The 259689-nt window shown below is 41.6% G+C and overlaps 2 protein-coding genes, 5 non-coding genes and 1 pseudogene across 7 annotated transcripts; 6 read left to right on the top strand and 2 right to left on the bottom strand.

Annotated features, from left to right (window-relative positions):
* Positions 1–10334: 10334 nt before the first annotated feature.
* Positions 10335–10443, top strand: LOC126019964 (U6 spliceosomal RNA). Its single transcript, XR_007499563.1, has one exon. It is a non-coding gene; the product is annotated as a U6 spliceosomal RNA (small nuclear RNA).
* A 42360-nt stretch (positions 10444–52803) lies between these two features.
* Positions 52804–52936, top strand: LOC126019365 (small nucleolar RNA SNORA51). Its single transcript, XR_007499090.1, has one exon. It is a non-coding gene; the product is annotated as a small nucleolar RNA SNORA51 (small nucleolar RNA).
* Positions 52937–120246: 67310 nt separating this feature from the next.
* On the top strand, positions 120247–238710 carry PIK3C2A (phosphatidylinositol-4-phosphate 3-kinase catalytic subunit type 2 alpha). The gene is made up of 34 exons (XM_049780982.1): positions 120247–120326; positions 146901–148032; positions 163617–163720; positions 168703–168860; positions 172822–172942; positions 173551–173662; positions 177047–177126; positions 178094–178157; positions 181595–181738; positions 183474–183519; positions 183593–183803; positions 186633–186755; positions 188993–189160; positions 191823–191934; positions 193092–193237; positions 195019–195207; positions 197220–197313; positions 198548–198642; positions 198978–199158; positions 204006–204110; positions 205765–205857; positions 208692–208821; positions 213866–214002; positions 217455–217624; positions 218607–218763; positions 220696–220805; positions 225155–225362; positions 227102–227226; positions 229215–229332; positions 229421–229493; positions 230610–230719; positions 230804–230929; positions 235250–236905; positions 237112–238710. Exons 2-33 carry the CDS (start codon positions 146962–146964, stop codon positions 235430–235432), a joined length of 5064 nt encoding a protein of 1687 aa, XP_049636939.1. The 5' UTR covers positions 120247–120326; positions 146901–146961; the 3' UTR covers positions 235433–236905; positions 237112–238710.
* On the bottom strand, positions 195898–195969 carry TRNAA-UGC (transfer RNA alanine (anticodon UGC)). Its single transcript has one exon. It is a non-coding gene; the product is annotated as a tRNA-Ala (tRNA).
* Positions 238711–242357: 3647 nt separating the features above from the next.
* Positions 242358–246644, top strand: RPS13 (ribosomal protein S13). Its single transcript, XM_049781099.1, has 6 exons — positions 242358–242453; positions 242608–242656; positions 242847–242925; positions 244036–244205; positions 245475–245575; positions 246571–246644. The coding sequence occupies exons 1-6, from the start codon at positions 242431–242433 to the stop codon at positions 246602–246604; spliced, it is 456 nt and encodes a 151-aa protein (XP_049637056.1). The 5' UTR covers positions 242358–242430; the 3' UTR covers positions 246605–246644.
* On the top strand, positions 243847–243937 carry LOC126019601 (small nucleolar RNA SNORD14). Its single transcript, XR_007499236.1, has one exon. It is a non-coding gene; the product is annotated as a small nucleolar RNA SNORD14 (small nucleolar RNA).
* LOC126019600 (small nucleolar RNA SNORD14) lies at positions 246321–246411 on the top strand. The gene has a single exon (XR_007499235.1). It is a non-coding gene; the product is annotated as a small nucleolar RNA SNORD14 (small nucleolar RNA).
* A 5337-nt stretch (positions 246645–251981) lies between the features above and the next one.
* Positions 251982–252066, bottom strand: LOC126019562 (uncharacterized; annotated as a pseudogene).
* Between the last annotated feature and the right edge of the window lie 7623 nt (positions 252067–259689).

Below are 259689 nucleotides of genomic sequence, written 5' to 3'. Positions count from 1 at the left end.
AATAATACATTCAATCTCAGAAAGTTTAATGCAACAAAAAAGTCTAGAAAAGTAGTAAAAACGAAGCTGGTTATTTTAAGGATGTGTGTCTGCCACTTTCCAACCCACCGGTAGATGCCAATAAAGCTCTTTCTGTTTAAACTGTCACAGCTTTTATCATTTGATCGGCCTTAAAGTGGCTGTAGAAATGAACCTTCAGGATTATAACTCAGTGAAAAGAGTTAGGAGTGGAGTCCCAAAGCTAAAAGACAAAGTCAGATCAGGCAAGAACATTCCCCCGCCCCACCCCTCACCCCCACCCCGCCGGCCAAGTTGACAGGCCTTCTTCACACTTGGAGTTGTCCCATAGCTTCCCCTGACACCACCCCTGATGAGTCAGAGAAATAGTTGATCAAATCTTTATGTGGTTACTTGTGTAAATGGGTAAAGTTGCTTTGTGTTTTGGAGATCTGAAACATAGTATAGTAGTTAAGACAACAGCTTTGAATATGCCCATATGTTCAAAACCTCAGCACTATATATCGTCCTCTGAAACACAGAAAAGTCGCCCTCTGCACCACCAGATGTGGCCCCAAAACACACTCCAAAAGAAATAAAGAAAATTCTTGCGTTTTAAAAATAAACATTGGCGGGCCCGGAGAGATAGCACAGCGGTGTTTGCCTTGCAAGCAACCGATCCAGGACCAAAGGTGGTTGGTTCGAGTCCCGGTGTCCCATATAGTCCCCCGTGCCTGCCAGAAGCTATTTCTGAACAGACAGCCAGGAGTAACCCCTGAGCACCGCCGGGGGTGGCCCAAAAACCAAAAAAAAAAAAAAAATTCTTGCATTTTAAAAATAAATATTGGCGGGCCTAGAGAGATAGCACAGCGGCGTTTGCCTTACAAGCAGCTGATCCAGGACCAAAGGTGGTTGGTTCGAATCCCAGTGTCCCATATGGTCCCCCCTGCCTGCCAGGAGCTATTTCTGAGCAGACAGCCAGGAGGAACCCCTGAGCATCGCCGGGTGTAGCCCAAAAACCAAAATAAATAAATAAATATTGGCATCTTGAATTAAAAAGTAGTAAAAACAGATAACTAGTTGAAAATAATTTTGTAGTAGATTCTCAATGCATAATCCATTCTTCCAGCTAAATAAAAAAAATTTTTGAAGTAGGGGCCAGAGTGACAGCATAGCGGGAGGGTATTTGCCTTGCACGCAGCTAATCTGCGACAGACCCAATTTAATCTCCAAATCCCATATGCCTCTCAGCCTGCTAGGAGAGATTTCCCTGAGCACCACCATCTGTGACCCAAAAAATCAAAAACAAAACAAACAAAAACATTTTTGAAGTAGAGGCCAGCTAAGGATGGAAAAAGAGTACAGTAGATAGGGCACACGCCTTGCATGCAGCCAACCAGGGTTTGAACCCCAACACCCCATAAAATGCCCCAAGCTTGCCAGATGTGATCTTGAGCACATGGTCAGGTGTAAGCCCCTAAGCACCCCAAAATCCAAAAATATATAAAACAGAATTGAGGCCAAAGAGATAGTATAGCAGGTAGGATATTTGCCTGATATACAGCTGACCCAGTTTCAATTCCTAGTATCTCATATGATCCCCTGAATGCCACATGAGTAAAACCTGAGCATAGAGTTAAGAGTAAGCTTTGAGCATAGCCAGGTATGACTCAATAACAAAAGAAAAAAAATTAAGGAAGTGAATACTTGCCAAGAAACTGTTTAAATAAAAAGATAGTAGCTGTACTGAATGCTTGCCAAGATACTGGTAAAATAAAAAGTAGCGGGGGCCGGGCGGTGGCGCTCGAGGTAAGGTGCCTGCCTTACCTGCGCTAGCCTAGGAGACGGACCGCGGTTCGATCCCCCGGCGTCCCATATGGTCCCCCAAGCCAGGAGCAACTTCTGAGCGCATAGCTAGGAGTAACCCCTGAGCGTCACCGGGTGTGGCCCAAAAACCAAAAAAAAAAAAAAAAAAAGACAGACTGAATTCATTTGTGGGATATTAAAAAAGATAGTATGGTAATAATGCCCAAGGACAATAGAGATGAGGGTCAGGAGGGCCAGTCCTTGATAAGAACCTTGCCACAAAATGCAGTTAGGGCAGAGAAGGAACCACAATGACAATGATAGTTGGAAATTATCATTCTGGACAAAAACCGGGTGCTGAAAGGAAGTAAAGCAATATGCATGATACACTGCTGCGGACAACTTGCGTCCCTAAGCAAAACCTTAGTGGGGTCAAAAAACCTCACTGGGAGAGAGCGGGTACATGAGGCAGACGAATATGAAATATAAAATAAATGAGACCACACAAAATGCATTGTATGGGGACCCATGTCCGTGAGACGAGAGACAAATTTTAGGGGCCGGGCGGTGGCGCTAAAGGTAAGGTGCCTGCCTTGCCTGCGCTAGCCTTGGACGGACCGCGGTTCGATCCCCCGGTGTCCCATATGGTCCCCCAAGGCAGGAGCAACTTCTGAGCGCATAGCCAGGAGTAACCCCTGAGCGTTACCGGGTGTGGCCCAAAAACCAAAAAAAAAAATTAAAAAAATAAAAAAAATAAAAAAAAAAAAAAGTAGCTGTACTGACATTACAAATATCCTGAGCACAGCTAATCAGGTAAGAAAACCTGACTTTCCAAATATAGTCACAAAAACAAATTATAATATAATTAGGTATGTGAAATGTATACACACAGCAAGAAGGTGCCATAAAATGGGAAAAGAGTTATCATCAGAACCTGACCATGGGCTTATCCTGATTACAGACTTAAGACTTCAGGATAGAAATTATATCTGCATTTAAGCCTCTGGCTTATGGTGTTTTGTGGTTATGGTCTTTTGTATGCTCAGAGAGCCATGCTATATTAATATAACCACAAAATATGAATGATGGTGAGAAGAACCACAGTGAATTATTCCCCAACTCCATCAGGGAAGTAGCTGAATGTGAGCCAATGACTGCTGTGTCTGCTGATCCTTCTTCACTTTTTGTTGGTTTTCTTTCTGTCTATTGAGGAGGGCCACACCTGGTGATTTTCAGGAACCCATATGAGATCATGGGGATTGACTGAACTCTTATATTGATACCAAGTTCCTCCACCATTTGAACAAGAGTTCCCGATGAGAGGCTGGAGATATTGTACAGTGGGTAGGGTACTTGTTTGTATGAGGCTGACCTAGGTTTGATTCTGAGCACATCAGATGGTCCACCGAATCTGCCAGAAGTGATCTGAGTATCAGAGCCAGGAGTAAGCCCTGAGTATTAACAAGTAACTGCCCCATCCCCAAAATAGAGTACTCACTGCATTGATCTCTGTATCTCATTGCCTGCTGGTTGTGTGGGTGCAAATACCTTTTCTTTCTGCTACTTCTCAGACCTTTGTATTGAAAGGAATTGTTCAGGGTAGGAGAGATAGCACAGTGGTAAGGCGATTGCTTTGCACACAGCCAACCAGGATGGACCTGGGTTCAATTCCCAGCAACCTATATGGTCCCTGGACCCTGCCAGGAGTAATTTTTGAGTGCAGAGACAGGAGTAACCCCTGAGCACCACGGGGTGTGGACCCCCAAAACAAAATAAAACAAAACCAAATTAAAGTAAAAGAAAAAAATGAAAGGAATTTCCCAGCAGCATTTCTCAGCCTTTTTTCACCATGGGCCCCTCCCCTCCCTTCCTTTTTGTAGTTCCCAAGTCCTACCAATCTTACTCCATTTATATGACTTTTTTCACTGTGACCCACTTTGAATATACTGGAGACCCTTAGGGGTGTTGTCTGGCCCTGGTTGAGAAATGCTGCTCTATGGGCCGGACAGATAGCAAGCAGTAGGGCATTTGCCTTGCATGAAGCCAATCCAGGATGGACGGTGGTTTGAATCCCGGCACCCCATATGGTCCCCAGAGCCAGTCTGGAGCAATTTCTGAGTACAGAGCCAGTAGTAACCCCTGAGCACCACCAGCTGTGACCAAACCCCACATCCTCCAGAAAAAAAAAAAAAAGAGAAATGCTGCTCTAGGGAACAATAAACAGCATCAAACGAGTGTCATCAGTCTGTGACCTTTACTACTACTAATAATCTAGACCTCAAACTTGACTTAATGCCAGAATGAGAGAGCTTTAAAAAAAAGAGAAAGCTTTCAAAAAAGCAAGTGCATTTTGCTATATACAGAAGAATGAAGTAATGTGCCCCCAAAAATTAACCACAGCTGAGTAAAGATGTTAACAACTGATTTGGAGGGGGAAAAAAAAAGATGAAAAAGGGAAGTTACTATGAAAGACTTGAATTCACTTTGATCACAATAAAAATTATTTTAAAAAAATAGAAGAAAAAGGGAAGTTAATTTAGCTTCTACCTGATTTTGAACATTGCTCTATGCACATAAGTTGATTAAAAGGAAAAATAACTACTTATAAATATTATCTTGGTTTTACTACATAACTATTAAAGATTACATCTGCTTTTCGACAATGTTCTCCAATTGCCTCCGAGTCATCAGAGACAGGATGTTAACTCATATAGATATTCTGCTGCAGGGTAAGAAATTTGAAAACAAAAGTCCCAAGTTTTCTTAGGAGAGTTTGTAAAGACAATATCTGACCAAGAGTTCCTTAAGTAGTAAATGAGCATCTCAACAGAACAGAAAACTATTCAGGTGATCTAAATTTCCATGAAAATAATGTCAGGTGATCTGAATTCTGTTATCAAGCGATCTGACTTTTTAATTGGGGGATATTATTGATAAAAGGGGGTGTGTGTCCCTCCAGGTATGTACAGATTATCACTTAAAGATAAATCACTAGGGAGAGATAGCATGGAGGCAGGAGGTAAGGCATTTGCCTTGCATGCAAAAGGTCGGTAATTCAAATCCCAGCATCCCATGTGGTCCCCTGTGCCTACCAGGGGCGATTTCTGAGCATAGAGTCAAACTCTGAGCACTTCCAGGTGTGACCCAAAAAAAAAAAAAATCATAGCTCTGGCCAAATATTAATCTAGATAAATTGTGGACCTTGGTCACTGAGCAGACATGAATTACTGCTCCAAAAACAAGACCCGAAGTTCCTATCACTGATGTGGTGTGACTGGACTAATACAAAGTTTTGGGAAGGAGAAAGCTCCCAAAGCAACCTGTAACCACAACTGTGAAAGCCAAATTCTTCAACCAAAAAACTGAGAACATTATAGGGGTGGAAAGGGCCTATGTCCTGTTAGATTAAAGACACTTGTTACAGAAGGGAAGGTTCATTAATGCTACGATTGTTTCTGCGGGGTGGGCAGAGAAGTAAAATAAAAGTAAGACCTGGTAGGGAGTTTTCTCCATGACTCTCCAGCCCTTCTGGAGAACCCAGCATTCCACTCACCCACACGGCTTCCGCTCACATTTAAGGGGCCAGGCCCCCTGCCAATCTGGGAGAGGAGCCAAATCTGGAAGACTGGAAACACCGTACAAGCTGAATCATTCTAGAATCCACTGCTGGAGTGCTCGGTCTCCAATGTGCACATTATTAACAACCCAGTAGACTGGAGGAAAGTTGCTTAGAAACCCACTAAGGTCACTGAGCGAAAACAATAACACAGTAGACTCAACTAGCACCTAACAATTTTAGTAACACCAGTATAAGATAAGTGTTGTAATAAGCATTAGAAAGAAAATTTTTTGCCTGCTAAGGGTGGAGGCTGGAGGGTTGGGTGGGTAACTGGTGGAGAAGGTCATATTAGTGATGAGATAGGTAAAGTGGCAGGCTACAAAAATAATATGTAAAAACCCATGGCTTTCCTATATGCAAATAGAAAAAAAAGAGATATTAAAAAATAATCCCATTTACGGGAACACATTAATCTTGTGGTGCAATGGAACCTTACAAACCCTGAACATTGACATGATGACCTGGCACAGGCCTCAGAGGTTTGGGCATTTTCCAGTCATCCCTGAACCAGGGAAGCCATCTATGAAATATTCAACGTTGTTTACGACATCACCTGGAAGCAATCCTCTACTGGGGAAGACCCTACTGCTGCTCTGACATTGATTTACTCAAAAGAGTCTTCCCTTAACACTGAGAAGGTTTAAACAACAACAACGACTTGCGTACTGGACAGGGCTTTCTGCATTGCTCGTTAATTGTGAGATGAAATTAGACGCCACTCCTCACCATCCTGACTTCAATGTGGGATGTACAGATTCCAGGACCTTTAATACAGAGGTGTGAGATCAACAACAGAGACTGTGAAATATATAACTGTATGGGCACTGCAGACAATGACCGGGATTGGACAAACTGGTTTGCCTGGAGCCTAGAAATGGTCTTCTGTCAGGAAACTTCAGGGGTAGGGTCTCCTTGTACTTAGGCCAAAGTTTTTCCTTTCCACGATCCTCATACTTTGGTGGGCCCATGCAAACGATAATTGCCACACTAACATTGTTTTTACAGTGCTCCTTTGACTCCAAACCTTAAAAAAAGTTGATGGTCACTATCACTAACAGGTATAAACAGCACAAACCTTAGAACAATAATCCATGTTAATTTATAAGAATTGTGTCCTTGTGGTGTCTTATAAATAATCACTGTATGCAGTACTGAATAGTTGCATCATGCTGATATATTTAATTTTGTGTGTATCCTGTAATTATAATGTTTTCAGAGAACTTACTGTAAAGAACAAGATATACCTTTGATGTACTATACTAAGCATTGAATGTGTTTGAGTTTAGAATGGTAATACTTCCTTATTAAAAAAAATAAAAATAGGGGCCGGGCGGTGGCGCTAAAGGTAAGGTGCCTGCCTTGCCTGCGCTAGCCTTGGACAAACCGCGGTTCGATCCCCCGGTGTCCCATATGGTCCCCCAAGCCAGGAGCAACTTCTGAGCGCGTAGCCAGGAGTAACCCCTGAGCGTTACTGGGTGTGGCCCAAAAACCAAAAAAAAAAAAATAATAAAAATAAAAATAAAAAAATAGGGGCCGGGAAGGTGGCGCTAGAGGTAAGGTGTCTGCCTTGCAAGCGCTAGCGTAGGACGGACTGTGGTTTGATCCCCCGGCGTCCCATATGGTCCCCCCAAGCCAGGGGTAATTTCTGAGCACATAGCCAAGAGTAACTCCTGAGCGTCAAACGGATGTAGCCCAAAAACCAAAATAAAATAAAATAAAATAAAAAATAAAAAAATAAAATGTAAATAAAAAAATAATCCCATTTACAATTGTACCTCAGAATCAATTAAAGAGGCAAAAGACCAATAAAAATAAAATTAGAAAGTATTACTCCAAAAATTAAAAAAGGACATGAGATAATGGAACCACAACACCTGCTCAGGCTTGGGAGGATTAACATCACTGAAATGTAAATACTAGAGCTGGAGCAATAGCATAGCACATAAAGTACTTGCCTTGCACACAACCAACCTGTGGATTCCTGGCATCCTATGTAGTCCCCAAGCACTGCCAGGAGTGATTCCTAAATGCAAAGCCTGGAGTAATCACCAACCACAAAATAAATAAATAAAATGGGAATACTACCCAAAGCATTTACATATTTATTGCAATTCCTATAAGGATACCCATATCATTCTTCAGAAATATTTATCAAACTCTCCTGAAATTCAGGTGGAACAATACCTCCCCCGCCCAAATAACTAAAGCAATTCTTAGGAAAAAGATGGGAGACATCACTTTCCCCAACTTCATACTGTACTGTAAAGTGGTAGTAATTAAAACAACATGGTATTGAAATAAAGACAGACCCTCAGAACAATGAAATAGAGTTGGATATTCTGAGACAGACTCTCAGGTATATGAATAGTCTTCTATACAGGAGCAAAAATATGAATAGAGGCAAGAAAGTATCTTCAACAAGTGCTGTTGGAAAAAACTGGTCAATTACATGTAAAAATAAAAATGAACTGAGACCACTTTCTAACACTGTGCACAAAAGTCAAATCAAAATGGATTAAATAGGTCTTTGTATAGGTCTTTATATTAGACCTATATAAAGGAAAACATAGGCAGTACTCTCAGTGACATTGAAGCTAAAGGCATCTTCACAAATGAAACCTCATTGACTAAGTAGAAGCAAAGACAAACAGGACTACATTAAAATAAGAAGCTTCTATATTTCAAAGAAATGATGACCAGGATATAAAAACAGCCCATGGAATGGAGGAAATAATTTAACCAACACCCATCTGACAATGATTACTATTCAATATACCTAAGGCACTGGTAGAAATTTATTTTAATTTTTGGGTCACACCCTGCAGCACTCAGGGGCTACTCCTGGCTCTAAGCTCAGAAATCGCCCCCAGCAGGCTCAGGGGACCATATTGGATGCCGGGATTCGTGTTTGAACCACTGACCTTCTGCATGCAAGGCAAACTCCTTACCTCCATGCTATCTCTCTGGCCCCTCACTGGTAGAATTTAACAAGAAAAAAAAAGAATTCAACCAAATTCAACCAAAAAATGGGGAGAAAAGATGAACAAAAACTTCCTCAAAAAAAAATATAGATAGATAGATAGATAGATAGATAGATAGATAGATAGATAGATAGATAGATAGATAGATAGATAGCCGTGAACATGACCTCCATACCCCAAATTAGGAAATAACAAAACTTGGATCCAGAGCAATAGCACAGCAGCAAGACATCTGCCAACCCCAGATGTTTGCAGCCAACCCCAGACAGACCCTGGTTCAATTCCTGGCATCCCATAAGGTCCCCCAAGCCTGCCAGGAGAGACTTCTGAGCACAGAGCCAGGAGTAACCCCTGAGCACTGCCGGGTGTGATCCAAAAAAAAACAAAAAAAAAAAAAAAAAAGAAAGAAATAACAAAACCTTTGTTATTTGTGTGCTCAGAAATTGCTCCTGGTAGGCTCAGAGGACCACATGGGATGCCAGGATTCAAACTACCGTCCTTCTGCATGCTAGGAAAGTGCCTTACCTCCATGCTATCTCTCCAGCCCTGTTATTTCTTATAAAGAAATTATAAGTGCTCTACCTGACTTTGGACTGAAAGATACCCACAAATAGACAAAACTGTTATATTTTATGACTGAGATGCAAGATTACTTATGAGCAGCCAAACAATGAGTATAGCAAAACTGTCAAATGCATCTAGTAAACAAAACTCCAAGGAAGGTGATGCTAACAATACAGATTCATGCACAGTGAAGGAAAACATAAATTCCTACTAGTTAATCAGAGGCTGAAAAACTTCCTTAAAATTTGAGGAAACGAACAAAGCTGATTTTAATCCATAAAAATACTGACAAAATCCCAATGTTCTTAAATATATCTCACAATGATATGCTAATGCTGAAGAAGTTAGAGATTGGCTTCATGAGAATGAAAATAGTCAATCACAGTAACACGATTAGAAGTGCTGCTTTATTCATTTTAAACTACAAATTTTCTTATTTCTCAAGAAAAATAAAAAGGTTTGGGATAGAGTGATAGCACAGCAGTAGGGCATTTACCTTGCACATGGCTGACCCAGGATGGACCTAGGTTTGATTCCTGGTATACCATATGGTCCCCTGAGCCTACCAGGAGTAACCCCTGAACACCCTCTGGAATGTGGCCCAAAAACCAAAAAGAAAAGAAAAAGAAAAAGGAAGTCAGGAGATGAGAAAAACCTGGCTAAATCTGGTCTGATTATCAAGGAGTCCTTTTTGTTTCCTCTTTTGGAGGGGTCAGGGTCTCATAGTGATGCTAAAGGCTTATTTCTGGCTCTGTGCTCAGGAATCCAATCTGGCGGATTGTTTGAGACCACTCAATTTTATGGGGAGCTGGAGATCAAACCTGGGTTGGGCACAGGCAAGGCAAGTTCCCTACCTACTGTACAATTTTTATGACCTAAATTTAATCCCCAACACCGTCATGCCCTGTCAGGAGTCATTTCTGAGCAGAGATCCAGGAGTAAGCCCTTAGTATAACTGGGTAGGAGCATCCCGCCTCAAAATGCCATAACAACTTAACACTGACCAAGAATGTAAAAATTTGCCTCAAGTGACTGTATTCAATACAAGTATATTCTGAGAGAGATTATACTTTCCAACATAAATATATTTTGTGACGTTTTATAATCTGATCTCCTTACAATAATGTATCACTGTCTTTTTAGTACCTTGTCTATACCTAGTGGTCTAATCAGTGTTAGCTCTTTCAAATAAATATATATATATATACACACACATATATATATGCATGCACACACATATACATAAATTTGCAACAAACATCTGTTGAACATTTATAGGCAATTAAAAACTAACCAGAACAAATACTCAATCAAGGCAAAAAGGCTTCCATAATGACGCATGAGATGAAAGTAAAAAAATAAAATGAGGGCTCACTTTGGCAGTACATATGCTATAAAGCTGGAACAATACAGAGAAGATTAGCATGGCCCCTGCCCAAGATCGGTGTGCCTATTTCTGAAACATTCCATTTTTTTTTTTTTTTTTTGTGGTTTTTGGCAGTGCTCAGGGGTTACTCCTGGCTCCATGCTCAGAAATTGCTCCTGGCAGGCACGGGGGACCATATGGGATGCTGGGATTCAAACCGATGACCTCTTTTTTTTTTGGTTTTTGGGCCACACCCGTTTGACGCTCAGGGGTTACTCCTGGCTATGTGCTCAGAAATCGCCCCTGGCTTGGGGGGACCATATGGGATGCCGGGGGATCGAACCACGGTCCGTTCCTTGGCTAGCGCTTGTAAGGCAGACACCTTACCTCTAGCACCACCTTCCCGGCCCCTAGATTCAAACCGATGACCTCTTGCATGAAAGGCAAATGCCTTACCTCCATGCTATCTCTCCAGCCCCACATTCCATATATTTTAAACATTAGGGAAAAGGTAAAAACTGAAACATGGTTTTCTAGATGAGAATATGTTCATGATAAGTGACTAAAACTTCTATGGGAAGATATCTATAGCATAATGATCTCAGAGAGAAAAGAAATAAACATCCAAACAAAGGCAGAAATGTCCATTTTTCTGCCCAAGTCAAGAATTTAGGACAGTTCTGCCTCCTCAATAACAGAAAGACAATTTAATTTGGGAAGGCCAAACATCCTGCTATATTTCTCTGTTTTCCTACTATCCTCATTTCTGTTTCCCTGTAACCTAAGTTTAAATTTAGAGAAATCTCCATAAAGAAAGAAGACACCCCTGTCTTTGCCTTTACCATGATGCTTCAAACTTAATAGTGATGGTTAGTTTGTCAGTTATACTGGATTACAAGAACCTGGTCCATTGTTTAAGGAGAATATAGTAAATAATTATGGGGATGGAAGCTGGAGCAATAATACAGTAGGTAAGGATTATGTCTGGCATGCAACTCACCCAGTTCCATTCCCCAGCACCATAATATGGTGCCCCGAGCCTGCCATTCCTGAGTGCAGAGCCAGGAGTAAGCCTTAGAATTGCTAAGTATGACCCCAAAATAAAAATAAAATAATAATAATTTGGGCCGGAGAGATGCATGGAGGTAGGGCATTTGCCTTGCATGAAGAAGGACGGTGGTTTGAATCCCAGCATCCCATATGGTCCCCCGAGACTTCCAGGAGTGATTTCTGAGCATAGAGCCAGGAGTAACCCCTGAGTGAAGCCGGGTGTGGCCCCCCAAATATTAATAATTAGAAAGAAAAAACTTAGGGGCTAAAGAGTGCAGAGTTTAAAGCACACATCTTACATGTAGCCCCTAGCACAACAGAGCCCTCTGAGCATTGAGTATTGCTGTGCAGATCTGTGCTGGGAATGACGTTGGAGGTCCTTTGTATCACCGGGATGGTCAGAATAATCCCAAGTACTGCAGGACCCATGCAGTCTCACATCTTTCATCCCTGGTACTGAATTGCCAGCACAGTTGACCAAGGATAACAGGAAGAAGCTCCTATGCTTGGGGGCATTGAGAGCTGAGCACTGCTAGGAAGACACACACACTGATACCATCACCAAAAAATATTTAGATCTATGAAAACTTTTTGAAACTGCTATGCTTATCCTAGATTGTCTACTTAAAGAATGATTTAAGTCAGAAAACAAATATTGTGTTTAAGGTACCATTCCATCTGTTGTGGGTTTTGAGCTTTTTGTTTGGATGGTTGGTTTGGAACAGTGCTCAGGGCTTATTCTTGGCAGGGCTGAGGAAACCATATGTGCTGCCAGGGATCAAACTGTATTGGCCAGTACAAAGCAAGTGTCTTAACCACTGTGCAATATCTCTAGGCTCTATTATGTTTATCTCTCTCTATTTTTTTGAGTGAGGGAAAAGGAGAGCGAAGCAAAACCAGTTCTTAAGAGAACACTTACCTTCAAATAAAAAATTCTTTATCTTTTTTTTACAAATGATGCAACTGAAATCCAGAAGTAAAATGACTTGAGCAAAATCAAATTAGTGGAGAAGTGGGTCTTGGCATGTAGGCCAATGCTTTTCACTGAAAACTGATGTTTAATGGGTTCTAAATGTGAAAGAAAAAGAAAGAGTTAATATAAACATAAATTATGTCTACTGCAGATTTAACAATACATAATATTATGTGCATTTGTCAAATCTTATAAAAAGAAAAAGTACCAAATTTTCATACAGGGGTTGGGGGACATCTTTTTTTATTATTATTATAAATATATATTTATTATCTTTCTCACTTTTTTTTTTGTTTTTGTTTTGGGAGCCACACCCATTTGATGCTCAGGGGTTACTCCTGGCTAAACGCTCAGAAATTGTCCCTGGCTTGGGGGAACCATATGGGATGGCCGGGGGATTGAACCGCGGTCCTTCCTTGGCTAGCGCTTGCAAGGCAGACACCTTACCTCTAGCGCCACCTCACCGGCCCCAGGGGAGACATCTTTTAGTATGAAAGGGAAAGAAGAATATTAAATAGATAGAATCAAAGATCAGAAAAAAGATAGTGATTTATCTGCCCAAGTTTTACTTCATTGCTCCCCTTTTAAGTAACTAAGAAGAACTCAAATAAAAGCTAACTTTTGAGCCAAAGAGATCGCCCATATGGCTAAGTGCATGCTTTGTATGCAGTAGACCCGGTTCCGTTCCCCCCACCCCACCCCCAACCTCACACACACCCTCTTCTCCACCTTCCCCAGCTCCATCAGAAGTACAGTTTGAAGTAACCTAAGTAAGCACTGCTGGAGGGCTAATGCCCTCTAGCAAACAAACTTCAAGATGTTTTTCCACTATATTAATGTGGGTGGCACACTCAACAGTGTTTCAGGACTACTTTTACTGATGCTGGGGGTCTGAATGCGTTGTGAGAACATCCTGTGAAGCTGGGGATCACACCCTGTCTCCCACATACAAAGCTCTCTAGCTCTAGTTAGCTCTCTTTGGCCCTTCCCACTAAATTCTTAAATGAATTCTAAAATGGAATTCTAAATACCATTTAATTTAAATTTAAATTTAATTAAATCCATTGAATTTAAATTCTTTTTTTTTTTTGGGGGGGGGGCACACCCCGCGGTGCTCAGGGGTTACTCCTGGCTGTCTGCTCAGAAATAGCTCCTGGCAGGCACGGGGGACTATATGGGACACCAGGATTCGAACCAACCACCTTAGGTCCTCGATCGGCTGCTTGCAAGGCAAACGCTGCTGTGCTATCTCTCCGGGCCCTAATTTAAATTCTTAAATGGAATTCTAAAAGTCCTTAACTTGGGAGATGGAGTGATAGCACAGCAGGTAGGGCATTTGCCTGGCACTTGGCCAACTCAGGACAGAATAGAGTTCAATCCCTAGCTTCCCATAAGTTCCCTGAGCTTTCCAGGAGCGATTTCTGAACATAGATCCAGGAGTAACCCCTAAGCATAACCAGGTGTGGCCCCAAATCCCAACCAACTCCTCAAAAAAAAAAATCCTTAATGGGGCATATGGTGTTGCCAGACCATGCATAAGATGCCCACACCCACACATTGCTTGCATTCTCAGGTGATTCAACATTTTCTCTTCTTTTCCCTTACCTCCAATTATGCACTGACTCCTGGGGTCAGGACATGTGGTTTTATATGCACATTTATTCATCAGTGACTCTCATGACTGACAATAAGCACACGCCATTTATTGGGAAAAAAAGAACAAATATTGACATTTGTCTTAATATCAACAATTGCAAAAACATCTGGTTAATATAAACTATTTTAACTGACATTCGTAACAAATTTTATATCATATAATTGTTCTAACTATAACCATATTCTACATACTACATACTACAGTATTATCAGAAATGTATACATATTTCATAACATAAACTTATCAAATAGCAAGTCCATATTTCCTTCCCTTCAATCCCTGACAATCTCAATTTCCCTTTTGCTCTTGTTTTTGTGAGTGTCATTTAAAATTCTTCATGTAACTGAACTCTGAAAAGTTTTCTTTTCTTTTTCCTTTTTTCTTTTTGGCTTTTGGGTCACACCTGGCAATGCTCAGGGGTTACTCCTGGCTCTATGCTCAGAAATCGCTTCTGGCAGGCTCAGGGAACCATATTGGATGCTGGGATTCGAACCACCGTCCTTCTGCATAAAAGGCAAACGCCTGGGCCGGAGAGATAGCATGGAGGTAAGGCATTTGCCTTTCATGCAGAAGGTCATCGGTTCGAATCCCGGCGTCCCATATGGTCCCCTGTGCCTGCCAGGAGCAACTTCTGAGCATGGAGCCAGGAATAACCCCTGAGCACTGCCGGGTGGACCCAAAAACCACAAAAAAAAAAAAAAAAGGCAAACGCCTTACCTCCATGCTATCTCTCCGGCCCCTGAGGAGTTTTCTTGTATTTAGTTTATTTCACAACATGGTGCACAAAAGGTTTTGTGTGTGTGCTGTCACATATAATAGGATTAGTTTATTTTTTAAAATTAGCTAATTTTTAAATTTATATAAATTTAAATGAGTAATAACTATACACCACAATTGTGAATATGAACGTTTATGTAAGTACATTACATTAATAAAACAGAAGACAAAAATGAAAAAAAACTGTAAATGATAGTTTATTATTTTTGTTTTTTGTGGTTTTTTTGGGCCACACCCGGTGGTGCTCAGGGGTTACTCCTAGCTCTGTGCTCAGAAATCACTCCAGGCAGGCTTAGGGACCTTATGGGATGCTGGGATTCGAACCACTGTCCGTCCAGTGTTGGCCGAGTGAAAGGCAAACATTCTATCACTGTGCTATTTCTCCGGCCCCTGTAAATGATAGTTTAAATCAAGATTTTCTTTGTTATTTCCCCATGTGTTTTAAAGTGAACACTTTAGGCTTATTGCTTTTTTTTTTTTTTTTTTTTTTTTTTTTTTTGCCTTAATTTAAAAAAAGGGAGAGAGTAAGGCCAGAGCATCACTGGGTGTGTGTGACCCAAAGTCAAAGTTAAAACATAGATAGAGGGGCTGAAGAGATAGCATGGACGTAAGGCGTTTGCCTTTCATGCAGAAAGTCATTGGTTCGAAGTCCCATATGGTCCCCCGTGCCTACCAGGAGCAATTTCTGAGCATGGAGCCAGGAGTAACCCCTGAGCACTGCCGGGTGTGACCCAAAAACCACACACACACACACACAAAAAAAAAAAACACATAGATAGATAGGTTTGTTTTGTTTTTGTTTTGTGGGCTCAGCTGAACCCAGGATACCAGGTTAGTGCTTCAGTCCTCCTTACTATGGTATTTTATTTTGTTTGTTTGTTTTTTTGGGGGGGTCACACCCGGCAGCGCTCAGGGGTTACTCCTGGCCCTATGCTCAGAAATGGCTCCTGGCAGGCTCAGGGGACCATATGGGATGCTGGGATTCAAATCACTAACCTTCTGCATGAAAAGCAAACACCTTACCTCCATCTTATCTCTCCGGCCCCCCTATGGTATTTTAAACATAAAACAAGAAAATGAAAAAATACAAACAATATACTGACAAGGATTTAATTATAACTATGGCTATGGCTTTTTATTAGTTCAGCACAGTCATAAAAAAAAAACAAGTTGAACACTCAGTGTTCTCATTTATTGGCAAGTTATTACCTCTCGGATCTTGGATTTCTTGTCCTTAAACGGAACTAACATTGTGTTTGGTCCCTTACCTTTCCCTTATTGACGCTGTATATGTGCTTACAGTGACTCAAACTCCTTAATGGTGAAGCACACAAACATGCATATCAGAGTTACATCCTGCCTATGGTATTCACACATCTTCTTAGTTGCGATACACACCAGGGGTTCGTTTACTCACCTGACTGTGGTACCCCCTGGGTTCACCAATAGCCCAGTTGCTGGGGCTGAAATTAGAGCAAGTGGCAGCCCCTGGAAGTGAACTCAACCTCATGCTTGTAAGGCAAATCTTTGCCACTGAGCTATCTTCCAGATCTTGAATTAACACTTCTTTATAAAATTTTTTAATTAAAAACAAAAATCAGGGGCCAGAGAGATATCATGGAGGTAGGGCATTTGCCTTGCATGCAGAAGGTCAGGTGGTTCGAATCCTGGCATCCCATATGGTCCCCGAGTCTGTCAGTAGTGATTTCTGAGCATAGAGCCAGGAGTAATCCCTGAACTCTGCTGAGTGTGACCCAAAAATCAAAAAAAAAAAAAAAAAACAAGAACAAAATCAAAAGTGAACACAATGTAACTAGCATAGTACACAGCAATAGTCTATACTCAATATAAATGCTTTCCCATCTTGAAACTAAAATATTTATTCAAGCAAAGAAAATATGTTCTGTAAATGTTGAGTTTTCTTTCTTTCTTTTTCTTTTTTTTATGTTGAGTTTTCTAACTTAAATCAGGAGAAACTGGCCTGGCTACAATTTTTGTGTCTTTTTTTTTAAGACTGCTTTAGGCACTCTCCTCCTATCATTGCCTCAGCAAACATCCTGAAGCAGTGTCAGACCAATAAAAACACAAACAAGAAAATAGAAACAGGGCCCGGAGAGATAGCACAGTGGTGTTTGCCTTGCAAGCAGCCGATCCAGGACCAAAGGTGGTTGGTTCGAATCCCGGTGTCCCATATGGCCCCCTGTGCCTGCCAGGAGCTATTTCTGAGCAGACAGCCAGGATTAACTCCTGAGCATGGGCCGGGTGTGGCCCAAAAACCCAAAAAAAAAAAAAAAAAAAAAGAAAAGAAAATAGAAACAGGGGCCGGAGAGATAGCATGGAGGTAAGGCGTTTGCCTTTCATGTAGAAGGTCATCGGTTCGAATTCTGGCATTCCATATGGTCCCCTGCCAGGAGCGATTTCTGAGCATGGAGCCAGGAGTAACCCCTGAGCTCTGCCGGGTGTGACCCAAAAACCACAAAAAAAAAAAAAAAAAATAGAAACAATGTCTTCCTCTCTGGCACTAAAACAGGGCTTTTGCAAGAGAATCAGGTCTCTTTCTCTAAGGCACAGCTGAGTCAAGAAAGCTGAGATACTTCTTCCTACTGTCATCATCATTATAACAGTAAAAAAGGAGTGATGTTGCAAACAATGGCTTCTGAGTTTTTTTTTAGCAGCAGTAGTGACAAGGGCAACAGGTAACCCAGTACTCAGCTCCACTTTTCCCTTTGGCATTGAGATTCGATGGAAAGTGGAGTTCAAAAAAAATGTTAGGACAAACTTATATGTACTCTAATCATTCCCTCTAGCAAGACATCATCAGAATAGGGGCTTGGGATGTGATTCAGCAGTAAAGTGCATGTCTGGTAATGAATGAGACCTGAGTCAATCCCCTGCCCTGAAAACAAAAAAGATATCAGTTTGGGGACATCAGTGGGCAAAGGCATTTTCCTTGCCCACTGGCCAACCCAAGTTTGATCTCTGACACTGCAGATTGCAAACCCTACCCTCTCCCGCCACTCTTACCACAGGAGTGTTTCCTGAGCGCAGAGCCAGGAATAAGCCCAGAGCCAAGAGTAAACCCTAAGAACCACTATGTGTGGCTCAAAAATAAAAACAAAACAAAAACTGGTCTAGATTTTAGTGCCTCTGATGCTCTTATCTGTAGAAACACCAAGGAAACAGTTATATTATCTTTGCTTCCCAGTCTTTACATTAGCTTACAATATCCTTGATAACAGACTTATGAAAAGAAGATACTGTTGTTGACCTGATAACTCAATAAACAAATCTATCAAATCACAGTTTCATTATTTGCACACATTATTTGTCAGATAATGAAAACATGGCAAGTCACAAAGTTTTGCTAAAAACTAAATCATGTAACAGTGATCTCAATTCTCATTAGGTTGCTTTAAATGTTTTTAAGTCAGAGAATTTGAGTACCAGACATGATGTTGGATAGTTTATTTCACACCATGTTTCTAATAGGAAAATTAACTGACTTTTCTAAGATCATTTGACAGGATTAGGACATGACCATTAAATTCTAATTAGATTTTTTTACCACAACATGCTTCATTTTATAATTTTTTATGGAAAATCATTCAAGTTCTTCCTTGAATAAATTGTTTGCAATTGCTAGGAGCCTTTTTTCTGTGTATGTGCTTTATTTTTTAGGGGTGACACAAAGGCAGTGTCTTAAGATTTAGTCATTCGGGGGCTGGGCGGTGGCGCTAAAGGTAAGGTGCCTGCCTTGCCTGCGCTAGCCTTGGACGGACCGCGGTTCGATCCCCGGTGTCCCATATGGTCCCCCAAGCCAGGAGCAACTTCTGAGCACATAGCCAGGAGTAACCCCTGAGCGTTACTGGGTGTGGCCCAAAAAACAAAAAAAAAAAAAAAAGATTTAGTCATTCAGGCCGGAGAGATAGCATGGAGGTAAGGCATTTGCCTTGCGTGCAGAAGGACGGTGGTTCGAATCCCGGCATCCCATATGGTTCCCTAAGCCTGCCAAGACTGATTTCTGAGTGTAGAGCCAGGAGTGGCCCCTGAGCACTGCCGGGTGTGACCCCAAAACAAACAAACAAAAAGATTTAGTCATTCTGGGCAGAGTATAATAGGGCAACCGAAGGTAGTACTTGAGGGAACCACCTAGATTGTACCTGGACATGTTGGGGATATGAGAAATTGAACTCAGGAGCTTTCTGGAGAGTCCATAACAAGCTACTTGAGCTATCTCAGGGACCCAGGAATCAAAATTTTTGTTTGTAATCTAACTGCCTGCGTTAAACATAAATTTATTTCTTTTTTTTGCAAGGGCACATCCTATGATGTTCAGAGATTATTCCTAACCTAACTCAGAAATGATCCCTGAGATGCTTGGGATATCATACATTGATGTGGGACATTTGGAATAGGGTCATTCATGCAAGGAAAGAAGAGCCTTCTTCCAGTACTATCATTCAGGCCCAAGCATAAATTTCTGTTTCAATTTTCCCTTTCGAGACTTTTGGTTATCAAAACAAACAAAAAAAATTCAATCTTCTGCTATGCCAAATATAAACTATTCCATTCTCATTATACTTAAGAGTGTCTACTTTAAGGATTATGTGCAATCTATTCCTACTGAATACCTTCGATCAGCGAAAAGGTGCTTAGAAAGTAGACATCTAAATCATTCTAAATAACACAAAATGAGTTTATTATTATGTCTATGGCGATTCACAGCCTAGGCCAAAAGAAGACACTGGTCTTGATCATGCTGTTGCTACGAACCCGCAGGAGTGACCATTATCTATGGATCTAATTGTTCAGTGTGTATAATTAGTGCCCACAATCCTCCTTGTAAAATAACTGCCAAGATTACCGGGAGCACCCATCCGTGGAAGTAAGCACAATTGGCTTGCTGAGTTACCACTTGCAGACACGACAGGGAACTACCATCTTTCTCAGAATCTTGAAAACGGAAAGAACTCAGCTCTCCTATGTAAAAACCCTGCCACTTAAGGACAATAGCACAACCGAAACCAACTTTCTCCTCTCCTGAGTGGCAGGGAAGGTGAGAGTTTAAGAGCAGCAGAGGAGGAGCACAGTACGACTTTGCCGGCCTAGCTTCAGCCGGGGGCTCCGGTAGTGGTGAGGACCAACCAGTCTTGGGGTTCACCCGCTCCCCCAAGAGCAACCTTCTTCGCCCATCAATAGCCAAGGCCGGGTTGGAGCCCCCCAGCCTGGTCCTCAACCCACCCCACTCCACCCCATGCCTGCTCCCAGCCCCAAAAGCTGGTAAACCTCACTGATCCCAAAGCAAGCCCAGGAAGCAACCCCATTCTCATTCTCCTCCTGGCAGCCCCCTTCACCCATACTTTCCCCTACCAGGGCAGGCCAAGCGAGAGAGGTGCCTGAGTCTTAGCTCAGAAGCTTTTGCCTCCCCGCTCCCGCCTTGCAGATTGCACCCATGGCCAGGCCACCTGCCTCACCTCTCTGCTCAGCGCGCGGGGCTCCGCCTGCTCTATGCACACAGCGCGCAGACTTGTCTTGTCTGTCTTGTCTCTGTCCGGGCCCCGCGGCTCGGCCCGAATGCTCCCGCCTTCTCGTTGCCATGCCGACAAGCCCCGCCCCTTAAGCGGCATATGATTGGTCTATAGGCTTAGGGGTAAAGTACTGATTGGTTAGAGCTGCTGTGGGTGGGGCTGGAGGAGGCTGAGCCAAGGAGGGACGTGGCGCTCTGCGTCGCCGACGGGGAGGCCGCGCCCCTTCCTTTTGCTGGCTGCCTTTGGCTGGTGATGCCTGGGAAGCCAGATTGGTGGGTGAAGTTGTTCTCCTCCGACGGAGACCACGCCCAAACCGGTTGGAGTCGTGATGTCAGGTCCATTCTCTCTTGCCTTGGATCCCCAGGTCTCCTACAGTTGGGATTTTTCGTACTAACTAGACCTCACCCCACTATCTCCGTTATGGCTGGGCGCTGGGCCACTACTGGGTCATGGGGTTGCATTGGCTCCACCTTTCTCTCACCCATCTGCTCACATGATTCCTCTCTACATGCTTCCTTCATAATCTGAACACCTACACCAAAACCCTATTTGGAAAGATTGGGCGATTGGAAGGTTAAAACGTGGCTTGTTCTGGCACAGCCACATGATCTGATTACAAAGCTGAATGTCAAATATCACGGCTGTCTAACAGGTTAATAGAAAAATAAAAATGATTGGCACATAGTAAGTGCTTCCGTAAATGTTAGTTTGCTGATGAAAATTCAGGTTAATCCAGGACTGTAGTGCTGGCATCGACAAGCATCATTACTTTTTTCTTTTGAGATTTTTTTGGGGGTACACGGGGTGTCTGTGGATATACCCTCCAGTGCTTAGAAATTACTCCTGACATTGTCCTCAGGAATCATAATAAGTGTTGTCAGGAATAGAGAGAAGCAGGGTTCTCCCTGTGCAGGACAAGCACCTATCTTTTAAACATCACTTGGGTGACTGAATTATTGTTACTTTGATACTTAACTGTTAAGTTACTTTGAGCAGTTAAATTCTAAATTATGCTCCTTTTTATTGTTCAGGAAATGACACTTGTCTGTTTTCTTTAATTCAAGACTCAAGACATCTTTTTTACCATCATCTAAGTCTCCTGAAGGTTTAATAGCAACAGCAAATGTAAGGACAATAATTACACTTAATTCTGAGATAGGCTGAAGAATAAAAGAACTAGAGAAAAGATATTTAAGAGGTGATGGTGGGGGAGCACTAAATTTCAACTTCAAAAAAAGTAAAAAAAAAAGGGGGGAGCAGAGAGATAGCATGAAGGTAGAGCGTTTGCCTTGCTTGCAGAAGGACAATGGTTCAAACCCTGGCATCCCATGTGGTCCCCTGAGCCTGCCAGGGGCAATTTCTGAGCATAGAGCCAGGAGTAACCCCTGAGCGCTGCTGGGTGTGACCCCAAAACCAAAAAAAAAGTGAAAACTATTTGAGGATTGGTTTCTTATCACTAGTAACTAATGTTAGAGTCAATATTTCAAGAGTCAAGAGACAATATTTCTTATTAGAAATACATTCAAGCCAGGAATATCTTCTTTTGTTGTTGTTTTCCTTTTTCTTTTTTGGGGGGAATATCTTCTACTTTTCACTGGCTGTTAGCTAAGATAGAGCCAAGAACACAATAACGTACTCAGGCACTAAATTGGGGTAGACTTTGTAATTTAAAGGGAGGCCCTGAAAGATATGGTAATAACCTACCTAGGTTATAATAATTCAATGGAGGGGAAGAATGGAAACTGAGATGATTGGATTAGTCTAACAATACAAAAAAAAAAGGATAATGAACACTGGACTGGTGATTGAGATGCTGGCATTATTCCCAGCAACATTCTGGAGTGAAGGAAAAAACAAAGCAAGGGAGACAGGGCAGGAGAAGCTGAGTTAATTATTTCAGAAAGTTATGTGCATATAAAGCAGGCAACTACATCTCCTAAAGATGGTGTGTGCAAGAGAAAATTAGGAATATTGATAATAAATCCTGAAAGCATACTCTGGCCTGAAGGGTTTATGAGAAAATGTTATTTAGTAATATAAAATCAAAACATGAGAGCGAGAGAAAAAAGCATAGGAGGTAAGATGGTTGGCTGTGTCTGCCATCACTTTGGTTTCAATTCCTGGCAACAGATATGGTTCCCTGAGCATCACCAAGTGAACACAGAACCAGAAATAGTCCCTGAACACCTCCAGATGTGGCACCTTCCATGCACACACAAAAGAAGCCAAAGACATGAGGAGTTTAACATTGAGGGGAAAAAAAACAATGTGTTGGTGTGGGAACTGGTCCCAGCCCAGCCTAAATAAGATCGCTCAATAGTTTGGCTTCCTCATTTCTAATGTGAAAGCAACAATAGCTCCCAGCTTACAATATTGTGAGTTTCTAGTTGTGAGGCAGGTAGGACAGAATCTAGCATACAGTAAGAGCAATGTTAATGTTTGTTAAAATATTGGTCTCAGTTTCTTTATTTGTAACATCTGCAACCCAGGATCATAGCACTAAACTTGAGCTGAAAAAAGAGCACTGCTAGTAGACCATTTGTTTTGCAAGCTGCCTTTCCGGGTTCAATCCTGGCATGCCATATGGTCCCCCAAGCACTGCCAGGAGTTGACTACTGAGAGTTCAGAGCCAGGAGTGACCCCTGAGCATTGCCATATGTGCCCTTGCCCCCACCTTAAAAAAAAGTACTAAACTGGAGCCAGAGAGATAGCATGGAGGTAGGGAATTTGCCTTGCATGCAGAAGGACGGTGGTTCAAATCTCAGCATCCCAGATGGTCTCCCGAGCCTGCCAGGAACAATTTCTGAGCATAGAGCCAGGAGTAACCCCTGAGCACTGCTAGGTGTGACCCCCAAAAAACAAAAACAAACAAACAAAAAGTACTAAACTTACTTAAAAATATTTAATGCTTAAAAAATAAGTATTTAGGGCCTGAAGATATAGCACAGCGGCGTTTGCCTTGCAAACAGCCGATCCAGGACCAAAGGTGGTTGGTTCGAATTCTGGTGTGTCCCATATGGTCCCCCGTGCCTGCCAGGAGCTATTTCTGAGCAGACAGCCAGGAGTAACCCCTGAGCATAGCTGGGTGTGGCCAAAAAAAAACAAAACAAAAAAAAAAGTATTTAATGCTAATGAAGCCTGGACGCTCACTAAAGTAATAGTGTCTATTCCTAGATATTCAGTTCCTGGCACTATATGGCCCCACCCTAAGCATTGATGGGCATAGCCCCTGGTAGTCCCCAAGCACCACAGTTCATCTTGTGCCCTGGGCAAGCACCAGAAAGTGGCTCCTATAAAGGTTTGTATAGATCTGGGAAGGTACTATAGGGGCTTAGTTACTTGACTTGCTCACAGCCAACTCTATTCAGTAACAATACCATGGATGGTATCCAAGCACTGTCAAGTGATTCCCCGAGCCAAAGTCAGTCAGGAGGAAGACCCAAGCTCTGTAGGGTGTGTCCTCTTCAAATAAACAAAATATGAGAGTTGGGGAGATAGTAGAGTAGTTAATCATATACCCTAAGTGAAGCTGACCTGATTTAATGTTCAGTACCACATGGTCCTCAGCATCACAGGGCTCTGGTGGCCCAGAGTATAGCTGGGGTAATGGGGGTCCCTGGCAACCCAAATGGTCACCTGAGCCTGCCAGAAGTAAGCCCTGAGTATCTCCAGGTGTGGCCAAGAGAGATAGCACAGTAATGGGGCGGCCGCCCCAAGGGGGACCCAGTTCAATTTCCTGCATCCCATATGGTCCCCCAGCCTGCCAGAGGCAATTTCTGAGTGCAGAGCCAGGAGTGACCTCTGAGTGCCATCAGTGTGGCCAAAAAAACCATCAATCAATAAAGTTTAAAAATAAACAAAATAGGGGCCGGGCGGTGGCACTGGAGGTAAGGTGCCTGCCTTGCCTGCGCTAGCCTAGGACGGACCGCGGTTCGATCCCCCAGCTCCCATATGGTCCCCCAAGAAGACAGGAGCAACTTCTGAGCGCATAGCCAGGAGTAACCCCTGAGCGTCACAGGGTGTGGCCCAAAAAACAAAAAAATAAAAAATAAAAATAAACAAAATAAATAAATAAAAATAAGTACTTGACATATCTTACTTCTCTACCCCTCTATCTCCCCAGCCCCTACTCCCAAACTGTTATCTCTGAACCCCTCTCTAATTTCCACTACCATCAAGGAGATCTGGAATCCCTGATCCCTCATTGAAACCCATAATCTCTAATGCTCAGCCAGGTGTGTTCAAGCATTCTGACTAACAAGGACTATAGCCAGGAGTTCAGCACCCAGAGAGCAAATACACATACCAAGCTGGTCATCACAATAACAAGAGGGGAAAAAAAAAAGAACAGGCAGAAACACAGTTACATATTGAAATTAATTTATAGTGTCCAATTTCAGACAGACTCTACCCATTGCCAAGCTGTCCTCCAGTGCTTCTCTCCCATGTTGTTACGCTCTTAACTTCAAGGACCATTCTTTCTATTCCTCCTGTTCTTCCCTCCCACCCATTTCAGCAAGTGACCCTAACTTAGCTTTATTAAGAACCCACTTATTTAAATTAAGAAACTTGTTTTAGCAGTGAAACAACTACCACAAAGTGTTGAGCACGTGCTTTGAATCAAGAGGCCCAAATTTCCTCAACATTGCATGATTCCCCCAAACACTGCCAGGAGAGACCCCTGATCATAGAGCCAGAAATAGGTACTGAACATCTCCAAGTGTGGCCCCCAAACCAAAAGAAATACAAAAACTAGGTTTTGGGTGTGTGACCACGCTATGTATTCAGTAGTTATTCCTGGTGGTGCTTGAGGAACCATATGGGAAATGGGAAGCTGGGAATCAAACCCAAGTTGGGCTAGTGTAAGGCAAGTGCTTCTACCTTCTGTATTGTCTCTCCAGGCCTGAAAGAAGCTTGTTTTAAGGCAGAGTTTCTCAACAACTCTAAGCACTTGTTGTGGGTGATTATTTAGGCATTATAAGATTTTCACAGCTTCCCTCAATGCTGAAATGCCAATAACGCTCACCCCCAGTTCTAACAACCAAAAATATATTCAGGCTCAGAAAAAAACAGTGACTCAGAGTGCCTCCCTTGCAAGTATATGAATATAAATTTAAATCCTCAGTGTTTGGGAATTGAGAGATAGTACAGGAGGTAAGGCACTTATTTGCCTTGCATGCAGCTGATCCCAGTTTGATTCCTGGCAATATATATGCCCCCCCACAAGCACTGCCAAGGGCCACTTCTCAGCACAGACCAGGAATAGTCCCCAAGTACCACAAAGTATGAACCAGGCTCCCTTCCTCGAATCTCTGGTGTTCCCATTCAGACAGCACTGCTGTCTTCCATTCCCAGAATGAACAATTTCTGGCCACATTACAGGAAGGTGTGTGTAGTACCACAAAGGAGTGCTATCCCGAACATAGCTTTACCATTGAAAGAGATGTGTGAATGCCGCCCAGAAATAACTTCTCTCTCTCTCTGTCTCTCTGTCTCTCTCTTTGTCTCTCTGTCTCTCTCTCTGTCTCTCTCTCTGTCTCTCTCTCTGTCTCTCTCTGTCTCTCTCTCTCTGTCTCTCTCTCTCTCTCTCTGTTCTGGGTTGTGGGAAGTGACAAGAACTCAGAAATTGAGAAAGTGACAAGAAGTGACAGGAACTCAGAACATTTGGACTGCATTGTGAAGCTCTAGGTTTGATCCTGGCAACTAAAAAAAAAATATTGATAAGAGTCAAATATTATAATTTTTTTGGTTTTTTGGGCCACACCCATTTGATGTTCATGGGTTACTCCTGGCTATGTGCTCAGAATTTACCCCTGGCTTGGGGGGACCATATGAGACGCCAGGGTATCAAACCGCGGTCTGTCCTAGGCTAGCACTTAAAAGGCAGACACCTTACCTCTATCTAGCACCACCTCTCCAGCCCCCAAATATTATAAATTTTTAAATGCACAGAAAGGGTAAAGAATTTGTAGCAAGTAACACTGAATTTTATAGCATTTTACTATACACTATCACCTCTTACAGTCATTGTGACCTAAAGAAAAACAAACAAACAAAACAACAACAAAAAACACACACTAGGGGCTGGAGTGATAGTACAGCGAGTAGGGCATTTGCCTTACATGCTGCCAATCTGGGTTCCATCCCCAGCATTCCATATGGTCCTCTGAGCCTTTTAGGGGAAATTTCTGAGCACATAAGCTAAGAGTAACCTCTGAATACCACTGGGTATGACCCCCCCCCAAAAAATCACTAAACCTTTTATTTAAAAAAAAATAAAAGTGCCAGGGATCAAATCCAGGGCTTCATGTATACAAGACAAGTGTCCTACTGCTGTACTACATTCCTGGCCTAACCCTGAAATTATTTTTGTTTTGGGGCAATACCCATTGGTGCTCCCCAATGTTTGCACTTTTTTCATCCCTTGCTTGCAGAGGTGCCCCCAAAGGTTGCACTTTTTATCTGGGCATGGAAGTTATGACTGTATTGCTCGTGTTGCTCACCAGGGGTCGCTGCAGGGCTCACTGAGAGAGAGTGAGCGAAAAGACAGCGACAGAGACTCAGTTTGGGCACGTGGCTCAAGAAGTAAAACACATGTCTCACATTGATTTGAACACTTAGAAAATGAAATTTACCCAACTACAATCATATTTGTAATCAAGCTGTTTAAATAAAGATATATTTTTAAAAAATAAAATGTATGGTGTAGGGCATTTGTCTTGCACGCGGCTGATCCAGGACAGACCAAGGTTCCATCCCCTGGCATCCCATATGGTCTTCCAAGCCAGGAGCGATTTCTGAGCTAATAGCCAGGAATAACCCCTGAGCATCACCGAGTGTGTTCTCCCCAAAACGAAATTTATACTCATTATATTTAAACTCATTATAAAAATATCTAAATCACCATATTAATTTTCTTAATTTTGGGGATAGGTTACTTGGGTAAATTTGGCAAGTACTTACTTGTCTTACGCACTGCCAATCGGTTTAGTCCCCTGAGTCTGCCAGGAGTGATCCCTAGTAGGGCATTTGCCTTGCATACTCTATACCTAGGTTCAATACTTAGGACCCCAAATTGTTTCCTGAACCCACCAGGAGTGATCTCTGAGCATAGATCTAGGAGTAAGCCTAAGCAAATCTGGGTGTGCCCCAAAATCAAACAAAAGACTCGTAACTTTTTTAATTTGAGGAACCATGATTTATAATGCAGTAAATGATAGGAGTTTAATGCATACTATGCACTAAATTACAGTATTTAAATATTCTCTATTTTTTATCATTCTTTTTGTTCGTTTTTGTTTTGGGTCCACGTCAATATTACACAATGTTTGGTAGGTCCATGAGTAGCTGGGGATCAAACCCAGGACCCTGCATGCAAAGCATGGTTCACCCAATTGAACTGTCTCTCCAGTCTATTTTCATCATTTTTTTTATTTTTGGAAGAGAGGAAACATAGCCTAAGCCAGGTGTTCAGTGGCTACTTCCAAATTGTTGCTTGAGGAATTGGGGAAATTGGGGGATGCTTCACTTCTGACAGTATTCAGGTGACCATATGCAGTGATGAAAATTAAACCAGGAGCTCCTGCATGTAAAGAATGTGCCCGAAAAAAATAATAATTTGGGCCCGGAGAGATAGCACAGCGGCGTTTGCCTTGCAAGCAGCCGATCCAGGACCAAAGGTGGTTGGTTCGAATCCTGGTGTCCCATATGGTCCCCCGTGCCTGCCAGGAGCTATTTCTGAGCAGACAGCCAGGAGTAACCCCTGAGCACCGCTGGGTGTGGCCCAAAAACTAAAAAAATATAATAATAATAATAATAATAATAATAATAATAATGTGCCCCAGCTCACTGTGTTATCTTTCCAGTCTATAATTCTTTTCAAAGAATTCTGTGTTAATACTGACATTTTTTTTTTTTTTTTTGGTTTTTTGGGCCACACCCAGCAGTGCTCAGGGGTTACTCCTGGCTGTCTGCTCAGAAATAGCTCCTGGCAGGCACGGGGGACCACATGGGACACCGGGATTCGAACCAACCACCTTTGGTCCTGGATCGGCTGCTTGCAAGGCAAACGCTGCTGTGCTATCTCTCTGGGCCCAATGCTGACATTTTTTATGATATAAACTTCTGACCCTTTGGTGATGCCATATAGATTTGATCTTTCCACTTCCTTTCCCAGACTGCATTCCTGGGATGAGGTTCATGTGTGATGGCACAGAGGGTTAAAGAAAGAGGCATGATGGCCTGGAGAGATAGCACAGCGGCGTTTGCCTTGCAAGCAGCCGATCCAGGACCAAAGATGGTTGGTTCGAATCCTGGTGTCCCATATGGTCCCCCGTGCCTGCCAGGAGCTATTTCTCAGCAGACAGCCAGGAGTAACCCCTGAGCACCGCCGGGTGTGGCCCAAAAATAACAAAACAAAACAAAAAACAAACAAACAAACAAAGAAAAGGTGGTTGGTTCGAATCCCGGTGTCCCATATGGTCCCCCGTGCCTGCCAGGAGCTATTTCTGAGCAGACAGCCAGGAGTAACCCCTAAGCATCGCTGGGTGTGGCCCAAAAACCAAAAAAAAAAAAAAAAAAAGAGGCATGCAAAAGATCATAATGAGATGGAGATGAGCTGTCACTCAAGGTGACACATGGTCAGCAAACTTTTCTTGGGGTTGGGAGGGGACACACACGGCGACTTTCAGGGGTTATTCCTGGTTCTGTGCTCAGAAATTAATCCTGTCAGGCTTAGGGAACTATATGGGATGCCAGGGATTGAGCCCAGGTCAGCTGCATGTAAGGCTAATGCCCTTACCCACTGTACTATTGCTCCGACCCCAGCCAGCAACCTTTAAGTTTGGGGATGCAGAATCGCAGAGATTGCTCCGCGATTGGAGCACATGTTTTCCATGTGAAAGCTCTAAATTGGATCCCTGGTCCCACCAGGAGGCAATTCAAAAGTACTAAACTTGAAATAGCTCCTGAGCACTTTGGAGCACATCACCTCCTCCCAAAATGAGGGGGGGGGCAGAGACCTAATACAGTAGATAGAACACATGCCTTACAAGCAGCTTACCCAGTTTTGATACCCAGCACTCCATATGATCCCCCAAACCCCTCCAGGAATGATCCCTGAGCACAGAGCCAAAAGTAAGCCCTGAGCATTGATTAATGTGACCCAAAAACCAGAATAACCAGAAAAACAATGAGTATTGGTATGTTGGTATGTTGGTATAGTATAATTCCACAAGGAAAGGAATAGAACTTGCTACTTAAAGGAGCAGGCAAACTATGATATAAGCAGAATGTTGTAACATAGAACTTTGCAAGAGAAGTAAGAAGTGAGCCTATATCTGGAGAAGAGATGAAAGAAGTCCTTTAGGGGCTTCAGAGATAGCATGAGGTAGGACGTTTGTCTTGCATGCAGAAGGACGGATGTTCAAATCCCGGCATGCCATATGGTCCCCCAAGCCTGCCAGGAGCGATTTCTGAGCGTAGAGTCAGGAGGAACCCCTGACCATTGCCAGGTGTGACCCAAATACCAAAAACCAAAAAAAAAGGTCCTTCAGCCCTTCAAGTATGCTATCATAGAAAACTAGGAAAAACTAGGAAAGTTGTTGTTTTGTTGTTTTAATGGTGTTTGTTTGTTTTTTGCTTTTTGGGCCACACCTGGTGACGCACAGGGGTTACTCCTGTCTATGCACTCAGAAATTGCTCCTGGCTTGGGGGAACCTATTGGATGCCGGGGGATTGAACCTCGGTCTGTCCTAGGTTAGCGCATGAAAGACAAACACCCTACTGCTTGTGCCACTGCTCTGGCCCTGTTTTAATGTTTTAACATAGGTTCTCTCACTCTCTTGTTTTTATTTTGGGGCCACACCTGGCAGTACTCAACAGTCACTCCTGACTCTGCACTCAAAAATTATCCTGACAGGCCCAGGACAGGCATAGGATGCTGGGGATAAAACCCAGGTGGACCGTATGCAAAGCAAATGCCCTACCTGCTGTGCTATTGCTCCAGCCAAAAAAAATTAGGGAAGTTTTAGACCAACCGTGAAGAAGTAAGCACGTAGGCAGGTTTTTGTTGACACACGGAGTTGAAAAATCTCATTAACTGGCATTTCTAGATTCTGTTGATAATAGTGGAGTTCTGATAACCCTTAGCCTGAATTCTTCCATGCAGTGGTTGTAGCCACTTGTTGAAGCAACAGCTTCCTTACCTCTTCAGATAGTACAGATATTTGGGTTCTCAATCCCCACTTGACTAGCTTCACCCATGTTATCTACCTACTAGTTATTATAAGCATTTTCTAGGTGTGGGAAAATTGTTGCCAAATAGTTCATAGGAGAAGGTAGTGTATGACAAGAAAATAGACCGGACTTGGAGATTTCATTGTGACAAAAAAAGAAGCAGTAGGATATTTTTATTTATATCCTGCCATTTTACTCCCAAGCACATTCTTTCTGAATCTATAATTCATAAAAGATGCTTCCTCAGGGCTGAAGAGATAGCACAGTAGCAGGGAGTTTGCCTTGCATGCAGCTGATTCAGGTCAGATGGTGGTTCAAATTCTGGCATCCCATATGGTCCCCCCTGTTTGCCAGTTCGAATCCCAGCATCCCATATGGTTCCCTGTGCTTTTTTTTTTTTAATTTTATTTAAACACCTTGATTACATACATGATTGTGTTTGGGTTTCAGTCATGTAAAGAACGCCACCCATCACCAGTGCAACATTCCCACCACCAATGTCCCAAGTCTCCCTCCTCCCCCACCTAACCCCTGCCTGTACTTTAAACAGGCTCTCCATTTCCCTCATACATTCTCATTATTAGGAAAGTTCAGAATGTAGTTATTTCTCTAGTTAAACTCATCACTCTTTGTGGTGAGCTTCCTGTGGTGAGCTGGAACTTCCAGCTCTTTTCTCTTTTGTGTCTAAAAATTATTATTGCAAGAATGTCTTTCATTTTTCTTAAAACCCATAGATGAGTGAGACCATTCTGTGTTTTTCTCTCTCTCTCTGGCTTATTTCACTCAGCATAATAGATTCCGTGTACATCCATGTATAGGAAAATTTCATGACTTCATCTCTCCTGACAGCTGCATAATATTCCATTGTGTATATGTACCACAGTTTCTTTAGCCATTCATCTGTTGAAGGGCATCTTGGTTGTTTCCAGAGTCTTGCTATGGTAAATAGTGCTGCAATGAATATGGGTGTAAGGAAGGGGTTTTTGTACTGTATTTTTGTGTTCTTAGGGTATATTCCTAGGAGTGGTATAGCTGGATCATATGGGAGCTCGATTTCCAGTTTTTGGAGGAATCTCCATATCGCTTTCCATAAAGGTTGAACTAGACAGCATTCCCACCAGCAGTGGATAAGAGTTCCTTTCTCTCCACATCCCCGCCAACACTGTTTATTCTCATTCTTTGTGATGTGTGCCATTCTCTGTGGTGTGAGATGGTATCTCATCGTTGTTTTGATTTGCATCTCCCTGATGATTAGTGATGTGGAGCACTTTTTCATGTGTCTTTTGGCCATTTGTATTTCTTCTTTGTCAAAGTGTCTGTTCATTTCTTCTCCCCATTTTTTGATGGGATTAGATGTTTTTTTCTTGTAAAGTTCTGTCAGTGCCTTGTATATTTTGGAGATTAGCCCCTTATCTGATGGGTATTGGGTGAATAGTTTCTCCCACTCAGTGGGTGGCTCTTGTATCCTGGGCACTATTTCCTTTGAGGTGCAGAAGCTTCTCAGCTTAATATATTCCCATCTGTTAATCTCTGCTTTCACTTGCTTGGAGAGTGCAGTTTCCTCCTTGAAGATGCCTGTAATGTCCTGGAGTGTCTTGCCTATGTGCTGTTCTATATATCTTATGGTTTTGGGGCTGATATCGAGGTCTTTAATCCATTTGGATTTTACCTTCGTACATGATGATAGCTGGGGGTCTAAGTTCAATTTTTTGCAAGCAGCTATCCAATTGTGCCAACACCACTTGTTGAAGAGGCTTTCCCTGCTCCATTTAGGGTTTCCTGCTCCTTTATCAAAAATTAGTTGACTGTATGTCTGGGGAAAATTTTCTGAGTATTCAAGCCTATTCCACTGATCTGAGGGCCTGTCCTTATTCCAATACCATGCTGTTTTGATAACTATTGCTTTGTAGTACAGTTTAAAGTTGGGGAAAGTAATTCCTCCCATATTCTTTTTCCCAATGATTGCTTTGGCTATTTGAGGGTGTTTATTGTTCCAAATGAATTTCAAAAGTGTCTGATCCACTTCTTTGAAGAATGTCATGGGTATCTTTAGAGGGATAGCATTAAATATGTATAATGCCTTGGGGAGTATTGCCATTTTGATTATGTTAATCCTGCCAATCCACGAGCAGGGTATGCATTTCCATTTCCGTGTGTCCTCTCTTATTTCTTGGAACAGAGTTTTATAGTTTTCTCTGTATAGGTCCTTCACATTTTTAGTCAAGTTGATTCCAAGATATTTGAGTTTGTGTGGCACTATTGTGAATGGGGTTGTTTTCTTAATGTCCATTTCTTCCTTATTACTGTTGGTGTATAGAAAGGCCATTGATTTTTGTGTGTTAATTTTGTAGCCTGCCACCTTGCTATATGAGTCTATTGTTTCTAGAAGCTTTTTGGTAGAGTCTTTAGGGTTTTCTAAGTAGAGTATCATGTCATCTGCAAACAGTGAGAGCTTGACTTCTTCCTTTCCTATCTGGATTCCCTTGATATCTTTTTCTTGCCTAATCGCTATAGCAAGTACTTCCAGTGCTATGTTGAATAGGAGTGGTGAGAGAGGACAGCCTTGTCTTGTACCAGAATTTAGAGGGAAGGCTTTTAGTTTTTCTCCGTTGAGGATAATATTTGCCGTTGGCTTGTGGTAGATGGCTTCAACTAGATTGAGAAAGGTTCCTTCCATTCCCATTTTGCTGAGAGTTTTGATCAAGAATGGGTGTTGGACCTTATCAAATGCTTTCTCTGCATCTATTGATATGATCATGTGGTTTTTATTTTTCTTGTTATTGATGTTGTGTATGATGTTGATAGATTTACGGATGTTAAACCAGCCTTGCATTCCTGGGATGAAACCTACTTGATCATAGTGGATGATCTTCTTAATGAGGCATTGAATCCTATTTGCCAGGATTTTGTTGAGGATCTTTGCATCTGCATTCATCAGCGATATTGGTCTGTAATTTTCTTTTTTTGTAGCATCTCTGTCTGGTTTAGGTATCAAGGTGATGTTGGCTTCATAAAAGCTATTTGGAAGTGTTTCCGTTTGTTCAATTTCATGAAAGAGTCTTGCCAGGATTGGTAGTAGTTCCTCTTGGAAATTTTGAAAGAATTCATTAGTGAATCCATCTGGGCGTGGGCTTTTGTTTTTCGGCAGACTTTTGATTACCATTCTAATTTCATCAATGGTGATGGGGTTGTTTAGATATGCTACATCCTCTTCCTTCAACCGTGGAAGATTATAAGAGTCCAAGAATTTATCCATTTCTTCCAGGTTCTCATTTTTAGTGGCGTAGAGTTTCTCAAAGTAGTTTCTGATTACCCTCTGAATCTCTCTCATATCAGTAGTGATCTCTCCTTTTTCATTCCTAATACGAGTTATCAAGTTTCTCTCTCTCTCTTTCTTTGTTAGGTTTGCCAGTGGTCTATCAATCTTGTTTATTTTTTCAAAGAACCAACTTCTGCTTTCGTTGATCTTTCGGATTGTTTTTTGGGTTTCCACTTCATTGATTTCTGCTCTCAGCTTTGTTATTTCCTTCTGTCTTCCTATTTTTGGGTCCTTTTGTTGAGCATTTTCTAGTTCTATTAGCTGTGTCATTAGGCTACTCAGGTAAGCTCCTTCTTCCTTCCTGATGTGTGCTTGCAAAGCTATAAATTTTCCTCTCAGTACTGCTTTTGCTGTGTCCCATAAGTTCTGATAGTTTGTGTCTTGATTGTCATTTGTTTCCAGGAACCTTTTGATTTCCTTCTTGATTTCATCTCGGACCCACTGGTTATTGAGTATGAGGCTGTTTAACTTCCAGGTGTTAAGGTTTTTCTTCTGAGTCCCTTTGGAATTCACTAATAATTTCAGAGCCTTGTGGTCAGCAAAGGCAGTCTGCAAAATTTCTATCCTCTTGATATTATGGAGGTATGTTTTATGTGCCAGCATGTAGTCTATCCTGGAGAATGTCCCATGTACATTGGAGAAGAATGTGTATCCAGGTTTCTGGGGGTGGAGTGTCCTATATATATCCACTAAGCCTCTTTCTTCCAATTCTCTCCTCAGGTCTAGTATATTCTTGTTGGGTTTCAGTCTGGTTGACCTATCCAGTGTTGACAAAGCAGTGTTGAGGTCCCCCATAATTATTGTGTTGTTATTGATATTATTTTTCAGATTTGTCAACAGTTGTATTAAATATTTTGCTGGCCCCTCATTCGGTGCATATATGTTTAGGAGAGTTATTTCTTCCTGCTCTACATACCCCTTGATTAATATAAAATGTCCATCTTTGTCCCTTACAACCTTCCTGAGTATAAAGTTTGCATTATCTGATATTAGTATGGCCACTCCAGCTTTTTTATGGGTGTTGTTTGCTTGGATAATTTTTCTCCAGCCTTTTATTTTGAGTCTATGTTTGTTCTGACTATTCAGGTGCGTTTCTTGTAGGCAGCAGAAGGTTGGATTGAGTTTTTTGATCCATTTAGCCACTCTGTGTCTCTTGACTGGTGCATTTAGTCCATTGACATTGAGAGAAAGAATTGTCCTGGGATTTAATTCCATCTTTATATCAAAATTTGGTGTGTCTCTTGGTTAGTCTTGTCTTAAATTAGGTCTTTCAGTTTTTCTCTTAAGACTGGTTTGGAGTCTGTAAAGTTTCTGAGCTGCTTTTTGTCTGTGAAACCATGTATTCTTCCGTCAAATCGGAAAGTGAGTTTTGCTGGGTATAGTATTCTGGGTGAAGCATTCATTTCATTCAGTCTTGTCACAATATCCCACCACTGCTTTCTGGCATTGAGTGTTTCTGGTGACAGGTCTGCTGTAAATCTCAAGGATGCTTGCTTGAATGTAATTTCCCCTTTTGATCTTGCTGTTTTCAGAATTCTGTCTCTATCTGTGGGATTTGTCATTGTGACTAGGATGTGTCTTGGGGTGTTTATTCTGGGGTCTCTTTTGGTTGGTACTCTTCGAGCATGTAGGATTTGATCACCTATATTCTTTAGCTCTGGAAGTTTCTCTTTAATGATGTTCTTGACCATTGATTCTTCCTGGGAATTTTCTTCCTGGGTCTCTGGGACTCCAATGATTCTTAAGTTGTTTCTGTTGATCTTATCATAGACTTCTATTTTCTTTTTTTTTTTTTTTTTTGGTTTTTGGGCTACACCCGTTTGACGCTCAGGGGTTACTCCTGGCTATGTGCTCAGAAATTGCCCCTGGCTTGGGGGGACCATATGGGACGCCGGGGGATCGAACCGCGGTTCGTTCCTTGGCTAGCGCTTGTAAGGCAGACACCTTACCTCTAGCGCCACCTTCCCGGCCCCGACTTCTATTTTCATCTGTTCCCATTCTTTGACTAATTTTTCCGTTGTCTGCTCATTTGCTTTAAGTTTTTTGTCCAATCTCTCCTGCTGTATGGAATTGTTATGTATCTCATCTTCCACAGCACCAAGTCTATTCTCAGCTTCTTATACCCTGTCCCAGAGCTTATCCATTTTGTCATTCACTTCGTTTACTGACTTTTTCAGGCCTGTTAATTGATATGTTATTTCAGTTTGGAGTTTTGTGATTTCTGTCTTCATATTTTCTTGGTTCTTATTAGTGTTCTGTTCAACTCGATTCATGGTTTCTTTGAGTTCTTTGAACATATTCCATATTGCTAAAGTCCTTATCTGAGAGATTGATTAGTTGGTTGGCCATTATCTGGTCATCAGAATTGTCCTCTTCATTCTCTATGTCTGATGCTGGCCTGCGTTGTTTCCCCATTGTCACACTTGTATTTTGGGTTTTTCTACGTGTTGTGGTGGTATTCATTGGCTATATGATGTAGGCAGCACACTTCTCTGGCTCCGCCCTTTCTGGATGGGCTGACTTGTCTCTAAGGGAGGGGAGTCCTCCGTGGGTGAAGCCTCACACTGGATCAAATCTTAGGCCCAAGCATTCAACGGAGAAGACAGTCCGAAGAGGAATGCTTGCTTCTGTGTTATAGCTCAGTTCTTAGTGTGATTTTTTCTTCTTGTTACGATGGTGTTCTTTTCTTAGAAAGAGCTCCGCTTCGCTACGCGGCCGTGCTCTGCTGGAGCCTCTTTTGCCCCACTCCCAAGAGTTTCACGCAAGAGGACAGTAGAGAAACATTTACAAGGAGCACTCACAGTTGGGCTCCACTGGGCGAGTGCAGATTCGTGGCTTTTCCCTGCCTGATGTCCCAAACAGGGCAGCTGGCTTCTGCGAAAGCCCGCCGGTTTTCACGTTCTGGAGATCCGCCCTGGAAATGGCCGGTTCCCTGTGCTTATCAGGAGCAATTTTTGAGTGCAGAGCCAGGAGTAATCCCTGAGCACTGTTGGGTGTGACCCAAAAACAAAACAAAACAAAACAAACAAACAAAAGATGCTTCCTCACCACCTCAACACTGAAAATTGTCTCAGGGCTTACTCCTGACTCTGTGTTCAGATATCACTCTTAGTGTGATGATCATCAGCCATCTGCAAGACAAATGCTTTAATCCCTGTACTATCTTTCCAGTCCTCTTGGCATTATTGTTGGTTATTTTTTGGGTTTTATTTTTTTTTAATTTTGAGTAACACCTGGTAGTGCTCAGGGGTCACTCCTGGCTCTACATTCAGAAATCGCTCCTGGCAGACTTGGGGAACCATATAGGATGCTGTGATTCGAACCATCATCCTTCTGCATGCAAGGCAAATGCCTTACCTCCATGTTATCTCTTTGGCCCTTTGGCATTATTCTTTTTTTTGGGGGGGGGCCACACCCGGTAATGCTCAGGGGTTACTCCTGGCTATGTGCTCAGAAGTTGCTCCTGGCTTGGGGGACCATATGGGACACCGGGGGATCGAACCGCGGTCCGTCCAAGGCTAGCGCAGGCAAGGCAGGCACCTTACCTTTAGCGCCACCGCCTGGCCCCTTGGCATTATTCTTAACACATGTTGTCAGATATCCTTGGATGAGGTTTAGAGAAAATTTCATTATCCTCAATAGCTACCAATCATTTGTCTCCAAAGAATAAGATACTCCATGCATTACCAGTATTTGTCTTGGGAGAATTCTGCTCTTCTCTTTACCCACATACCATGGCTCAAACTGTGTCTGTTTTGGGGCTGAAGAATTAGCTCAGCAGTAGAACATTTGCCTTGTATATGGGAGGCCCTGGGTTCAATCCCAGGCGTGTGTGTGTGTGTGTGTGTGAATGACACAGGTACTTACATCAGCTTATAATTTCAGACAACTCCTATTCTTGCTATTATTTCTCTCCCATTAAATCCCTAATTATGCTCCAAAGTATAGTAGAAAAAAATCACTTCTCCTAGGGGCTAGAATGATATTTTAGTGGGTAGGGCATTTAACTGGCATCCCAAATTCCCAAAACTGGGTGCTTCCCAAAATAAAAAAGAGAAACGAAAAAGAAAAAAAGTACTTCTAGCCATACCCTATTTACATTAAGAAATAACTCCATTGGGCCCGGAGAGATAGCACAGTGGTGTTTGCCTTGCAAGCAGCTGATCCAGAACCAAAGTTGGTTGGTTCAAATCCCAGTGTCCCATATTGTCCCCCGTGCCTGCCAGGAGCTATTTCTGAGCAGACAGCCAGGAGTAACCCCTGAGCATCGCCTTGTTTGGCCCAAAAACAAACAAACAAACAAAAAAAACTCCATTAATACTATATAGCTATAAGGAATGATGCACTTATGCAATTTGCTGCAACATGGATGGGATTGGAAGATAGTATGTTAAATGAAGTAAGCCAGAAGAAGGATGCATACAGAATGATATCACTTATATGTGCTATTTAGAATAACTACATGAAGATATGCAATGGTTGAAATGGGGGTTGTCTAGAACACTTTTGACCCCAGAATATAGTGAAGAGATGAAAGGAATTGAGTGAATGAGGAGAAAGACAAATGAAATATGGGGGACACATTGGGGATTCAGTGTAGTGTTAAGGACAGAAATTGATATGTGTTAAGAAAGGACCAGCTTACCACAAAGATCAGTGATCGCAGTTAGAGAAATAACTGATTAACGACGATCATGACAATGACAAGTGAAAGAGAGAAATAGGATGCTTGTGTCAAAGATAGGCAGGGATTGGGGAAGGAGGGAAATGGGGAACATTGGTGGCAGGAAAGTTACACTGGTGAAGGGGGTATACATACGGTGACTGAAACCCAACTTCAAACAATTTTGTAACCACGATGCTTAAATAAAGAATTGAACAAATAAATGACTCTCAGTGGGCATTGACACTAGTGCTTAAATAAATATATTAATTAAAAAATTTTTAGTTTGAGGGCCGGAGAGATAGCATGGAGGTAGGGTGTTTTTGCCTTGCATGCAGAAGGACAATGATTTGAATCCCGGCATCCCATATGGTCCCCCGAGCCTGCCAGGAGCGATTTCTGAGTGGAGATCAGGAGTAACCCCTGAGTGCTGCCAGGTGTGACACAAAAAATCAAAAACCAAAAAAAAAAAAATCATAGGACTCAAACTTTAACAACCAAACTTAAAAAGGTGCCTGTTAGGATGGCAGGCTGAAGTGGGAGTGGGGTTGGAGTGGGGATGCGATAGTGGTAGTATGGGATAGACTTTGAATATTGGTGAAGGTTGACACTGGTGGTGAGATTGGTGCTGAAACATGGTATGTCTAAAACTTAACTATAAATAACTGTAAAACACAATGATTTAAAAAAAATCTTTTTTTTGTTTTTGTTTTGTGAGCCACACCCGGTAATGCTCAGGGATTACTCCTGACTATGCGCTCAGAAATCGCTCCTGGCTTGGGGGACCATATGGGATGCCTAAAATCAAACCAAGGTCGGTCCTGGGCCAGCCGCATGCAAGGCAAATGCCCTATTGCTGTTTTATAGCTCCAGTTCCTGCTTTAAACTTTTTTAAAAAAAATTTTAAAAATAGCAACTCCATTAGGTCCCCAACAAATTTGAGACATCTTTATCTCATAGATTACATAATACTGCAGTAGGAAATTGTTGTTGTTGTTTTTTAGTTTTTTTAAAATAGGGTCTCATCCAATAGGTTCTCTGAGAATCTATGGCTTCTCTGGTATGAGAAGTATGAGAGTATGATGTGTGGGGAACACACCAACATTCTACTACTTGAGTCATACTCCAGGCGCTAACTTCAGTGGGTCATTAAAACCTCATTAATATCCTTTAGTAAGATTTAACACTATGCATTACCTTTTGTTTTGCTTGGGGGCCACACCCAGCTTTGCTCAGGATTACTCTTGGCTCTGCATTCAGGAATTGGGCTCAATTTCTCAATTTCTCCAGCAATCAGAAGGTGAGTTCAGGGAACCAGGATGGCTGCCAGGTATTGAGTATAGCTTAGCTGCATATAAAGCCCTACCCAATATACTTCAGCCTCATACTATGGATTATTTAAAGGCAATGTTTTATGTCTTCAGTGTCTGGTAGTCTAATAGTATTCTATAAATTTTTGTTGAAACAGTGTTTATAAGTAGTATTAGGACCTTACTAGGCCAAAATTTATGAGATTGGACCATAATGGGACATGCTATTATAGAATAAAATTTGTATTAGGGTAAGAAGCAGAATATGAAGTCATGAGCGAAATCTCTGATGACTTTGCTGTAAAACAGGAAAAGGAAATGGGCCTATATTTAAGTCCTTAAGGTGATTCAGGCCATTCCTCTAGGAAATCCTCTCATGTCCAGATCAGTATCAACACCTCCCACATTGCCGCCAATGTTGGCCTTTAATCAATATTTCTTTAAATAAGTTAATGACTAAAGAATTTTGAGAATGAGCTGCTGTTTTCTGCATTCTGCATCACTCTGTGCCAGGCTTTGATTCCAATCTGAGCTAGTGTGGAGTAATTTTGTTTCTATATAAAGCTGAGCTGACTCATAATTATATTTTCTGAATTGAACTGAAATTCTAGCTGAAGACAATGTGATTATATCAATAGAATACTGCATGACATTTTGAATCAGGATGATACTGTCTTGGATTATGACAGCATCATAAACATATTTCTGAACCGAGATGTTTGTATAGTCAAGGGGTCTGATCTTATTTTATATACGAATTTGATCCTAGGAATATATTTGGTCTGAAATCTTCCTTGGCTATGAAATAATCCTTTTATATAAAACAAGTATGATCAAAATGAAGGATTAAAGAACTAATACAAATCACTTTGAACATAATATTTTGGCACAGGTGCTCTCATGCTAACTAGTAAAAGAACTGCTTAAAAGATTAAACTTGTGAAGGAGGGAAATTAAACTTAGGGTGGATAGATAGTAGAGAGCAAGGTCCTTGCCTTGTGCATGCACACCCAGGCTGATCCCTGAGTACAGAAATAAGAGTAAGTCCTGAGTACAGCCAGGTGTTACCAAAAAAAACCAAAAGATTAAACACTGAGCCAGAGAGATAGCATAGAGGTAGGGCATTTGCCTTGCATGCAGGACAGTGGTTCAAATTCCAGCATCCCAAATTGTCCCCTGAGCCTGCCAGGAGCGATTTCTGAGTGTAAGGCCAGGAGTAACCCCTGAGCACTGCCAGATGTGACCCAAACCCCCCCAAAAATTTTATTTTAGGGGCCAGAGTGGTGGTGCAAGCCTTGCCCGTGCTAACCTAGGATGAACTGCGGTTCTATACCCCAGCCTCCCATATGGTCCTCCAAGCCAGAAGAGATTTCTGAACGCATAGCCAGGAGTAAACCCTGAGCCAATATCACTGGGTGTGGCCCAAAAACCAAAATTAAAAAATATTATTTTATTACCACTTACCATGTAGACAATTAATATAAGTATATTATTTTGTGCCTGCCAAGTGGGTAAGCTTGGAAATGGGTGAAAATCTGGGAACAATAATTTATATTTATAAATAATTTATATTTAAAAAAGAAAAATTAAAATTAAAAATCCTTGGGAAAGAAATACAGCAGAATATTGATTTATTTTTACTTTCTTCCTATAAATTAATGATAAAAACTTATTTGGAAATTGATGTCTAATTAAAATTTTATTCTTGGGTGGAAAAAAATTTTTGTTGGTTTTTTTTGGACCACACCTAGTGATGCTCATGGGTTACTCCTGCTATGCGCTCAGAAATCGCTCCTGGCTTAGGGGACCATATGCGACACTAGAGATTAAACCCAGGTTCGTCCTAGGTCAGCAGCATGCTAAGCAAATGCCCTACCGCCCATGGAAATTCCTCTTTTTAAAAAGCACACTAACTTCTGTGAACTTCTCCTCATTCATCTTCATTTCACAGTTGACATGTTCTTAGGCCATTTTCAAGAAACTGATCTGTAATGAAACGTTCTTTGGATATTGGGTTGAGGTTTGATTATCCCACAGTTCCTGAAAGGGAAAAGGATATCCCATACCCCCTATCCAAGGAGAATAGGAGAAGCTGGTTCATTAACAATTCTCTGCAACAAGTAATCCACAGAGATATGGAGGATATAGCAGGCAAGAAAACCCACAAGCCCATTGCTCCAACACACGGAACCACAAGCCTAGATAACAGCCCCAGCTAAACTCTACTTCCTTCCTTCCATTTATTGAAAGCCCATCCAAGCCCCTTCCCAAGGGGAGGAGGAAAAAACTAGATGAAAGGCAATGGGAAAACAAGACCAACAGAAAATAATTAAGATGCAAATGAGAAATATTTGATACAAATGGGAACTATTTCAAAGGCCTCAATTTCCTTCATAATGATCTGATCTGTGGCTACACTTGGCTCTGGGCTCCCCTGCTAGTGTTTGGAGAAAGGAGGCCATCTGTGGTACTGGAACCATTGTTGTAAACTATAGTCTCATGCAAGGCAAGTCCTTTACCTCTTAACTATCTCACCAGTTTAAGTATTGGATTTTTATTCCAATTCTGCCCACATAGCTTTGTGGGTAAATTTTTTCCCATACTGGATCCCTATTCTGAAAGACTTTCTGGAGTATAAGAAAGGTAAAATATTTTTTATGCTTTCATAATCAAAAGTGGACTTCTACTGAATCAGTGGAATACCTCTGAACTAGAACCACCACTCTAATCCCTGATTTTATAGAGAAGAAAATGAGGTGAGCTTGATAAAGCAGCTTACAGGGTCAGACAACTAACAGATTAAAGTCCAGGTGAAGAATTGGGCTCTGCTGTTTACTAAAGCTGAACTCCTTGGGTGCCTCTTGGTTATATGTGACAGCTAACAATATTGTGCTTCGCTTAATATACCATTTTCTTCTTTAATCTAGATAATTCCCTTTAAAGAACAGAAAACCCTTGAATTTATTGTGATCTGCTTTGAGGACTTAGGAGTTCTTATCTTATGTTGTAATAATTAAAACATAGCCTTCAACAGTCTGATACTCATTTTGTAGAATACCAAATAATCAAATAAAACTTTCTAAAGGAAGAAAAATGTCCAGATCTGGGCAGATAGCTCAGTGATCTGGACCTCTGAAGTTTCACATGCAGGTGCCGCAGGCACTGCTGGAAGGGCCCAGAGCACTGCAGGCCACGGCCATAAACTCAACCCTAACGATGAAAGAGATAAACAAGTAAGAAGGAAATGTTCTCTTTTTGAAATTACCAAGGTACTTAGTAAACAGAAAACGAGGTCGACTAATGTGCCTTTATCTGGACTTCAGAATTATTACAAGATTTCTCTTGTGAGGGACAAGTTTGCAAGTCAAAAATTTTTGATAAGGGGCCGGTGAGGTGGCACTACAGGTAAGGTGTCTGCCTTGCAAGCTCTAGCCAAGGAAGGACCATGGTTCCATACCCGGGAGTCCCATATGGTCCCCCCAAGTCAGGGGCAATTTTTGAGCACTTAGCCAGGAGTAACCCCTGAGCATCAAACAGGTGTGGCCCCAAAAACCAAAAATAAATTTTTTTTGATAAGACTGTGGTCAGTAAGTTTCTTCTGACATATACTTTATTATCTTATAATGCCATTCATCTAGGGAGTATAAATAATTATTAATCTTGTTTCTAATTTTCATGTAATACTGTACTGCTTTCAGGTAAACAAATTAAAATTTTCAGATGTGCTGGAGAAATAAGATCGAGGTTAAGATACTTACTCTGTGCAGAACAACCTAGTTTGATCCCCAGTACTACACATACATTACCAGCACTGTGAGATCAGAGCCAAGAGTAAGCCCTGAGATCTGCCAGAGGTAGCTTAAAAACAAAGTTTTAATTTAATTAAAACATTTTTTTTTCTGGAGCCGGAGCAGTGGCGCAAGTGGCAGGGTGTCTGCCTTGCACATGCTAGCCTAGAACGGACCGCGGTTCGAATCCCGGTGTCCCATAGGTATCCCCCCAAGCCAGGAGCAATTTCTGAGCGCAGAGCCAGGAGTAACCCCTGAGCGTCACTGGGTGTGGCCCCAAAACAAAAACAAACAAACTCACAAAAACAAAACAAAAAACCTGGCATCTTTGTTGGGGCTGGAGAGATAGCACAGCAGCGTTTGCCTTGCAAGTAGCCGATCCAGGACCAAAGGTGGTTGGTTCGAATCCCAGTGTCCCATATGGTCCCCCGTGCCTGCCAGGAGCTATTTCTGAGCAGACAGCCAGGAGTAACCCCTGAGCACTGCCGGGTGTGGCCCAAAAAACAAAAAAAGAAAAAAAAAACATTTTCTTCCAAAACTACAATATCCTTAAGAGCCTAATAAAGACCACTGTTTCCAATTTAGCCTGGTCTAAAACTAGAATAATAATACCAGTCCACTAGCTTCTACTTATGCCTACTGGATGTGTTGAGTCTGCCAGGAGCCATTTCTGAGTGCAGACCCAGGAGGAACCCCTGAGAACCACCAAGTGTGACCCAAAAACCAAAAAAAAAAGAAAAAAGATACTGTTGTAGCAGTCTCTGCTTTCCCTTTTGTTCTCCCAGCAGGCCTGTATTCACTCTCTCTGCCTCTCTTGTTCTGTATATGTCTTTCTATGTTTTCTGTCTTTCTGTCTCTCAGTTTCAGACCATCTCAGATGATTTTAGCAGTTTTTTTAGCCAGCCCTTGCTGGTTCAACCTTGAATGAGAATGACAGAGACTCAGACATCCATTATTACTTGGTCTGACCTTTAAGTCGAAAGGGAGAAAAATCAAAGAAAGAGATCAAAGGCTTGATCCTGTCTTGAAATGAAGAGCTCTGGGATATTAGGCATTAGGCTCTCAACTGAAAAAAAATGAAACTCAAGGAAAAAGAACATGATAAATATTATTAATGCATTCTTATTAAAAAAAAATAGAGATGCCAGAGTTTGGAGATACAGTACAGGAGCTGCCTTGCCTTAAATGCAGCCAACCAACCCCAGATCTATCCTCGAGAACTGCATAAGCATCGCTCCTGAACTCAGGACTAGGACTAATCCCTGAGTCATGTAACAACCAGCCCTGCCAAATCCCCCCCCACACACACAAAAAGTAGAATTGTGACTGAAAGTAGTGGTGTAATGTGTGCAGCTCTATTACTCATATGTAACCCAAAGAGAGTAGAATTGGCATTGCCTGAAAGTTGTTTGAGCCTCGCAGACCTAATGAAGTTGCATCTGGTTGAAATAAGACCTCTAGAGGATTTGTATAGTTGGAGTATTCATATATTTGGTTGTGACACTTGCTGGGGACTGCATAGTTTTAATTGGAGTGCTCCCACAGACCTGGCTGCAGTGCTCCAGAGATCACAGTGCTTTTCTGTTTTGCCTGCTGGGGGACTGAGTGTACTCCAGTCTGTGGGTGCACAGAGATGCAACTCTCAGCCTCACTCTTATAAGGCAGATACTTGTTGCTACTGGTTGCCCACCCCCCCTTCTTCATCCCCCCAGACTCAGATTTGTACTATAAAATATTTTTGGTGCACACCAAGGGAAGTCTACTTGGCTTCATTGCCCTTTCTCATAAGAGACTCCTGGAGAGTTCAGGGCCTGAGAGCTAGACTTGAGCTACCCAAAATTATCAAAGCTAGGGCTGGCACAATGGTATGGCATTTGCCTTGCATATGACAGACCCTTCCAGTCACTTCCCCAGCCAGCCAGGGGCAATTTCTGAGTGCAGAAGCCAGGAGTACCCCAAGGGAGTGCCGCTGGTTATGACCCAAAATCCAATCAACCAATCAATCAATAAAGTTTAAAAAAAAATTATCAAAGCCAAAGCTAAATTAGTCATCCAGGGAGAGAGCACCCCCTTGGGAATACCTCACTCAGGAAAATTGAATGCTCCTCTCCCCTTTGAAAGTGACCTCAGGAGGCAGAGCCTCATCAGGTTAACTAGTTAACTCTGGGATAGTTATTTTCCTTCCTTTACAGTCATGCTCAGATCCAAGGATGTAACTCAGGGCACTGGAGTGCTGCCAGCCTGAAACCCCTGCCAGCTGAACAAACAATTTTTCTTACTTCAATTGCTCCAATTTGAAGGCCATTTCCTGGAAATGCTCCAATAATTTTGAGAATCATAAACCAGTAGCATGAGTTTTTTAATCTTCACAATGCTATTCTTCCTCATCGCACAGATATAGTAACTGAGGTTCAGAAATGAGAAGTATTGGTTGAATGTCAATTGTCTATAAGTTAGAATTCATTTTTACTCTGAAGCTGTGATTTTAAGTCATATAGTAATTGACCTTTAAGCCTTTCCTTCTGGCAAGCTCCAAAGTTACATTGTAAGCTACTATTTAAACCTCTGAGTGGCTTATTTTCCTGAGTCTTTCTTGGGCTTGTCATGTGTCAGTTTTCCTCAATTAACTTTTGTCTAAAGTTCCCCAGACATGAAATTGCTATATGTAATTTAATTCCCCGTGTACAGTTTGTGCCTGTAGACTCTTAAGCAATCATATTGCTAGAAATATTCTATTTTCTGTTGAAAGTGTGACTAACCACAACCTGGTGCTGAGTCTATTGTTTTATTGGGGAAACTGAAGACAAAAAACTTGCTTCATTATTTATCATGCACACGATCAATTTTCAAACTGAAGAAATGACAGCTTCAAAAGTTAACACAAACCCTTTCAACTAGAGAAAAATAAAAGCCAGATGAACTTATGCTGTGGCCCTATTACTGCTCAATGTTGAATCTGTATTTTTTATTCTATTTTTTTTCTTTTTTTTGGGGGGGGGGGCCACACCCAGCGGTGCTCAGGGGTTACTCCTGGCTGTCTGCTCAGAAATAGCTCCTGGTGGGCCCGGAGAGATAGCACAGCGGTGTTTGCCTTGCAAGCAGCCGATCCAGGACCAAAGGTGGTTGGTTCGAATCCCGGTGTCCCATATGGTCCCCCGTGCCTGCCAGGAGCTATTTCTGAGCAGACAGCCAGGAGTAACCCCTGAGCACCGCCGGGTGTGGCCCAAAAACCAAAAACCAAAAAAAAAAAAAAAAAAAAAAAAAAGAGAAATAGCTCCTGGCAGGCACGGGGACCATATGGGACACCGGGATTTGAACCAACCACCTTTGGTCCTGGATCGGCTGCTTGCAAGGCAAATTCCGCTGTGCTATCTCTCCGGGCCCCTATTATTTCTTTTGACTTTTTTTTTTTTTTTTTTTTTTTTTTGGTTTTTTGGGCCACACCTGTTTGACGCTCAGGGGTTACTCCTGGCTATGCGCTCAGAAATTGCTCCTGGCTTGGAGGGACCATATAGGACGCCAGGGGATCGAACCACGGTCCGTCCTATGCTAGCGCTTGCAAGGCAGACACCCTACCTCTAATGCCACCTTCCCGGACCCTTCTTTTGACATTTTAAGATGCTAAACTTATTTTAAATTAGCTTATGGGGGCTGGAGAGATAGCATGGAGGTAAGGATGGTGGTTCAAATCCCAGCATCCTATATGGTCTCCCGAGCCTGCCAGGAGCAATTTCTGAACATAGAGCCAGGAGTAACCCCTGAGCACAGCTGGGTGACCCCAAAATCAAAATAAATAAGTAAATAATAAATAAATAAATTATCTTATGATACTTCTTTAGATCATGGATCTTAAGATCAGTTAGTAGGTACTAAAATAAAGGAAGCCAGGTAGTCCTGTATTTGAATTTTGGTTACTATACTTACCAGCTGGTCACTTTGGGAATGTTATTTATCTTCACTAAACCTCAGTTAATCATCTACCTATTAAAATGGGGTTAATGGGCTGAAGAGATAGCATATCCGCAGGGCATTTGTCTTGCATGCAGCCAATCCAGGACGGATGGTGGTTTGAATCCTGGCATCCCATATGGTCCCCCATGCCTGCCAGGAGCAATTTCTGAGTGTAGAGCCAGGAGTAACCCCTGAGCACTGCCAAGTGTGACCCAAAAACCAAAAAAGTAAATAAAAATAAAAAATAAAATGGGGTTAAAGGGACCGGAGAGATAGCACAGCGGTAGGGCATTTGCCTTGCATGCAGCCAACCCAGGACAGATGGTGGTTCAATTCCTGGCATCCCATATGGTCACCCGAGCCTGTAAGGGGTAATTTCTGAGCACAGAGCCAGGAGTGACCCCTGAGCACTGCCGAATGTGACCCAAAAACCAAAAAAATTTTTTTAATTAAAAATAAAATGGGGTTGGGCCCGGAGAGATAGCACAGTGGCGTTTGCCTTGCAAGCAGCCGATCCGGACCAAAGGTAGTTGGTTCGAATCCCTGTGTCCCATATGGTCCCTGTGCCTGCCAGGAGCTATTTCTGAGTAGCCAGCCAGGAGTAACCCCTGAGCACCGCCAAGTGTGGCCCAAAGACCAAAATAAAAATATAAATAAATAAATAAATAAAATGGAGTTAAAGGGCTTGTGAGATACTACAGTAAAGCACTTATGTGCTTTTTTTTTTTCATGTGTCCAACCTGAGTTTGATCCCCAGCATCCCATGTGTCCCCAAAGCATTATCAGGAGTGAGTCCTGAGCACAGAGCTAGGAGTAACAGCTGAACATTACCAGGTGTGCCCCCCCCCAAAAAAAAAAACCAAAATAAAAAAATAAAGTGGGAGGAAAACTGGGGACATTAATGGTGGGAAATGTGCACTGTACTACAAACCAAGTGTCTAAAAGGAAAAAAAGGAAGACAGAAAGAGAGATAGAGATGAAAAATGTATGCCCCAGAGACAGGAAAGTGAGAGGACATCAGGGAGAGTGAGAGGGAAACTGGGAACACTTGTGGTAGGAAATGTGCACTAGATAAATGTTTTAACTGTAACTCAACTATAAACAACTTTATCTGTGAGTGGGGGTGTGTATTATGAACAACCTTGTAACCACAGTGTTAGTAGAGGGCCTGAGTAACAGTACAACAGGTAGGGTGCTTGCCTTGCATGCAGCCTGTCTAGGTTTGATCCCCAACATTCCATATGATCTCTAGAATACTAACAGAAGAAATTCCTGAGTGCAGAGCCAGGAGTAACCCTTGAGCATCATTGGGTGTCACCTTTCCCCAAAAGTACCAAGTATGTAGCAGCTTCAATAAAAGTCAAACCTGGGGCCGGAGAGATAGCATGGAGGTAAAGCATTTGCCTTGCATGCAGAAGGATGGTGGTTCGAATCCCGGAATCCCATATAGACCCCCGACCCTGCCAGGAGTGATTTCTGAGTGCTGCTGGGTGTGACCCAAAACCCAATAAATATAAATAAAAGTCAAAACCTTGAATGTCCCTTTTGGTGGAGGCATGCTCAGTGGCTACTCCTAGCTCTAGGCTCAGAAATCATCCCTAGCAGGCATATGGGATGCCAGGATTCAAACCACCATCCTACTGCATGCAAGGCAAATGCCTTACCTCCATGCTATCTCTCCAGCTCCCAAATAAGATTATGTTTAAGTGGGGATGTTAAAAAGAAAACTATTTCAGGGGGCCGGGTAGGTGGCGCTGGAGGTAAGGTGTCTGCCTTGCAAGCGCTAGCCAAGGAAGGACCGCGGTTCGATCCCCCGGCGTCCCATATGGTTCCCCCAAGCCAGGGGCGATTTCTGAGCACATAGCCAGGAGTAACCCCTGAGCATCAAACGGGTGTGGCCCAAAAACCAAAAAAAAAAAAAAAAAAAGAAAACTATTTCAGAAAAGCAATTCAATGATAGTCACTTGAGATTTGCATGCTGAAAACATAAAATGAAAAAAGAAAGTTCAGGGTATTACGGAGAACTGTAGAAGAGCTGAATTCTGTGTGTTGACACTGCCAGCCTCAGTGATCATTTGTCCCAATCAATGAACATCACCTCTGATACATTTTTTTCACTAACTGCAAAGAAGGGACAGGCCCAGGGACATTGGTGGAGAAACACTGATGTCCTGGTGAGGGATATTTTACTGGGACAAGGTATACTTGAAACTCTATCATCAATTGAAAAAAAAGCTTCAATAAAAATGACAATATAGGGCCAAAGAGATAGCACAGTGGTAGAACATTTGCCTTGCATGTGGCCAAACCAGGCCTGACAGTGGTTTGATTCCTGGCACCCCATATGGTCAACTGAGCCTGCCAGGAGCGATTTCTGAGCACAGAGCCAAAAGTAACCCCTGAGCGTTGCCAGATGTGACCCAAAAATCAAAAAAGAAAAAAGAAAGAAAATACAGCCATAAAGATGATACAGCAGGTAGGGTGCTTGTTTTGCATGTGAATGACTTAGTCTTGATCCCTAGCACCAAGTATAATCAGTCCCCTGTGTACCACCAAGTGTGACCCTGAGCACAGAGTCAGGAATAAAGCCTTGAGCACTGTTGGGTGTGGGCTGACAAAATAAGGTTTAAAGAACCCAAAATTTGAAAATAAATTGAATTAAGGATTAAACATGAAAAAGAGAAAGAAATCCAAGCAGCAAACTGGAGATCATGAAGGCCCATGCTGTGAGAACAGTGAAGCTTTTGAGATCTGTTCATTGATTTGTTTACTGCTTTGCTCAATGACTTTAAGCCTCGGCTGTCTTCTGAAGACAGGGGTGAAGAAAGGATTTGCTGCATTTCAACTTTGTCTCTAATTTGACAAAGTAAGGCAGATTTGGAGCCAGAGTGGCTGAATACCCTGAAGTCCTTTTGAATAAGTGACACATTCAATCTGTTCTCTAGCTCCCCAGTTTCTAACTGACACTGAATGCGGTGGTAGTGAAGGCAGTCATGAAATATTTTGGCCCACAGTAAAAGGTTTCTTAATGCACAACTACCAAAAATTAATTCAAAATGCAACGTGTCATGAATCAAAAGTGATTCTGGCAGCACTATACAAGTGACATTTCTTGGGAAAAAGGAGACAGCAAGTGGAAAATGTTTAAGCCCTGCTCTAGTCAGCATTGCTGGCTTCTAGAGTGCTGGTTCCTGGTTAACATTTAGGTGACATGCTTGGGTTTCTTGGGTTGTTTGTTTGTTTGTTTGTTTGTTTGTTAAGTTTAGGGCCATTTCTGATTGTAAGCTATTTGCTAGCTCTGTACTGAAGAGTCACTTGTGGTGGAACTCAGAGGGGCCATGTATGATGCCATGATCAAACTTGGGTCAGACAAATGCAAAGCAAGTGCCTTATTTAGTCTCGGTACTCTCTCTAGGCCTATGACTGGGTTTCTTTCTTCTTTCTTTCTTTCTTTCTTTCTTTCTTTCTTTCTTTCTTTCTTTCTTTCTTTCTTTCTTTCTTTCTTTCTTTCTTTCTTTCTTTCTTCTTTCTTTCTTTCTTTCTTTCTTTCTTTCCTTCTTCTTTCTTTCTTTCTTTCTTTCTTTTTTAATGACTGGATTTCAGGACCAACTTTCATGATCAGTTTTGCAATGTCACGGACAAAGAAACTGGAGAAAAAAAAGTGTACAGCAAAAGACTGATACAGAGAATTTCTAACACTACAAATATATATTAAAAAAATGAAAATAGGGGCCGGAGCAGTGGCGCTAGAAGTAAGGTGTCTGGGGCCTGGAGAGATAGCACAGTGGCATTTGCCTTGCAAGCAGCTGATCCAGGACCAAAGGTGGTTGGTTCGAATCCTGGTGTCCCATATGGTCCTCCTGTGCCTGCCAGGAGCTATTTCTGAGCAGACAGCCAGGAGTAACCCCTGAGCACCACTGGGTGTGGCCCAAAAATCAAAAAACAAAACAGAAGTAAGGCATCTGCTTTGCAAACGCTAGCCTAGGAGCAGTGGCGCAAGCGATAGGGCGTTTGCCTTGCATGTGCTAAGCTAGGACGAACTGTGGTTCAATCCCCCGGTGTTCCATATGGTCCCCAAGTCAGGAGCGATTTCTGAGCGCATAGCCAGGAGTAATCCCTGAGCGTCAATGGGTGTGCCCTCCCAAAAATGAAAATAACCATGAAGGGCCAGAGAGATAGCACAGCGGTAGGGCGTTTGCCTCAGACGCTGAAGGATGGTGGTTTGAATCCCAGCATCCCATATGGTCCCCTGAGCCTGCCAGGAGCGATTTCTGAGCTTAGAGCTAGGAGTAACCCCTGAGCGCTGCTGGGTGTGACCCAAAAACAAAAAACAAAAAAACAAAAAGAGAGAGAGAGAGAGAGAAAATAAAAGAACCATGAGAAGCTAGTAATAGTATAATGCAGCAAAATAAAGCACTTTGATCAACTTTCTGCTCTCCTTTTTTTGATTGTCGGTGACGAGGTGTGCATAGGGCTTGAAATAGTCCAGCCACAAGGCCAGTGCCTTCACCTGCCTCTGTACTATCACTCCTGAATTTTGTTTTGTTTTGCTTTGAACCTGTAGTGCTCAGGGCTTACATGTGACAGTGTTTAAGGTGCATTTAGTGCCAGGGATTGAATCAGAGTCATCTGCAAGAAAGTGACTTATTTCCTGTACAATCTCTCTGGTCCTAATAATTTACTCCTGATGTAATAAATTTAATGATAAGTTTATCTTACAAAGTGTTTTTTAATCCTAAAGTTCATCAGCACCTTTTCAAACTTATGGACCAGAGTTGGTGATGATTGGGGACCACCCCAAGCATTTATTAAGCATTACGGGGAAGGGTCTGACATGTAGTGCTTAGGGTCTCACTCATGCAAAGTAAGAAGTCTAACACTTTGGTTATCTAACACTTTAGCTATTGGTTTCAAGTTAGATTTTTTTTTTTCTGAGAGCAAAGTATCAAACCCAAGGCCTATACCACTAAGCTACATTCTAAACTTAAGCATAAATAAGTTAATTTTTAATGTCTCTATGGGAAACAATATGGAGATTCCTCAAAAAGCCAATGATCTCATTGCTTTGTATCTTCCTTTAAGATACACACAAACAAAAACAAAAAAAATGATACAAACAAAGCATTCATTTTTAAAAGATATAGTCACAACTATGTTCATTGCAGCACCTAGTACTCTAGTACAATAGCCAGGAAATGAAAACAACCCAGAAATTGAAAACAACCCAATTCTTATCACAGGCTGTGTTCTTTACACTGACTATATAGAAAGAGGAGGTACAGTAAATGCACCCCATATACACCTCAACCCAGGCCCTTTGCCTGGTCTGTATTGTGAATTGGGGGACAAAAAAAAGAAAACAACCCAGATGTACAATGACAGAAGAGTGAAATAATAAGAAAGTGGTTCATATACACACGGTGATTCTATATTCTCACAAGAAAAGATGATATTATGCAATTTGCTGTAACCTAGATCAAGCTAGAGGATATCATATTATGGAAGGTTAAGTAGAAGGAAAAGGACAGATACCAAAGTCCTTACTAATCTATGCTACATAGAATAACATGTCCAAGAAATAAAAACTATCAAAGGTGGGCAAAACACAAATGTAAGCCGAGAACTGATTTGTATAAGTGAGTTTGGGTGTTGGGGTTTGAAAGGGAGGAACCTTGGGCTCTATGAGGGAGGTACATTGCTGATGGGTGTGATGTTAGAGTTATGTACATGAAAAATCATCATTAACAATATTGTAAATTACAAAGTCTCAATTGATTAAAAAAGGTACAAATAAAGAGGAGCTAATAGTTAAAAATAAAAAATGTATTTGTTGTTAAAGAGTTGTAAGGGAACGTGCTTGTTTGGTCAAGGGATGGGGTCAAGGGGTGGTAGAATAGGGGGTGGGCAGAAACTCTATTATAAACAACTTTGTAAATCATGGTGTCAAAATAAAATAAAATTAAAAAATTAATTTCCGGGCCCGGAGAGATAGCACAGTGGTGTTTGCCTTGCAAGCAGCCGATCCAGGACCTAAGGTGGTTGGTTTGAATCCCCGTGTCCCATATGGTCCCCTGTGCCTGCAAGGAGCTATTTCTGAGCAGACAGCCAGGAGTAACCCCTGAGCACTGCCAGGTGTGGCCCAAAAAACAAAAAAAAATTAATTTTCTTCTTTAACAACTATCTCACCAATTCCTGAAAATTGACTTTCTTAAGTGGGTAGGAGCCAGCTTCAGCATAACACTAATAGGCAAAAGTTTACTCCATATAAGTTAAGAGAAGGTAAAAGGTAAGTGGTTACTATCAGCAAACATTATTGGCCTAAAAATTAAGAATTTGAGCCAGAGAGAGTTCAAGGGTTCAATGGATTGGAACACAAGCTTTGCATGCAGGAGACCTGGGTTCAGTCCCAGGAACCAGATGTCTCTGAACACTCCAACAGAGCAATCCCCAAGTGCAAGGCTGGAAATCATTTTCCAATCGCCCCAGTACCACTGAGTGTGGCTCTGTGTTGTGTATGTAAATATTTTGGGGGATTACTATGGTGCTCACCCTAAACTGATTAGGTGATTGAGCCCTACCCTAGGGTGTGACCTGGAATTCTGCCCCCATCCTAGGGTAGGACCTGATTCTGCTTTCACCATTGGTTGGTATCTGATCCCACCATTGGGTGGGACCTGATTCTGGAGTATAAAAACAGGAGTCTGTGGAAGGCCGGGATCTTTTGGCTGGCTGGAACTGAATCTGAGTCTTTGGACTTCAGTTTTGTCCATCCGAATAAAGCAAATATTTCCACGAGCCTGATTGTCTGCAACCGTGGGTTAGACAGGGTGGCAGACGCGTACTCCGAGCTGGAAGAAAAGGGCCTCATTCTCCATCCCACCATCAGTCAACCTCTTCAGGGGCTGACTTGCTACATAATGGCGCCCGAACAGGGACCTGAACCCTGGACCCTCAGAACTGTAAGTGAAATACTTCATTGGAAATTTCCTATGCTGACCATCAAATGGTTTCTGTGGTTAGTCATGTGGATTTTACCACCCTTAGTCTTACGCATTGGTGCTCTAGTATACAAGTGGATCGTTCCATTTTGTTTAAAACTAATTGGTTTTGATCTAAGGACAATCACTGCAGTTGGATGGTTGTGGTCTATATTTCAAATGAAAAGTGTAGTGTCTCTAGCCATCATAGTTTGTGGAATTTCTGTGTTGACTAACGTTATTATTATGAGCATAGTTATTTGCTGCTATTTAGGAAATAGAAAGTGTAGAAATGGTGAGGCTAAAACCAGTATAGATAATAAGGAAATTTATCTGACAAAAACTCAGACCAAGGTGCGGGCTGACGAATCCAGCCCCACCATCAACAATATAGAAATTTTTGCTGGAAGAAAAACAACTCAGAATGTTAAGCCTGATTCTAGTGAATTGATTGACAGTAGTGACTCAGATAATGATCAACCTCCAGTGCTAACTCCACGAGGGAGGCCTCCTTCTAGTCACAAAATTGAATCGCAGAGCAGAGCAGATTCAAACGATGAACCACATGCTCGGTCTCAGAGCTCTATTCAGAGTAATTTTGCTAATCAGGCCTTATCCCCTATAGATGGGGTAAATGTTTCTAACTATGTACCCTATCAGATGGAAGAATTAGATCGGTTTACAAGAGCATGTAAAGAACATGGGCCAAAATCACCATACAATGTGGAGTTATTAAGACTTTGGAGTCATAACTCATCTTGGACTTTGTATGATTTTAAAAGAATCGCTGAAATATGCCTGTCGTCTAAACAGCGAACTGAATGGGAAATGTACTATTCAGAAGGCGTAAAAGCTAAATTATATAGTCCGGATGGTATGAAAAAGCAAGTGGCAGGTGTTACTCTATCGTATGAATTATTGATGGCAGAAAATCAATTTGCAAATATTCAGACACAAGCAGCTTTACCTAAGGAAATCTTAAATTTAATTAGGGAGATTGCATTGTCATCATGGGAAAAAATTGATTCTAACAGCATTGGTAGAGGAAACTTTTTAAAAATCACCCAAGGCCTTATGAGTCATTTGCAGAGTTTGTAGGTAAGATTAAAGATGCTCTGAAGTTACACGTGGAAGATGAGGAGATGAGAAACTTCCTAGTAAAATCTTTGGCCTATCATAATGCAAATTCAGCCTGTAGATTAGTATTGAATACATTAAATGAAAAGTCAGATCTGAATGATTACCTTTATGCCTGCCGAAATGTCTATGTGGAACCCCAACCCCCACCCCATCTAGACTCAGTACAAACCTTTCCAGTTACCAAGGGAACAATGCCTTACTCCCCTCGGGGACAGAACACTTTCCGGAAACCAGGTCTTTGCCCAAAATGCAAAAGGGGTCGCCACTGGGCGAAAGATTGCAGATCCAGAAACCTCATTAATAATAACCTAAGTAGAGGTTTCAACACAGTCCCCAGGAGGCAAATTGCCTGCTACCATTGTGGAAAACAGGGACATATCAAAAGAAATTGTCGTCTCCTTATAAATTCAGCTCCTCAAGAACACACATACCAGATGCAGGGAAACGCCCACAGGGCCTCCCCACAGGCCCTTCCAAATCAGGGGCAAAGTTCACAGACAATAATCCTACCAAGCCCAGCCCAAGAAAATTCATCACGATAAGGGAATTAATCCACTCCACTTCAGGGAGTGCCGGATTAGACATATTATGCCCAGAGGACATTACAATTTACCCAGGAGCATGCCCTTACATGTTAGAAAATGGCATTGTAGGCCTGCCACCCCCAGATACTATGGGTTTGATTCTTGGCAGAAGTTCCCTCAACATAAAGGGTATATCAGTAATCACTGGTGTCATTGACTCAGATTCCATGGGAGAAATCATTGTAGTTATTACTGTACCAGTTACATGGACCTTTAAAAAAGGAGAAGCGATTGCCCAGATAGTAATAGTGCCTTATGTCAAATTTGGGACTTCAGATAAGACTAGAATCGGAGGTTTTGGAAGCACAGATCCGGGTGCTGCTCAAAACCCAATCGTGGCTCTGGTTACTAAATGTAAAGATGAACACCCAATGATCAAACTTCACTTGGAAGGCAAACCCTTTGATGGAATTATAGATACGGGTGAGCACCCGTAATTTCTGATAAAGAATGGCCAGAAAATTGGCCTCTTCAGGAAATCCCGTATTCCCTAGAAGGAATAGGAGGCCTGAGTTTCTGTCTGTTGAGTACGAGGACTATACTATTTTACGGCCCAGAAAATCAAAAAGCAATAATCAGACCTCACGTGGGCCCATTTTCACCATCTCTGTGGGGCCGTGACCTACACAAACAGTGGAAAGCAGAATTCCACATCCCATTAGCTCCAGAAGAGCCCGAACCTTCTTTTGATTTAAAAACCAAAAATTTTTAGTGGGGGCCACTACCGTAAAAACACCAGCACCAATAAAAATAAAATGGAAATCTGATGAACCAATTTGGACAGGTCAGTGGCCCCTTAAAACTGATAAATTAAAGGTGCTGACAGAATTAGTGGAGGAACAGCTAAGTTTAGGACATATTGAACCATCTTTTTCTCAATGGAATTCACCTATATTCACTATAAAAAAGAAATCCGGTAAATGGAGACTTTTGATGGATCTTAGAGCTATAAATTTATCCATGATACCTATGGGCAAATTGCAGACTGGTTTACCATCACCTGTAGTTATTCCAAAGGAATGGCCACTAATTATAATTGATCTGAAAGACTGCTTCTACCATATTCCTATCCACCCAGATGATAAAAAACGTTTTGCATTCTCAGTTCCTTCTCTCAATAATACCCATCCCTGCAGACGTTTCCAATGGACTGTTCTCCCCCAAGGCATGCTGAATTCCCCAACCATGTGTCAGTTTTCTGTAGATAAGGTTTTGAGCCCTGCTCGTGAAAAATTTCCTCAAGCCATGATATTTCATTATACAGATGATATCTTGCTCACAATGAACAACGAAACAGATTTACAGGAATTATACTCTTATGTTACTGACTGTTTACAAACATCAGGACTGAAAATAGCTTTAGAAAAAATACAGATAATGCCACCGTATCAATATTTGGGTTTTATTTTGGACCGGACGTCTATACATCCACAAAAATTTTCTATCAAAAAAGAAAACCTCAGAACGCTTAATGATTTTCAGAGACTTTTAGGTGACGTAAATTGGCTCCGCCCTGCACTAGGAATCCCAAATGCAGAGTTATCTAATCTGTTTAAAACGTTGGAGGGTGAGCCTGCTTTAGATAGCCCGAGAAATTTAACAACAGCTGCAAAAAATGAATTGGACATCTTCTTGAGCAGATTACAAAAATTGTTTCTCTCAAGATTCATCCCAGGAGAAAAGGTATTACTGTTAATCTTCCCTACTATAGAAACCCCCACAGGGGCCTTGATGCAACAGTCAGGACCTTTGGAATGGGTGTATTTACATAACAAACAACCTCGCTCAGTTGTCCCCTACTTGCAACTGATTTCAGAGATTATTATCAAGGCAAGACTCAGATCTATATCTTTACTAGGTTTTGACCCAGATATAATAGTTTTGCCAGTACCAAAAAAGAAAATTGAGTCAATATTGCCAATTAATGAATCTCTACAAAGGGCCCTCTCAGATTTCACAGGAGAAATATCCTCCCATTATCCAGCAGGAAAAATTTGGGACTTTTTAAAGAAAACTCAGTTTGTTATTTCTTCAATTGTTCGGGATTCCCCTATTCCCAATGCCAAGGTTTTTTACATTGATGGATCCCAAAATGGAAAAGGAGGAATAACTGGAGACAACATTAATATGACCATAGATACCAAATATAAATCTGCACAGAAAGTTGAATTAGCAACGTTAATTTACCTATTAGAAAATGTATCTGAAGCCATGAATATAGTTTCTGATTCTTTGTATGTGGTAAATTTATGTCATGTGATAGCCACTGCATCCCTTAATGCTAATAACCCGATCATACAGGACTTACTTAAACAATTACAGCAGCTTCTTCAAAAACGAACTGAGCCCATCTTCATCACGCATATTAGAGCCCACTCAGGTCTTCCAGGACCTATGGCTCAAGGAAATAAAACTGCTGACTTGCTAGCAATGCCTATATTTAAATCACCTGTAGAGGAACATTCAGCCCTACACACAAATGCTCGCCGTTTACATGTGAATTACCAAATTCCCTGGAGGCAAGCTAGAGAAATTGTAGAAAACTGCAACGTATGTGCACCGTTAACAAAAAAGACTCACATAGCAGGAGCAAACCCAAGAGGCTTACAGTCTAACGAACTTTGGCAAATGGATATAACTCAAACAGATTTATTTCCAAGGAAACCTTATCTTCATGTTGTGGTGGACACTTATTCTCGGTTTATGTGGGCAATTCCCATGTCTTCTCAAAAATCTAAGGCTGCTTGTAGTTCCTAATAGAGGGATTACATCAGGACTTGCTTACTGTAAATCTAATGACAGACAAAACTACACATCTCATGGGAAATGAAAATTATGAACAATTTAGTCCAGAACACCAAAAGGCTCATAAATCTATTATTTATGATCTCTTTCAAGGACAATTCAAATCTATACTCCAGTGACTCACTTGCCACCAAAAGTCTGAAGTTTATGAGACATTTGTTCATTTGTCTTTGGCTGTTACATCTACAGATAAATGTACATTACAGGAATGCCTCTCTGAATTTTTTAAAGAAGAAGAATTAAGAAATGACAACAAAGTTCTGTGCAACAGTTGCAAAAATAGAAGTATACATGGCTTCACAGAAAAACAACAGCTCAAAAACTTTACAGACTCAAAACCAGCCTTAAAAGAAAAACTGAGGGGCCGGAGAGATAGCATGGAGGTAAGGCGTTTGCCTTTCATGCAGGAGGTCATCGGTTCGAATCCCGGCGCCCCATATGGTCCCCCGTGCCTGCCAGGAGCAATTTCTGAGCCTGGAGCCAGGAAAAACCCCTGAGCGCTGCCGGGTGTGACCCAAAAAATCCAAAAAAAAAAAAAAAAAAAAAAAAAGAAAAACTGAAAGATCTATTCTAAAGACAAGACAGAACAAAAAACACACCAAACTTCTACACAAAGATGGCAATAAATCCCATGACACTTATTTCTCTCAATGTCAATGGACTAAATGCACCCTTTAAGAGGCACAGAGTGGTGAAATGAATCAAAAAACTGAAGCCAACCTTCTGCTGCCTACAAGAAACACACCTGAATAGTCAGAATAAACATAGACTCAAAATCAAAGGCTGGAGGAAAATCATTCAAGCAAACAATACCCGTAAAAAAGCGGGGGTGGCCATATCAATATCAGATGACACAAACTTTATACTCAGAAAAGTTGTAAAGGACAAAGATGGATATTATGTACTAATCAAGGGATATGTACAGCAGAAAGAAATCACTCTCCTAAACATATACGCAATCAATGAGGGACCAGCAAAGTATTTAATACAATTGTTGACAAATCTGAAAAAGAATATCAATAATAGCACAATAATTGTGGGAGACCTCAACACAGGCTTATCAACACTTGATAGGTCAACCAAATTGAAACCCAACAAAAATATACTAGATCTGAAAAGAGAAATGGAAGAAAGGCCTAGTAGATATATATAGGACACTCCATCCTCAGAAACCTGGATACACATTCTTTTCCAACATACACGGGTCATTCTCCAGAATAGACCACATGCTGGCACATAAAACATACCTCCATAAAATCAAGAAGATAGAAATTTTGCAGGCTACCTTTGCTGACCACAAGGCTCTGAAGTTAGATGTGAACTACAAAGGAACACAAAAGAAAAAATTTAACACCTGAAAATTAAACAGTCTACTACTGAACAACCAGTGGGTCCGAGATGAAATCAAAGAAGAAATCAAAAATTTCCTAAAAACAAACGACAATGAAAACACAAACTATCAGAACCTATGGGATACAGCAAAAGCAGTACTGAGAGGAAATTTATAGTTTTGCAAGCACACATCAGGAAGGAAGAAGGAGCATACATGAATAGCTTAATGACGCAGCTTATAGAATTAGAAAATTATCAACAAAAGAAACTAAAAATAGGGAGACAGAAGGAAATAATAAAGCTGAGAGCAGAAATTAATGAAATGGAAACCCAAAAAACAATCCGAAAGATCAACGAAAGCAGCAGTTGGTTCTTTGAAAAAATTAACAAGATTGATAGACCATTGGCAAAACTCACAAAACAAAAGAGAGAGAGAGAAACTTGATAACACGTATTAGAAATGAAAAGGGGGAGATCACTACAGATACTGCAGAGATTCAAAGGGTATTCAGAGAATACTTTGAGAAACTCTATGCCACTAAATATGAGAACCTGGACAAAATGGATAAATTTTTGAACTCATATAACCTTCCACGGTTGAATAAAAAAGATGTAGCATATCTAAACACCCCCATCACTATTGAGGAAATTAAAACCGTAATCAAAAAGTTGCCCAAAAACAAAAGCCCAGGCCCTGATGGATTCGCGAATAAATTCTTTCAAACCTTTCAAGAGGAACTACTACCAATCCTGGCCAGGCTCTTTTATGAAATTGAAAAAACAGGAACACTTCCAAATAGCTTTTATGAAGCCAACATCACCTTAATACCAAAACCAGATAGAGATGCTGCCAAAAAAAAATTACAGACCAATATCCCTGATGAACACAGATGCAAAGATCCTCAACAAAATCCTGGTAAACAGGAGCCAGTGCCTCATCAAGAAGATCATTCACTTTGATCAAGTAGGTTTCATCCCAGGAATGCAAGGATGGTTTAACATCCATAAATCTATCAACATAATACACAACATAAACAACAAGAAAATAAAAATCACATGGTCATATCAATAGACGCATTTGATAAGATTCAACACCCATTCTTGATGAAAACTCTCAGCAAGATAGGAATAAAAGGAACCTTTCTCAATGTAGTTAAGGCCATCTACCACAAGCCAGTGGCAAATATTATCCTCAATGGAGAAACACTAAAAACCTTCCCTCTAAATTCTGGTTCAAGACAAGGCTGTCCTCTCTCACCACTCCTATTCAACATAGTACTGGAAGTACTTGCTATAGCGATTAGGCAAGAAAAAGATATCAAGGGAATCCAGATAGGAAAGGAAGAAGTCAAGCTCTCACTGTTTACAGATGACATGATACTCTACTTAGAAAACCCTAAAGACTCTACCAAAAAGCTTCTAGAAATAATAAATTCATATAGCAAAGTGGCAGGCTACAAAATTAACACACAAAAATCAATGGCCTTTTTATACACTAATAATGATAGGGAAGAAATGGACATTAAGAGAACAATCCCATTCACATTAGTGCCACACAAACTCAAATATCTTGGAGTCAACCTGACTAAAGATGTGAAGGATCTATACAAAGAAAACTATAAAACACTGCTCCAAGAAATAAGAGAGGACACGCGTAAATGGAAACACATACCCTGCTCATGGATTGTCAGGATCAACATCACTAAAATGGCAATACTTCCAAAAGCATTGTACATGATTTAACATGATTCCTCTAAAGATGCCCCTGACATTCTTCAAAGAAGTGAATCAAACACTTCTGAAATTCATTTAGAACAATAAACAACCTCGAATAGCTAAAGCACTCCTTGGGAAAAGGAATATGGGAGGCATTACTTTCCCCAATTTTAAGCTGTATTACAAAGCAATCGTTATAAAAACAGCATGGTATTGGAATAAAGACAGACCCTCAAATCAGTGAAATAGGCTTGAGTACTCAGAGAAGGTTCCTCAGACATATAACCACCTAGTTTTTGATAAAGGAGCAAGAAATTCTAAATGGAGCAAGGAAAGCCTATTCAACAAGTGGTGTTGGCACAACTGGTTATCTACTTGCAAAAAAGCGAACTCAGACCCCCAGCTAACACCATATACAAAGGTAAAATCCAAAGGGATTAAAGACCTTGATATCAGATCTAAAACTATAAGGTATATAGAACAACATGTAGGTCAAATACTCCAGGACATTGAGACTAAAGGCATCTTTAAGGATGAGACAGCACTCTCCAAACAAGTGGAAGCAGAGATAAACAGATGGGACTATATTAAGCTGAGAAGCTTCTGTATCTCAAAGGAAATAGTGCCCAGAATATAAAAGCCGCCCACTGAGTGGGAGAAAGTATTCACCCAATATTCATCAGATAAAGGACTAATATCCAAAATTTACAAGGTACTGACAGAACTATACAAGAAAAAAACAACTAACCCGGGGCCGGGCGGTGGCGCTAAAGGTAAGGTGCCTGCCTTGCCTGCGCTAGCCTTGGACGGACCGTGGTTCGATCCCCCGGTGTCCCATATGGTCCCCCAAGCCAGGAGCAACTTCTGAGCATATAGCCAGGAGTAACCCCTGAGCGTTACCGGGTGTGGCCCAAAAACCAAAAAAAAAAAAAAAAAAAAAAAACTAACCCCATCAAAAAATGGGGAGAAGAAATGAACAGACACTTTGAAAAAGAAGAAAGGCAAATGGCCAAAAGGCACATGAAAAGATGCTCAACATCACTAATCGTCAGGGAGATGCAAATCAAAACTACTATGAGGTACCACCTCATGCCACTGAGATTGGCACACATCACAAAACAAGAAAACAAACAGTGCTGGCGGGTATGTGGAGAGAAAGGAACTCTTTTTCACTGCTGGTGGGAATGCCATCTAGTACAACCTTTATGGAAAGCGATATGGAGATTCCTTCACAAACTGGAAATTGAGCTTCCATACGATCCAGCTATACCACTCCTAGGAATATACCCAAGGAACACAAAAATACAATATGCAATACAAAATTCCCTTCCTTACACCTATATTCATTGCAGTGCTATTTACAATAGCCAGACTCTGGAAACAACCAAGATGCCCTTCAACAAATGAGTGGCTAAAGAAACGGTGGTACACATACACAATGGACTACTATGCAGCCGTCAGGAGAGATGAAGTCATGAAATTTTCCTATACATTGATGTACATGGAATCTATTATGCTGAGTGAAGTAAGTCAGAGGGAGAGAGAAAGACGCAGAATGGTTTCACTCATCTATGGGCTTTAAGAAAAATGAAAGACATTTTAACAGTATCTCAGAAACAAGAGAGATGAGGGCTGGTAGGTGCAGCTCATGACATGAAGCTCATCACACAGAGTGATGAGTGCAGTTGGAGAGATGACTACACTGAAAACTATCATAACAATGTGAATGAATGAGGGAAGTAGAAAGCCTGTCTCGAGTACAGGTGTGGGGGGGGAGGAGAGAGATCTGGGAAATTGGTGGTGGGAATGTTGCACTGGTGAAGGGGGGTGTTCTTTACATGACTGTAATCATACAACTATAATCATGTTTGTAATCATGGTGTTTAAATAAAGATAATTATAAAAAAAAAGAAATGTGAACACAGTACCTAAAAAAGAACTAGACATGGCTAGTATTCATCATGTGAAGGAAAAGGTTTTTGGGTTTTTTTTGTTTGTTTTTTTGGGCCACACCTGGCAGTGCTCAGAGGTTACTCCTGGCTCTGCACTCAGATATCGCTCTTGACAGACACGGGGAATCATATGGAACATCTGGGATCAAACTGGGTAGTAGGTCCCAGGTCAGCTGCATTCAAGACAAATGCTCTACAGTTATGCTATCATTTCGGCCCAAGATTTATATCTTTTAAGAGAATGAGACAAGTTATTACAAGTCATAAACTGGAAGAAAATATTTGCAAAAGACATAGCTGATGAACAAAATTCTCAAAGAATACTTAAAACTGCTCTCTCCCCTGCCTCTCTCTCCACCACTCCTCTCCCCTGCCTCCCCCCACCTCAACCCTAATCCTTACCCCTGACTTCCTGCCCCTCTTCCCTACCTCTCCACCCCTCTCCCCTATCCTTCTTCCTTACCCCTTGCCTCCCCACTCATGTTCATCTTCTCTCTCCCTTGCCTCCACCCCCCACTCTGTGGCCCTCAGGGATTACTCCTGACAGGCTCAGGGAACCATATGAGATGCCAGGGATTGAACCCAGATCAGCAGCATGCAAGACAAATACCCTACCTGCTGTGCTATTGCCCCAGACCCTACATATGCATTTTCATACCCTACATATTATTTTCAAATAATCATATGTAAAGAAATGTGGAATCGGGCCTGGAGAGATAGCACAGTGGCGTTTGCCTTGCAAGCAGCTGATCCAGGACCAAAGGTAGTTGGTTCGAATCCCGGTGTCCCATATGGTCCCCCGTGCCTGCCAGGAGCTATTTCTGAGCAGACAGCCAGGAGTAACCTCTGAGCATCGCCAGGTGTGGCCCAAAAACCAAAAAAAAAAAAAAAAAAGTGGAATCATAAGTCCGCAGGAAAACACGCAGGCAATGAGATACTACTAATTACTTAGGCCCATAATTCATAATAATAATAATGAATTTGCAGAGGTTTTGCAGAGGAAATTACAGAGGTTAAGAAAGAAAAATACCCTTCTCTTTTAGGGTGTAAAAAGCCCTGAGTTGCTTTCCCACTATGACCTTTGCAGTAGGATGATGTTACCAATGTTACCAGGATGGGAGTGATAGTGCTGATAGGGAGTTGTGGATGCAGATAGTAGCATACATGTGGTATAAAATTATATCCTAAAAACATACATGTCTTGGGGGCTGGAGAGCTAGCATAGCGGTAGGATATTTTACCTTGCATGAGGCTGACCCAGGATGGATCTGGGTTTGATTCCCAGAATTCCATATGGTCCCCTGAGCCTGCCAGGAGCAATTTCTGAGCAGATTCAGGAGTAACCCCTCAATGCCCAAAAAATAAAAAAACAAAACAATACATGCCTTGAAATACAGATAAATTCTGTTCAATATTTTAAACATTTCAAAATAGTTTAAATAACAACAATAACAAAAAGTTCTGCAGCCAAATCCATCTACATTCCAGTTTTTATTCAATTAAATTTCATGCATAGGCTTATGACCTCAAGCACCAAATTTCATCTAACCAAGAATTTTATGATGAATTGTTATCTCTTGTTTGGTCTTTTTTTTCAGTGTGGGATTACCAAAAGTACCAAAAATATAGTAGTTAGGATGTGGGGCCTGCACCTCATACATGGAAGTCCTGTGCTCAATCACTTGAGTCTGATCCTCCCCTCTCATCAGTTGATATCTTTTAATCTGCATTTCCTCTCACCTAGAATGGCTCCTGCCTCAGTGACTGCTCAGTCAAGATGCTACAAAATTTCCATTTACCAAAGAAAAATGCCTCTTTACTTTAATGATTCATGTAAATTTTTATTGAGAATAACCTACCTGTTCTTTTCTTTTGAAGGGGAATGAACTCCCTGCTGTGCTCAGGGCTTATTCTTAGCTCTGCACTCAGGAATTGCTCAGGGGACCATATAGGATGCTAGGGACCAAACCCGGGTCAGCCATGTGCAAAGCAAATGCACAGCTGTACAAATGCTCAAATGCACAGCAAAAATGACAGCTGTACTATCGTGCCAGCCTTAATCTGCCTGCTGTGACTGCATATAAATTGGAGTCTGCCCTAGAATGAGCAAGGGGAAGCAGCTAATCAGAACTGTCAGCATGTTATAACCCTCTTCCTCTAGGCAGCCCTCAACTTACACTCTAAAAAATAGTTTCCTGTTATGCCTTTTCTGCACATAGCAGTGATCTCTGGTTTTAGTTTATGCACTAAAAAAGGATGTGAGCAACAGGAACTCTCATTTATTACAATAAGACTGAAAAATGTAGTAACTACTTTGGGTAAGTCTGTTGTTGTTGTTGTCTTGTTTTGTTTTGTTTTTGTTTGGAGAGCACACTCAGTGGCACTCGGGTTATTCCTAGTTCTGAGTTCAGAAAAATTTCTCCTGACACGCTCTGGGGACCATAAGGGATCGAATCCAAGTCGACCATGTGCAAGGCAAATGCCCTACCCACTGTGTTATCATTCAGGCCCCTGGGTAAGTCTTTTTCTTACAAAATTACATATACTCACAGCCATGAATATGACTCAAATGGTAAAACAGATACCTTGCATATGTGAGACCCTAGATTTGGATCCCAGTACTACATGATCTCTTAGCACAAGTAGGTGAGTAAATAAATAAACTATGATTTATCAAAACATAGAATACTCTCTAACACTAAAAGAGTTGGGCTGCAATGTTTCTTCGCTGTTAACTTTGCTGGGTATTTGTGAATCCAAGAACAGTCCCCAGAATGAGAAATTACTTCCCATCCCCTTGTCCCCTTTCGGGGGAAGACCTTGGTAATATTTATCCGCAGCAAATAATAATCCACGCAGACAAGAACGATAGGGTAAGGAGAGCCAGAGAATCCTCCTGCAGCCAGCAGCTTTTCACAGAAGGACCCCTCACTCCTGTCCCTCAAGCTATTTATTCCCAACTCCACAGCGCCCCACCTGGAAGGGTTAGGTGGGGCAAAAGTCACAGAACAATCCTAAGGAAACACTTTTATATACAATTCCAAGAATCATCTTATGGAAACTTTTTCATATGCTACATTGGGCTACTATGAAAAACATGGAAGATATTGTGACTGAAACCCAACTATAATCCTGTATGTAATCATGGTGCTTAAATAAAGAAAATAAAAGAAGACATGGAAGTATGTGAAGTGCATATCACTAAGTGAAAGAGGCCAATCTGCAACGGTCATGTAGTGTATAATGTCAACTCTATGATACTTGGGTAAAGGAAAATAATGGAGAAAGCCAAAATAAATGATCATAAGGAATTAAAGGGGGCAAAGAAATAGTACAATAAGCAGAGTACTTGTGTTGTACATGGCTGATCTGTGTTTGATCCCTGATGCTACATGTTCTGAGCCCCATCAGAAGTAACCCTTGAGTGCAGACCAAGGAGTAAGCTCTGAGCATCACTAGATATGGCCCCCAGAAAACCTCCAAGAATATAAAAAGTAAAAAAAAAAAAGAGAGGAGGAATAAATTGGTGGAGTGCAGAGAAATTTTAGGTCAGTGAAACTATTTTGCTTCTGTGAGTATAGACTATAAACATTTATTACACTTACTAATCTAACATTTATTATATTTAATAATTAATTATATGTTATATAATATTGCATACATTTATCTATATGCAAATATTCATTTGTACTTATACATTCATTCAAATCTGGAGATTATATCAAAAGAGAACTGTACCAAGAGAGAATGTGGCTGTAAAATCATAAACTCTGACTAAAAATGGTATGTCACAGTACACCCATTGATTTAACAAATACGACATTCAGTTGCAGGACTTTCTTCCTTCCGTTCCCTTTATTATTGCTTTTTTGACCAGAGGTCACATGGATGCCTATGTGCTGTGCTCAGAAATTTCTGTTGTGGTGCCCTCTGGGAATTGTTTATCTATTTTGGGTGCTTATGCACTCAGCTGCCAGACTCACCAAGTGTACACTCCCTTGGTTGTGGTGCTCACACACATTCTGGCTGTTGTGTTTGCCAGGGACCCCATTTCTAAACTCCTTTTTAGTTGCAGCATTTACCAGAATCATCCCCCCTTTCATTGTAGCGCTCATACACACACTTACCTTCAGTCTAGAAGTCTCTTGCTGTAAGGGATCACAGACTACAGTGCGCCGGGATCACACTCAGCCCAGTGCTTGTGGCTACACCAGAAAGTGAACTCTTGGTCTGAGTTTCAAGCTGAGACCTAGATTAGATCTCCAGCACTGTGTGGTCTCTAAACATCCTAGACCTAGAGCAATCCTTGACCACTGAGCCCTTTGAGTTTTACTTATGTTTTATACAGCAAAAGCAGCAACAAAGATGGTCAACTTCTGTATGCTCACTGCAGACTGTTTGGCAATATTTCTCAAATTTGCCAATGTAACCGTTAGCATAGCAATTTCCTTTTGGGGAATTTATTCTAAGAATATGCTTCACCGTGTGGTCAATGCTACATATGATACATCTACAAAGTGTGTTCATTGCAGCAACTTTTGTGTGGCAAGAGATTGAATGCAGATAAATGTGTATCATTACATTTCACAAAACTGAGAATGAGAATATTCTTTATAAACTGATATAAAAAGGGCTCTCTGTTATACTAGTAGACAAGAAAGATGCAAAACTGCATGTTTATCTGCTCTTTTTAGGTTTACAAAAGAAAAATAATTTATATTCCTATATAGTATATATAAAGAATATTTTTGGAAAAAATATATAGTGTAGCAGGTCAGCCCCTGAAGAGGTTGACTGATGGAGGGATGGAGAATGAGGCCCTTTTCTTCCAGCTCGGAGCACGCGTCTGCCACCCTGTCTAGCCCACGGTTCTGAGGTGAAACGGCGGGTAAACAGCTCGCAGACAATCAGGCTCGTGGAAATATTTGCTTTATTCGGATGGACAAAACTGAAGTCCAAAGACTCAGATTCAGTTCCAGCCAGCAAAAGCCCCTCGCCTTCCACAGACCCTTGCTCTTATAGTCCAGAGTCAGGTCCCACCCAATGGTGGGATCAGATACCAACCAATGGTGGAAGCAGAATCAGGTCCTACCCTAGGGTGGGGGCAGAATGCCAGGTCACACCCTAGGGTAGGGCACAATCACCTAATCAGATTAGGGTGAGCAACATAGTAATCCCCCAAAATATTTACATACACAACAATTCCCCCTTTTGCTTTTAGTAAACAAACAATATTGTCTACAATTATTAAAAGAAAAATTAGTCACTAATAAAAGAGCGGCTGTTTGCATAAGCGCATCACAGGAAAATGTAAAGAAAAACTTCTAACCTAAGCACAGGGTGTCTAAAACCAGAAACATGTATCAAGGAATCAACTACAAGCTCCTGACAAGATAAATCTAAGACGTACATAGATCTTTCGAAGAGACACCAGAAAGGTTGTGTAGCAGGCAAGGAGAAGCACCTTTTCTTTATTTGTTGTTGTTGTTGTTGGTTTTTGGGTCACACCTGGCAGTGCTCAGGAGTTACTCCTGACTCCACGTTCAGAAATCGCTCCTGGCAGATACCGGCATTTGAACCAATGACCTTCTGCATGAAAGGCCAACGCCTCACCTCCATGCTATATCTCCAGCTCCATTTTCATTCAATTTCAGGTAGACCAGAAAGCCCATCTTTGAGGGCATTGAACTAGGCCTTTATTTCAGAAGAAGAGGCTCATACACCCTCTGCACAGTGGGGAGCCACTGCAATGATGATCAATAGGTATCTGAACTTAGTCCAAGTTCTTAATCCTGTCTGAAGTCCATAAGATGTCTGAAATTGATGTCGACTATTTATAGATGGGAGCTTAAGTCACAAACCAAAACAAAATGTTTAAGGCAGAGACCCTCCCTGTGTAAATAAACAACTTGAGGGCCCATCCAAAATGGATGGAACCTTCTATAAACCTAGTATTTTGCCTAAGATGCGCCCAGCAAAAAACCCTGAGAACAGACAAAAATATCATTTAGGAAATTATAGACAATAATATCTAACTCACAAACCTAAAGTCAAGAAAGCAAAACATTAATGTAATACAACATCGATTCCTAATATTAAAAACTAAAATAGAAAAACATTAATTACGATAGTCAAAAGAAGTGTAGTACCAAATATAACTTCAAAGGATTACAGTTATAGGAAAAACAACAGATGAAATTTCTACAGAGTTCAATACCAATCTGTAAATATGAGGGGTCTGGAACTCCAAAAAGACCGGCAGAAGACACTTGATGGGTCTGGAAAAGCGGGTTGAAGCCTTGTACAGGAGATAACATCAAGCTGAATAAAGAAGGAAGGCCAGTACAGTCATCCATGTGTTGGGGCATCCCCAAGCGTTACATCATTACATCATAAGTTGGTTGGGCTTCTGTATTTCCTTTGGGATCGGTGCAATCTTGGGGTAGCCATTGTAGAAACGGTCAACAATAGCATTGTGTATGTGGATGGAAAACCAGAAATTCAGATAGCACAGTTTAACTGGGATCCAGAGACCGTGGGTCTTGTCCATGGATCTTTTCTCTGGGGTTACATTGTGACACAAATTCCAGGTGGCTTCATTTCCAACAAGTTTGCAGCATATATGGTGTAAAACTCCAACAGTCACGGATTTCTTCTTCCAGCCGAGATCAGGAAGCTTGTAGTTGTGGGTGAAGGAGATGGGTTGCACATGTGAAATCCTGAAAATTAAAATGTTAAGGACTAGGAAGAGAGAAGGAAGGATAAGGAAGACTAATTTGGGGAAGATAAAGTTAGGAAAAAGGAAACTATATACAAAATATGCAGAACAGACAGACACTAAACAAGACATACATACACAGACTTCACAAAAAATATGGCCATAACACTCACTCATACTAAAAAATATTTGTTGGAAAGGATCCAAAATAGAGCAAAAGAAAAGAGAATTCAGCTGAATCAACTAAAAGCTCCTTTAAATGTAATAGCCGGCAATTGTTTAGATAAATCATTTCAAATTCACTAAAATTTTTTTTTTTTGCCTAGCAGATCTGAAAGAGAATTTCATGCGTAATACAAACATGGACAACTCTACTATACGTATATATCAGTATATATACAAAGTTATTGTATAACAGTAACTTTATGATAATCAATCATAGGCAAGAAGCACTGTGAAGAAAGTCCACCTAAAATTATCATTATGTCAGCGTCTTAAAACCTAAATTGAGGGAAATAAAGCAATGATGTTAAAATAAAAAGAGTGAAAGTCGTTAAATGAGTATACCTAGAAAGAAAAACAACATTAATATGATGAGAAATTTCTCTTTCAGGTGAACCTTGACTAAATTAATTTGTAAAATTTCATGATTAACTGAGACCTAGAGCAATAATGAAATTAAGACATAAATCCATCCTACAAGGAAACACATTGGGGATTCATGATTTTCAATCTATATTCATTGATCATGCCTGTGGAAAGAATCCTAGAGCATTAATAGCAACTGATAAGGAAGTAAAATGATTATCTGGTGTTCATTGTAGATCTCTAAGAAGTATAAAACAGGATGTATGCTGCTGTGGATTTCACCAATGTATTAGGGACTTTTTTGATCTTCTTGTCATCAAAATTGATCCAGTGTTGTTTTGCAGCAATTTTACAGTATGAAGTACAGTGTCCATAGTGAACTTTACCATAATGGTTTGACACCGATGATAAGTTGTATTTCTTAATCTTGCTTTTATTCTCTGAAGTGAATTCCTCTAAATTGAGGTCTTCTAAAGGAAAATCTACATAAGTATGCAATTTTTTTTATTTGTTTGCCATCAAAAGCAAAACGTTTCAAGTGTATTATAAGTACTGGTGGCAGTTTCCATAAATACGTTTTCTTTGAAAAATCCCTTCTATTTTTGCAACTGTTGCACAGAACTTTGTTGTCATTTCTTAATTCTTCTTCCTTAAAAAATTCAGAGAGGCATTCCTGTAATGTACATTTATCTGTAGATGTAACAGCCAAAGACAAATGAACAAATGTCTCATAAACCTCAGACTTTTGGTGGCAAGTGAGACACTGGAGTATAGATTTGAATTGTCCTTGAAAGAGATCATAAATAATAGATTTATGAGCCTTTTGGTGTTCTGGACTAAATTGTTCATAATTTTCATTTCCCATGAGATGTGTAGTTTTGTCTGTCATTAGATTTACAGTAAGCAAGTCCTGATGTAATCCCTCTATTAGGAACATCAGTAGTTCGTGAGGATCCTGCTGATTGTGTCCAGCAAACTGGTCATTAAGTAAACCAATTGTTACTTTGAAGCTTTCAGGGTTAATATATCTATGAAATCCATTTCCCATGGTTTTGATGAGCCGACCAAATTCTTAGGCTAATTTACCTTTATGCCCCATCGGATTTTTCTTGTTAATATCCTTTTTATAATGATCTTTATAAAAATACTGAGTTAAGTCTGAAATATTATACAAGCATTGCAATATTGAGTTCATGTAGCAAGAGTTTCCTATATTTTGGAGTCCAGTTAAGACAGGTTCCTGTCTTTCCTTTTGCATCTCGGAGTGTAAGGGTTTATCACTACCATCAGTCTCACTCATTGTATGGTGTGTGACAGCTAAATCGTTCCCTGCCCCAGAGACCTTAGTAATATTACTGCTGTTAGTGTCTGAAGTATTCTGTTTTTTCTCTGAAGGGGAGTTTGTAGTCTGAACCTGATCATTTGTGCTAGCCCGATTTCTAACAAGACGTAATGGAACCCAAAATTTCTTGGGAGGGTCATCATTTATAGAAACATAGGCATAACCCCCTCCTCTTAGGAGAAGATAGCCAGCTATCCATTTTTCATCCTCCTTGATCCAAATAGGTTTATGGGTTGTTTCTTGTCTCTGTATATCTTCTTTAAAATGTCTTTCCGCTGCAGTGTAGCTTTCCCCTTGGGGTAAGTTAAAGTAATTTAGTGTGATAAAAGTCAAAGATAGCAAATCCGTTGGTGGTAAACCTCTTTTTCTATTTTTTTGCAATTGAGTTTTTAAGGTTCTGTGAGTCCTTTCTACAATGGCCTGTCCCCTACAATTGTAAGGAATTCCTCTGAGATGTCTTATCTGCCATTCCTTACAAAAAAATTCAAAAGTTTTGCTAACATAGGCTGGCCCATTATCAGTTTTTATAGAATATGGAATACCCATCACAGAGAAACATTGTAAAAGAAAACTACAAGCAGCCTTAGATTTTTGAGAAGACATGGGAATTGCCCACATAAACCGAGAATAAGTGTCCACCACAACATGAAGATAAGGTTTCCTTGGAAATAAATCTGTTTGAGTTATATCCATTTGCCAAAGTTCGTTAGATTGTAAGCCTCTTGGGTTTGCTCCTGCTATGTGAGTCTTTTTTGTTAACGGTGCACATACGTTGCAGTTTTCTACAATTTCTCTAGCTTGCCTCCAGGGAATTTGGTAATTCACATGTAAACGGCGAGCATTTGTGTGTAGGGCTGAATGTTCCTCTACAGGTGATTTAAATATAGGCATTGCTAGCAAGTCAGCAGTTTTATTTCCTTGAGCCATAGGTCCTGGAAGACCTGAGTGGGCTCTAATATGCGTGATGAAGATGGGCTCAGTTCGTTTTTGAAGAAGCTGCTGTAATTGTTTAAGTAAGTCCTGTATGATCGGGTTATTAGCATTAAGGGATGCAGTGGCTATCACATGACATAAATTTACCACATACAAAGAATCAGAAACTATATTCATGGCTTCAGATACATTTTCTAATAGGTAAATTAACGTTGCTAATTCAACTTTCTGTGCAGATTTATATTTGGTATCTATGGTCATATTAATGTTGTCTCCAGTTATTCCTCCTTTTCCATTTTGGGATCCATCAATGTAAAAAACCTTGGCATTGGGAATAGGGGAATCCCGAACAATTGAAGAAATAACAAACTGAGTTTTCTTTAAAAAGTCCCAAATTTTTCCTGCTGGATAATGGGAGGATATTTCTCCTGTGAAATCTGAGAGGGCCCTTTGTAGAGATTCATTAATTGGCAATATTGACTCAATTTTCTTTTTTGGTACTGGCAAAACTATTATATCTGGGTCAAAACCTAGTAAAGATATAGATCTGAGTCTTGCCTTGATAATAATCTCTGAAATCAGTTGCAAGTAGGGGACAACTGAGCGAGGTTGTTTGTTATGTAAATACACCCATTCCAAAGGTCCTGACTGTTGCATCAAGGCCCCTGTGGGGGTTTCTATAGTAGGGAAGATTAACAGTAATACCTTTTCTCCTGGGATGAATCTTGAGAGAAACAATTTTTGTAATCTGCTCAAGAAGATGTCCAATTCATTTTTTGCAGCTGTTGTTAAATTTCTCGGGCTATCTAAAGCAGGCTCACCCTCCAACGTTTTAAACAGATTAGATAACTCTGCATTTGGGATTCCTAGTGCAGGGCGGAGCCAATTTACGTCACCTAAAAGTCTCTGAAAATCATTAAGCGTTCTGAGGTTTTCTTTTTTGATAGAAAATTTTTGTGGATGTATAGACGTCCGGTCCAAAATAAAACCCAAATATTGATACGGTGGCATTATCTGTATTTTTTCTAAAGCTATTTTCAGTCCTGATGTTTGTAAACAGTCAGTAACATAAGAGTATAATTCCTGTAAATCTGTTTCGTTGTTCATTGTGAGCAAGATATCATCTGTATAATGAAATATCATGGCTTGAGGAAATTTTTCACGAGCAGGGCTCAAAACCTTATCTACAGAAAACTGACACATGGTTGGGGAATTCAGCATGCCTTGGGGGAGAACAGTCCATTGGAAACGTCTGCAGGGATGGGTATTATTGAGAGAAGGAACTGAGAATGCAAAACGTTTTTTATCATCTGGGTGGATAGGAATATGGTAGAAGCAGTCTTTCAGATCAATTATAATTAGTGGCCATTCCTTTGGAATAACTACAGGTGATGGTAAACCAGTCTGCAATTTGCCCATAGGTATCATGGATAAATTTATAGCTCTAAGATCCATCAAAAGTCTCCATTTACCGGATTTCTTTTTTATAGTGAATATAGGTGAATTCCATTGAGAAAAAGATGGTTCAATATGTCCTAAACTTAGCTGTTCCTCCACTAATTCTGTCAGCACCTTTAATTTATCAGTTTTAAGGGGCCACTGACCTGTCCAAATTGGTTCATCAGATTTCCATTTTATTTTTATTGGTGCTGGTGTTTTTACGGTAGTGGCCCCCACTAAAAATTTTTGGTTTTTAAATCAAAAGAAGGTTCGGGCTCTTCTGGAGCTAATGGGATGTGGAATTCTGCTTTCCACTGTTTGTGTAGGTCACGGCCCCACAGAGATGGTGAAAATGGGCCCACGTGAGGTCTGATTATTGCTTTTTGATTTTCTGGGCCGTAAAATAGTATAGCCCTCGTACTCAACAGACAGAAACTCAGGCCTCCTATTCCTTCTAGGGAATACGGGATTTCCTGAAGAGGCCAATTTTCTGGCCATTCTTTATCAGAAATTACGGTAACCTGAGCACCCGTATCTATAATTCCATCAAAGGGTTTGCCTTCCAAGTGAAGTTTGATCATTGGGTGTTCATCTTTACATTTAGTAACCAGAGCCACGATTGGGTTTTGAGCAGCACCCGGATCTGTGCTTCCAAAACCTCCGATTCTAGTCTTATCTGAAGTCCCAAATTTGACATAAGGCACTATTACTATCTGGGCAATCGCTTCTCCTTTTTTAAAGGTCCATGTAACTGGTACAGTAATAACTACAATGATTTCTCCCATGGAATCTGAGTCAATGACACCAGTGATTACTGATATACCCTTTATGTTGAGGGAACTTCTGCCAAGAATCAAACCCATAGTATCTGGGGGTGGCAGGCCTACAATGCCATTTTCTAACATGTAAGGGCATGCTCCTGGGTAAATTGTAATGTCCTCTGGGCATAATATGTCTAATCCGGCACTCCCTGAAGTGGAGTGGATTAATTCCCTTATCGTGATGAATTTTCTTGGGCTGGGCTTGGTAGGATTATTGTCTGTGAACTTTGCCCCTGATTCGGAAGGGCCTGTGGGGAGGCCCTGTGGGCGTTTCCCTGCATCTGGTATGTGTGTTCTTGAGGAGCTGAATTTATAAGGAGACGACAATTTCTTTTGATATGTCCCTGTTTTCCACAATGGTAGCAGGCAATTTGCCTCCTGGGGACTGTGTTGAAACCTCTACTTAGGTTATTATTAATGAGGTTTCTGGATCTGCAATCTTTCGCCCAGTGGCGACCCCTTTTGCATTTTGGGCAAAGACCTGGTTTCCGGAAAGTGTTCTGTCCCCGAGGGGAGTAAGGCATTGTTCCCTTGGTAACTGGGAAGGTTTGTACTGAGTCTGAGTGGGGTGGGGGTTGGGGTTCCACATAGACATTCCGGCAGGCATATAGGTAATCATTCAGATCTGACTTTTCATTTAATGTATTCAATACTAATCTACAGGCTGAATTTGCATTATGATAGGCCAAAGATTTTACTAGGAAGTTTCTAATCTCCTCATCTTCCACCTGTAACTTCAGAGCATCTTTAATCTTACCTACAAACTCTGCAAATGACTCATAAGGCCCTTGGGTAATTTTTAAAAAGTTTCCTCTACCAAAGCTGTTAGAATCAATTTTTTCCCATGATGACAATGCAATCTCCCTGATTAAATTTAAGATTTCCTTAGGTAAAGCTGCTTGTGTCTGAATATTTGCAAATTGATTTTCTGCCATCAATAATTCATACGATAGAGTAACACCTGCCACTTGCTTTTTCATACCATCCGGACTATATAATTTAGCTTTTACGCCTTCTGAATAGTACATTTCCCATTCAGTTCGCTGTTTAGACGACAGGCATATTTCAGCGATTCTTTTAAAATCATACAAAGTCCAAGATGAGTTATGACTCCAAAGTCTTAATAACTCCACACTGTATGGCGATTTTGGCCCATTTTCTTTACATGATCTTTTAAACCGATCTAATTCTTCCATCTGATAGGGTACATAGTTAGAAACATTTACCCCGTCTATAGGGGATAAGGCCTGATTAGCAAAATTATTCTGAATAGAGCTCTGAGACCGAGCATGTGCTTCATCGTTTGAATCTGCTCTGCTCTGCGATTCAATTTTGTGACTAGAAGGAGGAATACTTCGTGGAGTTAGCACTGGAGGTAGATCATTATCTGAGTCACTACTGTCAATCAATTCACTAGAATCAGGCTTAACATTCTGAGTTGTTTTTCTTCCAGCAAAAATTTCTATATTGTTGATGGTGGGGCTGGATTCGTCAGCCTGCACCTTGGTCTGAGTTTTCGTCAGATAAATTTCCTTATTATCTATACTGGTTTTAGCCTCACCATTTCTACACTTTCTATTTCCTAAATAGAAATAACAGCAAATAACTATGCTCATAATAATAACGTTAGTCAACACAGAAATTCCACAAACTATGATGGCTAGAGACACTACACTTTTCATTTGAAATATAGACCACAACCATCCAACTGCAGTGATTGTCCTTAGATCAAAACCAATTAGTTTTAAACAAAATGGAATGATCCACTTGTATACTAGAGCACCAATGCGTAAGACTAAGGGTGGTAAAATCCACATGACTAACCACAGAAACCATTTGATGGTCAGCATAGGAAATTTCCAATGAAATATTTCACTTACAGTTCTGAGGGTCCAGGGTTCAGGTCCCTGTCCGGGCGTCATTATGTAGCAGGTCAGCCCCTGAAGAGGTTGACTGATGGAGGGATGGAGAATGAGGCCCTTTTCTTCCAGCTCGGAGCACACGTCTGCCACCCTGTCTAGCCCACGGTTCTGAGGTGAAACGGCGGGTAAACAGCTCGCAGACAATCAGGAAATATTTGCTTTATTTATTTATTATTTATTATCGTGGAAATATTTGCTTTATTCGGATGGACAAAACTGAAGTCCAAAGACTCAGATTCAGTTCCAGCCAGCAAAAGCCCCTCGCCTTCCACAGACCCTTGCTCTTATAGTCCAGAGTCAGGTCCCACCCAATGGTGGGATCAGATACCAACCAATGGTGGAAGCAGAATCAGGTCCTACCCTAGGGTGGGGGCAGAATGCCAGGTCACACCCTAGGGTAGGGCACAATCACCTAATCAGATTAGGGTGAGCAACATAGTAATCCCCCAAAATATTTACATACACAACAATTAGTAATGATAGTAGTTACCTGTTGGAAGAATATGAGAATTTAACAGACGAAAAATAGAAAAAAACTTTTGGGGCCAGAGAGATAGCAAAGCGGTATGGTATTTGCCTTGCATGCAGCCAAATCCAGGATGAATGGTGGTTCGAATCCTGGCATCCCATATGGTCCCTGTGCCTGCCAGGACCGATTTCTGAGCACAGATCCAGGAGTAATCCCTGAGTGCTGCCGAGTTTGTCCCCAAAACAAAACAAAACAAAAAATTTTTGTCTGTACACTTAAAAATAATTAAGAGAGTGGGGTAATAGTACAGTGGATAAGGGGCTTATTTTGCATGTATGTGGTAAAGCCAGAATTCAACCCCATATTCCCCACATCCCCCACATCCCATATGGTCCCCTGAACATAGCCAAGAGTAATTCCTGAGTGCAGAGCCAGAGCATGGCTGGATGTGTCCCAAATACAAATAAACAAAACATTTAATATATATGTATTGTTTGGGTTTTTTGTTTGGAGGTCACACCCTGCTATGCTCAAGGATTACTCCTCTCTCTACATTCAGGAATTACTCCTTGGAAGTGCTCAAGGAATCATGGGATGCTGGGGGTTAAACCCAGGTTGGCCAGGTATAAAGAAAATGTCCTACCCACTGCATTATCATTCTGGCCCCAAACATAACATTTTAAATAGGGCTGAAGAGATAGTGCAGGAGCAGGGGACTTGCCTTGCAGATGACTGATTCACTCCCTAGCATCCCAAGCCTCACTAGGAATGATTCCTGATTACAGTTGGAGAAAGTTTTGAACACCACTGGGTGGTCCCAAAACAAAACAAAACTTTGATAGGTCTGGTAAGATAGATATCTCAAAGGGCTGAGCAAATGTTTCATGTGTGGGAGGTATGGCTTTGACCTGTGGCACTACGAATTCCACTACATCCCAAGCCTCACTAGGAATGATTCCAGATTACAGTTGGAGAAAGTTTTGAACACCACTGGGTGTGGACCCAAAACAAAACAAAATTTTGATAGGTCTGGAAAGATAGATATCTCAAAGTGCTGAGCAAATGTTTCATGTGTGGGAGGTATGACTTTGACCTGTGCCGCTAAGAATTCCACTGAGCATAGCTGAGAGCAATCCTGGAGCACATAATTGGGATTAGGGTTTTGTTTTTTTGTTTTTTGTTTTTTGGGTCACACCGGGTAGCACTCAGGGGTTACTCCTGGCTCCATGCTCAGAAATAGCTCCTGGTAGGCTGAGGGGACCATATCGGATGCCCGGATTCGAACCAATGACCTTCTGCATGAAAGGCAAACGCCTTACCTCCATGCTATCTTTCCAGCGGGATTAGTTTCTGAGTACTACCAAGGTTTGAAAAAATTTATTTTAACCAAGTGAATGTATTATATCTCTAACAAAGTCAACACAGGTACCTAGGCATGTCTCTCAGTGTAGTTAATTAAGCCTGCATTTCTGGCTTGAAACCTCAAGTTCAAAATCTAGTACCACTCCACCAGCAAGTTAGATACCCAACACTGCTTTTGTGACCTCTGACACACCTACCAATGTGCACTCTCCAGCACACTGCAACCACTGTAACTGTGTTACCCCTGGGACACTGTAACAACAAACAAGGAAGAAAATGGGAACTAGTAGTAATAACATTATCATAAATATGCCTTACCTGCGCTAGCCTAGGACGGACCGCGGTTCGATCCCCCGGCGTCCCATATGGTCCCCCAAGCCAGGAGCAACTTCTGAGCGCATAGCCAGGAGTAACCCCTGAGCGTCACCGGGTGTGGCCCAAAAACCAAAAAAAAAAAAAAAAAAAAAACATTATCATAAATATAGAAACACTGTCACAATGAAAAAAAATGTGTCCCTCTTAATGAAAAGGAAAACCTTTAGATTATGTTTGCTTTGGCTTGAGTTTGAGCATTGGAATTTTAAATGATTTTAATAGAGATATGAATATATACAACTGCACTCCTGTATATACCCATATGTAGAGAGATTGATACATATATGCAGGTACTAAGAAATTAAAGAATTTCCTCTAACATCCTGACCTAGCCTGGTACTAACAGCTTCATAGCCTTGATGTTGGTATTAGCTGGTTCAGTTCTTACAGATAGCTGATGTTGAACACGGTAGCAATTTCAAAGCAGAACAAAGCACTCTGTGACCGTGATGGACCATTCTACAACCTTGTGAAACACAAACAACACAGGGACATGCTCAAGCCTTAAAATAACACCCTAGTTAATTAATGTGACTGAAGTAGCTTTCCAACTACAACTTGAGACTTGATCTGATCTGTCCTTCCTATACATAAGAATAATTCAGGGCCCGGAGAGATAGCACAGCGGCGTTTGCCTTGCAAGCAGCCAATCCAGGACCAAAGGTAGTTGGTTCGAATCCCGGTGTCCCATATGGTCCCCCGTGCCTGCCAGGAGCTATTTCTGAGCAGACAGCCAGGAGTAACCCCTGAGCACCACCGGGTGTGGCCCAAAAACCAAAAAAAAAAAAAAAAAAAAAAGAATAATTCAACAATTTAATCGACAAGATGTTTCTTTTTCTTTCTTCTCTCTCCCTCTCTCTTTTCTCTCTTGTTTTGTTTTGTTTCAGGGCCTCATCTGGTGGTACTCACAGCTTACACTGGCTCTGTTCTGAGGTGTCAGTCCTGGTGGGACTTGGAGGAACTTGTGGGGTGCCTGGAATTGAATCCCAGTTGACCACATGAAATTCAAGATCCTTGCTCATTGTATTTATTGCTCTACTCCACATTCTTTTTGTTGGGAACTACACCTGGCAGTGTTGGGGGCCTCTTCCAGTGGTGTAAAGTGTGATTCATGAAGTATCAGAAATTGAATTTGGGGCTCCCAAATGTGTTTCACCTTTTGAACTACCTCCCTGTTTTTTGTTTGTTTGTTTTTTGGTTTTTGAGCCATACCAGGCGATGCTCAGGGGTTACTCCTGGCTGTCTGCTCAGAAATAGCTCCTGGCAGGCACGGGGGACCATGTGGGACACCAGGATTCGAACCAACCACCTTTGGTCCTGGATCAGCTGCTTGCAAGGCAAACGCCGCTGTACTATCTCTCCGGGCCCCTACCTCCCTGTTTTTTTTTTTTCTGTTTGTTTGTTTTTTAATGTTTTATATTTTATTCAACATAATTCTCACAAACCTTAATGGACTTTTGTTCAGAGTCCACTTAAATTTCCAGTCACACAGAATAAATATCTAATTCTTACTACCTTAGTCCACACAATCAACATTTGCTCTTGTCCTAATTCTAATTGTATAACACAGTAAATGTTCAAAACCAGTTTGGCTCTCCAAAAAATAATCTTACATGTATAACATGTTTACTGTAAATTTACTGATAAAATTATCATAGAACACAATTTATAAATATTAATAAAATATTCAGTACTCTTTTCTTGGTAAATTCCATACATAAAATTGAATCTCACAGACTGCTTTCTTTGTTTTTTCTTCCTTTGTTCTATTTTTGTCAAGCTTATATCCATAACAATGCTATGACTGAAATTGACTTGTGAGTACTATTTAGAAATGAATGCTGGTTCATATAGTTCTTTACATTAATTAAAAAGAAGTGATACAATGAAAGAGTGGATTATAGTATTGTACCTTTTCATTAGTGGTACAAACAACTCTATCATTAGGAATTAAAAAATTGAAGGAATAGCTTTTCATAATTTTGTTCAATTCACAATACAACAACTACAGACAAAATAAACTTTTTTTAGTTATTATTTTACTCATTTATTCTTTTTTTTTAATTTTTTATTTTTCATTATGAAAACAAAGATGCAAAGAAAGAGGACAAGGTAAAGTTACAGTGGAAGGACAATCACCCATAACATAATTCTCAGAAGTCCCCTTGCTGATATCTTAACTTTGAACTTTCAGCCAAAGAACATTAAGATAAATAAGACAGAATCCATGTACAATTACTTTGTCCCTCAAGTCCCCAGATTGTAACACATTATAATATTTCTTTTTTTTTTTTTTTTTTTGTTTTTTTGTTTTTTTGTTTTTGGGCCACACCCGGTGACGCTCAGGGGTTACTCCTGGCTATGCGCTCAGAAGTCGCTCCTGGCTTGGGGGACCATATGGGACGCCGGGGGATCGAACCGCGGTCCGTCTCCTAGGCTAGCGCAGGTAAGGCAGGCACCTTACCTCGAGCGCCACCGCCCGGCCCCACATTATAATATTTCTTAACAGCACACAAGGCAATCTCAAGCCATAAAACTTATGTAACTCCTTAAACATTACAGGCATAGTATTTTTCTACATTTCCATGTACATGCATATTAGCTTAAGTTAACCTCAAATTTTAAGTGGGTTCTTTTTAAGGATTAGAGTCAAAGGAGCACAGTAAAAATGGTGTTAGAGTGGCAATTGTTGTTTGCAATAGGCCCACCAAAATATGAGGGACATGGAAAGGAATAACCTTGGCCTAAATACAAAGAGACCCGACCCCTGAAGTTTCCTGGCACAAGACCAACTCTAGGCTCCAGGCAAGCTAGATCGTCCAATCCAAGACATTGTCTGTAGTCCCAACACACTTTTATTTTTCACACAGTCTCTGTTGTTGGTATCATGTTTCTGTATTAAAGATCCTGGAATCTGCATATCCTACATTGAAGTCAGGATGTGGAGCATCCTCTCGTTTCACCTCACAATCAAAGGGCAATGCAGGGAGCCCTGTCCTGTAAGCAGGTCGTTGTTGTTGTTAAGTCTTCTCAGTATTAAGGGAAGTCTCTGTTGAGCAGGTCAATGTCTGAGCAGTGTAGGGTCTTCCGTGGTAAAGGATTACTTCCAGGTGATGTTATAGACAAGCCTGGATGTTTTGTGGATGGCTTCCCTGGTTCAGGGGTGAATGGAAAATGCCCTTTCTTCTGAGGTCTGTGTCAGGTCATTATGTCAATGTTCAGGGTATAAGGTCCGTTTGCACTACAAGATTTTTGTGTTCCAATCTCTATTAGATAGGATCTTATTTGTATGTATAGTATTTTCCCATTTTAATGTGCCTATGCAAAAAAGGAGCAATGCCACGTGGTGTTACTGGCGCATATGGGGGCCATAAGAATAAGTCCAACTGATTCCCATGATATGGTTCAATCATAAGCATTAAACTGGGGGACTCTTTCACCAAAATTCCTTGTTAAACAGCTCATAAAGAGAAGATAAAAAGTGGTTAGAATCGTCACTGTATAAGACAACATTTAGTAAGAATTATAGCTGTCAGAGAAAAAACACAAAATATTCTAAAGAAATACGTGTCCATTTTATGTATCTTGAAACAGTTTGGGGTTGTTGCACACAATGCACGGCTTTGGTCTGTGATTAGGATTGTACAGTACTGAAGTTAAAAAGAGTAATGTAGGTTAGTGACATTTGGGAGGGTTAGAGAGTTAAGGAGTAAAAAAGAGCTTTGTGGGGCTGGAGAGATAGCATGGAGGTAAGGCGTTTGCCTTTCATGCAGGAGGTCATCGGTTCGTATCCCGGCGTCCCATATGGTCCCCCGTGCCTGCCAGGAGCAATTTCTGAGCATGGAGCCAGGAGTAACACCTGAGCACTGCCGGGTGTGACCCCAAAAAAACTACAAAACAAAAAAGAGCTTTGTAGGGTTGTGGGATCAGGCAGAATACAAAATGAAAATTCTGGATACGCAAAACATAACATAAGGATAAGGAATACTCTTAATGCTTAAAGTGTGGGCAGGGGCGAGAGCCCCCGTGATTCTGTAGTTTTTGGATGCATAGGAAGGAATTTCTCACCCCCCTCCCCTCAGGGCCCGATTAACCAGATGTGGCCCTAAAGACCCACCTGGTATGGGAGATCTCAGTCCCCTGGACTAAGTGGTCAGCCCAGGGGGCCTGTGGCTAGCTGTCCTGCCCAGAGCCCCCAACATACCAGTCGAAGACACCCAGAAATCCTGGCATGCGGAGTGTTCTGAGCCTAGCCCTGCCTCTGTAGTTTTTGGATGCATAGGGAGGAATTTCTCACCCCCCTCCCCCCAGGGCCCGATTAACCAGATGTGGCCCTGAAGACCCACCTGGTGTGGGGGGATCTCGGTCCCCTGGACTAAGTGGTCAGCCCAGGGGGCCTGTGGCTAGCTGTCCTGCCCAGAGCCCCCAACATACCAGTCGAAGACACCCAGAAATCCTGGCATGCAGAGTGTTCTGAGCCCAGCCCTGCCTCTCTCCCTGTTTTTAATTATACTCACTTTGGTGGATTTGTCCACACCTAGAAGATATCAGAGGCTACTCTCTAGTTTTATACTTGGTAGTGGTGGTGGAGGGGGGTGGTTGTCAAACCTAGTGGAAATGAAGAGACCAGACTGGGAGAGAAAGCAGCAGTCATTCATAAGAGGAAAACATGAGTACACTAAATAACATGTGTCCTTAAAAATAATAATGGTTCTAGAAGCCAGAGAGATGATAGGGTATTTGCCTTGCATCCTGAAGACCTGGTTCGATCCCTGGCATCCCATGTGGTCCCCTGAGCTCGCCAGCTCCGAGCCATCAAGTGTGGCCCCCAAAAAGGAAATATTTTAAATCATGGTTCTTGACAATTTTACAGATAGATTTATCTGGGTCTGCCCTCTAAGCTTGTTTGGTTTCTGTTGGTTTGATCCAGGACCTCACAGACAAAGCATGAGCTCTGCCACTGAGCTATATCCCTGGCACTGTCTCCCAGTTTGATAAATATTGGGGTTGACTTTTACTTTCTCAAATTTCCCCTATTCTTCTATTTATTTTCACTAGACATCTTTACTTTTTACACTTTTTACCTGATCTCAACAGTAAACTGGGAAAACTAGTAATGTCTATTCTATGGGGCTATTATAAGAGTTAAATGAAATAATGTTTGTGAGAAGACTAACATGGAAATAGTACATGTTCATAAATGATTTATTGATATAGAAAGTCTGTACTAGGGCCCGGAGAGATAGCACAGTAGCGTTTGCCTTGCAAGCAGCCGATCCAGGACCAAAGGTGGTTGGTTCGAATCCCGGTGTCCCATATGGTCCCCCGTGCCTGCCAGGAGCTATTTCTGAGCAGACAGCCAGGAGTAACCCCTGAGCATCGCCGGGTGTGGCCCAAAAACCAAAACAAAACAAACAAAAAAAAAAAGAAAGTCTGTACTATATCTCCCACCCATGCAGGGTTTTTTTGGTTTGGTTTGGTTTTTGGGTCATACCAGGCAGCGCTCAGGGGTTATTCCTGGCTCCACACTCAGAAATTGCTCCTGGCAGGCTCGGGAGACCATATGAGATGCCAGGATTGGAACCAATAACCTTCTGGTTGCAAGGCAAACGCCCTGCCTCCATGCTATCTCTCCAGTCCCCCCGCCCATGCAGTTTTTAAATTTTGCCTTTTTCTCTTTTTTTTTTTTTTTTGGTTTTTGGGCCACACCCAGTAACGCTCAGGGGTTACTCCTGGCTATGTGCTCAGAAGTCGCTCCTGGCTTGGGGGACCATATGGGACACCGGGGGATCGAACCGCGGTCCGTCCAAGGTTAGCGCAGGCAAGGCAGGCACCTTACCTTTAGCGCCACCGCCCGGCCCCTTGCCTTTTTCTCTTATCCTGAGTTAGTGATATGTTTTTGTTTTGTTTTGGGGCCACACTTGGAGGTGCTCAGAGCTTACTCCTGGCTCTGTGCTCAGAAATCCCTCCTGGGAGTCTCCAGGAACCATATGGGTTGTACTCCCTTAATTGATTATATGTAGTCTGAAACGTTTTCCTAATATCAGGTAGACTATGATATTATATAAATTAGGAGCATTAAATATATTTTCTTGGAATGGAGTGATAGCACTTGCCTTGCATGCAACTGCCCTGGGTTTGATCCCCTGCATCCCAGATGATTCCTCGAGCCTGCCAGGAATACTTTCTGAGCACAGAACCAGAAGTAACCCCTGAATGTCTCCAAAAAGCCAAAAAAAAGTATTTTCTTTTTTTTTTTTTTTTTTTTTCTGTTTTTGGGCCACACCCGGTGACGCTCAGGGGTTACTCCTGGCTATGTGCTCAGAAGTCGCTCCTGGCTTGGGGGACCATATGGGACGCCGGCTGATCAAACCGCGGTCCGTCTCCTAGGCTAGCGCAGGTAAGGCAGGCACCTTACCTCGAGCGCCACCGCTCGGCCCCAAAAAAGTATTTTCTTACACAAAGCCCTAAACATGCTTACACTTAATTTTACCTTATAGTTAGGTAAAACTAACATTAAAACCGATTTACAATAAAATATTGACTATTATATTGTCTATGTATTATTATATTGACTATTATATTGAGTATATATTGCTATTATATTGACAATAATATTAACTATTATCTAGCTCATAATTTATTGAATACTGCACTTAGAGTTTCAATTGCTTCCCCCAGTAAATCACATGACTGACCAGAAACTCTGACTGTTGATGTCCCATATCAGCTACTTCATACTTGGCTACAGTTCTCTGGAAATTGCACAATTTGCTGTGGTCCTGGGGATCCTTACGGCTATGTTGCTATCATTGCCTTGTCTGACTAGGACAGCTACAGGTAGGTGTTCCCCCACCAACCAGCAATCTTGGGCTTAAAATGCATGTTTCTACTTGATATTCGTTCCCACTTATGACGAGTTTATTGCGAAGTGAGACAAAGAAGAGCTGTAGATTCTAACCACTAAAAATCTGATTTGGGTTTGCTTTTGTCTGGGGATAGAGGGGGAGTTATACTTGGCAGTTCTCAGGAAACTATAGGTAATTTGTTTTATAAAGTAAGGACCTCGGGCCCGGAGATATAGCACAGCGGCGTTTGCCTTGCAAGCAGCCGATTCAGGACCAAAGGTGGTTGGTTCAAATCCCGGTGTCCCATATGGTCCCCGGTGCCTGCTAGGAGCTATTTCTGAGCAGACAGCCAGGAGTAACCCCTGAGCATCGCGGGTGTGGCCCAAAAACAAAACAAAACAAAATAAAACAAAAAAAGTAAGGACCTTGATTACTTGTAAAAGCTCCCTCCATTTACCGTAATCCATCCCCAGATGAACAGGTCTGAAGTGGGGGCACCACGGTTAAGAAAACAAGAGAGCCCTAAGGATCAGAACCATAAGAGCAGGGGGCTTCCAACCTTGAAGACTGTGCAATCTTTTTTTTTTAAGGGGGGCACACTAGGTGACGTTCAGGGGTTACTCCTAGCTATGCGCTCAAAAAAATCGCTCCTGGCTTGGGGAAACCGTATGGGACGCCGGGGGATCAAACAACGGTATGTCCTAGGCCAGCCATGTGCAAGGTAAATGCCTTACCGCTGTGCCACCGCTCGGGCCCCTGCAATCTTTATTGTACAGACTCAATCCACATGGGGCGGGGGAGGGCAGATGTAGTTAACAGACAAAAGTACCTGTCCCATGCTAAATGGGTCTTTTAGATCTCAAAAGATGTGGGTGAAAGGAAAAGGAAACTAGGGCAAAGTCTCTGTTTTGGGGAAAGCCATACCCTGTGTGTATTTGGGGGGTTCAATACAGAATTAATTTGTCCGGTAGTAAAGAATGTTTAAGTATACCCCATATTTTGAATCATACCACTTAAATACTTTCAGCTTTCCTAGTTAATACTGTCTTTGAGATCCTCACCCCCATCTCTTCTTGAATTCTTGTAGTGGTTTTTTGTGTGTTGTTTGTTTGTTTATATTTTTGGCATTTGATACAAACTTTAAACTTCCTGTCCATTACTTATAGCTTTGTTTGTTTGTTTTGTTTGTGGGTCACCCGGTGGCTCTCAGGAGTTACTCCTGGTTCTGTGCTCAGAAATCGCTCCTGAAATGCTTGGGGGACCTTATGGGGTGTCAGGGTCTAACACCTTACCGCTGTGCTATCGCTCCACCCTTTGTTTTTTTTGGTCATTTAATACAGACTTTAAAATATTTTGTGGTATAAAACCAAAAACAAAACAATAAATTATTTTGTTCATCACATTATACAAGTTTTTGGTATAGTTAATAAATTAATATGTGTGCATAAACATCAAGATTGCCCCCAAAGTAGTAAAAAAAAAAAAAAAAGATTGCCATCAAAGATCTGTAGAAGTTTGCTCTTTTTCTTTTTTTTTTTTTTTTTTTTTTTTTTTTGGTTTTTTGGGCCACACCCTGTGACGCTCAGGGGTTACTCCTGGCTATGCGCTCAGAAGTTGCTCCTGGCTTCTTGGGGGACCATATGGGACGCCGGGGGATCGAACTGTGGTCCGTCCTAGGCTAGCGCAGGCAAGGCAGGCACCTTACCTCCAGCGCCACCGCCCGGCCCGCTCTTTTTCTTTTATTTCCTTTTTTTGTTCTTATTTTGGCCACACATGCAGTGCTCAGGGAAAATTTTTGGCTTCCTGAATCTGTGCTCAGGGAACACTCCTGTTAGGACTTGGAGGGCCATATGGAATACCAAGGATAAAATCTGGATTGGTCACACAGGACACAAGCACCCTACTCACTGTTCCATCTCTCCAGTGCTGATAGTATAGTTTTATTAAGGTACTTGCTTTGCATGTACCTGACCTAATTTGGTCCCCAATACCACATAGATTCCTGTGCACTGCTGGAACAAGTACCCCAGCATATAACCTGGAGTAGCCTTTAATCACTGCTGGCTATTACCCCAAAACAAACAAATAGAAAAGGACTCTGATGTCACTCTGTTTGTGTTTAAGCCTTTTTCTATTACACAGTGTTTGAATGGCCTTAGGCAACTTCCTTAACCTTGTGCTTCTTTCCTCTTCAACAAAAGGAGTGTAATGATAGTATTGACTTCAGAGGATTTGAGAATTAAAGGCCAACAGCCAAATACACTGTTTTCATAACAGAGTATGGAACCAGGAGCAAGGTCCTTGCCTTGGACAATAGAATCCCCATTTTATTCCTGACACCACATACTTTCCCCTATCACCACCAGGAATGATCCCCACGCACTGCTGGATCTAAACATCCCTCCCTATCAAATTACATAGGATGAAATTGATTAGTAAATCAGTTACCTCATTATTTAACATATTACAATTGCATTTGATGTGTTTGTTGAATATTAGATATGTATTGTGTAACAAAAATATTTGTCAGTACAAGCTGTACACATAGTAATACCACTCTCCTTGCATAAGGATGACCCAGCACTTCCCATATGGCTTCCTGGGAATCTTCAGGAACAATCCCTGAGGACTTAGACAGCAGTAATCACTGAGCACTGCTGGACATAGGCCAAAATCATAAAAAGAAATCATCAGGGGCCGGGCGGTGGCGCTGGAGGTAAGGTGCCTGCCTTACCTGCGCTAGCCTAGGAGACGGACCGCGGTTCGATCCCCCGGCGTCCCATATGGTCCCCCAAGCCAGGAGCGACTTCTGAGCGCATAGCCAGGAGTAACCCCTGAGCGTTACCGGGTGTGGCCCAAAAACCAAAAAAAAAAAAAAAAAGAAATCATCAGTACTGGTAAGTAATTACTGCTAGTTATCCAATAGAGTTGACACAAACCCCACTTAGGATACCTGTTCGGAAATAACTACCTATTCTATCTTATCTTTGTTCTAAATCTACAAATACACTGCACCTATTGTTTGCTCATGTTCCTCCCAGAGCCTGGCATACTTATTCCAGCCCTGCTGAGCAATGCTAACTGTCCTTCCCAGACCCATCTCAAAGATCTCTTTCTCTCAAGATGGCTGACTTCTTGTCTTAGCTCATCACAAGCCTCTAGACCCAATAGTCACGGTGGGCAATGGTTTGTGTTTGTGTATAAAAGGAAACACATTTTTGTGCCTTCAGGGGAATTCCAAAAAGTTCGATTTTTCTGTTTATTTCTTGTTTGAAAAGTTGTTGTTTGTTTTTTTTATGTTTTGAGGCTGTACCACAGCAATGCTTGGGGACTACTCCCAGCTCAGTGGTCATGGTGCTCAAGAGAGCATGTGGTGATGGGACTGGAACTCAGGGCCTCATATGTGCAAAATAAATGAGCCAGATGCCTGCCTTCATCTTCATTTTTTTGTTTGTTTTGGGATCACACTCGACGGTGCTCAGGGGCTATTTCTGGCTCTGCGCTCAGAAATCGCTCCTGGCAGGCTTGGGGGAACATATGGGATGCTGTGATCCCAGGGTTCGTCCTGGGTCAGCCACATGCAAGGCAAATGCCCTATGGCTCTGCTATCGCTCCAGCCCTCCTTATCTTCATTTTTATGTGCTGGAGAAAAAAAGAGCTGTTTAGGGAGGGAGAGAGAGGAAGGGAGGGAGGGAGGGAGGGGGAGAGAGAGAGAGAGAGAGAGACAGAGAGAGACAGAGACAGAGAGAGACAGAAAGACAGAGACAGAAAGAGACAAAGAGAGAGACAGAGAGACAGAGAGAGAAAAAGAGACCGAAGCAATAGCATAACAAGTAATGTGTTTGCCTTGCATATGGACGAACCCGCATTCAATTCCCGGCATCTAATATGGTCCCTGAGCCTGCCAGGAATGATTTCTGAGCACAGAACCAGAAGTAACCCCTGAGAGGGGCTGGTGCGGCTCAAAAACCAAAAGAAAGAGATTAGAAGACTTGGAGAGGAGGATGGGACGTGCAAGCTGTGGTCCAGGATGCATACAGTGACAAGCATCAAACCTGGGCCTCTTTCATGCAAACCATTCACTCCAACTAGAAGCATGTTTTAAATGGGTATTTTCCTTTGAGAGAGGTGGTTACATGTAACCAACATAAACTGGTTCCCCCTGCTGGATCAAAAGTAAAATACTGCTTTAAAACTCAACTCAGGTGTACTCAAGAGCAAACACAGAAGTTAGGATCTTGCAGGCACCAACCCTAGTTCAATCTCTGGCAACATATATAGTTCTCCAGGCTCTTCTATGAGTAACTTTGAGCACAGAGCCACAAAATCAAAACCTCAAAAATGAAATAAAAACAGAGTATATAAAATCAAAAACATCAATTCAGGGCTGGAGAGAGAGCATGGAGGTAGGGCATTTGCCTTGCATGCAGAAGGACGGTGGTTCAAATTCTGGCATCCCATATGGTCCCCCTAGCCTGACAGGAGCGATTTTTAAGCATAGAGCCATGAGTAACCCCAGAGCGCTGCCAGGTGTGACCCAAAAACAAAAAAACAAAAAACCATCAATTCAGGGACTCTGGAATAGCTAGCTCAGTGGTAGAATGTCTGCTCTGAAGGCCTTATCCCCAATTTACATCCTAGCAACTGCCTGGCATGCTGAGTGTGATTCCAACACTGCCAGTTGAGACTTCTGAGGCTATGACAGTTTCTGATCTCTAGTACATGGCAACTAAGGGTATGAAATCCTGGTCCCAGGAACAAAGGGAATAAAAAGGGGAAATAAATAAAATAAAAAACATGGCTCAGTTAACTTATATAAAGCTAGAGAAAATAAAGCATAAAGTCTATTTTAAATAGTATCTAAAACTCTCATCAAGGTTCTTATTACATATTCATAGCTATAACTATGACTCTAACATTCCTAAAATGACTGAGTATATAACCAAGATAGTTACATCATGCATTTGAGAGAGAGGTGTGGCCTTGAAATCTAACTAAAGAATGAACCAGGAAGTAAGTCCTCAGTTTAAATTCACCATGGAGAGTTAATACAGTGGTTAAGATATTTGCTTTGCTGACTCCTATTTATCCTAGTCACATCATAACCCTTCCTCCACACACAGCTCCACTGGGTGTGGCCCCTAAATACTAAATTAATTAATGTATAATGTATAGATAACAACTGCAAAACAGTAACTTCTGACAAAAGGTTTTTCTGTGTGTATCTGTGTTATCATTGATTTTTATTTTGCCATCAGTGTTATGGGCCGGTAGAGTTATATTTTCTCCTAGCCTGGTTGATGATGGATGGATCCTCAAAGAGCTCCCAGAGCGGGAAGGAGATTCCCATTTCCCCTATTCCCTAGGATGGGGAAGCAATCCTGGTAATATTTATCCACAGCAAATAATCCGTACAAACAGAAGGGTAAAAAGATGAGAAGGTCGGACGCAGAATCCTTTGTTAGCCTGCTAGCAGCTCCAAAAGCCCAGAGTTCGACAGCTAACTCCCAAAAGATTCTCACCTCCTAGTTCCACACCTATTTATTAGGATCTGAACAGCACCCTCCACCTGGAAGGTCATAGGTGGGAAAGTAGGCAGGTAAACTGATATTGAAGAGAAATATTATAAAGGCCTCCATATTCTTAACATGGGAAATGCTAATGGATTTTTATTATTCTAGAATCACTTGGTATTAGTAATTAATTGACTATTGAAAAGTCTTTTTTTGGAGTCACACCCAGCAGCGCACACTGGTTACTCCTGGCTCTACGCTCAGAAATCGCTCCTGGCAGGCTTGGGGGACCATATCGGATGCCAGGATTCGAACCACCGTCCTTCTGCATGCAAGGCAAACGCCCAACCTCCATGCTATTTCTCCGGCCTATTGAAAATGTCTTTTATGAATAAAGCAATACTCAGGGCCCTGCAAATCCTAAGAGTACTACATTATTCCTTCCTCTGAGAATTTGTGATCTTGAATTAGAGAGATAGGAACGTGGGGGAAAGGCACTTACCTTTCATATGTGTTTGATCCCCAGCATCTCAAATGGTCCATTAATCCCTACTGGATTTAACACAGAGTCAAGAGTAAAAACTGAACATAGCCAGGTATGGTCTGGAAATAAGAAAAGATTTTGTGATCATGGAGACTGGGCAGGATACTATGCATGCTGTAGAACAGAGTAAGCATTGGGGTCAGAGAGACAGCACAGCAGTAGAGTGTTTGCCTTGCACACGGCTGACCTAGGACAGACCTAGGTTCAATTCTCGGCATTCCATATGGTCCCCTGAGCCTGCCAGGAGCAATTTCTGAGTGCAGAGCCTGGAGTAACTTCTGAGCGTTTCCTCCTGTGGCCCAAAAACCATAAAAAAAAAAAAAAAGAGGGCCCGGAGAGATAGCACAGCGGTGTTTGCCTTGCAAGCAGCCGATCCAGGACCAAAGGTGGTTGGTTCGAATCCCGGTGTCACATATGGTCCCCCGTGCCTGCCAGGAGCTATTTCTGAGCAGACAGCCAGGAGTAACTCCTGAGCACCGCCGGGTGTGACCTAAAAACAAAAAAAAAAAAACAAAAAGAAAAAGAAAAAAAAGAATAGAGTAAGCCTTCATGAATATTCACTCACTTCCTTCCCTTCTCTGCCCAAATAGTCTGTCTTGTCTCCGTAGCTGAAACCTCTGGGTCTAGACCTGAGAGAACATATTTTAAAATATATTTACTTCTAGACTGTAGAGTACCAAAATCATGAGTGCAGGCACCAGTGTGATGTTGGACACATAACTGTCCTCAGACATTTTGAGTCAATGATTCTTGCAAAAAAACTTTTTTTTTTTTTTTTGGGGCCGGAGAGATAGCATGGAGGTAAGGCGTTTGCCTTTCATGCAGGAGGTCATCGGTTCAAATCCCGGCGCCCCATATGGTCCCCTGTGCCTGCCAGGAGCAATTTCTGAGCCTGGAGCCAGGAATAACCCCTGAGCACTGCCAGGTGTGACCCAAAAACCAAAAAAAAAACAAAAAAAAAAAACAAAAAAACTTTTTTTTTAACCTTACATGTGGTCAACCACAGTTTAATCCCAAACATCACTGGAAGAAATCCCTGAGCACCACTGGCTGTGGCCCAAACACAAGTCCACCGTAACCTCCAAAAAAGTGAGCTGAAGGCTGGGAATATGGTTTAGCAAGGTTCAATCTCTGATACCTCAAAAAGTGAAAAAACGGGCCCGGAGAGATAGCACAGCGGCGTTTGCCTTGCAAGCAGCCGATCCAGGACCTAAGGTGGTTGGTTTGAATCCCGGTGTCCCATATGGTTCCCCATGCCTGCCAGGAACTATTTCTGAGCAGACAGCCAGGAGTAACCCCTGAGCACTGCCAGGTGTGGCCCAAAAACCAAAAAAAAAAAAAAAAAAGTGAAAAAAAAATGAGTTGAAATATGCCTTTTATTTAAATAATAATATCTTTTTTTTTTTTTTTTTGGTGTTTTGGGCCACACCCGGCAGTGCTCAGGGGTTTCTCCTGGCTGTCTGCTCAGAAATAGCTCCTGGCAGGCATGGGGTCCATATGGGACACCGGGATTCGAACCAACCACCTTTGGTGCTGGATCGGCTGCTTGCAAGGCAAACGCCACTGTGCTATCTCTTCAGGCCCAATAATAATATCTTTATTGAAGCACCATGATTACAAACATGTTTGTAGTTAGGTTTCAGTTATAAAAAAGAACATCCCCCTTCACCAGTGCAACATTCCCAGCACCAATGACCCCCATCTCCCTTCTCCACCACCCCCTGCCTGTCTTCGAGACAGACATTCTACTTCTCTCATTCACTACCATTTTCATGATAGTTACTAGTATACAGTAGTTATGAAATATGACTTCTGATAGGTTGTATTTACTGGTTCTTCTTTTGCCTGGTAAATACTTCTCAAAAATATGTAAGTTCCCTTTCTGCCTCTCAGTTTGCCTTTCTGTCATGCTCATGAATATCATAAGAGACTATTGGGGTTTCTTTCTGAAATCATCTGCTACTCACTATACTTTCACTGTTCTTCTCATTCATTAGTCTAGTAATTAAAGATTCACATGTGATGGAAGAAATTCATTCTGAAACCTGAAACAAATAATCAAAACTCTTACTGTGGTCAGACAGTAAATTTAGGAGTTCAGAAAAGGGAAATGACTTGTTTATTCAAGAGTAAAAATTAGGGGCCGGGCGGTGCCGCTAGAGGTAAGGTGCCTGCCTGCCTTGCCTGTGCTAGCCTAGGACGGACCGCGGTTCGATCCCCGGCGACCCATATGGTCCCCCAAGCCAGGAGCGACCTCTGAGCGCATAGCCAGGAGTAACCCCTGAGCGTCACCGGTGTGGCCCAAAAACCATAAAAAAAAAAAAAAAAAGTAAAAATTGGTCTTAGGCTAGACATTTATTCATTCACTTTATAAGAGGAAGCAGTTCGGAGCCGGGCGGTGGCGCTAGAGGTAAGGTACCTGCCTTACCTGCGCTAGCCTAGGACGGACCGCGGTTCGATCCCCCGGTGTCCCATATGATCCCCCAAGCCAGGAGCGACTTCTGAGCGCATAGCCAGGAGTAACCCCTGAACGTCACTGGGTGAGGCCCAAAAACAAAAACAAAAACAAAAACAAAAAAAAAAGAGGAAGCAGTTTAATTCCTGGTACCAGATATGAATACAGTCAGGAATCACATCTGAGCAGAGCCAAGAAGAGACCATAAGCATTTATGAATTTTTCCCCACTCCTTAAAAAAAAAAACCTAGATGAAGAAAACAATACATACTTTTCCTCATGGACCTTAACTCTCCAGTGAGACCAAGAATTATGAGAAAGGGCCAGAGCAACAGCATGGTGGGTAGGGTGTTTGCCTTGTACACGATTGATATGGTTCAATTACCAGCATCCCATATGGTCCCCAAGACTGCCAGGAGTGATTTCGGAATAAAGAGCCAGGAGTAACCCCTGAGCACCACCAGATGTGGCCCAAAACAAATTAAAAGAATTAAATGTGGGGCCGGAAAGATAGCATGGAGGTAAGGCGTTTGCCTTTCATGCAGAAGGATGGTGGTTCAAATCCCGGCATCCCATATGGTCCCCTGTGCTTGCCAGTGGCGATTTCCGAGCGTAGAGCCAGGAGTAACCCCTGAGTGCTGATGGGTGTGACCCAAAAACCAAAAACTAAAAAAAAAAAAAAAAAAAAAAAAGAATTAAATGTGTTCATATGTATTAAATATTACTATCTGTTGAATATGTGATATGTATTTTTTTTTTTTTTAGTTTTTGGGCCACACCCGGCGTTGCTCAGGGGTTACTCCTGGCTGTCTGCTCAGAAATAGCTCCTGGCAGGCACGGGGGACCATATGGGACACCGGGATTCAAACCAACCACCTTAGGTCCTGGATCGGCTGCTTGCAAGGCAAACACCGCTGTGCTATCTCTCCGGGCCCGTGATATGTATTTTCATTAATTGCATTAACATGTAAATGTATTAATATGCTAAAGTACTCCAAACACTATTTGCACATTTTATGTGCAAACACTATTTTATGTGTAAACACTATTTCCACTAAAGCAACTTGTATCGACTATTTGTTGTTAATATAAACTTTTTTAGTGCTATTCAGATGTAAGTTCCATAAAAATAATTCAATTGCTTCGATTAGTCAAATCTTAGTAAGGAATGATGTTACATTTCTTTTTTTTTTTTTTGTTTTGTTTTGTCTTGGGGCCACACCCGGCTTTGCTCAGGGGTTCCTCCTGGTTGTCCGCTCAGAAATAGGTCCTGGCAGGCATGGGGGACCATATGGGACACCGGGATTCGAACCAACCACCTTTGGTCCTGGATCGGCTGCTTGCAAACGCCGCTGTGCTATCTCTCCGGGCCCAATGTTACATTTCTGTTACTCTCTTCACTGATCTGTGCCCCCAATTCTGCAATGCTTTAGTTAGTTTTTGAGCACATTTCCTTATCTCATATATGCTCTAACTTTTTTTCTTCTCTAATTACATATTGCTTTCTGCCAAAAACTTATTTTGGAAAGCAAGGGGAGCTTTGATTTAGTTTCACCTGGAGGGTGCTTCTAGCAGCTTACACCTGGCTCCACATTCAGAGTCACTCCTGGCTGTATTTTGGGCACTTTATGTAGTATTGAGACTCAAACTTGGCCAGCCATGTGCAAGGCAAGTGCCTGAAACTCTGTACTATTTCTCTGGGGAAACAGGGGAAGGCAGAATCAGATAATACAGAGAGCAGTGTCTTTGCTTTGTCAACCTGGGTTTGATCCCTGATATCACACATGATCCCCTAAGCAACACAGGTTTATCTTGGAGCATCAGTGGGTGTGGCTAAAATCAAAACAAACAAAAAAACAAAAACTCTTGCCATTCCAGGGTAGAGATACTGCCTCTTTGTCACAAAGCCATAGGCCCTCCAGATGCTGAAAGTTTAGTCACTTGTATATTATTTCTTCAAATTTTATTTTAATTTTTTAAATTTATATAATTACTGCATTTCAGGATGTCTTTTGAAAGGGGTCTTCCCCCCGGAGAGATAGCACAGGGGTGTTTGCCTTGCAAGCTGCCGATCCAGGACCAAGGGTGGTTGGTTTGAATCCCGGTGTCCCATATGGTCCCCCATGCCTGCCAGGACCTATTTCTGAGCGGACAACCAGGAGGAACCCCTGAGCACCGCTGGGTGTGGCCCAAAAACCAAAAAAAAAAAAAAAAAAGAAAGGGGTCTTCCCTTGGGGCCGGAGAGATAGCACAGGCGTTTGCCTTGCAAGCAGCCGATCTAGGACCTATGGTGGTTGGTTCGAATCCCGGTGTCCCATATGGTCCTCTGTGCCTGCCAGGAGCTAATTCTGAGCAGATAGCCAGGAATAACCCATGAGCATCACCGGGTGTGTCCCAACCTCCCCCCCAAAAAAAAGGGGTCTTCCCAAGCCATGTTCAGAAGGCCTGGGTACCCCCAAATGATTCTGAGTCAATTGGGTTATCAGTTCAAGGCAAGAGTCCAATGATTCAATGCTTCTCCATCCCTGCAGTACCAGGGATATCAGGTCACCATAGTGATGTGAGGGATACTTGGGTCACCCTGAAGGGGTTGGGTGCCTCTACAACTGCACTTGGACATGTGTAGGGATTTGAGTCCCAATCAAACTTTGTTAAACATTTTCCCTAGCTATAATATCTCTCAGTTCCTTCAGTAAATTTTAGACATGTTAAATAAATTATTCTCAGATACTATTTTTTGGGGGGTGGGAGGTTCATACCCAGCAGTGCTCAGGGGTTCCTCCTGGCTCCATGCTCAGAAATCACTCCTGGCAGGCTCAGGGGACCATATGGGATGCCGTGATTCAAACCACCGTCCTTCTGCATGAAAGGCAAACGCCTTACCTCCATGCTATCTCTCCGGCCCCTCAGATACTAATTTTTATGTAGCTTTTCATTGTTAACCAACAGGCTTCTGGAAAGAAGCAAACTAGTCTATATTATTCCCAACAGTGCAGTGGGAGCCATGTAGTGGCTGGAATTAAACCCAGGCCTCCTGCCTGCAGTGAATGTATTCAGCCACTGAGCTATCTCTCAGACTCAACTCCTCTTTTATTTTATTGGTTTTTGAGTCACATCCGGTGACGCTCAGGGGTTACTCCTGGCTATGTGCTCAGGAATCGCTCCTGGCTTGGGGGACCATATGGGACGCTGGGGGATCAAACCACAGTCTGTCCTAGGGTAGCATGTGCCAGCTAGGCAGATGCCTTACCACTTGCGCTACCGCTCCGGGCCCTCAGCCCCTCTTTTATACTTCCTGTTTATATACAAGCTCATCATAATATATCTAAAAACTACTGCTATGCTTGACTGGAATCAGTTGTTAATCACAAGTCCAGAGACCTCCCTGCTTGTAAATGTCTCCAAGGAAATTTATGGTTGGAATTTATGAGGTCTATGAACTTGGATGGGAAAGAAAAACCACACCTTTATTTTTACTAATCTCTAACAGAAAGTCAGCAATTTTTCCTTTATTAATGCTGGTAAAAGAAAAGTCATAACAGTATCTGTATCTCTGTCACCAAACAGACAGTAGATGTCTCTCACCTTATAGTTGTAAATATACTTTGAAATGGGGCTGGAGCGATAGCGCAGCAGTAGGGCATTTGCCTTGCACACAGAAGAGCCAGGAGAGACCAGGTTCAATCCCTGGCATTCCGTATGGTCCCCGAGCCTGCCAGGAATGACTTCTGAGCATAAAGCTAGGAGAAACCTCTGAGTGCTGCTGGGTGTGGCCAACCTCCCCCTCAAAAAACTTTGATTTTATTTTATTTTTGTTTGTTTTGGTTTGGTTTTTGGATCACACCTGCCAGCACTCAGGGGTTACTCCTGGCTCTACACTCAGAAATCGTTCCTGGCAGGCTTAGGGGACCATATGAGGTGCCGGGATTCAATCCACTGTCCTTCTGCACGTAAGGCAAACGCCCTACCTCCATGCTATCTCTCCGGCCCCCAAAAAACTTTGAGATTATCTTTTATCCTCATTCTACATGAAATTATAGTAGTCACTAGCCTTGACATAAGTGCTTATTTATATGTCAGAAAAGAAATACATATTTTATTTTTTTTTATTTTTATCTGTATTTTTTTTGGTTTTTGGGCCACACCCGGCGATGCTCAGAGGTTACTCCTGGCTGTCTGCTCAGAAATAGCTCCTGGCAGGCACAGGGGACCATATGGAACACCGGGATTCGAACCATCCACCTTTGGTCCTAGATCGGCTGCTTGCAAGGCAAACGCTGCTGTGCTATCTCTCCGGGCCCAGAAATACATATTTTATAATGAAAAATGTCAGTAAATAAATACATATATTACAATAAAAAATGCTGATTTAAATTTTGAGGACTACAACTAAAAGCAATTGGCTTCCAATCATATGATAATTTTATAGTAAAAACATTATTTAGAAAAAAAGAGTCTAGGGCCGGGCAGTGGCACTGGAGGTAAGGTGCCTGCCTTGCCTGCGCTAGCCTAGGACGGACCGCGGTTCGATCCCCCGGCGTCCCATATGGTCCCCCAAGAAGCCAGGAGCAACTTCTGAGCGCATAGCCAGGAGTAACCCCTGACCGTCACAGGGTGTGGCCCAAAAACAAAAAAAGAAAAAAAAAGAAAAAAAGAGTCTAGTCAACTGACTAGTCAGACTTCATCTGACTGCTACAGTAATCTTTGTTACAAAAAATAACCCTGACTGGCCCAGCCTCTGTAAAAAGAATATGCAGGTTTCTCTAAATATTAAAAATTAGGGGCCGGGAAGGTGGCACTAGAGGTAAGGTGTCTGCCTTGCAAGCGCTAGCATAGGACAGATGGCGGTTCGATCCCCCCGGCGTCCCATATGGTCCCCCAAGCCAGGGGCGATTTCTGTACGAATAGCCAGGAGTAACCCCTGAGCGTCAAACAGGTATGGCCCAAAACCAAAAAAAAAAAAAAAAAAAAAAAAAAAAATTAATGTGGGGCCAGAGCGATAGCACAGCGGTTAGGCTTGCCTTGCACGTGACTAAACCAGGATAGACCCTAGTTCAAATCCCAACATCCCATATGGTCCCCTGACCCTGGCAGGATGGAGAACAGAGTGCCACTGGGTGTGAAAAAATATATATATATATTATGGATTTGGATCTTTACCTCCATATCCCCATGTATTTTCTTCACACTTGCAAAGAGGACTGTATTTTTTTTCTTGTTTTGTTGTTGTTGGTGATGGTGGTGGTGATGGTGGTGGGTTTTTTTGGGGGGTGGGGTCACATCCTGCAGCGCTCAGAGTTACTCCTGGCTCTGCACTCAAAAGTCACTCCAGCCTTCAAATAGGACTGTAATGGTAACAAACAAACAGGTCCAGTGAGATGGTATCCCTTTAGGGCATCTTTTGTTTGTTTGTTTGTTTTTGGGTCACACCCAGCAGCACTCCAGGGTTAATCCTAGCTCTGTGCTCAGAAATCACACCTGGCAGGCACGGGGACCATATGGGACGCAGGGATTCGAACCCCTGACTTTCTGCATGAGAGGCAAATGCCTTACCTCCATGCTATCTTTCCGACCTAGATCGGTTGCATGCAAGGAAATGCCCTACCGCTGTGCTATCTCTCCAGCCCCCTAGGGCATGTGTTTAGATTATTAAAGAGCTTGGGACTGAAGTCAGTTTGCTCTGCTTCAACACATTAACTGTGTCCACCCAGGCAAGTTACTTAACTTCTTTGAGTCTTATATTTACAAAATTAGTTTCATCTCATAAGATGAAGATTAAGTGAATTAATCTATTAAATCTTGGCATCTAGTACATAGTATGCCCTTAGAAAATGCTATCTGCTCTTCTAAATGCCTACACAGCTTTATCTTTATATTTATAGGAAAGGGAGGGGAAGAAAGAGTAGGTTGTATATTTCTCCCATGAGTCATAACCAGCACATATCACTTTTATGATGCACAAAACATAAATTTTTAAGCACTGAAGGAAACAGTTGAGAGCTCTTCCTTGAAAAGTTTCCAGCTTAATTTTATGTTGCCTTGATAGCAATTTTCAACTGAATTTCTTTTAATGCTTCAATAGCAGCACAATTGTCCCTCACCCTTGTTTATACCTCCGTTTAAAATAGATTAGTCTTGCATAATTCATACTGGTCTCTAAGACCTTTAAGAGGTGAGTCTTGGGGCCGGAGAGATAGCATGGAGGTAAGGCATTTGCCTTGCATGCAGAAGGATGGTGGTTCGAATCCCATATGGTCCCCTGAGCCTGCCAGGAGCAATTTCTGAGCGTAGAGCCAGGAGTGACCCCTGAGCGCTGCTGGGTGTGACCCTCCCTAAAAAAATGAAAAGAAAAAGGGGTAAGTCCTGGAGCCTTAGCTCAAAGGACTAGAATGCATGCTTTACAGGCCAGAGATGTAGGTTTAATCCCTGGCTCTCCAAATACTCCTGGGAATGACCCCCACACAAGGAGCTTGTCATACATCTGAGCACTGAAGAGCAGAGCCCCCCTGCCTCCAAATGAGGTGATTCCTCTGGTGATTCCTATCTGTATCATTTTTCTCTGAGGGAACAAAGGTATTGACTATAAATGGAAGCAGCTCCATTCATTCACTCAACAATCAATTCCCTGTTCTGTGCCAGGCACGGCTCTAAATGCAAATGAATTACTGTTGAACTGCTGTCATTGAACTCCCTTGCTAACAACTAAAATTAAATTTTAGAAGGATTAGGAGGTGACTGGTGGCACACTGAATATGAAAATGCAGTTTCTATGAGTCTGAAGAGAGTACAGCAGATAAGGCACCACCTGCCTTTTGTGCATCTAACTTGGGTTTGATACTCAGCGCCACATATAGGTCTCCCAAACACAAGGAATGATCCCTGAGCTCAGACATAGGAGTAAGCCCTGAGTGCAAAAGCCACAAGGTCTACAAAGCTGAGCACATAGCTGCAAGGCTGCAGGAGCTACAAGGGCTGGAGGACCAGCTGCTGAGTGAGGTGCCCACCCACAGATGCCAAAATGTAGCTGCCCTGGGAGAGAAGGGGGAATAGGGATGCAGGGGGGAGCCGGCAGGGTCTGCTCTCATCTTTTTCAACTGTCAGACTTTTTCCTTATATAACTGCCCTTAAATGGGGACGTAGTCAGAAGTGTGTCCAGAGGGCTTTGTCCAGGTTCAATTACCATTACATCAACACCTGAGCACAGACTGGTGTGACCCAAAAGTTTATAGTTCTTTCAACAGTTTAGTCTAGGAGCCGGAGATAGTACAGCAGTAGGGCGTTTGCCTTGCAAAAGGCCAACCTGGGAAGGACCAAGTTCAATTCCAGGAATCCTATATGATCTCCTGAACCTGCCAGGGACTATTTCTGAGTGTAGAGCCAGGAATAACCCCTGAGCACTGCTGGGTGTGGCCAAAAACAAAACAAAACAAAACAAAAGTTTAGTCTAGTAAGGTAAAAAACAGAACAAAAACAACAAAGCCCTCAACAATTACATGTCAATGCAATGACATTACAATGTCAATACAATATATTGTGGCAGCAGATATTGTAAAATCATGCAGCAGTCTCCAATAGGAGCATCTAATCTAGCTGAAGGATAGGACTAAATAGATAGGTAGGCGTGAGGGGCAGACTAAGTAGGAGTCAGCAGAGGTGGGCAGGGCAGTGCTTCAGCAAGAGAAAAGATGAGCCAGATAAAGAGGCTTCAAAATAGTTCAGAGCAGGGGCCGGGCGGTGGCGCTGGAGGTAAGGTGCCTGCCTTGCCTGCGCTAGCCTAGGACAGACCGCGGTTCGATCCCCCGGCGTCCCATATGGTTCCCCAAGAAGCCAGGAGCAACTTCTCAGCTCATAGCCAGGAGTAACCCCTGAGCGTCACAGGGTGTGGCCCAAAAACAAAAAAACAAAAAAAAAAATAGTTCAGAGCATTGGGGTACATAGTATTTAAATAAAAATACATCCAATTGGGCCAGAGAGATAGCATGGAGGTAAGATGTTTGCCTTGCATGCAGAAGGATGGTGGTTTGAATCCCAGCATCTCATATGGTCCCTCGAGCCTGCCAGGAGTGATTTCTGAGTGTAGAGCCAGGAGTAACCCTTGAGCGCTGCCGGGTGTGACTCAAAAAAAAAAAAAAAAAAACAACAAAACAAAACAATATATATATGTATATATATATATATATCCAATAAGGCAATTGTTTATGAAAGTGGACCCTCTTCCTCTCTGCTTTACTATCATCACCTTAGAATCTCCCTAATAAACCATTCTAGAATAGAAAACTTTCCTGATTGTCTTTGCATAGTCAAAATTGCATTTATTTTTGTGTCCTTACACCCAGCTCTTGCCTAACTTCGATGTTCTTTGAGCCCAACTGAACCTAATATAGAACTGCTAACAAAAATATGTAAGTAGGGAGTAATATGTAAGCCTGGAGTTTATGTGCCTGCCTTCCTGTAGCTGATCCTTGTTTGATCTCTGCACTGCATTTGGTCCCCTGTGGATTGATCCCTGAGCACAGAGCCAGGAATAAGCCCTGGACAACCCAGGACAATTTTAGGACAATCCTGAAATCTCCACCTCCAACTATATATGTACATTGACTTTTAAGGACTGATAACAATTCACTGCAACCATCTAAAAAATTAAAAACAGAAGTAGTATCCAGGATTCCATCCTTCATGAGATGGTCTCCAGCTGTATTACTTCACTTACTTCCTAAACTGGTTTATATCTCAAATAAATTTTGTATTTTGACTATTTTTCTGTTTGTTTGTTTGGTTTTTGTTTTTTGGGCCACATCCAGTGACACTCAGGGGTTACTCCTGGATCTGCACTCAGAAATTGCTCCTGACTTGGGAGACCATATAGGACACTGGGGATTGAATCCAGGCCTATCCTGATTCAGCTGCATGCAAGGCAAACACCCTACCACTGCACTATCACTCCAGCCCCTATTTTGACTATTTTTATAATCCCACAGATTCTAAATAAAATATATTAGCACCCAATGCAGTCCATGTATATACTTCATGCCAAAATTATTAAATTCTCATGCCTTTATTTTCTTTTTAATATGAAGGATAAATATATACATATATACACACATGGAATATACTAATTACAAAGCCAATTTGTAAGAAAGAATTTTATAGTCATGAACCCAATTTCCAATTAATTCTGACACTACCCAGAGACTCCATAGTTTAATGGGTCTCAGTTTTCATTTCAGATGCTGGCGGAAAATCCAACTGGGTGTCTGACCAACTTTACCCTCACATCAGACTTCAGGTGCCCATCACAAACCCCAATTATCAATTCTCTGATCCATGTAGGTTAGAGACTCTCAAGATGTCCTTTTCAGATTCATTATTAATTTGCTAAAATAGCACACAGAATTCCGGAAACCCACTTAGTCACTCAATCACCAAGTTATTATCAAGGAAATGTACTACTCACTTCCATCCAACAGAAATGCACTATGAATTTCTGTGTACATTCCTTGTATATTCTATGAAAATCCATGAACATTCTATACAAATTTAATGTACATTCTAATGCACATTCCAATAGTGTCAATGCAAAGGCTTCACTTGTCATAATCCAACCCCAGGAGAAAGGATTTAAAGCAGGGTCACTACAAGAATTAATAAAACAGGATATTCATATGGGAGACAAAAAGGCATAGGGTTAGAGGATATTCAGCCACGTGGACTGAGAGCATGCCAACCAACCTTCCCCTGAAATCTTTATTGTCCAGGCTCAATTTACATGGAGAAAAGAGGGGAAGGGCAGAGTGACAGACAAAAATACCTCATGCTAGTCAAGCCTAGGTGGGTCTTTTACATTTCAAAAAGGGTAAAGGAAAAAGAAAACTAGGACAAAGTTTGTGTTTTGGGAGAAGCTGGGTGTGGGTTCTGTGCTTATGATAACAAATAGAAATGTACTGTTTCTTCCATACAAGAGTTCAAAATGCATGAGCAAGATACTGGGAAAAGGAGTAGAGTTTCCCTTATATCTTCTCAGCCCTCTAATATTCATGTATTTACCAAGTCAGAAGCTCTCCAAACTCTCTTCCTCTTGGGTGAACATGGAACTTTCATCACTTACTCATAACTGAAAAACTCTTTGGCCATCTGTGGGAGTTTGAACTCAACCTCTGACTCCTCTTCCATTCCAGGAAATCAGGGAATAGGAAATTCAATCACTTAAGTAGTTTCAATAAACTACTCACATTGGTTATGTTGGCAATAAACCATCACATTTAGGGGTTTTCCAAAAGCTAAATTCATTAACATAATAGGAAATACCTTTACTTTCAGAAAGCAGGAAACTCCCAGTCTTTGAGAGCTGTAAGCCAGGTATTGTGAGGAAAATCAAATATATATTCATCACATAGATGTTATGTTTGTGCATTACATATTTAAAAATATACATATATGTCCTTATTGTCATTCGGTTTGGGGGAGGTTCTAGAGATAGAACTAGGACCTACTGTGAATCATATATTTTGCCATTGAGCTACAATCCCAGCCATGTGGTTTTTCTACCCAAATACATTTTGTTTGTTTAAATCAAAACACTTAATATTTATGTTACAGGAAGCTTATAAAACATAGAAAGAAAAGAGGTGACAGTCTGGAGAAGTCTACTGCCTTTGTTATCTAGTCCAGTAATTGAGGGAGTGTCTGGCTGAGATTAGGAATGGGTTAGGAATGATTAAGTCTGTTATGACACTTTCACAATGCAAGCAAGATAATTACTAGCTTTATGTAGTGGTCTTCAAACTGTGTCAAAGTCACACTTGATCGATATAGCATGGGAATTCCTACCAACTAAGGACTCCTTAGGGAGCTGTGGGAATTGCTTTTATTCAGGAAACAAAAAATCAGTCTTAACCTCTGCCTGGTCCATTACCTACCTTCAAAATAAGACAAGTTTATTTGGGAAATATGAGGGGGAAAAAGAAGAATTATAGGGGTCGGAGCAACAGCACAGTGGGTACGACATTTGCCTTGCACGTGTCTGACATAGGATCAATAACTAGCATCCTATATGGTCCCTCAAATCTGCCAGGAATGATTTCTGAGCACAGAGCTAGGAGTAACCCCTGAGCACTGTCGGTTGTGGTCCAAAAACAAAGCAAAACAAAACAAAAGAGCATCATATGCATAAGACAATGAAGTTTCCTTCAGAGTAGAAAGTCTCTGCTCTACACATTCCAAGTAGATTTCAGATGAACCCTCAATATGGTGAACTAGGTGTCCTCAAGTAAAAGAAAGGATTTGTGTGTCTTAGATAGAGATGTGTGTCTTAGGAAACCTCAAGATGGAAGAAATGTGCCCAGAGTATACGTCTCAGAGATGTAAGAGCTCTCTAGAATGGGAAAATGGCAAAGCCAAATTAGTTTTATGTAATTTTCCTAGACTGCCTCCAAAGTCTATGCCAGGGTATAATCAATGTGAGTGGGGGGAGCTTGTTGATTGTTGTTGTCAAATTGCTTGTTTGTTTTTGGGCCACACCCAGTGACGCTCAGGGGTTACTCCTGGCTATTCGCTCAGAATTCGCTCCTGGCTTGGGGAACCATATGGGATGCCAGGGATTGAACCTAGGTCTGTTCTGGGTCAGCCATGTGTAAGGCAAACACCTTACCGCTGTGCTATCGCTCTGGCCCCTGTTTCTGACAGTTGTTAGTGGTCATCTTTGATAGTCTTAGAATAATTGACTTTGTACCTGAAGAGGACCTGCTCCTCTCAGATTGGTATAACCAATTATAACTCTAAAAGCCTTTATGGGCTCCTCAAATGAATCCAAAGGTTGTCATGCCTTTGGATTGGTTAGGGTTGCAGTGTCTTTTCTCAAAACACTTTACTAAGGCCTCTATCTCTCTCCATGCAATTTTTTTTGTTTGTTTGTTTTGTTTTTGGGTCACACTCAGCAGCTCAGGGGTTACTCCTGACTCTTCCTTCAGAAATCGCTCCTGGCAGGCTCGGGGGACCATATGGGATGCCGGAATTTGAACTACTGTCCTTCTGCATGCAAGGCAAACAACCTACCTCCATGCTATCTCTCCAGCCCCTCCTTGCAATATTTTTGTTATCATCCTAGTTTTAGTCCTAGTTTTAGTCCTAATGGGGGAAATAAGGACGGGGCAGGCCAGATAATCAAGGTGATCTGATTAGCTGTTAAACCTTGTTTACAGAGCTTAAGAGAACAACAGCATCCCATATGGTCCCCCGAGTCTGCCAGGAGCGATTTCTGAGCTTAGAGCCTGAAGTAACCTCTGAGCACTGTGTGAACCCCTCTCCAAAAAAAAAAAAAAAAGAAAGAAAACATAATAGCAGGGATAGATAATATATATTTAAACATAGACCATAACATTGGTAAGTAATTCAGCTCAACAGTGACATTTTTCCTTGTTTTTCTTTATTTCTTTTTTTTTTTGGGGGGGGGGGTCACACCCGGCGGTGCTCAGGGGTTACTCCTGGCTGTCTGCTCAGAAATAGCTCCTGGCAGGCACAGGGGACCATATGGGACACCGGGATTCGAACCAACCACCTTTGGTCCTGGATAGGCTGCTTGCAAGGCAAGTGCCGCTGTGCCATCTCTCCGGGCCCTTTATTTCTTTTTTTAATATCTTTTTTAAATTTAAATACCATGCATGGTTACAAGATTGTTAATAATCGTTGTGGTTTTTTCCCACAGATAAAGTTGTTCATGATTGATTTACAAGCATACAATGTATAACAGCCTTCACCAGTGAGCATTTCCAGCTGCCAATGTCAAGTTTCCCTCATATCCTCCTTGATGCTCTTTTCCCTCCCACTCACCCTCTCCAGCCTGCTTCTGGGACATGCATTTTACTTCTCTCCTCCTCCTCCTCCTCTTCTTCTTCCTCCTCCTCCTCTTCCTCCTCCTTCTTCTCTCCTCTTCCTCCTCCTCCTCCTCCTCCAGTCTCTCTCTTTCTCCTCCCCCCTCTCACTTTCTCCCTTTTCTTTTTTGACATTGTGGTTTATACCACTGCAAACAAAGGGGTTCATAAATATTCCTTTCATATTAGACCCTTCTCTACTCTAACTGCATTCTCCGCTCTTTGTGACAAGTTTTCTATCATGGACTGATTCTCCTTCCTAATCCTTATTTCTATCATCTTGGATATCATCCTCGCACTGTCTTTCATTTTCCTTATATCTCACAGATGAGGGAGATTTTTCTTATCAACAGTGACTTTTAATTATAACCACAGAGCAGAAAGAGGTCACTGGCCCACTGCACTGGCAGACTGCACAGAGAAACTAACCTAAACTGTGGAGCAGTGAAGAGGCAGAGAGGAGAGATGGAGGAAAGAAATGACAATTTGTTTGCTGTACTAGACACAAGAACTCTGGGCTACTATGGCACACAGAGATTTATCTACATGAGCTGTGAAATAAAAAAGCTGTAAATTATTATACATGAATGGATATGGGGAATATTATGCTGAGTGAAATGAGTCAGGAGGACAGGGATAGACTTAGAATGATCCCATTTATTCGAGAGATATTTAAAAGATTGTATGGGAATAATATCCAAATAGGTAGGAGGGCCAGGAAGACCATAGCAGGAACCTTACCACAAATAGTGAGGGAATACTTTAGGGCAGTGTAGAAACCACTATGACAATGATAGTTGGAAATAGTCACCCTGAACAAGAACGGGTGCTGAAAAGAGATAAAATGATATGTGTAATACCTTTTAGTAACAATACTGTGAACCGCAGTCTAAAACAAAAAAAGAAACAGAGAAGAAAAATATCTGCCCCAGAGGCAGGCAGTGAGGAGAGCAGGAGGGAAACTGGGGACATTGGTGGTGAGAAATGTGTCCTGGTGAAGGGTGTTGTACATTGTATGAAACTCAATCAAGGACAGCTCTATAACTGTGTATCTCACAGTTACTCAATTAAATAACTGAGTCACAGTGATTCAATTAAAGAATTTATTTATTTAAAAAACAGAGTTGTAAGTGGATAGTAATTGAATACATTCTGGTGCTTGGCTGATGTCATCTTATATGCTATTTGCAGAGATCCCAAAGTAAGATGGTTCTCTTCCTACAGTTCTTTTCTTTGGGGGGGGGCACACCTGGTTATGCTCAGGGATTACTCCCGGCCCCCTAACAGTTCTTTGTTTTGTTTTTTTTTTGTTTGTTTGTTTGTTTGGGTCACACTTGGCAGCGCTCAGGGGTTATTTCTGGCTCTGTGTTCAGAAATTGCTCCTGGCAGGCTCAGGGGACCATATGGGATGCCGGGATTCAAACCAATGACCTTCTGCATGAAAGGCAAACGCCTTACCTCCATGCTATCTCTCCAGCCCCTAACAGTTCTTTTTTATTTTTATTTTATTTTTTTTCGGGCCACACCTATTTGATGCTCAGGGGTTACTCCTGGCTAAGCGCTCAGAAATCTTCCCTGGCTTGGGGGGACCATATGGGACGCGGGGGGAATCGAACCACGGTCCTTCCTTGGCTAGCGCTTGCAAGGCACACACCTTACCTCTAGCGCCACCTTGCTGGCCCCTGGCTCTGAGAAATATTTTAAAAATTCAACTCTAGGGCCCCTCAGATAGCACAGCTGCGTTTGCCTTGCAAGCAGCCGATCCAGGACCAAAGGTGGTTGGTTTGAATCCCGGTGTCCCATATGGTCCCCCGTGCCTGCCAGGCGCTATTTTTGAGCAGACAGCCAGGAGTAATCCCTGAGCACAGCCGGGTGTGATCCAAAAACCAAAAAAAAAAAAAAAAAAAATTCAACTCTAAGGGGCCGGAGAGAGAGCATGGAGGTAAGGCGTTTGCCTTGAATGCAGAAGGATGGTGGTTCAAATCCTGGCATCCCATATGGTCCCGCGAGCCTGCCAGGAGCGATTTCTGAGTGTAGAGCCAGGAGTAACCCTGAGCACCACCAGGTGTGACTCAAAAACAAAAACAAAAAAATGCAACTTTAAGGCTAGACAGATAGTAGCAGGTAAGGCTCTTGCCTTGTATGCAACTGATCTGGATTCGATCCCTGGAATCCCATAAGGTCCGGAATAATTCCTGACCACAGAGCCAGGAGTAGTAACCCCTCAGCATGCTGGATGTGACCCCAAACAAACAAAAATCCCAACTCTGACCATTTGAATGCTCAAAATATTTTGCTCTTCATTCTTAGAATATAAACCTAAATAGTCTCCTAGAATTTGAAACGATCAGCTTGCTTCACCACTACCTCCAAAGTCACTTTCCTCTTGTTCCCAATACAACAGCAACACTGGACTTTCAGTTCCTCAGCTGAACCACACTTTTCCTCCCTCAGAGTCTTTGCAGATGCTATTGCCTCTGCCTGAGATGTTTCCCCCCTCATCCTCAATTCAGTTTCGATTCATTCTTTTTTTTTTTTTTTGGGGCCACACCCAGTGTTGCTCAGAGGTTACTCCTGGCTATGTGCTCAGAAGTCGCTCCTGGCTTGGGGGACCATATGGGACGCCTGGGGATCGAACCGCGGTCCGTCTAGGCTAGTGCAGGTAAGGCAGGCACCTTACCTCTAGCGCCACCGCCCGGCCCCTCGATTCATTCTTTTGATGACTATTTCTTAACCCTTTTATAATTGTGGATCCCTTCCAAAGCCCTTTATTTACTGTGCCCCCTTGTCCCATTGGTTGGCCCTTAGTATTATTATGTGGCCCATTTATGAGATTTTCATCTATAGCCCCTGGAATATTCTAGGGGGGCTACAGGAAGCTATATGGTCTCTGGTTAAGAAATACTCCTTTAGGGGCCAGGAAGGTGGCACTAGAGGTAAGGTGTCTGCCTTGCAAGCAGACGGACCCGTGGTTCGATCCCCCGGTGTCCCATATGGTCCCCCCAAGCCAGGGGCAATTTCTGAGAGCATAGCCAGGAGTAACCCCTGAGCGTCAAATGGGTGTGGCCCCCCAAAAAAAAAAAAAAAAAGAAATGCTCCTTTATGAGCTGGATTGGTGAAACAGCGGTAAAGTGTTTGCCTTGCACGCAGCTGACCTGGGATGGATCCAGGTTCCATCTCCAGCATCCCATATGGTCCCCTGAGCCTGCAAGAGTGACTTCTGAGTGCAGAAACAGGAGTAACCCCTACACGGTGCAGGGCTGGGTGTGAACCCCCCAAAAGAAATAAAGAAATACTGCTTTAGATATCACTAAAAGTTTCTTCGTTAGAGAAAGCCTTTCTGCTTTTCTTTGTTTTTCCGTTCTAAATCAAAGACCTGCAGTTTTTCTTCTTGCTACCTATCATCATTGAGATTAAATTATTGTTTAGTTAGAGTGTTTAATGTTTGACTTTTCTGTTGGACTCTAAACTCTGTGATGGTAAATGCACATTGTCTTGTTCACTAATCTATTCACAACAAAAACCATAGTGCTTAGCATATGGAAAGTGGGCGTTCATGACTTTTTATTTCTTTTTCTTTACCCCCCTCTTTATTTTAAAATTTAAAAACTTTGTATCTCAATACAAGAAATGACCTGATTTTTTCAAGTTTTATGTTTAAAAACTAAATATTCTTTGTTAAAGAGCATATTAGAACAAATGTTTTCCCATGAGCTGATGAAAATAAGATTATGATCTACATAATGAACCTAAGTAAAAATTCACAAATGGGAGGCCGGAGAGATAGAATGGAGGCAAGGCATTTGCCTTGCATGCAGAAGAACGCTGGTACAAATCCCAGCATTCCATATGGTTCCCGGATCCTGCCAGGAGCGATTTTTGAGCGTAGAGCTAGGAGTAACCCCTGAGTGGCACCAGGTGTGACCCAAAAACCAAAAAGCAAAAAAAAAAAAAAAAAAAATCACAAATGGTGGATGAAATTTTGACAATTTCTAGTCCAATGTAACATAAATCCAAAGTTATTGTGCATAAACAATTCAAAACTAAGGTTGACAATGGAAATGTCAACAAGTCATAACTACTACATTATTACTGATGGACTCTACTACTATCCTTCAGCTAGGCACAGCAGATGTGCCTGATTGAGAGACTGCTTAGAAAATGAAAGCTAAGGGGCCGGAGAGATAGCATGGAGGTAAGGCGTTTGCCTTTCATGCAGAAGGTCCGTGGTTCAAATCCCGATGTCCCATATGGTCCCTCATGCCTGCCAGGAGCGATTTCTGAGCATAGAGCCAGGAGTAACCCCTGAGCACTGACGGGTGTGACCCAAAAACCAAAAAAAAAAAAAAGAAAATGAAAGCTGGGCCGAAGAGATAGCACAATGGTAGGGCATTTGCCTTATACACAGAAGGATGGTGGTTCGAATCCCAGCATCCCATATGGTCCCCAAGCCTGCCAGTAGCAATTTCTGAGCATAGAGCCAGAAGTAACCCCTGAGCACTGCTACATGTGACTCAAAAAACAAACAAACCAAAAAAAAGAAAAAAAAAAAGAAAAGAAAAGAAAAAAAAAGAAAATGAAAGCTGTCTTTTCTATAAGTAAGGAATACAAAAATAGGAATATAGCAATGCCGATGCATGAGCCACTAAAAACAAAGTAAGATGTGACATAAACACATCTGATAGCTCTCTTTGTAAGCCACTTTCCATGATTATAAAGCTATGGTTTTATCATTATTTTTAGAAGAAAAATGTTTCTACACTGCTGCATGCAGTAATTTCATTGTACATTTGTGTGTGTGTGTGTGTGTGTGTATGTGTGTGTGTGTGTGTGTGTGGTTTTTGGGTCACACCCAGCAACGCTCAGGGGTTACTCCTGGCTTTACACTCAGAAGTCATTCCTGGCAGGCTCGGGGACCATATGGGATGCCTGGATTCGAACCAATGACCTTCTGCATGAAAGGCAAACGCCTTACCTCTATGCTATCTCTCTGGGCCCCTCATTGTACATTCTTGACTACAATGTAATCTTCATATTCTTTTGAGGGAGCTTGACATATCTCATCAGGATTTTCCTGGAAAGTCAGCTTGTTATATTTTCAGCAGCCTTTAAGGCGTCAGTGACCTTTCAAAATTAATTACTGATGATATAGCTTTTAGATTTATTCCTTATTCACAAAGCCTCACACAGACAGATTTTCCAAATCTAATACAGTATTCAAAATTCTTGAAATCTCAAGTAGAACTTCCATGGTGTCCCTCACCGTGTTCAGATGCTTCAGCAATGGGCCCCACTCCTGTGCCAGGCCTGCTACAACTTGTCATGGCATAGGCTGAGGGAGACATTTTATTTCTTTTTAAATTTTATTTATTTAGTTTGCTTGTTTACATGTAAATGTTAATGAAAAAAAATTTTTTTTGGTTTTTGGACCACACCCGGTGGTGCTCAGGGGTTACTCCTGGCTGTCTGCTCAGAAATAGCTCCTGGCAGGCACGGGAGACCATCTGGGACACCGGGATTCGAACCAACCACCTTTGGTCCTGGATCGGCTGCTTGCAAGGCAAATGCCGCTGTGCTATCTCTCCGGGCCCAATGAAAAAAATTTTAAGTACAGCAAGGGCTGGAGCAATAGCACATCAATAGGATGTTTGCCTTGTACACAGACAACCCGGGACAGATCCAGATTGGATTCCCAGCATCCCATATGGTCCCCCAATCCTGCCAGGAGCAATTTCTGAGTACAGAGCCAGGTATAACCCCTGGATGCTACTGGGTGTGGCCCAAAAACCAAAAAAGAAAAAAAGGGGGGGTGCCAGAGAGATAGCATGGAGGTAGTGTGTTTGCCTAGCATGCAGGACGGTGATTTGAATCCCGGAATCCCATAAGATTCCCTGAGCCTGCCAGGAGCGATTTCTGAGCTTAGAGCCAGGAGTAACCCCTGTGCGCTGCAGGTTGTGACCCAAAACAAAACAAAACAAAAGTACAGCAAAAGGAAAATTTGTGAAAATTATTTTATGTCACTATGAGGTCCTTAAGTCATTGTCAGAAAGTTTACTGAGCTATTCATTACTAGTTAATCTTCATATTATTTGTTGTGTTTTTGAATATTAGGTAATTTTGAATACACATTGACATCTAAATTGGTGTATTCTTTTTTTTTTTGTTTTTTTTTTGTTTTTTTTGGGCCACACCCGGTAACGCTCAGGGGTTACTCCTGGCTATGCGCTCAGAAGTTGCTCCTGGCTTGGGGGACCATATGGGACACCGGGGGATAGAACCGCGGTCCGTCCAAGGCTAGCGCAGGCAAGGCAGGCACCTTTACCTTTAGCGCCACTGCCCGGCCCTAAATTGGTGTATTCTTACTGAGATGATAGTATTGAAAAATTTGGAGTTATCCAGGTATTCTAAGCTCTGTGGTTGATACTGAGGCATTTATCTTTGTGGGGTATGATTTCGGCTGCTAGGAGTGCATGAAGTTCAAGAAGGTAGGTGGTTGGGGCAGGTGGACAGGTACCTGCACTCACTTTAGTCCTGGTAATATCAGCCCTAATGCTGGAATATCTGATTTTTTTTTTTTTTTTTTTGCTTTTGGGCCATACCTCGTGATGCTAGGGATTACTCCTGGCTATGCACTCAAAAAATAACTCATGGCTTGGGGGACTATATGAGATGCTGGAGGATCGAACCGTGGTCCTCCCTAGGTTAGTTGTGTGCAAGGCAAATGCCCTACAGCTTGTGCTACCATTCTGGCCCCCTAGATATATAATTAAATAATCTTTTTTTGGTGTTGTTGTTTTGATCACACCTAGTGGCACTCAAGAGCTCTGCATTCAGAAATTACTCCAGGCAGGCTCAGGGGACCTTATGGGATGCTAGGGATCGGACACAGGTTTGCTGTGTGCAAAGCAAATGCCCTACCTGATGTGCTATTGCTTTGGCCCCATGATCAATTAATCTTTGATAAAGGGACAAGAACCAAAGTGGAGCAAGGAAAGCCTCTTCAACAAGTAGTGTTGGGAAAACTGGTCAACTGCATACAAAAAAGTGAAATCAGACTTCTCTTTAACACCATGCAAGAAGATAAAATCAAAATGAATTCAAGTCTTTGATAACATATTTGAAATCATCAGGTGCATAGAGGAAAACATAGGCAGAAAACTCCACAGTATTGAAGATAAAGGCATCTACAAAAATAAAACACCACAGTTCAAGAAAGTGAAAGCAAAGATAAACAAATGGGACTACATTAAACTGAGAAACTTCTGCACTTCAATAGAAACAGTGACTAGGACATGGCATTATTCCTTGTTTGCATATGCACATTAAAATGGTGAAATTCTGGGGCCCGGAGAGATAGCACAGCGGTGTTTGCCTTGCAAGCAGACGATCCAAGACCAAAGGTGGTTGGTTCGAATTCCGGTGTCCCATGTGGTCCCCCGTGCCTGCCAGGAGCTATTTCTGAGCAGACAGCCAGGAGTAACCCCTGAACATCGCCGGGTGTGGCCCAAAAACCAAAAAAAAAAAAAAAAAAGGTGAAATTCTATACATACAAATAAGTTCTTATCTAATAGAAATGGGAACACACAAAACTTGTAGTGCAATTGGACATTACACCCTGAACATTGACATAATGACCTGGCGCAGGCCTCAGAAGAATGAGGCATTCTCCATTCACCCCTGAACTAGGGAAGCCACTTACGAAACATCCAACATTGTCCATAACATCACCTGGAAGCAATCCTCTACCAGGGAAGACCCTACCACTGCTCTGACATAGACCTACTCAAAAGAGACTTCCCTTAATACTGAGAAGACTTAACAACAATAATGTCATGCTTACTGGACAGGGCTCTCTGCATTGCCCTTTAATTGTGAGGTGAAACTAGAGGACGCTCGACATCAGCCTGACTTCAATGTAGGAAATGCAGATTCCAGGATCTTTTGCCAACAACAGAGACTGAAAAATAAAACTGTATTGGCACTATAGACAAGGACTTGGATTAGACAAACTATTCTGCCGGAACCTAGAACTGGTCTTATGCCAGGAAACTTCAGGGGTAGGATCTCCTTGTATTTATGCCAAGGCTTTTCCTTTCCATGTCACCCATATTTTGGTGGGCCTATGCAAACAATAATTGCCACTCTAACACAGTTTTTACTTTGTTCCTTTGACTCTAAACCTTAAATAAATAAAAAAAACCTACTTAAACTTTTGAGGTTAACATAAACTAATATGCATATGCATGGAAATGTAAAAAATACTATGCCTTCAATGTTTAAGGAGTTACACAAATATAATGGCTTTAAATTGCTTTGTGTACTACTAAGAAATGTTATAATATCTGGAGACTTGAGGGACAAAGTAATTGTACATGGATTCTGTTTTATTTCTTCTTAATGTTCCTTGACTGTATGTTCAAAATTAAGGTATCAGCAATGGGATTTCTTCTGAGAACTTTGTTTATTGGTGATTGTCCTTCCATGGTAACTTTACCTTGTCCTCTTTTTTTGCATCATTGTTCTCGTAATTAAAATAAATAAATAAATAAATAAATAAATAAATAAATAAATAAAAAGAAACAGTGACTAGGATACAAAGACTATCTATAGAAGAAACTATTAACCCACTACCTACCATGTAAGGGGTTAATATCTAAGATATATAAGGTACTAAAAGAACTTAGCAAGAAGGAAAAAAACAACTAACCCCATTCAGAAATGGGTATAACTATTGGAGGGGATAGGAGACCATATATAGTGCCAAGGATGGAACCCAGATTAGCAGCATGCAAGGCAAGAGCCCTAGACTCTGAACTATTACTCTATTCTTCTTCATCTTTTTTTTTTTTGGGCCACACCCATTTGATGCTCAGGGGTTACTCCTGGCTAAGCACTCAAAAATCGCCCCTGGCTTGGGGGGACCATATGGGACGCCGGGGGATCGAACCCCAGTCCTTCCCTGGCTAGCACTTGCTAGGCAGACACCTTACCTCTAGTGCCACCTCACGGGACCCCTATTCTTCTTCATCTTATTAGAATCCTTTTCAGCTCTCTTCTATTTCCTTTGCAGTTGTTGGCATATTAGAAGTTGTGGTGCTTATGTTGCTAGTTGCTGTGTGATGAAAATCACAGATTTCTTTTTGCTTCCAGCAGTGCTCAGGGGTTACTCCTGGCTCTATGCTCAGAAATGGCTCCTGGCAGGCTCAGGGGACCATATGGGATGCTGGGATTCAAACCACTGACCTGAATGCAAGGCGAATGCCCTACCTCCATGCTATCACTCCGGCCCCTCTTTTTATTTTTTTTTTGGGGGGGAGTCACATCCGGCAGTGCTCTAAACTCTTATTCTAAGCTCAGAATCGCTCCTGGAAGGCTTGGGGGACCATATGGGATGCCAGGATTTGAATCACCATCCTTCTGCATGCAAGGCAAAGGCCCTACCTCCATGCTATCTCTCCGACCTCCCACAGATTTCTTTTGTATGATGAGAGAGTGTGTTCAGTTTTTTTTTTTTGTTTGTTTGTTTTTGGGTCATACCTGGAAGCACTTAGGGGTTACTCCAGGCTTTAAGCTCAGAAATTGCTCCTAGCAGGCTGGTGGGGGGGTGGGCATATAGGATGCCAGGATGGGAACAACTGTCCTGCATGCAAGGCAAATGCCCTACCTCCATGCTATCTCTCCAGTCCCTGGAGATCAAACTTTCTTTGTTTTTGTTTTTGTTTTTGAGTCATACCCAGTGGTGCTCAGGGATTACTCCTGGCCCTGGACTCAGAAATTGCTCCTGGCAGTCTCCGGGGACATATGGGATGCAGGGGATCAGACTGGCTTAGTCCTAGTCGGCTGCATGCAAGTCAAACACCTATGCTATCACTAAGGCCCCTGGAGATCAAATTTTCATCCTCAAGACTGAGAAAAATTCTACCCGAGTCATCCAACCAGTTATCTGAGGGTTGAAGGACCCTTTTTGTTGACCAGAGCCGGTCATTTAAGAGTCATAATAAAATAACAAAGTAGAGAGGCAACAAGGAACTCCTTCGAGCAAGTGTCTTCTGCCTCTACAATGTAGGGTAAATAGTTCTCTTTGAAAAATAAAAGATAAAAGAAAGATGATAAAAAATAAAACCAGTGAATTTTCTAGACTCAGTGTTCTCCCAAGGTTGCTTCCTTCTTTTCTGAAGGCACACTCAGTCCTAGGCAGAAGCTAGAAAACCAGGCCCAGATAAATCATTCTCTCCCCTCCCCTTTTAATCTTATGAAAGAGCTGCCATTTTAATCTTATGAAAGAGCTGCCAATTCTAGAAATTCCTCCTTTGATCAGAAGATAAAGCAGAACAATGCAGTAGAGCTAAGTGCTTTCCTTAGGGACATTCTTCTAGGGTGTGTTAAGTCTGTCTGGAAGTGTACAAAGGAGAGAGAGAGAGAGTTGGTGGAACACTAAGGGTAGGCAGACAAGTACTGGTAGCCACAGGACCACAACATTTAAGGGTTTAGCTGCTTCTACATTTCCTCATAATCCATAGGGTAACTACTCTGCAGTCTCATGTTCTGCGTGTCAGCCATGTTTATTACTGATTACGGAGTCATCAAACATTTCAGATCCTCTTTCCAAAAAGAGAAAACCAGATTTCCTCTCATTATATTTGCTAGAGAAATTTCTACTTCTCTGACACACTTTTCACAAGTACATTGCTTTTAAACTGAATATTACAGTTTAAATCCATCTACCATATTAGAATGAGCCTTTGAATGAAGCAGACACCTTCTTTGTCCAGTATAAAGACTCTATTAGAACTGAACTTGAGGCGCCAGAGCCATAGCATAGCGGTAGGCCTTGCCAACCCCAGACGGACCCCAGCATCCTATATGGTCCCCAAGCCTGCCAGGAGCGATTTCTGAGCGCAGTCAGGAGTAACCCCTGAGCTCCACCGGGGAGTGACCAAAGTAAACAAACAAACAACAACAACAACAACAAAGGAACCGAACTTGAGGGGTCAGAGAGAAAAGTACAGGACCTTACAAGTTGTGACACCAATTTGATCTTATCCACTAGGCCTGACCCTTGAGTTATAGAGTCAGGAGTAGCCCCAGAGCACTTCTAGGTAAGGCCCCAGGCCACCACCTTCCAAACCAAGAAACAAAACTAAACTTGAACTGGACACTAACTTTGCTCTCTGCAAATGTTGAAGACTTTTCATTCTGCTTGGTAAGTTATATAATTTTTCAAACTCTAACGCATAAGGATTAATTGCTTTGCAAGCATCATCATTCCAGTTTTCTTGAAGGTGTTATTATAGGGATGGGTTGTAAAGATGATTCCTTATGACTGAGATATGACTGAGCTCTCTCCCTTACCTGGCTATTGCCATAGTTAAATGAGAAAACTAAAGTGAAAGCATTTGCACCCACATTTTACGTGATGGGGGGTTCTAAGGACAGACTCAACAACACTTGATCCAACTCTTTGAACCCAGTAACAGCTGACAGGCGTGTAAGGATTTTAGATTCTGTCAGCCGCTCTGACTTTCCATAACAAACTCAGCTCTGAGTCAAGTTGACAAAATCTGGGAGCTCTAAAATTGGGGAGTCTCTGGAGAATGCGAGGGAAACAATAGATGATTCTGGAGGTTGATTCGGTTTGGGGGGTCACTAGGCCTGAGAACTGGCCGGTGTCAGGCTTGCTTTTGAGAGGCCCTTTCCATGGATCAGGGAGCTGGCTGGGCTGAGCAGAGAATCCTCCCTCCCTAAGTATCCTCAGGTGGTCCCATCACCCTTACTAGTCCCAGTACCTTCAGCTGGAACCTTAGGAGACGCGCCCAAGCCCCGCCCACTACTCAGGTAGGGCCTCGAGCCGCAGCCAATCACGGGGCAGTGTGGGCGCGGAGGGCGGAGCTCCGCGGGCCGGAAGTGACGTGATGGCTGGCTGGCCGCGGAATCCGCCGGAGCTCTCGGCGGCGGTGGGGTGGAAGATGTCTCTCTCCGTGGCGTCTGCGGCGGTGGTGGCTAGGTTGGGGCTGGAGGCGAAGGCTCCGGCGGCTTAAGGTGAGCGGCGGCCGCGGGGGCGGTGGAGGCCGGTACCTGCTCTGTCAGGTCTGGGGGGGGGGGTCCGGGCCATCTCGGGATGGGAGGGACCCTCAGTGTTGCCGTCCCATCCCGAGTGAGTGCTGGGCCTCGCTGGGCTGGCTTCGCTCCTTCCGGCCCAGCCGGGCGCTGGGGTCGACGGCGGGGGCGGGGGCGGCGCTGCGAGTTAGTTTGGCGCGCGGGGGAGGGGAGGCGGCTTCCCGGCCGGTCCCTGGCCTGGGACTCCCGGGGCTGGGCTGGGCGCTGGGCTGGAGCCTCCTTCCCTCCCTGGCCTCTGCTCGCTAGGCTCGTCCAATCCAGAGCTTCTGGGCCAGTGGGTTTGGGGGGCCTCCCTTTGGAGTCTCTCTCCCCCTTGCTTTCGCTGCTCCAGGGCTTTTAGGATTTTTTTTCTGTCCCCTCCCCACTCCTCCACCTCTCCCCCTTTCTGCTTTTCTGCCGCCAATCCACTTGCTCCCCGGGAAGGCTATTATTTCCAGGCTGTGTTTAGCGCATCCTCTTTCGGGGAGGGAGGGAGGAAGGCCAGAGGAAAAGTATTTGCTTGATTTTTTTTTTTCTTCAACCCCCCCCCCCCGCGCGCGACTGAAGAACAATAAATAATGAAAGAAAAAAAAAGGCACATATTTCTTTATTCTTCACTTTCAACCGCCCCCCCTCCCAACTTATTTGTTTTTTTTTTTTTTTTTTAAATGAGATCTTCCAGCTGTAGGTTTTTCTTTTTCTTCTCCTCCCCCTCTTGGGAATAGGGGTGGAGGAGGAAAATGAAGGAGAAAACTTAAACCAAGAGGGTAACGTCTGGAGATCAAGTGAGAGTCAAGTAGTTCTTTTTTCCCCTCTATTAGCCAGAAGTTGTAATGAGATATATGTGTGTATATCTATATATCTATATATAGATATACACACGTATATATGTTATTTTTTTTCTTTGAGCAGTGGATATTGAATTTTGTGCAAGGAAATTTTCCTGGCTCTCTGTGTTTTTGCACAAGATCATGGTTCAAGAGGTACCTTACAATCTTTCCAGATGAGCGGCCAGAAAAGCGCTGATATATCTGAGCCGCAAAACCACAGATTAGAAGAGATGCAGGAAAGAAAGTTAATCTTAGCAGAGTGGTGGAGACGCAGGATACCAGGGGAAAATAGTGCGCAGACGTCCAGTAACACCGATTCCTGTTTATGTTGTACCTTTGCCCACTTGATTTGTGGGTCAGGTATTTACTGGAGATTTATTACTTTTTTTTTTTTTTTTAGCAGGTCAGGTCTGCTGCCAACTTTGTTCAGGCTGTTTTTTTTGTTCTTTTTTATTTTTTTTTAATCTGGTAGCAAAATTTAAATGTTTTAGTTAAGGCACATTTTTTTTAAGTTTTTTTTAAATCACTCTTTAAAGTAACAATTTTTTTACTATTAATATTATTTGAGTGGGCAAAGGCATTATAACTGACTCAAACTTGCTTCAAAAGTGATTTTATATAGGTAGAAAGTATTGATATAGCTTGCTTTGCAGGCTTCTCTACTTTTCCTGTATTATGGAATCTAAAGCGTGGCATGTTTGCATTTAGGAATTTTAGAAACTAACTTTATGTAATCAGTTGTATACTAAAAGAATGATTGTTTTCTCTTCCTCTGCGTGACTGGTTTTAGAATTTTCAATTAATTGGAGATTGCTGCATCAGTTCCCATGTTTAGTAATCTTTTTTTTAATCTGGTATGTTTTTTATGCTTAGTAAGCACATTCAATAGGGAACTTAGACTTAAGTAAGTGTTGAATTTCTAAGCGTTCAGAGTTTTTTTTTGTTTTAGTTTTAGGTTTTTAGGACACACCTGGCAGTGTTTGGGGACTACTTTTCAGCTCTTTTCTGAGGTTTATCATGGTGGTGATGAGAGTGGGGGTGGAGAGGAACATGTAGCTTTGGCACAGATCGGCCATACAGAGCAGAAAATAATGTAGTTCATGTTTGTGAAATAAGTGGGGATTTGACAAAGTATTTTACTATGAGAAAATATGCAGTGTTAAGAAAATTGGTTGGAAATTTTGCAATGTGAGAAACCCTAATTGAAACAGGTTTTTTTTTTTTTTTTTTGAAACCAAACCAAAAGAACAGCATTCAGCAGTTTGTCTTCAAAAAATACCAAAAGATGGTGGGAGAGATACCACAGTGGTAGGGCATTTGCCTTGCACGCAGTTGATTTGAACAGATGGTGGTTTGAATCCCGGCATCCCATAAGGTCCCCTGTGTCTTCCACGAGTGACTTCTTAGCGCAGAGCCAGGAGTAACCCCTGAGCATTGCTGGGTGTGACACCCCCCACCCCATCCCAAAATACCAAAAAGAAGAAAGAAAAAGTTAATAGTTAGGATCAGAGTGATAGCTTAACTGACTGAGCACAAACTTTGCATGGTGGAGGTCAGGTCTGATTCATTCTCCTTCCTCCCATTAGTAGTGTGAGGGACCCCTGACCTTAGAGCTAGGACAAACCCAAGTACTGCCAGGTGTGACCTCAGTATATTAAAAATTATATGTTAAGTATTTTATGATCGCTAATTGTCAAAAACAAGATTTTAAGAATTAAGTTTTTAGAAGATGAGAAGTTGTGTGAAGGTTTTTGTCAAGATGACTGACTTTTTTTGTTTTTAATGCTGATCAAATGCTTTTCCACCACTATATATGCAAAGCATCTAATGATTTATTTTAAATTACATATAGCACAACATTTATTATTTTTGAGTTTGAGGGTCAGATCTGGTACATGCTTCTGTCTCTATGCTCAGGAATCACTTATGGGCTTAGGGAACCATATGGAATGCTGAAGATAAAACCCACTGTACTATCACTGAGGCACAACATTTATTTTTTTTTAACTATTAAAAATGTTTATCTCTGGCCAGGAAGGTGGCGCTAAAGGTAAGGTGTCTGCCTTGCAAGCACTAGCGTAGGACTGACCGAGGTTCGATCCCCCGGCGTCCCATATGGTCCCCCCAAGCCAGGGGCGATTTCTGAGCACATAGCCAGGAGTAACCCCTGAGCGTCAAACGGGCATGGTCCAAAAACCAAAAAAAAAATGTTTATCTCAATAATTATAATGTGGTGTGACCTTCACTGATGTTTTCAATTTTTTTTTTTTTATCATTCAGAAAATGCCCATGCTGAAATAATCCATCCCTGTCTTCCCAGTCCTGGTATATGATAATCTACTTTATAGCCTTATGAAATTAACTATTTTAGGGATTTTATATATAAGGTATAAGTGGAATCAAAGTACATATATAATAGTTTTTATCAGTATTTTTTTTTGTTGTTTTTTTTGGGCCACACCCATTTGATGCTCAGGGGTTACACCTGGCTAAGAGCTCAGAAATTGCCCTTGGCTTGGGACCATATGGGATGCCGGGGGATAGAACTGTAGTCCTTCCTTGGCTAGTGCTTGCAAGGCAGACACCTTACCTCTAGCGCCTCCTCGCCGGCCCCTTTTATCAGTATTTAATTACTTTTTATCACTGGATACCATTCCATTGTATATAATATATGGATATTATATACCATTATGTATAACATACATTATACACAATATATTATATATCATTGTATATATAATAAAATAAAATTTTGTATATCTATCAATGGTCACTTGGATTATTGCCACTTTTTGGGGGGTGGGCCACACCCAGCAGCACTCAGGGATTACTCCTGGCTCTGCTTAAAATCACTCCTGGCAAGCTTGTGTGACCATATGGGATACCAAGAATTGAATCTGGGTCTGTCCTGGGTATTCCATATGCAAGGCAAATGCCCTACTGTTGTGCTATTGCTCTGGTCCTATTGCCACCTTTTCGCTATTTTGATTGCTTTGCGAGCATTTGTGTGCAAGTATCTTTGTTTTTTCTTCGGTGGGGGGCCCACACCTGGTGATGCTCAGGGGTTACTACTCCTGGCTGTGTGCTCAGAAATCGCTCCTGGTTTGGGGACCATATGGGACACCGGTGGATCAAACTGTGATCCATCCTAGGCTAGCACCAGCAAGAAAAATGCCTTACTGCTTGTGCCACCGCTTTGGCCCTTGTGTGCAAGTATCTTAAGTTCTTTTTTGTTTTGTTTTGGGGCTACACTAGACAGTGTTTGGTGTTTGGAACATTGCCCTGTTTTGAAGTGGGGGGATGAGGAATGACTGGTGTCAGGGATCCATAACTCGTGCTTTCAAAGCATGTATGGATTTTGGGCCACATCTAGCCATCTGGCATTGTTTGGCATTACTTTTTGCTCGGGACTTCAGGACCATGTGATGGTAGGGGGCTGAACCAGATCTGGATCAAATTAAGTTGATTGCAGGCAAGACTCCAACCCATCTTTTAAATTTTATTGTTTGTTTTTATTGAGGGCCACACCTGGTAGTGCTCAGGGATTACTCCTGGCTTAATGTCTATGTGGTGCCAGGGATTGATGTATACAGCCCATTGAACTGGTACATCTCTCTAGCCCCTTATTTTTTTTGGTGGGGAAGGGCTGAGAGATGGAAATACACCTGGCTGTGTTAAGGACTTCTGGTTCTCTGCTAAGGGATCACTGCTGATGAAGCTTGGAGGACTGGTATGGGTTAACTGTGATCAAAGTTTTCAGTAGCTATTTGCAAGGCCCATGCCCTACCCACTGTATTATCTCTCTGGCCCATTATTAATTCCTTTTGGAGGTTCCCAGGCTGTTCCCTGCACCTCCACAGTAAGTCTTCTTGGAAATGGGAGTATATACCATAACATTTAGCCCAGAAGTTTACTGTTATTTGTCATGTTTAGAGTAGTGTCAGTATATGTAATGATGTTAAATGAATGAACGACAAGATGGTCCAAAGTTCAGTAATTATCTCCAAAAGTTGTACTACTGTTAGAATTCTGAGTCAGATCAAAACTGCTTTGTCAGCAAATGTCTTTGAATAGGAAACTCTTAGTATAACTCATAGCTGGCCCCCTTAGCATATATAAATAGTGATACCCACTTACAGTTCTAGACATTTGTTTTGATTGATGCTTTGGGTATGAATTAATTCTTTGTTGGAATGATTCTCCTGAGGGCTAAAGGTGATTGTGCTTATTAGACTACGTTTTATTGAAATGGGAGAGTTAGACCTTTTATTAAGTTCTTGAAATTTGGGAAAATATAATTAAAAGAGTGATATGGAGGCTAAAGAATACAGTCAGGGGCCAGAGTGACAGCATAGCGTTAACCTTGCATGGATCCGACTTGGATTCCATCCCTGACATCTCATATGGTTCCCTGAGCCTGACGAGGTAATTCTGAGCACCTCTGGGTGTGGTCCCAGACCCAAACACCAAAAAAAAAAAAAAAAAAAAGTACACAGCCAGACTTACCCTTCCTTCCTTCCGTCCGTCCTTCCTTCCTTCCTTCCTGCCTTCCTTCCTTCCTTCCTCCCTTCCTTCCTTCCTTCCGTCCTTCCCCGCCCCCTCCCCTCTTTCCTTCCTTCCCCTCCCCCTCCCCTCTCTCCTTCCCTCCCCTCCTCCCCTCCCCTCCCCCCTCCCCTCCCCTCCCCCTTTCTCCTCCCCTCTCCCCTCCCCCTCTCCTCTCCCCTCCCCTCCCCCTTTTTCCTCCCCTCCCCTCCCCCCTTCCCCTTTTCCCCTCCCCATCCCCTCCCTTCTGTTCTCTTTTCTTTCTTGTTTTTGGGTCACCCGGCAGTGTTCAGGGGTTACTCCTGCCTCTGCTCAGAAATCGCTCCTGGCAGGCTCGGGGAACCCAGTGGAATTCGAACCACTGACCTTCTGCATGCAAGGCAAATGCCTCACCTCCATGCTATCTCTCTGGCCCCTAGACCTATCTTTTCTATCTTTGAATTTGTGAAGAATGTTCATTCTTCTCTTCATGATTTATATGTTAGGTGGCCCAAACAAATTTTATCTGCTCCCTTATTACACTTTTTGTTGTTGTAGTTGTTGGCTTTGAGGCCACACATCTGGTTGTGCTCAAGGGTTACTCCTGATTCTGCAGTTCAGGAATCATTCCTGGCAGGCCAGGGGTGAAATGGGAGCACATATGAGATTCTGGGGATAGAACCTGGGTTAACCGCAAGCAAGGCAAATAAATGCCTTATCTGTTGTACTATTGCTGTAGTTCCTGATTACACTAAAAATGGTAGTCCCACTATTGCCATACCACACTATTCTCATTCTCAGTCCCCCTACCATTTCTTCACCCTCTCATCCCCACTTTCACTTATTGTCTAAACTTAATTTTTCCATTGTTACTATTATGGTTTTGGTCGTTCTTTTCTAGACTGTTTCAGCTATTTAATTTCGTGTTTTCTTTATGACTACTTTTCTTTTTCTTTTTTTTTTTTTCTTATTTTGTTTTTGTTTTAGGGCCACACTGAGTCTCAGGGCTCAGTATTTATTGCTGGTTATAGATTCAGATATCACTCCTGTTGTTGCTCAGGGGACCATATATGGTACCTGAAATTTGCTGTACTGTCTCTTCAGCCTTTATGTCTGTTTTTCACAGAACAGAGATATTTTTTGTTTATGTTTTTGAGCCACACTTGGCAGTGCTCAGGTTTTATTCCTGGCTCTGTGCTCAGGGATCACTCCTTGTTTTAGGGGACCATAGAGGATTCCAGGGATCCAATATGGATTGGCCTCATGTAATGCAAGTCCCTATCCACTGTACTATACTCCAATACCCAGAACAGAGATCTCTGAATGATGTAAAACAGATAATAGGACTGTATATGATACAGTCCTAAAACCAAATAAAAATTTGGTTTTTTATTGCCTTAGTTGTTGATTATTATAGTGTTTCTTTTCTAGGAAGTATGTTTTTATTTTTTATTAAAAAAATTTTTTTTTTTTGGGTCACACCCGGCGGTGCTCAGGGGTTACTCCTGGCTGTCTGCTCAGAAATAGCTCCTGGCAGGCACGGGGGGGGGGGGGGGGCATATGGGACACCGGAATTCGAACCAACCACCTTTGGTCCTGGATTGGCTGCTTGCAAGGCAAACACCGCTGTGCTATCTCTCCGGGCCCTTTTTATTAAAAAATTTTTTTAACTTAGGGGCCATGTTCCCAGAAACCCACTAGGAGTTATTCTTGAGTGCAGAGCCAGGAGTAAACTCTCTGCATCCCCATCCCATTTTTTTTTTTTTGAGGTCTTTGGCATTTCTTTTTCTTTTTCTTTTTTAAAGGCATAGTACTTTTATATATTCATGCACCTACATATTAGTTTAAGTTAACATCAAAAGTTTAAGAGGTTTTTTTTTTAAGTGTTAGTCAAAAGGGCACAGTAAAAACAGTGTTAGAGTGGCAAATATTGTTTGCATAGGCCCACCAAAATATGGGGGTCATAGAAAGGAATAGCCTTGGTCTAAATACAAGGAGATGACTACCCCTGAAGTTTCCTGGCATAAGACCAACTCTAGGCTCCAGGCAAACTAGTTTATTCAATCCAAGTCATTGTCTGTAGTCCCAATACAGTTTTATTTTTCACGCAGTCCTATTGTTGGCATCAGGTTTCTGTATTAAAGATCCTGGAATCTGCACATCCTACATTGAAGTCAGGCTGGTGTGGAGTATCCTCTAATTTCACCTCACAGTTAAGGGGCAATACAGCAAGCCCTGTCCAGTAAGCAGGTCATTGTTCTTGTTAAGTCTTCTCAGTGTTTGTTTGTTTTTTTTGTTTGTTTTTTTTTGTTTGTTTGTTTGTTTTTTGTTTTTGGGCCACACCCGTTTGACGCTCAAGGGTTACTCCTGGCTATGTGCTCAGAAATCGCCCCTGGCTTGGGGGGACCATATGGGACGCCGGGGGATCGAACCGCGGTCCTTCCTTGGCTAGCGCTTGCAAGGCAGACACCTTACCTCCAGCGCCACCTACCCGGCCCCAAGTCTTCTCAGTGTTAAGGGAAGTCTCTTTTGATTAGATCGATGTCAGAGCAGCTGTAGGGTCTTCCTTGGTATTGCCTCCAGGTGATGTTATAGACAACCTTGGATGTTTTGTAGATGTTTTGTAGATGTCTTCTCTAGATCAGGGGTGAATAGAGAGTGCCTATTCTTCTGAGGCCTGTGCCAGGTCTTTATGTCAATGTTCAGGGTGTAAGGTCCCATTGCACTACAAGATATGTGTGTTCCCATCTCTATTAGATAAGAACTTATTGGTATGTATAGTATTTTCCCGTTTTAGTGTGCCTAAGCAAACAAGAAATAAAGCCACGTGATGTTATCTGAGTATATGGGGGCGTAAGAACACGTCTAACAATACGCATGACTGGGTTCAAACATAAGCATTAAACTGAGGGATTCTTTTACACCAACTTCCATATTGAGCAGTTCACAAAGAGAAGATAAAAAAAAGGGGGAGGGATCGTCACTGTATAAGAAAATATTCAGCAAAAGTTATAGCCCTCAAAGAAAACACCCATAAAATGTTGAAAAGACATACGTGTCCTTTTTTTTTAAAGCTATCATGATTTACAATACAGTGATTTGATTTCTTTTATATAATATTTTAACATCATACCCTCTGCTAGAATTTTTACTCCCCACTACATTATATATATTTGTGGCCCTCTATTCCATATTCACTTACTTTTTTCTTCTTTTTTGGGGGGGGGGGGGTTGGGTCACACCCGGCAGTGCTCAGGGGTTACTCCTGGCTCTATGCTCAGAAATCACTCCTGGCAGGCTCGGGGGACCATATGGGATGCCGGGATTCGAACCACTGACCTCCTGCATGCAAGGCAAATGCCTTTACCTCCATGCTATCTCGCCAGCTCCCCATATTCACTTCACTTACAAAATATTTACGTTGAGGGGCCAGAGAGATAGCATGGAGGTAAGGTGTTTGCCTTTCATGGAAGAGGTCATCGGTTCGAATCCCGGCGCCCCATATGGTCCCCCGTGCCTGCCAGGAGCACTTTCTGAGCCTAGAGCCAGGAATAACCCCTGAGCACTGCCAGGTGTGACCCACAAAAAAAAAATTTACATTGAGAGATGGAGATTAGCGGCTGGAGAGATAGCATGGAGGTAAGGCGTTTGCCTTTCATGCAGAAGGTCATCGATTCAATCCCGTAGTCCCATATGGTCTCTCGTGCTTGCCAGGAGCAATTTCTGAGCACTGCTGGGTGTGACCCAAAAAAAAAAAAAAAAAAAAAAAAAGAGCAAGAGATGAAGATTCTAGGATTATTTTATTATTAAGTCCTTTCTTCTTTTTCTCAGAAAAATGTTTCTGAGAAAATGGATTGCATACATGCCTAACTGGTGCCCTTACGTTTATTTGTGTGGGATTGTAACAACAGGTTGTGGGGCTAGCACACTCAGTCTCTATGTTCACCAAGGGTTGAACTCCTTTGCTTGTGCTTGTCAAAGATTATATTCTTTTGTTTTGCTTTATTTTTTGACTATGGTGGGGTTCAAGCCCAAGCTTCATGTATGCAAGGCATGTACTTTACCACTGAATTACCTCTCTGGTCTGCTCTAAATGCTACTGCACATTTGGTTGGAATGCTGGCTAGGTGTTACAGTGGTACCCATCAGAGGCCATACTTCTTAGCCATAGTGCTTACATATCTTTTAGTGGTACTTCCTGGAGGTTTCACCCCTTTAGTTATGGTATTCAAACATACTTCACTCCTGTGTGGTCACAAATTGCTGTGGCATTGTGAATCACAGACCTCTTGTTAGGCTAAGATAGCAGAGCTCCCAGGATTACATGTGGTTGGGGCATGTGATGGTACCAAGGACTGAACTTGTCACATTATGCTTGTGAGGCAGGTGTTGGAAGCCTCTGAACTATTCCTCCTATTTTCTTTTTGTTTGAATAAAGATTATTTAATTTTATTTATTTATTTATTTATTTATTTATTTATTTATTTACTTATTTTTTGTGGGTTTTGGGTCACACCCGGCCGTGCTCAGGGGTTATTCCTGGCTCCAGGCTCAGAAATTGCTCCTGGCAGGCACCAGGGACCATATGGGACGCTGGGATTCAAACCGATGACCTCCTGCATGAAAGGCAAACGCCTTACCTCCATACTATCTCTCCGGTCCCTTATTTATTTATTTTTATTTATTTATTTACTTATTTTGGTTTTTGGGCCACACCCAGCTGTGCTCGGGTTATTCCTGGATATCTGCTCAGAAATAGCTCCTGGCAGGCACAGGGACCATATGGGATTGCTGGGATTCAAACCAACCACCTTAGGTCCTGCATCGGCTGCTTGCAAGGCAAACACCGCTGTGCTATCTCTCTGGCCCCTAATTTTATTTATTTTTGGTTTTTGGGCCACATTCAGTAACGCTCAGGGGTTACTCCTGGCTCTGTGCTCAGAAATCACTCCTGGCTTGGGGGACCATATGGGACATCAGTATTCAAACCTCAGCCCGGCCTAGGTCAGCTGCTAGGCCAGCTGCGTGAAAGGCAAACTTCCTACTGCTGTGCCACCACTCACCACTCTGGCCCTGTTCTTTTTTTTTGGGGGGGGCACACCCAATGACCCGATGATGCTCAGGGGCTTTACTCCTGGCTATGTGCTCAAAAATTGCTCCTGGCTTGGGGGACCATATGGGATGCCGGGAATGGAACTGCGGTCCTTCCTAGGCTAGCGGCTAGCGTATGCAGGACAGATGCCTACTGCTTGTGTCACCGCTCCGGCCCCTATTTAACTTATTTATTTATTTTTGGTTTTTGGGTCACACCTGGCATCATCGCTCAGGGGTTACTCCTGGCTCCATTGCCCCTGGCAGGCACAGGGGACCATATGGGATGCTGGGATTCAAACTACCGTCCTTCTGCATGAAAGACAAATGCCTTACCTCCATGCTATCTCTCTGGCCCCCTATTTAACTTATTTTTAACAATTATTAAAAATTATTTTAGGGGGCTGGAGAGAGTGCAGCAGGTACTGTACTTGCCTTGCTTGTGGCTATGTGGATTTGGTCTCTGACACCTGTTTGGAGCCCCCACCAAAACCAGGAGTAATTCTGAATGCAGAATCAGGAGTAACCTTTGAACAATACAGCAATGGGTATGATTCAGCATCCCCCAAATAGTATTTTACTAAAAATTTAGACATGTAAGTTGAGAAAGTTTGAGCCTCATACCCTAAGATCTAGAAATATAGCTCCGCTCATTTAGTATGTCTAAATTTGGGGGTGGGTGGGCCACATTCAGTGGCGCTCAGGGGTTACTCCTTGCTCTGCTCTCAGAAATCCTTCCAGGTTGGCAGTGTGCTAGGCAAATGCTCTACTGCTGTGCTATCGCTTTAGCCATAAAATGTCTAATTTTGAAGAGAAAGATTAAATTCTACAAATTAACTTTTAGAAATTTACATGTTTCTTTGGGAACAGATTGTCAATTATAGGTTGATTTTTGTTTTGTTTTGTTTTGGGGTCACACCCAACGGTGCTCAGGGATTACTCCTGACACTGTGCTCAGAAGTTGCTCCTGGCAGGCATGGGCGACCATATGGGTTGCCTGGATTTGAACTACCGTCTGTTCGAATCAGCTGTGTGCAAGGCAAATAAATGCCCTACTGCTATGCTATCTCTCCAGCCCCTCATTCTTAAACTCTGTGGAATATTGGGGAGGAAATTAACTTTCTCAGTTTCTTTATGAATATGTGTCACACCTAGAAAAGCATTCCTGGCAAAGCGTGTGGCCTGGCAGTGGTTGGCCTGGTGATACAAGAGTGGTCCTTGGAGTCATGTAATGTCAGATATTAGACACATGGCTTTTACCACTTGAGCTATCTCCTCAGTTTCTTCCACCATCTGAAGGTTGACATGGGAGGTTAGCAAGATTTAAAACAAACTTTAATTAGATATGTTAAGAGGCCCATATATAGAACAGTGGAATCATCATCTCATTTCAGTGAGGTTATATAATCTGTAAAGGGACAATACATTTAGGAAAGTTTGGAATTTAAAAAACCAAGCAACAAAAATTAATGATAAAAATTATTTACGTGACTACCTCTCATTTAGGTGAGATTTAAAATGACCAATTGAAAATAACCAATTGCATATAATGAGACTATTGTTGCCCAACCCTTCTCCCCCTCTCTCCTATTAACATTTCCTTTGTTATTGTGTTGACTGGAGAAGTCACACACATTTTATTGCAGTGCTCATCCACATGCTCACCAGGGAACACACTCATTAGTGAGGGTGTTCTTGTACATTTGCTTGTAGGGTCTAAATAGAGCTCACTGGTGTTCACACATGTGCTTGCTGTGGTTTGAACTCATGGCCACCCAACAGTGCTTACACTTCTTTAGTTATGGTATCTTGAGCATCTTCCCAGCTGTTTCCTTGAGTTCTCACGTGGGGATCACAATCTTTAGTTGCAGAATATGCACTGTGCACCAGAGAACACACACTGTGTTGTGGTTTTTGGGGTCCCATATAGCCGAGCACCAGAAATTAAACTCATTGTCTCACACTTGCAAGCAGATCCTGATTAAGCCCTGATCCTCCTGGAAACCTTTACTTTTTTTAATCTTGACTGTATGAGTTATGCTTTTTTTTTTCTTCATAATCTTTGATCATATTCCAGTTTGCAAAACAAAGTAGAGCTTGAGGTTATTATTTACTATTTTATCTTCAAAGCATTCTTTATTCTGATTTACCTTTTTATTTTTTTTGTGGGAGTGGCTGGTGCTGGGGATTGAACCATAAATACACTTGTGTATTTATGCTTAGTTTGTGCTCTACCACTGCATTCTGTCCTGAGAATCTGGTTTGTAAGTGAAATAGATCTGTCCTTTGTTGCAGATTTTAATTTGATTCAAGTAGTTGAAGTACTTCAGAGTGGAATCATGACTTTTTCTCTCATGATATTGGGGATCTGACTTATTCTAGAGGTTGTTTTGCAGCTTAGCTGCTGAGTGTTTATTTTGTTATGGGAAGTCTCTTTGTTCTTTAGTCCTGCTTCCTGGCTTTCTAAGTCTCAGGAGATCTCTTTCCCCACCTTGTGCAGGGCAGCTGTTTTACCTTTAGTGAAGGCCTTGAATGATTTTGAGAGAGCTTTTCCTCAGTTCTCCTCATCCCCAGCCACTGGTAGAAGAAATTTATGGTGTCTCAGATTTTCTGATCACTTTCTTTTTTTTTTCTTTTGATATTTTTTCTTTTGTTTTGTTTTTTTGGGCCACACCCAGCAGTGTTCAGGTATAGTATATGAAAAAGTTTCCATAAGATTAGTCTTGGGGGGCCGGGCGGTGGCGCAAGAGGCAAGGTGCCTACCTTGCCCGCGCTAGCCTTGGACGGACCATGGTTCGATCCCCCGGCGTCCCATATGGTCCCCCAAGCCAGGAGCGACTTCTGAGCGCATAGCCAGGAGTAACCCCTGAGCGTTACCGGGTGTGGCCCAAAAAAAAAAAAAAAAAAAAAGATTAGTCTTGGAGGGCCGGGAAGGTGGCGCTAGAGATAAGGTGTCTGCCTTGTAAGCGCTACCAAGGAACGGACCGCGGTTCGATCCCCAGGCGTCCCATATGGTCCCCCCAAGCCAGGGGCGATTTCTGAGCACATAGCCAGGAGTAACCCCTGAGCATCAAACGGGTGTGGCCCAAAAACCAAAAAAAAAAAAAAAAAAAAAAAAAAAAAGATTAGTCTTGGAATTGTTGTATATAAAAATATTTCCTGGGGCCGCTGAGGTGGCGCTAGAGGTAAGGTGTTTGCCTTGCAAGCGCTAGCCAAGGAAGGACCGCGGTTCGATCCCCCGGTGTCCCATATGGTCTCCCCCCTAAGCCAGGGGCAATTTATGAGCACTTAGCCAGGAGTAACCCCTGAGCATCAAACGGGTGTGATCCGAAAAACAAAACAAAACAAAATTTCCTTAGGATTGTTCTGTGACTATTGCCCCACCTAGACCTTCCAGGTGGGGTCGCTGTGGAGTTGGCAATAAATAGCTTGATGGACAGGGAAGAGGGGTCCTTTTGCGAAAGCTGTTTGCAGGCTGCAAGAGGACTCTCTCGCTCTCTCTCTTTGCCAATCTTTTACACTCTATCCTTCTTGTCTGTGTGGTTTATTATTTGTTGCGGATAAATATTACCAAGGTCTCCCCCCGAAAGGGGACAAGGGGATGGGAAGTAATTTCTCATTCTGGGTACTGTTCGTGGATTCATAAACACCCAACAAAGGATTTAACAGCTCAGATTCATTACACTCAGAGTTTACTCCTGGTTCTGTGCTCAGAAATCACTCCTGGAAAGCTCAGGGGAACATATGAGATGCCAGGAATCGGACCCAGGTCTGTCCTGGGTTGGCTGCGACTTTAGTGAACCCTTGTGAAAAAGAATGGGTGGATAGGTACAGACTTGTTTTGCTCCTAAGGTTCCTTGTAATTCTTTATTATTTCCCTCTTCCCTTTGGATAGCTAGGAGTTCCCCAATCCAGCAATGGTGTTTTCTGGGAGTTATACATACTTTTAGTATGCGTGTTTGTACACACACTCAGAAAATTGTACACATACTCACCAGAGGTTGTACCCTGTCGTTGTACTCACATACATTTCTTTTTGGGGGGGGAGTGGTATTAACCTTCAGTGTTGGGAATTCAACACAAACCTCCAACATGTAAACATGTACGTTAGCTATTTATAGAATCTTCCATCCCTTTTATTTGATTTTATGTATATATGCATAACTAACTCTTGTTATCTTCCTGATAAGCTAACATTTTCTCAATTAGGAGGAGGGATATAACTGGTGAGTTCTGGTAAGAGAAACAAATGGTTTGGAAGTACAGAAAGAGGCATCCTTGAAGACTTTGGGCAGTATACCACAGTATATACATATATATTCCTCAGTTGGAACAGCTCCCACCTGTGAATGTATCTGACCCTGTCATACCATCTATACTGTCTCCTGAAAGTTGAACTTTTTGTGTTCACAGGGGATAAAAACAGTTCTTTCTATATTATACTTTTATAATGTACTGTGTCATTTTTCATATGCTCTGTATTATATAGATCTGAAATACGTTGGTAGTAGATTCTTTTATTGAGAAATAATACATATACTTATTATTTAACGAATGATAATAAAAATTGGGGACTAGAGAGTACGGGAGGTAAGGTGCTTACTTTGCATATATCCAATCCCAGTTTTATTTCATGCACCATATATGGTTCCACTAAACATTGCCAGAGGTCACTTCTGAGCACAGAACCAGGAATACTCCTGAACACACAGCCTAGTGTGACTTCAAAACAAACAAACATTAAGTTAACAGCCAATCACTAGATTAGAAATAAGACTCTTGTTGCTATCCCAGAATTTCTATTGTACTTTTCATCATAACCCTCTCCCTCTATGAGTACTGCCATCCTCATTTTTGATTACCCCTTTCTTTCAGTTTTACTGCTAAGTATTTTTAAAAACATTAAGTGTAATTTTCTTTCATTCTTTCTTTTTTGGTTACAAGTGTCTAGTGGGGAGGAAGGTGTAGGGAGTTAGGGTATTCTTTGTTTTGTGGTGCCAAGGAGTGAATCTTGGGCTTCACATATACAAGTTATTCATGTATCTCACTACTGAACTACATCGCTGGTCCCCCTATTTTTTTTTTTTTTTTTGTTTGTTTGTTTTGGACCACACCTGGTGACACTCAGGGATTACTCCTGGCTATGCGCTCAGAAATCACTCCTGGCTTGGAGGACCATATGCGACACAGGGGATTGAGCCAAGGTCCATCCTGGTTCAGCCGCGTGCAAGGCAAGCACCCTACCACTGTGCTACTGCTCCGGCCCCATGATCCCTTATTGCTATTGTTATGGTGGTGGTAGTGGTACTGGTGTCGTTGGTGAAGCTTGTTATAGTACTGGATATCTCATGAAACAGTCTCGAAACCTGGGTCCTATTTGTACAAAGTATGTGTTCTAGACGAAGCCATTCCTGTTTTTTATATTTTTTAATTTAATTGATTAATTAATTTTTGTTTTTTGGGCTACACCTGGTGGTGCTCAGGGGTTACTCCTAGCTCTGCACTTAGAAATTGCTCCTGGCAGGCTCGGGGACCATATGGGATGCCGGGATGCCGGGATTTGAACCACTATTGGTCTTGGGTCGGCTACTTGCAAGGCAAATGCCCTACTGCTGTGCTATCTCTCCGGCCCCATAGTTTTGAATTTTATATGGTTAGAGTAATTACATTGTTGGGGGGAAAGGCCCACTAACTTAATTCTGAGTCTACTAAGGGATTTCTTTGGTAGTTGTTTGGGGACAGTATGTGCTGCCAGCCCACAATGCATTTGCATGTGCGCAAGCACACAATTTTTATTTTTGAGCACATATAGTGTTCAGGGCCTGTTCCTTGCTCTGCTCAGGAATGACACCTGGGGCCGGGCGGTGGCGCTAAAGGTAAGGTGACTGCCTTGCCTGTGCTAGCCTTGGACGGACCGAGGTTCGATCCCCCGGTGTCCCATATAGTCCCCCAAGCCAGGAGCGACTTCTGAGCACATAGTCAGGAGTAACCCCTGAGCGTCACCGGGTGTGGCCCAAAAACCAAAAAAAAAAAAAAAAAAAAAAAAGGAATGACACCTGGCTGTGTAGGGTAGTCGGGTGAAGGGGACCATATTTAGTGATTAAAACTGGGGTTACTGTATGCAAGGCAATAACTTTAAAAGATAAATTCATTTTTGTTTTACTATTTACTTCACATATATATATTTCTGGGTTTTGTATGTGGGAGGAGCGTGGATTTAGTCACATCCTTATGTGCTCAGGACTGGCCCTGTGCTCAAGAGTTATACCAGGTGGTTCTTAGGGGTCATATGTTTACCTGAAATAGAACCAATATTAGCCTTGTTCAGGGCAAGTGCCTTAACCCTGTACTATCTCTCTGGACCCTGTGGTATTACTTTGTTTTTCAAATGGTGCTGGGGATTAAACTGAGCCTTATCACCTAGAAGACAAGTGCTCTAATGTGGAGCCACATTCTTAATCCTTATATGCTTAGTATCCATTTTTTGTTTTTGTTTTTGGGCCACACCCTGCGGTGCTCAGGGGTTACTCTTGGCTGTCTGCTCAGAAATAGCTCCTGGCAGGCACAGGGGGGACACCATATGGGACACCGGGATTCGAACCAACCACCTTTGGTCCTGGATGGGCTGCTTGCAAGGCAAACGCCGCTGTGCTATCTCTCCGGGCCCTTACTATCTATTTCTTGTTTGTTCATTTGTGTTGTTATATTGAATTCCATGTAATGAAGAATTATTTTTTGTTTGTTTTTTGGAGGAAGCATACCTGACAGTATTTAAGCCTCCTCCTGGTTCTGCACTTAAGGATCACTACTGTTGAGGACCAAAATAATTTGGGGTGCCACGAAGTAAATTTGGTAGATCATATGATGAGATATGAGATATGAAATATCTCACCCCTGTGATGAAAATTTTAAAAAATGTTTAAAAAAACCTCTCCTGGGGCCTGAGAGATATAGCACAGCGATGGGCATTTGCCTTGCATGCAACCAAACCAGGAGGGACCCGGGTTGGATTCCCAACATCTCATATGGTCCCCCAGCCTGCCAGGGGCGATTTCCTTCCCTTCTGAGTGCCGCTGGGTGTGCCCTAAAGACCAATCAAGCAGTCAATCTAAGTTAAAAAAAAACAAACAAACCTTGGGGCCCAGAGAGATTGCTCAGCAGGTAGGACATTTGTCTTGCACACTGCCGATTCCGACTGTCCGTGGTTTGAATCACGGCATCCCATATGGTCCTCCATGCCTGCCAGGAGCAATTTCTGAGGACAGAGCCAGGAGTAACTCCTGAGTACTGCCAGGTGTGACCCCAAAACAAAACAAAACAAATTATAAAACCTCTCCCACCTTTGAAATTAAAAAAAATTCTGGGTTAGAGTGATAGTACAGTGGATAGGGCATTTGTCTTGCATGAGGCCAACCAGGGTTTGATCTCTGGGTCCCTGAACCTGCCAGTTTTTTTTGTTTGTTTGTTTCTTTGTTTGTTTGTTTTTTGGGCAACACCCAGTGACCCTCAGGGATCACTCAAATCACTCCTCGCTTGGGGGACCATATGGGACGCCCGGGGATAGAACCGTGGTCCATCCTAGGCTAGCACTCGACTAAGGCAAATGCCTTACAGCTTGTGCCACCGCTCAGGCCCTTTCCCTCCCTCCCTCCCTTCCTTCCCTTCCTCCCTTCCCTCCCCTTCCCTCCCTCCCTCCCTTCCTTCCCTCCCTCCCTCCCTTCCTTCCCTTCCTCCCTTCCCTCCCTCCCTCCCTTCCTTCCCTTCCTCCCTTCCCTCCCTTCCCTTCCTCCCTCCCTTCCTTCCCTCCCTCCCTCCCTTCCCTCCCTCCCTCCCTTCCTTCCCTTCCTCCCTTCCCTCCCTTCCCTTCCCTCCCTCCCTCCCTTCCCTCCCTCCCTCTCTTCCCTCCCTTCCTCCCTTCCCTCCCTTCCTCCCTTCCCTCCCTCCTTCCTTCCCTCCCTTCCTTCCCTTCCCTACCTTCCTTCCCTCCCTCCCTCCCTCCCCTCCCCTTCCCTCCCTTCCTCCCTTCCCTCCCTCCCTCCCCTTCCTTCCTCCCTTCCTCCCTCCCTCCCTTCTCCTTCCCTCCCTTCCCTCCCTCCCTCCCTCCCTCCCTCCCTCCCTTCCTTCCTTCCTTCCTTCCTTCCTTCCTTCCTTCCTTGCTTCCTTCCTTCCTTCCTCCCTTCCTTCCTTCCTCTCTTCTTTACTTCCTCTCTTTCCTTTCTTTCTTCCTTCCTTTCTTCCTCTCTTCTTTCCTTTTTTTCTTTCACCACACCCAGCAGTAATTAGGTGTTATTCCTGGGTCTGAACTGAGAAATTACCACTGGCAAACTCAGGAACTATATGGATTTATGGGAATCGAACCTGGGTTGGTCGCATGCAAGGCAAATGTCCTACTCGCTGTGCTCTGCCTCACTGCCCAGGAGTGATTTCTGATCTCAGAGCCAGGAGTAACCCTTGAGCCCCTCTGGGTGTGCCCCCCTCAATTATTCTTTTCCCCCCCTTTTAATTTGTATGTAACTTCTAAAACTTAGAGCTAATGTTTGGTCTCTGGCACCCCTCTTTTGCTTCATGATGGGAAATGTTTGCCAGAAAGACAGGATATAATTAGGTGGGTTGATATTTCTACCCTATGACCTCTGGGTTGGAGAAAAAGGGTGTTTAGATACTGAATTAATCACCAGTAGCCAAAGAAGTTATGACTATGTAATTTATATTTTCACAAAAATTCTTAAATGATAAGTTTTAGGGCTTGGATTACTTTTGGGTTAGTAAACATTATGGGATACTTGGAAGGTTGCATTCTAGAGAGGCCACGGAACTTCTAGATTTTCTCCTCTCACCCTAGTCTTGTGTTTTCTGTTTGACTGTCCCTGAGCATCTGGATATAGTGCAGCTGGAGATTGCTCATTGTGGTGGATCACAGCCCATTTTACTGAGGGCTTCTGCACTCAGAGATCACTCTTGGCAGGACTTGGGAGGCCATCTGGGGGTGCCAGAATGGCCATATGCAGGGCAAGCACCCTACCCCTTATACTATTCCCCGGCCCTCTCAGAATTTTTTTTTTCTTTTTTTGGTTTTTGGGTCACACCCGGTGGTCCTCAGGGGTTACTCCTGGCTCTGTGCTTAGAAATCGCTCCTGGCAGGCTCGGGAGACCATATAGGATGCTGGGCCATCATTTGTCCTGGAACGGCTGTGTGCAAGGCAAATGCCCTTCCACTGTGCTATCTCTCCAGTCCCGTTCCCCCTCCCCCCCAGTATCTTAATAGTAGTATCAGCCCAATCCTATCATAGGAAATCTGATGGGAAAGTTAACATAGTAATTTACCAAGCTCAGTGAGCCTAAATAGTAACACAGGGGGCTTAAAGCACCCAACCACAGCCTAGTACCTTAGACAACTGACTTCAGTAACACCATGGAGAAAGAGAACAATCATTTCAAATTGACCTGTATACATCTAAATTTTGATAATTCCATTTGCCTTTTTGTTGTAACTAGCAAGATAAAATAAATTTGTGCCTGCATGGAGGCAGGCTATGATGATAGGTGGGAGATTGGGGACCCTGGTGAAGGGAGGTCACACTGGTGTTGGGATTTGTATTTGAATATTTTTATTTTTATTTTTTTTTTATTTTGGTTTTTGGGTCACACCCGGCGATGCTCAGGGGTTACTCCTGGCTGTCTGCTCAGAAATAGCTCCTGGCAGGCACGGGGGACCATATGGGACACCGGGATTCGAACCAACCACCTTTTGTCCTGGATCGGCTGCTTGCAAGGCAAATGCCGCTGTGCTATCTCTCCGGGCCCAAGAGGATCTTTTTTTTTTTTTTTTTGGTTTTTGGACCACATCCAGTAACGCTCAGGGGTTACTCCTGGCTATGTGCTCAGAAGTCGCTCCTGGCTTGGGGGACCATATGGGACACCGGGGGATCGAACCGAGGTCCGTCCAAGGCTAGCGCAGGCAAGGCAGGCACCTTACCTTTAGCGCCACCGCCCGGCCCGTATTTGAATATTTAATGCCTGAAACTATTTATTATGAACAGCTTGGTAAATCATAATGGTGCCTCAATAAAAATTAGGGAAAAATAAATGAAAATAACAAATTCAAAAATAGAGGTGTTTATTGATTTATATAGTTTAAATAACTGACTTTGAGTATGGATTGAATAAATATATGTTGTGTAAGATCCTTAATCTTTCATTTCATTTGATTGCTTCTGATTTGGATTCATTCTCAGGTAATCTTAATAAATGGGGGCAACATTGGTAGTGCTTAGTAACCTCCGTAACAAACTTTACAAATTTCAGAAGCCGTGATTCATTTGTTTCTATGCCATTCTCTATCCAATGTATACTTTCCTAGTCCAGAGTTTTGTTCCTGGACCTCTCTTAGACCTCTACCCCAGCTGTTCCTTGACATTTAAATTTCCTTAGTCTCCGGCTATGCACTCTTGAGATCCTCATGCTCTGTATTTGTCTTGGGCCTCCCTTCGACTATATACCCCAGTGCTTTTCTGTTGTTCCCACTTTCCTTAATATTGGGCTATGGCTACATGCCAGTACCTTGTTGCTGTCTGGGCAATCAGCCTTGCTTAATTCTGCTAAAGTGGGTGTATGCAAGCCCTGATTCTGCAGTCTGGGTATATGTGATTGTAGAAAGAAGAGTTGGGTGGGGGAAAGAGGAGATTGGGTAAAGACTCTCTGGGGTTTCCTGAATTTATTTGCTGTCATCTCCAACCTTCCTCCTCTATCATATTAACCAAACTGAATCCTTTGGAGTTGGGGTGGAGAGGAAGGGAGAGAAAAGATGGTCTAGCTCTATTCCAAACTCAGGGAAATAAAAGGGAGATATATAGTTTAAAAAAGGTGGTTGTAGTGGGGTTCATGGGGAGGGAGTGAGGGGGAGGGCATGGGTGGAGGGAAGTGGACACTAGTGAAGGGAAATGTTGATGTTAATGTGCCTGAAATCTTGTCATGAATAACTGTAGTTGCGTGGTGACTAAATTTAACAAAAAACTGGTTATAGATTCTATCATAAGAAGAAAGGAGGCTGAATGGACTCCCCTCTCACTCTCTATGTATATAAAGATAAAAGTAAAAATTTGGGGGGCTGGAGAGATAGCATAAATGGTAGGGAATTTGCCTTGAACCCAGCTGATTCAGGACGGACAGTGGTTTGAATCAAAGCATCCCATATGGCTCCTTGAGCCTGCCAGGAATAATCCCTGAGCACCATCGGGTTTGACCCAAAAAAATAAAAAATAATAATTTTTTAATTGAGCTGAAAAGATGAATGCTTTAATTGAATGCTTAATTGAATGACTGTTTAATTGAAAAGCAGCAGAAAGGAGGATATATTTGAATTGAATTCTGAAGGACAAGCTTAATTTTTCCAAGGCAGAGTAAGAAAGATTTTCTAGGTCACCCATTTGAAATGTTTGGCAGTGAAAAAAGAAAATAGAAGCTACTAAAGTCTAAAAGGAAATGTTAATATTTTTCACTGGGGAGATGGCTCAAAGGCTGGAGCACATGCTTTGCATATGGGAGGCCCCACTTTCAATCCTAGTACTGCATAATCCCTGGAGCATTGCCAGGAGCAACCCCTGAAATCCACTGCCTGTGGACCCAAAACACCAAATAAGCTGGCAAAAGATTTTATTTTCCCCCTTAAGCAGGGAGAAACATTGAACTTTATTTTTCTGAAGTTTTTTTGGTCACATCTGGCTGTGTTCAGGGCTTATGGGCTCTGCTCAGGGATCACATATGGCATACAACCATATGGAGTGCAAGGGATCAAATCCTGGCTGGCCACTTGAAAGGCGATTACCCAATCTGCTGTACTATATCTCTTGTTCGACGAAAGTTTGTTTCTTTTTGGACACATTTTTGACTATGCTTAGAGTGTACCTCTGGACCTGTGCCCCTGGTAGAACTTAGGGGACCTTATGTTGAACTGGGGTTTAAATCCAAATCACATGTGTCCAAGGCAAACTTCACAATGCTGCCAGTGGTCCTCAAACTATGGCCCGCCGGCCACATATTGTATTTGTATCTGTTTTGTTTCTTCATTGCAAAATAAGATATATGCAGTGTGCATAAGAATCCGTTCATAAGTTTTGTTTTTACTATAGTCAGACCCTCCAGTGGTCTGAGGGACAGTGAACTGGCCCCCTGTTTAAAAAGCTTGAGGACCCCTGCGTAGAACTCTCAGCCAACAAGCTGAACTTTTTTTTGTTTGTTTGTTTTGGTTTTTGGGTTACTCTTTTTGCTTTAGAGCTTGCTATTCTGAAATAATTTGACGGGTTAGCAATTTGTCTTGAATTCAGGCTGGATTACTGATAAAAGCCTTGGGCCCCTTATGCAACTATGGTCATTTGGGCTGTAGATGTATGGTTTAAGGTTGTGGCTTCACTCACATATTTGGTGGTTGTTGGGCCACTCATTCTTGGCACTCATAATCTGTGAACTTGCAGCACTTGGCTACACTTAAAGGAAAAGTAGAAACAGTAAAGCCTGATTACCTGAGCTTCTAGTTCCCACAGTGTCTAGTCCCACAGGGCTAGAGTGGTGATGCAAGTGGTGTAGGGTGTCTGCCTTGCACGTGCTAACCTAGGACAGACCCGGTTCTATCCCCCCCCCCCAGTCCCATATGGTCCCCCAAGCCAGGAGCGTGGTGTGGCCCCCCCCCCCAAAAAAAAAGTCACAAGATCAGTTTAGACTGAATGGAGACCTATTTAAAACCTACCTTTTAAATTCAACCCTTTTATGATAGGAGTGACAGTTTCATTTCAAAAGTGGTGTACTGGGGGGGGGGGGAATGACACTGAGTGGTAGCTTGGAGGTAGGCCGGTGGTTCGAATCCCGTATGGTCCCCCGTGCCTGCCAAGGGAGCGATTTCTGAGGGAAGAGCTAGGAGTAACCCCTGAGCACTGCTGGGTGTGACCCCCCCAAAAGTGTTGTACTGGAATGGGAAGAATTTGTGCCCTTTCTAACTATCCCCAACAACTTATTGTGAAAATTTACATATAGGTGGCCAATTTTAGGAATTTTAAAGTGAATACTTGTACAACTACCACCTAGATTCTATTATTAATATTTTTCAGGCTTAGGGAGATAATACAACAGATACAGTGTTTGCCTTGTAATATGTCTCACCTGGGTTTGTTCCTGGCAATCTCATATTACTCTTTTTTTTTTTGGTTCTTGGGCCATACCCGGCGGTGCTCAGGGGTTACTCCTGGCTGTCTGCTCAGAAATAGCTCCTGGCAGGCAGGGGGGACCATATGGGACACCGGGATTCGAACCAACCACCTTTGGTCCTGAATTGGCTGCTTGCAAGGCAAATGCCGCTGTGCTATCTCTCCGGGCCCATCATATTACTCTTATTACCCCCAGGAGTAAGTCTGAGTGCAGAGCCAGGAGTAACCCCAGGCACCTTTTTTATGGCCCCAAAACAAAAACAGTATTTTTTTCCTCCTACACATCTTATATGCCGGTAAATACGGGGCTTAGCTTGTTATGACAGTGTTTGCTGAGGTTAAACGCGCCCCCCCTTAATGAGGCCTCGCGTCCCACTATTTAAGAACCATTGGAATAGCCTATGAATGTCACAGTTTCTTGCTCAAATCCATCTATAGTTATATAATAAGAATTGCAAATTAACATTCTCTAGACATCAACCTTAAATGTCTGTTTATGTCCTCATCACTAGTATTGTTTTCATCGAGCAGGTTTTTTTTTTCTTTTGTGGGGGGCATACCTGGGAGTACTTAGGGTTATTCCTGGCTCTGCCTTGGCCACTGTACTATCATACTGGCCAGATAGTATCTGTACATATTGTTTTATCACTGAGTACAATATCAAGCCTTGGGCTTTTCATGTTTGAATTAACAGTGGGAATTTCCCTGACTTTCTTCATTTAATATTTATTGAGGGGCAGAAAGAGAACTCATTGGAGTGAGTGCTTTGCATGCAGCAGGCTCCTGGTATTATATAATCCCTGAACACTGAGCAGGGAGTAGCCTCTGAGCACCAAGTGAAGTGGCAAAACAAAACAACACAACAAAGCAAACATTTATTGAGGGCTAAAGCGATAGCACAGTGGATAATGTGCTTGCCTTGTTTGAAACCAACTCAGGTTCAATCCCCAGCATCACGTATGGTTATTCCTAAGCACCACCAGGTGTGACCCAAAAACAAACAAAGCATTGAGCATATGCTGCTAATAAGTATTATGCTTTAGGTAAAGAGACCTTGAGATATAAACAAGAATTTTCTTACTAGTAGATCAATAAAAGATACCATTTAATGCTTATGTTCAAGGACAAGTGTTTTTTTTGGCAGAGGTTGGGCCATACCCAAGATGCTCCAGACTCTGGGCTTGGGATCACACTCAGCCTTGAGTGGGGGACCGTATTTGTTGCTGGAGATCAGACCTGGGTTGGCTGAGTCCAAGACAAGCTAACCCCTGCACTATCTTATCCTAAGGGCAAGTTTGATTTTTTTTTTTTCGGAGGGGGGCACACCAGTGATGCTCAGGGAATACTCCTGGCTATATGTTCAGAAATTGCTCCTGGCTTGGGGGGACCATATGGGACACTGGGGGGATCAAACCACAGTCTGTCCTAGGTTAGTGCTGGCAAGGCGCTTACCACTCTGAGCCATGCTCTGGCCCCAGGGGCCATATGGAATGCGGGGATTTGAACCATTCTGCACTCTGGACAAACGCCCTACCTCCATGCTATCTCTCTGGCCCCAGGGCAAGTATTTTTTTTTTTTTTTGGTTTTTGGGCCACACCCAGCTATGCTCAGGGGTTACTCCTGGCTGTCTGCTCAGAAATAGCTCCTGGCAGGCACGGGGGACCATATGGGACACCGGGATTCGAACCAACCACCTTTGGTCCTGGATCGCTGCTTGCAAGGCAAATGCCGCTGTGCTATCTCTCCGGGCCCGTTGTTGTTTTTGGTTTTTGGGTCACACCTGGCAGTGCTCAGGGGCTACTTTTGGCTCTTTGCTCAGAAATCGCTCCTGGCAGGCTTGGGGGGCCATATGGGATGGCGGGATTTGAACCATCTCCTTCTGCGCCTAAGGCAAACACCTTACTGCTGTGCTATCTCTCTGGCCCCAAGATATCTTTTTTTTTTTTTTTTTTTTTTTTGTCGCTCAGGGGTTACTCCTGGCTATGTGCTCAGAAATCGCCCCTGGCTTGGGGGGACCATATGGGACACCGGGGATCGAACCGCGGTCCTTCCTTGGCTAGCGGTCCTTCCTTGGCTAGCGGTCCTTCCTTGGCTAGCGCTTGCAAGGCAGACACCTTACCTCCAGCGCCACCTACCCGGCCCCCCCCCCTTTTTTTTAAATAAGATGCCTTTTAAGTGTTCCTTTTGTATTTTCTCTATTTTTTGTTTGTTTATTTGTTTTTGGTTTTTTTTTGTTTTTTTGGGCCACACCCTGTGACGCTCAGGGGTTACTCCTGGCTATGCGCTCAGAAGTTGCTCCTGGCTTCTTGGGGGACCATATGGGACGCCGGGGGATCGAACCGCGGTCCGTCCTAGGCTAGTGCAGGCAAGGCAGGCACCTTACCTCCAGCGCCACCGCCCGGCCCCTTGTTTTTGGTTTTTGGGTCACACGCCCAACGGTGCTCAGGGGTTGTTACTCCTGGCTCTGCGCTCAGAAATTTCCTGGCAGGCTCCCCAGGATGAGATATGTGATACCAGGATTTGAAGCACCATCCGTCCTGGGTCAGCTGCATTCAAGGCAAACACCCTACCGCTGTGCTATCTCTATGGGCCCTGGAAATCTATTTCTTATATTTTTTGGAAGTGACTGAATCCTAACTTCAGAGTGATGTACAGTGTGCCTATACAGGGTGCCTTTCTTGCATGGTTCGCCTCAGGTTTAAATCTGGCACCGCATGTAGTTTGAGTATACCAGGCATGATCTTTAATACAGAGCAAGGAGTAATCCTTGAATACTGGTGAATCTGCCCCTCAAAATGATGACTTTAAATCACCTGAAATAGTTTGCAAAAAAAATTAAATTTATATTAAAAACCTAATTGTCATCTTTCTTTTATAGATCTTTCCATTTGGAAGCTACAAAAAACAGAATAAAATAAGTTTTGGTTGTTTAAGTGGTCATGGCTCAGATTTCCAGCAATAATGGATTTAAGCAGTGTTCATCTTCACATCTGGAACAGACAAGAACAAAAGAGGTGGACAAAGAAGAAGCATTACAGATGGAAGCAGATGCACTAGCCAAGCTGCAAAAGGACAGACAAGTGACTGATAATCAAACAAGCTTTGTGTTGTCAAACAGTACCAAACAAAAAGCACAAGTTTATAACAAACATGATTTTGATCTCATGGTGTTTCCTGAATCAGATACCAAAAAAAGAGCAGTAGATATTGATGTGGAAAAGCTCACCCAAACTGAACTAGAGAAAATATTGCTGGATGACAGTTTCGAGACTAGAACACCTGTATTGCCAGTTACTCCTGTTCTGAGCCCTTCATTTTCAGCACAGCTCTATCTTAGACCAACTATTCAAAGAGGACAATGGACACCTGGATTGTCGGGACCTTCCACTTTTGCTTTGCCTTCTATTTATCATTCGACTTATAGTAGTAAACAGACTGCATTCCAGAATGGCTTAAGTCCAAGGTTGCCTACTACTTTTCCATCTACAGAACCGATATATTTAAGTCTTCCAGGACAGTCTCCATACTTTTCGTATCCTTTGGCACCAGCTGCTTCCTTTCATCCACAAGCATGTTTACCTATCTATCGTCCAGTAGTCAGTCCTGACATGGCAAAATTGTTTGACAAAATAGCTAGCACTTCAGAATTTTTAAAAAATGGAAAGGCTAGGACTGATTTAGAGATTAATTCAAAAGCTACAATGAATAATCTACAGGCATCTCCAAAGTGTGAAGATATTAGTAAATTTGATTGGTTAGACTTGGATCCTTTAAGTAAGCCAAAGGTGGACAATGTAGAAGTGTTAGAACATGAAGAAGAGAAAATTGTGTCAGGTTTATTAGTAGAAGATCCTTGGGATGCTGTTCTTCTTGAAGAGAGATCACTAGCAAATAGTAATCATGAAAGAAAGGTCAATGGAAAATCTCTTTCTGGAGCAACTGTAACTAGAAGCCAATCTTTAAATATTCGAACATCTCAGCTTATAAAAATCCCAGGACAAATACCTCAGGTATGGTTGGTTGGTTGTTTTCTAATTTCTTAAATGTAGTAGCATAGTAGAAGTCTTATTTATATGCATGCTATATCAAGTAAAAAAAATAATTTTTTAAGCATTCTGTCTTTGCTCTTAGGCATTTTGGGTCTTAGATTATGGGTAAGGGATTAATAAATGTGTTTGAGCCAGTAGAAAAACTACTTGTTAAATTAATTTTATATTGCTAGGATTGTAAGTAATAATTAAAAATCTCGGGGCCGGGCGGTGGCGCTCGAGGTAAGGTGCCTGCCTTACCTGCGCTAGCCTAGGAGACGGACCGCGGTTCGATCCCCCGGCGTCCCATATGGTCCCCCAAGCCAGGAGCGACTTCTGAGCGCATAGCCAGGAGTAACCCCTGAGCGTCACCGGGTGTGGCCCAAAAACCAAAAAAAAAAAAAAAAAAAAAAAAAAAAAAATAATTAAAAATCTCTTGAGTTAGGTTCTGACTATCATTGAAGACATTTAGGATAATCTTTGTCATGTCTCATATATATATATATATATATATATATATATATTTTTTTTTTTTTTTTTTTTTTTTTTTGGTTTTTGGGCCAGTGCTCTGGGATTACTCCTGGCTCTGTACTCAGAAATTGCTCCTGGCAGGCTCTGGGGGCTCATATGGATGCCAGGAACCAACCCGGGTCCATCCTGGGTTGGTCATGTGTAAGGCAAACACCCTACCTCTGTATGCACACACTTTATATGTATGAATTTCTATGCTCACTTGAAAAAAAATTTGATAAAAAACATAACCTTAAATGTAGAGCAGGTTCAGTAGGGAGGGAAATTTAAAGACTGTTAAAATTGAATGAGTATATAATAGAAACATATAGACATTTAATAGTGCATCCTTTCAGTTTGTAAATTATTGGTGGCCTTCAGTAAGTTTGGAATCAACTGTAGGAGCTCTAGAAAAGTTTTTTTAATCTGAGAAGTTCTAAACACTTTTATTAAAAACAATATTTTACTTGTACTCAAGATAAAAATTTGGTCTGATTTCGGTCAAAAGGGCAAAATGAACAGAACACTGGTAATAGGCTGATGTTGAAAGTTTTTGGCATAAAGTTAACAAGTTTTCCTAATTGTTCATCTCCATTTCAAATTAAGTTCATATTTTTTGTTAGAAAATGAGATTGCAGAGGCTGCTTTTTAAAATAACTTTACATCCTTAAGTATTTATTTCCTGTAAAGATTTTATGCTTTGTTGTAAAAACTCTGAAGGGTTTTTTTTCTTTTCACTCAGCAAGCTTCCTGTTTCCTTTTAGTCTCTTGTTTTGTTAATAATCTGAATACTTCAGTTTAAATTTTTTTGTGTCCCAAACCAGAGAAAATTATAGTACTTAAACTTGACTTCTGGTATTTTAAGTTTAAGCTGGACATTTATAACTATAAATATAGTACTTTGAGCAGATATAAAAGATTATAGTAAGGGATCTATTCTGTAGATTTGTAGATACAAAGCTATTTATAATAGTTTTGCAAATATCTGTGCATAATAAACTTGTCTAAAAGTTGTATTAATATTGATACAGGGTCTGGAGAGAGTACAAGGTTTTAGTCACTTGGTTTGCATATGGTTAACCCAGTTCTTTTGTTTTGAGGTTACATCCAACTATGCTCTTGGTGATTCACTCAGGAATGAGGGGGCTTGAGGGACTATATGGGATGCTAGGGATCAAAACTGGATCACCTTTCAATGTAGAAGCCCTAATCGCTGTACTATTAATCCTGGACCCTGTTTACCCAGTTCTATCCCTAGCACCAAATAAGATTCCCCAAAACTCTGCTAGTTAGGAATGCTTCCTGAACACTGAGCCAGGACTAAGCCCTTTGCACATCTGGTTATGGCACTGCTCTCCCTTAAGGGGAAAACACCATTTACAGCAATAATTCATTGTTTATCCTCTTATGGAGGTGTGTGTATGTGTGTGACACACTAGCTAGCTGTACTTAGGGCTTTTTTTTGGTTTTGTGATCAGGGGTCACTCTTGGCCGTGTTCTGAGGACCATACGGATTGTTGGGGATTAATCCAGGAAGACCATTTGCAAGGCAAATACTTTACCTGTTGTAATACTTTACTGCCTTTTCTGGCCCCACCCTGTTTATCATAAAGAAAAATTAATCATCTGTCTGATTATTAGTTACTCTAAATAACTTACTGAAAGTGGTAAAATTAAAAGAAAAATTGTAATTCTGAAATGACCTTTTGAGGTGGGGTGTTTGGGCTACACCCAATGGCACTCAGTGGTTGCTCCTGGCTCTGCTCTCAGAAATTACTCCTGGCAGGCTCCAGGAATCATTTGGGATACCAGGGTAGGCTGCATGCAATGCAAAAGCCCTATCCATTGTGCTATTGCAACAGGCCCCAAGGAGGTGACCATTTTTGTTCTCAATATTAGTAACATAATTCATGTTTATTGTTTATAGTTGAAATCTTGGTGTTATGTTCCATTTAATTTGTGGTTAACATCACAAATCTTTTTTTTTTTTTTTTTGTAGCTTTAAACCTTTCTTGTGGTCTTTTATTGGGGGGTTGCAGTTTGGGCCACACATCTATAAAGTGCCTTACCTGCTATACTATCTCTCCAGTACCTTTTTTATGTTCTTATGTACTGATGAGTCCCTGTGAACTATTTTAAGTTCTCACTGCCCTTTTTTATCTTGCTTTTTGTTTGTTTCTGGGCCATACCCAGTGGTACTCAGAGGTTACTCCTGACAGACTCTGGAGACCATATGGGATGCCAGGGATCAAACTTGGGTCTGCTGCATGCAAGGCAAACACTCTACTCACTGTGCTATTATTTTGGCCCCATCACTGTCTTTTCCTTTTTTTTTTTTTTTTTTGGTTTTGGTTTTTGGGTCACACATGGTGACGCTCAGGGGTTACTCCTGGCTATGCACTCAAAAATCACTCCTGGCTCGGGAGACCATATGAGATGTTGGGATCGAACCCAGATCTGTCCTGGGTCAGCTGTGTGCAAGGCAAGCACCCTACCACTGTGCTATCACTCCTGCCCCATCACTGCTTTTTTTAAACCCTTAATCCACCATTCCCATCTCTTCTAATAGATGACCTTTTTAAAAGTAGTAAGGTTGGGACTGAAACATGTTACAGTGGTTAGGGCACATGTGGGGTATATGTGGTCCCCAGAGCATGACTGGGTATTGTCTTGAGGGCCCTGGGAACATTGTAGAGTGTGACCCTGGAGGTCCCCCTCACTGCTGAAGTGGTCTGAGTTTTCTGGGCACCACAGTAAACAGCATTACTTCTCTGGCCCTTATATTGAACCCTAAAGGCAGAGAATACCCTGTGGAATCCCTGACCTTCTGAAAACAGCTTGAGAGGCCACTCCCAATTAAAAAAAAAAAGTAAGGGCAGGACCTTTCTTATTTGTTCCTATTTTGATTTGAAAGGAACATATTCCTTTTCCCAAAGCATCTTTCATCTTACATCATTTCTGTCTCCCCAAAGTCTTTTTACTCATTACTCTGAAAAAACATTTCTTGTTCTTTGGGTTACACCCGGCAATGCTTGGGGGTTACTCTTGTCTCTGCACTCAGAAATTACTCCCTGGTGATTCTTAGGGGGATATATATATATGAGATTCCATATATATGGGTTGAATCCTGGTCAGGACTCAATTGCAAAGTGAATCTTCTCCCCACTGTATTGCTATGGCTCCTCCCATTACTCTTTAAGAAGGAATTTGTGCTTACTGTCTTTCCAGTTTCTCTTTGTCTTTGTGCTTAGTATGTTGCAGAACAAGTTTCTTATAACATTAAAACTAAGGATCAATTATGTAGTCTGTACTCAACCCCTTTTTCTCATTTGCAACAAATATTTTCTTTAAAATTCTCTTCTTCTTTTTTTTTTTTTTTTTTGGTTTTTTGTTTTTGGATCACACCCGGCAGTGCTCAGGGGTTATTCCTGGCTCCAAGCTCAGAAATTGCTCCTGGCAGGCACGGGGGACCATATGGGACGCCGGGATTCGAACCGATGACCTCCTGCATGAAAGGCAAACGCCTTACCTCCATGCTATCTCTCCGGCCCCTAAAATTCTCTTCTTGAAATTTACGTGGAACAATAAATGTTCAGTGCTTTCTTCAATTAAAAAAAAATTCTGGGGGCCAGAGAGATAGCATGGAGGTAAGGCTTTGCATGCAGAAGGACGGTGGTTCAAATCCCGGCATCTCATATGGTCCCCCAAGCCTGTCAGGAGCGATTTCTGAGTGTGGAGCTAGGAATGACCCCTAAGTACTGCTGGATGTGATCAAAAATAAATCAATAAATAAACTAAAATAACTTTAAAAAATAATTCTGTTCTATTGAGGGCCAGAGAAATTGTACAGTGAGTAGGGTGCTTGGCTTGCATGTGGCTGTCCTGGATTTGATTCCTGGTCTACTGAGACCTTACAAGAGTGAGCCCTGAGCACAGCAAGGTGTGCCCTCGAAGCAAAAAATTTTATTCTGTTTGACTCTAGCTATATTTTTTCTAGTTTTCTTTATGTGTGTGTGGCGGGGGGAGGAGGCACAATTGGTGGTGCTCGGGGATCACTCTCTGATTTGGGCTGGGCTCTGGGCACCTTATGTAGTGCTGGAATTGAACCTAGGACAGGCACAGTTGCAAGGCAATCACCTTAACCTGCTGTACTCTCTCGGGACCCCTAGTTTATTCTTTACCTAGCTTTTAAACAGAGGTATTCTTCTAAGATTTTGTTGTTTGTTTTACTGTTACCTTTTCTCCTTTTGTCAGTGCTTCAAGGTACAAAGTTTGAAAGCTTCTGGCTAGACTCTTGAGAGATAAGACTCTTCTCCATTGCTATCTATGGTTGAGATGCTTCAATGATTAATTTTACATCGACTCAACTGGACTGTGGAGTGGTCATGGCCATTGGTTAAACATTCTGTATTGTGCTTTTAAGGGTGTTTCAAGTCTGTCAAGTCTGAATCACTAGACTGTAAAGGCAGATTGCCTTGCTTTGCCTTGCCTTGCCTTTCCTAAAGTTGGTGGGCTTCGTGTAGTTAGTTGAAGACCTGAATAGAATTAAAAAGCTGGAGGCCTGAGTGATAACATACTGGTAGGGCATTTGCCTTGCACACTGCCGACCTGGGATAGGCCCAGGTTCGATCACCCATCATCTCAGATAGTCCCCAAGCCTGCCAGGAGCTATTTCTGAGCACAGAGCCAGGAATAATGCCTGAGGGCTATCGAGTGTGGCCCAACACCCCCCCCCCCCAAATCCCCCAAAATCAGAAACCTAAAATTAAAAGGCTGATCTTGCTGTCAGTAAACTGGAAAATTTTCCTACCACACTGCCTTTGAACAAGGACACACATCCTGTCTCCCACCCCCATTGTTAAACTCAAACACCAACTCTTCCCAGAATTTGAACTTGCCAGGAACAATCTGGGGACTTGTGGCTTTGTTCTGAGGATTGAACCAAGGTCACCTGCTTGCAAAGCAAGAATCTTAACCTTTCTCTTAAAAGTTGAAAGGGGTGATTAAAAACAAACTTCGTTAGTGTTAGGGACTTGGGACAACTGCAGGCAACGTTCAGATCAGTGGTGCAGGTATAAGGGTTCATGGGACCATGACATGCCAGGGATTGAACTCAGCCTGTACACATCCCAACATGTATTCTATCACTTTGAGCCATTTCATCAGCCTCCCAAAGGGATGATTTGATGTTTAGGTTATTTTTTTGTGGTAAGCAAAAATACAGGTTTCCCTTCCCCTTCCCCTCCCCTCCCCCCTCCCCCTTCCCCTCCCCTCCCCCCTCTCCTTCCTCTCTCCCCTCTCTCTCTCTCTCTCTCTCTCTTTCTCTCTCTCTCTCTCTCTCTCTCTCTCTCTCTCTCTCTCTCTCTCTCTCTCTCTCTATTTGTACTACTGTCAATGAGGGGGCTTCATGCATATCACTTTATCCCCTCCTTTTAGCATCCAGTTCTTCACCAGAGTGATCAGTTCCAACTTATTGCTATGGTAGTTGACAGTGCAGTTACTGGTAGCTTCATTTATTACTTTTTGTGGTAAGCTTCATGTCATTGGTTGGTCTTTCTTCCAGTGTCTGGATATTATTACCATACTGTCTTTTATTTTTCTTATATCCCTCTGATGAGTGATATTGTTCTATGTCTATCTCCTTCTGATTCATTTCATTCAACATAAAAATCTCCGTGTTTATCCATGTATAAGCACATTTCATGACCTCATATTTCCTAATAGCTGCATTGTGTAGCTGTACCAGTTTCTTAGCCACTCATTTGTTGTCAGGCACCTTGGTTGTTTTCATATTTTGGCTATTGTAAATTGTGCTGCAATGAACATAGGAGTGCAGAGGGCATTTTTGTATTGTGTTTTTTTGTTTCTAAGTTATATCTCTACTATTGATATATGAGAGCTCATATATGCTCTCATATGAGAGCTCAGTATCCAATTTGTTTTAAAGGAATATCTATATATTTTTTCAGAAAGGAAACGACATCTTGGTTTCAAATTTGATTTTCTAACTAGGGCCACTAGGACTCTAAAGAAATTGTTGCTTATAAGGGTGGGAATGAAAAAACTTTATGAAGTGTAAATAAAACTCCCTAAAATCATGTTTGATAACTGCTATGTCAAGTTCATCACAAATGTATGTAAGCAAATTTTAACTTTTTTTTGGAGAGGTTTTTGGGTCATATCTAGCTGTGCTCAGGGTTTACTTCTTAGCTTTACATTCTGGTTAGCAGTTTTCACATGTGGTGTCAGGGTTCATACCTGGCAGAAACCTTAATTCCTGTATTATGTCCACAGTCCCTTTCTAAATGAACCAGGAGTTGCCCTTTGAGTTGGATATAAAGTTCTAAAATATCTAAGATTCAATAATATTTGATTTTTCAAAGAGCCTTCACTTTAAGCTAAACATATTACAAGATATGATAAAAAGGTATTTAGTCAGATTAAACTCTTAGAAGCGATTGGTTGCTGATCTCTCTCACTCTCTCCCGCCTTTCCCCTCCCTTCTTTCCCCCTCCCTCCCTCCCACCTTTCCTTTCCTTATTTTCATATGTTTATGCCAGAGATTGAATCAAGACATATGATCTATCATGGAAAAACATTACTAGCACCTTTAATAGGTTTTCTCATGTGATGTGAGGGCAAGCAAGTTAGCAGGTAGACATTGCAGACAAACAAAAAGTTCAGAGGCAGGATAGCTTAATCATGCATATTATAGGAACAGGATATGATTCAGGCATACTGAAACATAGAAATGATTTGGGAAGTTCTGCAAAATAAATTTAGATTAGATTGTCTAACTTGAAGTGTGTCAGACCAGATTTGTTAGTAGTAGTGCAGTCTGTTTTCTACCGTGTTTGTTTCAATAACACGAATTTTTGTATATAATTAGTAAATACAGGTTTGAGGCCAATATAATTCATTTAAACAATCTTTCTTTTTAAGCTAATAATGAACGTTAATCACAATTAAGGAAAAAGCATTAGTAATATAAGAATATACTATGGAAAGTACTAAAAATCCTGTGAAAGTGATGTCTCTTAAGTGAAAATTATAGCTGGTTGAATAACTTTGAGAATGGTTTCACATTCCTACAACATTAAGTGGGAAGCAGTGAATGAAAATAGAGGAACTGTAAAGACATTATCTTTACATTAAAAATATGTGTTTGGGGGCTCAGAGAGATAGCATGGAGGTAGGACGTTTACCTAGCATGCAGGATGGTGGTTCAAATCCCGGCATCCCATATGGTCCCCCGAGCTTGCCAGGAGCAATTTCTGAGCATAGAGTTAGGAGTAACTGCTGAACACTGCTCGGTGTGCCCCCCCAATGTGTTTGATATTTGCATCCTGCTTTATATTTTAACTTCATTAAAATTGTTATTGACCAGAAACAAATGGCCCCAGGAATCTATTTTAGGGCCAAAGAACTATTATGGGGGGGGGGGTAAGGTGCTTGCCTTGAATGCAGCCAACCCCCTTTGGTTTTTGGGTCACACCCGGCAGTACTCAGGGGTTACTCCTGGCTCTATGCTCAGAAATCGCTCCTGCCAGGCTCAGGGGACCATATGGGTTGCCAGGATTCGAACCACTGACCGTCTGCATGCAAGGCAAATGCCTTACCTCCATGCTATCTCTCCGCCCCCCAAAAATATTTTAAAAGTTGAATCCATATCTTAGGAAATAAATATAGGAGTTCAAGATTTAAAATCTGGGTTCAGAGAGATAGTACAGTAGGTAGTACACTTACTTGCCTTGCACACCTACCAGAGTGTGATTCCCCAGCATCACTTGACATCGTTTTAGCACCACCAGGCGTAACCTTTGAGCATTGCTCTGTGTGGCTCAAAAACAAACAAAAAAAGATTCCAAGGACTGAAGGAAACCTTTGATAATGCTAGGTGTAAACTTTGGAGATGTAACTATGCTTGTATTTAAAAATAATAGTAACAATTATTACATTGGTTTTTGGGCCACATTCAACAGTGCTTGGGGACTACTCGCAGTGGTCCTCAAACTATGGCCTGCGGGCAACATATTGTATTTGTATCTGTTTTGTTTCTTCATTGCAAAATAAGATATATGCAGTGTGCATAAGAATTCATAAGTTTTGTTTTTACTATAGTCAGACCCTCCAATGGCCTGAGGGACAGTGAACTGGCCCCCTGTTTAAAAAGTTTGAGGACCCCTGGCTCCTCCTTGTTGGGTTATTCCCAGTGAGGCTGAAGAACCATCCTAGGCTCCCTACATATACCGTATTTTCCGGCGTATAAGACGACTTTTGAAACAAAGTCAACCGACAATTGGGGGTCGTCTTATACGCGGAGTATATCCCAAAAAATGTTTCAATATGCCGCTAAACGAAACAAACAAACAAAAATTCAGGCTGCAGAGTTTCCAAATCCCTCTCTTGTGGGCTCCCAAACAGTACTCAGTAGATCTGGGGGCCACTTCTGGCAAAACCCAGCTAACCGTGTTGGTGGTTCAGTGCTAGGGTCCGAGGATGGGGTGTTGTTTGGTTAATGTACTGGGGGAGATTAACTGATGCCACCAGGGAATTGCCAGAAAAGGTGCCTATGATAAGGGACCAATCACTGCAAAGCTGCTCAGATCGCCTCTCTGACTCAGCCAATCCAAGCAGGCTTTTGATGCATGTAAATTAGATAATGTTCTGGACCCGAATCTACACTATCAAAAGCCTGCTCAGATTGGCCAGAGTCAGAGAGGAAGTCTATTACAGTAGAACCTTTGAACCTTTGCTTGTTGTGATTGGCTCACTGTGATACATACAGTTGCAGCACAGGAACATTCTGTCTGATACAGCGAATATAGGCCTAAACCTACGTTTTAACTGCAAAATTAGGGAGTAGTCTTAGACGCCGGAAAATACCGTAGGTTAACAACAATTCAAGCTATCTCTTTAAGTCCTATGCTTATGCTTTTGGAGAGGTTGTACACTTGGCAGTGCTCAGATATAACTCCTAATTCTGCATTCAGGAATCACTTCCTGCAGGCTTGGGGAACCGTAAGGGATGCTGGGATCTAATGTGGGTCAGCTACGTGCAATGTAAGTGTCCTACCCACTATACTCTCTCTCTGGCCCCTTTGTGCCATTACTTTTTTTTATTATAATAATAATTTTTATTTTGACCAAAGTGGATTACATATCTTTCACAGTAATATTTTAGGTACAAGTTGACATTGAATCAGGGGAATTCTCATCACCAAAATTGTCTTCCCTCCACCCCTCTTCCCAGCATGAATCCCATAACCCTCCCTTACCTCCCAGGCTGCTAGTATAACTGGTTCCCTATATGTCTAGCTTGTTGTAGATTGGATATCAATTCTGTTGTTGTTGGCTTTGGGTTTGGTGTTCAAATCCGATCATTTTTATTACTACTAGTGATCATACAACTATTTGGTCTTGGTACCCTCCATTATTTCCCCCTCAATTTGAGAGGCAGAACAAAATGGTTCAAGTTATATGGTTCTGTTTGAAGAAAAAAAAATGGGGTAAAAATCAAACAAGCAAAAATGGGTGGAGTCCTTCTAGAGGCTATAAATATTAATTTGAGAGAAGAAAGGGAGAAAGGAAGAGAAACACAACAATACAAAAAGAAAAATCAAACAAAAAATCCAAAAAGCACCACAGCAATAAAGACAACCACCACACAATAACCACGGTCTTGAAATAAAAACAAAACAAAGCACAAAAAATGAAAACAATAGCGACAACAATAACAAAACCAAAAAATTATTTTATGCTGCTGCTTTTTTCTTTTCTTTCTTTTTTTTTTTTTTCTGCATAGGTACAGTAAATATTAGGGAAAATAGAAAGGGAATTCTCTTGGCCTAAGAGATACAGGGTTGCTCTGCCCTTGAATTTTACTGTTATGGGAATAACTACAGACTCCATATACGTTCATTTACTCTCCCCTAGGTCCTTTTGTGGTGTATGGAAAACTTCTGCTCCGTCATGAATGATAAAATTGGACCTCTGTATCTAGAGATCTTGGTATCTGCACAGATCAAAGAATGGAGCCTATGATGAAGTCTTTCTTTACAGTTCTAAAAGTTCTGTTCCATCACTGTTGTTTTAATCAGTCTTCTGTAGTTGGTGGTCTTGGTTTTTGCACTGATCCTAGGATGAAGCCTAGGATAGAGTCTTTCATTATGTTTCCAGAAGACCTGTTCAGTTGCAGTTGTCTCAGTCAGACCTCTAGAATTAGAGATCTTGGTTGTTGTACAGATCGTACGCCAAAGCCTAGACTAGGACTTTTTTTTTTAGATTTGAAGCTATTTTATTTACAAGTTTACATTAACACAATGAAAGAAACACAGAATTGAAGCTTAGTTAATAGTAGTAGTGTGACAACAGGTATCATTTTGATGATTACATTATTTTAAACAACAAACTACATGGAGAAATTTATGCCAATAAAATTCTTGGTCATAATATTAAGAAATACAATATATAAATTGAAAATATGATTGCTTAAAGTTTGAAAGTGAAATGAACTCATTGGGACAGTCAGAGCTGAACATGATGTGATGGGCAGGTGGAGATGCTCCGACTCAAATGAAAATGCTCGGTTAACGAGGAAAAGCAGTTTGTGGGGTTGGGGCTCCTCAGCCAAGTATTCTCACAGACTAGGACTTTTTTATTGGTCCCAGGATAAGTTCTGCCCAGTCATGGTTGTCACAGTCAGTCTTCTGTAGATAGTGATCTTGGCTTTTGCACCGAAGAATGACATGTCTTCTGATTTCATCCTATCGTTTGATGGTGAAGTAAGACAACCTGCTCTTAGATCAAGTTGCTATCATTTCCTTATTGTTAGGATATCATATCATAACATGGCACATGTTTGGTGTCAGAGCAGTATTAAGAATGTCCCAGAGGGAGTTTGGTTCCTGGAGCTGTTACTATAAGGAGTTTTGTTTCAGTTAGGAATTTATTTACACAAATAATGATTTTGACTAATCAGTCTTAACTATTTTTGTGAGTTTGTTTATTTGTTTATTTGGTTTTTGGACCATACTAAGCCACGCAGAGGGGTTACTCCTGGAGCTGCGCTCAGAAATCACTCTTAGCAGGCTTGGGGGACCATATGGAATGTCGATGATCAAATCTGGGTTTGTCCTAGGTTTGCAGCATGCAAGGTAATGCCCTGTTGCTGTGCTATCGTTCTGGCCCCAAGCTTAATTTCATTCATTCATTCATTCATTCATTCATTCATTTTTGGTTTTTGGGTCATACCCAGTAGTGCTCAGGGGTTACTCCTGGCTCTATGCTCAGAAATAGCTCCTGTCAGACTTGGGGGACCATATGGGATGCTGGGATTCAAACCACTGTCTGTTCTGGATTGGCTGTGTGCAAAGCAAACACCCTACTGCTGTGCTATCTCTCTCCGACTTGTTTTGTTTGTTTTTATTTTTTGGGTCACACCTGGCAGTGCTCAGGGGCTTCCCTGGCTCTATGCTTAGAAATCGCTCCTGGCAGGCTTGGGGGACAATATGGGTTGCTGGGATTCGAACCACTGTCCTTCTGCATGCAAGGCAAATGTCCTACCTCCATGCTATCTCTCTGGCCCCCCAGCTTTCTTATTTTTTAAGTTGTGGCTTTGTAGAACCCAAGTCAAGTTTCTTAGGTCTTGCCTCACCCTCAGCCACATTTCCCATTGTGCATTTTCATGTAGAAAGGACTGCCTTGTTTTAGAAGGAAGCTATAAAATAATTATTCCCCGATATATTTTTTTATTTTTTTTTTTTTTTTTTGGTTTTTGGGCCACACCCAGTGACGCTCAGGGGTTACTCCTGGCTATGCGCTCAGAAGTCGCTCCTGGCTTGGGGGACCATATGGGACGCCGGGGGATCGAACCGCGGTCCGTCTCCTAGGCTAGCGCAGGTAAGGCAGGCACCTTACCTCGAGCGCCACTGCCCGGCCCAAAGTTTTTTTGTTTTTTTTTTGTTTTTTTGTGTGTGTGGTTTTTGGGTCACACCCGGCAGTGCTCAGGGGTTACTCCTGGCTCTATGCTCAGAAATTGCTCCTGGCAGGCACGGGGGACCATATGGAATGCCGGGATTCGAACCTATGACCTTCTGCATGAAAGGCAAACACCCTACCTCCATGCTATCTCTCCAGCCCCTATTCCCCGATATATTTTAATTTAATTTTCTGACAAAATCTTGTATGCCATGGACATTGAAATCAATTATGGCTCTTGAAATATATATATAGGGGCCGGGCGGTGGCGCTGGAGGTAAGGTGCCTGCCTTGCCTGCGCTAACCTAGGACGGACCACGGTTCAATCCCCCGGCGTCCCATATGGTCCCCCAAGAAGCCAGGAGCAACTTCTGAGCGCATAGCCAGGAGTAACCCCTGAGCGTCACAGGGTGTGGCCCAAACCCCCCCCCCAAAAAAAAGAAATATATATATGATACTTTCATTCACTTAATTTTGAATAGAGATTGTTCATTTAATTAAAAAAAAAAACTACCCTGCTGTTTGGCTCTGCTTGAGTGATGAATTTATTTCCCCAAATGTTGCAAACAAAGTGTTGAGATTAAAGACTCAAACTTTTGAATGACTCTTAGGTTATTTGTAATATTAGTTTATTGACATAGAAAAAGACCCTTAACTCTTTTTTTAAGTTTTTGGGCCACACCCATAACGCCCAGGGTTTACTCCTGGCTATCTGCTCCTGGCTTGGGGGGACCATATGGAACGCTGGGGGATCGAACGTAGGTCCGTCCTATGCTAGTGCGGACAAGCCTTACCGCTTATTCACTGCTCTGGTAACTCTTAACTCTTAAACATCATTCTCTTACGTAAAGAACCAGCTGCTTTCTCAGAATAGGGACCCAAATTTAATATATAAAATTCCTGGCTCATTAGGGGAGTCCCAGGTGTTCTTAATCTTTCTATTTTCTAACCCTCGTGCCAGTTATAGTTACTGTTTGGTAAAGGGTTTATTTCATTTTGCAATGTAATTGTCACATAACATGTTCATTTGGGTGTAGTTATACCAAAATATAATGATTTTATGTTATATAAAATATATATAAATGCTTTTCAGAATAAGTTAACATTCATCATCACATATTGGTGCTCAGGGGTGCTCTTGGCTCTCTGCTCAAAGTTTATTTCTAGTGTTGTTCAGGGGATGATCACTTGTGATGTTTGGGGTCAAAAGGAGGTTGGCTACATGCAAGAAGTGTCTTAGCCCCTCCACTATCTAAATTTTTTTTTTTTTTTTTTTTTTTTGGTTTTTGGGTCACACTCGGCACGCTCGGGTTCCTCCTGGCTCTATGCTCAGAAATCGCCCCTGGCAGGCACGGGGGACCATATGGGATGCCGGGATTCGAACCACTGTCCTTCTGCATGGAAGGCAAACGCCTTACCTCCATGCTGTCTCGCCGGCCCCTATCTAAATTTTTATTTGGTTTTGGTTTGGGGCCACACCCACGAGCTCAGGTGTTAGAAATCACTCTTAGAATCTGCCCTTAGAAATCACTCCTGGCGGGCTTGGGGACCATATGGGATGCTGGAAATCGAACCTAGGTTGGTCGTGTGCAAGGCAAACGCCCTACCCACCTACTATTACTCTGGCTCCTCTTTTGAAGATTTTGAACAGAAATATCTTTTTTTTTTTTTTTTTTTTTTGTGGTTTTTGGGTCACACCCGGCAGTGCTCAGGGGTTACTCCTGGCTCCATGCTCAGAAATTGCTCCTGGCAGGCACGGGGGACCATATGGGACGCTGGGATTCGAACCGATGACCTCTTGCATGAAAGGCAAATGCGTTACCTCCATGCTATCTCTCCAGCCCCCAGAAATATCTTAGAATGTATCCCTTTCTTATTAACCAATAGAAAGTGCAATCTGCATCTACATATTTTTTGTGTTTGGGCTATCTATGCCCAGTGGTATTTGAGATACATTACCAGTATTGTTCATGAGAAAATGTGTTGCTGGATTGAAGTTAGTACTTCTGAATACAAAGTATGTACTCCAGTTAATAAGCTATCTCCCTATTCATATTTCTATTTATTTTTGTTGTAGTGCCAAGAATGGAAACCAGAGCTCATATCTGGAAAGCATGTATGCTACTACTTAGCTACATTACCTTTTCCAGTTTCTCTCTCTGAGCAAGTAAACCAAAGGATAGTTAAATAAGATTTAGTTGGCATTACTTTTACAAGTAATTATAAAAATTACAAAATTACAAAGAAAATCTAAAATTTAGTATTTTGTTATTTTGTTACTGATATGGTTTATTTTCCCTCTGTACCTTAGTGTTCATGTTATTAAATATACCTGTGGGCCTGGGGATATTTTTCTCTACCCATATTTTAGTTTATAGAGTGTATATATATATATAAAAATCTGGTTTGGTATAGATAAACTGGTGGTGCTCATTTATCAGCCCTCATCATGGTGCCACTAAAGATATTTGTTTGAGGATTAACTGAGTTGCCTGATGTTGTTTATCTTTGAGGATATTTTCTTCACTCATTTAGTTTCGTGGGCCTCTACATGTTTTTTCTATTGGTTTTCTGTTGTTTTTACTGTGTTGGAGATGATTCTTAGTAGTTAATCCCTCTGGAAGATTCTGAAGATTTAGATTGCGTGCTTTCTTCTCTGCTCATCCTCACGGTATGACCATAAGTATAACTGTGAGAAGTGTATAATTTGTTGAGTAGCTCTTCTGGAGCTGTGATGTGGATCCATAGTATGCTGCATACTATGATCTATCTGATCTTGATCGATCTGGAATAGGCCCAGTGGTATTAACCAGAGAGACAAGCCTCATTTGGGATGGTAGCCTTCTGCTTGCTGGCTCTACCATCCCAAATGAGACTTGTCTCTCTGGTATACATATGCATATGCATATATGTAAACATATACATGAATGTATATATTACATACATATATGAAGCCTTTAATTCAGCCCCTGAAGTTTCAGAACAAAAGGAAAAGAAAAAAATCACACTTGTGCTATGTTGCTTAGAAATATGTTGATTATGTTCTTTTTAAAAAAATAATAATTTTTTGATTACAGAAAGACCCAAATGGAACCAGTAGTTTGCTGACTGAAAGTTCTCATCTACGAGAAACTGAAGCACAGAATGGAGAGGTCACAGCTTTTTGTCAGTCCATTACAAAGTAAGGAATTTTTCTTTATGAAAGGTACTTTTTTAAATTAAGTGCTTATTTTAAAATTCATCTGAATGCTAACTTAGTGTTAATAATTCTAAAATATTTTATATTTTATTTTCAGTCCCTGGCTAAAATTTTGCGACATTTAATTGAATATTAACTTAAACTGCTGCGGAACCCATTAGGCTTCTTATTTTTTTGTTTGTTTGTTTGTTTGTTTGTTTTGGGCCACACACATAACGCCCAGGGGTTACTCCTGGCTATGCTGTTCAGAAATTGGTCCAGGCTTGGGGGGGGGAGCATTTGGGATTGGAGGGGGTTTAGCGCATGCAAGGCAAACACCCTACCGCTTGTGCCACTGCTCCAGCCCACCCAGTAGGTTTCTTAATACAAGAAGAAAAAAAATAGTTGAAGTCAGGTTATAGACTTCTGTTAATCTGTTAATAAACAAAAAATATATATGTATATATTTAATATTATCTATTGGTAAGCAAATTGTAACATGCCAAAATTTTCTCAACTAGTTAGTAACACAGATTTTTGTCTCTGGTTCAATATATTTTCTTTCCATTATATTGCTATAGCAGTTAGGACTGTTAAGATTACTTGACACTAGTCTTAAACTATTAGTTTATTGGCTCATAAAACTCACATAACAGGAAGAATGAGGAAGAGCTCCTGATAGAAATATTGAGTAATGCATTCACTGTAATTTATCTACTATCCTTGCAGATTCTTTCATAATTTCCTTTGTTTACTTTCCTTCCTCCATGCTTGCTTTGCTTTTTCTTTTTTCTTTTTTCTTTCATTTTTGGACTATACTTGGCAGTGCTCAGGGATTACACCAGATCTTTTAGGAATTACTTCTAGCAGGCTTGGGGAACCATATGAGGTGCCAATGATTGAACCCAGATTGACCAGATGTATGTCAGGTGCCTTGACCGCTCTGTATCTCCTTGGCCCCCTCCATGCATATTTGTTTAATTTTTTTCTTATTGCAGGCAGAACTTTGGGGTTTTATTTTTGTTTTTTTGGGCAACCTACCTAGTTGTGCTTAGAATTTACTCTTAACTATGCTAATGGATCACTCTTAGTGTTGTTCAGGGGAATCATATGTGGTGTTTCGGATTGAATTGAGCAGAAGACTACAGCATACAAGACAAATACCGTATTTGCCGGCGTATAAGACGACCCCCTAATTTTGCAGTTAAAACATAGATTTAGGCCTATATTCGCTGTATCAGACAGAATGTTCCTGTGCTGCAACTGTATGTATCACAGTGAGCCAATCACAACAAGCAAAGGTTCAAAGGTTCTACTGTAATAGACTTCCTCTCTGACTCTGGCCAATCTGAGCAGGCTTTTGACAGTGTAGATTCGGGTCCAGAACATTGTCTAAATTGCATGCATCAAAAGCCTGCTTGGATTGGCTGAGGGGCGGTCCGAGCAGCCTTGCAGTGATTGGTGCAGGATCGAGTTGGAAAATTCGTTTTGTGGCGATATTCAGACAATTTTCGTTTAGTGGCATATTGAAACATTTTTCGGGATATACTTGGCGTATAAGATGACCCCCAGTTTTCGGTTGACTTTTTCTTTTGTTTCAAAAGTCATCTTATACGCCGGAAAGTACTGTACTTAAACCCCATCTAATATACTGTATATACTAGAATATAAGCTGAGCTTTTCCGGCACAAAATTTGTGCCGAAAAGCTCAAACTCGGTTTATACTGGGGTCATACAAGTTATTTGATTCAGTGCGCACACACCAAGTCAAATGCACGTCATATCCAGTCGTCTTTTGCCCTCCGCTGGAGGGACGGTGCTTCAGCTCAGTCTACAATGCGGCTGAGCTGAAGAGGTAGGCTGCTAAATTGAACTGGATGCCACTGAATTAGTTAACCCACAGTATTCTGCATTTTGTATGAGACTGACGGCAGTGATGATTACAATGCTGATACCCTCACATCAGATACAGCTGAAGCCCTTGGTGACATACAGATGATGATGAGGAGGGGGAATCCAGTTTTGAAGGATTTTAACCTTTGTGATTTAGCTTGATTACCTGATAAGCTATGGTTTTCTGCACTTTATTTAAAGTTTTAAAGTTATTGTTGCTAGTTTACAGTGTTTCTTTAGCAATAAATATTGAAAAACATTTAACCCGGGGCCGGAGAGATAGCGCAGCGGTAGGGCATTTGCTTTAGACACTGAAGGGCGGTGGTTCGAATCCTGGCATCCCATATGGTCCCCAGAGCCTGCTGGGAGTGATTTCTGAGTGTGGTGCCAGGAGTGACCCCTGAGTGCTGTCAGGTGTGACCCAAAAAAACAAAAAAAAAATAAAAAAAAAGAAAAACATTTAACCTACTGATTTCTCAATTATTGTAATTGTTTTGGGTATATATGTATATATTTTTTTTTTCTTTTTTTGGTTTTTGGGCCACACCCCGTGACGCTCATGGGTTACTCCTGGGTATGCGCGCAGAAGTCACTCCTGGCTTGGGGAACCATATGGAACCATATGGAACTGCGGTTCGTCCTAGGCTAGTGCTGGCAAGGCAGACACCTTACCTCTAGCGCCACCGCCCCATATTTTTATTTTTGAAATTTACCAGTGGCTGCTGCATTTTCCACCTTGGCTTATACTCGACTCATTAAATTTTCCCAGTTTTTTTTTTTTTGGGGGGGGGGTGTGTCACACCTGGCAGTGCTCAGGGGTTACTCCTGGCTCTACGTTCAGAAATTGTCCCCTGGCAGGCTTGGGGGACCATGTTTTCGCAGTTTTTAGGGTAAAATATGTGGAGTTCGGCTTATACTTGGGTCAACTTATACTCGAGTATATAAGTACCTTCTCAGGCAAGACTTTTGAAGACATTAAATACAGATATATATTTATATTATTTATACATACATTAAATATAGATATATATATATTTAGACTTTTGGTTTTATTTTATTTATTTTGGGTTTGGGGATATCCCTGGTATTACTCAGGGCTTATTCCTGGCTCTGTGCTCAGAGTTCACTCCTGGTTGAACTCCAGGGAACATTTGTGGCTTTGGGGATCGAACTAGATTCATCCACATACAAGACAAGTGCACTATCTGCTGTAGTTTTGCTCTGGCCCATTCTCCCTTTTCTTTCTCCTTCTTTCTTCTTCTATTTCCTCCTCCTCCTTTCTCCTTCTTCTTTCCCCTCCTTTTCCTCCCTTTATTTTGACTTTCTGGGATCCCTGGATTGCCCAGGGATCACTCCCAGCATGACTCATATGTATTCTGGAATTCAAACCTAGGTCAGCCATGTACAAGGCAAATGCCTTACTGACTGTATTATATCTTTGACCCTGAGAATTCATTTTCTGTCTTGCTGGCCTAGAGGAAAGAGAGTCCTATCAGACAAAAAGATCTATCAGGAAGAAATAGTAAAATTACGAATTGTTTGATTATTGCAATAAGGTAAAGTTTCATATGAATGTAGCATTTTTCTAGTGTAGTTTACCTTTAGCAGACAAGATATTTTCTTTCTCCAATCTTTGGGCTCAATAGACTTAGCATACCTGTTGCATTTGGGAGCTCAGGATCAATGGCACCAGGAGTAATACATAAGCATCACTGGGTGTGGCCCAAAACCAAATTAAGAAAGGCTTTTTTTGTTTGTTTGTTTGTTTTGGTTTTTGGGCCACACCCGGTAAAGCTCAGGGGTTACTCCTGGCTATGTGCTCAGAAATTGCTCCTGGCTTGGGGGACCATATGGGACACCGGGGGATCGAACCGTGGTCCGTCCAAGGCTAGCGCAGGCAAGGCAGGCACCTTACCTTTAGCGCCACCGCCCGGCCCCCTGTTTGTTTGTTGGGTCATACCCAGCAGCGCTCAGGACTCTACACTCAGAAATTGCTCCTGGCAGGCTCGGAGGATCATATTGGGTGACGGGATTTGAACTACCTTTCTTCTGTGTGCAAGGCAAACAACCTGCCTCCATGCTATCTCTCTGACCCCTAAATTAAGAAATTTTTAAAAATATTTATTTACATATATTCATAACTTGAATATATTTGAATATATATTTCTTGACTTGAAGTTCATTTACATTGTGTGTAAAATAAAAATTTAAATATATTTAGGGGTGCCATGCTTAGTAAGCACAGGTATGATTGCTCGTTTGTGGGATACTCCTGCTAGTGCTTGGGGAACCATTTAATACTTGAGATCAGACTGGGCTTTCTACATGCAAAGCATATGCTGTACCCTACAAAAGTTTTAGCAGTTATTCCATTTATAGCCCTTGAAAGAAGATGGGAGGATTGGGACTTATTTTTACTCTTCAGAAAATGTCAGTTAAAGGAAGCCTTTCATTTAATAAAAATGGTATCAAATCTTCATTTGTCTTACAACATGTGCTTTCTAGAGACTAGCTGTACCTTATCAAGTACTTAAATTTAAACCCTGATGCTTCTGTAAATGCTATAAATATTTTTTCACACAATTCTTAATATTCCCTAAAATTATTAATCAGTTTGAGAGAATAACAGTCCCATGGCATGATTAATGTGAAAGATCTCATTGTTATGAACAGTTACAGGAAAAGGACCTTAGAAAAATACCTTTTGAAGACAACACTTTTTCTCCCTTTGGAAATTCTAAGTTTTAGGATTATAATGCCTGTATTATGAATGACTAAAAATGGGTTTTGTAATGAAATTTGTGTAGCAAAAGAATCTGAAACTGAGAACCACATTTAACTCCATGTAGCTAATGTGTTGAAATGTTACCCAAGAGGTTCTGGCAGTATTTAATCTCTTTCCTTTGGATTCCTTTTACTTAAAAGGCAAATTCTGGTATTTGGCATCTTGACAAAGTTCATTCATTTCAGCTCTCATGAGCTGCTTTAGAATTGGACAAAGGCTCAGAATTGAATAGCTGTAAGTATGCAAAGCCTTGTGTGGGGTTCTCACTTGCAGCTTTAAAAATTCAATTTCTTCTTTTTGTGAGCAGTTTGAAGACCAGCTTTCCATATACCAACCGCTGCACAAATCCAGGTTACTTGTTAAGTCCCGTCACAGTGCAAAGAAATGTATGTGGAGAAAATACTAGTGTGAAGGTCTCCATTGAAATTGAAGGATTTCAACTACCAGTTACTTTTACATGTGATGGTAGGTTTGTATTTCCAAACTGTCTTTTTTAGCTCTGATCAGGGAGAAATGTTTAAAATATTATCATTCATTTAATAACCAATTGTTATCATTAAATAGAATTAAAAATTTGTGGGAGTGTGGTAAGATATTAGCATTCTTCAGTTATCCTCATCCAAATATTCGCTATGTCAAATGGATAGTTTTCTGACTAGGTTTGGAGGAAGAACATCTTTCTCTGAAAAATACTGGATAATTTTAGTTAGTCACCAGTCCCCATATCATTAGACAGGAAAACTAATTGTAGTTTGATTATTTTCCCCCTCTTTTTATAACAAAGAGAATGCTTATTTGAAAAGAACGGTCGGGGCCGGAGAGATAGCATGGAAGTAAGGCGTTTGGCCTTTCATGCATAAGGACAGTGGTTCGAATCCCAGCATCCCATATGGTCCCCCGTGCCTGCCAGGGGCGATTTCTGAGCATAGAGCCAGGAGTAACCCCTGAGCACTGCTGGGTGTGACCCGACCCCCCCAATAAATAAATAAATAAATAAAAATAAAAAGAACTGTTGGGCCCAGAGAGATAGCACAGTGGCGTTTGCCTTGCAAGCAGCCGATCCAGGACCAAAGGTTGTTGGTTCGAATCCCAGTGTCCCATATGGTCCCCCATGCCTGCCAGGAGCTCTTTCTGAGCAGACAGCCAGGAGTAACCCCTGAGCACCGCCGGGTGTGGCCCAAAAACCAAAAAACAAAAACAAAAAAAAACAAAGCCTGTCAGTGAAATGGAAATTTTAGCTGTTTTCCTAATCTTTTTTTTCCCCCTAATCTTTTTTTTAAGGAGAAAGATCATTCTTGTTCAGTTCTTCCTTCTGAACTTGAGGTATTCTTCTAAGAGACATACCTCAAAAGTCTGTAGAAAGTTTTCTTTAATTGTATTTTATTACATGATGTGTATTATTTCAGTAGAATTTGTTTTGTTTTATTTTGTTTTTGGCTTTTGGGTCATACCTGGCCACGCTCAGGAGTTCTCCTGGTTCTATGCTCAGAAATTGCCCCTGGCAGGCATGGGGGACCATATGGGATGCGGGGATTCGAACCACTGACCTTCTATGCCTTACCTCCATGCTGCTATCTTGCCGGCCCCTATTTCAATAGGATTTTGATAGTCAAAAAAGTACTTGTGTTCTGGGATTAGAAAGAGAGTATACTTATAGGACACTTACTTATCTTGCATGTGGCCAACTTACCTTAGATTCCCAGCACCCCAGGTGGTCCCTTGTTCCCCATCAGGAGTGATTCCTGAATACAGAGCCAGAAAAAGCCCAGAGTACCTCCAAGTATGGTCCCTCACTCACAAAAAAAAAAAAAAAAAAAAAAAAGAATCTTTAGTCAAAAACTTGTCCTCTTAAAAAATATATACCTAAGAATATTACCAAATTAGGATATGCTTTATTTGTTGGTCTGCACTTTCAAGGTTTTTGAAAAGATAATAAATCTGAAATAAATGTTTTGTTTGTTTGTTTTTGGGTCATACCCAGAGACACTCAGGGGTTACTCCTGGTTATGCACTCAGAAATGCCCCTGGCAGGCTCAGGGGACCATATGGGATGCTGGGAATTGAACTACCATCGATCCTGAGTCTTGCAAAGCAAATGCCCTATCGCTGTGCTACCTCTCCGCCCCATAAAAAAGTTTTATTTTTAACAACTCTGGCAATCATTCTTTCAGTTCCTAAAATCAAATTATTATTTTTCTTTGTGTTTTTATTTTTATTTTTGGGCCACTCCCAGTGATGTTCAGGGGGTTACTCCTGGCTATGTGCTCAGAAATCACTCCTGGCTTGGGGGACCATATGGGACGCTGGGGGGTTAAACCTCGGTCCATCCAGGGTCAGCCATGTGCAAGGCAAACGCCCTACTGCTGCACCACCACTCTGGCCCCAAATCCATTATTTTTGAACCTAATTTTTTTTTTGGGGGGGGTTTTTGGGCCACACCCGGTGATGCTCAGGGGTTACTCCTGGCTATGCGCTCAGAAGTCACTCCTGGCTTGGGGGACCATATGGGACGCCGGGGGATCGAACCGCGGTCCGTCCTAGGCTAGCGCAGGCAAGGCAGGCACCTTACCTCCAGCGCCACCGCCCGGCCCCTGAACCTAATATTTTTGTGTGAGGATTAGTTTATTTATTTTGAGCTATTATATACATTACAGTGTATGCTTTTGTTTCAGACATTTGTGTTGCTATACCATGCCTACCACCAGAGTGCCAGGTTTCCTTCACCATTATATTTAAGGAATTGTTTAAATTTGAGTATGCTATAGGAGTTAATAATAAAACTTAAAAAAAGTTATCTGGGACTGGAGAGATAGTTTACTGGGCAGGCTGTTTGCCTTGTATGCAGCTGATCCAGGTCCATTCCTGGTACTCCTTATGGCTGGTCTCTTCAGCTCCAACAGGAGTGATCCCTGAATAAGCACTGAGAACCACCGGGTATAGCTCCCAAGCAAAACTAAGATAGATATAATGTTCTTTTCTCTTCTGATTTGTTTTCAGCTACTTGCTAGATATCTCATACTTTGTAATTTTTGGAAAAGTATAACTTTATTTTGGCAGTCTATAAAATGGAAATGGCTTTCTTAGATCCAAATTTGCTTAATGATTAATAACCATAAATAACTGTTGAACACTTGGAATTTGAGTAATACAGATTTGATATACTTTTTTTTTTTTTTTGGTTTTTGGGCCACACCCTGTGACGCTCAGGGGTTACTCCTGGCTATGCGCTCAGAAGTTGCTCCTGGCTTCTTGGGGGACCATATGGGACGCCGGGGGATCGAACCGCGGTCCATCCTAGGCTAGCGCAGGCAAGGCAGGCACCTTACCTCCAGCGCCACCGCCCGGCCCCAGATTTGATATACTTTAAGTATAAAATTTGTACTGTATTTTATTTTTTGGGAGGTCACCAATGGTGGTGATCAGGGACTTAACTCCCAACTCTATGCAAGAGGGTGCTCCTGTTTGTGTTCAGGGGAACGTAAGATACCAGGCACCAAACCCAGGCCTTTCTCTTGTAAGGCACTTACTTCACCTATTGAACTTTAGTATTGTACTTTAATGGCCTTCATTAAAAAAATATGTACTATGTCTCATTTGTCTGAGACATCTTTCAACTATGTATGTTGAAATCATGCTTTGGATATGTTAGGTTAAATAATATATTTTCAGGGCTATAGCAATAGTACAGTAAGGTGCTTATCTTATATGCAACCAGCCTAGGTTTGATCCTCAGCATCCCATATCTTCTCCCATGACCATGTCACTATCAGAAGTGATTCCTGAGTACAGAGCTAGGAGTGATTCCTGAGTACAAAGCCATGAGTAATCCCGAATCACCACCATGTGTTACCCCCAAAACAAAACAAAACAAAATACGTTTATATTTTTTCCAGAGTGGTAACTAGGAAAAAATTTGACGTGGAAGGAAGAGCCTACTACTACTGAGTAGCACTTAGGACCCACTACTACTGGCTCTTTGCTCAGGAGTTCCTCTTGGTAGTTCTTAAGGAACTACACATGTCGCTGGGGATCAAACCAGGGTTGCCCACATGCAAGACAAGAACCCTAATATCTGTACTCTTTTTGGCCTCAACTAGAAATTTTTTGGGGGGTTGTGGTCACTGAGGCCCACACCTGATGGTATCTGGGGCCTCTGACTCTTCATTCAGGGATCACTCCTAGTGGTGTTTGGGGAAGTCAAGGGATCAAACGTGTCAGCCACATGCAAGGCAAGTAAGTGCTTTATGTGCTGTGTTATCTATCATTCTGGCCTCCCTATTAGAAAATTATAAATTATGTTATCTGCATTTTAACTTGCATTCTATTTTTTATTTTTTAATAAAAGTAAAATGCTATTTTAGATGATAAATGTAATTTGAATATGTATATATGAGCAACATTTAAATGATAACTAACTCTTTTACAGTGAGTTCTACTGTAGAAATCATCATAATGCAAGCCCTTTGCTGGGTCCATGATGACTTAAATCAAGTAGATGTTAGCAACTATGTTCTGAAAGTTTGTGGTCAAGAGGAAGTATTGCAGAAGTAAGTTTATTTAACTATTGAGCATTGTCATTGAAAGTTTAATTTTTAAGTAGAAAAGTTTTAAGGTATATTTATACCGCAAAATTGCATTAATTATTGAATTAATTATTTGGTTCAACAAACTTGTTATATTATCTGCCTATTAAACTTTATGTTAGAGAGTGGAAAGCTTTTTATATAATTAGGGCTTGGTATTGTTCTTAAGCCTATAGTCTTAAGGGGAAGAAAAGTGAACAGTTGTTTGATAGGTGAATTGCATATTGTTTTCCTTTCTGAGGAAAGTTAATGATGGCATTTTATAAGAACTATTTCCTTTGATAGCACATACTATGTATAGTCAACTGTGGTTTTTTAGTTATCTGAAATAATCAATATACGAATATCTTTTTAACCAGGTCATTTATTCTATTTAGCATTTATTTTTATTTTGCAGTCTTAAGACTATACATTTTTTAATTTGCTTCTTTGTTTTTGTTCTTCACAAATAGCTTTAAAATCTATTTTGTATTTTTTCTTAATTTTTGATGCATTTGCAATTTATATTTAACCTTCACCTATATAATTTGTAGTTTAAGGTCACATTATTAATAATTACTCTATTTTGACAGTAATCATTGCCTTGGAAGTCATGAACATATTCAAAACTGTCGAAAATGGGATACAGAAATTAAACTACAGCTCTTAACCTTCAGTGCAATGTGCCAAAATTTGGCTCGAACAGTAAGTGTGTACCTTGTAACTGAATTGTATTTGGTTAAATCAGAATGATTCTACTAGTCAATTTGCAATTTGTACATTCTCCAGATTTTGGACGGGCAATGATGAACTCTTTATCCTTGACAGAAATCTTTTTAGTTTTGAAGTAAATTTTCATTCAAGAAGGTTTAGGTATGCATGCCACTCGAGTTGGAGGCATATTTGAAAAGCAAAGTGGAGAGATTAAAAAGTAAATTTTAATTAACTTAATTAAGTCAATTAAAATTAAAAAGACATGTCAGTGTTTTACATGAGAATGCGGACTGGAGATACAGCTCAGTGAGCTGCATTTAGAGTCCTGAGTTTGATCTCTGGCATTGCATATGGTCTATAGTCCCCTTAGCACCACCAGGAATAAGTCTTGAGTGCAGAGCCAGGAATAATTCCTGATCACTGCTGGGTGTGGCCCAAACCCAATAAAATAAAACAAACTAAAGCATAGGTCTCAGAGATCTAATGCAGCGCAGCAGGTAGGATACTTTCCTTGCACATGCTTGACTAAATTTGATCCTCTTTTATTTTATTTATTTTTTTTTTGGTTTGATCCTCTTTTAATCATATGACCCCCCACTTCTTTCTCACCTGAGCCCATCAGGTGAGATTCTCTGAGCACAGAACCATGAGTAAGCCCTGGGTGTGGCCACCAAACAAAAGCAAGCAAGCAAACAAACAACCTAGTACATTGGGAATAGGAAGAAACTTGGTTATTATTACAAAAAACTGAAGCAGAAAAATTTTTTTTTTTTTTTTAAAGTTTCCACACAAGGGTGGACTTTTTTTTTTTTTTTTTTTTTTTTGGTTTTTGGGTTACACCTGGCAGTGCTCAGGGGTTATTCCTGGCTCCAGGCTCAGAAATTGCTCCTGGCAGGCACAGGGGACCATATGGGGCGCCGGGATTCGAACCGATGACCTCCTGCATGAAAGGCAAACGCCTTACCTCCATGCTATCTCTCCGGCCCCAGAAAATTTTTTTTATTAGAATTTCATCTGATAGAGGAGGGTTAAGGGAGGGAGGGAAAGGAGTGAGAGGTAGGCCTGGGCCCGGGAGGGGGAGGGGAGCAGGTGGTCGTGCTCCTTCCTGAAGCAGAAATTTAGATGATCTTTTCCCCATCTGAATCATATTTTACTTTCTTTTAGCTGTTAGATAATTTTTTGTTTTGTTTTTGATTTTTTGGTTAATGTCCTATGATTCTTAGGGCTTATTTCTGATTCTGTGTTCAGGAATCATTGGTGGCAGGACTGGGGACCAGAGAGTTCCTGGAGATTGAACCTGGGCTAACCATAGCTCTAGCCCCTATCAGCTGTTAAAGAGAGTTTTTTAGGAGCCAGAGAGAGAGCATAGCAGTGGGTCATTTGCCTTGCACACAGCCAACCTAGGACAGACCTGGATTCAATTCCTGGCATCCTATATGGTCCACTGAGCCTACCAGGAGCGATTTCTGAGTACAGAACCAGGAGTAACCCAAGTGCTGCCAGGTGTGGCTCAAAAAGCCAAAAAAAAATTTTTTTTAACTTTTTATTTATTTATTTTATTTATTTATTTTTGGTTTTCAGGTTTTGGGCACACCTGTTGACACTCAGGGGTTACTCCTGGCTATGTGCTCAGAAATTGCTCCTGGCTTGGGGGACCATATGGGATGCCAGGGGATCAAACCCCTGTCCGTCATAGGTTAGCACGTGCAAGGCAGACACCCTACTGCTTTGCTACCCTCGTAGCTCTTTATTTATATTCAGAATAGAATTTTTTTTTTTTTTTTTGCTTTGGAGCTATTAACATCAGAAACTAGGCTTAAAAGTAGGTATACTGGGACTAGGGAGATAGCATGGAGGTAGGGTGTTTGCCTTGCATGCAGAAGGATGGTGGTTCGAATCCCGGCATCCCATATGGTTCCCCGAACCTGCCAGGAGCAATTTCTGAGCATAGAGCCAGGAGTAGCCCCTGAGCGATGCCAGGTGTGGCCCAAAAACCAAAAACCAAAAAAAAACAAAAAAAAGCAGTTGGCATACTTTCAGATTTAAGAAAGTGTGTGTGTGTGTGTGTGTGTGTGTGTGTGTGTGTGTGTGTGTGTGTGTGTTTGGGCCACACCTGTTGGTTATATAGAGAGTCTGGGCCGGAGTGGTAAGGCATCTGCCTTGCCAGCGCTAGCCTAGGACGGACCAAGGTTCAATCCCCTGGTGTCCCATATGCTCCCCCAATTAGGGAGCGATTTCTAAGTGCACAGCCAGGAGTAACCCCTGAGCGTCACTGGGTATGGCTGGCGCAAAAAAAGAGTCTGTGTGTTGTGTGTGTGTGTGTGTGTGCGTGCGTGCGCACTTGTGCACGTGTGTACACGCTCTCACATGCATGTGCACGTGTCACACCGTCACATCAGTTGATGCTCATCACTCCTGGTGCTTGGAGGGGACCATACTCAGAGCTAAATATTGAACCCAACTGTCTGTTTTTAAGGCAAGTTTTTATTCTCTGTGCTATACTTTGGTCCTAAATATATATTTTTATATATATTTGGAATTTTTTTTCTGATTTTAGAATTTATAATTAGAGGGGCTAGAGAGATAGCACAGTGGTAGGGTGTTTGTCTTGCATGCAGCCGACCCAGGATGGACCTGGATTTGATTTCCGGCATCCAATATAGTTTCCCGTGCCTGCCAGGAGCGATTTCTGAGCGCAGAGCCAAGAGTAATCCCTGAGTGTTGCAGGGTGTGCCGCCCCCCCCCAAAAGAAAAACCAACAGAAACAAATTTTATAATTAGAAATAAAATTTTGGGGGGCCAGAGAGATAGTATGGAGGTAAGGCGTTTGCCTTTCATGCAGGAGGTCATCGGTTCGAATCCCTGCGTCCCATATGGTTCCCCGTGCCTGCCAGGAGCAATTTTTGAGCCTGGAGCCAGGAATAACCCAAAAACCACAAAAAAAAAAAAAAGAAAGAAAGAAAGAAATACAATTTTTGGTAGTATTTTAGTACTAGCTATGAAAAATGTTATATATTATATAATATATTTATATTAGGATTTTTATAGTGTTATATTTTATAACAATATTTTTATATAATAAGCGCCATACACTTAGCCATATTTAATTTGGCAGTATAGAGAACAAAAATGAAAAAAATCTTTTTTGGTTTTTGGGTCACACCTGGCAACGCTCAGGGGTTACTCCTGGCTCTGTGTTTAGAAATCACTCTTGGCAGGCTCAGGGGACCGTATGGGATGCTGGGATTCAAACCTGGGTCGGTCCTGGGTTGGCTGCTTGCAAGGCAAACACCCTACCGCTGTGCTATCTTGCTGGCCCAACAAAAATGAATCTTATCTCTTTTAGTAATCATTTATGTGTATAACTTTGTTTAGGCAGAAGATGATGAAACACCTGTGGATTTAAATAAACACCTCCATCAAATAGAGAAACCTTATAAAGAAGTTGTGACAAGGTATGACATAAATTATAGTTGCAGCTTGTCAGACTTTTCTCTTGAGTGTAAATACAATTATTTTGGTGATCAATGTAATTACTTTTTAATAAAAATATTTGCTTTTTAGACCATACTCAGCTGTGTTCAGGTCTGTCTTCTGGCTCTGCTCAGGGATCACTCCTGGTGGGACTTAGGGGATCATATGTAGTTCTGTGGGTTGAACTGGGGCCAATCACATGCAAGGCACTTTTACCTCTATTATCTCTTTGGCCCCCCTTTTTAGATAGCATTCTTTTTTTAATTTAATTTTTTAATTTTTTAAATTTTAACCAAAGTGGATTACAAATCTTTCACAGTAATTTTTTAGGTACATAGTGATATTGAATCAGGGACACTTCCACCACCAATGTTGTCCTCCCTCCACCCCTGGTTCCCAGTATGCATCTCACATCCCCCTCCTTTACCACCAAGGTTGCTAGTATAAGTGGTCCCCTCTGTCTCTTGCATGTCTGATCATTTTTGTTTGTTTTTGGATCACACCTGGCAGCGCTCAGGGGTTACTCCTGGCTCTATGCTCAGAAATCGCTCCTGACAGGCTCGGGGTATACTATCATGGGAATAACCACAGGCTCCATACATGTACCTTTTCTCTCCCCTTGGTCCTTTGATGGTGTCTGGAAACTTTCCTGCCTATGTAGCTAGAGATCTTGGTATTTGCACAGGTCCAAGGATGGAGCCTAGGATGGAGTCTTTCTTTATGGTTCTAGGAGTTCTGTTCCATCATTGTTGTTTTAATCAGTCTTCTGTACTTGGTTTTTGCCCCAATCCTAGGATGAAGCATAGAATAGAGTCTTTCCTTATATTTCCAGAAGATCTGCTCGGTTGCAGTTGTCTCATTCAGACCTCTGGAGTTAGAGACCTTGGTTATACAGATCATAGGCCAAGGTAGATAGTATTCTTAAGCCATCTTAACTGTTTATTTCAGACACCCTGTTGAAGATCTGCTAGATTCTTATCATAATCAAGTAGAACTGGCTCTTCAAATGGAGGTAAGTTTTCATTCACATTTTGTCATGCTTAAAGATTCTTTTCTTTTCCTTATTTTTTTTGGGGGGGGGGATACCTGGTGATGCTCAGGGGTTACTCCTGGTTATGCACTCAGAAATTGCTCCTGGTTTGGGGGTTCATATGGGATGCCAGGGGATCGAACTGCTGTCCGTCCTAGGCTAGCGCTTGCAAGCCTTACCTCTAGCGCCACTGCTCTGGTCCTGATGATTCTTGCCTCTGTTCTCTCATAATACAACTGTTAGTATTAGCTTAAATATTTAGGTTTATTTAGCTTATTTTATTTTATGTATTATATTGGTATTTAACTTTCTTTTTCCTGACCCAACTTAACAACAGTAAACTAGCAGTGATCAGGGATTTGTACCCAGGAATCACATCTGGTGGCTGGAGGTGCTCAGGGGATCATATAGGATGCTGAGATTCAAACCTGGGTGCAAGCACCATACTATTATTCCAGCTCCAACAACAGAATTTTCTTATAATGCCAAGCAACATATTACTCTTTATTCATATTAATAAGAGGAACCTTCAGTTTAATTAAAATAGATAATGTGAGAGAGGAGGATGCTTAAAGGACTGATGCTTTGCATGTCAGAGCCTTGGGTTTACTTCTCTGAGCCAGAGCCCATCCTGTGTTGGCCACATGCAAGGCAAATACCTTACCACTGTGCTATCACTTCGGCCCCCAGGTTTTCTGTATCTTAAGCTCTCCTTGATGACAAACTTATGCCACTTCTACAAGAGAAATATTTAGAAGGTTAGCTCTCTAGTTCTATAAAGCAAGGGAGAAGGGAATATTTGGAATTGAGAGACATTAAACTGATAACACACGATTGATTTTACAGTATGTGAGAGGGCATGAACCTCAGACTTAGAAAGGTTTTTGCATGGAAGTTAAGAAATAAAAAGTAATACAAGAAAAAAGTGAAGCTCCAAAACACTTTTGGTTTTGACGCCTACAGGGTGATTTGGTGTTTGAGGGTTTTATTTAAGCAAGAAGGTGAAGGATACATTCTGTTTATCTGCTCAAGAGTGGAAAATTTAAATTTTTAAGGGATGCTACAGTACTTAGTTTCAGTCCATTCTAACTGCACTTGGCATACAAACTGCTATAAATGTTTGATGAATTAATTCATTATGTAAGAATGTTTTTTAATGTGATATACACTTTTTTGGCTGGTGGGAGGGGGCAGCTTGTCTGTGCTCAGGGGTTTACTCTGGCTCTGCACTCTTGAATCCCTCCTGGCAGTGCTGGGGGGGTGAGGGGACTGTATGCGAAGCTGGGGATGGAACCCAGGTCAGCTGCATGCATGGCAAGTTTCTACTTGCTGTATTGTCATTCAGCCCCAGAGTTGTGTTCTTTCTTTGTTTTTCTGGGCCACATTTGGCTGTGCACGGGATCATCTCTAGCACGTTTAGTGGACCTAATCTAGATGGCTATGTGTAAGACCAGCACTTTATTTGCTGTACTATCACTCTGGCCCTGCATTGTGTATTTTAAAACTGTGTTGGGAGAATAGAAGGTTTTAAAATAATTGGCTAAACAGTTTTATAATACATTTGAAAATGTGTAAATAGGGCCCGGAGATATAGCACAGCGGCGTTTGCCTTGCAAGCAGTCGATCCAGGACCAAAAGTGGTTGGTTCGAATCCCAGTATCCCATATGGTCCCCTGTGCCTGCCAGGAGCTATTTCTGAGCAGACAGCCAGGAGTAACCCCTGAGCACCACTGGGTGTGGCCCAAAAAAAAAGTGTAAATAAAGCAGTGCTCAGAGATTACTCATGGAATCAAATTTGGGCTTCTTGCTTACAAAGCTTATATTCTAAGGCCTTTGTGTTCTGGTGCAATAGTACAGTCCAGTGAGTAGGGCTCTGTCTTTCACATAGTCTACATGGACTTGATCTATAGTACCCGTGTGGTTCCTCTGTCCCTGCCAGGAGTGAACCCCAAGCACAGAGCCACGAGTTAGCCCTGAGCACTATGAGTGTACCCTTCAACATAAACACAAAATAATAAAGTGTGTGTTCTAGCCTCTTGGAGAGTCTACACCCTCCCCCTGTATTTCTGAATCATGATGAAATTTAACTTTGGCTTAATAAGCTGAGGGGCTATAGGTGTAAATGATGCAGCTAGACTCACTTTTTTGCCCACTGTTGCAATATGTCAGTGTCTGAAGAGCTTGGAGTTTGGGTCTCCCACCCCCCCCCCCCTTTATTTTTGGGCCACCCAAAGCCATACTCAGAGTCTATTCCTTTGTTAATGCTTGGAGACACTCCTTGCAGTCTTAGGGAGACCATTTGGTGGCAGAAGAGTACCTTGGCCTTCTTCATTCAAATCATGTGCTCTAGCCTATTGAACTATCTATCCTGTTCTGAACTTGATTTTGTTTGTTTTTGGACCATACCACTGTGGTCATGGCATTACTCTGGTTCTGTATTCAAGAGTCACTCTTGATAGATGCAGGAATCATATGGGTGCCAGGAATGGTTGCCGTGTACCAAACTCCCTGCTAGCTAGTTGTAGTATCACTCCAATCCCTTGGATTTGTTTTGTTTGTTTTTAAATAAGTTTTTAGTTTTTTTTTTTTTTGGGGGGGGTCCACACCTGGCAGTGCTCAGGGCTTACTCCTGGCTCTATGCTCAGAAATTGCTCCTGTAGGCTCGGGGACCATATGGGATGCTGGGATTCGAACCACTGTCCTTCTGCATGCAAGGCAAATGCCCTACCTCCATGCTATCTCTCTGGCCCCTTAAATTTTTTTTTAAATTGAATCATTGAGATACACAGTTACAAAGTTGTTTATGATGGAGTTTCAAGCATATAATGTCCAGTAACCATTCCTTTACCTCTATTCACTTCCCTCCATCAATGTCTCCAATTTCTGTACTGCTCTCTCCCCTGCCTGCCTCTATGGCAGACATTGTTCTATCCTTTTTTCTTTTATCTTCTTTTTTTTTTTTTTTTTTTTTTGGTTTTTGGGCCACACCCAGTGGTGCTCAGGGGTTACTCCTGGCTGTCTGCTCAGAAATAGCTCCTGGCAGGCTTGGGGGACCATATGGGACACCGGGATTCGAACCAACCACCTTTGGTCCTGGATCGGCTGCTTGCAAGGCAAACGCCGCTGTGCTATCTCTCCAGGCCCTCTTTTTTTCTTTTAGATACAGGAGACCAGGTTTGATCCTCTGATTTAATTTGATACAGTTTATTGCTCTCACATATCTTGTGCTAATCTAAAAATTAAGAAATTCATATATGCATAATTGTTCTAGGCAAAATGAAAAATCACCAGTCCTGCATTTTTTCTTCGAAGTGTATAATTGAATTATATTGTCTTCATGAGAAAAGAGAAAAGATTATGTCTTTAAACATCATAACTAAAGTTTCTATTTTGCTTGTGTTTATTTTCTATTTTTAAAGAACCAGCACCGAGTGGTAGATCAGGTAATTAAAGTTGTACGAAAAATCTGTAGTGCTTTGGATGGTGTCGAGACTCTTGCCATTACTGAAGCAATAAAGAAGTTAAAGAGATCTGTCAATCTTCCACGGAGTAAAAGTTCTGGCGTGAGTACTTTTTTCATAATTAGTATTTCATTGTATAAAGATATGTGCCTAGGTACTCATCTATCTCTTCATCTGTGATACTTTTTATTCTCCTGGACTATAAACATTATTATTTTAACTGGCTTTCACTACTTCATAAGGTGGGGAAGGTCTAAGAGGAAAAAGATAAAACTGGAATAACTTTGTGAGAGTTGACCCTGAAGAAGTAAATGCTAAACTGTTTATTTTTTGTATGTATAAATTTTACAGATGAGCTAGTTGGGTTTTTAGATGGGGGCTAACCCTGAAAATAACCTGAATGGTCATAGCTACCTTCTCCCCACTGCCCGCAATGAATTGATTATCAGGGGCAGAAGTTGTGCTCTGGACTGTTCCTTGTCCTTGTTATAAAGACCCAGAAACATAAGTAATGGGACTTAGTGCTTCAGAAGTAACGAGGCTGGGAATTCTTTTGATATTTTATCCTTCCTCCCTCCCTCCCATTTTTGTTTTTGGCCTATGCTCAGGCTATACGCTCAGAAATCACTCCTGGCTAGGTGGACAATATCGGATGCTAGGATTGAACCAAGGTTTGTCCTGGGTGAGCTGCCTGCAAGGCAAATGCCATACCGCTACGCTATTGCTCTGGCCCAATATTCTATATACTTTCTAGTAAAAGTTTTCCCTTTGGTATTCCCATGGATTTTAATACATGGACCATTGATAGCTGTTACTGGATGGATCACAAGACACAATAAATTTAAAGGAACAAAAAATTATTGATGTATAGTATGTCCCTCAAATGATAGCCTGCTTCTATTGTATCAAGAAATCTGGGTCTCATTTTTGCTCTTTTGTTTGTTTTTTTTGTTTGGTTTTGAGTCACACCCGCCAGCGCTCAGGGGTTACTCCAGGCTCTATGCTTAGAAATCGCTCCTAGCAGGCTCAGGGGAACATATGGGATGCAGGGATTCAAACCACCATCCTTCTTCTGCATGCAAGGCAAATGCCCTACCTCCATGCCATCTCTCTGGCCCCATCATTTTTGCTCTTTTTTACTGTTTGTTTTTAGAAATTTAAGCATAGGACTCACTTGAAAGTAATCAACTACCATGCTACTTGTCATGTTTGAAGCATCTGTTAATTATGCATATTTGCTGATAAAGGAGAGAATGGGGGGAGCTTAATATAAATAATTACAACAATTTAGGTCATTAAATGGTAACTGACTTTTAGTTTCTTTTGTTTGCTAATAGTAGAGCAACTACTGGAAAATAAAATACTGTATTAGTAAATTCATTACTTGCAGATTTTCAGTTATTCAGTAGATTGTGTTCAATTTGTGGATTGTAAGAATTTCCAGTTATTCTGGGTTTTTTTTTTTTTTTTTTTTTGGTTTTTGGACCACACCTGGCGGTACTCAGGGGTTACTCCTGGCTGTCTGCTCAGAAATAGCTCCTGGCAGGCACGGGGGACCATGTGGGACACCGGGATTCGAACCAACCACCTTTGGTCCTGGATCGGCTGCTTGCAAGGCAAACGCTGCTGTGCTATCTCTCCGGGCCCTATTCTGGTTTTTTGATATTAAAAACCATGGTTTATTTAGTTTGAGATTTCAGTTTCCTTTTATATCATTCAAGAGGCACTTTATTCTTTGAAGGAATTCTTTAATAAAATATTTAAATAAATAAAAATTAAAGACAAACTTTGTACATCACGCCTGGAAGTTTTCTGATAATGTTCTTTTGTTATGCAGGTGACTTCATTGTCTGGAAATGGAGACAATAGGAGTTCATCTGAGGGTATGTCTAACTTCTTTAAATTTTGGCAATTATTTGGCTTTCTGGGTAGTTAACAATTTTCTTTACATTCTAGGCTCATTGAATCCTGAAAATCCTGTTCAAATAAGTTTAGACCAGTTAACAGCAGCAATTTATGATCTTCTCAGACTCCATGCATTTTCTGTTTGGAGTCCTGCAGATATTGCCCAAAGTGATAGAAATGTCAAGGAAGCATGGACTACAACAGAACAACTCCAATTTACTATTTTTGCTGCACATGGAATTTCAAGTAACTGGGTATCAAAGTAAGTAATTATTCAGAAAAAAATATGTTCTGCACAGCTTCACTTAGAAGCTACTTGGACCTTGAATTCTGACCATGTCAGCATCTACTGTATCTTGGTTTCAAAATGGATAATATAAATAACATATAAATAAAATAAATTTGTGAGTTTTTATTTTTGTTTATTTTTTTCTGGGCCATACCCTGTGACACTCAGGGGTAACTCCTGGCTATGAGCTCAGAAATCGCCCCTGGCTTGGGGGACCATATGGGATGGCAGGGGATGGACCTGCAGTTCATCCTGGGTCAGCAGCGTGCAAGGCAAATGCCCTACTGCTTGCACCACCACTCCCACTCATGGTGTTTATATTTGCACTCTGCTAGGTTAAGAAAGGTATGTTGGGGCCCGGAGAGATAGCACAGCGGCGTTTGTCTTGCAAGCAGCCGATCCAGAACCAAAGGTGGTTGGTTCGAATCCCGGTGTCCCATATGGTCCCCCGTGCCTGCCAGGAGCTATTTCTGAGCAGACAGCCAGGAGTAACCCCTGAGCACCGCCGGGTGTGACCCAAAAAAAAACAAAAAAAAAAAAAAACAAAAAACCAAGAAAGGTATGTTGGAACCAGATTGTCAGCCCAGAGGGTATGCTTAGCATGTAGCTGAGCAGGTTCAATCACTGGCTCCTAGACTCTTACCAGGAGCGATTTGTTTGCGGTGCGGGCCCCAAACAAATAAACAAAAAGGACATGTTTACTTCTAGCTAGCCAAAAAATATTTTGCATTTTCAGTAATATTAATATTTTATTTATATTGAATTTTGTTTTAGTTTTTTAATATCCATAGGGATTTTTATTCTAATATCTACTTATTAAAGCAGACATAAGCATTATCTGCATTATTTTATAATATAAGGCTATATTCCCTTCCTTAAGATAAAAGATTTATTACTTTCATAGGCCTATTTAGATTTTCCCCTTTAAAATTTTTGTTTTTGGGCACCACCTGGTGGTGCTCTGAGTTACTCCTGGTTCCACACTTAAAATTTACTCCTAGTTGTTGTTGGAGACCATATGGGATGCTGGGGGATGAAACCTGGGATATCTGTGTGCAAGTCAAGCACCCTAACTATCTTTTTAGCTTCCACCCGTAAGTTTTCTTGATTTTCTACACTCTCATAAATTTAAAATTTTTAGGATTTATTTTATATAAATTTGAAATTGTATTAACAGTATTACTTCCATTTATATACCTCGTAGGAGAAAAAGGTTTTAAAAATAAAATAGTTTGATTTACAGTTTTGTGGAATTTCAGATTATTTCTATTTATGTGTGTAGGTATCACCATTTTCGCAAAAAAAAAAAAAAAAACAAAAAAACAAAACTAAAAAAAAATTCTCATATCGATGAGGGAGAAAATAGAACCATATAGTAAGAGAACAACAAATCATCAACATCATTATCAGTTCAACTTACGTGGGATGGGGTGGCCTTAGGACAGGTTCTTTTCTAGTAAATAAACATCTCATTAGAATGAAATTATTTAGCCTCTGATTACCATAAGTGCAGGGTTGATAAGATCTTGTCAGGCAGTCTTTGGGGGAGGTTCTTTACAATGGCAATGGCATCAGGGAAGAAAACATTTGTATTCTACTGCTAGAATTTACTACAAATGAAAAATTACGCAGGGTAATTCATCTTATATATATGTAATACTGGAACTGAGGGGCCAGAGTGCTAGTATAGTGGATAGAGTGTTTGCCTTGCACACAGTCAACCCAGGTTTTATCCCTGGCATTCCATATGGTACTTCAAGCCCCTCCAGGAATAAGCCCTGAATGCTACCAGGTGTGGCCCCAAAACTAAACATTAATTTTTTTAACTACACACAATTGAGATAAACTCTGTAACTCATATCAAAATGGTGCCGTTAGACATATGTTCTTTTCTGTACTCCTTTTGGTTTTTTGGGGTGAAGGAATACATGCACACTTCTTGGTTTATAGGTCTTACTGACTGTGCTCAGGGATCACTCCTGGTGGGATTGGAGCAGGTGTTGTGGATTGAATCTGGGTCAGTTGTGTGCTAGGCAGGCGCTCTACCCTCTTTTGTTAGGCAAGTGCATCTTTTTTTTTTTTTTTTTTTTTTTTTTTTTTTTTGGTTTTTGGGTCACACCAGGCAGTGCTCAGGGGTTATTCCTGGCTCCAGGCTCAGAAATTGCTCCTGGCAGGCACGGGGGACCATATGGGACGCCGGGATTCGAACCGATGACCTCCTGCATGAAAGGCAAACGCTTTACCTCCATGCTATCTCTCCGGCCCCGCAAGTGCATCTTTGTACTTCCTTTTTTTGCTTGTTTGTTTGTATTTTTGTTTTTGGGTCACACTTGGCAGTGCTCAGGGGTTACTCCTGGCTCTATTCTCAGAAATCGCTCCTGGCAGGCTTGAGGGATCATATGGGATGCCGGGCTTTGAACCACCATCCTTCTGCATGCAAGGCAAACGCCCTACCTCCATGCTATCTCTCCAGCCCCATCTTTGTACTTCTTAGCTATACCTGTTCTCTATTTTTATGGACTTCACAGTGGTTGAATACCATGTTTTCACAAAATTCAAATGAGCTAGGCCGGAAAGATAGTAGTAGGTAAGGTGCTTGTCTTTAGCACAACCAATCTGGATTCAGTCCACAGCATTTCATATGGTCACCTGAGCATTGCTGGATATGACACAAAAACACAACAATTCAGATTAGTAGTAATTAAATTATTTTAGATTATAGTCACTTTTATGAAAGAGTGGTTAATATATATTTAAATCAGTTAACTAATTTACTTACTATCCAATTAAACTATTTTCCAGTTATGAAAAATACTACTTGATGTGTTCCCTGTCTCACAATGGAAAGGATCTTTTTAAACCTATTCAGTCAAAGAAGGTTGGCACTTATAAGAATTTCTTCTATCTTATTAAATGGGATGAACTGTAAGTGAAATTTCTGGCTTTTTATTCTCTTATTAAATCCTGTTTTGTTTTTTAACATGTGCATCCTAGCTTACGTTTTTATTAGAATTTATATTGAAATCTACTAATTCTAACTGGTCTCTTAAAGTTTAATCTAGGTATAGTCTACAAAACAGTCTGAAATTCTCATTCAGAAATCTGAAATACTCTTTTAAACCTACATTTTTTTTAATTAAAAATTTTTAAAATTCTTCTTGGTCTTTCTCCAGTTACAGATATGATTTGTCAAGACTATGACTGTGGTTCAGTGATAGAGCACATGCCTTGCATTTATGATGCCATGTGTACAACTCCTGGCACTACAATAGCAACAACAAAATTTACACATAATATTGTAAAGAGAGTAGTTTGTCAAACTTCTTAGTTTAGTGTTCATACTATAACAGTGCATCTATGAATCTTGGGTTCATACAGATTAAAACGATTTGGTAAATAAACATTAACAGATAAAATTATGTTTCATTACAATTTTGTTAGAAAATTGTTAGAAATTGAACCCTGGTCGGCTACCAGTGTAAAGCAACCTTTTTTTTTTGGGGGGGAGGGTACACCCGGTGACACTCGGGTTACTCCTGGTTATGCGCTCAGAAATCACTCCTGGCTTGGGGAACCATAGGGGACACTGGAGGATTGAACCATGGTCCATCCTAGGTTAGCGTGTAGCAAGGCAAACAAACGCCTTACTGCTTGTGCCACCACTCCGGCCCCAAGTAAAGCAACTCTTAACTTTTTTTTTCACACTTACTACTAAAGCTTCTACATTTTTTTTTTTTATCTTTATTTGTTGGTTTTATTGTAAAACCAACTGTGCTGGGTGGGAATACATATTCAGCAGTGTTGGGTGAGGGATGAATGAACTCCAGGACTATACCAGGCAGTGCTCCCTGTGCACTGCTGGCATTGACTTGATTCCAGGACCTCACAAATCAAAGGCATGTGTTCTCCTACTTAATCCCATCTTTGGCCCTCTTTCAGGCCTATGTTACTTTTTTTTTTTTTTTTTTGGTGTTATTTTGGGTCACTCCTGGTAGTGCTTATAGTAAGGCAAGTGCCCTACCCATTGTACTATCTCTTTGCCCTCTTAGTATATTTTAATTTATAAAAATAAGGCATGTCTCTGAAAATCATCAAATAGTACACATATATAATGATATAAAGTGTTACTCTATTTTTTTAACACTTACCATCTGATTATTTCTTAGAATGATCACATTTGGCCTTTCATGTTCTTTCAGACCAAAAAAAAAAATTGGCAAGCATATATGCCATATTATATAAATATGTATACATAAACCATATTCTTATTTAGAAATACTAGTACTAAACTCCAGTTTTTCTTAAAAGGAAACAAAAGTATTGTCTAGATATTGACATTGTAATTTATAGTAAAGGGAAGTAATAAATTATTTTTTAAATTTATTTATAGATTGATTGATTGGTTTTGGGGCCACACCCAGCAGTGCTCAGGGGTCACTCCTGGCTCTGCACTCAGAAATCACTCCAGCGGCTGAGGGACTGACTATATGGGATGCCAGGAATCGAACCGGGTCCCTCTCTTCCCTAGGTTGGCCGAATGCAAGGCAAATGCCCTACCGCTGTGTTATCTCTCTGGCCCCCAAAATTTTGAAATTATTGTTTTTTTAAATTTTGAAGTTTTGGGCTATATCCAGTGGTGTTCATTGTTTTCTCCTGGCTCTGTGCTCAGGGTTCATTTCTCTAAGTGGACAGAACACTGTATGTGCTGCTGAAGATTGAACTCAGGTCAGCAAGTTCCTTATCCCTGCTCTCTCTTTCTGACCCCAGTAACAAAATTTTGAAGAATGAAATATGTCTGAAATGTGAAATAATTTAAGATTTTTTTTTTTTTTTTTGGTTTTTGGGCCACACCCGTTTGACGCTCAGGGGTTACTCCTGGCTATGAGCTCAGAAATCGCCCCTGGCTTGGGGAGACCATATGGGACGCCGGGGGATCGAACCGCGGTCCGTCCTACGCTAGCGCTTGTAAGGCAGACACCTTAGCTCTAGCGCCACCTTCCCGGCCCCATAATTTAAGATTTTTATAGTAAACGTTAGGCAAGCTTATACTCAGCTAAACTCTAGAGTAGTCTTCGGGGTTAAAAATTGTCATCCTTATAATGGGTTAAACTTAATATTGAATTTACCTTTTCTCTGTATTAATACATTTTTCCCTCTTGTAGAATCATTTTTCCCATCCAGATATCACAGTTGCCATTGGAATCACTTCTTCACCTTACTCTTTTTGGAATTTTAAATCAGAGCAGTGGAAGTTCCCCTGATTCTAATAAGCAGAGAAAGGGGCCAGAAGCTTTGGGCAAAGTTTCTTTACCACTTTTTGACTTTAAACGGTAAGTATTACGGAGTTGTGTTGATGAACTACTCTGGACACACCTTCTAGTATTAGAATTGGCTTGCCAGTGGGGTATATTATATATGAGATAGTGTCTTTTCCAGCTTTTCCAGTATAATAGAGGTCATTACAGAACTACCGATCAGAGAAGCCAATATCATGCTATATTATTACACAATATTTTGCTATAGTTTGAGTATCTATTTAAATAATTTATGGATTTTCACTGGATTATTTGACACAAACAGAAAAGCTACAATCTATATGTTCTCGGTCTCTCTCTCTCTCTCTCTCTCTCTCTCTCTCTCTCTCTCTCTCTCTTTTGGTTTTTGGGTCACACCTGGTGGTGCTCAGAAGTTGTTTTTGGGGGACCATATGGGATGCCAGGATTTGATGCCAGGGTTCATACTGTGTTGGCTGCATACAAGGCAAACCGCCTTACTGCTGTGCTATTGTTTCGGCCCTCTGTCTCTTATTAAAGTATTGTATAATTGCCATAATTACATGGTTTTAAAATTCCCTTGATAGTACTAAAACAAATCTGTCTTTTCTCCTTTCTGTGGTTCTCCAGCTTCTTGGATTCTGCATCGTTTATTATTTCTTTCCTTCATTCTTTTTACCTTATTGATTATTCTTTCTGTTATGGGTCTCTGATCTTTAATCTCCAGAATCCATCATGTGCAAAAACTTTTTTTTTTTTTTGGATTTTGGGTAACATCCAGCAGCGCTCAGGGGTTACTCCTGGCTCTATGCTCAGAAATCGGCCCTGGCAGGCATGGGGGACCATATGGGATGCCGGGCTTTGAACCACCGTCCTTCTGCATGAAAGGCAAACGCCTTACCTCCATTCTATCTCTCCTGCCCAAAAAAAACTTATTTTTTCTTAAGAGGTTAGAAACTTCTCTTGTACCAGGTTATCCCCCAACTACCACTTGGCATATTCTTTGACCACAGAGCCAGAAGTCAGCACTGGACACTGCCTAGTGTGACAGAAGCAAAACAAAACTTTTGAGTTGGGATTGAAGCTATAGATCAGTTATAAATTTCTGCTGTTTTTTTTTTTTTTTTTGGTTTTTGGGCCACACCCGTTTTGATGCTCAGGGGTTACTCCTGGCTATGCGCTCAGAAATTGTCCCTGGCTTGGGGGGACCATATGGGACACAGGGGGATCGAACCGCTGTCCATCCTACGCTAGCGCTTGCAAGGCAGACACCTTACCTCTAGCGCCACCTTCCCGGCCCCTCTGCTGTATTTTTTATATAAAGCCTTGGATTTGGGCCAGAGAGATAACATGGAGGTAAGGCATTTGCCTTTCATGCAGAAGGATGGTGGTTTGAATCCCAGTATCCCATATGGTACCCCGAGCCTGCCAGGAGCGATTTCTGAGCATAGAGCCATGAGTAACCCCTGAGCTCAGCCAGGTGTGAAAACCATCCCCCCCCAAAAAAAGAGTTGGATTTGACTTCTAACACAATAACAACAAAATTCAAAATTAGTATTGATTTTAGGTGTGATTATTAATGCCTATTTTAAACCATTCAGGGATTAGCTTTTCTGGATCTACTTGTGTATGGTTTAGACTGATAATATTAAACAAAGGGATTATTTTAAGATTTTAGAACAATAAAACAAATAATGTGTTTCTCTTTTTGATGTTATAGCAAGTAGTATGCAATGCCACCTATGAAATGTTAAATATTCTTGTTATATAAATAATCCTTAATCAGATTAAGTCTCTAAATATAGCAACTACAGAAAACAAAAGAAAATTTAAAAGTGGGGGCAAGGTGATAACACAGTGGTAGGGCATTTGCCTTGCGCACTGCTGATCAGGGATGGGCCCAGGTTCGATCCCCAACATCCCATAAGGTCCCCCGAACCTGCCAGGAGCAGTTTCTGAACGATGAGCCAGGAGTAACCCCTGAGTGCTGCCGAGTGTGGCCCAAAACAAAGAAAAATAAAAGTTTGCTGACTTTAGGTTTAGGATGTAAACATAACTTCATATTTCAAATGATTGGTCTTTTACCACTAAGTGTATATTGGTTTTCTAGACATATATTTTTATTCCCTGGTGGTAGAAGTCAGGGTGTATTCTGTAACCAAGTTCACCACATGAGGTATTTTTCTTTATTGATGATTTTTAGGACTATCACCATTCATCATTTTATTTAAGATGTTTTGGGTACAGGGCCCGGAGAGATAGCACAGCGGCGTTTGCCTTGCAAGCAGCCGACCCAGGACCAAAGGTGGTTGGTTCGAATCCCGGTGTCCCATATGGTCCCCCGTGCCTGCCAGGAGCTATTTCTGAGCAGACAGCCAGGAGTAACCCCTGAGCATCACTGGGTGTGGCCCAAAAAGCAAAAAAAAAAAAAAAAAAAAAAGATGTTTTGGGTACAAAATTACTCTTGAATTGTTACCACCTGTGGTCTCTCCTCAACCCAATTTCTTCTGAGACATACCCTCCTCTAATCCATTCTTTACCCTTCAGTACATTTTTCTTAACACGCTGTAGAGTGTCTTCTAGTATATAATCATCTTTTTTATGAAGAGGTTTAGTAAGTATATAACTTATAACATTATAAATTTAATTCCATGTGTTGAGAGTTTTGAATGCACTTTTTAAATGAAAACATGTCATTCTTCTGCTTACATTCACTAAGGTTTTTAACATGTGGGACTAAGCTTCTATATCTTTGGACTTCATCACATACAAATCATATTCCTGGAACAGTTCCCAAAAAAGGATGCGTGATGGAAAGAATAGTGTTACAGGTAATGGTACTATTGACACTGTTTTTTTTTTTTTTTGTTTTTTTTTTGGTTTTTGGGCCACACCCGGTAACGCTCAGGGGTTACTCCTGGCTATGTGCTCAGAAGTTGCTCCTGGCTTGGGGGACCATATGGGACACCGGGGGATCGAACCGCGGTCCGTCCAAGGCTAGCGCAGGCAAGGCAGGCACCTTACCTTTAGCGCCACCGCCCGGCCCCATTGACACTGGTTTTAATTTAATTTTTGTCTCTAAAGTATATATAGAACATGATTGAGATTCCATTAAGTCTAATAAATTTTGTTAGTTTTAGTGTCTACAATGTATGTATTTATGGTGGAAGGTGGTTTGGGCCATGCCCAATGGTGCTCAAAGGACTGACTTTTCCTGACTTGGTTTTTGGATGTCACTCCTGGGTGTGTTTGGAAAACCTTGTAGTGCTGGGGGTTGAGCCCGGCTTCCTACTAACAAAGCATGAGGTTATCTCATTGAAATATCTCTCTGGCCTGTATCTTCAATTTAAATGTCAGTAAGCTAGTTTCTGTTTTTAGAAATAATGGAAAATATGTTGTACACATTCTAAGCAATATATATGCTATTCAATGGTAATTTAGGTTAATAGTCGATCTTAAAAAATCACCGTATGGGGCCAGAGAGATAGCATGGAGGTAAGGCGTTTGCAGAAGGTCATCGGTTCGAATCCCGGCATCCCATATGGTCCCCTGTGCCTGCCAGGAGCAATTTCTAAGCATGGATTCAGGAGTAACCCCTGAGCACTGCCGGGAGTGACCCCCCCCCCAAAAAAAAAAAAAGCACACACACACACACACACACACACACACACACACACACACACACAAAATCACCTTATTGGAGCCAGAAAGGTAGTACAGTAGTAAGGTACTTACTTACCTTGCTTGCTGCCTGCCCAAGTTTGATCCCTGGCACCCCAAATAGTCCCCAAGTACTACCCGAAGTGATTCCTGAATGTAAAGCCAGGAGTAAAACCTGAGCACCACTGGGTGTGGCCTAATTATCCCACAACCACCAAATTATATTAATGGCTAAGAAAATTCAGCTTTTTCCAAAGCAAGAAGTTAATGTGTCAAATGTATAGACTTATACATATACTTAGCTTTCAACTCTTGTTAAATTTTTAAGGTTGATTTTCCTTCTCCTACGTTTGACATCATTTATACCACTCCACAAGTTGACAGAAGTAGTATACAACATCACAACTTTGAAACACTGGAGAAAGATATCAAAGGGAAACTTCTTGACATTCTTTCTAGAGAATCATCCTTTGGGTATAGTACACTGATTCTTTTTGTTTTTGTGATTTTTGTTTTGTCTGCTTTGATTCTGCTTTGTCTTCTACAATGTAAAACTCCAGCTTATGGCTCATTAAATTTTCCGATTTTAATGACTATAAACTATTTAAATGATTGATTTCTTATTGATGTATTTCTTCTACATTATATATATTTTATACATTAAAGAAATCTAAAATATTTTTCTTATATTTTATATATAATAAATATAAGTATATAACATAGCTCTTTAGTAGAAACAGATATTTGTATCCATAGGAAAATCAACAACTTAGTAATAGATAATGGATATGAATAAATAACTCTTTAGAAAAATTAATTTTTTTCAAATATGTAAAAATAAATTAACCTTTTATGAGCTAGAGTGGTGATACAACAGGTAGGGCTCTTACCTTGAATGCAACCAACCCAGGTTTGATCCCCCGCGTCCCATATGGTCCACCAGGCCTGCCAGGAATAATTCTTGAGTGCAGAGCCACAAGTAATTCTATTTTCAGTTTTATATTCCAATGAAAATTATTTTATATTTGCTTTTAGAGATGAGCAAATTTTCACTGCAAAATTTAATTGTATTATAGTAAAACTGTTAGGAAATTTTTGTCAGTAAGTATACCGTCATGTTGCATTTATCAAAGCAGATTACCATATACCTATTACTAATTAAGTTTAACCTACTTGTACTAATATGTAAGAGATGTTTGGTGAAGAAAGTAAGAGTTAAGTAGCATACATAATTGTCATTAACATAAAGAGAAACTAACTTTGCGTATGCCTATTTTTTCTTCATAAGTAAATTAGCTTAGAAAATTTCCACTGACTAGGTAATTGGAAGTAGATTTCACTATCTTTTTTGCAATATTTGAATTTTGTCATTTTAAATTAAATGACTATGTATGAAAGTCAATGAATAGGTATATATTTCATTCACACGAGCATATTTTATTAAGATTAAATTAGAATCTACAAAAGAATTTGTTTTAATTTTGATATTTTTTACTTAAACTTTATAAATTCCTAAAATTTATATAGTACTTTTTGTTTTTACATGATATTTGATTTTTGTTGTTGTTTTGGCCACATTCAGTGACTCTCAGGGGTTACTTCTGGCTATGCACTCAGAAATTGCTCCTGGCTTGGGGGACCATATGGGGCACTAGGGATCAAACCTAGGTTCATCCTGAGTCAGCCACATGCAAGGCAAATGCCCTACTTCTGCATTTTCACTCCGGCCCCCATGATATTTGATTTTAAATATAAAGTGGATGATGGACGAAGTCCTTGGTATTTCTTAGAGTGGATTCTGTTTTACTCTTGATTTCTATTGCTTGACACCTGGTTAAAGCTTAATAAATATTTTCGTTTGTTTTTGTTTTGGGGCCATATCTGGCGCCACTCAAGTTATTCCAGGTTCTACACTCAGAAATTACTCCTGGCAGACTTGAGGATCATATGGAATGCCAGGGATCAAACCCGAGTCAGCCGTGTGTAAGGCAGCTGCCTTACCCTCTGTGCTATCACTCTGGACCCATAAGCTTAATAAATTTTTATTATACTAAGCTATTCTTCATTTTCATAACTACAGAATAATTTCTTCTGTCTCCTAAATTTGAGTAAATTATGGGAGCTTGATATACTTGCATTTTCTATTACAAATCAGTATCAATAATTCTATCACTCAGTAGCTGTCTAAAATGAATTAATGAAATTATAAATCATTATGTCATTGAAAAGTAATGTTAATTCTATTATGTATGCAGACTTTCTAAAGAAGATAAAGCATTTTTATGGGAGAAACGTTACTATTGTCTAAAATATCCAAGTTGTCTTCCTAAAGTACTAGCAAGTACCCCAAACTGGAAATGGGCTAATCTTACCAAAATATACTCATTGCTTCAGCAGTGGCCTCCATTGCCTCCATTGACAGCATTTGAGCTTCTTGATTCAAAGTAAGTTTACTTAAAATTAAGTTTATTTCAATTTTAAATTTATTCAAAATAAATTTATTTACTTTGTTGTCTGTTTTTCTGTAAGGTTTGTTATTGCAGGAATATTTAACTATCTTAATATGACAGCACTTAAACACAATATAAAAGTATATTTCTGTAGACAAATCGATATCACTGAAGTTATTGAAAAGGCATATGCAAATTGAAAAGGGCCTATGTAAACAATTGTCACACTAACACCGTCTTTGCTGTGCTCCTTTGACTCATCCTTAATGAAATAATGTATTATGATCAACTTTGTCAACAATACTATAGCCTTCAGTGTTAAAGGAGTTACATAAATTTTGTGGCTTTAGATTGCTTTGTATACTGCTAAGAAATTTTTTTTTTTTTTGTGGTTTTTGGGTCACACCCGGCAGTGCTCAGGGGTTATTCCTGGCTCCAGGCTCAGAAACTGCTCCTGGCAGGCACGGGGGACCATATGGGGCGCCGGGATTCGAACCGATGACCTCCTGCATGAAAGGCAAATGCCTTACCTCCATGCTATCTCTCCGGCCCCCCCCCCTTTTTTTTTTTTTTTTGGTTTTTTTGGCCACACCCGTTTGACGCTCAGGGGTTACTCCTGGCTATGTGCTCAGAAATCGCCCCTGGCTTGGGGGGGACCATATGGGACGCCGGGGGATCAGAGAGTGGAGATGCCGGGGATTGAACCCGGGGCCTCATACATGCAAAGCATGCGCTCTACCACTGAGCTACATCCCCTAGCCATAAGAAATGTTATAATGTACTACAATCTGGGAACTTGAGGGACAGAGTAAATGTGCATGTGCTTTGTTTTAAAATTGAGGAAAAAATAATATTTATGAGCTGTAGCAATAAAAAAAAACGAAAAGGCGTATGGTTTGTTTTTTTTTTTTTTGGTTTTTGGGTCACACCCGGCAGTGCTCAGGGGTTACTCTGGTTCTGCGCTCAGAGATCGCCCCTGGCAGGCACCAGGGACCATATGGGATTCTGGGATTTGAACCACCGTCCTTCTGCACACAAGGCAAACACCTTACCTCCTTTCTATCTCTCTGGCCTGGCAAATGATACTATTTAAAACTAACTCCCAAAAGAGAAGTTGTAAATCCTTTTTTGTTTAGGGTTATTATTTGGTAGTGCTCAGGCCTTATTCCTGGCTCTGAGGTCAGGGATCATTCCTGGTGGGTTTTGGAGAAGACATATGTGATGCTGGAGGTTAAACAGATCCCCTGGATGGAGAGCAAGTGCCTTATTTCTTAATTCTCTGACTCCAGAGAAGTTGTGAATTTTGAATAATTTGTTTTACTTTTATATTTTAGGATGAATAATTCAAAGTTGGGTGCTCTACTATTGGTGCACATGTCCTAATCCTGTCTCTGCTCTCGGGGATCACTCTACTCTGGTAGTACTCACGAGACTATATGAGGTTCAGGATCAAAATGGGATTGACTGTGTTCAAAACAATAGTTTAAACTTATGTTATCTTTGTGACCTCCAAAATAATTTTTCATATAGCCAGCAAAATTTTACTTCTTTTAAAAATATGTAATAAAAAAAGGGGCCAGGACCTAGAATGATAGATAGTACAGCAGAATAGGGCATTTGTCTTGCAGTTAGCCATCCAGGTTTAATTTCCAGCAAACCATATAGTCCACCAAGCCCACCAGAAGAAATTTCTGAGTGCAGAGCTAGAAGTAAGTGAACTTTAAGAGCCACCAGGTGTAGCCCCAAAAGAAAAATACACACAAGAAAGAGGGCCAGTGTGAGTCACTTTGCCTTGAATACAGCTGGCTCATATTTGATCTTCAGCAACACTGAATGTAAACCAAAAACTAAAAAGAGAAATATACTGCCATACTCTTTGACTAAAGAACTTTTTGATTATTCTTTAATAGGAATAGATTGAGATCTATTCCTTTTATTCATTTTTTAGGAAATACAGTTTCCCTAAATAAATCACTGATAAATCTTGGTTTTTGGCACTCTTCTAGATTTGCTGATCAGGAAGTGAGGTCTCTAGCTGTGAACTGGATTGAACCTATTAGTGATGATGAGCTAACAGATCTACTTCCACAGTTCGTACAGGTGAGTTCTTGTTTTGTTTTGTCTTGTTTTGGCCCACACCCAGCATAGCTGAAGACTTATTTCTGACTCTGCACTCAAGGATCATTTCTGGTTGGCTATGGGGACTGTCTGGGGTATCTGAGATTGAAGCTGGATTGGTTGCCTATAAAGCAAGTGCTATGTGCTGTATTTTTGCTCTCCGAGAGATTTTTTTTTTTTGGTGTTTTTTTTTTTTTTTTTTTTTTTTTTTTGGTTTGTTTTTACTGAGTTAGTTACCTACCTTCCCTACTCTCACCACACCTCTTAAAAGTAGGGAATTTTCATGCCAGAGAGATAGCAAAGTGATAGGGCGTTTGCCTTGCACACAGCAGAACCAGGATGGACCTGTGTTCGATTCCTGGCATTCTATATGGTCCCCTGAGCCTGCGAGGAGTGATTCCTGAGTGCAGAGCCAGGAGTAACCCCTGAACACTGCTCGGTGTGGCTCAACAACCAAAAAAAAAAAAAAAAGAAAGAAAGAAAAGAGTAGGGAACTTTCTGTACTCCTATATTATTATTAATATCATCAGATCATTCTTGCTAGTTCAGTACTTATTCCTGACTTAGTATTCAGGGAACAAGTCTGGTGGTGCTGGGCCTGATTATATACGGTACCAGAGTTCCAACACAAGTTTTATATGTGCCCCACCTCTGTTTTGATTTAAAATGCTTTTGAAAGGGGCCAGAGAGATAGCATAGCAGTAGAGTGTTCGCCTTGTATGCAGAGCCGATCCAGGACGGGTGGTGGTTTGAATCCCGGAATCCCATATGGTTCCCAATCCAGCAAAGAACGATTTCTGAGTGCAGTGCCAGCAGAACCAGGAGTAACCCGAGTGCTGCCGGGTGTGATCCCAAAAAACAAACAAGCAAATAAACAAAAAAAAAACCCCAAAATCTACTTTTGAAGCATTGAAATGTTAAATTGAATTGCAATTGGATTTAGTACCAACGTTTTCTCATTTCGATTTTCCCATACTATATATACTTGCAATTTGCGGACTTTGTAAATTCTTAGAAAAATCAGACTGAACCTTGATTTTTCTTTCCTGACTTAAATATAGCTAATAAGTGTTATTATTCACAGATCTATTCTTTACTATTTGTTTTTTTAGTATAGCTTGTTAATTATCATAGTTTCTCTTCATAAATAATATTATTAGCCTCTCTAGTAAAAAATTGATAATAATGATTAATAATTCTTTTCCTTTGTATCTAGGCATTGAAATATGAAATTTACTTGAATAGTTCTCTAGTGCGCTTCCTTTTGTCCAGGGCATTGGGAAATATACGTATAGCACATAATTTATATTGGTAAGATTTAAATTATCTTTACTTTTCTTATTTTCCTTTTATTTTCAAAATATATATATTTAAAAAAGTCTAAATGTTATACTCTCATTACTTGTATTAGGTAACATCTGGTTACTGAATGTTTTATTAAAAATATTAGAATACTAAATTTTATGCTAAAATATTTTAATTTAAAAATACTTTAAAGACATTTGTCATGATAGAACTGTCATTGTAGATACATTTTGTGTGCTTATATAACTTACAAGAAATTTATGATTACCAAAAATTAAACTTGTTACACTGGTTTTTGAGAAATTGCTTAGAAGTGGCTGACAAATATTTTGCTGTGTTAGGCTTCTCAAGGATGCACTGCATGACGCACACTTTGGTGCTCGATATGAACATGTTTTGGGTGCTCTCCTCTCAGTAGGAGGAAAAGGACTCAGAGAAGAACTTCTGAAACAGACAAAACTTGTGCAGCTTTTAGGAGGAGTAGCAGAAAAAGTAAGGCAAGCTACTGGATCAACCAGACAGGTATGTTATGTACTCCTAAGAGGCAACATAAATATTTTGATGGGAAAAGAACCTTATTATACTAAAATGATTCTGTCTTTTCCTTTTGTATTCTAATAGTTATTTTAAGTGGTTTCATATTATTTTTTTATTTATTCATTTATTTATTTTTAACTCTTTGGGTCAGACCTGGCCGCGCTCAGGGGTTACTCCTGGCTCTATGCTCAGAAATCGCTCCTGGCGGGCTGGGGGACCCTATGGGATGCCAGGATTCAAACCACCGTCCTTCTGCATAAAAGGCAAACACCTTACCTCCATGCTATCTCTCTGGTCTATGTTTCATATTTTTTAGGTGCTTTACAAATAAACTTATAGAGTCAGATTATCAGTTTCTGTACAGCATTTTTCAACCATTGTGTCACAGCACACTAGTGTGCCGTGAGATATTGTCTGGTGTGCCGTGGGAAAAATTCCAATTTCATCTGTAACATGCGGCTTCGGCTCACAAATAGACCAGTCATCAGATTATTTCATAATAAAATAATTGTAAAATAATTTCTTTGTGTTTATTTGATTTCTATTTAAGAGAATTACTTTACATATAGTCAATATAGGCATAGAGTTAAATTTTTTAATATTTTTAAAGGTGGTGTGTCTCATGATTTTTTTCATGAAAAGTGTGCCTTTGACACAAAGGTTGAAAAACTGCTTTAGGGGCCGGGCGGTGGCGCTGGAGGTAAGGTGCCTGCCTTGCCTGCGCTAGCCTAGGACGGACCGCGGTTAGATCCCCCGGCGTCCCATATGGTCCCCCAAGAAGCCAGGAGCAACTTCTGAGCGCATAGCCAGGAGTAACCCCTGAGCGTCACAGGGTGTGGCCCAAAAACAAAAACAAAAACAAAAAAAAAAAGAAAAACTGCTTTAGTAAACCTTAATAAGCTAAACTAAAGCATAGATCTGAGAATAATACCACTCATTAGCTAAGTTTAAGTCAGAAAAAAAAAATCAGTTGAAGGTTCAGTTTGACTTTTTTTTTTTTTTTTTTTTTGGTTTTTGGGCCATAACCGGCGGTACTCAGGGGTTACTCCTGGCTGTCTGCTCAGAAATAGCTCCTGGCAGGCACGGGGGACCATATGTGACACCGGGATTCAAACCAACCACCTTTGGTCCTGGATCGGCTGCTTGCAAGGCAAACGCTGCTGTGCTATCTCTCCAGGCCCAGTTTGACTTTTCTAAGAATTTACAAAATTTGCAAATTGAAAAGCCAGATATGTAGTATGAGAAAATTAAAATTAGGAGAAAAGTTTAAACATTTTTAATGTTACTTTATTTTATTCGTTCATTAGTTAATGGACTTTCACTCCTTTCTACTGTATAACCTTTTTTGGTTTGGGGACCATGCCTGGTGATGCTCAGGTATGGCACCTAGCTCTATGCTCAGGGGTTACTTCTGGCATGCCTGTGATTTGGCAAACTATCTGTAGTACCATGAATAGAACTGGGGTTGGCTGCATTCAAGGTAATCGTCTAAACCAGTTTTATCTCTCTTGTCTCTTATGTTGAACTTTTTTGAGAAACTACTGATCCCAAGCGAGCTTCATCATTTTCTAGCAATTTCTCCTTATCCTCACCAGCTATTTGTAGCAGTGCTCAGGGGCTACTCCAGATAGATTGTGCAGGAGGTCAGTCTCTGAAGTGTCTAGGGGACCGTAAGGTATTTTGCGTCAAATCCAGTCCTCCCTCATACAAACCCCAGTGAACCGACTCACCAGCCTGTCGACTATGTTTTTAATTTTTTTGAGTCCTTTGAAAAGCAATAACTTAATTTTATGACATCCAGTTTATTATTTGTTTTGATATGTGTGTTTTTAATATATCATAAATTCATTATTAAAATCAAAACTATAAAAATGCATACCAGTATTTTATTTTAGGACTTTATTATTGCATTTAACTTTTTTTTTAATCAGGTTTTAATTTTTTTAATGGAATCAGCTAATAGTTATCTTCATTGGTTTTGTTTGTTTGTTTGATTTATTTTTGTTTTTTTTGGGGGGGGCCACATTCATAGGTGCTCAGGAATTACTCCTGGCAGGCTTCCATATGGGATTCTGGGAATTGAACTTGGTCCAGCTGTGTACAAGGCAAACACCCTACCAGCTGTGCTATCATTCTGGCTCCTAACTTTACTTTTTTTCTTGTAGTTATATGATTGTTCCAGCATCATTCTTTCCCAATGAGAATAAGCTTGTCACTTTTGTTGACAATAAGTTGACCATAAATAATAGTAATTACTTGTTTTTTTCTTTTTTTTAAGTAAAAAAAAAAAGGTTTTATTTGGAGGTACTGAGAAATGGGAGGGAGAGGGTAAGAGAGAGAACGAGAGTAAGCAGGGATCTCAAACTCAATTTACCTGCAAGCTGCAGGAGGCAGAGTCGGAGTGATTCTTGAGTGCAAAGTCAGTAGTAAGCCTTGAACATTGGGGGGTGTGACGCAGACAACTAAAACAAAACAAAACAAAAAAGGATTCCTCTAGGGCAGGGCCACAAAATATACGGAGGAGTTTGAGACCCCTGGAGGAGTAATGCACTCAAGAGAGAGCTCAGGCTTCTCCAAAGGTGGAGAGCCCCCTGATAACAACCCAGCGTGAAAGTATACATTTCAAGGAGGGAGATGCGGTGACTTGTGCTTAAGCACCATGTATCCAGGCCACACATGTGTCTTAATTACTTTTAACAATTATACATTACACAATTGCTCATAATACATTTGTTCTAAGACTGATCCCAACACCAATGTAAAATTCCCTCCACCATTGTCCCCAGATATTCAACCTACCCATTCCCAAGTCTAGGCCCTTGACAGGCATGAAATAATATTATTTATATTGCTTGTTTACAGGCAAATGGTAATGAAATTATATTCTTTAAAAGTGCAGCAATAAGAAAATTTGTGAAAATTGGGGCAGAGCGGTAGGACGTTTGCTTGCCTTGCACGTGGCTTAGGACGGACCGCAGTTTGATCCTCTGGCATCCCATATGGTCCCCCAAGCCAGGAGCACATAGCATCACCTGGTGTGGCCCAGACTCCCCACCCCAAATAAAAAGGAGAATTTGTGAAAATTAATGTATCTTGCAATAAGGTCATCAAGTGATTGTTGGAATGTTTGCTAAGAAATTTGTTGCTGGGCCCGGAGAGATAGCACAGCGGTGTTTGCCTTGTAAGTAGCCGATCCAGGACCAAAGGTGGTTGGTTGGTTTGAATCCCGGTGTTCCATATGGTCCCCTGTGCCTGCCGGGAGCTATTTCTGAGCAGACAGCCAGGAGTAACCCCTGAGCACCGCCGGCTGTGGCCCAAAAACCAAAAAAAAAAAGAAAGAATGAAAGAAAGAAATTTGTTGCTTGTTGATTTTATGTTACTTGTTTTGTTTCTGAGGATTAGGTAACTTTGAATACACACTGACATCTAACTTGGTGTGTTTCTACTGAGATGACAATATTAAAAAGAAATTGGAGTTGTACAGCTGCAAATGTAGTCACACAGTCCAGGAATTCCAAGTTCTATGGCCAATATTGCAGGTTTTGTGGGTGGTGATTTTGGCTTGAAGGCCTTCTGGAAATATTAGAGAGAAGGTGGGGAGAGGGTTCCCACACTCATTCCAAAAACATTCTGATGATGTCAGTTCAAATATAAGCACACCTTGAGTTTTAGTCAGCTTGATGTCTATGCGGAGATCAGCGATTAAATGGTGAAGTTGTTTCATTGGTGAAGCAGTGGTTTTGGTTGGATGTGGTTGTCATGGCTCTTGCAGGGAGGGGACATGGCCCAACCTCTCCTGTAGTCACGTTTTTCATGACATGGTATATATATATATATATATATATTTTTTTTTTTTTTTTGGTTTTTGGTTTTTGGGTCACACCCGGCGATACTCAGGGGTTACTCCTGGCTGTCTGCTCAGAAATAGCTCCTGGCAGGCACGGGGGACCATATGGGACACCGGGATTCGAACCAACCACCTTTGGTCCTGGATCGGCTGCTTACAAGGCAAATGCCGCTGTTCTATCTCTCCGGGCCCGGTATATATCTTTTTAAAGAATGTATGGAGCTGACTGAATGCAAGCATGATGACTTTATTTTAGGAGTGTGGTTTTGTCTTCCAGACTTATAAGTGCCACACTCTTGACTGTTGCCCTTCTTTATCTTTAGTTGTGGTGCTTAGCATATGTTGGCATCATTGGAACTCACTCATAGCTTCACTTTATAATGTAGAATAGATGGTTTAGGACAGTGAGCAATTCCTGGGGCTGCTTTCATGTATCGCTCAATCCGGGAAATCAAAAACCTGTCTTTGTCTTTTTTGCAAGGTTCACTTCTGGCTCTGTGCCAGAATCATTCCTGGTACAGTACCAGGGATTGAAACTGGAAAGACTGCATGCAAGGCACGCACCTTATCCCCACTGTAAGATCTTCCCAGTCCCCAACTGGATATTTTAAAAACTGGGTATGCATGGGCTTTTCTTTTGAAGCCCATGCTCTCTCTTGAACACATATTTCCTCTTTCTGTCCACCCACATCCTTCTAAACAAGTTCTGTTCAATAAAAACTACTTTGCTTCACTAAAATCAATAAACTAAATGCTCATCTTACTTTGTTGTCTTAAAAATAGGTCTCAAGGGGCCGGAGAGATAGCATGGAGGTAAAGCATTTGCCTTTCATGCAGAAGGTCGGTGGTTCGAATTCCGGCATCCCATATGGTCCATGTGCCTGCCAGGGGCGATTTCTGAGCGCTGCCGGGTGTGACCCAAAAACCAAAAAAAAAAAAAAAGGTCTCAATTTCATTATGTACTTACAGTTACCTTTTATTGTAGGTCGTTCTCCAAAGGAGTATGGAAAGAGTACAGTCCTTTTTTCTAAAAAATAAATGTCGACTCCCTCTAAATCCAAGTCTCGTGGCAAAAGAATTAAATATTAAGGTAAGACATAAAATATAATTTTTATTGCATTTCAAAATAATGTGTAGGAGGAAAATGTTTAGGGCAGATGTTTATAAAACCTAGTTAGGTTGTTTAAGTATTTAAAGGTATTTGTGTTACATCAAGATTTACCTCAGTAAATCTCAGACTAATACTTGGTTATTAGTCTTGAAAGAATAAACTTTATTTCATGTTACCTTGAAATGAATTATATTCTATGTGATCATAGGTATTGAGAGGTATATACTGTCAGTAAAACCACCCATTTACAGGCAATCATTTTTTCCTTTCTCTGTAAATGGCTAGCCATTTGATTCCCCGGAGCCCATCAGGTGTGATCCCTGAGCACAGATTGAGGAGTAAACTCTGAGCACACCCTTGTGTGGCCAAAAGATGAAAGAAAGACTAGGATAGAAATACTTATTCAGTAAAGTAACTCCAATTTGATCTTATTACTTCAGAGTCACTCCCTGTGGTTGCTCATTGGCTCATGCAATTCCAGGATTTGAACCCAGGCCTTCTGCATGCTCCAGCATCTGGCTCCTGACCTCCTAAAAGGATGATTTTATCTTTCTGCTGTTATACAATAACAAATACTTTGTTATTTGATTGATATTTACATGTTAGATATTTACTTTGTTGCTGAGCCATATTCCTATTTCACTGAAGGCTGGGGAGATTATATTTTCCCTTGATATTTATTTGTTAAAATTCGTCTCACTGTCTTAAATTAGTTTTTAAATCAGTTTTATTTTAAGGTGAGATTAGATCTTTGCTAATAAAATGATTAGGTTTAGGGGCCGGCGAGGTGGCGCTAGAGGTAAGGTGTCTGCCTTGCAAGCGCTAGCCAAGGAAGGACCGAGGTTCGATCCCCCCAAGCCAGGGGCAATTTCTGAGCGTTTAGCCAGGAGTAAACCCTGAGCATCAAACTGGTGTGGCCCAAAAAAACAAAATAAAACAAAAAATTTGGTTTAGTTTTAATTTATTCCATGAATTAATAGTATTGTAAAAGACATAAAAGTTTTATCTGGGCCTGGAGAGATAGCACAGCGGTGTTTGCCTTGCAAGCAGCCGATCCAGGACCTAAGGTGGTTGGTTCGAATCGGTGTCCCATATGGTCCCCGTGCCTGCCAGGAGCTATTTCTGAGCACCGCCGGGTGTGGCCCAAAAACCAAAAAAAAAAAAAAAAAAAAAAAGTTTTATCTCAGATCACATTGGTTTAGAGAGAAAAGTACAAAAAAATTTGTGCTTTGTTTGTTTTGTTTGTTTTTTTGGGTCACACCCAACAAGGATTGTATCCAAGGCCCACACCTTGATCATCTTTACTGCACTCCCTAAACCTTAATATTTCAGTTGTTTTTTTCGTACAGTGGCTTGTTTTGTTTCAACTTGTCTCAGGTTATTACGGTTTTTCCTCTCTGCCTAGAGAGATGTAGATATTTCATTCATATGTGCTATTTTTAAGTTAAAATTTTTATATATCTTAAATGTGATATAATCTGAAAAAGGAGTTTACCTGTGTTACTTTACTTCACTTGCTATAAATCAAATCAAAGGAACTAGTTATAGGAGGAATACCTAGGTTGAAAAAAAATGATAGACCTGTTTTTATTCCAGTATAGTATTTCTAATGCTTAACATGTTTTATTTGTAGTCTTGTTCCTTCTTCAGTTCTAATGCTGTGCCCTTGAAAGTTGCAATGGTAAATGCTGATCCACTGGGGGAAGAAATTAATGTCATGTTTAAGGTAAATCAATTAAGATTCCTTTTGGTGTTTTTGTTTGTTTTGGTGCTGGGGATAAATCCAGGGCTTCAAAAAGTGTGTTCTACTATTAAACTGTTGCTTTGATTAAGTTTACAGTGTTTTTAAATGCTAGTTAATATTTCTTCATTTCCTTCCCTTCTCTTCCTCTTCTCCCTTCCCTTGGGCCACACCCGGCAGCACCCAGGCATTCTTCAGTCTCTTCACTCAGAAATCATCTCTGTCAGGCTCAAAGGACCATATGGGTATCTGGGATTGAACCCAGCTCAACCACTGGGAAGGAATTGTGCTAACATTCTGGCCCCCTATTTAATATTTTTTCTCAAATTCTGTTCCCAAGTTATAACAGTAATTGAAATTATTTAATATCTCATCAGGGTGCTGAAGAGATAATACAGTGGTAAGACACTTGCTTTGCACATAGCCAACTCTTGTTCGATTTCCAGAATTTCATATGGTTCCATCCATATCCTGTTCCCTCCACCCTAGGAGTAAGCCCTAACACATCTCCAGGATTAAGCCCTAAGCACTACTAAGTGTGGCCCAAAATCAAAACCAAAACAAAACAAAAAGATATATCTTATCAGTGTAGAGCATTAGGAATCAAGCACTGCCCAATAATTTATCATCAAACATCTGTTATGCTTATAATTATTACATTTGAAGGAGGATTAGAAATTTTATTTAATTCAGGAGTTTGATAAATTGGGTGTTCATAAAGATGAACCACCTTTTTGAACCACTTTTGATATCTATACCATGTTCCCAAACATGTAGGCCTGTCTTTTTGTTTATTTTTAATTTAAAGTTTATTTGGATTAGTTTTGAGGCCATACCTGGTGGTGCTCAGGAGTTATTCCTAGCTTTGTGCTTAGGAATGATTCCTGTTGTGTAGTATTGAGGATTTGAACCAAAATTGCTGTAGAGAGAGCTACTTATCTCTTATCTTTCCAGCCCTAGGTGTCATTTTAAATAGACATTTTTTGTTTTGGTTCATATCTAGTGGTGCTCCTGAGGGGTGGGGTGGGAGGAAGCTATGTTCCAACTCTGTGCTTGGGGAGTCATTCCAGGCAGTCCTCATGGGACCCTATATATTTAAGTTGGACCTCTAGGGCCCAGAGAGATAGAATAGGAGTTAAGGTAATTGCTTTCCAGCCTTTCTATTTTGCATAGTGTGCCAACTAAACTCCCATTAAACTCAGACCTCAAAAACATGTGTTTAACCAATAAAGCCATCTTTTCAGTCCTTAAATGTACTTTTAAGATGGGCCCAGAGAGATAGCACAGCGGCATTTGCCTTGCAAACGGCCGATCCAGGACCAAAGGTGGTTGGTTCAAATCCCAGTGTCCCATATGGTTCCCCGTGCCTGCCAGGAGCTATTTCTGAGCAGACAGCCAGGAGTAACCCCTGAGCAATGCCGGGTGTGACCTAAAAAACAAATATATATATATACTTTTTCTTTTCCTTTTTTTTTTTTTTTCTTTTTTTGGTTTTTCGGGCCACACCCATTAGATGCTCAGGGGTTACTCCTGGCTGTCTGCTCAGAAATAGCTCCTGGCAGGCACAGGGAACCATATGGGACACCGGGATTTGAACCAACCACCTTTGGTCCTGGATCGGCCACACCCGTTAGATGCTCAGGGGTTACTCCTGGCTGTCTGCTCAGAAATTGCCCCTGGCTTGGGGGGACCATATGGGACGCCGGGGGATCGAACCGCGGTCCTTTCCTTGGCTAACGCTTGCAAGGCAGACACCTTACCTGTAGCGCCACCTCGCCGGCCCCAAATATATATATATATATACACTTTTAAGATAATTATAAACTGTCCTTTGCTCAGTTTTCCCCCAGTATAACATCTTACCAAATTATTCAATGTTTCAGTCAAAATACTGTCATTGATACAACTATGGTGTAGGATACAAGAAAACAGACTTAAAGAGGTTTAGTACCGTATATATTCGAGTATAAGGTGAGCTTTTCCTGCACAAAATTTGTGCCGAAAAACCCGATCTCGGCTTATACTCAGTTCATACAGGTTATTTGATTCGGTGTGAGTGCACTGAATCAAATGCACAGTCTCCAGTTGTCTTCTGCCATCTGCTGGAGGGGCGGTGCTTCAGCTCAGTCTACAAATTGTGGCTGAGCTGAAAAGGTAGGCAGCTGAACTGAATTGGATGCCACTGAACTAGTTAACCCACAGTATTCTGCACTTTGTATGAGACCGACAGCAGTGATGATGATATCTGCAAACTCAGAGATGACAGTGTCTATGCTGATACTCTCATATCAGATACAGCTAAAGCTCTGTTTGGACATACAGAAGAGGAGGAGGAGGAAGAGGAATCCAGTTTTGAAGATTTTAACCTTGTGATTTAGTAGCTTGATTACCTGTTAAGCTATGGTTTTCTGCACTTTAAAGTTTTATAGTTATTGTTGTAGTTTACAGTTTTTCTTTAGCAATAAATATTGAAAAACATTTAACTTACTGGTTCCTCAATTATTGTAATTATTTTGGGTATATATTTTTATTTTTGAAATTTACCAGTGGCTGCTGCGTTTTCCACATTGGCTTATACTCGAGTCACTAAGTTTTCCCAGATTTTAGGGTAGAATATGTGGAGGTTGGCTTATACTCGAGTATATATGGTATTTTTCTGTAGCTGTACTTCAGGAAAAGAAAAGGGGCCAATCTGCTGATACCATTTTTTTGTATTTCTTCCGTCTTCCCAGCTCCCACCTCCCACCTCTTATAGTATGCAATTTATTATTAAGTCTCTTGGAAAGACCCAATTTTCATCTTGCTTCCTTGATTTCAAGGTTGGTGAAGATCTTCGGCAAGATATGTTAGCTCTACAGATGATAAAAATTATGGACAAGATCTGGCTTAAAGAAGGACTAGATTTGAGGATGGTTATTTTCAAATGTCTCTCTACTGGCAGAGATCGAGGTATGTCTGTTATCTGTGTTTTAGTACGTTTTCATTTCTTGGTGAATTTAACTTAGAATGTACCTGGCCTACCAGAACAATAGTATACTATGATCTTAAGTTTTTTAGCTTAATATTACTGAATTGGTTCACTTGTTCACAGTTCAGTAGATCATTAAGTAGTTCTGATAAATTTCGTTTTTACAAGAATTAGACATATCCATTTATTGACTTAACAAGGACTTTATTTAAAACTTTTCTTTTAAAAATTAATTGTAGTTTTTAAACCAAGTTTGATTTTATTTATGCAAAGTAAAATAAAGTTTGAATTTTCTTCTATGAAGAGCAGATTTTGTCTTAATGTTTTTTTCTTCCTACATGTTAAGTGTGCATAATAATACCATTCACAGAGATACTGTGACAATTCAGATAACAAATGTTTGATATTGGAATATCTAATACATACTATTACATAAAATTCTCTTAATAAAATTGCACCATTTGTTTATTTTTCGGGGAGAGAGGGAATTTGAGACAAGAATCAAACTCAGGGCTAAGCAAGCATGCATCACACCACTGACTTACTTCCCTGGTATCTATTATCATTATTTTGTGTTTGATAAATGTTGAGTAGCTATTATTTGCAAATAGTTAACTTATGCTCTTATTTTATTTGTTTTTTTTTTTTCTTCGGGCCACACTTGTTTGATGCTCAGGGGTTATTCCTGGCTAAGTGCTCAGAAATTGCCCCTGGCTTGGGGGGACCATATGGGACACCGGGGGATCGAACCGTGGTCCTGATCCTTGGCTAGCACTTGCAAGGCAGACACCTAACCTCTAGTGCCACCTCGCCGGCCCCTTATGCTCTTATTTTAGAGGGGAGAAAATATATGTAATTGAAAAAAATAATTTAGACAGTTTGTAGTTCTGGTTGAATAGCAGAGGCAGTACTGTAAGGTTTTAAAGAAGGGGAAAGATCACATGGCTTCAGAAAGTGAAAAATACCTGATTCTTTTTTTTTTTTTTTTTTTTTTTTTTGGTTTTTGGGCCACACCCGTTTGACGCTCAGGGGTTACTCCTGGCTATGTGCTCAGAAATCGCCCCTGGCTTGGGGGGACCATATGGGACGCCGGGGGATCGAACCGCCATCCTTCCTTGGCTAGCGCTTGCAAGGCAGACACCTTACCTCCAGCGCCACCTACCCGGCCCCAAAATACCTGATTCTAATCCTACAAACTTAGAAAATCATCTGAAAGATTTATATAATCACCCTTCTATCTTTATCATTTATTTTGCTTAAATGCATATATTGAAAGGATTTCACAGCATTTTTAGGTAATCATGAAAATTGCATATTTTTAAATATTAAGATGCATGGGAACAGATAAGTGTCTTCTGTTCGTTGAGCCTTGTTCTTTTTACAAAACTATCATGTAATTAAATCAAATTTTTCATAGTGACCAGAATTACAATTTGAGTTCCAAATTCTTTAGCCATTAATTATATGTAACTTTTTTTTGGGGGGGGGGGCACACCCGGTGATGCTCGGGGGTTACTCCTGCCTATGCGCTCAGAAGTCACTCCTGTCTTGGGGGACCATATGGGATGTCGGGGGATCGAACCACGGTCCGTCCTAGGCAAGTGCTGGCAAGGCAGACACCTTACCTCTAGCGCCACTGCACCAGCCCCAATTATATGTGACTTTAAGTTACTTTAATCACTTGATCTCACTATAAATGTCTTAAGTGAGTCATAGAACTTGAGAATGTATTTGGATATTGTAGAATGCAGAAGGGCAAAGTGTCATATATGGAGCTTATTCACAAATATATCTAGTAAATCATAATTCTTTTTTTTTTTTTTTTTTTTGGTTTTGGGTCACACCCGGCTACGCTCAGGGGTTACCACTGACCTTCTGCATGAGAGGCAAACACCTTACCTCCATGCTATATCTCCGGCTCCTAGTAAATCATAATTTATACTAGCTCTTCTGAAGCCATCTTGGCTATTCTATAGTTATATATGTTGTAGTTTAGACCTAAGTATAGCCTCTATTAACTTTCCTCTCTCTCTCTTTTTTTTTTTGGGGGGGTGCACACTTGGAGGTTCTTAGGGCTTACTTCTGGCTCTGCACTCAGAAACCACTCCTGGCATGCTTAGGAAACCGTATGGGATGCCGGGGATCAAGCCTGGCTTAGTCCCAGGATGGCTTTGTGCAAGGCAATCGCCTTACTCTATTGCCCCAGCCCTATTAACTTTCTTGTTACTTTTTGATCTATTTCTTCTCAACCTCTTTAATTCCTTATAAAATTTTGTTTTTTATTTTTATTATTATTTTTTTATTTTTGGACATTTCACACTCAATAGTGCTCTGAAGCTAGGCATGGTTTTGTACTCAGGAATGACCTATATAGTGCTTGGGGTACCATATGCAGTGGATTATGTGCTTATTCAACAGAAGTCAGTTGTTTTGACTATTACATTTCTTTCCAAAGTCAGATTTTTTTTGTTTTTGGGCCACACCTGCTGGTGCTCAGAGGTGTGCACTGGCTATATACTCAGAAATCATTCTTGGCTCAGGGGACCATATGGGATGCCTGAGATCGAACCTGGTCCGTCCTGGGTCATCTGCATACAAGGTAAATGCCCTGCAGGAACATCTCTTTCTCCAGTTTCTTCGCTTTCTTGAGTCTGAATTCCACAGCAGATCGTCTTCTGTGCTGTCCATTTTATTACTGATGTCTGTCTTTAAAAAACTCTTGATGATCATTTCTTTTGGTATGTCTTTCCATGATGTTTTAATCCAGGATGTCACAGAGATAGGCCAGGTTTCTTGAGGTTTTTTTTTTTTCCTTTGTCCTCTTGTAAACAGTGCATGGCTGCAGCCTGGAAAAGGCACAGTGTGAACTCACAATTCGCCTGTACCCTCATTGGACCGACCGCCACTGCCACCCCACCCCAGCCCTTGTTTATAATGCGCACCCAAATTTTGATTTCTTTTTTTGGTAGAAAATTTTGCAATTTATACTCGAATAAATACGGTGGATCACCTGTAGTGCAAAGCTTACACTCCATCTTTTGATCTGTCTCCCTAGCTTACACTCCATCTTTTGATCTGTCTCCCTGACCCATCTTTGTACAAACCTGGGCACATTTTAACTCTAGTCTCTAGTCTTGGCATTTGTTGTTAATATTCGCCAAATAATACTGCTTGTATCATCCCCATATGTATTGATTTTTATTTCTCTCAGGGCTGGGACTACTTCTTGCATAGGTATCAGTACTTTGTATGAACTATTAACTTAGGCCTATAGTTTTATACAGAGTAATTGTATAAATGCATATTATAAAATTAGAACTCTGCGTGCATATAAAACTTTCTTATATAAAACTGACTTCCATAGAATTAAGATCGGAAAAGAATATATAATATATATTATGCTGAATGAAATAAGTCAGAGGGAGCGAGAAAAACGCAGAATAGTCTCACTCATCTATGGGTTTTAAGAAAAATAAAAGACATTTTTGCAGTAATTCTCAGAGACAAAAGAGAGGAGGGCTGGAAGGTCCAGCTCATGACATGAAGCTCACCACAAAGAGTGATGAGTGTTGTTAGAGAAATAACTACATTGAGAACTATCATAACAATGTGAATGAATGAGGGAAGTAGAAGCCTGTCTAGAGTACAGGCGGGGGTGGGGTGGGGAGGAGGGAGATCTGGGACATTGGTGATGGGAATGTTGCACTAGTGAAGGGTGGTATTCTTTGCATGACTAATACCCAACTACAATCATATTTGTAATCATTAGTTTAAATAAAGATATATATTAAAAGAAAAAAAGAATATCACTATAAACTAGATGTAACCTACACAACAGAAAAGGATCCAAATGAATTTACTCTTGCCAGGTTCATCAGAGAAGTCAGGGTTTTTTTTTTTTTTGTTCGTTTGTTTTGGATTTTGGATCACACCCGTCGATTCTCAGGGTTTACTCATGGCTCTGTGCTCAGAAATCACTCCTGGCAGGCATGGGGTGGGTGGGGGTAACCATATGGGATCCCGGGATTCGAACCATCATCAGTCCTAGATTGGCTTTGAGCAAGGCAAACACGTTACTGCTGTGCTATCTTTCCGGCCCCCGAGAAGTGGTTTTAAATGAATTCTAAAGAAAAAGAAAAATGACTTGCTCAATAGTCAGAGAGATAGAATAGCAGGCAGGGCACATGATTTGCACACCACTGACCCAAGTAAATTCCTGGCACCCTATTTGGACCCCTAAACATTACTGGGTATGGCCCATAAACAAATGAGTCAACAAAAACTCACCAGTCTTGCCAATCCACATATTGATATTTCACTTAGGAAAATAAAACTGTGAGAACTAAGTCTATCATAAGAACAATCATAATATGTTCTTTACTTTGAAAGGGTTTCTTATGTTTTGAATTATTCCTATTTTACATGATTAGAGAAAGTTTTTCATGCTAAAGCAGAAAAACATGTAACTCCTGAATGAGGTCAGTATCTTATCCTGGAGGTGAGATAAAGCTACACATAGAACCAGCATCTACAGATAATCTCAAATGGTCAAATTAAACATTTTAAAATTTAAATTAAAAAAAAATTTTTTGGCGGGGCGAGCGGGAGAGGGAGGGGGAGCGAAAAAAATTAAAAAAAATTTTTTTTTACATATTGCGTACTTTTGAAAAGTACAAAAAAAAATAGTAATTTGATGAGACCAGAGGGATAGTGCAGTGTGTAAGGTACTTGCTTTGCATGCAGCCACCCTGAGCATTGCTGGGTGTTTAAACCCCATCCCCATTACTTAAACCATATTTTCTTTTTATCTTTTTGTGTTTGGGCCACACCCTTAGACGCTCAGGAATTACTCCTGGCTATTGGCTTAGAAATTATTCCTGGCTTGGAGGACCATGTGGGATGCCAGGATTTGAACCACTGACCTTCTGCATGCAAGACAAACACCTTACTGCCATGCTATATCTCCGGCCCCCTGAAACAGTACTTTTGAGAGACATTTTCACATGACATGTTTTGTTGTTAAAGGTATGGTGGAGCTGGTTCCTGCTTCAGATACCCTCAGAAAAATTCAAGTGGAATATGGTGTGACAGGATCCTTTAAAGATAAACCACTTGCGGAATGGCTGAGAAAATACAATCCCTCTGAAGAGGAATATGAAAAGGTAATTAGCATGTTTCTATTCTAAATAATTGAATTGAAAATGTGTTGTATAAGTATTAAGTATTTTTATTTTCCCAGGCATTTAGTCCAGATTTTTGAAACCACTTTTTTCCAAGCAAAGGAAAGAATATACAGCAGAATACATTTAATACCATAAATTTAGGTGAAGCCAGTGCTATAAAGGAAAGAGTATGCAACAAAATACTTTTAATAGCAAAAATTTACGTGAAATCAATTACGTAGAGGCATTGAAAACATATTTTGTGGGGCCGGCGAGGTGGTGCTAGAGGTAAGGTGTCTGCCTTGCAAGCACTAGCCAAGGAAGGACCGCGGTTCGATTTTCCCAGCGTCCCATATGGTCTCCCCAAGCCCGGGGCAATTTCTGAGCACTTAGCCAGGAGTAACCCCTGAGCATCAAATGGGTGTGGCCTGAAAAACCAAAAAAAGAAAACAGATTTTGTAACACTGAACATTATATCTCATATTAGGTCTTAATAATGTTCCAGGAGATCTTCCTTTCCACCTTTTCTTATTTGTTTGTTGTAGTTGTTTTTTGTTTCGTTTTGGGACCACACAGCAGCGCTCAGGTTATTCCTAGATCTGTCTTTAGAAACCACTGCTAGCGGGCTGGAAAGATAGCACAGAGTAGGGTGTTTGCCTTGCACACAGCCAATTCAGGATGGACGGTGGTTTGAATCCAGGCATCCCATATGGTCCCCTGAGCCTGCCAGGAGTGATTTCTTTTTATTTGGGGTGGTGGGTGTTTACACCCAGCAGTGTTCAGGGGTTACTCCTGGATCTACGCTCAAAGATCGCTCCTGGCAAGCTCAGGAGACCATATGGGATGCCCCGATTCAAACCACCGTCCTGTATGCAAGGCAAATGCCTTACCTCCATGCTGTGTCTCTGGCCCAGGAGCGATTTCTGAACACAGAGCTAGGAGTAACCCCTGAGCACCAGTAGGTGTGACCCAAAATCAAAAACAAACAAAAACTACTATTCCTGGCAGGCTTAGGAGACCATAGGAGATGCTGGGGATTGAACCCAGGCTGGCTAGATAGAAGGTAAATGCCCTACCCACTGTGCTATCACTCCGGCCCCTACCAATATGGTTTTTTTTTTGGGGGGAGGTCACACCCGGCAGTGCTCAGGGGTTATTCCTGGCTCCATGCTCAGAAATTGCTCCTGGCAGGCATGAGGGACCATATGGGACGCCGGGATTCGAACTGATGACCTCCTGCATGAAAGGCAAATGCCTTACCTCCATGCTATCTCTCCGGCCCCATGTTGTTTGTTTTTTTTTTATATTCTGCATATGAGAGAAATCATTCTGTGTCAGTCTCTCTTCCTTTAACTTCACACAGGTTGATATTCTCTAGGTTCCTCCATGTAGCAGCAGATTTCATAACTATCTTTTCTTATGGCTGTGTAAATATTGGGATTATTTTGTATCTCATTGAATTCTGCAAAGAATTATAGTGTACACATTGTGACATTATACTGTTATTGTAAAAGGAATAGTTTATAGTTGTGATAATTAATGATCATTAAAAAGTGCTGTTTAGGGGCCTGGAGAGATAGCACAGTGGTAGGGTGTTTGCCTTGCATGCAGAAGGACAGTGGTTGGAATTCCGGCATTCCATATGGTCCCCTGAGCCTGCTGGAGGCGACAAATATTAATTATTAATTATTAATATCAATTAATATTTAACTTTGTTAAGCAACAAAATAGAGATGTTTTGTACTTTCTGAGTCTTTTCAATTCTTATAGATTTTTGTTTTTTATTTGGGGGCCAAATCTAAGCAATCCTCAGGGAAGCACCTGGCCTTGTGCTTGGGTACAGAGATCAAACCTGGGCCTTCACATGCAAACCATTTGCACAAGACCATCTCCTTCTCATGCTCCTAAAAGATGTGTGGGCATGTGCATTATGCATACTAATGTGTGTATAATAGCATGACACATTTATGTTATGTTTTACACTAAACCTTTGTATTCCTGATATGTAAAATGGATATAATAAGAGTACCAACATCATTTGTTAGGAGATTTTGTTTTTGTTTTGAGGAAGAGAACTCCTAGCAGTGCTCAAGTTTTTCTTCCAATTCTTTGCTCAGGAATCATTCCTGGCAGGAATTGAGGCTTGTATGGTGTGGCTGCACACAAGACAAGTACTCTACCTACTATTACTTATACTTTGTTGTGAGATTTTTTTTTTTTTTGATTTTTTTTTTGGGCCACACCCTGTGCCGCTCAGGGGTTACTCCTGGCTATGCGCTCAGAAGTTGCTCCTGGCTTCTTGGGGGACCATATGGGACGCCGGGGGATCGAACCGCGGTCCGTCCTAGGCTAGCGCAGGCAAGGCAGGCACCTTACCTCCAGCGCCACCGCCCGGCCCCTGTTGTGAGATTTTTTAAAATCAGTTGATGGATATGTATACCACACATATATATTACATGTACATTTGTATATGGAGAGAGTAATGTGCCTGGTTTGTGTTGAGTACTGTCTAAACATTTGCTATTATAATTTTTAAATAGTATTTTGGGGTTATTATAAATAAATTTAAAAGGTTCCCAGTATTGTAAAACAGTGATGCATAAGGAGTTGCCAAATTGACAACAAAATGTATTAATTATATTTTTGCATGATTAAAGGTGAATTTCTTTACACCTGTCCTCCCTACCATCCTCACATTACTGCTTAATTTTATTCAGATAATGTTTGTTCCAGTATTAACCATTTGAGGTAGCCATAGAGCCTATGAGGAGCAGAGCTTTTATAGATGGATACTTGAAAGCTGTTTAAAGGTTGCCTATAGGGCCAGAGCCATAGCACAGCAGGTAGGGTATTTGCTTTGTTTGCAGCCAACCTGGGTTCAATCCCTGACATCTCATAGGGTGCCCCAAGACCAGAGTGATTTCTGAGCACAGAACCAGGAGTAATCCCTGAGTGCCACCAGGTGTTACACCATATGGCCTCTCAAAAAAACAAAAAAGGCTTCCTATGGACTGGAGGGATAATACAGTAGATAAAATACTTTCCTTGCATGCAGCTAATCAGGATCTATTTTTGACATGCCATACTGTCCCCCGAGCCCTACCAGGAGTGGTCCCTGAGTATAGATAGAGCCTGGAGCCTGAGCACTACTGAGTAAGCCCTAAAAAAAAAAAAAACAAAAAAAAAACAACCAAGATATCTGTACCTGATAGGGATTGGCAGAATACCTTCCTGTTAAAGACAAAGGCTAGAGGGCAGAAACAAGGGGCTGCCTTTAGAGTGATTTCTTCATTTCTGAAAGAACACAATGTGGACTTTATTATGAAACCTTTTCACTGTTAAGAAAGGTGGTTACAATAGTGTTTTCAGAGAATGATGAATTAAAATTTGGTTTTTATAAACCCTGCCTCCTGTAAACACGAGTATCCTAAAATTTTATGGTTTTATTATAGGCTTCTGAAAATTTCATCTATTCTTGCGCTGGGTGCTGTGTAGCCACCTATGTTTTAGGCATCTGTGATCGACACAATGACAATATAATGCTTCGAAGCACAGGACACATGTTTCACATTGACTTTGGAAAATTTTTGGGTCACGCACAGATGTTTGGTAGCTTCAAAAGGTACTAATATTCTTATCCATAAGAAATGACTTTATCACGAAGCAGACAAGAACAAGATTATGTATAACATTTGCTAAAATTAGTTAAGTATATTTTAATTGTGTGGTACCTTTTAGAAATGTCCCCACTCGGGGCCGGAGAGATAGCATGGAGGTAAGGTGTTTGCCTTTCATGCAGGAGGTCATCGGTTCGAATCCCGGAGTCCCATATAGTCCCCCGTGCCTGCCAGGAGCAATTTCTGAGCCTGGAGCCAGGAATAACCCCTGAGCACTGCCGGGTGTGACCCAAAAACAAAAAAAAAAAAAACAAAAAAAAAAAAGAAATGTCCCCACTCGTATGTCAGCGAACACAATTTTTTTCTGAGTATGGTTATCCCTACTCTTCATCTCTGTGTGTGTTGAAAAAAATCTTTTGTTTTGTTGAAATAATGATGTGATGGTAGTTTTCTGTAAAAAGTGAATTTTTTTTTTTTTTTTTTTTGTGGTTTTTGGGTCACACCCGGCAGTGCTCAGGGGTTATTCCTGGCTCCATGCTCAGAAATTGCTCCTGGCAGGCACGGGGGGACCATATGGGAAGCCGGGATTCGAACCGATGACCTTCTGCATGAAAGGCAAACGCCTTACCTCCATGCTATCTCTCCGGCCCCTAAAAAGTGAATTTTTAACAATTATCCTAGCTCAGAGCCGGAGAAATAGCATGGCGGTAAGACGTTTGCCTTGCATGCAGAAGAATGGTGGCTCGAATCCCGGCATCCCATATGGTCCCTTGAGCCTGCCAGGAGCTATTTCTGAGTGTAGAGCCAGGAGTAACTCCTGAGCACTGCCGGGTGTGACCCCCCTCCCCCCCCCCAAAAAAAAAGAATTATCCTAGCTCAGAATTGTTTGATCTTAAGCTTCCCAATGAGAAATCGTTGTAGCTAAGGTAGTTTGATAGAATAACCCTGTAAGCAATAATACTATTTTAATATTTTCTTTTTAAATAGGGACCGGGCTCCTTTCGTATTGACTTCTGATATGGCATATGTCATTAATGGGGGTGAAAAGCCTACCATTCGTTTCCAGTTGTTTGTGGACCTTTGCTGTCAGGCCTACAACTTGATAAGAAAACAGACAAATCTCTTCCTTAATCTTCTTTCACTGGTAACTATGTTCTTTAAAAACTTAATTTTATTAATGCTCTGTGTTAATTTTTTTTTTTTAACTATACCTGGTGGTGCTTGGAGAATCAAGCACCATGTTGTTCCAGGAATCAAACCTGCATACAGTATTCTGACTTCTTGAATTATTTCTCCAGCTTCTGTGTTTCATGTTTATTTATTTCATTTATTTTTTATAGCTACCAATGCCAAAGTGCCCAAGGCACCCCAGATCTTTTTAATGTTGTGAGAGGTGTTTTGATTGTTTTGCATGTGTGAGAGAACTTTGGTAGATTGTCTTTCAAGAAATTGGAAGTCGTTTCATTAGCTTATCAAGTTTGTGGGCCTAGAGTTAACTGTTCATAGTATTCCTTTATTATCCTTGCTTTTTTGGGGGGGAGGGGGATATACTGTTAGTGCTCAGGAACTACTCTGAGCTTATACTTGGACCAAAGCCCATGCAGCAATGAGGGTCAAATCTGGGTCTCTTGCATGCAGAGCATGAACTTCAGCTTCTTGAGTTCTCTTCAGTCCCTGTTAACCTCTTTTTCTCCAGTGAAATAGCTAGTTTTAATGAAAGAAATTTTCTGGGGATAAACATGGGCTGAGGAGTGAGATGAGATATATGTTCAGGAGAGAACATGGGCTTTTCCAGATGAGAAAGAGCCCATTTCACTTTTTTTTTTTCATTAGAAATAGTCTATTATTTTTTCAATCAATTCTTTAATTGAATCAATGTGACATACACAGTTACAAAATTATGAATGAATTTCACTCATACAGTGTACAACACTCTTCACCAATCCACATTTTCTGCACCAATGTCTCCAGTTTCTCTCCCCATTGCCCTCTCCCCTCTGCACTGTGGGCACTGTGGCAGACATTTCTCTCTCTCTCTCTCTCTCTCTCTCTCTCTCTCTCTCTCTCTCTCTCTCTCTCTCTCTCTCTCTCTCTCTCTCTAACATTTTTCTCTGTCTCTCACACTTTCTTACACACACACCACACACATACACATACACACCTTCTCCCTCTCTGTTTTCCTTTTAGACATTGCCATTCCACTTTTTTAAAGGTTATTTTCTGATTCAGGTATTAGATTTATTTAATTTCAAAAGCAGATAAGTTATTACTGAGGTATTTAAAAATTGCTATTTGAAATATGCCAGACTTAATTTATGTAAGTCACTAGAATGGTTATTCTGGGTGTAAAAGAGACTCTGAAAGATCACCTAGGATGCTGGTCAGGGCTTTTTGTCTTATTCTTGGTTTGTTTAATTGTGACCATTTGTTAAACTGTACATTGAAAGTTTCTGTACTTCTAGTAAGTAAAAATCTAAAAATGGTACTGAGCGAAATAGCTCAAAGGATGGTGCACATATATTTTCTATCTGGAAGCCCCAGGTTCAAGTGACCCCCAAGCATTGTTGAGTGTAATCCAAAGACCAAAGGACTAAATCAAACCCACCTTTGGTTTTTGTCACTGAAATTAATGAGAACCAAGTAAAATGTCTGGTTTCACAGCTTTTATTCCTTAAAGTGCTTTTTTTTTTTTTTTTTTTTTTTTTTTTTTTGGTTTTTGGGCCACACCCTGTGCCGCTCAGGGGTTACTCCTGGCTATGCGCTCAGAAGTTGCTCCTGGCTTCTTGGGGGACCATATGGGACGCCGGGGGATCGAACCGCGGTCCGTCCTAGGCTAGCGCAGGCAAGGCAGGCACCTTACCTCCAGCGCCACCGCCCGGCCCCCTTAAAGTGCTTTTACGACTTCTCACAGTTGATTTCCTTGACCATGCTTTAAAATCTTTAAAATTCTCACAAACTTCTCAAAATTGTTAACTATTTTTGTTTTAATTCTGATTACTGGGCCATCTTTTAGTGAAGATGTGGGGATTAGAATTTAAGAAATATTTTAACTCAAACATGCTTTCACTGTCTATAGATGATTCCCTCAGGATTACCAGAACTTACAAGTATTCAGGATTTAAAATATGTTAGAGATGCTCTTCAGCCACAAACTACAGATGCAGAAGCCACTATTTTCTTCACTAGGTAAGGCATATTAGTATATTAGAAAAGTTCTGTTACCTTTCCTTATTTTAAGCATATGCTATATAACAAAATCCTGATGTTAGGAAAAAGCAACAGCTCTACATTTACTAATACTATGTAACAAAATTCATCCATTGAGTAAATGTACTTATAGCCATACTTTTTCAAACACATTTATCCCAACACACGTTCTCAAGAATTAGTGTATGATTTTAGTTATAAGCATCCTATTCATGAACAAACAGTTTGTTTTGGTGACTTGTGTTTTTTATACAGTGCCAGATACAAGAAACTTTTTGGTAAAATATCTGTTCTAATTTATTTTTCAGGATTCTCCATAGCAGCCTTTATAATTACTAACTACTTAAAACAGCAAGAGGTTGGGGTGAGAGAAAATAGAGAAAATAGTATGGTGGGTAAGGTGCTTGCATTGCTTGTGGCTGGTTCTTTTTGAGCCCTCCCACCATATATGGTCCCTGAACACCACTGAGTATGGCCCCAAAACTAAAGAAAAACAAAATGGCAAATCTGAGACATTGTTGGACTACTACTATATATAGATTAAATACTGTTATAAGATGTAGTATTTGAAATGCATATGCAAAAGGCTGGTCTTTGAATTAGTCATGTGTGTTTAGGAGCAATTATATTTTAAAGATCAAGTAACTAGGTTGGTTGGCACATCTTTGTAATGCCAAAGAAGGGAGAAGTACATGAATTCATACTCTTCCCTTTCCTTTTTCTCTTGACTTACTCCTCTGAGTGGAGAATAGGTAAAAAGCATAGAACGTTCCTAGTCTCAAGAGTCTGGGCTGTATTTGAGTTGAAGGAAGGCGATCTGTCTAGGCTTCCAAACTGATTCTGATGATTTAGGTATTGATGGGTTTTGTTTTGATTTTCAGAAGAGATTCCTTGGCTCCCCTGGGCAGAACTGTATTGCAGGCATGTGTTAGTCTGCTTGGACTGCCACAGCAAAATACCGTAGACCAATTGGCTTAAGCAACAGAAATTAATTTTCTCAGTTCTGGCGGCTGGAAAGTCCAAGAAGAAGTGCTAGCTGTTTCCCTTCCTGGTGAGAGCTCTAGCTTGCAGATAAGTTTCTTCTTGCTCTTTCCACACATGAAGATTGGGAGGGAGAAAGGAATTGAGAAAGCCTGAGCTTGTCTCTGACAAGGACACTAATTTTATTGGAAGTAGGATTTATCCAAGAACTCCTTATAAACTCCATAAAGGCCCATAATCTGGATTTTAGCACATTAATTGGTGGAGAGAGAGCTGTGCAAACATTTAGTCAGATTACAAGGCAAAAATATGTATGAGGCACTTGTCTCTCTTTTTTAAGGAAGGATTGCTCGAAGTTTTAGGCCACACCCATTGGTGCTCAGGGCTGACTCTGGGATGAGCTCAGGGATCACTCCTAGAGCTTCCAGTGGGGATTGGGGTTCCATATAGCTACATGTATGACAAGTGCTTTTCTCACTATTGTCTCTTTGGCACACTCTCTTTTAATTTTAAGGGTTTTGTGAGTAGGGGGTATTTGGCCATTTTTTAAATTGAGGTCCTGAGATTTTAGATACTGTTGATACTTTTCATGCTTACATCATTGCAGTGTCGAACCCAGCTACAGAGAACGTTTTTTTCTCCACCTATGTCCTTGGGACCCCTTCCCATACCTCTCTCCACATAAGCTCAGTTCTTTGTCTTTTTTTTTTTCCTTCTTCTTTGGGCCACACCTGGCAGTACATAGGGGTTACTCAAGAATTACTCCTGGAGGTGCCTACATGCCCATATGAGATGTCAGATATTGAACCCACAGTGCTATCACTCCAGCCCCTCGTGCTCTCATTTTGTTGTTGTGTGCTTTCTCCTGGCCCAATACTCAGGGTTCACTCCTGGTGGTGCTAGGGAACCATATGAGATAACAGAGCCAAACCCAGATGGGCTGTGTATAATGCAAGCACCCTAGCCACTGTACTTCTGCTCTGGCCTCATAAACTCACTTCTGTAGACAAAAAAAATCTCCTGTTCTTTGACTTTGACTATTCGTTGTTTTTTTACTATGATTTTTTAAAATATCAAATCTGTCTTTCTCCTTTTTCTCCACTCCCACTCCCTCTCTCTGTGTCTGTCTGTCTGTCTGTCTCTCCCCCCCCCCACACACACACACGGTTAAAGCTAAACTCCTGGAATCTGCAAAGTTGTAAACCAATAAATTGGTAAAATATTTTTCAAAAACCATATTTGTTTTTACAGGCATACGAGTTTTAACATAATGTCATCAATAATTCTGTGGTTTGTTCTTAGGGGCAAGGGGCTACACCCAACAGAGCTCTGGGCTTATTAGCTCTGTACTTAGGGATCACTACTGATGAGACTGGGGGACTATGTGGTTGGTTATGTGCAAAGCAAATGATTTATCCTCTGTGTTATCTCTCAGCCTCAGTTTTTTTTTTTTTTTTTGGGCCACACCCGTTTGACGCTCAGGGGTTACTCCTGGCTATGTGCTCAGAAATCGCCCCTGGCTTGGGGGGACCATATGGGACGCCGGGGGATCGAACCGCGGTCCTTCCTTGGCTAGCGCTTGCAAGGCAGACACCTTACCTCCAGCGCCACCTACCCGGCCCTCAGCCTCAGTTTTATTCTTATAGCTCGACTGTAGACAGTGCTTGGACCAGTAGCTTTTTTCTTTCCTTTTCCCTCACCATCTTTCCCCACTGCTCTCTCTTCTGGACCCCTCCTCCCCTTTTCTGTTTCATTTTCTCTTCCAGTATTATTGGGGTTAAGGGGACACTAAGACTATACCATACTGTCCAGGGCCATGCAGGGCTAGGAACTGAACTCATGCTAGACATGTGTCTCAGTCTTGACTTCTTTTTTTTTTTTTTGGTTTTTTTTTTTGGGGGGGGGGCCACACCCTGTGACGCTCAGGGGTTACTCCTGGCTATGCGCTCAGAAGTTGCTCCTGGCTTCTTAGGGGACCATATGGGACGCCGGGGGATCGAACCGCGGTCCGTCCTAGGCTAGCGCAGGCAAGGCAGGCACCTTACCTCCAGCGCCACCGCCCGGCCCCTCAGACTTGACTTCTTTATGGTTTCCTTTTTTTGACGGGGTGAGGTTGGGTGAGTTTTGGGTCACACTCGGCAGTTCTCAGGGGTTACTCCTGGCTCTGCGCTTAGAAATCTCTCCTAGCAAACTCGGGGGACCATATGGGATGCCAGGAATCAAACCACCGTCTGTCCTGGATTACCTGTGTGCAAGGCAAACGCCCTACCACTGTGCTATCTCTCCGGCCCCATGGTTTCCTTAACTCTGTTTCTTTTGCTTATCTGAAATATTTTATCTTAGGGTTTAAGTGCTAGTATAATGAGTAGGGGTTTGCTTTGCCTATGGCCACCTTAGGTTCGATCCCCAGCATCCTGTATGGTCCCTGATCCAGCTGAGAGCGATCCTTGAGCACAGAGCCAGGAGAAAGCCCTAAGTACTTCCTGGCTTGGTCCAAAAACCAAAACCAAAAATGTCCAAATTAAATAATTTATTGATTTATAATCCAAATTTATCCCCGCCAAACAACTCATCTAAACTCCAGCTTAAGGGCCAGAGAGATAGTTCAGCCAGAGGTAATATCTGCAGCATTTTATAAATCTCCAGTTAAAGGACCCAGGAGATAGTTCAAAGGGCTGGAATCTTGTGTGCATGCTGGAGTCTGGGTTTTAGCCCTGGTAGTTCACAAGAGAAGCTAAAAGTACCATTTTAATCAATTTTTGGTCATTTAAGGAAGAAATCTGGCAACTGATTCTCTATTGTGTTTCATATGAAAATTCTGCTGTTGCTACTATTTCGAACTGTTGAGATTTTAAACACACACAACAGTGTTCAGGCCCTATATTTTACTCTTGCTCAGAAGTGACCACTAGTGGTCTCAGAGGACCAGATTTTAGTGAGGCAAACACCTTAACCCCTTGTATTCATTTTCTGGTCCTGTTTTGAATTACTTGGATGCTTTCTTTTTTATCTGTATCATCTACCGTGTTAATTACTAGGAATAAAATTATGAATTATTGTTGTTGGCCTTATGGTAATTATCATTGAACTCTAGGAAATGAAACATTTCATGAAAAGATAGTGGAATAAAATGGAACAGGCCATTTTTTGGACTGACTAGTTTGGTCAAGTGAGACTTTTTGAAAGGCTTTTTTTGATTTTGAGAACTCAAACACAAAAAAACTTAAAGAGCAAACTTGGAAAGATAGTGCTTTAAAAATTACAAAAGTGGTTTTTTGTTCTCTGTTAAGACAACTACATATTCTTCTGAACATTTACTATTAACACATGCTTTGATCATTTTCTAGGTTAATTGAATCCAGTTTGGGAAGCATCGCCACAAAGTTTAACTTCTTCATTCACAATCTTGCTCAGTTGCGTTTTTCTGGCCTGCCTTCCAATGACGAACCCATTCTTTCATTTTCACCCAAAACATTCTCCTTTCGACAAGATGGTCGAATCAAGGAAGCCTCTGTTTTCACTTATCATAAGAAATACAATCCAGATAAACATTATGTAAGTTTGTTTCCATAATTTTTGCAATTCTAGTTTTTGAGGGGTGGGTATTCTCAATTTGCTCCAATATCATGAGGCCAAAATAATACTCTGTCTTTTAGAGAGAGAAAGGGCTAAAAGTATTATTATATTCTATCTTCCTTCCCTTATCTTCTGTTTACTTTTTTTATTTTTGAAAGTAAAGCTTGCTCATTGTAACAAATTCAGCAAATAGTAAAGCATAGAAAGAAAATTTCTTATTCTACTCTCCACAAGTAAAATACCTTACTTAGCAAGCATGGACATAAAGTTGGTTTCTGGACCAAAGCATAAATAGTCATTAGTGTGAATACACATCAAAACATGATATTATTAGTTTTGTTTTTTTTTTTTTTTTGGCTTTTGGGTCACACCCGGGGGTGTACAGGGGTTCTGGCTCTGCGGTCAGAAATTGCTCCTGGCAGGCACAGGGGACCATATGGGATACCAGGATTTGAACCACTGTCTGTCCTAGATTGGCGCATGCGAGACAAATGCCCCACTGCTGTGCCATCTCTCCAGCCCCAGCATTTTTTAAGTTAAAAAAAAAAATGAGGCTCTGTGATTTACTGTTAATAATGATTTTCCAGGTACATAATTCCAATCATCACCAATATACCCACCTCATGCCACAATACCTTTCCCTTTTACCACCCTCCTCCCTACACTGTTTTGTTGATTTTTGGATTTTTAAGTCATTCCCAGAGATGCTTAGAGCTTATTCCTGACTGTACTCTGATACTGCCAGGTATGCTCAGGGGAAAGGTTGACACCATATGCTTTTCTAGGTATTGAACCTGGTTGGCTGCATATGAAGCAAACACCCTATCTGTTGTACTATTTCCAACCCACCACAAATTTGATTGAGTGGATCAGTTTCTCTTTTGTATTATTAGCACCTTTTTTGTTGTTAATTTCCAACTTTGTTCTATTTTGTTGTTTTTGTTATTGTTGGATAATGCTTTCCAGTAGTGTTCATCTTTTAGTTTTAGTAATTAATATATTTTTTAGGGGCAGTGGGTTGGGTGTTCACCTTGCCAACTTGGTTCAATACTTGACACCTCATAAGGTCCCCTAAGCCTCACCACAAATTCCAGAACTAGAAATAAGCCCAACATACCACTGGTATGGCCCAAAAACAAAAACAAAAATTTTTATTTAGCATTTATTTCAATATTACTTCAGTTTTTATTTATGATAATATCTTTTTATTGTTAAGTCCATCCTTTTTTCTAATGATTTATAATGCCACATAAATTTTATAATGTGCCTGAATTTATTTCTGATTTTTTATTGATTATATCTTGCTTTCTGCATTGGTATTTTACTAAAGAACTATGGCTTTATAATAATTTAAATATTTAATAAGTTTTCTTTCAACCTCATCACCATAAAATTCACTTGTTTTTCACTTGCTCTTTAACATTTGATTGTTTTTACTGTTTTACACTGAAAATAAAATTATTCACTTAAGTTTTTGCATATTTCACAATGATATGATGCCTCTTGCAATGTCTTTTGGTATGTTATAAATACAATGACTTCTATTTGCTCTTTACTGCTTACTTACTGTGATTTATACGTATGTGCATATGTGTACATTAATAAGTTAAAAGCTCTTGGCCTACTCTTAGTGGTGAAGCTATACATTTCCTTTTTGTCAGGAAAGGAGTCTTTATAATAAATGTAATGTATTTTGGGTATAATTAATTTTCTTTCAGATTTATGTAGTTCGAATTTTGAGGGAAGGACAACTTGAGCCATCATTTGTATTCCGGACATTTGACGAGTTTCAGGAGCTTCACAATAAGCTCAGTATTATTTTTCCTCTTTGGAAGCTTCCAGGGTATGTTGCCAATCTTGTGTAATAAACTATTTTATAGGAAATCATCTTTGTTGTTTGGTTTTGGTTTTTGGGCCACACCCGGTGACGCTCAGGGGTTACTCCTGGCTATGCGCTCAGAAGTCGCTCCTGGCTTGGGGGACCATATGGGAAGCCAGGGGATCGAACCGTCCAAGGCTAGCACAGGAAAGGCAGGTACCTTACCTCTAGCGCCACTGCCCGGCCCCAGGAAATCATCTTTATCATAAAGTGTAAGTCAAAGCTTCCTGTTCACATTTAGTAAGAGGCTATATTTAGTTCCTGTGTGAATTATTTTCCTTTATATCACAAGGGCCAAATCATGAAAAAGATATGAAAAAGATTTTTAAGGGACTGTAGGGATTGCACAGCGGTAGGGCTTTTTGCCTTGCACGTGGCCAACCCAGGATGGATCCAGGTTTGATTCCTGGCATCCCATATGATCCCCTGAGCCTGCCAGGAGCAGTTTCTGAGCTCAGAGGCGTGCAACCCCAGAACACTGCCAGGTGTGGCCCAGATCTCCCCTACCCTCCCAAAACGAGAGCTTTAAGGCCAAAGAGATAGCATGGAGGTAGAGTGTTTGCCGTGCATGCAGGACAGTGGTTCGAATTCCAGCATCCCATATGGTTTCCCTGAGCCTGCCAGGAGTAACCCCTAAGCGCGGCCTAGTGTGACCCAAAAACCAAACTAATAATAATAATAATAATAAAATATTTATATTTATGTGTTTATAATTATAATTATTATGTGGTATTATGTATACCACAATTAGCAAATAAGATAATAATTCGAATATATTTTTATTTATTATTTCCTGGGGGACCACAACTAGCAGTACTCAGGAGTTAATCCTGATTCTGTACTCAGGTATCACTCCTGGCAGACTTGGGGAACCATGTGGGTGCCGAGGATCCAACCTGGGTTGACCATGAGCAAAACAAGTATCTTACTATACTATCCTGTACTATCTCTCTGGTCTCTGTTTTTAAAGGGGAAATTTTAAGTCATTGCCAAACTAATTTAGTATAACAGTACTGTACTTCTCTAGAAAAAAAAAAGACTAGTTGAGAGTTTATTAAAATTTTAGTTTTTTTTTTCTTTGATTTATGTTGGGGCCACACCCATTCGTGCTCAGACGTTACTACTGTATCAGCATTCAGGAATCACTCCTGGCATGCTTGAGGGATTATGTGGGATGCCAGGGACTGAACCTGGGTCAGCTGTTTACAAGAAAAGCATGCTGCCTGTTGTACTATCATTCTGGCCCCTTAGTTTTATTTCTTACCTGCTTTGGAAACCTTTCACCTCAATGTACTTAATGACCATTAGATTTCTTGTGGCTAGTTGCTTGTATTCTTACACAAGATTTCAAAAGTAAGGAGAAGTAAAGTGTGTCTATCAAAATATATTTCTATATACAGTCTACATTTTTCTATTGCCACTAAAATTCAGGTGGCTGAAGCAATAACAGCATGGGTAGGGTGTTTGCCTCGAACATGGCCAACCTGGGTTCAATCCCTGGCATCCCATATGGTCCCCAAGCCTGCCAGGATTAACCCGAGTGGTACCGGGTGTGGCCCAAGATCCAAAAATAAATTTAGATTATCCTTTCAGTACTTGACGTAGGTCCTGTACCATTTGTACATTTTTGGAGTCTGCAATAACTGTGGCTATGTATTGATTTTTTTTTAACATTAGGTCTATTTATATAAATTAAATTTGTAAATGTGATGTATCCTTAAAAGAATTCAGTATAAGTAATAAAGATAGAAATCAGCAGGATCATAACTATTTTTAATAAGAATTCATAAAAAGTTACTTGAAATGTTTTCATTGTAGTACTTGGAAATCACAGAACAATTTTTTTTAGTGAATTAAGACTATGCTATATATTTTAGGTATATGAAATTATCTATTTCTAAGTAAATGTCATACTTAATTTTGTGAATATTTCCTTTTTTTTTCTTTTTCAGCTTTCCTAATAGGATGGTTCTAGGAAGAACACACATAAAAGATGTAGCAGCCAAAAGAAAAATAGAGTTAAACAGTTATTTGCAGAATTTAATGAGTGCCTCAACAGAAGTAGCAGAGGTGACTATCCTAACTGAAAAATAACATTCTTTTTTTTTTTGCTACAGAGTATTCAAATTAACTAATATTTCCCCCTCTTCTATCTTAGTGTGATCTAGTTTGTACTTTTTTCCACCCTTTACTTCGTGATGAGAAAGCTGAAGGAATAGCTAGGTCTGCAGGTGAGTTTTTTATTACTATTATTCATGGGTTCTTTATGACGTGTAAGTCTAATTTCTCGGTGGATATGCTAGCGACGGGAGTTTCTGTCTGTAGTCCAGTGAGAATAAGAAAAGGGTATTCTTTCTTAGCTAGTCATTTGCCAGATAAACTTAATTTTAAACTTAAAATATACAATAAATATAATTGCTAAAGAATATATAGGGGCTGGAGAGATAGCATGGAGGTAAGGCATTTGCCTTTTATGCAGGAGGTCATCTGTTTGAATCCCAGCGTCCCATATGGTCCCCCTTGCCTGCCAGGAGCAATTTCTGAGCATGGAGCCAGGAGTAACCCCTGAGCACTGCCGGGTATGACCCAAAAACTAACAAAAAAAAAAAAAAAAAACAAAAAAAAAACGAATATATAACTGGAGCTATGATACAGCTCAAGTGGTAGAACATGCTGTCACATGCCTTGCCTGAGAAAGACTAGATTCAAACCATGACTCTGTGTGGCCTAAGGAATACTGCTTGCTGTGACTTCCATCACTACATTTATTTTTTATTTATTTATTTATTTATTTATTTATTTATTTATTTATTTATTTATTTATTTTTGGTTTTTCGGGCCACACCCATTTTGATGCTTAGGGGTTACACCTGGCTAAGCGCTCAGAAATCGCCCCTGGCTTGGGGGGACCATATGGGACACCGGGGGATCGAACTGAGGTCCTTCCTTGGCTAGCGCTTGCAAGGCAGACACCTTAACCTCTAGCGCCACCTCACAGGCCCCTCCATCACTACATTTAAAAGAACAAGAAGAATATATTTTGGTGATCTTTGCCAGGTTCTTGACTTTCCCCCCAAATGTGATAGTCCTGAAATTAACGCTAATTCCTTTCTTGTTCGTTTTTTTTGGACCACCCCTGATAGTAAGAACTTAACTCCTGACTCTGTGTTCAGTAATCACTTCTATCAGGTTTGGGTGTGTGGAATAAAACCTAGGTCAGCCACTTACAAGGCAAACACCTTATCTACTATACTTGTCTATCTCTCCAGCCCCTAAAGCTAAACTCTTCCTGCAGTTTGAACCACTACAAGTAAGTTAAAATAAAAATGAACCTGTTTAAATTTCAGGTGCAGGTCTCTTCAGTCCTACTCCAGGCCAGATAGGGGGAGCAGTGAAGTTATCTGTCTCTTACCGAAATGGCACTCTTTTCATCATGGTGATGCACATCAAAGATCTTGTGAGTGATCACAAATAATGATGATTATAGAGAAAAGCTTTATCTTGATAGAAAGCACAGATAAAGGATTGCTTTTCTTTATAGGTTACTGAAGATGGGGCTGACCCAAATCCATATGTCAAAACATACCTGCTTCCAGATACCCACAAAACATCCAAACGTAAAACAAAAATTTCGCGAAAAACACGGAATCCAACATTCAATGAAATGGTAAGTTAAAATCCTAAAAATATCCTAGATTTGCATTTGGAGTGTTTTTGTTTTTTGTTTTTGGGCCACACCCCGTGACACTCAGGGGTTACTCCTGGCTATGCGCTCAGAAGTCACTCCTGGCTTAGGGGACCATATGGGATGCCAGGAGATTAAACCGCTGTCCGTCCAAGGCTATCGCAGGCAAGGCAGGCACCTTACCTCTAGCGCCACTGCCAGGCCCCAAGATTTTTTTACTGTGTTACGTTTAATTGTCTTCATACTAAAGGTCTAATTAATATACTAATAATGCAAGTCAATAGCTACTCCATGGTATTTAGCCTAATGATACAGAACTGAAATATTTCTCATGATAATCAGTTTTCATTTTTATCTTTTCCTTCCTTCCTCCCCCCTCCCCCCTTTCTTCCTTATATCTTTCCCTCCCTCCCTTTCTTCCTTCCCTCTCAAATATAAAATATGTACTCATCCTTGGGACCATTGTTTAAATGTTGGGTCCTGTTTACACCTTGATTGGTTATCGATGAATCCTCAAAGAGCTCCCAGAATGAGAAATTGACTCCCATTCCCCTATCCCCTAGGGGGAGGAGATCTTGGTAATATTTATTCACAGCAAATAAACCACACAGACAGGAGGGTAAAGGGATAAGAAGGTCAGATACAGAGTCCTTTGTCAGCCTACTACCAGCTCCAAAAGCACCAGGAGCCAGCTAGTAAACTCTACCAAAAGACCCCAAGCACCTCGCTCCCAAACTATTTATTAGGCTCTCAAAAGTGCCCCCACCTGGAAGGTAGAAGGTGGGAAAACAGGCAGAGATAATAATCTTATGGAAATGCTTTCATATATAAGAATTCCCCCATTCTTTAGTAAAGCAACAATAATAAAACACAAAAGTAAGTAACATTTTCTATAATTATAAAAGGAACAACTAAGCAATAAGAAAAGAGCGACTGTTTACATAAGTGCATCACAGGGAAAAGTAAAGAAAAACTTCTAAACACAGGGTGTCCAAAACCAGAAACATGTCTCAAGGAATCAACTACAAGCTCCAGAGATGATAGATATGACATACAGGATGAAGAATTCCAAATAAATTCTTCCTTGGAAGAAAAAGTGGAATATCCAAAATTCAGTGATCAAGAATCTAGTAGGCAAAGGGCAATCGAAAAGCCCAGTTGTTATCCGGAGACAGAGATCCTTCGAAGAGATGCTAGAAAGGCTATGTAGCAGGCAGGATGAAGCACATTTTCCATTTATGTCCAGGCTGACCAGGAAGTCCATATTGGGGGGCATAAAATTAGGCCCCTACTTTGGAGAAGGAGCCACACCCCCATGCTCAGTGGGAGGGAGGGGGCAACTGTAATGATGACCAGTAGGTATCTGAACTTAATCCAAGTTCTTAGTTCCATCAGAAGTCCATAGGAGGTCTGAAAGTGATGTACCAAGTACCTCCGATTATTTATTGATGGGAGCTTAAGTCACAAACCAAAACAAAATGTTTAAAGCTGAGAAAACCTCCCTGTGGAGATAAAAAAAAAATACTTCTCACATTCTCTTTTAGAGATTGGTTAAGGTTTGATTCTCACCGAGCTCCCAGACAGGAAAGGCAGTTCCCATTCCCCTGTCTGATTAGGTCAGGGTAACAGTTCTAGTTGTAGAGATCCGCAGAAAATAATAACAGTGAAAAGGTACAAGAATGGGTTCAGGAAATCCAGTGCTCAAGCAAGGAATTCAAACCACAAAAGCTTTCTGCTCCTAAGATGGAGTGCAGCTCAGTGGAAGAAGACCAAAGAATGAGCCCCAGCCTTCCTCAGACCCTTGCTTTTATTGACAAGAATCAGGTCCCACCCTAGGGTGGAAGCAGAATACCAAGTAAGGAATAATCCAATATAGTATCACCAGGTCACACTCTAGGGTGGAGTACAATTATTGATTAGGGTAGGATCAGTAATCCAATATTTAGCCACTTAATTCTCCCCCCCCCCTTACATTCTTTTTCTTTTCTTCTTTTGGGCCACACCAGGCAGCATTCGGGAATTACTCCTGACAGTCTCAGGGGACCATATAGGATGCTGGTGTGGCCATGTGCAAGCCAAAAACATCCTACTGCTGTGTCATTGCTCCAGCCCTATACGTTATTTTCAGAAAGAGTATGCTCCTAGCAAAGCTGAAATACTTCCAGATAATAGAGTTTCTCCTAGACAGTTTTCTTAGCTTTTTTTCAGACTGAGTTGAATTCCTCATGCTCTATGGTTTATACTTATAGTGGGTCTCAGTTGTTAATCTTAGAACCATAAAAAGTTATTTATTGGGGCTGGAGCGATAGCATAGCGGTAGGGCATTTGTCTTGCACGCGTCCAACACAGGACAGTTTCTGGTTCAAATCGATTCTCAGCATCCCATATGGTCCCCCGAGCCTGCCAGGAGCGGTTTTTGAGCAAAGACCCAGGAGTAACCCCTGAGCACCGCTGGGTATGCCCCCCACCCCAAAAAAAAGGTTATTTTCTCCTTCTACAAGACAACTCTCCACTGAAGTTCAAATTACCTTTTGTTTATTTTTTCAGACATGATCTGGGGCTGGAGAGACAGGGATTGAGGTACTTTCCTTGCACTTTCTTATCCCAATTTGATCCTCAGCAAGGCCAGGGGATCATTCCTGAGCACAGAAGCAGAAATAGGCCTTGAGCATTGTCAGTTATTTCCTCCAAACCGAAAAATAAACAAAAACTTCATCAGTATTGTACTTTTGTTGACTGGGATATAGTTTCAAAATTATCTCCCAGATTTGAAGTTTTTTTGTTTGTTTGTTTGTTTTTGGGTCACACCCGGCAGTGCTCAGGGGTTTCTCCTGGCTCCACGCTCAGAAATCGCTCCTGGCAGGCACTGGGGACCATATAGGCTGCTGGGATTTGAACCAATGACCTTCTGCATGAAAGGCAAACACCTTACCTCCATGCTTTCTCTCTAGCCCCCCGAATTTGTTTTAATCTGTCAACATAACTCTTAAAAGAGTGTGTCCCTTGGGGCCGAAGTGATAGCACAGCAGATAGGACATCATTTGCCTTGCAGGCAGTCAATCTGGGACTGACCTGTATTCAATCCCTGGCATCCTATAGGGTTCCCCCAAGCCTGCCAGAGTAACAGATTTAGTATAGCTGAGCACAGAGCCCGGAATAACCCCTGAGCGCTGCCGGGTTTGGGCGCCCCCCCTCAGAATAAAATAGTTTGCCCTGAACTGTCAGCAGTAAGGAAAACATCAGATTGAATAGTGTGGAGCAGAATTGTACCTTTGTTATACCTGGTCAACAATAAACTTAATAGAATGAAAAATAGATCAGGAGTATAGCCAAAATGGTTAGATGTGCTTTATATAGGGGAGGCCTAAGTTTGATCCCAGCACCACATAGTCCCCCAGGCAGTACTGATAGCAGCTCCTAAACAACAAGCTGGAAGTAACCCCCAAGCAATGATGGGCACAACCCTAAACAAAATACAGAAAGTATTTTTCCTATCTTAATAGGTACATGGCTTTTTGTTGTTGTTGTTGTTGTTGATCATTGCTGTTGTTCCCAAATAATATTATTGAAGTTTTAGAGGAATATGAAGTGTAGGCACCTTTTTGTTCTTACTACAAAGAGGCTATCTATCTTTTTTTCTTTTGTTTGGGGAGCAGAGTGGTTAGCACTTTACCACTGATCTTTATCTTTTTCCTGAAATCAGAGCCAAATGTTACTTTATTACTTATGGTGCCAGCGCCCTCACATGCAAAACAAGTCTGATAAACTATTTCCAACATTGTGGTTGAGGTGATAGAATATGGGGTTCATGCATACAATATATGCACTAGCCCTATGAGCCATCTCCATTCGATAGTCAATGGCAGTTTGTGAGTTTGCATTGAATCATGGATAATCAGAAATTACCACCTCACAGTACATAAAATCCAACAAAAATGCAAATAGCAAAAGGAAAGTTACACTTTATTTTTAGTTAGATGATTATATTTTGCAGTTTCTTTCCATACAGATTTCCCAGCCATTAGGTCATTTTAGGGTAGATGTAACTATGTGTTACCATGTACCACTTCTCCATGCCTCCATCTTATTATAAACATGTTTTTATTTTTTAACCAATCATTTACTATGTGCATTCCTGCAGCAATGATATAATTTAGTCATTATTACTAAATGTGAGACCAATTCTCTACATGTATCATAATTAGTATCTTTAATTAGCCATTTTTATGAATAGTTTCATTTTATCTATAGTATGTAAGAAATCAAATAATTTATATCTTTTTCTTTTTGCCTTTACTCTAGCTTGTGTACAGTGGATACAGTAAAGAAACCCTAAAACAGAGAGAACTTCAACTAAGTGTTCTCAGTGCAGAATCTCTACGAGAGAATTTTTTCTTGGGTGGAATAACACTACCTTTGAAAGATTTCAACTTGAGCAAAGAAACAGTTAAGTGGTATCAGCTAGCAGCAGCAACATATTTATAAGCTTTGGAAACAAGAACAGTTATAATGACTTGCGCATAGAACTTTGTATAGTATTTTTATACCTGGACAGAAATCATAAAGTAAAAGTACTTACTGTATTTTTAGCACATCTGATGGACCAACATTCACATAACTTTCATGGATTTGTTCTATTTTAAAGCCATTGCTTGTTTTAAAATCAATATATAGAATGCTGTAAACCCTAAACTTAATATATAATGAGTACTGAAAAAGACTTTGAGTTGGTGAAGGATTTAATCATTCTTGAAAAAGGAAAATAGCTTTAGTTTGGTCTGATAGTCCTGTCAGGTAAGCCTATTATTTTGCATTGTTTCATAAAAACAGCATGTTTGTTTCCCTGATGTGCACCTTTCATAACCTTCACCTCTGTGTATATTTGCAAACACCAAAGGAAAGGAAAGGTGCAGGATGTTACTATAAAATACAGCTGCTATTCAAGGGTCTGAAAGCAAAGCACAAATAATAGATTGCTAAGAACTACTAAGTAGTTGATAGTAGAGAAAAATATTACCGCTTTTTATTAATGTCTTTAAAGCATTCTTCAGAATAAGTGCCAATCACTGAAGTTGTAAATACTGGTGCCTTAACTTCTTATAGTTCTTTGGCACTTCATTCTGATTTTTCCTTGACCTAAATCGTTAGTAAGTAGTTTTCACTTATTGTCAACTTATAAAGACAAGAAACTATATACACTTAATAATCCTTTTCCCTTGAATAAGTTTTTGTTTTAATGTATGATTTCATTATTTAAACATCTATTTATGTTTTGATTTTTTTTGTTTGTTTATTCAGTAATTACATGAGCTTCACTAATGTGGCTGTACACTAAATTCTGCCATTCCATTATAATTGTATTTTTTTTCCACGAGTATGAGTTTGGTGATTTCAACTTTATATATATGTATTCCACTCTCACTAAATATGTGAAAATCGTTAACCCATGTGCCCATTCCTGTTTGCAAGAAAAACACTATAAGTAAGGCAGCTTCACAAGAGGCCTAGAATAAGAATTCTAGGGTCCAGACTGAGTTTTAATATAGACTTCTGTGATAGTTTGTCTTGTAAGCTTGCTTACTTACATTTGTAAACATGGTCCAGTTATCTGAATTTACTAATATAATGAGATTCAGAATCATAAGGGACATTATTGAAATTGTACTAGCCATTAATAAGATTAAATTTTTGTTACTCAGCTTTACAATTTGTGTTCCTGTTGGATAAATAATGTATATATGATATTAATTCTCATGGTTAGACTAGAAAGCCACATGGTTTTTCTGGTTTGTTTGTTCATTTTGTGTTTTGGGCCATATCCGGTGGTGCATAGGGGCTACTTCTGACATGGTGCTCAGGGGTTGTTCCTGACCATGCCCGGGATGCATTGCTGGGGATCAAACTCATGCCTCCAGCTTGCAAAGCATGCACACTGGCCTGTGCGCTATCTCCTAAAAAGTGTCCAAAGTCAGGGGTCAGAAAGATAGCATGGAGGTAAGGCGTTTGCCTCTCTTGCAGAAGGTCAGGGGTTCAAATCCCGGCGTCCCATATGGTCCCCTGAGCCTGCCAGGAGCGATTTCTGAGCGTAGAGCCAGGAGTAACCCCTGAGCACTGCCGGGTGTGACCCAAAAAAAAAAAAAAAAAAAAAAAAAACAAAAATAGAGGTGTCCAAAGTCAGACACTCCTTAAATGGTAATAAAGATTGTAGCGATCTAGTTAGGAAATAACTGACAAAATAGGTAAAGATGAGAACCAGAAGAAAAACGACAATCTCCAATTTAGTTGCCCAGAACAGAATTTTTTATGAACTGTGCAGATGTGTAAATGGTGATACCAACAGAGCAGAAATGAGTTGAGAATTATCAGTGGGGCAGATTAAAAATAAAAAAACAAACTTGAAAATTTTGGTGCCTAACACTAATGGTCCATTTGTAGATGACCCTGTGAGTATGATATATATAAGGATGCCTTTTATTTTTAATGTTAAATGTGTTGACTATTTATAAGTTAATTAAAATGCAAATTAAAGTCCATCGTTTATTTGCTTTTTCCAGTTAACATTTCCTTGAAGTGTGTAAGTAGCTTTACAGTTGTAAAGAATATTAATTATTTTTCACTTAGGATTTCAGACCTAATTCATTCCATAATTTGTCACTTAGCCACTGTAAAAAATAAAAATTAAGAGAAAGACAGTTTTTGGTTAAAGTTATTTGTTAATTAGATTTCAAGGTATACTGCCTATTTGCAGTTTGTTACAGCTCTGTCTTATAGCACAAATACTACTTAAAAAATAAGTCACTTTTCAGTAAGAAATCAAGATTCTTAAAAGTGTATATGACGATAATTGCTGTATAGTTAACCAGAGTTCATAACAAATGATACTATTTACTGTTAATTTAACTCATGTCGTGCCTTCTTTGCGTATTAAAAACACATGCATATAATTTACATCTATTTTAGTAATAGAAGTTATTTCTTTGAAATACTAATCTCCAGCCCTTACCAAAAAACCAAAACAAAAAAGGGATGCAGGAACCTCTTTGCACTACTATTATCAATAGATTTTAAGTCAGCTGTTTTTAAAAATATTTTTACAATTTTTTTACAAAAAAGTTAATCTAAAACAAAAGTTTAATATGGCCCAAACATAAATTTTTATGTTTAATCACAATTTTTATACCTACCTTTATTGGATAAAAAATGTAACATGTTATTCCTATAACAATTCTTTTTTATTGCCAGTATTTTGGGATTTGAAAATAAAGGCTTTACTCCAAAAACTATTGTTTTCTCTACTGCAGAATCCAACTTTGAATTTGCACTGACATTTTTATTCCACCTTTATATGAATATATAAGTATCTGAATGTTAGGCATATATGATTTTGGTAAAGCATTATATAAATCTTTCCAAATTGGTCATGTCAAATTTACAGTAGCTTGCCTTAACTTGGTTGACTGTTCTATTGTGGCATTTAAAAAAGAAAACATTACATTTCAATGTTTAGACGTAAGATCAAAAGGGACTAAATCCTAACTACCTTAATTCATAGTCACTTACACATTCTTTTTTAACTATCACTGCAAATATGAATGAATATATTAGTCTCATCTCTAAGAACCAAATACTTTATATTAAGGTAGTGAGAAAGATGTATAATTATTTTTATTAATACCTTGAATATATTTAGTGGTTTGAATGTGACTTCATAACTGTATTACAATTGTATAAAATATTTCTGGAATAAATGAGTTCTGCTCTAATTTTTTTCATTGTCAATATTTTAATTTTTTTGGTTCCTGCTTTTCTCTGTGCCTCATTGTGTGTTTACTGGGCTCCAGTGATCCAAATTTGGGGACTTGAGAGAAGTGGCCAGGGCGTTTGTTTTGCACATGGCCAATCTAAGTTTAATCCCAGAAACCCATGTTTTCTCAAACCTCCAGGAGTTAATCCCTGAATATAGAGTCAGCAGTAAGCTATGAGCACTGCTAAGTATGATCATCTACCTCCAACCTCCCCCAAAGTAATGGGGGCTAGAGAGATAGTACAGCAGGTAGGATACTTGCCTTACACATGGCCAACCTGGGTTCAATCACTGGCATCCCATTTGTTCCTTTAAACACCACCAGTCATGATTATTGAGCTCTGAACCAGGAGTAACCCCTGAGCCCCTGAGTATCACTAGGTCTGGCCCATTTCGAACAGATATTCTGATTTTTTTTTTTTTTTGGGTCACACGCGGCAGCGCTCAGGGGTTACTCTTGGCTCTAAGCTCAGAAATTGCTCCTGGCAGGCTCGGGGGACTATATAGGATGCTGGGATTTGAACCGCCGTCCTGTGTGCAAGACAAATGCTTTACCTCCATGCTATCTCTCTGGCCTCAGATATTCTGACTTCTAAATATAATTCTTTGAAAGTTTGTTTGCCACTTTTCTCTAGTTGCATCACCATATTATAAAAGTGAGATGCTTTTATGAGAATAGTCCCTGACCTTTGGTAGCTTACTTAAAATGATATAGTTATAACTGTTTTAGACAAATACAGATCAGAGAAATGTAGATTCTTCTAAAACTTTGGGGTGGGGGTTTGGGCCACACCTGGTGACACTCAGGTGACACTCCTGGCTATGCACTCGGAAATTGCTCCTGTCAGACACGGGGACCGTATGGGACACTGGAGGATCAAACTGCAGTCCTTCCTAGGTCAGCCGCGTACAAGGCAAATGGCCTCCACTGCGCCACCGCTCTGGCCCCTGTTCTAAAACTATGAGATCAGTGATGACTTTACAAATACCAAATAACTATGAAATATCAAGAGACCATGAAAGAACAATAACTTTGAGCCAGTATATGGGTTGGTATTTTATTAGGAATAAATGTTTTCTTACTCTGTTGAAACACTTTCTCCTCTTTGTTTTATAGCCACACCCAGCACTGCTAGGGATCCATGTGGTGCCAGGGATATAACCAGGGCTTCCAATACAAAATATGCCCTCCAACCCTTTGAGCTAACTCCCCAGCCCAAATGGCTTTTTCAGACAAATTTTAGACAAAAAAAATATAAATAAATAAATAAAAAACCAAAACAACTAGACTGAGTGTAGTGAACTCTATAAATCATTCAGCTTCCATTACCTGTGGTTAATGATGTGCTGGGTCACCTGTATGTAAGGCACATGTTTCAGCCCATTGAACTTTGCTGTTTTAAAGGGTACATATTGGGGGGGGGGGGGTTTACACCTGGCAGCGCTCATGGATTACTCGGCTCTGCGCTCAGAAGTCACTTCTGGCAGGCTCGGAGGACCATATAGGGTGCTGGGACTCGAATCACTGGTGTGTTCTGTGTTGGCCTCTTGCAAAGCAAACGCCTTACCGCTGTGCTTTCGCTTTGTACCCCTATAGGGTACATCTTTGTTACCTTGAATTTAATAAGGGTGTCAAATATATCACACACAAAAATAACTCCACAAAGGGGCTGGAGCAGTAGCGCAAGCGGTAGGGCGATTGATTGCCTTGCAAGAGCTAACCTAGGATGAACCGCGGTTCGATGCCCCAGCGTCCCATATGGTCCCTCAAGACAGGAGAGATTTCTGAGCGTAGCCAGGTATAGCCCCTGAGTGTCACCAGGTGTGGCTCAAAAGGCAAAAAACAAAAACCCGGGCCCGGAGAGAGAGCACAGCGGCGTTTGCCTTGCAAGCAGCCGATCCAGGACCAAAGGTGGTTGGTTCGAATCCCGGTGTCCCATATGGTCCCCCGTGCCTGCCAGGAGCTATTTCTGAGCAGACAGCCAGGAGTAACCCCTGAGCACCGCGGGTGTGGCCCAAAACCCAACCCCCCCCCAAAAAAAAAACCCACAAAATTTATGGTTTTTGCACAGATCCTATGTCGAAGCTGGGGTATCAGAGTGTCTTCTGATAATCTCAGCAAGTTGTTGCTGTTTCCTACCGTCTGGGTGTCTTATGAACCCACCCTGAAGCAAGTTGGTGCCAAGGTAGCATTTGGGCCTCTGCCTGGAGGAAGTTTGATTCCTGGTGCTGATGAAGGAAACTGCCCATTCCAACTTTTTTTTTTTTTTTGAGCCACACCCGGTGTTGCTTAGGGGTAACTCCTGGATCTGCACTCAGGAATTATTCCTGGCAGTGCTCAGGACCAAGGGAATGGAGGGCCCTGACCCTGGGTCAGCCTCATGAGAGGCAAGTGGCTTATACACCCACTGTACTCTCTCCTGCCCTTAAAGATTTAGTGACACTTGTGTTATCCCAGGGAATTCGAGTGCCTAAGTCAGAAATAGGCATAAAGAGGGGCCGGAGAGATAGCACAGCGGTAGGGCGTTTCCCTTGCACACAGCCGATTCAGGACGGTCGGCGGTTCAAATCCCGACATCCCATATGGTCCCCTGTGCCTGCCAGGAGCGATTTCTGAGTGCAGAGCCAGGAGGAACTCCTGAGCGCCGCTGAGTGTGACCCAACACCCCCTTCCAAAAAAGAGATAGGCATAAAGTGGACTAGAGAGATAAATAGTAAAGCGATAAAGAATGATAGCACTGGGGTTGGAGCGATAGTACATTATCGCATTTATCGTAGGGCATTTGCCTTGCAAGCCATCTACCTGGATTCGATCCTCAGCATCCCTTATTCCCTGAGCACCACCAGGAGTAAAGAAAATGGTAGCATTGCCTGGGCAGTAGTCAATGCCCTTTACTTCTAAGGTAACACAACATGATATATCTACAAATTTATTGAACAAAGGTTTTTGAGGTGTTTTAAGATAAAGATGTACACTTGCAATACCTGTGGATGAACTTGAGAGATGTGCTGGGGCCAAAACGATACTATATTGGGAAAGCCCATTGCCTGGCATTGCAGGCAACCCAGGTTCGATCCCATATTCCCATATTGTTTCCCGAGCCTGCCCGGAGTGATTCCTAAGCGCAGAGCCAGGTGTGGCCCCCCAAAACAGTAGCCAGAACCCAGATTGTTTTATGGGCTTCCGCGCCATTCCCACTCCAGGATTCTAATATCCAGGACTGACTGCAGGCAGCGCGGGCTTTTAAAGCGATCAACCGTGCAAACCGACAAAATGTCTGTTCCTTGCGGTCGGAGAAGCCTTGTGTAGGGGGGGGAACCTGTATCTTCTACATTGCAAAAATTAAAAAAAAAAAAAAAAAAAAAGAAAAGAAAAGAAAAGAAGACAACCAACTCCACCCAAACAACCCACTCCGCCCGAACGAAACTCCTTAGTTAGAAATCTGCGCATACCCAGAAGTGTCATCCTGTCGCGGGAGAAATGATGTCACGTCGAAATGCACTTCGGGAAATGTAGTCTCGCGCGCAGTCTCCACTGGCGTGCCACCGCCGCGAAGCCCCGCCCTCTAGGCGGCACGGCGCGGGCTCGGCTGCGTGTGGCGTCACTTCCGGCGAGTCGGGTGGCTTCCTGCGGCGTCTCCACGCTCGTTCTCTTTTTCGCCTCCCATCCGCCGCCATCATGGGTCGCATGCACGCTCCCGGGTGAGTTCGCGTGGTCGGGCGGGCCGCGGGGCTGGAAGGGGCGTGTGGAGCGGGAAGATGGCGCGAGTGCGGGCCGTGGCGTTGGGGGTGAAGCTCTGTGCGCCCAGGCCCAGGCGCGCAGCCTCATCCCGCGCCCTGTCGTCTCCTTCCCTAGGAAGGGCCTGTCCCAGTCGGCTCTGCCGTATCGCCGCAGCGTCCCGACCGTAAGTCGCCTGCGGGGAGCGGGGGTCGTGGAGGTGGAGGGGAACTCGCCACCCTCGGGGGTTGCGGGGCCGGGGCCATGTGGGGGGAGAATGTGGTCCGCAGGGTGGGGGTTGCTCTGTGCGGCTTCTGCGCCCCCGCCCCGGGCTCGCGTCCTCAAGCAGCCGCCGCCGCCGCCTTTTGCACCAACAGTGGCTGAAGCTGACGTCGGACGACGTGAAGGAGCAGATCTACAAGCTGGCCAAGAAGGGCCTGACGCCATCCCAGATCGGTGAGTAGTAGCCCAGCTTGTCCGGAACTGGCTCGGGGTGCAGCGTGGCACCTCTGCCCGCCACACTCTTGGGGGTTTTCCATGCTGCCTCTTTGCCCAGAACTTGCACGTCTTTTTAAGTAGGCATGGCTGTTAGAGATTCAGATCTGTTTCCTCCAGCTTGCATGCATGGGATCCCTATGCCAGTTCTTAGTAAAATGATAGTAGGGAGTCAGATTGTATGGGAGTACTCTAAGGCTCCTTGCCTTTGTACACCACTGATCCCGGGTTGTGTCTCGGGACCGCATGTGGACATCGAAGCCCGAGGCCAGAAATAAGCTCAGAGCATCACCAAATGTGGTGCAAAAGCTGAAAACCTCCATATTCAAAGTAATGATCACCTTTTCCCAGGAAAAAAAGTTCTGTTGAGGAAATGGAGGCAGGAAGGGAGTTGATTTGGGTTTGGTAACTCACTTCCAGGTCACAATTAGATCAACCTTTGTAGATGAGGGTACATACAGACTAATTAGCTTGTCCTCCTAGAACTTAATCTGCTGGGAGGGATCCTCCACAACAGAAAATAGGTAAGTACTGTCTGGAAGCCAAGTCAGATGGTGCTACTTGAAGAAGAAATTAAGCAAAGTTTTTAGTGAAATGTCTGGCACAAATTTGTTTGTTTTTTGAGGGGCCACACCTGGCGGTGCTCAGGGGTTACTCCTGGCTGTCTGCTCAGAAATAGCTCCTGGCAGGCACGGGGGACCATATGGGACACCGGCATTCGAACCAGCCACCTTTACCACCTTTGGTCCTGGATCGGCTGCTTGCAAGGCAAACGCCGCTGTGCTATCTCTCCGGGCCCTGGCACAAATTTTGAATTAAACGTTAGGTAGTTTAAGTTATTGCTAAGTAGGCAGGGCAAAAAGTCTCATCTGTCAGGCAGGCTCACTATGATGATGTGGTATCCAACATTCGCAGTTTCCACCAGAAGGGTCTTCCTTCGTGATGGGCAAACCTTCCTTGGATGTCTGAGTGAGCATTGCTTGTGGCTCTGTTGTTTTATAAGATGAGCCTAGTTTTAGAAAGAGGCATGATCTTGGGGCTTTATACTTTAACATGCTCTGGCTTTTTCAGGTGTCATCCTGAGGGACTCCCATGGTGTTGCACAAGTGCGCTTTGTGACAGGCAATAAAATCCTGAGGATCCTTAAGTCTAAAGGACTTGCTCCTGATCTTCCCGAGGATCTCTACCATTTAATTAAGAAAGCTGTTGCTGTCCGCAAGCATCTTGAGAGGAACAGAAAGGTAAACCTACTGCTGTATTTGTGTGCATTAGATAAAATGGAAGTATCTGACTTGAATTATTTAAGTTAATTTTAGAAGATGGCCTTTTTTCATATGTGACCACTTTTTGCCTATGGAAAAAGAGATGTACAAATCAGACATGAAGGATCATAAGTTCATTTCAAAGCAAATTTTGCTTAAGGCCCAGGACTCAGATACTCTTGAGCAGTGTTGGGGAAGTGTCTAGGATTGAGCCCATAGAGTGCATCTTAATTGGTTAAGCTTTCTTTGACCATTTAAAGAAAAGTTCAGTGGGACCAGAGAGATAGTAGGTAAGTGCTTGACTTGCACATACTCTACCAGAGTTTGATGACTGATGTCCCATCTGGTCCCTGAGTACTGACAATAATGGCCTGAGCATCACTGATGTGACCCAAAACCTAATTTAAAAAAAAATTTTGTTTTTATTTTGGGGTCACACCCGGCAGCGCTCCACGCTCAGAAATTGCCCCTGGCAGGCTCAGGGGACCATATGGGATGCTGGAATTTGAACTACTGTCCTTCTGCATGCAAGGCAAATGCCTTACAACTCCATACTATCCAGCCCCTAAATTTTTTTAACCTATGATTCTAAGAAGGCTTAGGGCACAAATTAGGTATTAGAGAAACAGGTTTTGGTTCCTTTACTTAATATTCCTTTGGTTAGATTTGTTAAGTTGCATTCATAAATTGCCCCTGGCAAGCCTGGGGGATCATATGAGATGCTGGGGATTGAAACCAGGTCAGCGGTGTGCAAGGCAAGCACTTTACCACTGTGCCCGCCGTCACTCCAGCCTTCATGTTAGAAACATGGAGGTTGGGCCCAGACAGATAGCACAGCGACGTTTGCCTTGCAAGCAGCTGATCCAGGACCAAAGGTGGTTGGTTCGAATTCTGGTGTCCCATGTGGTCCCCGTGCCTGCCAGGAGCTATTTCTGAGCAGACAGCCAGGAGTAACCCCTGAGCACTGCCGGGTGTGGCCCCAAAACAAAAAAAAAAGGAGGTTTTAATTGGAGGCCGCGGGGAGCGCCACAGCTAGTGGGTACGGTGGTGCTGTTGGTTGAAATGTAATCAGCCACATCCAAGGCAAGCACCTTTACTTCTGTTCATTTTTCACCTTTAATACATAGTTTTGCATTGGAATTGTGATAAACTTAAATACCTTTAAAAAACTTAATTTCCTAAAATTTTGAGAAAATGCAGGTTGTCTTCATCATTAATTTGAATTTATTTTGTCTGCTTTGATTCTAGGATAAGGATGCTAAATTCCGTCTGATCCTAATTGAGAGTCGTATTCACCGTTTGGCCCGCTATTATAAGACCAAACGGGTTCTCCCTCCCAATTGGAAATAGTAAGTATCAATTTTATTAGAATAAAAAATAATAGGGGCCGGTGAGGTGGTGCTAGAGGTAAGGTGTCTGCCTTGCAAGAGCTAGCCAAGGAAGGACCGTGGTTCGATCCCCCGACATCCCATATGGTCGGTCCCTCCAAGCCAGGGGCAATTTCTGAGTGCTTAGCCAGGAGTGACCCCTAAGCATCAAATGGGTGTGGCCTGAAAAACAAAAAAAAGGGAATAAAAAATAATAAATGCAGTGATATAAATAGGGTATGGTTGGGGTTTACATGGAGGAATTACTCTTAGCCATCTCGGAGCCATATGGAATGCTAAGGATTGGACCAAATTGGCTGTATGTAAGGCAAGCATGCTGCCTGTTGTACTGTCTCCCCAGACCCTTGGATTTTTTTCTTAAAAAGACAAGCAAAGGGCCCGGAGAGATAGCACAGCAGTGTTTGCCTTGCAAGCAGCCGATCCAGGACCAAAGGTGGTTGGTTCGAATCCCGGTGTCCCATATGGTCCCCGTGCCTGCCAGGAGCTATTTCTGAGCAGACAGCCAGGAGTAACCCCTGAGCACCGCTGAGTGTGGCCCAAAACCCAAAAAAAAAAAAAAAAAGACAAGCAAAGCAGAAAGCTATATTTTGCAGATCCTGGATTGAGAACTAGAATAAGCCCTTATAGTACATTGTATGTGGTGTTCAGTTTACTGGTCAAACCTTCAGTCCCACGTGTTTGTCAGTCTTCATTTTTACACAGTTGCTCACTATGATGATTGATTTCCAAACATTCGCAGTTTCCACCAGAAAGTTTTTTCTTCATGTTGGTCAGTTCTTCCTTGGATGTCTGAGTGAGCATCTTCATATTTTGCATGAAGTGTCACAATGGGCCACTAAATTGAAAAATTTAGCTACATTTTTAAATAGGGGTTTATTAATAACCAATTTAGAAAAAAAACTGGTGGTGAGTATATAAGACTGTTGCTAATTCCGTATCCTATTTTTCTTTTTCAGTGAATCATCAACAGCCTCAGCCTTGGTTGCATAAATTTGTGTATTCAGGCAATAAAATCATTGTTTAACTAGAAGCATATTTTTGTGTTTTTTTTTTTCTCTCCCCACTTTTCTCCAAATGTATGGATGGTTGATATGTATTGGTTGGCTCTTTATGTTGTTTTTTGGACCACACCTGTTGGGCTGGGCTGCTGGCTGAGGGTGGAACACAAGCCTGGCATGACTTGGATGCTGAAGTTGGTTTCCAGTACCAGGCAGAGCCCTGGTCCATCCATCAGAAGACCTACACCAGCTGTCAAGTGTCTGGTAGTCTTCCCCTTTAAGGAAAAGTACAAGAATGTTGGTTCTTTGATTTCTTTCAAAATGTTCCTTTGAGAGACAGGTAACTTTCTGATTGATTTATGACCTACTCTAATTTTTCTTGTCTTGAAATGTCTGGCATGATATTTACAAACTCAGTTATATGGCTTGAGACTTGACAAGTGTCAGGAATTGAGCCTGCACATGGGGGGAGTGTTTTTTACCTCCCTCTGGCCCTGATTCTGAGTTCTTTTGCCATTGATGCCTGCAGTCTTTGCCTCCAGCATTAGATTTCCTAAGTTTTATATTCTGTGACTTGCTCTTTTCACAAAAGTTTGTTGAACTACATTGTGTTTTCCCTTTTTGAGACATGATGGTCTCAGACTGGTCAATATCAATGTGCAATTGGGGAAAGACAGTCGCTCTTCTGGAATTTCCTCTATAGAATAAATGAACATAAATTACTTTAAATTATGGGTTAGGGAGGGCTGCTGAGTATGCATGGAGGTAAGCCATTTGCCTTGCCAGGAGCATCGAGCCAGGAGTAACCCCTGAGAGCCGCTGGGTGTGACCCAAAAACCAAAAAAAAAAAAAATTATGGGTTAGGAATGGTAAAAATAGGGGCGAGAGCAATAGCATGTGCCTTGTCCTTCCAGGCTGACAAGTGCCCTACCCATATACAACCATATCCCCTGCATCCCATATGGTCCCCTAAGTACTTAAAGGAGTAATTTCTTGAATGCAGTCAGGAATAACCCCTGAGGATCACTGGGTATGACCTAAAAGACCCCAAAAAGATGGCTAAAATAGGAAATGAATGGGGTTTGTAAAAACAGTCTTTATCTTGCTGGATTTGATTCACTGCACCACACCTAGCTCCCTGAACCCCACCAAAAGGCATCCCGAACCACCACTAGATGTGGTTCCAACTCCTTCCCCAAAAAAAGACTAAACACAAGCTAATTTTATAATTGTTATAGTTGATTTATAGTCGAGCTGTAATTCATTTACCATATTTTCCGGTGTATAAGACGACTTTTGAAACAAAAGTCAACCAAAAATCGGGGGTTGTCTTATATGCCAAGTATATCCCGAAAAATGTTTCAATATGCCACTAAAGGTAAATTGTCAATATTAGCACAAAACGAATTTTCCAACTCGATCCTGCACCAGTCACTGCAAGGCTGTTCAGACTGCCTCTCTAACTCAGCCAATCCAACCAGGCTTTTAATGCATGCAAATTAGACAATGTTCTGGACCCGAATTTACACTAAAAAGCCTGCTTAGATTGGCCAGAGTCAGAGAGGCAGTCTATTACATATAACCTTTGAACCTTTACTTGTGATTGGCTCACTGTGGTACATACAGCTGCAGCACAGGAACGTTCTGTCATACAGTGAATATAGGCCTAAACCTATGTTTTAACTGCAAAATTAGGGGGTTGTCTTACACGCCGGAAAATACTGTATTTTGTGCATGGAGGTGGAGAAAGGACCTTCCTGGGTTGCATGTTTTCATGGAGACTCAAGCATCAATTGAGTGCTCTGAGCAATTTGCCAGCTTACTCCGAGTGGCCCAAATGAAAGGTTTTGTTTTGTTTTGTTTTTGTTTTTTGGGTCACCCAGCAGCGCTCAGGGGTTACTCCTGGCTTGATGCTCAGAAATTGCCCCTGGCAGGCACAGGGGACCATATGGGATGCCAATTCAAGCCACCATGTTATCTCTCCAGCCCCGAAGAAAGGTTTTTATTCATTTCTCTCCCCCACCTTCACTGTTGTGATATGGGGGGGGTGGTGGTTTTGCACACTTTTTTTTTTTTTTACTGTTGTGCTTGTTAAGGGCCTATGCTTGAGGAGACTGGGTTTGTGCTTGTGCCCGCTGTAGGCTGCACTCCTTAGAAGCAAAAAAGTTTTAGTTCTGTCAGGGCCATAAAGATAGTGCCATTGATGATGCTCTTGCCTTACATATGGCCAACCCTGGTATAAATTGTGGTCCTCAGAGTTTGCCAGGAGTGCAGTGCCAGTAAAACAGTAAAACCTGAGCATTGCTGGATGTGGCCCCTAAACAGAACTAAAGGTCCAGCTGTGGTGCTTGTGGGGTAGCTGCTGTGCATACAGTCTTGCCAGAAGTGGCCCTTGCCAACCAGTTACATCCTTGTAGCTGTAGTTGGTGCATGCTGTTGATCATACACACACACACACACACACACACACACACACACACACACACACACACAGTTAACATCCTTGTAGCTGTAGTTGGTGCATGCTGGCGATCATACACACTCCACACATACACACACCTGGATGAACCATAAATTACTGTCACTCCTGGGATTATAGACAGCAGAGCTGGGGTCAGGGATATAGGTTAGGGGGAAGGGATGCTACCTTGCACATACAAGACCCCAGGTTTGGGGCCAGAGAGATAACATGGAGGTAGGACATTTGCCTTGCATGCAGAAGGATGGTGGTTTGAATCTCGGCATGCCATATGGTCCCCCAAGCCTGCCAGGATCAATTTCTGAGCGTAGAGCCAGGAGTAACCTCTGAGTGCTGCTGGACATGACCCTAAAACCAAAAAAAAAAAAAAAAAGACCCCAGGTTTAATTCATTCCCTGTGTGACAAGTGGCCCTAGTGCCATTTGGATTTTACTGCAGACCTTGACCAATGCTAGGATTGCCCTAAGAACCATGTAGTCCAATCAGTACCATATCAGAGGCTCAAGCATTGACTCATCAATCACCAGTTGGTGGATTGGTTGAGCAGTGTTGGGAGAAGCTGCCCTAGGACACCCTGCACCAAAAAACAAAACCAAAGCAGAACCGCAGGATCACATCTGGTGCATATGGAACACCAGGAATCTGAAGCAACTACCCTTTTGCCCCTAGCCAGTCACTAATTTTTATTTGTTTGGATGACAACTGGTGGCGCTCAGGAGTTACTCCTGGCTCTGCACTCAGAAATAACTCCTCGCATGCTCTGGGGACCATATGGGATACAGTGATCCAACCCGGGTTGGGGCCACGTGCAAGGCAAACGCCCTACTCACTGTGTTACCACTTTGGCCTTTGTCATTAATATTTAAAAAAAATAATGTCTGCTTTGACTGACTTGTAGAATTCTTAAAACTTTGTCTTGGTTTTAGGTGGTGCTTACTAATGGGGTTGCTCAGGATATTATATGGGACATAGGGGACCAAAACTGGGCCAGCTGTATGCAAAGCAAACACCCTACCCACTGTACTATCGCTCAGGCCCCAGAACTTATGTCTTTAACTCCTGTGAGGCAGCTCCAGCTTACCATTGCTCAGAGCTCATTTTTGTTCATTGAATTTTTTAGAAACCTTTTTTCTTTTCTTTTCTTTCTTTTTCTTTCTTCCTTCTTTCCTTCCTCCCTCCCTCCCTCCTTCCCTCCTTCCTTCCCTTCCTTCCCTTCCTTCCTTCCTTCCTTCCCTCCTCCCTCCCTCCCCCTCCCTCCCTCCTCCCTCCCTCCCTCCCCCTCCTCCCTCCCCTCCCTCCTCCCTCCTTCCCTCCTCCCTCCCTCCTTCCTTCCTTCCTTCCTTCCTTCCTTCCTTCCTTCCTTCCTTCCTTCCGTCACACCTGGCAGCGCTCAGGGGTTACTCCTGGCTCTACGCTCAAAAATCACTCCTGGCTGGAGAGATAGCATGGAAGTAAATCACTCCTGGCAGGCTTGGAGGACCATAGGGGATGCTGAAATTGAACCCGAGACTGTCCCGGGTTGGCAGCATGCAAGGCAAACACCCTACTGCTATCTCTCTGGCCTCTAGAAACCTTTTCTTGTCTAGATAAAATATCTTATATCTGAGTACATTAATGATAGTTTTAAACTTCTCTGTCCAGAGGGATTTACTCCTGACACTGCTCAGGGGACCAAATGGAGTTCCAGGGATTGTATCCTTATCAGTTGCATATAAGGCAAATGCATTTGCTTAATAGCTGTACTGTCTTTCCAGCTTCCTGATGAGGGTTTATCCTTCTCATGTTACTGCTACATAGCTGGTTGCTACAGCAACCAGAAGCTGCGTGACTGCAACCCTAAGCCTTTTCTGCCACTACATTGTCTGTTTTTTCATGAGCTCCTTTATGTTTATCCTTTTCATTAGAGGCTCAAGTTTCCAGGCATCCTCTTTGGGATCTGGATTCTGACATCCTTGACAGCACAGGATTTGAATTTTCTCTGAATGCAGTGATTCGCTTTGCTGCTAGAGGGCACATCTTGTTTTTGTTTCTCATAATCCTTATACCTTATGTATATATATTGGTTTTTGGGTCACACCTGGCAGTGCTCAGTGGTTACTCCTGGCTCTACACTCAGAAATCGCTCCTGGCAGGCTCAGGGGACGATATGGGATGCCGGGATTTGAACCACCGTCCTTCTGCATGCAAGACAAACGCTCTACCTCCATGGTATCTCTCTGGCCCCTGGCCCCTTCTAATTTAAAGGTCATCTCACAATTATTTCTTTGAATTTTCACAACTTCCCCAGAAACTGATTACAGTTTTATTTGTTTGTTTGTTTTGTTTTTGGGCCACACCTAGTGGCGCTTAGGGGTTATTCCTGGTTCTGTGTTCAGAAATTGCTCCTGGCAGGCACAGGGGACCATATGGGATGCCAGCATTTGAACCACTGTTGTAAGCTGCTTGCAAGGCAAACACCCTACCACTGTGCTATCTCTCCGACCCGATTACAGTTATTTTTAAGAGTGTTTGTCAGGGCCGGACAGCGGTAAGGTGTCTGCCTTGCACGTGGCCGACCTGGGATGGTCCGCGTTCAATTCTCTACATCCCATATAGTCCCCCGAACCTGGAGTGATTTCTTAGCGCATAGCCCCTGAGCATCACTGGGTGTGGCAAAAAAATAAAAAATAAAAGAGTGTCATAAATGCTTTATTATGAAATAAATTTCCTCTCTCATTAAAGATGAAATTGAGAAAAGGCAGGAACCAGGGGAAATGGACTGTACTTGACTTTTCATATGCTAGGTATGTGCTCTACTGCTTGAGCTGAGCTGTCTCCCTATCTTCTGTCCACCTGACTGTTTTTTGGTTGTTGTTGTTGTTGTTTTTTTTTTTTTTCCTTTTGCCTTCCAGAGAGGTTGCACAGTTCAGGACATATCAAGTATTAAACTATAATATATACTACACTTGATCTTAGCCACAAGGCCAAGAAGCAATTGACTTTCATTTTCTGTTTGTCCTAGGTTTAGTTCTGGGGCCATACCCGGAGTGTTCAAGATTTACTCTTGCTTTGTACTCAGGGATAATTTCTGGCAAGATCTAGTGGCTATATGGGTTGCCTGAGAATGAACCCGGGTCAGCTGGGTGTAAAGCAAGTACTTCACCTGGTGTCTGGTCCCTCCAACCCTTTATTTACAATTTGAATATATGGAATGAGTGCTGAAGGCCACACGGGTGGTTCTTTCCCATTCTGGTCCCGAACAAAGAGCTGCAGCCAGTGTTCTGTGACAAGCTGAGTGCTCCAGACTTCAGTAGGAGCCAGTCGCCAAAATCAACACAGTGGACCCATACACCCTTTCAGACCCTGCTCCAACTTCAGCTGAGTAATAGTGAACTGGGGAACTGAGCTATCCTTACACTTCTCTCATGGGATCTCTATAGAAGAAGCTCTTTCTTTTGGGGGGCAGGTTTACCAAGCAGACTTCCCCAAAAAGTAATCCCCCTTCTTCCCTTCCAGTTTTGCAATGCTGGATATTGAACCCAGGTCTCATGCTTACAAGGCAAAGTACTCTAGCACTCAACCACTTCCCTGTGCTCAGGAAGTGACCTAAAGCTGTAACCTAAAGGGAAAGTATTGAAAAGATGGGATGGGCCTTTCACACACAGCCAATGGCCTACATTAGGGGACCTGAGGCCACACTTAACACTCCAGCTAAACCTATGTAGTACCAGGAATCAAGTACCTTAATGCTGTGCTGTCTCTCTAGCTCCATCAGCTTTATTTTCATATTTGGGCCACACCGAACAGTGCTCAGGGACTACTCCATGCTTTATCTTCCTGGAAATGCTGCAGTGCCAGGGATTGATCTGGGCCTATGTTCTTGCTCATTAGGTCCTCTCTTCATCCCTATACCCTTGGCTTTCAATATTTTCACACCTACAGATTGAAATCAGTTTAGTTGCAGGTCTGTGGCCTATACAAAGGCCTGTAGCAAGAGTAGCTCAGCGAATGAGGGGAGATAAAAGGAGGCTAAGGAAGGAGAGAGTTAGGTCTAGGTCCACAGGATTTTGTAGGCGTTTTAGTTTTTTTAATTGAAGCTCAATTTTTTTTTTTTTACTGTAATGAACAAAGAGCTAGCATTGTTTCTACAGAAAGTAGCTGTCATGAATGACCCATTCAAGGAAGTTCACTTAGCTCAACTGAAGGAAGCCTAGATCCTTCTAGGTTGGACAGAGAAGGAGGATAGACAGAGAAACACTGGCACACTTAATGAGACTGTACTTCTGGATCAGAGTCAGTGGTTTTGAGCAGACCTGGCAAGAGTGAAAATCTTGGGAGTGGGGGTGGGCACCAGAGGATGGCTCTGGAACAAGAAGCCTTTGCCTTGCAAATGGAGGCCAAGTGTCTGATACTTGATTCTGTGTGTGGCACCAGAACAGCTACGTGATCTGGGACTGTGGGACTTCATCCAAGGGTGTATGGGCTCCATAATGGAAACACAGTGAATACAGGCAAGAACACCTTGGCACTTTCTGGAGCTTGAATCCCAGAATGTCACTAGCCGCACAGATATACAAGTGGTGCTCAGTAGACCCTGTGGTGCCGGGACTCCAACCTGGGCCTCCTGCATGCAAAGCTTTCTTTCTAACCCACTGAGATATCTCTCTAGCTCTGCCCTGTCCAATTTAGACCTACCAGATCCTTGCATATAATCAGATTCACTCTGGGGATGGTTTGTTTCCCAGAAACCACAGCTGATCACTCCTTGGGGGTAGGGGAGGTAGAGATGGGCTGAATTTCTGCAGCTGAGGGACCTGTAACATCTTCCAATTTACAAGAGCCCCAGTGTTCTCCCTACCTCACCCTGTGTGGGAATCACCTGGTACAGGTCTGTGTCCTGTGAGGAACCCTCCCCTGGGAGAACCTATAGAGGACCCTATATCTGCCTCCTGCAAACTGCCCGATGGGAGCCAACTCAGGCTCCCTGTAGGACTCCACACACTCATGGTTAGGCTGGTGTTTATTTTGCCAGGGTATGAGGATCCTAGAAGACCTGTGGGGCAGCTGCAGTCTCTCTGGTTGCCTCGTACACAGACATGGGATGTGGCTGAAAACGATTTTACTGAACGTGTTCTTGGGACGACATTTAGATGGAAACAAGATTTGATTGAAAAATGAATCCCCTCATCATTGTCCCCTTTTCCTGTAGTGTTATTTTCATGCTTTCTAAAGCAATTTCCACATCTTTTAAGAGACTTGCTTGTTTGTTTTTATAACCTTTTTGCTCATTTCAAAGCTTCCCAATGAATTGTTTGTGATGTGCTTTAGCCTACTTTTTCTGGTTGTCAATAGTTGGCAATAGTTAGAAGTTGTAATGGGAGGCTGGAGAGAAAGTGCTTCTGGGTAGGAGAGATTGCACAGCAGATAGGGTGCTTGCCTTGCACACAGTTGACCTGGGTCCAGAATCTGGCACCACAGATGGTTCCCCAGTTGCACCAGGTGTAATTCCTGAGTGCAGATCCAGGAGTAACTCCTGAGTACTGATAGGTGTGGCCCTCCAAAAAATTTTAGAATGCTCTAATTTCTTTACTAGGGCTAGTCAACTTCTTCTGAAGTTTTATTATTCCTTGAAAATACAGTACCAGGACCTCCCTACTGTACATCTCTGACTGTAACAATAGTACAACAATTATACCTGCCTGGCCAGATCATGCTGATTTTCTTGGATCTTGTGGTTCAGATGTAGGGTCTGTGTACAATAATACAAAGTGCTTGCTTTGTATTGCAGCTGGCCTGGGTTTGATCCCTGGCACCCCCAGGGTACCCTGAGCACTGCCAAGAGTGATCCCTGAGCACAGAGCCAGGAATTAGCCCTGAGCACTGCCAGGTGTGGCTCATATTCCTTTTCCTCCCAAAACAAAAGACAAAATATGATTCTTGGAGCTGTGTTGTGCCTCAGTGGGAGCTTTGCTTGTGAGACAGTCCATTCATGCTGCCAAAAACTATAAAACAAGTAGGCAGAAGATGTGGCTCAACAGTAAAGTGCAGGTCTTGCACATATGAGGTTGGAATTTGATTCCAGCATTACAAAACAGCAAAGCCCCCATTTCTGAGCAGATAGGTGAGGAACGGGATCTAATGGGAAGGTGGAAGCAGGTGCCATTAGTCTTATTTTCTAGTTTTAGGGTCATACCTGACAGTTTTGAGGACTAATTCTGGTGTGGCTGCTTTAAGTTTGAGAGAACCATGAAGGACTGATGATCAGACTGCCACCCCCACATGTGACACTGCACCCACTCAAACATGTTGCCAACCCCTTAACCTGTCACTGTGATGTGCACAGGAAAGATCACAATGGACTGTGGAAAGAGTTGAAAGCTCCCAAGTCTGTGTTTTTAGACGTTTCTGTAAAAAAGCATGACTCGTGAAGGGGAGGGAATAAAATGATTTTATTAAAGGTGTTTCACTTGAAGTGTCTTTTTTCTCTCCCCAATCCCAAACTTCCTCCCCCGCACCCCCCCCCACATCATTGCCTCTCCAAAATTATTTGAGACATTCTGGCTCAGTCTTAGGGTCACGCAGACCCCAGATCTGAACCACTAGATCCAAGGAAATCAGCATAATTTGACCAGGCAGGACCCTTCAGTCTGCTCAAGGAAGTTAAGATGCCAAGTGGGGAGAGGCAGACCCCAGAGAAGTGCGCAGGCCCCAGGGAGTACCGCCAGAGGGCAGCAGGAAGCTGCCAAGTCTCCTCTGAACCCCTCTGCTGTAACATCACTGCTGATGGGAGGAGGCTCTGTGAAGATTGGACCAGGCCTGAAGGAGCATTAGGTTGAATGCGTGGGGAATGAGAGCTGTCTATACCTGGAGGGTAGGGCCAGGGAAGACGGTTCAAAGAACCAATGCACAAGCTTTGTTTGCGTGTAAGAGGCCTTTTGCGATTCCTTGCACTGCCTAGTTCCCCTGCCCCAACCACCACCAGGATCAAATCTTAGGGAGTACTTGAGCACCGCTGGGTGTAGCTCCCCGAACCCCAAACCTTGGGGGGCAGGAGGTGAGAAATTAAAATAGCTAAATTGATTATGAGGAGTAAAAGAAGTAGATGAGAAGAATCTGAGTCTGTTGAGTGAAACAGTTGTATGGTTAGAACAAGCCTGTGCCCTAGGAGCCCAGTCTGAATAATAGAAAGGTATGCCCCCCAGAGGCTGGCAGTCCCAGCTGCCATCAGGCTGGTCTGTGAGGCCTCTCTTCCTGGCATGCGGTCGGCTGTCATCTCAGAGAGTCTTTCCTTGGGGCTCATTCTCTGCACACAGCTTTCCTGACTTCTACTCATAACAACAACAGTTGTACTGCATTAAGACACACACACCCCCTCCCAGGACTGAGTGATAGCAGAGTGGTTTACCTCGTGTTTACCTTACACGAGGCTGACCTGGGACCAACCTGGATTCAGTCCCTGGCATTCCTTATGGTCCTCCTACCCTGCCAGGAATGATTCCTGAATGCAGAGCCAGGAGTAACCCCTGAACATTGCCGGATATGGCCTAATAACAAAACAAACAAACAAACAAAAATACCCCCCCTTTACTCCCACATCACACTCAAGCATATGTATTTCTTTTTTTGTTTTTGACTTGGTTTGGGAGTCACACCCAGCAATGTTCAGGGTTTACTCCTTGTTCTGTTCTCAGGAATCACTCCTGAAGGGGGCAAGAAACCATATGGAATGCCAAGGATGGAACCATGGTTGGCAATGTGCAAGGCAAGTGCCAACTAGATGTACTATCACTCTGGCCCCATCAAGCATAATTATTTGCTTGATGGGTTTAAAGGTCCTCTGTCCAAATTACTGGGGGCAGGGCTTTTATTTGGGGGCACACCCGGAAGTGGTCTGGGGGTTACTCCTGGCTCTGCTCTCAGGAATCACACCTGGTGAGGCTTTGGGTGCCAATGTAGTATGTCAGACATTGTGTAAGGCAAGCACCCTACCCACTGTACAATCACTTGGGCCCAATACCATGTTCCTATTCCTGTTCCCTTTAACCCTAACTTCAATTCTTCCAACTTGAGGCATCATTTTCCACCCATGTTTTATAAAACACAGTAATATCTAGGAGTTTTCAGCCCAAGTTTTATAATGCACAGCAATATTTAGGAGTTTTTTTTTTCATTTAAACATTCATATCCCTCATTAGTTCACTACCAAATACTTGAATATGAAAATTGGGCCAGAATGGCAGGGAACTTGCCATGCACACAGCTACCCTGGGTTTAATCCTCAGCACCAGGTATGGCCCCCTAATCCCCACCAGGAGCAATCCCTGATCACAGAGCCCTAGAATAAGCCCTGAACACTGGGGGGTGTGGCTCCCACAATTGCAAGACATTTAATACATACATACATATATATATATATATATATATATATATATATATATGGTTTTTAGGCCACACCCGGGGTGCTCAGGGGTTGCTCCTGGCTATCTGCTCAGAAATAGCTCCTGGCAGGCACCGGGGACCATTGGTCCTGGATTGGCTGCTTGCAAGGCAAACACCTCTGTACTATCTCTCCAGGCCCTAATACCTATATATATATTTTGTTTTGTTTTGTTTTGTTTTTGGGCCACACCCTGTGATGCTCAGGGGTTACTCCTGGCTATGCGCTCAGAAGTTGCTCCTGGCTTCTTAGGGGACCATATGGGACGCCGGGGGATCGAACCGCGGTCCGTCCTAGGCTAGCGCAGACAAGGCAGGCACCTTACCTCCAGCGCCACCGCCGGGCCCCTAATACCTATATTTTTAAATTCATCAGTTACATGCTTGCTTTATCTTTCTTTTTTCTTCCTTCCTTTCTTCTTTCTTCTGGCCTTCCTTTCCTTTCTCTCTTGCTTCTTTCTTTCTTTCTCTTACTTTCTTTCTCTTACTTTCTTTCTCTCTTTCTTTCTTTCTTTCTCTTTCTTTTTCTTTCTCTTTCTTTCTTTCTTTCTTTCTCTCTTTCTTTCTTTCTTTCTTTCTCTTTCTCTCTCTTTCTTCTTTCTTTCTTTTTTCTTTCTTTCTCTTTCTTTCTTTTTTTTTTTTTTTTTTTTTTTTTTTTTTTTTTTTTTTTTTTTTTTTTTTTTTTTTTTTTTTTTTTTTTTTTTTTTTTTTTCTTTCTTTCTTTCTTTCTTTCTTTCTTTCTTTCTTTCTTTCTTTCTTTCTTTCTTTCTTTCTTTCTTTCTTTCTTTCCTTTCTTTCTTTCTTTCCTTTCTTCTTTCTTTCTTTCTTTCTTCTCTTTCTTTTCTTTCTTCTTCTTCCTTCCTTCCTTCCTTCCTTCCTTCCTTCCTTCCTTCCTTCCTTCCTTCCTTCCTTCCTTCCTTCCTTCCTTCCTTCCTTCCTTCCTTCCTTCCTTCCTTCCTTTTTTTTCTTTCTACCACACCCAGTGATGCTCAGGAGTTATTCCTGGCTATGTACTCAGAAATACCTTTTGCTGCATGAAAGTCAAATGCCCTCCACTGCATTATCACTCCAGCCCCTGCTTTATCTTTCTTTGTGAATCTATGTGAGGAGAGGCATACCTGATAATGCTTAGGAGTAATTCCTGACTGCCAAAGAATTACTCCTGGCAGTTCTCAAGGGATCATAGGGGATGCTGAGGATAAAACTCAGGTTGGCCATGTACAAGGCAAACATCCTACCCACTGTACTATTGCTCTGGCCTCTCTCTTTATGAATCTACTTATTTATTGAGAAATTTGAAAGTTGGTTACAAAAGTCATGACATTTTCATTCTAAACAGTTAAACATTCTTTTTTTTTTTTTTTTTTTTTTTTTTTTTGGTTTTTGGGCCACACCCGTTTGACGCTCAGGGGTTACTCCTGGCTATGTGCTCAGAAATCGCCCCTGGCTTGGGGGGAACCATATGGGACGCCGGGGGATCGAACCGCTGTCCGTTCCTTGGCTAGCGCTTGTAAGGCAGGCACCTTACCTCCAGCGCCACCGCCCGGCCCCACAGTTAAACATTCTTAACCTGAGAAAAGGGTTCTCGTATACAACTAACATCATCACATTCAGAAAATTTAACACTAGGCCAAAGAGTACAATGGGTAGGGCACTTGCTTTGCACACAGCTGACCGTACCACATATTGTTCCCCCAAGCCCCATCAGGAGTGATCCCTGATCACAGAGTAAGCTCTGAACACATTTAGGTGTGACTCTCCCCAAGCTTCCCCCAAAAGAAGTACCCTACACACTGTATTATTGCTTTGAACCATAAGATTATGATTTTTCAACTATTTAAAAATATTTCAAATATTTAAAAATATCTGAGTAGTGCCAAAGTGATAGTACAGCAGGGAAGGTGCTTGCTTAGCAAGCAGTCTACAGTGTTAAATCCCTGGCATCTCATGTGGTCCCTTGAGCACTGCCAGGAACACATCCTGAGAGCAGAGCCAGGAATAACCCTTGAGGATTGCCAGGTGTGGCCTAAAAGCAAAACAAAATAAAAATTTTGGGTAGGGACCAGAGTAATAGCACAGCAGATAGGGTGCTTGTCTTGTATGTGGCAGACCTGGGTTTAATCCCTGGCATCCCATATGGTCCCCTGAGCCTGCCATGAGCGATTTCTGAGCACAGAGCCAGG

The sequence above is a fragment of the Suncus etruscus genome, chromosome 9 (genome assembly GCF_024139225.1).
Source record: "Suncus etruscus isolate mSunEtr1 chromosome 9, mSunEtr1.pri.cur, whole genome shotgun sequence".
Lineage (NCBI taxonomy): Eukaryota > Metazoa > Chordata > Mammalia > Eulipotyphla > Soricidae > Suncus > Suncus etruscus.
The sequence above is the reverse complement of the archived record's forward strand: the minus strand, read 5'-3'. Positions and strand labels throughout refer to the sequence as shown.

What these genes read in the sequence shown, in the direction of transcription:
- PIK3C2A (XM_049780982.1), top strand. Translation starts at nt 146,962, where the DNA reads ATGGCTCAGATTTCCAGCAATAATGGATTTAAGCAGTGTTCATCTTCA. An exon ending in TATAAAGAAGTTGTGACAAG is followed by an intron (nt 177,127 to 178,093) that starts GTATGACATAAA and finishes TGTTTATTTCAG; the next exon opens with ACACCCTGTTGAAGATCTGC. An exon ending in TCTAGAGAATCATCCTTTGG is followed by an intron (nt 193,238 to 195,018) that starts GTATAGTACACT and finishes TTATGTATGCAG; the next exon opens with ACTTTCTAAAGAAGATAAAG.
- RPS13 (XM_049781099.1), top strand. Translation starts at nt 242,431, where the DNA reads ATGGGTCGCATGCACGCTCCCGG. An exon ending in CCTGACGCCATCCCAGATCG is followed by an intron (nt 242,926 to 244,035) that starts GTGAGTAGTAGC and finishes TGGCTTTTTCAG; the next exon opens with GTGTCATCCTGAGGGACTCC. An exon ending in CTCCCTCCCAATTGGAAATA is followed by an intron (nt 245,576 to 246,570) that starts GTAAGTATCAAT and finishes TTTCTTTTTCAG; the next exon opens with TGAATCATCAACAGCCTCAG.